Source organism: Phlebotomus papatasi, chromosome 1, assembly GCF_024763615.1.
Source record: "Phlebotomus papatasi isolate M1 chromosome 1, Ppap_2.1, whole genome shotgun sequence".
In the NCBI taxonomy this organism is placed as follows: domain Eukaryota; kingdom Metazoa; phylum Arthropoda; class Insecta; order Diptera; family Psychodidae; genus Phlebotomus; species Phlebotomus papatasi.
Window position 1 is genome coordinate 2,289,507 of NC_077222.1, and position 285,524 is coordinate 2,575,030.

Consider the following 285,524-nt stretch of genomic DNA (forward strand, 5'->3'; position numbering starts at 1 on the left):
TAAAACGGTCTAATATTCCTTTCTGTTTGAATTGTAATTACTTCAGGTAAAAGGAATACTGGAATGTTTTAAAAAAAACGGAGAAACGTTCCAGAAAATACAAAAATTCCGAAACGTGATTAGAAATTCAAAATAAAAACACGTGAGAATTTTTAGAACAGCTGAAACTTATTTAAGAGACACGGAAACACTTCTAGAAACACAGAATCTTATTCAAGAAACACGGAAACACTTCTAGAAACACAGAATCTTATTCAAGAAACACGAAAATACTTCTAGAAACACGGAAACATTTCTAGAAACATAGAAACTTATCCTAGAAATACACAAGAGTTTCCAGAAAAGTGGAAATTTGTCCAAAAAACACAGAAATATTTATAGAAGTCCGAAAACATTTATAAAAATCCATACGTTTTAAAGAAACATGGAAACACTTCTAGAAACACGGAAACATTTCTAGAAACACAGAAACTTATCCAAGAAATACAAAAGAGTTTCCAGAAACACAAAAATGTTTCTAGAAATTCAGAAACTACAGAAGCATATCTGAGGAACACAAAAGTATTTTTAGAACTACGTAAACTTATCTAGAGAACACTGAAGTTTTTTTTGAAAAGCGGAAATTTGTCCAAAAAACACAAAAACGTCTATAGAAGTTCGAAAACATTTATAAAAATCCTTAAACGTATCAAAGAAACCCGAAAACACTTTTATAACTGCAGAAAGTTATCCAAGAGACACGGAAACGCTTCTAGAAACATAGAAATATTTCTAGAAACATAGAAACTTTTCCAAGAAATACACAAGAGTTTCCAGAAACACAAAAATGTTTCTAGAAATACAGAAAGGATAGAAACATATCTGAGGAACACAAAAGTATTTTTAGAACTGCGTAAACTTATCCAGAGAACACTGAAGTGTTTTTTTTTTGAAAAATGGAAAATTGTCCAAAAACACACAGAAACGTCAGAAGTTCGAAAACATTTATAAAAATCCTTAAACGACGTATCAAAGAAACACGGAAACACTTTTAGAACTGAAGAAAGTTATCTAAGAAACACGAAAACGTTTCTAGAAATACAGGAACATATTCCTGAAACACACAAACGCTTCCAGAAACCCAATTTTTTTTTAGAAACGCAGAAACTCATTTAAGAAACACTGGAACAATTTTAGAAGTGCAGAAGTTAATCCTGAGAATACGGAAATATTTTTAGAAGCGTAGGATTTTGACAAATAAATACACTAGCATTTTCAGAAACCCTCAAAAAAAAATTGAAACATTTATAAGAAACATGGAAACGTTTGTAAAACCGGAGAAACTTATCCAGGAAACACCGAACCATTTTTAGAAACGTGTAAACTTATCCAAATAATCCATAAGCATTTCCTTTTATAGATTTTTTTTCTGTATATTCAGAAACGTGTCTAAGAAACACGGAAACGTTTTTAGAACCGGAGAAACTTACCCAGAGAACATGGAAATGTTTCTAGAAGCATGGAACCTTATCAAACTAACTATGCGGACACCCAAAAACTTTCAAAAAGCGCAGAAATGTTTAACTCTTTCCGGACCGCAGCATATGCTGCAAGCCAATTTCACCATTTTTTAATCAAAAATATCTAAGCTCAGGAATTAATTGAGGTCCTACAAAAAATATCTTACATTTGGACATCCTTATAGTTTGTAATCATCCACAAGAATCGGATTTTAATCAGTTCTGAATAATTAAAAAACATTGTTTTTCATAGAATATGCATATGCTTCTTTGGGTACTACAGTCCCAAAAGAGACGAAAGAGTTAAAAGAAACACGGAAACGTTTCTAGAAACGCAAAAATTGTTCAAAAAATAAAACACGTTTCTAGAAATCTATTTTTTTTTATAGAAACGCAGAAACTCTTAAGGAACACGGAACCATTTTTAGAACTGCAGAATTTTTTTCAGGGTACATGAAATGTTTTTAGAAACGCACAAACTTGTTTACAGAAAAAATGCAGAAACGTATTTAAGAAACACGAAAATGTTTTTAGAACCGGAAAACTTATCTAGAGAACACGGAAATAATTCTAGAAGCACGGAAAAAACTACACACTAACGTTTCTAGAAAAAAGGAAACGTTTTTAAAGTCAGAGAAATTTATCCAAAGAATACAGAAACATTTCTAGAAACGCGAAAATTTGCCAAAAAAGACAGAAACGTTTCTAGAAGCCTAAAATTTTTGTAGAAATGCAGAAACGTACTTTAAAAAGCACGGAAACATTTTTAAAACCAAATCAACTTATCCATGGAATCAGGAAATGTTTCTAGAAGAACGAAACCTTATCAAAAAAAATATAGTAACGTTTATAGGAAACCAATAATTTCTAGAAACACGGAAACCTTTTTAAAGTTAGAGAGCCTTATCCAAGGAACACGGAAACATTTTTAGAAACGCGAAAATTTTGTCACAAAAAAACAACAAACGTTTCTAGAAGCCTAAAATTTTTATAGAAATGCAGAAACGTAATTTCAGAAATACAAAAGCATTTTTAGGACTTAATAAAGTTATCCATGGAGTCAAGAAATGTTTCTAGAAGAACAGATCCTTATCGAAAAAAATACAGTTACGTTTATAGAAAACCAAAGATTTCTAGAAACACAGTAATGTTTCTAAAGCCAGAGAAACTTATCCAAAGAACGCTCAAACATTCTTAGAAACGCGAAAGGTGTCAAAAAAAAACAGAAACATTTCTAGAAGCTCAAATTTTCTATAGAAATGCAGAAACGTAATTTTAGAGACACAGAAACGTTTTTAGAACTAAATAAACTTAACCAAGGGCTCGGAAATGTTTTTAGAAACAAGGAAACTTTTCCAAAACCAGGGTTTTGGGGAAAATTCATCCAAGAAACATCAAAAAAACAAGATAAGAAAAAAACAAAAAAGAATAGAAGCAATTTCCATGTTCTTAGGAACAGAAATCACGTGTAATTTTTATTTGAGTTTTTCGCAAACACTGGCGCCACCATACGGATATTTTTAACAGTAAAGATGTTCTAAAATGTTGTAAAATTAAGAATCAAATCTAAACTTTATTTTCAGCTTATTTAAAGTCAGACATTTCATGTGAGATAATTCTAAATGCTTACAAAATTCAAATTAAAGAAAAATTATTTTAAAAAATAGAAAATTTTGAATCTAGATCGCCTCTAGCGGAAAATCGTCAAACTTCAAATGTTCTATAAATTTGCAAAACATTTAATTTATTAATATTAAACTTACCTTAAAAAAATTCAATATAGGAATATAATAAATATTTCTCGAACTAAAAAAATTTAAATTTTGAAAAATTCTCGACTTCAGCGCCATCAGCGGTAATGAAACGAAGTTATGATGTTTCCAAAAACTGTTTAAGTTCCTTATGCGTATTTTTTTAAATACCGTGGTATTTTAACAAACTTTCGGAGTTTAAAGTCCTTTTTTGCTAAAATAAATAAATAAATAAATAAATAAAGATTAAAATTTATTTAGAAAAATATTTTGTTATGGCTCAAAAGGAAAATCTGTAAGATTAAGCTAAATTGCTTGTAAATTACTAAGCAAGCAAAATTCAATTAGTTGTTACAAATTGTGTGGTAAAATTGGCCAATTTTCTGCTGCTGCAGTTCTCGGCCAAGAGGAAGATGGGTGGTGAGGAGTTCTCGGAGAAGTATCGTGAGAAATTGGACAGTGATCTCGAGGAGGCATTTGGTAACTTCCGTGCTCACAACGAGAGCAAAAATATCTTCAAAGCAGCCCGAACGCCGGCTGTTTATTTTGCAATAGCCGTTGTCATGTACATCTTGAGTGGCATCTTCGGTCTATTTGGATTGTATGTCTTTGCAAATTCTGCAAATTTAATCATGGGTGCTGCTCTCCTTACTCTCGCCATGTGGGCTTACATAAGGTAGGTAATAACTATTTTTCTTTTTTCATTTTTGCTTTTTTTTATTTTTGCATTACACCTTCGAATCACTGAGGCAATTAATCATATTTTCTGATAAAAATCATTCGTCTTCGCTATCTACATCAGGTACAGCGGTGAATTGAGTGATTTCGGATCGAAGCTCGATGTGTTGGCGGATTTCTTGTGGGAAAATGTAAGTTTTACAATTTAATTGATTTATTATTACGCCGATTTTTTACAGTGCTTTTTTATTATTTTATTACACTATGAATTGATTTTTGAGCCTAGTAATTTGATTGACTTCAAATTGGGAACAATTAACTGATTTTTCATGATTATGCATTGGGGAATTTGAGATATGAAACTTTGATGAAATTTTGCGGAATCTAGCGAAAAATTGTGCTTTTGATAGCAAAATATTAATAATAAAATTTTTTTACCAACTTTTGAAGTAGTTCATAAAAATTACAGAAAATTTTGATCTTATTTAATTTTCAAGAAAATTTAGCAAATCAAGAATTGGTTTTTGATTTACTAAGTCATTTGTTTTTTTTTAAATAGAGAATGGTTAAATTGAACTGCAATCAATATCAGATCGCAAGAACTTTCACATAATAACAGTCCATTTTTATTATTTACCATTACGTAGAAGCATCTTATTAAATTTATTTTTTGGTGTAAATTTTTTTCAATAGTTAGGATATTTAAATGGCAACCAGAAATCAACCAATACCGTTTTTATAGTTTGTTAGTTCCATGGCGGCATGAATGCCAATGTGTATCGGATTTTTTCTTCTTGGGAAATATTGTGAAACTAAGGGCATGCAAACATTTCGATGAGAAGGAGTGGACCTTCCAACAAGGTTCGGTTGTCGCAGAAATCGCGCGCTAAACCTGATTGGCTCTAAACAAAGCTTAAAACAAAGCTTCAGTTCACTTCAAGCATAGGGGAAAGGCTCATAATTTTGGACAGTTTCTAAATTTGGACACTTTTAGGGTAAAATTGGACACTAAAAATAAATTAATTAAAATTATGGATTTTTATTCCAATATTTGATGAATAATTCGTTCTTTTTGGAAGGTTCTAACACTAAATACGTTGAATTTTGACGTTAAAAGCAATTGACCGGTCAATTGCTCTTTACTCTTTTCTCAAGGTACTTATAATCGGAAATTTTTAATAATATATCATTTTCTTTTTAAAGAATATTGTCTCGTAAAAAATATCAAATTAGTGCAAAAATTGGTTTGGTGCCGCAATTTAAAAAAGTAAAAAAGTAAAAATGTAAAAAAGCAATGAAGGCGTAAAAAAGCAATGACAGTGTAGAAAAGCACAGTCTGTTCGCTGTGAATCCGTTATTTAACAGATTTATTTCATGATTTGTGTGAGATTAGGTATATTTGCAGCTTAAGCCGCCGAAATCATATCACTTCCTACAGAAATTAATTTATAGGCTGTGATCGCTACTTAAAATGAGAGCTGCGTTATTTCTGTTTCATTTGCTGGTTTCTTGTTGTCCTGTCCTGTGTACTTGTCGAGTCTTGCTTAGAGGAAGGGGATTCGGATCAGGATTCGAGCACTCTAGTACCCAGTTAGCACAGTCAGCTGAAAAAGCAACGTTTTCAGCATATTTTTGCTGAGTCGATCAACAAAAATGTGCTGAACGGTTAGCAGTTCCTGAACAAAAAGTGCTGACCAAATGTATGGAAATAGCACTGTCTCGCGAGTGTCGTTTTAAGGTTAGCAGAATTCAGCTGAAAATACATATTTTCCAGCTGAATTGAAATTAGTTAGAGTTTGGTGCCCGCAGGGTATCGAAAGTTCATGGAGACTGCCTTTATCGATCATTTATTCGTGATAGGTATTAGTTTGTTTAGTTTCGTTCCGTGTGACAGTCGTACATTTGCGGCTGCCATTCGTGATAATTTCCAAGCTAAAGCCTAGAAACTTTGATTATTTTTCTCTTTATTTTTCATATTTTTCTCACTTCTAGAAATACTTTTCTCACTTTCGGGCAGCGACTCAGAGCCGTAGTAGTGGCCATACTGAAAATTTTAAATTTGCCTCTCAAATGATATATAACTCAAAATACTGATTTGCATTAAGTTGGTTGCATGTTTTGACCATTTTTAATTACTTTTTCAAAGGAGGCAACAAACTTTTGGCATATCAAAAATGATCAACTTTTGGAAAACAATTATTTTTTATATGAATTAAAATTATTTTTCTTTTTTAAATATATAAATAAGGTCTACGGTTTACAGCGAACTCATTTGCAAAAGGAAAAATTTGGAAAAGTAATTTTTTTTTATAATTTTTTTTCCACTTAGTTTCTCAAGTATATTAGACAACAAATAATTAATATCCACTGTAGATTCTCAAATTGTTAGTGTTTTTTGAGTTTTTTTTAGTTCACTTCAATAAAATTCGTTTTTAAATAAAGAAATGCAGAGTCGTTCTGAAAAGTTGCAGTTCAAATGGACTAAATAATTTATCAGTCGAAAAAATCGTATTTTTATTATTGTTTGAAATTGTATGATATCATAAGATCAAAATGCAAAACAAAGAGAAATTACACTTTTTTTGAAGATTTTCTAATTAAACTCTATTTTAGTTTGAAAAAAATAGCTATTTTTTAGCCAAAGTTGTATTACTGTTTTTTTTGCATGTTTATTTTGAAAGAAACTGGACTGAAACAAAATGTTTTACATAAATACTTAGGGTAATTGTGCCAAATTTCGGCATAGTTGCATGCAAGCGTCAAAGTCTAAAGTTTGAAATGTAATATTTTAAAATCAAATTGATTTTTTTTATTCTTTCTTCTTAAAAAGTATTTCTTGGAACCTTGTAAAGAATTTACCGTCTTTCTTTACTCTAAAATCATTCTTAATACATTTTAAAATGAATGAAAATATAGACATAGCTTTGGTGCCCTATTTCGGCCACCTTCATTCTCATAGTTCCTTGCCTTTCGGGAATTCTTCCAATATCTTTTTCGCGTCATCTCGTTTGTCGAAGATACATTTTTTGTTATTCTTTTTCATTGTATAATCTCTAGATTACGTAAAATCTAAAAGTTCATGGAAATTCGTGGAACAAAAAAGGTGGCCGAAATTGCAAGCTGGCCGGAATTTGGCACACTTACCCTAAATTCGGAATTTTCTACTGACTATTTTTCGTATCTGCTGATTCAGAAATCAGGCTTTTTCATCTAAAAGAAAGTTTTAATCGTTGCTTCTTTACATTTCCAAACGAATTAAAAATTTCAAATTATTTCGTGAAATTTTAGAAATATTGGAAATATTTCTTTTGCGTTTGTTTGGCAAAAAATGTTTAACTGGGGCAGTTTCATACAGTTCATGGAGTTTCATTTGATTTCTTGTGAAATTAATAGTGAATTTTTCTTGGGCCACAAGTGGCTCAAACCTTTCTATCAGGGATGCATGGAGAAGGGCATTCAGCATGTGGCCACTCATGCAGTTGAGACGTCAGTGGGCGGAGGGACAAATCGTCAAAACTCTTCCCGAACATCAAGGGAACATGCGTCAAATGGTAAAGTAAAGAGCTCATGAGAGTACGTGAATGCGAGACAACAAAATTCAGCATCACATCAGTTGCAAAATCGTAAAAAGTCGAAAAAGTTTGTGCCTAATAATAAAATCAATAATTGCTGATAAGATTCTTCCCTTCGAAAGAAAAAAGGACAATTAAGTAAGTTTTTTTCACGAATTAATTTCTCCGGCAAATATTTCCGACGTGAATTTCTGCAGTGAATAAATTAATTGCATGAAGTGAGATAGTTTTGAGATTCACCTTCTGGAAATAGGACCATCCAAATATTTTATCCTCTTGTTGGGCACAAATTGTCAAGTTTTGAGCTTGAATCCTCCTAAAAGACAATTGAAAAAAATGAAGAAGCTCCAAACGAGATTTAATTTTAAATTGAAAACCTTCAAGATGTGCATGACATTTTTTCGACTCAATATTTTTTATTTTTGTTTTTTTTTCCTTTTTGTTGTAATTTATATCAGTGACGAATTAATATTAATAACTGTTGATTAAAAAGAAAATGATGAACGTAATTGGTGGATAAGGAAGCAAGAAGAAAAACACGATGACAGTCTGTAAATTTTTCATTTGAATTTATTTATTAAACAATTTGTTTTGGATAGTTCTTCCAGAGAATAAAATGCTGTAGATTTTTTTCACATTATATTTTTTTTTTTTGGTTCTTTCAACGAGAAATAACATCGCTATTATGTCAATTTATTTGTACCTTTTACTTAAAAACAAATAAAAAGAAACCTGTAATATTGTGAACTTATGTTTAAAAAGAAATTAATCTTGAAATTAAATTTACGGAAAATATTTAATCTAATAATACTTGCCAATTTCATGTCGGTCATTCGGTATTACATGGGCACAACTCTAGCTAGTGGTTTATTTTGGGTGAAATGACTTTAAGATTTATCACTCTTTTGAGTATTCCAAGACCTTTCAAATAAATCCAATCTCTACCAAATCGGCTGAGAAATAAATTATCTGGGAAGATATTCCAATTTGACTTTGAAAAAAAAATCAAAATGGCGACTTTTCCGGACTTAGGACCATATTATTGCGAACTAAACTAGCATAGGCAGCATAGGTCATGAATTACGCGAAATTTGCAGTTTAAACTATACTTCATGCGAGCAACGCTTTTATCTAAATTACAATTGATTCAATCTGAGCACATTCACTATTTTTTTAGTCGGCCTTTATTCTTGGCCTTACTATGAAAGGTAGACTATTTCTAAGAGTTCTCTCTTTTCGCTAATATCGCTTCCTCTCCGAAGATCGCCTCCCTGATTCCCTACTGAATACTTCCTTAAAAAAGAATGCATTTTGATTGAACTTAGAAGGATATCTTTTCTTGTTCCGGCTTCTGCTTCCCTGCCTTGCGACACAAGTATCTGTCCTGCTAGCCAAATAATGATTCTAGAAGAAATGAAAATGAATAAATTCGTAAAATAAAAGCACTTTGTGCTTTCGAATTCCTTCTGAAAGTGGCATTTTCCTTCGGATCCCTTACATTACAACAGGGACCAGTGTGACAATGTCATATGACAAATTTAAAATTCTTTATTTCCTAAATTTGGAAGAACTTATTGCAAATCCGACTCATGTCAGTTACTAAAAGCTTCATAAAGCTCCTTGCAACGGCTATTAGATGCATACTAGGCTTTAATGTGATCCTGGTTTCGAATTTTACTACAAGAATTTGTCATATGAGATAGTCAGACTGTTACAGAATTCCCCTCCAGGTAGCTAGATTTACTTACGAATCTTGTCTAGGAATTGTGGCGGAAAAGGAAGCGAATTTTGGAAAGGACCGGAACTTCTGTGGAACACCACCGATCTCCGCTACGATCGGTGCCACTGTGACTAGTCTCACAGAGGCAAACCACCTGTAAGAACCAGTTTCCACAGTAGCACACCCACTCGATACAGAAAGGATATAGAAGGATAGGGAGATATATAATCTTTATTTACTCACAAACAGGATAAAGACATTATCGAGAGTATTTTTTTATGTAGCGCTACAGAACGTTTTCGAATCGATTCCGAAATTTCCCTGAAGTGTCAAAGGATCAACATGCGAAGATTTCTAACCTGGGTGTCCTAAGCCAGGGATTCCAACAAGGAGGACCGGTTAGAAATGAACGAGTGGAACAAGGAGGATCTTATCTTCATCTTGTTATTTATCATTTATTCATTTCCAACAGCTTCTCCTTATTATGGTTACGGGCATAGGGCATACAGATTAGTAACGAACGCCTGTTGAACCTTTTCTACTTCAGGGAAGTTTTCGGAGTCGATTCTTAGACGTTTTTAGGCTAGATTATAAAATTGATCAAGCTACTTTGTTCTTGTCCAAAGGCAGGATAAACTATACCGGTCATGGTAGACTCGAATGCCCATCTGCCAATTTTTTTCAAAATTTAAGTTGGTCGATCTACAAATCGAACCAATGGACCGATCTTTCTACTTTTGCAAAGATTTTGCTACTCGTTTTGATCATATTAAAACGATTAAGAAGTCGACGATCTGTCGATTTTTGAAAAAGATTTTAAATTGATCTGACGATTTTGCAGCACAATTGTGTCAGTCTGTCAAGTTTTGTAAAGATCGCTCCGATTTATCGCTGTTTTGAAAAGTTTTTGTTGATTTATCGATCTACAAATTACAATTCAATTCACGAAATTCTGTTGATTCAATATGAAAATTGCGCCAATTTGTCAATTTTTAGAAAGATTGTGCCAATCTGTCGATCTTTTACAAAGTTATTGTAAATTTTTTAATATATAAACCCAACCGATGAGACCATGTGTCTACTTTTGCAAAGATTATATCGATTTATTTAATCATACCAAAAAAACGATTAGCCAATCGTTCTAATCTGCTAATTTTTGAAAAAGATCGTGATGATCTGTCGATTTTGTAGCTCTATCGTGTCAATCTATCATTTTTTGGAAAGATCGACAACATTCTATCGATCTTTTGCAAAGCATCATGTTAATCTCACGATTTACAAAAGTTTTGTTGATCTATCGTTTTAAAATGAAAATAGCGACGATCTGTCGATTTTTGGAAAGCTTGTGCCGATCTGTCTATCCTTTGCAAAATTATTGTAAATTTTTCTGCATGATCTGTTTGAATTGATGAATTTTGTATAATCTGTTTGATCATAGCAAAAAACGATTAACATGTCATTCTGACCTTTGAAATTTTGGCAATGATCTGTCGATTTTCTAGCACAATCTTATCAATCTGTCAATTTGTCTATGTTGGATAGTTAGCGCTAATTTATTGATCTTTCGCAATGTTCTTGTAGATTTTTCGCTCTACAAAAATCACGCTGATCTACCAATCTTCATAAATTGTGCTAATTTTACGATCTATAAAAATTGTGTCGATCTAAAACGAAAATTGCGCCGATCTGTCTAGATCGCTAATCGAACAAAGATCATATGTAGTTTGTCGATCTAACGAAGTCGTGTCGTTCAGATCTGTCAATTTTTGCAAAAGATCCTACGATCTACAAAAATTATATCGATCTAAAATGAAAACTGCGGCGATCTGTCAATATTTGAAAGCTTGTGCCGATTTGTCGATCTTGTGCAAGGTTTGTTTACTTTTGCAAAGATTATTCCAATCTCTTTGATCATATCGAAAAAACGATTAAGAAGTCATGCCAATCTGTCGATTTTTGAAAGAGATTTTATAATGATCTGTCGAATTAGGAGCAGAATCATATCAATCTGTGGATTTTTAAAAAGATCATGCTGATCTGTCTATCTTTTGCAAAGTTCTTGTAGATTTTTCGATCTGCAAGAATCATGATGATCTCCCAATCTCTCCATATATTATGCTAATCTCACGACCTACAAAAATTGTATCGATCTAAAATAAAAATTGCACCGATCTGTCAATTTTTGGGAAAGCTTATGCCGATCTGTCCTTATTATGCAAAGTTTTTGCAGATTTTTTTATCTAAAAATCTAACAGCTCGGCCTGTCGATCATTCGCAATGTTTTTGTAGATTTTTCGATCAACAAAAATCGTGCTGATCTATCAACCTCTCCAGATATCATGCTAATCCCAAAGTCTACTAAAGTTGTGTCGATCTAAAATGGAAATCGCGTCGATTTGTCAATTGCAAAATTTACACTTACAACGATTATACCAATCTGTTTGATCATACCAAAAAACAATCTCCAAATCCTGCCGATTGGTCCGTTAAAAAAAAGATTAAAATGATCTGCCGATTTTGCAGCACAATTGTGTCAGTCTGTCAAGTTTTGTAAAGATCGCTCCGATTTATCGCTGTTTTGAAAAGTTTTTGTTGATTTATCGATCTACAAATTACAATTCAATTCACGAAATTCTGTTGATTCAATATGAAAATTGCGCCAATTTGTCAATTTTTAGAAAGATTGTGCCAATCTGTCGATCTTTTACAAAGTTATTGTAAATTTTTTAATATATAAACCCAACCGATGAGACCATGTGTCTACTTTTGCAAAGATTATATCGATTTATTTAATCATACCAAAAAAACGATTAGCCAATCGTTCTAATCTGCTAATTTTTGAAAAAGATCGTGATGATCTGTCGATTTTGTAGCTCTATCGTGTCAATCTATCATTTTTTGGAAAGATCGACAACATTCTATCGATCTTTTGCAAAGCATCATGTTAATCTCACGATTTACAAAAGTTTTGTTGATCTATCGTTTTAAAATGAAAATAGCGACGATCTGTCGATTTTTGGAAAGCTTGTGCCGATCTGTCTATCCTTTGCAAAATTATTGTAAATTTTTCTGCATGATCTGTTTGAATTGATGAATTTTGTATAATCTGTTTGATCATAGCAAAAAACGATTAACATGTCATTCTGACCTTTGAAATTTTGGCAATGATCTGTCGATTTTCTAGCACAATCTTATCAATCTGTCAATTTGTCTATGTTGGATAGTTAGCGCTAATTTATTGATCTTTCGCAATGTTCTTGTAGATTTTTCGCTCTACAAAAATCACGCTGATCTACCAATCTTCATAAATTGTGCTAATTTTACGATCTATAAAAATTGTGTCGATCTAAAACGAAAATTGCGCCGATCTGTCTAGATCGCTAATCGAACAAAGATCATATGTAGTTTGTCGATCTAACGAAGTCGTGTCGTTCAGATCTGTCAATTTTTGCAAAAGATCCTACGATCTACAAAAATTATATCGATCTAAAATGAAAACTGCGGCGATCTGTCAATATTTGAAAGCTTGTGCCGATTTGTCGATCTTGTGCAAGGTTTGTTTACTTTTGCAAAGATTATTCCAATCTCTTTGATCATATCGAAAAAACGATTAAGAAGTCATGCCAATCTGTCGATTTTTGAAAGAGATTTTATAATGATCTGTCGAATTAGGAGCAGAATCATATCAATCTGTGGATTTTTAAAAAGATCATGCTGATCTGTCTATCTTTTGCAAAGTTCTTGTAGATTTTTCGATCTGCAAGAATCATGATGATCTCCCAATCTCTCCATATATTATGCTAATCTCACGACCTACAAAAATTGTATCGATCTAAAATAAAAATTGCACCGATCTGTCAATTTTTGGGAAAGCTTATGCCGATCTGTCCTTATTATGCAAAGTTTTTGCAGATTTTTTTATCTAAAAATCTAACAGCTCGGCCTGTCGATCATTCGCAATGTTTTTGTAGATTTTTCGATCAACAAAAATCGTGCTGATCTATCAACCTCTCCAGATATCATGCTAATCCCAAAGTCTACTAAAGTTGTGTCGATCTAAAATGGAAATCGCGTCGATTTGTCAATTGCAAAATTTACACTTACAACGATTATACCAATCTGTTTGATCATACCAAAAAACAATCTCCAAATCCTGCCGATTGGTCCGTTAAAAAAAAGATTAAAATGATCTGCCGATTTTGTAGCACAATCGTGTCAGTCTGTCAATTTTTCAAAACCTAGCGATAATCTATCGATCTTTCGCAATGTTCTTGTAGATATTTCGATCTACAAGAATCGTGCTGATCATGCTAATCTCACAGCCTACTAAAGTTGTGTCGATTTAAAATGGAAATTGCGCCAATTTGTCATTTTTTTGGATAGATCGTGACAATTTGCCGATCTAAAACGAAAATTGCGCCAATCTGTCTCGATCGCTAATCGATCAAAGATCACGTAGTTTTGTCGATCTACAGAAGTCATGCAGATCTGTCACTTTTTGCAAAAAATCCTTCTCGGCGCCGATCTGTTGCTTTGCTGCTCATGGTTAACTTTCAAACGCTTTCAGGGAATGTCGACTTCTCTGAATCACTCTGCTTTTTGCAAGACAGAAGAATGAAAAATTTGAAGCTGTTTTACCCAAAATTTTCTTATAAATTGAGTTATGCCCCTGTAATACCAAATGATCGAATTTAGAAATTAGTTAATTTGTTCTTCTACGTAATTATTGTGGTTTTTCTCCCAGCAGAGATGATTTTGTTGTCCTCCCTATTCATGTTGTTATTTATAATAAAACAAAAGTCCCACAGGAAATGTTAGAAAATCCTTTTTTGTGTCTGGAATTGCGGTTATTTTTTGGGAAATAATTAATGTTCGGGTATCCTTTTTTCATTCACATTTTCTTTATTTGTTTTTTTTTTTGGATAAAATCATCAAATTCTCTTTAGGTTTTTCAACCCACCGGATTTTTCCATGTGTTACTTGGGACACGTTACTAACAGGAAAAAAAATAATTGTGTAAAAAAAAAATTAACAGAAATACGAGAAAAGAAAATAATACGAAAAACAATGCTCCATGTGCCATAAGATGTTGTATATTTTGTAAAAAGGTGTGAAAATTTGTAAAACATTTTTCAAATCGTGATTTTTGAATTTCAAGAAGCAATTTTAATTCATTTGGCAAATATTGGTAATAAAAAAAACATTTAAAATTGTTCTCAGTGTCGTTTAATTGTTATTTTTTTGGTAAATGGAAATTGAAGATAAATCTTCCAAACTTCAATTTTCTCGGAATATTTGCAATGCAAAAACGTAAATTTAGAAGAAAAAGAAAGTAATTTTCTTAATAACGTAACATGTAAAAAGAAAAACCTTAATATTAAAAAAAAAACAAAAATAAAACGAGAAATAAATGATAAAGGACTGGAGCATTATTAGGTAAATAATTTAAAAAAAAGAGAAAAAATAGCATGATTCTAGTGAAATAAGACATTCTTTTTCTTTGTCAACAAAAAAAAGCGTTGATAGTTTGTAAATGGATGATGAAAGAAAAAACAAACTCATAGATCCTGTAAAATTATATCACTGTTAAGAATTCTAATCACTAACATTTTATCCCAAAATTAATCGAGTGTTTCCTTGGTGTAGGTAAATAAAATTAAAAATAAATATTTTTATATAAAAAAATATTTTTCAATTTTTATTATTACGTTTTTTGTTTTCACTGAATAAATGCTCCTGCGGAGTATTCAAAGCTCTCTCGATATACTTTCTAGAATCATTTTATGACAAGAAATTCATAACTTTGTTGTCTATCTTATTTTTTGGGATTAAGGAAAGTTTAGCAAGCGCACAATTATTTTTTGATTTGATAACTGCCTTTGAAAATTTTTAAATATACTTGAGGGCAATTTTCGTCAAAAATTGCGTTTTTGAACAAGATTGTCTGCACTGCTGTAGATGAAAACGTCAAAATTCTGTCAAAATACGACTTTTGACGAATTTTTTCGTCAAAAAACTTCATTTTTGACAGAATTTTGACGTTCCCATTTACAGCGCTGCAGGCAATTTCCTTTAAAAAAGAAATTTTTGACGAAAATTGCTCCCAATGTGTAGAGGCCATAATTGAAAATCGCAAAGTTATTAAACTTTACAAATCAAGATTGAAATGAATGACTTTATTTATTAAATTTCTTTCAAAGACATGTGCACTTTGAAATATTTTTGCAACATAAAAAAGAAGACTTCGAAACCTTTAACATTTCACTTTGGAACGTTTGGTCTAGCAATTTCTTTCAAAAAAGCAATTTTTGACGAAAATTGTTCCCAATGTGTAGACACCTTAAAGGACTCTGCACATTGGGAGCAATTTTCGTCAAAAATAGCATTTTTGACAGAATTTTGACGTTTCTACCTGGAGCACTGCAGGCAATTTCCTTCAAAAAAGCAATGTTTGACGAAAATTGTTTCCCGTGTGTAGACACCTTAAAGGCCTCTGTCAAAAATTGCATTTTTGACAGAATTTTGACGTTTCTACCTACAGCACTGCAGACAATATCCTTCAAAAAAGCAATTTTTGACGAAAATTGTTTCCCGTTTGTAGACACATTAAAGGCCTCTGTAAAAAATTGCATTTTTGACAGAATTTTGACGTTTCTACCTACAGCACTGCAGGCAATTTCCTTCAAAAATGCAATTTTTGACGAAAACTGCTCACAATGCATAAAGGCCTTAAGACGCTTATTAATAGCTCTGCAAATTCTTTAGAAAAATCTTTGGTTTCCTAAACTTTCCTTAATCCTCAAATCAATTTTCCTATCACTAAATTTCCTAATACCTTGCAACATTTTTCCTCTAATCCTAAACGTTTTCCTTCCCTCCTCTTTCTTTTGTGAAAAAATAGGCTCTTAGTTCGTTCTCAATAAGTGTTTGTGATGACATTGTCCTGATCCAGGAGAACAACTGAGTCATTGGAAATGTGAGTATAGCCCAAATCATTCTGACCACTGGATTCTACATCGTCATCCCCCTCAGAATCATCGCTTTCCGTGTAGTTCCTCGGAACCTCGGCAGTTTTGGTGGTTCTGATGGGGATGTTCTTGAACTCCGTGTCCAAGAAATCAACATCCGAGGACTGCTGCTGCTGTAGCTGAGCCTGGTAGCGCTTGAGGAAGATCTTGAAGAACTGCTCAGGTGAGACTTCAGTTGAATTTACTAATTTTATGGCCACATGTTCGGGGATGATGTTTTTATCTGGAAGACAGAAATTTGGATTGGTTTTCAATTGCTGAAATTTACTGAAATATCTCTTGAAGTTTTCTGAATTTAAACAAGATTGAGTTTTTGGTTAGTGAAAATCAGAAAAACTCTTAAAAATTGGTTAAAATTTTAAAATGAAAATCATGTTAATGGTCCCCCGATCGAATTAAAGAAGGATCTCAACAGTTATGTATGTTTCACACAAGTTTTAAAAGATGTTTTCTCAGAAATCTTTAGAAAATTTGCTTTAAAATATGTACTTCATATTTTTGGAAAATGACAAAAACCAACAAATGAGGCATTTAGAGTGATCGGAGCGCGATGTCTCAGATGAACAAAATTGTAGTTCTAAGTGTGGCCTATCACCTGGTATCATTGGATTTTTAATATTTTATTTAGTTTATTTTATACAAATTTTTAAAACCTCACTTTAGGACCATTTTTTTGGTAATTTTTAGAGAAACTTCAATTTTACATCCCAAAGGAGTGGTTTTACAAGGTTTTTTGTAATTATCAAAATTGAAGCTCGACTAATGAGCTTTCCAACGCACCCACACTTTTCAAGTTCCGTTCACTAGAACCTGAGATATAACGGATAATGTAAGGCAAAGCTGAAAAAATATAAAAGTATTAATAAAAAAAATTGTTACGTATAGGAGCAAAACCAAGACCAGATTCTTAATCAGGGGACTTGACTCTATCAAACGTACCATGTGAGATCTCCGTTAACAAAAAAAGTTGTGAATTTGTTGCATAGTGTTATAAGTGACACCCAAATTATTAATTCTGGATGCGGTCATAAGTTCTCTATCCCCAAACAATTAAGCCACGCCCCCTTTCAAGACTTATTCAAATAACATATATTCGAAATAATTTTACGCGACGCCCCCTCCTAGAGTTAAGAGCAACTAAATATGAAATCTCCTTTTATTTTTATTCTTCAATAAGAAGATGATAATGCAAACCAGCAATAAGTTATATCCACAAATTTAATCCTGATATAGATTAGAAGTTCTTTCCTCAAATAATTAGGCCACGCCCTCATAAAAAAAAAATTATAATAACTTATATATTATATTTTTAAAAAATCTATGTAAGAATATTTGATATAAATTTTATTTGCTGCAAGAGGCATAGCGAGCGAAAATATGTGGTGGTGCGACTCCTTTGAAGCTACGTCCATTAGTTTAATATTGTCAGTCTTACGGAAGAAGTCCATGTGAAAAGATGTCGCGTCTTTCAAGTCCCACTATCTTTAAGGGACTTTATACTTTATATGCTAAATTTTTCTTGTGTAATCATTGCGAATCTCAGGTGAATATGTTCTAAAATCCATTTATCGCTTCTGATTGTATTTTGGAAAAATTTGGCTTATTAATTTTAGAGTGTCCATCACAGAGTAATATTGTGCATCATTTTACCTGCAAACTTCTGTTGGATGCTTATGCTCTTATACATGAATTTGTATGAGAAAATGGAACAGGTATATGAATAGAATAAAATTCTTTTAAAAATTCTAAAAAAAAACAACTATACGAATTAATCTTCATAACTAATACTCCCTCTGTCCGAAAAAAGTCGTACATTCTTTCATATAAAATGCGCTGGAAAACCTACGACCTTTTTCGGGACGGAGGGAATAAGATATATGCATCCCAATAAATTCTATAGTAACCACAACTAATATGTTATAGTACCCGTTACTAATCTGATTTAGTTGCGATAACTAAATGAAAAAAATACTGTAACTAATATTGGTCAACTATTTCATTTAGGTACCCTACCTAAATATATGGATAGGTCTATGCTTACTATACTTTATAGTTTTCATAACTGTATATGAGGTTGTTGAGACGGTTGAGACTAAGTTTTTCTAAGATTGCATCCAAAAACCCCTATTTTCTTTCGTTTGGCCCGTAAAATCGTTAGAACCTAGTTACCTAGTAGAATTCCCTAATTGAGTTTGCCCCAAGATATTCGTCATTCAAAGGGTCCCGCCAATTAAAAAAATAGACCACGCCCCTAAAAGTACTTATTAGAAGACCAAAAATACAATTAGTTAATATTACCTATTTTACAGCGCTTTTTAATCTTTAATATTCTTTTTGTTAAGACACCTCACCTATCCATTATTTATTCTTATTATAGTTTTTATTAATTAACTAGGAGGATATGAGGCTACACAGTAAAAAATTGTGTGAGAAATAAAGTTGTGTATTTGAAAAGTTGTGTAAATTCACAACCAATATGGTTGTAAATTGTAAAATTACTATCATAGTGGTGGTAGGATACTAACATAATGCTAGTAAAATTATGTATTGTGTAAGGAAATTTGTGTATTGGAAAATTTGTGTGAGAACTGTCAAAATTCCATTGTTTACTATTGCAATTTTTCTAAGATTTCAGATAGATTTTGCATTTTTAACTGCCTAATTGTCTTGTGGAATCATTCATTGGATTCTTAAAATGTGCCTCAGTCGTGAAAAATTAGGAATAATTATGTAATAACAGAAAACAGAGGAAGCATCATGTAAATTAGAAAAATTGACGATGCAACTCTTGGCCATTTGCTTAAGAAAAAAGTAAGCAAGTCGGTAGCGCAGGCAGAAAACACGAGACCATCAACGCAAAAATTATGGGTTCAAGTCTCAGACTCTCTTTTAGTTTTTTTTCCTTTTTTTATTCTTTTTTTTTCTTTGTTTAATACCGAGACATATCACAGATAATACAAATAAACCGAACAAAATTGCTCTACAATCAAAATTATAGACAGGAAGCCATTTTATAAAATTGAAAATACACAACTTTGCCAATACACAACATTTCCAATACACAAAATTTACAACCATAGCGCTCGTGCAAAAATTACCAAACGTAGTGGTTGTAAATTTTTTTACTGTGTACTTTGAGCTGTTATACGTACATTGTTATACGATTTATTCGCCTATTTATAAATGAAACTAGGCCTTGAAATTTTATTTAAATCTACGATTGATTGTCTATACAAATTACATTATGTTAAACCGAGTTTCCTTTAGTATTATGCGAAAAAATTGTATAACAATGTGACCCCACCTCCCCCTAGTTAATTAATAAAAACTATAATAAAAATAAATATTGGATAGGTGAGGTGTCTTCATAAAAAGAGTATTAAAGATTAAAAAGCGCTGTAAAATCGGAGATAATAAGTAATATTGTATTTTCGGTCTTCTAATAAGTACTTTTAGGGGCGTGGTCTATTTTTTTAATTGGCGGGACCCTTTGAATGACGAATATCTTGGGGCAAACTCAATTAGGGAATTCTACTAGGTAACTAGGTTCTAAGGAGATAATAAGTAATATTGTATTTTCGGTCTTCTAATAAGTACTTTTAGAGGCGTGGTCTATTTTTTAATGGGCGTAACTGTAAAGTTAGCAGTCTTGAATTTAGAGTAATACTCAACTATGTAAATACTTCAGTTCGAAAAGTGAGCTCAAGCGAAATAGACGTGTCTGAAATCAACCTGGATTGCATCCTTTGCTAGGCATTTGTCGTCTTCCTGTTTATCTTACAGGAACCCTTTCTATTACGTCAAATGTTGCATTTAGCGTTGTTTTACAAAAATGTCAACTTAACCCTCTAACGGTGTTTTCTTTAATACGCGAAAAAAAAAACACTGTTTTCTAGGATAATTATGATCCAATAAAGTCGAAAAAACTATCCATTCTTCATTATTTCTTTTAGTTTAGGCGCTAGGTGAGAAAATAAAAAAAATTTTTGAAACTCTTTGCTTCTAAAAATCACATTTTTATTTTTTTTTTTAAATTTTTTAAATAAAATATACAAAGTAGAATGACATAATCTTTCAGTAAAAAATAAATTTATTTTAGTCAGATAACTTTAAATTGGTATTTTTATGAAAATTAGAAATTAGTTTTTTGCACAAATATTTTTTGTTGCTTTTTCTCTGACCTGTCACACAAAACTGGGAATAGCAACAAAACAAACAGTCAAAATAAGTTCAAACTTTCAAGAGATGTTTATAAGACTATTACCGAGGACACTACAGCACTTTTAAATAAATAAAACCTTTATTGTCGCTGTAAATGTGATTTTTGTTAAGACCGCCTGGAGGCGGTCTTACCCGTTAGAGGGTTAAATTGACCACAAGTTCTAAAAGAGGCGTGGTCTAAAATTACCTAAAAAAGCATTGTTAATTTAAACCTTAAACTAAGACTAACCGCAATTGGTGACTTTTGTGTACATGGAGGGCTTTATGGAGGGATCCCAGAGGAATATGTAATACAGGGAGAGCATTATAGCTGCTAGAGAGACGCATAGGACATAAGCAGCCACTGTTAGAATCCTTATGGCCTTTTTATTGGGCTTTGGCTCATACAGCCGATCCTTGGCATCATCCCTGGCCAAGATGATCTTCTCTTCTGGATTGTAGTTACTCTTGTAGCTCATTTTCTACTAAGTCTGATTTAGTTTCTATTCCTTCTTTCTGCGATATGCAATTTTCACATCATCCTACACGACCTTTTACTTCATTCGCACAAGAGTTCTTTTAAAACACAACATGTATCGATTTAAACATTGTGAGGTAAATAACCAGAAATTGGGTTAATGGATCATCCAAAATAAAACCGCAGAAATTCACTGCAGAAGGTTGAACTTTTCCCTTCCAATCAATGTTTTTTTTTCAATATGGGATATTTTCTTATGTTTTTTTTTTTGGTTTATTTATTTTTTGATTAAGCCTTAAGATATGTTTTGATTGAAAAATCTGCACTTGCTATTTAGGACGAATTTTTTTTTGAGTAATTTTATGAATTTTAGGAGAAAAAATCTGTCCAAATGTGCTAATGAGGAGCACTTTGTTGTGAATTTCCCAAAAAGCGAAAACTTCACGCACTCAAATTCTAAATTTATAGCGATTTAATATAAACAAACTGCAGTTTACATCAAATTCCACGTTAGAATTTGCAAAATATTTGCTAAACAGATGAAAATCTGGTGCTTTTGCGTTTCCTGTTTCCACAAGAAATTTATTCACAATTTGACAGAATAAACTGCCTTCATCACTTAATCAATCCACCAAATTAATCACTAAAAATTTATTATTCTTTTCAACGGAGTAAATGGACACAGAACTGAGGACAAAATTGTTTGGTATGATTTGTTTGTATATTTTGGGGGGCTAAAAATGGAAAATGAAATTTACTCCAAATTTGTGTGATAAAGTGGGAAAAGACATGTCGAGGAGCGATGAAAAACTAAAAGCACTTTAGCAATCGCCGAGACCGAAGTGTTGAAGGAGGAGTCGTGGAAATTGGGTGCGCATGGAAAATGAGGAAAATTTCTCCTCCAACGGTTCACAGACACTCAGAATGGGGGGCTGATTGGGTTTGTGTGGGTGTTTTGGGGGGGACAAAAGATGTCTATATTGCAAATTGGAAAGAATTCATGAGATATATTTACTGCGCCAATAGAGAGACTGTTGTAAAGCTCTTCATGTGGACTGCAACGTCTCAAACAGGGATTAAAGCCGGAGATTTATATGGTTGATGACCAGGGGGTCTCAAACTTACTGTGTTATCACACTTGCACATTAAAATTTTAATATGATTCACATTAATTGTCGCTGGTGAGAGTCCAAATGCTTAATTTGTGTGTTTGAATCATTTTATATTGAAAATTTGATCTATTTGTTGATAAAAAGGTAGAGTTGGCCCACAAAATTTGATATATATTGATTTATAGCATTAATGCGAAAAATTAATGCGATTTTCTCTTTAAGTTTTTAATGTGAAAAATATTTATGCTTTAGGTAAATTTAAACTTATTTTTGCAGGCCAAGTCCACTTCTTTATCAATAAATAGAAAATCTCCAAATATTAAATGACTCAAAGACACAAATAACATATTTGGACGCTCAAAAGCGACAATTAATGTGATTCACATTAAAATTTTAATGTGCAAGTGTGATAACGCCGTTAAGATAATTTAGTTCGTAAAATACGTAAGCGGATTGACACTCGGTAAACGATAAATATTGTACTACCATTCAAATTTGATTACTAACTGAGAAATATTCTATATAGTGTGCGTCTCGGCTAAATATTGGAATTTGAGCTTTGACTTAATCCTTAAAATTTGGTTTTCTATTCTAATAATAAATATTATTATTATAAAGTTGCCTAATAATGTTTATTGAAATTTCATTCATGAAAATTCATTAGCTATTCTGCCTAGTGTGCGTCTTGGCTAAATGTAATAATTTTGGATTTGGATTCTCAAATTTTCAATTTTCTTGCTTTAATATCTTATCCTTTTATAAGCTATTCTGGGACAGATTTTAAAAACGTTTAATATTTTTTGTTAGAATTTTTTGACAAAAGTTCATTCACCTATTCTGTCTAGAATGCGTCTCGGCTAATAATGGCGATTTTAGATTTAACTCAGCTCTTAAAGTCTCTTCAATTATTATCTTGATGCTGATGGATATAAGTACGCTTAATAATATTTATTCAATTTTTATTGATGAGAATTCACTGTTACACTGTTAATACGGCTAATGTTAAGTTATACTCTCTAATACGTGTCTCTGATAATAGTGTACATTCTAGCTTTGTCCTTAAAATTTTAGCTTTCTTTTCTGATTTCTTATCTTTTTTTTCGAAAAAATCTTGATACTGGTTTTAAATATGTCTACTCATGTTTATTGGAACTTCATTCACAAAAATTATGTTCATTTATGGAAATTCATGGTGTGCGTCTTGGATAATTGGTAAAATTAGGCTTCGACATTACCATTTTCTTTTACTAATTTATCTTTTTTTTCAATTCTTATTTTGATACTTGTTGTAGAAACGCTTAGTAATTATTATTATAATTTTATTGACGAAAACTCAGTCACTTATTCTGTATAGTATGAGTCTTGGATAATTGTGAAATTTAAGCTTCGATTTTGACCTTAAAATTCCAATTTTCTATTCTATCTTCATTAAATGCTTTGATACTGTTTGTAAATATGTTTATTAATAACTTTTATTAGAATTTTAATTGTTGAAAAGTCATCCAGCTATTCTGTTTGGTGTGTGTCTCGGATAATATAGGAAATTTTAGCTTTGGCTCAGTCTGTAAAATTTTGGTTTTTAAATTTAATTTCTTATCTTTTTCCAAATACAATTCTTGATACTGGTTATAAATATCCGTGAATTATCATTCAAGTATTCTGAGGAATATGGGTCTTGGCTAATTGTCAAATTAAGCATTGACTTAGCCCTTAAAATTTAGGTTTTTTATTCTTCTTCTATATATTTTTGAATTATTATATTAATATTGATTATATTAATAAGAGCGATTCCGCCGGGTAGTCCCTTTTCATCTAATCTTTGTTCACTGTTTAGATTCTAGATCTTTTAGAAACCTTTTCAAGAAGTTCAAATTCAATAAGAAACACCCCTCTATTCATAAACAGTGACACAAGGTCGCGAATAAAATTATTATAATTGACAATTTTTTTCTAAAAAAAAAATATCAAAAATTTGCTTATTATTTAACAGTAAAAAAGCTGAAAATGTAGTTAAGTATTTTACTTCAATTTTTTGTGTTCTAGGGTAAGTGTGCCAAATTCCGGCCAGCTTGCAATTTCGGCCACCTTTTTTGTTCCTCGAATTTCCATGAATTTTTAGTTTTTACATACTCTAGAGATTATACAATGCAAAGAAATAACAAAAAATGTAGCTTCGACAAACGAGATGACGTGAAAAAGATATTGGAAGAATTCCTAAGGGGCAAGGAACTATGAGAATGAAGGTGGCCGAAATAGGGCACCAAAGTTATGTCTACATTTTTATTCATTTTAAAATGTATTAAGAATGATTTTAGAGCAAATAAAGACGATAAACTGTCTACAAGGTTCTAAGCAACACTCCTTAAGTAGAAGGAATGAAAAAACCAATTTCTATTAAAGACATTACATTTCAAACTTGAGATTTTGGCGCTTGCATGCAACTATGCCGAAATTTGGCACACTTACCCTATATGGCTTTGTTCTTCCATCGTCAGCCATGGACTCTGATCATTGTCATTTTCATACTTAGCATAGACATTCAACAAAAATAAGCTAAAACCTTGCTTTAAGCTCTAAGCTTTAAGCAGAATCTCAGTTTTAGCTTTCTGAGTTCGTTAGGTAGTTCATATTCTTTGAAAAAAAACTATTGTAAAATTTTAGAGCATTTGAACTGAAAAAATTAAAATTTATAAGAGTTTAGGAGGAAGTGTGGTACCTTCGGACGCCTCAAAAGCTTCGGACAATTATTCTTTTTACGAATTTTAATTTTTTTAAATGAATTTGACCCATGGATCTTTTCAGGATATTTAATGCTCTGGACTAGCTAAAAAAAAATTATATTGTCATGAAACAGATGCATAAAGGTCTCTACACATTGGGAGTGATTTTGGTCAAAAATTTCATTTTTTGGCGTTTCTACCTACATAACTGCAGGTAATTTTCTTCAAAAATACAATTTTTGAGGAAAATTACTTCCAATGTGTAATGGTGTCTACTAGAAGCAATCTTCGTCAAAAATTGACTTTTATAAAAAATTCTGACGTTTTTGACTAAAAGGATAGGGTAAATGTTCTATAAAAAGGCATTTTTCAATGAAATTTCTCCTAGTGTGTAGAGGCCATAAGAGACCATAAAGGAGCATTATGAAAAACTGAATTGTCCGAATCTTGCGTTGTCCTATGGTTTCGCACTGTCGAATTACTCTTGGTACAACTTTTAGTTCGGGAAAATTTCGTGAAATAAAAATTTCTATCCTTTTCTTTTTTAAATTTATTAAATATGTCCATCCCACTCTCTCGCACTCTTCTTCTTCTTGTGAACATCATAATAAGTTCAATTTAGACTTGAATGCGAAAGAGTGAGATAGACACCTGGAAAGGTCTATGTTTGAGAGAGAAAGGAAGACAAATTTCGATTTCATGAATTTTTCCTTACAAAAAAAGTGTGCCGGAAGAACCGTTTATAAAATTTTACCTCGTACATTTTTACTGTCGTCCGAACTACCCTGTTCTACCCTAATTATTCGATATTGCATATTCTCAGTATTTCCAGATCAGAGGAAATTTATGATTTACATCTTATTGAGTTACTCCATGAACCTTTTAATGTGCTCCAAGAATAATAATTTATCGGGCAATAACATTGAAATTTTATCTTTAAACGCTGCAGAAGCACTCGTTTAAATCCATAATTTCTTCCTCAATGCACTTGATCATGAATTTATATTCCATCACTGAAGAGAGACGCGTAAAATGAGGTCTTCAGCCAAACGGAGGAAACCTTAGAATTTGTTTGTCCAGCAATTTATTGATCGCTTTTCCACAACATAACATAATTCCTTTTCCTCGGGAATATATGAAGACTAAAGAGGAGCTCAATTCAATATTTATATTGGATGATTGGGTGACAAAGTAAATATCGTTGAGCTCTGTAATTCGCATGGCTTCACTTACCGGAATTATCTTTTTCCTGGGGTGAACTAATGGTGTCGGAAGGTCTTGTCTCTGGGACTTGGCTGGTGATCCTTTGAATCAGTTGGCTCCCAGATGAAGATGTAGTAGATTGAGAGGATGATGGCAGCAATTGAGACGGAAAAGAGATAAATAAGAACTGTGCACAATCTTATGCAATTTCCAGCTAAATTTTCCTTCGATGTCATTTCACTCTGATCCTCCTCGAGAATACTCTCCAAATGTCCTTCGTCTCTGCCCCTTTTGTGAGTCATTCTCGGGATATGCTCCACTTAAACTTAGGCTATTAATAAATCAAATCAAAAATTGGTCACACACTTCCTCGCGGGAATATTTCCTCGGAGAACGACACAGGCAGACTGGTTGGGAGTTTGATTTGAAAATGTGTGAGAATGGATTTTCCTTCTGTCACTCTCCCTCTCTTTCTCTTGCTCTTTGAGCGGAAAATCCCAGAAAATCCACCACGCAATGTTTAAGTTTAAAAGCTTCAATTGGAAGAGAAACGTTGCTTTTTGTAGAAAAAAAGAAATAGCAAAACAAGGTGAAGCTAAGCTTTGAAAAATTATAAAATGAAAATTAATAGCTGAAGGATTTTTAATGAATTAATAAATTAATTTGTAGAGAAATTTAAGACCTTTCCAGTGGTACTAAATTTATCAAAATCGGTTGAGCTAATCAGAAGAAAAATTAAAAATAAATATTTTTTGAAATTAGAAATATAACGTAAAAGAAACGTAAATTTCACGTTATCAAAATTCCTTCTAAAGCAGGTCTATTTACTACGCCTTATACGGGCTTCAGACCTAAAACCTAGCCAAATAACTTCTCTAACTGGGTGTTGATCAAGATTTTCAAAAGTCAGTAAAAGTGATTGCGCTATTCAGGATTTTGAAACCTTCGGGAAGTGGGCTAAACTTTTATTCTGAAGACCACTTTAGGGTCTAGACAGCCCTGAAGATTAGCTAAGAGACAGCTTAGCGTAATTATATTTTGAAATAATGGTTAAACCACATTTCTATCATTTTTCACTAAGTCGTATCTCGGCTTAAGTCGTAAGTGTGTCAAGGGCCTTACTTCAGAATTTAATTGGATCAATCATGTAATTTGAAAAAAAAACAAAAACAAAAACATTTCGTAAAAAATCGTTATTTTTTGTCGTAACTTATTCACCACGTTCAAGGGGTATGAAAAAATCGAGGGATTTCATTAATTGTTTTGTTGTTAGTATTTTGAATAAATTGGAATTGAAAATTGAACTGCTCTCTCCGTGGAGTTCGAGCAGTAAAATATCTCCTCGATATATGATGCTTGCTTAATGTGAAGACCTACTATCCTAAAGTTTTTTACTGCTCGAACTCAAAGAGACAGGAGTTATATAATCGACTTTTTTTAATTTGTCACCATCCTAGAGCTAGGACTAATTTTTTGACCATTTCTTATAGAACAAAACCCAGTCATTTTTGAGTCAGAGTATTTTTTCCCATTGGGTAAACGGTAAGAGATATCAAGTTCCGGTGTTCGGTGACCCTCAATAAAAAAAACGATATCTCTAGAAGTGTTTTTTTTTTATTTTTCTCCTCATCCCCTGCGGCCCCTCCAAAACCATGTTTTTTTGGTTTTTCTCGAAAAGGCTCCTACAATTTCTTTTATTTTTGGATATGTTTTGGCGGTGGTTCAGGCGAACATTTCGTCCAAACATATCTATGACCTAAAAAATCGACATCTTGGATTTTGAAGGTCAAAGGTCAAACCACTTTGGAGGGCCTATTTTTCAACCGTTTTGGTTAAATTTGGACATTTTTGGAAAGTTCTTGAAATTTCCAACCCGATTGCATCGGTCGTGATCGATAATCAATCGGTTAAGTACCCGTAAATGACCAATCTTTCTTCAATATTCTTTTTTCTGTCCATAAAATTGTTACCCATCTACAGGCGAAACAGTAAGATATACGAACTTCGGATCTTCGGAGGGCCCCCATTAAGGCGACCCAAGGACCATTATTAAGATTTTTATTTTTCCCCCACCCCCCTCCATCCCCTCCAAAACCATGTTTTTTGGTTTTTCTCTAAAACAGCTCCTAGGATTTCTTTTATATTTGGATATGTTTTGGAGGTGGTCCAGGCGAACATTTCGTCCAAACATACAAATAACCTAAAAAAAATCGCAATCCTGAATTTTTGAAAGTCAAAGTTTGACTGATCTTGAAATCAGTTAATCGCTTGAATATCCGTGAGTGACTTATTTTTCCCGTGTTCACATTTTTTATTTGTCCATATGCTTGTAACTCATGCCAGAACATTTTAAATTGTTCATTTATTTACCAATTTTTGATTTTTGAAATGCTTTTGTGCTTTATGAATCAAATTGATCTCTATTAAGATTAGTGAGCACCAAAAGATTATGCGAAAAATTAATTCACGGAGAGCTCTATTTCGTGAATACAAGCATTTTTCTCCAATAATGTTTTGTTTTTGATTGTTCTTTCCTGCCCTAAACCTTGAATGAGCTATGTTTGTTTTGGGACTGACTGGTTATCTCTGGTGATTGCTGTGGGGTGCCCTTAGAGTCACAGGAAAATTCATTCTTCCCTGTTTTAGTTTTTCTCTATGGGGTTCTCTCTTCTGGCTTCATTGGACTCCCTTCCCTGATTTTGTAAAGGTAATGTACAGAGCTTACCTGCAATTTAAGGTCTTGTGCTTTCATCTTACGGGAAGGTCGCAATATGTTAAACTGAATGATTGCCTGTCTGATTAAGTTATCCTTTCTCGTGGTGTGGGGCAGGGGTCTATTCCTGGGCCACTTTTCTTTATTTATTAATGATCTTCCGTCTCAAATTCCGTATGTTCAGCATCACCTTTATGCTGATGATCTTCAGATTTATTGTTTTGGTGATCCTCGAGCTCCTGCCGCAGCTTTTGCTTTTATTGCAAGGGGCAAACAACTGACCAAAATTTCATGTCGTAGAATCAATATTCACAAAATATTCACAATTTTATATGGGAAGAAGAAAATATTCGAATTATTTCCCTAAATATTCGCGATATTCGCAATATTCAGGAATATTCGAAATATTCAGGAAATTATTCGTGATATTCGCAATATTCAAGAATTATTCGCGATATTCACGATATTTATGAAATATTCGCAATATTCGAAATATTCAGGAATTATACGTGATATTCGCAATATTCAAGAATTATTCGCGATAGTCGCGATATTCACGATATTTATGAAATATTCGCAATATTCACGAAAAAAATGCCGATATTCGCAATATTCACGTTGGTAGATGTTCTAGATTCGCGAGTTGTTTCCCCGTTGTGTTATTAATAACAGACTGGTGGAATTATACGGTGCAATATTAACAAAAGCACCTAAGTGGACTTTGAATAAATAAATAAATAAATAATAACAGACTGTCTTTGGTTGAGAACTGGGCTCTTGCTAATGGATTGGTTCTCAATCCCGAAAAAGCCCTCTTCCTGGTTTTTGGAAATAGGCAAACTAAGCCGTCTCTCAGCCCCGTTTTACCCTCTGACGAGTCTCTCTGCATCCGATCATGCTCAAAATCTTGGTGTCATTTTTAATGATACTCTTACTTGGCATGATCTCAAATACTCAGGAAATCCGTTACAATAGAATGCCACCCTGTACTCCATCGAGCAGATAAACACAAAGACGTTGATTTAATTGGAAATATTTTCTTGCCTCATTATTCTTTTACATAGTACACAGTTGTTCTTGTTAATTTATTTATTTTCGCTATTTTCCTAAAGAGAAGTTTCACTGCTGATTGGGATTCTCGTGTTTTTTTCTGAGAATGTTAATCCACAAAAAAAATCAGGGTCAATAACCTCAATGCTTCCGGAATGATTACTAGTCCACTCTCTCAGTTTAGCAAAAAACCATTGAGAAATTGTTGGTGAAATATTTGTCAAAATTGATTTTTAAAAATTCCTACAAGTGATTTTATTTTACGCTGTTCCTTTTTTTTTAAATACGAACACTATTTGATAAGTTATTCTTACAATTTTCCTTTTTCCTTTTTCTTAAGTTTTTTTTTATAATAATCGCGAAATAGAGGGCGGTTGGTTGTTTTTTTTTTTCTTCGAAAATGTTGCTAACTTAACTCGTAGCGCATTGTTGGACACGAGGACCGTGGAAGTAGTAACCTTCTTCATCTTCATCAGCGTACCTCTGACCACGTCCATGATCGGGATCCAGTTCAGTCTGAAGGAAAATATTTTTTCTGTTGAAGAAAAGTTCAAAAAGAAAAAAAAGTCCCAAAATTGTAAACTTACAAGAGTGCATTCTTCCGCCTCAATTGGAATTGTGACTTGCGGTCTTCCGGGTAGACACATTTCCAGCGTCGGAATCATCTCCCTTGGCATACTTTCCGGAAAAGCCACAACAAATTGAATGATAAGCCTTCCCTTTTCAAATGGATTTTTGTACTGTGGCATCCCTTCGCCCAAGACACATTTCAGCGATTCATGCTTCACCACATCCCCCGGCAACGACGTTATGACCAAATCACGCTCATCCAGTGTCTTAATGACCTTCTGGAAGCCACAGAGAGCCTCCACGAGCTGCAGAGGCATCGTCATAATCAGATCTTCCTTTGATCGCTTGAATATCGGATGTTCCTTCTCATCCAACACAATTACAATATCTCCCGGTTGCAATTCAGGCTCCTGATCACCCTCCCCCGAAAACACAATCTTCTGCCCATCGCGCATTCCCTTCTCCACATGAACCTCCAGAATCTTCCTCTCGCGCACTGTCTTCTTCCCGTTGCACGTCTTGCAGCGATCCTTTGCCGCTATCAACTCTCCCTGTCCGTGACACGTGCGACACATGTGCTCAAAGTGCTGCACAATTCCCGGACCAACTTGCTGGATCTTTGTCTCGACTCCGGTGCCGCGGCACGTGATACACTTCTCAATGGAACCCTTCTTGCCCCCACGACCCTCGCATTTATCACAAATCACACTCTTCTGCAGCGCCAACTTCCGCACTGCCCCCATGTACAGCTCCTCCAGGGTGACACTGAGCTGGTGCACAAGATCCTTCCCACGTCGCTCCCGGCGTCTAAATTCATTAATCAATCAGACTAAATGCCTTCCAAAGGGGCTACTAAACGCTAAATTCTCAACAATTATCACCTATTACAATCCTGTAATCTTGTCATCAGATTGGGCTCAAACTTTCTTAAATTGTTTCTTGCAATTTTTAATAAACCAAAAAAAAAATAGTTGATTTGAGTAAATATTGAAAAGAAGCCTTTTTCAAATATGCATAACTTCGGGTTTAACCCTTTAAGGACGATTGGGTCACCCGTGACCCAAAGAGAAAATAATTTTTCCTGACTACCTGAAGTAATTTCTTTCAAATGTTTGTACATAATCACGAAGTAGAAGATTGAAGGAATCTAGGATATTTTTTGCAAATCTCCAGCTACTTGCTATATAAAAAATATTTAAGCTAAAATATGACGAATTTTCAAATTTTCACATTTGTGCTTGAATTTTAATATTTTTAATATTTCTAATTTTTTTTAAGCAAAAACCTCTTGGGACTAGAAACTATAATAACTATACATAATATTTCTCAACAAAGTAAAAATTATAGTTTATTGGTATTTTCAGGAAGGCTTCATAATTTTCATGGGTCATTTTTGACCCAATCGTCCCTAATGGTCTCTACACATTGGGAGCAATTTTTGTCAAAAAATGCTTTTTTGAAGGAAATTCCCTGCAGCGTTGTAGGGGGAAACGTCAAATTTCTGTCAAAAACGCAATTTTTGACGAAAATTGCTCCCAATGTGTAGACGCCTTAAATTAAGGTAAAAAACACCGAATTTGTCTCTAGTGGATTTTCGAAGATATGAGGGTAGACTGTTTCCTGCTTTTGTTTATGTGTGCGCAAAATAGTTAATTATTCGTGTAAAATTTTGTTATATATCAATCAGCTGAGATTTACCTGTGCAATACTGACTGAATAAGGTAATATTTTAATAATTTATAAGATGCTTCTGCGTATATGTTGTAAATTCATAACTTTTTACTCTTGTACATGACTTCAAAAATGAAAAAAAAAAATCATAATCAATGAACCCGAAATCATCCACATATTATGCCCGGAAGATAGCGATGATGCCGACAATCTTGTCCTGAACGAAAGCGACATAATATATTTGGAACAAAACGTGGATGAAATGGACTTTGAAGTCTTCATCGAAAACGCATCAACTCCGGAAAAACTCCCAGATCCACAGCAATGTGCAACTGTACATATGAAATTCCCAGACAAACAACATTGCACCTACCCATTACCATCAAACAGGTTTCGAAGAAAACTGAGGTGCACATGGTGCTATCAGAAAAAAGGATATTGTAAGACCAATTGTATTTGTGAGGCATGCGACATTTATCTCTGTGTTACCTTACCAGTATGCGAAATTTGTTTCGATGAATATCACAAAAATTGAAAATGAAGTAAACAATAATACATTTTTTCATAAAAATTATTGTTTTTGTGTACCAGTCTTCAAGAGTCTTTGAGGCCAAAAATTGAATGAGATTTTTTAAAATAAAATTTTTGATCGTTTTAATTTTTACTCATACTCTAAATATTTTTTTTATAATTACAAATATATTCAAGTTATTTATCTTTCAAAAATAACAGAGTAAACGAGTAAACGGGTCGTCTGGAAAATTTTGTGCTTTTTTACCTTTAAGGACGATTGGGTCATATATGACCCATAGTTTTCCAGGACTCCTAGGGATGGGAAAATTTCTTTTTAACCGTAAATCTCTTATTTAGGCTAAAATATCGAGGGAAACTTGATTTCGTTGAATTTCGCTATTTCTGTCGCTATTATATTATTTCGCAAAAATTACTTTTTAGAACGAAATTACCTGCAGCGTCCCAGGTGAAATTTCCCTATTGATTCTTTGGGAAAATTTCACCATGTACCCAGTGAATTTTGACACAAAATTCTCGTATTACTTCCCGAGTTGGGAATATCTTGAGAAATTACCCTATAAAGCTGTGAATATTTCCGGAGGTAAATTCATAAAGTAATTCTTTGTGAATTTTCAGTCTTAGAAAATTCGTTAATCTCCTAGGGAATTTCCAGAGAATTCCTAGATAAATTTCTGTGGGTTATTTCCTCTGAAATTTCTTGAGATTTACCCCAGAAATGTCAATGCTTACGTAGTGAATTTCCCCCCAAATATCTTCAAGAATTCCCTTATTGGAAATTTGAGGGGAATAACTGAAGAAATCATTCTTTTGTCTCTAGCTTGTCTCTGGAAAATTTATTTAATTTCATGAAAAAAATTCATAGGAAATAATTTTTCAATTAAGAATATACTTCAGTTGAGATGTTTTTATTAAAAAAAATCATATTAAACATCGAATACTCAAGTTAAAATAGTAAAATTTGTAGATAAGTCTTGGAAGATTCATAGAAAATTCCCAACAGAGACAGGGAAAATTCAATAGGTTTTTGTGTGAGAAATCTGTATGAAATTAATTTTCACTTAATGATATACTTCAGTCGATATGACTATTTGGAAAAATTCATATAGAATATTGAGTATACTCTCGTGAAAGTAGTGAAATTTTGTAGAGAAAAAGATTGGGAAATTTGCAGGAAATTCCCAACAGAAGCATGGAAAATTTAATAGGATTTCCTAGAGAAATCCATATGAAATTAATTTACATTTAAGGATATACTTCAGTCCAATAAAATAAAATTTGCAAAGTAAAATGCAATATTTTGCAAAGTTTTAAAGAAAAATTGAAATTTGGATAAAAATTCGCGCTTTATGCCCACAGCACAATAACTTTTGTTTTGTAAAGATGTTTTTGAGATTTCACTGAGAGAGTGAATGAAATGTTTATCTAGTCATCTAGCTCTCTCTCATAGGAAATTTTAAAAACATATTTACAAACAAAAGTTATTGTGCGTTGAGCATTATGTTCAACGCACAATAACTTTTGTTTACTAAACATGTTTTTGACATTTCAATGAGAGTGAGTGAGATCTAGATCTAGTCATCTCGATCATTTTCCTGAGAAATTTCGAAAACATGTTTACAAACAAAAGTTATTGTGCGCTGGTCATTATGCCCAATGCACAATAAATTTTGTTTGTAAACATGTTTTCAAAATTTTCTATAGGAGTGAGCAAGATGACTAGATCTAGATCTCACTCACTCTCATTGAAATGTCAAAAACATGTTTACAAAATGAATGTTATTTCGCGCTGGGCATTATGCCCAGTGCATAATAATTTTTGTTTTGTAAACATGTTTTTGACATTTCAAAGAGAGCAAGTGAGATGTAGATCTAGCCATCTAGCTCACTCTCACAGTCAATTTTGAAAATATATTTATAAACAAAAGTTATTGTGCGTTGGGCAATACAAATCCTGCAAAAAAATTTTTATACAAAATGTATGGGGATTTTTTTTTAATTTTTAAGGGTATAATGTCCCTAAGGTCCAAATCTGTGCAATTATTTGAGGTTTGAGCCCACAAAATTGTCTGATGACTTTAAGTCTCAAAAAGTGGCTAGAAAGCATAGAAATCTCTATTCACGATGACTCTACTTTTAAAAGAAAATTATTCACTGACCTGCCTCCGCCGAATCCGCCACCAAAAAACATGTCAAAGAGATCCATGGGGCTCGTGAAGCCTCCTCCGCCCGTTCCACCCTTTTTAATTGCTGCCTCGCCACCTTCATCGTAGATGCTGCGCTTCTCTGCATCCGACAGCACCTCATAAGCCTGGGAGATCTGCTTGAACTTCTCTCCCTCATTGGGATTCTTGTCTGGATGGTATTTCAGGGCTAACTTCCGGTAAGCCTTCTTCAGATCATCCGCAGATGCATCCGGTTTAACTCCTAGGATATCGTAATAAGTCGTCTCCTTTACCATGTTTCTGTCCTATAATCCCTCGCAAAATCTGCAAGATGTTTTTTTTCTGTCTTATTGTCCAGGAAACTTGGTTACCACGAGGATCTGGACTACAGAGTGGCACAAAAAGCCCTCCTGAATAGCAATTTTCTCACCCCAAAACAAAATGGTCACTTGTCTAGGAATTTTCCAGCGATTTCTGCGAATTCCCTTTTAATTTTCAATGCTTTCACTTCACAGGACACTTTTCTAATCTCCAGATATCACTTGGTGGAAAAAACTTTAATACTCACGGTCGAATTTCTGTGGAAAAATCAAGCAACAAAGACTTTGTGTGCTTCGAGAAATTTCTAGTGTGCTCTCGTGAAAAAAAAACGCGAATTTAGCTGTCAAAAGTCGTGTGGGACATTTGGGACAACCGAAGGAAATTCACCCCTTTTTGGGGAACTGAGGGGAATTCACCACTTTTACTGTTTTGTTTTATTCACCACTATCAGTGTGAAGTTGTCTCTTGACGCCTTTCCCTCGAGATTGCCTGTGCTCTGTGAAAATTTGTGATTTTTTCTGTGAAATACCTAAATTTCCAACTTCAATTCTATCTCAAGTGAGAGTTTGTGGATCTGTGGATAATCTGTGCAAGAAATAGAGGTAATTTCTAGGGTATTTCCATGTGAAAATGGGAAAAGAATGCCGGGCAATTTAGTCCCCAGACGGAGACTCTCCCAGAGAGAAAGAGAGAGAGGGCAAAAAATGGCGGTGTGTGAGTGAGCGCGGGAATGCAGTTTTGCAAGAAAAATTGTTTTTAAATTAAGTAAACAACAATATTGATATATTGCTTATCACATTCTTGTTTTCTTAGTTTTTTCTTTATGAACTACACCTCAATTGCAGACACAATTGACTCCTCTTGAGACTCTCAATTGCCTTTCAATCATTTTTTTCTCTTTCACACCGACAGCATTTTGTTTTTTTTTCGCGTGTGTGTGTGTGGGAAATTAAAGAGATTCCCTCGACGGTTGAATTGAAATTGAAAAAAAAGAGAATTAAAGGAAAAAAACGCTACAATCAAGTGTTGGGAAAAATAGGAAAAATTGAGGCATTTGCTGAGTCAATTGTATGGCAATTCCGCACCCCAAAAATCTTATTTATTTCCACGTTAAATTGTTTAGATTTTATATGGTCGGTGATATGCTGAATGGAGTTGTTCTTCTGTAAATATTTTGATTATTTAAGTGGAGTGTGATACTCAGTAAATTGATGTCAAAGTTTGTCTCTTTCACTCGGGCAGAATGTAACAAAGAGAGCGGTTAACAAAGTTGAAAGAAGATGGAAGAGGAAGAGAGGGAGAAAACTAGTTAGAAAACTATCCATTCCGTATTCTAAAGCCGCTTTTTATTTCTTATCTTGGCTCTCTTGGCTATTAATAGTGGGGTACAAAAGAGGAAAGTTTCTCGCTCTTTGAGCCCATCTCAATTTTCCTGAACTTTATTTACGCGTAAAAAATACGGTCAAATTGTCAGGTCAAGAGATTTTTTGACGTAATTAAAGGAGCCCCTAGTGGACGTTCTCTGAAACTTCTTAGTTCGAAGGAGTTGAAAAAAACCATTAGGTTAGAACTCGATCATTTCATTAAGAAGGCAAACGAGGAAATATTTTGAACAAATTGCATACGAGCAATAATGTCCTAAAGTACAATGGGCAAACATATATGGGAGCTGGCCCAACCTTTCGCTAGAGATAGGCCTAAGCCCATTCTGTATGTAATGGAAAATGTTTTAAAAATGATCGAGACCTAAGCCAAAAAAGACTCTCATTCCTTGGGAAATAAACAATCTCCTATTGAAAATTTACAAGTTTGACATTCTATTCCTCGGAAACGGCCTAACCGATCACATTCTGGTAACCTCCATACAAACTAGGGGAAGTTTTAGGCTTCGCACATACTCTGGCTTCGAACACTTCATATTTTTCCCATATTTCTTTAATGAATCTGAGCTACATATTTCAAGACAAAATGGGCCAGATTCATTGAAGGAATATAGGAAAATGATGAAGTGTTCGAAGTCAGATTATGTGCGATGCCTAAAAGATCTCCCTCAATTGCTTTTTAAAACCATTAAGCATCAGGGGAATGTTTTCAGGATTCGCATACACTTCAGTTCCACATTTCTCATACTCCCTCCGTTCCGAAATAAGTTGTACGTTTAGGGAAAAACTAGAGATTAAGGAATGGGTTCAGAGAATGTTTTTGTTATTTGCAAATATCTTGTGTATGAACTATCCTCCATCTTCAGGGATAATATGGGGATCCTACGACAGTGGTAAGTTGAGGAATTCATATTTTAAATTTGTTCATTTTTCGCGTTTTTTTCAAAGAGCCCCGATAGATAGTTACTTACTAAATTACTAATTACTGTGATTGACATTACAGGCTAGAATTTGTTCTAAAGTTTTAGTATGCACAAGTAGAATTCAACAGTTATTACCGATATGAAATTTTTTTAACTCAAATTTTGAATGAGCAAAAAAAGAACATCATTTTTTATGTTCGAATACCTGGGTGCTAACTGGTTAGAGATAGGGACTTGTGACCTTTGGCGAACCCCCACATAAGTTGATCCTGGGACCATTAGTATGTCCGTGATCCATCCATCCCTCCCCTAGCCCCCCCCCAACCATGTTTCTTGAGATTGGTCGAAAACATGTGCGATTTTTTCAGGGGTAGGGAAGGGGCGGGTGATAATGTAGCAACATACTAATGGTTCCAGGGTTAACTCATGAAAAGGTTCCTCTAAGGTTCCAAGCCTCTATCTTCCACCATTTTGCACCTAATTTAGATTGAAATAACACGCAAAAAATAAGACATTTTTAAGACATTCGTTCCTCAATTTACCATCAAGACTTGACCCCAATTTCAGTTCTGGACATTAACAATAGTTCTTTTCAAGAGATAATTGTTGATACCCAAAACATTTACCAACAAACTTTCCCTTAATTCCAATTTTTCCCAAACGTATGATCGGAACAAGAATTTCTCCCAAACGTACGACTTATTTCGGAACGGAGGGAGTATTTTTTTCATCATATTCCTTGAATACACGTACAAAACATTCGGGCCCCTTATCTTTTTATTGCTTCCTTCACAAAATATTGTTCATAGATGCGATTATTTTGGTATTGCTTCAGTTAATAAATATAAAAAAGTTGGTATTATTTTGGCCTTTGAAGGATGATTCAACTATGCATGTGCGAAGTGAGAATAGAGTAACAATTTCTATGACTGACGGAATAGTTTTTCCACGTCATCGATGAAATGAAACTAAAAGTATGTAACTAAAAATCCTTTTCCGATAGTAATTTGGGTATAAGTTCCAAAGAAAATAATATCTAAAGTCGTCCATTTTTCGTTTATTTTTAATATAATATGCGGTGGAATTATGGGCGAAAGATCAAAGCAAGTGTAAAACATCTTGTTTTACACAAAAAATTAATCTTTCCTGGGAAATTTCATTCGATTATAGATCTGCAGAACCAGGAAGTATCTTACTAGTTGATGTAGGGTAGATAGGTTAATTCAGAACCTTGCTCTAAATGGGAATTTTTCACACTTTACAAATTGGAATATATAATTTTTCCTAAAGACAAGAGCAAAGTGGAGACAGGAATTTTTCCTGTCCCAGATGAGAACACATTAGAACAGGGGTGACATGATAAGTTATTTTCGATAGTATCGGGCGATTCTGAAAAATTTAAACAATAGTTTCACTTTTTGTACCCAAAAGGGATATTTATTAACAATCACATTTTTTTTTAAGAATGTCACATTAAATGGTCCAGCAATGCGTAAAAAGTCGATATTCACCTAATCTGAGAGGTATAGATTTATCGATACTATCGATTCGATAATATCGGAAAGTTATCATTCCATCCCAGATTAGAGAATTTCCCAAAAACAAGGGAACAATCGTGGTAGTAGCCATGAGACTATTAAGAATTCGAGATTTTGGCTTTCGGCATTCTGATCAAGAACCTTATTAATTATTATGAAAAAAACGACGTAGGTAGGCAATAGAATATATGGGTACCGGAGTTCGTCGGGGGAATTTGGAGTTACTCTAGGAAAACATCGACTCTTTTCATGAACTCTTTTTTTCAAAAGAGTAGATGTTTTCCTAGAGTAACTCCAAATTCCCCCGACGAACTCCGGTACCCATATATTCTTATTTATTATTATTAGTTGACACAATCTTGTTTGATTCTTTAAGCTCCAGATAAATCGATAGATTTTAATAAAAGAAATCCCATTGAGGCAGGTTCTGAAATTGACCATTCTACCCTATTTTTAATCTTAAAGGTTTATAACATTTATGCTCAATCATTACTAAAATCCAATTGAAATACTAAACAATTTTTAATCATGAAGTTATGTGATTTGTAAATATCAGCTTTTTATTAAGCTTAGTTTTCATAACTCTTGGAATAACACATAAATGAGGGATTAAATATAAAATTAATAGACGGACAACCAGTGTCTGTTAAAGTTTTCACAGTTAGCTTGGACACACACCATAAAAACTAATCGTTTTCATTCCAATTAATCATTTTTATTTCTTCCTGATTTACAGAAATTAAAGAATATTTTGTTATTTAATTGAATAGAAAATAATTTGGTAATTCTAAACCCTGGGAATAAGTTTATAGCATTTTTTATGGTTCCTGGTGTGTGTCTTAGCTCAACAATTTTTACTTTTTAGTCGAGAACGTTGAAGATTTTAACGTTTTTGTTAGAATCTCTCGTGTATTGTTGGATGTCTTGGATTTCACATGCAGATATGTTAAAGTTTTTCTATTCTATAAGCCAAATGGGTTAAAATGGTTAAAGTAATTTTTGCACTACCGGTGCTACTAATGGTACTTGTACGAAACTTTAATATTGCACAAAGTTATTCCCATTGTCGAATAAGATTTTATTTCTGTTCCCAAAGCAACCAAAAGTGTACAGCAAACATTATTCCATTAGGAAGATCTTTTTTTCCTCATACAAGAAACATTAACATTTGTTTTTAGTGTGTCTTTTTATCCCCATGTGGGGTATATAAACACTCAAAAGCCGCGTAGTTTGTCTCGTCGCTACAGTAACCAACCATTGCGGCGGATGTATGGGAGTCTCAATGAGATTTTGTGCTCTAGCAGTGAGAAAGAGAGAATTTTATGAATTTATGTAGGCTTCTCTAGCATACATTTGCGAGTGAATATCTCTCTTTGAGTCTGACCATGCCCAAGGGCAAGTCAATTGCACCGTTCCATCTCTTTTTCGCGCCAAGAAGCCGTTATAGTGGAATGCTGATGCTTCGAGATATTAATCAAAATTATTTAGATTTTGGACACCTATCGGTCACAAAATTGGAAAATCGTGGTCATCATTGAGCACAAAAGAGATTTTTGTTAGGAAGTTGCTTTGGAAGTGAGAGAGTTTGAAGCAGAGAATTTAGGTAAATTTTTCTAAAATTATCCTCATTAATTTTACATTTCCTACATTCCCGTGTTGAGGTTGTTTTTCGCAAAACGTGTGTCATGTCGTGTCTACCTGCGAGTGGGCAGAAAGTTTGTCACACTAAAAGAAGCTATTTATACCAAGAAAACGGGCTTAGGGTAGGGATCTTTCCGTATGGTAATATTTCAGGCAAGAATTGTCCAAGAGGTGTGACGAGAATTGAGAAGGAGTGGCTCCTCCAAGCAATTGATTTTATTGCCCATATGCAAAAGTTTCCATACAATTGATGCAGTTTATTTTGGGCGATTTTGAAAGGGGGTTCGGGATTTGAATCCAAAAGCTAACTTTTTTTGTCTGAGATATGGTTGAGTTCTGAAGAAAAAAACTTCTAGGGGAAAGTGCTCATGCTTCGTACGATCTCATGCTTCGTAATAACTAAATCTTTCGTCTGTTTCTATAAATAAACGTGACTGCACAATCGCGTCGTGCGATTTTTTTTTATTTTTTGATATGTTTTAGAGATTACCTAGGCGGACATTTGATCGTATACGAAAGTACCGTTGAATTATTTTCTTAATAACGATTTTTCAAGGTTAAAAAGACACTAGAGAGCGCACTTATCAAGCGAATGGATCATGTTTGAGCTCGTTGGAAAGTCCTTGGAATTCCCTATAAAACTGAACCGGTTCTAATCGGTTCTGAACCGGCAATGAACCGGTTCACAGCCGATAATTAATTTATATCCGAAAATCAATTCTATTACTTTTAAAACAATTTTGGTTGATCTTTTGAATGATTTATGAATCGGTTTAAATCGGTTGAGAACCGGTAAATGGTTAATGAGGCGAAAGTATTTTTGAGGTATATAGCATCTAAGTTCGAGCATTTCACAAAGCCTGGAACGCTTTGCTACCTCTTTTTTTATTTGTCATAATTTTTGTCGATTTATTTATTAATTTTTTGAGCTTTATTTGATTTTTTTTTAACATACCCCGTTTATGAAAATCGAATGTATTTATGACAGTTTGATTTTATTTAAAAGAAAAGATGAGGTCGGTATGTTCGAAAAGCGATGCTAGCGCCACTAACGCCAATTACATAAATTTTTCATAAAACTAGTAAACTGCAAGGCATTCTCTTTCATTTAAATTCTTTAAATTTTTATGTTTTTTTTTTTTTAATTTCTGTTAATAAAGCATAGGGTAAATTAACCTAATTCAAAACCTGCTCCAAATGGAAATTTTTCGCTACTCCAAATGGAAACGGCATTGTTTTCACGATAAATACAGTACTAAATTATTATATTTATATATTTTTTATACCAAAGTTTCATTATTTAGTTAATTTTTCTCCAAATAAAGCGAAAATCCATTCATATTCACAAATTTTAATTTGTTAATTTCTCAGAAAAATTAAAAGTGTACCTTTTCACCATCGAATTTTTCATATATCGACCAAGTTTTCCAATGAAAAATACAATGAAGTGACTGTTGTTTATTCGTTTTGTTTAACATTTATATAATATTTCTGGTTAATTTTAGTTAAACTAAGTGCTAATCTTTATTGTTAACAGTACGTGAAGTGTTCAAATGAAATAATTACTTATTTCGTGAACAAAAAGGGTTTTTCTGAAGTGTCTGCAAATGCTTCAATAGGAAACCCTGGAAATATGATTTTTTGGAGAGATTTTCTTATTGTTTTAGATGGGAAAGGAGAAAAGAAAAGACCAGGAATAAGAACAAATCCTGCACTCAAGAGCAACTCAACAAGGTTTTGGAAGCCTTTCGTCGCAGTTTCACTTACACTGTTTGTCTCCAATTAGAAACTTTCTCTTGTCTCCATTTGGATTAATTTAATTCCAATAGAAGCATTTTACGCTCGCGTATTTTTCTTGTATTTAAGAAGTTTTAAAAATTATATTTAAAAAATTTTCACTAAACAGTAACATTCTTGAAGAGTCAAGGAGCAAATTCATGTAATTCTCTTCAGAAAAAATATGTACTTATTGTGTTGAATCTTCTGTCAAAGCTAAAGCGTCTGGAAATGGTTTTGAATTAGGACATTTACCCTACCTAACGAAAACAGAAAGATTTGTCAGATTTTACATTTTAGTCAAGATACAGTTATAACAGACGACACGGAGATTTTATCTAAGAAACAAACCACTAAGGGAGATTTTCCAAGACTCCTTTTTATGTGTTTTTTTTTTAAATTTCTGTTAATAAAGCATACCTGAAGAAAACAGAAATATTTGTCAGATTTTACATTTTAGTCAAGACACAGTTATAACAGACACCACGGAGAGTTTATCTCAGAAACAAACCACTAAGGGAGATTCTTCAATTTTAACGGAAATTTTAACTCTAGTAGTATCACAGTAAAGCTTTTAATTTACAGGCAAAAGGCTAAAGAATGAGTCAAGCCACATCGAAGCAAACAGGAAGAAGGACACCGCAGTCAAAGCCAAAGCAGATGGGCAGTGTAATTGATGGCTCAATGGTTGTTTCAATCAACACTTTAGACAAGAGTGTTGCAGATGAATTCGCAGAGGCCAGCAAAGTAATTGTGGCATCTCCGAAGAAGGACACTAAGGAAGCCAAAGTTTCCAAGAGTCCTGCAGAGAAAGCAGCAGCAAGTGCTGCAAAGGAAGAGACCAAGAATGAGAGTGTTCAGAATGGATCAGCTTCAGAGAAGAAGGTGGAAAATGGGAAAGAGAATGGGAGTGAGAAGAAGGAAGAAGTGAAGGAAGGCAAAGAAGTAAAAGATTTAAAGGAAGTTACTAACGGTGAGGGAGGAAAAGTGAGGGAGAGTCCGAGGCAGAAGGCCAAGGAAGCAGAGAAAAAAGCAGCTCAAGTGGCTAAAAATGACGAAGAGAAACAACCAGCTAAAAATGAAGAAAAGTCTGAAGTTGTGGAGAAAAAGTCTGATGCAAAGCCTGAACTCAATGCTTCAGCGGCTTCTCTGGCCAAGGAGAAGGAGCTCAAGGGATTCAAGGATAACGGAGAAGAGACAGTAGGTTCGATTGTGCTGCAGCCAGAAGAAGTGTCAGGGACACTCTTTGACTCTCCACGTCCCAATAAGACTCCCGGAAAGGGACTGAAGGGTACTACTCCGAATAGGGCCCGTGTCAGTCCCTTCCGGAAGTCCGAGAGACTGCAGAATGTGAGCACAGCCGTGAATTTGAGCACAGTTAGTGAACAGAGTGGCGAAGTGGCTCAGTCCCCAGCTGTGGATCAATCCTTCGGCTCATTGCGTCACATCACGGGCAGGCGCAGCATGACCAATCGTCCATTGCGCGAATACACCTTCCAGAGTATCCACCGGGAGTCGTACCGCAAACTAGACGATGACTCCATTTCCAGTGTCAATGCTACTGTTGGATCTGAGATCCACTGCGACAGCTTCCGTACGCCCATCGTGGCTTCGGTCAAGGGGCGCAAGAGGGAGCTGACGCCGCAAGACAGTGACGATGACATTCTCATTGTGGACAAGACGCCAGCTGCATCGAAGCGAGCGAGACTGGATTTCAGTGCTCTTCTCGGATTCATGGCCAGTCCAGTTACACTGCTGCGCAATAAATTTCAGGTTAGTGAATTTCTACTAAGCATTTTTTGTTACAGGTTTTTGAGTCGCTGAAAAGTCCTTTTCTCAAGATTCCTTGCATTTTAGGACAGAATAGCCTAATTCTAATATTATTATTAATATTTTTTGATAATCATTGTTCCAGATTAATTGAAAATCCATTAAAATTGCTAAGATTAATTAAAATGTTTTTTTTTTAGATTAACTGCATTTTTTTTAGCTTAAAAGTATCTCAGACTTTGCAAAGAGCTCGAACTCGTGACTTAGATGTTATACCTCAAAAGCATTTTCGCATCATTTACCATTAACCGATTAAAACCGATTTATAAATATTACTCAAAAGACTCCACAAAATATTTTTAATTCATTCATTCATTCATTCATTCATTTTCAACCGCTTATCCCTATTGGGGTCGCGAGCCCATGACATCCAATCTAGCAGCCCACGCCTGTCGGTCCTCCGCCACTTCAGGAAGATGTTCGGGTTCGATCCCGAGGCGTTCCAAGGCAAGATTCTGAATTTGATTCAGCCACCTTGTCCTAGGTCTGCCTCGAGGCCGAGGTCTCCTCACAATGGCTTGCATAGCTTTTCTGGGGAATATTTTTAAGAGTAATAAAATTGATTTTCGAACGAAAATTACTTATCGGTTCAAAACCAGTTCGACCGGTTCATTATCGCTTCATAACCGGGTATTAATTAGTCAGTTTTATCGGAAATCCCAAGGCCTTCCCAACGAGATCAAACATGATACCATTCAGATGAGAAAAACATTTTCTATAGCCTTTTTAATATTTGACCTTGAAAAATCGTTATTAGGAATGATTCAACGGGACTTTCTTACATGGACATGAATTTGAAGGTGAAGGTGTGGGGTGGAGAAAAATGTGCGGGCATGTTAACGATCGTTGGGTCGAATTATGTGGTGCCCAGAAGGTTCCAAGATGCTATCTCATACCGTTTAGCTTCTAGAGTTGGCGACAGCCGGACGGACAGACGGACAAACGGACAAACAGCGTGACAACATTTCTCAAAAATTGTATGAAACGCAAAGAGTTATTGAGAAAACTGCTCTCCGGGGAGTAGAAATTAGAAATTTTAGGGCGGTGAAAAAAAAATGAGATTTTATAACACTGCTTTCTCTGTGAAGTTCCAGCAGTAAAATAATTTCTTAAAATGTCCTAAAATGTTCAAAATTCTTTAAATTTAGAAACTTCTTAATTTCTCAACGCTATAGTTCTGCCCTCGGACGGTGGACACAGGAAACCTTCTGATTAACTTAATCAGAACTTAACGGAATTTTCGGATTATCCACTTTTCACTGCTAGTTACAATGCGATACAAAAAAACTTTCTTTTTCGGTCGTTATTATTATTATTAATCGTATCGGAATACTTTGTTACAATGTAATTATGTTATTATATTGCTGTTGCATTCCGTGATGGAAGAATCCGCTAAGACCATGTGTAGACCGCCCAGGAGCGCCTTCCCTTCTTCCATGCTCCCAGAGTTTTTGTAGGCAGATTTGCCTACGCCTAAAATGCACCGCCTCGAGGCGGTGCATTTTATTACGTTTTATCATAGTGAAAATGTATTTTTCTGACATTCAGTTGCTTGCATCAGGCAGGACTCGAACTCACAACTTTTGAGAGTCGCGTCAGAAATCTCGTCCGCCCAAGACTAGCTATCTTGCCTATTGCGCCACTGAGATCCCCAGCTGTTAAAGCAGTTCTTGACACATGGAAAAAATGGCGCCTCGACGTCTCTTGGTTTCAATTCGTAAGGCGCCCAATTTCCTTGCTTTTGATTCATTCCTAGAACTCTAAGGCGTTTTGAAATAGCTTGGTGAGTCACTCCCAATGATTTTGCAAGTTCCTTTTGCGCCTGACACGGATCTTCATCGAGCAAGTCCTTCCAGTTTCTCGTCTTTAAACTTTCTCGGTGCTCCAGAACGAGATTTGTCATTGACGTCAAAGTTATTCTTTTTGAAGCGTCTAAACTAAACTAATCTCTTCATGTTGTTTCTGATGGAGCATGTTTGTCGTAAGTCTCCACAAGATTTCTATGTGCTTCAGGCGCAGATTTCTTCAGAAATGAGGCTTTATCGTCCCGTCACTAGTCATTTTAAACTTTATGAAGAAATATGTTGTTTATACTTTTCCGAAACAAATGTACTAATTACAATCTATTGATAAAGAATCATTATGACGTTGGTTACAAAATACCGCCAGCACCTACAGACTTTGACAGCATTATCTATCGGTGAACAGCGAGAACTTTTTTGTACCCCTAATAATATTTTTAATACAAATTGAATTTTTTTTATTACTTCTCAAGGAGTGTTACTTGGAACCTTGTAGACAATTTATCGTCTTTATTATCTCTAAAATCATTTTTAATACATTTTAAAATGAATAAAAATGTAGACATAGCTTTGGTGGCCTATTCCGACCACCCTCATTCTCATAGTTCCTTGCCCTTCCGGAATTCTTCTAAAATATTTTTCACAGCATCTCGTTTGTCGAAGCGAGAATTTTAATTCTTTTTTTTTGCATTGTATAAGCTCCAGAGTATATAAAAACTAAAAATTCATGGAAATTTGAGGAACAAATAAAGTGGTCGAAATTGCAAGCTGGCCGAAATTTGGTACACTTACCTTATGTACTGGTTAATCCTGAATACTTATAGAGTGATGATTTGAAGATAAAATTGTGAAATTGGTCAGGTTGAACAACAATTTTTCCTGAAGAAAAGGGAAAAATTTTCCTCCTTGTCCAATGATACCTGGATTTTTTTCCACCATGGGGCTGTATTTCAGAGATGTGTAGTTATGCTGGATAAAAATCTTATTCAAATATCTTAAATTTTTTGGAAAATATTCAAGAAAAACTTGAAAAAGTGACACAAAGTTGTATGATTTGACGGTATCCAACTAGTTTTAAATACTTATTTTCGCGGGCAGTCGTCTTCATCTTCAGAGGTTCTTTTTCTGATGGAAACTCATGTCGTAAAAGAATAGGGAATTTCCAAAGCAGAATATTTTTTCTTGGAGCGGAATTTATTGTTTCTGAAGCTTCTGAGTATTCAAGGAAACCGGCAACTGACAGGGATTCTTTGCATTTCCCAGAGAGCAAACATCCAGAGTAGCACGCCCAATCAGTCTTTTGTTGTGGAGGAGCTGGATAACAATGGTACAGAGAAGGAGATTGATATGGAGTGTTCCAAAGACGAGAAGAGTGTTGAGTTTGGTCAGGAGCTCAAGGAAGACCTCAAAGTGGGGCCAGAAGGAACCGGAGAGAACTTGGAGCTGCTCAAAGATAAAGTTGAAGATATCGAGATGAAGACTCCAGCACAAGGTCGTCGAGTGTGCATTGTCATGTAAGTCCCCCCCCTCCCGCCTTTTGAAATATTATCCACCTCCGTGTATTTCTATTATTTTTTTTATGATTAAGGACAATTCAATTTTTTTTTTTAAAAACTCGTTTCCACAATTTAAAAAAAAACGATTAGTTAATGAATAGGTGTTTAATTTACAATAATTGTTTAGGCGATATTTAGAAGTTTTTGTTTTTTTTTTTTGTAAGATCGCGATCAAGATCACAGAACTCTTTTTTTTCTCTTTGAATATATAAAAAATATCAATAAAGACATTTTTTTCATCAAATACAATTTTACTTTTTGCGCGTTGATACTATGCCTCAGGATTGCATGCTTCGGAGGAAGTTGATGTAGGTGGTGAAATGTTGTCCAAGGTGAGAGTGAATGTAGAAGGAAATACTTTCAGCATTGCCTTGATCACGATCCTCATCAGTCTCCTCGATACTCTGAATACTTCCCTGATCCGAATAGATGGGTAATTGCTCTCGCGATCGCTGAATGTACTCACGAACACGATTTTGGATGGGATACTGATTTGTCTGAAAAGAGAATAATAGGCTTTTTAGAGGGTGATTCCGGAAGCCTTTTTAAGAGAGGCTCACCGCAATATCCTCGTCTGCATTATTTCCTTTGGAGATAATTTTAATGATGACAATTGTGGCATCATTCTCGTCAATTTCCACCTGAATTTTTTCCATTGGGATGATTTGCACCAATTCATCCCGTCCCAAATCCATCAGTGTCACAATCTTCCCTGTGACAGTCAGGAGACTTGCCCTGAGGCCTTTATCACTTGAGATCATTGTCACATGGGCAGAAAATAGGGCTGAATCGTTAGCCAAAGTCGCTGGGAGCATCTTCCATGCGATTTTTGTGGCAGTGGCTGCTCCTGAGACATTTATCAGTGATCCAGGAGATCGACAATTGGGCAGGGCATTGTAGCCAACACTGTGAAGAACTCCCTGACCAGTTAGTGCAACTAATTCAGCAGCTCCACTGATTGGCTTTAGAATCACCCCCATTAACCCTTTTCCAACTCCTGTAAATACTTCCGTGGCTGATCTGGCTTCCAGTGTATGCCTGGCAATGCCTCCAATTGCTCCCAACAGCGAAATCCCAAAGTCCGTTAAGCCCTGCGCAAAGCCCTGAGTCAATCCCTGAGGTCGATATCGTCTAAGGGCATCAGTTCGCTGAAGATGCTCCTCATCCAGGGTCAATCTATCGAGATTTCTAGCCACTGAAGTTGCCAGTTTTGTCACAGAATTCAAAGTTCCCGCTGTGATATTTTTCACCAGGGATGCTGATCCCAGAGTAACTCCCACGAGAAAATCCCATGGACCCCTGAACAATCCCTCAACTGGCAGAGAGACAAAATCTCTCAGTCCTGTTGACACTGATCTAGCCAGTCCACTTGGACTGCCCAAGATTTCAAGGCTTCCCACAACCCAACCTGCTCCGAAAATTGCACCGGAGAGGTAATGCATGCCCAGGGAATAGCCTAATCTCATCATCTGTGTGTTAATGTTCTTGCGTTCAAAGGCTGAGAACACCAAGGGACTATGGTCAAGGGCTATGTAGAATCGGACGCAAGTGTGAACTGACAAGAGGACATGGAGGATGTCAAATCGTAGGGATTCCAATTGAAGTGGTCTAGCCAAGCGATCTGCCTGACTAACGACCTGAAAACCAAGACAGAAAATACCTATCTTGTAGAACAAAATTTTTAAGGAAACTCAGTTCTTTGGGGGGCTTACAAATAAGACGCTCAGAGCAGAAGTGGTCTCCTTTGTGTGCATTTCCCTATTTAAACAGTCCACTTCTGCTCTGAGCATCTCAAATGATTATTTGATTGAAAAGAAAATGAAGAAAAACACTTGAAAGGAAGAAGTTCGATTCGAGTTTCGCAGAAAAAGTTAAGTTCCAAAACACATTTTTACAAAAATTAAATGTTTAAAAGGCAATAGCCGGGAAATGGGAACAGATCTAGAAAAAATAAGAACAGTTACTGTAAAAATAACAATCATTACGGCGAAAATAGGAACATTTACGGCGAAACTAGGAACATTTACGGCGAAACTAGAAACATTTACGGCGAAACTGAGAACAGTTACGGTTAAAATAAGAACAGTCACGGTGGAAATAAGATCAGTCCAGGTAAAAACAAAGAGACAAGAATACTTGTGACAAAAAATAACTACGACGAAAGTAAGAACAGTTACGACGAAAATAAGAAAATAATACCGATTACGGCGAAAATAAAACGGTTGCAGTAAAAATAAGAATAGTAACGATGAGAAGAAAAATTGTTACGACGAAAATAAGAACAGTTGTGGCGAAAATAAAATAACTGACGAATGTAGGAACAGTTACGGCGGAGATATGAACAATAACAGCGAAAATAATAGCCATTACGGCGTAAATAAAACGGTTGCGGTAAAAATGAGAATAGTAACGATGAAAAGAAAAATTGTTACGCCGAAGATAAGAACAGTCACGGCTAAAATAAGAACAGTCACGCCTAAAATAAGAACAGTTGTGGCGAAAATAAAATAACTGACGAATGTAGTAACAGTTACGGCGGAGACATGAACAATTGCAGCGAAAATAATAAACATTACGGCAAAAATGAAACTGTTACAGTTAAAATAATAGCTATGGCGAGAAAAATAATTGTTAAAATATTGTTTTGTTTGTAAAAACAAAAGGTTATGTCGAAAATAGTATCCACCACGGAGAAATAAGAACAGCCACAGCGAGAATAATATAAAGGGATACTTCATGTTAGAAAAAAAGCCTAAAATAAGTATTTAGAAAAAAATAATAACAGCCATGACGAAAATAAGAACAGTCACAGTGGAAATAAGAACAGACACGGTAAAAAAGTTATATCGGAAATACCGATCGTCACGGCAAAAATAAGAATATTTGTGGCGAAAATAAAATAACTACGATAAAAGTAAGAACAGTTATAGCGCAAATAAGAACAGTCACAGCGAAAATAATACCAGTACGGCGGAAATAAATCAGTTGCGGTAAAAATAAGAATAGTAACGATTGGAAGAAAAATTGTAACGACGAAAATAAGAACAGTTGTGGTGAAAATAAAATAAACAATAAACGAATGTGGGTACAGTTACGGCGGAGATATGAACAACCACTGCGAAAATACTAAACGTTACGGCGAAAATAAAACAGTTACTGCAAAAATAATAGCTATGGCGGGAAAAATAAGATGTAACAGCAAAAACAAAAGATTATGACGAAACTATTATCCATCACGGCGAAATAAGAACAGCCATAGCAAGAATAATAACCGTTACGTTAAAATTAAGAACAGTTACGGCGAAAATTAACAACAGCCATAGAAAAAATAAGGGTGATACTTTATTTTAGAAGAAAGCCTGAAATAAAGATTTAGAAGAAAATAATAACAGTTACGGCGAAAATAAGAACAGTCACGGTGGAAATAAGAACATAAACGGTAAAAAAAAGAAGTTATATCGGAAATAACGATCGTCATGGCGAAAATAAGAACACCTTTGGTGAAAATAAAAAACCTACGACGAAAGTAAGAACAGTTATGGCGGAAATAAGAACAGTCACAGAGAAAAATACCAGCACGGTGGAAATAAAACAGTTGTGGTAAAAATAAAATAACTGACGAATGTAGGAACAGTTACGGCGAAGATATGAAAAGCCACGGCGAAAATGAAACAGTCACACCAAAAATAATAGCTATGGCGAGAAAAATAATTGTTACGGCGAAAATAAGAACAGTTCCAGTGAAAATGATTACGGCGAAAATAAGAACGATTGTGGCAAAAATCAAATAATTACGGCAAAAGTAAGAATATATACGAAGGAAATAGCAAGTCAGGGCGATAACAAAAGAGTTGCGGCTAAAATAAGAATAGTTACGGCATGAAAAATAATTGTTACTTCGAAAATCAGAACAGTTACTGCGGAAATGATAACCATTACGGCGTAAATAAGAACAGTCACTGCGAAAAACAAAAGGTTATGAAAATAAGGACAGCCATGGCAGAAATAAATACAGTTCCGGCGAAAATAAAATACCTAAGACGAAAATAATATCCGTGATTGCAGTTAAAGTAATAACTATAGCGAGAAAAATATTTGTTACGTCGAAAATTAGAACAGTTACAGCCGAAATGATAACCATTAAGGCGTAAATAAGAACAGTTACGGCAAAAAACAAAATATTATGGCGAACATAGTATCCGTCACGGCGAAATAAAAGCAACCACAGCAAGAATAATACCCGTTGCATTGAAATTAAGAACAGTTGCGGAAAATTAAGAGCCGCCACAAAGAAAATCATATAAGGAGATTACCTTCTTTTAGAAGAAAATAATAAGTAATAATAATAAGTTTATTGGTTCATGCCCAGGATACAGAAAGTAACATGTAGGACTATACAATAAAGCCTGAAATAAAGATTTAGAAGCAAAAAATAATAATAGGGGAAAGCGCGCTACCTTCGGATGATTAAAGCTTCGGACAATTCAATGTTTTCTCTATATTTCTTAAGGATTTCACCCATAGCCCTTTTCTGAAAATTTGAGGAATTGGGCTAGCTATTGAAATGTAATATTAAGATGGGCCAAATTCATTTATAACATATTAAAAAAATGAACTGTGCAAAGCATAAATCATCCGAAGGTAGCGCTATTTCCCCTAACAGTCCCGGCGAAAATAGGAACAGTTACGGTAATAATGGGAACCGTTGCGATAAAAACGTTCTCAGAAATAATAAAATCAAGATTTATCTTACCTCACTGGGAAGGATGACAATGCCTCCCGGGCAGGTTTCCCTGATACCCTCGACGGGTGATTTGTAAACCAGATTCGTTGGCAGACACTCAACCAAAAAGTCCAACAAGGCATTCATATAAGTATCTTCGATGTAAGCTTTGATGGGATTCATGTGGCAGTGAATGGCTCTCATGATGAATTCCTTCTCGTAGAAATCCACAGAAATCTCACAGAGATACTCAATGTGGCCGGAAGACAGAAAATTCGGCAGATTGTGAACTGAAGAAATATTCCCCAGGGAATTTTGTTGCTTTTGAGCACAGAGAACGACTGGGAAATCAAATTTCCCGGATAAATGCAATTGATTGTCAATTTGGACATTTCCAATACCAATTTGCATCTTTGGCATTTGATTCTCAAATTTGATGACAAAATTGTCCACACTGATTGATATCAATTCACTCTTGATGGCATTCTTGTCTTCTTGATCACTGTAAAGCACCAGATTGATCTCTTTGGCGAGAATATTGCATGAAATGGTAGTTTTGGGTATTTCTTCCTGGGGCTTTTGGGTTTGAGTGAATTTGGCGTCTTTGGGAACAAATTCAGGCACTTGATTGACATTCTCAGGCACACGGGTGGGATTGAGGAGCCTTGAACGGATATCACTGGCGGAAAATTCCAAATTGGCACTGATGTAGTCAATGAAGATTCTAGTGGATTTCCATCGTGTGTCCACGGACACTTTGAGATCGCCACATAGTGGAATGGTGAGGAAAACATGCTTCCTCTCGTTGATCACTATCGGAACGGACCAACGGATTGTTGTTCCTGCGGTGACTAAGGCAAAGATCAGTCCGAATTCCGATGGGGAATCATCCGGAAAGGCTCGGTCGACGAGTGGAGGCGTGTAGGGTATTTTTGTGTTAAAAGGAACAATTTGATACCAGGAAAAATGCTGATCGAAGCATTCCCGGACGGCTATTGGAGCTTTGTTGACAGTTACTGAATCTGCTTGAGCCACGTAGAGGCTGTACTCGGTGAAATTCTCAATCCACATTTTAGGGAAGGGATCCTCGTGAATGGTGATAAAACTCTGATCCTGTCGCTTGATCAGGGAGATCCTCAGGGGAATGTAGGCATTGCCGAAGGGAAGACTCACGGATTTGCAATTGATTGAGTCATTGAGATGGATTGGGCAGGAATATTCTCCATCGGTGGAATATTTAATGGCCAGGAAGTAATTGTATCCCTTGCTGGCTTTCTTTCTCTTCGGAGATAAATCATAGAAGGCTGTTAGAGCTACTCCTTTGGGATTCTGGCCAGATTGTGGTGGAATGAGGTAGTTTCCCAAGTTAACGGCATCATTGGGCTTGATCAGGGTCTTCCGATCCTGGCTGAGAATGGCAAAAGCCCAGATTGTGAGATTGTGTTGGGTGAAATTGGACACGACAAAATGACTGGAGAGAATTACAGTTCGTGAGGAATTTTCTTGGATAGAAGTCAACTGGACTTTGGCTATGCCACTGTCAAAGCTCACTTCCAACGGAAGGCTTCCAGAATCCGGAAGAATCATGCTTGGGGTGATTTTCTTGTCAGTTGCGACATTGAAGTAAATTGCTGGGAAGGAAATCCAGGTGGATTCAATTGACAGGGCAATCCGGAAGGGTTGCGTTGACCCAAAAAGCATAGTTATATCATTGCTTCGGGCTACTGTGTTCTGCTTATCATCCCAACTGGACAGTTTCACCTCAAATTCTGTGGAATTGATGAAGAGGCACCATGAAGAAACTTCCAGTTGGAGACAATTTGAATTCTGGCCACTGGATGAGAATTTGTAGATGGGAACTGTAGCTCCTTGATTCTTAACTTTCCGCTCCCACTGAAGTTCCTCCTCGCGCAAACATGGCCAAGAGGACTTTGGTTCAGCTAGGCAATTCTCCAAGTTCTGAATGGTCTTTCCAATGTCCTCTTCGAGATTCCCCGGGAACAGCATATTCTTCTCAATGGCTCGATAAGACAGGAGCACATCTCGCCTATCCTCTCCGTAGGCTGAGATAAACTTCGTATTGAACTGAAGATTGTGCTCATCTTCATGCGTTCCGGGGAAACTCAATTCCGTGACAGTTCCTCTGCCCGCAATTGAAAAACTCTTATCACACTGGGCTTCGTAGATGGTACTACTGATTCCGAGATTTGACTTTAGGACAAAAAGTGGCCAGATCACAATGATAATTCTCGCATGAACATCATCCCGAACAATCCGAAGCCAGAAACTCACAAAAGACGATCTTAGAGGAATTTTAACTAACCATGGAAGAACTTTTCCCGTAGACTTCAGCGGAATCTCTCCTGACCAGCTTTCATGATTGAATCTAACCCTCAGGGATTGAGGAACCTCCCCACGAGGATGAATATTCAAAGAACTAGAAGATTTCTTCCCCAAAACCTGAATATCCGTCAAAATTTCCGGATTCTTCAGCTGCACAATGAAAGACTCTGAACTCATATTGTAAACCTCAATCTGACCCTTCAACGTAATCTTCCGCTGCGTCGAAGAAATCTTCTCGATAATCACCAAAAGAACTGCCCCATTTGATAGACGAACAGCCTGAGTACCCTCCCTTCCAATATCACAAGCATCCGATTGATACTGAGAATCACAGGCAACTGTAAAGATCATCTTCTGATCCTTCTTCTCACTCCTAAAGACATACAAATGGCAAAATTTTGCCGGAAGAGAAATTTTCTCATCCAACTCCGCCTGACCAAATACCAAAGGAACATTAGTAGCATTGCACACGAGAAATCTCGTAACAAGAACCATTTCCATCGGTTCCTTTGCATTCTGCAGACTCTGTGTCCACAGGGAATGAGTTGTGGCTAAAGTATGACCAATTCCTGGACCAAATCTCACCCTAATCGGCTCACACATTGCATTTATCCCCACATAATCTGCATCCTTCTCAATAGCTCCACATATCCTGGCATTTTCCACCACTGGATAACTCACAAGGTAGCTATAGTCGAGAACAGTCAATTCCACCATCAGATCCACTCCCAGCGATAAATTCCACTCATCCAAGATACTCACATGCCCTTTGGCATTGAGAATCCTCAAGCATCCCACTGAGTGACAAGGGGTAATCCCTCCAGTCGGATTGAAGTCCTTAATAACAGCTGGAATCTTCACAGGACGCACAGGAATGTGATTCATTAGATTTACCTCAATTTGTGCAATATCTACACATCCCCGGAAATTGGGAATCAATGCCGGACTAAAGACAGAATCAATCCTCAAACAGGCAACTAAGATCTTCGGATGAAGATTGAATACTGAAGCATTCCCAGAATTATTGCTTTCCACTCGTTGTAGAATGTCATTGATGTTGTAGATGAAGGGATCACGATTCACCAGGAGACTCTCTTCCTCTGCTGATGAACTCTCCTCCTCAAAAAATGTCCCATCGACAGATACCATTGGGCTAGACATCACAACACGCCAGATTGATGCTGTCACCTTGCTCTTGGGCATTTCCAATGTTTTCATTTCACTTTCCGACAAATGGAACTCACAGTGATGTAGGAAGTCTCCATGGGCTTCCGAATAGTACTCCATGGTACAACGGATCTCCACAGGAGAGAGAGTCTGTGGAAAAATATAGTTTGATTATATAAAGGTTCCAAAAGATTCCCTAGAAAAGCTATGCAAGCCACTGGGAGGAGGCGTCTACGCTCCAGGCAAACCTAGGACAAGGCGACAAGATAAACATCTTCCTGAATTGGCAGAGGATCGACAGGCATCGGCTGTTAAACTGAATGTCATGGGCTCGCGACCCCAATAGGGATAACCGATTGAAAATAATGATGATATAGGGTAAATGTCCTAATTTAAAACCATTTTCAGACGCTTTAAGTTTGACAGAAGGTTCAACACATTAATTTCATATTTTTTCTGAAGAGAATTACATGAATTTGCTCCTTGATTCTTCTAGAATATTATTGTTTAGTGATAATTCTTAAAATATAATTTGAAAACTTCTTAAATACAAGAAAAATACGCGAGTGTAAAATGCTGCTATTGGAAACAAATTACTCCAAATGGAGATAAGGGAAAGTTTCTAATTGGAGACAAACAGTGTAAGTGAATCCGCGACAAAAGGATTCCAAAATCTTGTTAAGTTGCTCCTGAGTGCAGGATTTGTTCTTATTCCTGGGCTTTTCTCCTTTCCCATCTAAAACAATAAGAAAATCTCTCCAAAAAAAATCATATTTCCGGGGTTTCCTATTGAAACATTTGCAGACACTTCAGAAAACCCCTTTTGTTCACGAAATAGGTAATTATTTCATTTGAAAACTTCATGTACTGTTAACAATAAAGATTAGCACTTAATTTAAATAAAATTAGCCAGAAATGTGACATGAAATGTTAAACAAAACGAATCAACAACAGTCACCTCATTGTGCTTTTCATTGGAAAACGTAGTGAGTCGATGAAAAATTCAATAATGAAAAGGTACACTATTAATTTTTCTGAGAAATTAACAAATTAAAATTTGAGAATATGAATGGATTTTTGCTTTATTTGAAGCAAAATTAACTAAATAATGAAACTGTGGTATAGAAAATTATATTAATAATAATTTAGTACTGTATTTATCATGGAAAAAATGACGTTTCTATTTGGAGTAGCGAAAAGTTTTCATTTGGAGCAGGTTTTGAATTAGCTTAATTTACCCTAAAGGCTCCTCCACGAATAAGGAGACAAGTCATCTCCAACAAAGAGATGTCTAATGCCGAAAATAGACACAGGCTGATCCTGGAGCTCAACTCGAAAAATTTGGCGGTAAAGGATCAGCCCAAACTATCATACACTGAGGATTTAGGACAGGCCTGAGCTAAAATAAAAGCCGAAGTGAATTTGGTGGTGCCAGTTGGGATTCTTCGAAATGCCGCGAAAATTCACATAGAGAAAATGAAAGGTTTTTTAATGTTAAAATTGTTTAATTCCTTAGAGTTAAGTCATTTTCACAAGAAAATCCTTTTTATAATTTAGTTGAATACGGCTACTATTTGGCTTGATTGTAAATACTTGTCGATATTACAACAAAAACATTGAGATGAAATTTTGAGCTGGAAGACTCATATTCTTTTGAGCTGTCCCAAAATTCAGGATAGGTTTGAGAAAAATCCTGTTGTACAAGACTATTTTGGTTAATAAGGAATGTAAAAGTACATATTACAAGAAGGGACACGACCTATTAATAAGGATAAAATAGAGAAGGAAATATTTTGTAGCATTTCAGAGATTTTTTGCAACCGCAGCGCCGCCAGACGATTGTCAAGTGAGTTATTTGTGTCTCTACCTCTCTCTCACAGTTGAATTGCGCGCGATTTAAGAACTTTCCATTTGAAGTGATATTTGCATTTAATTTCTTTATATTTCTGCAAGATTCAAGTAAGAGGGTGTGTAGTGAAGAGCTACCCGTCTTCTGACAAAGATATCAAGAAGACAATTTCTTTTTATGTGAGTTTTTCTTTCTATTATGTCTTTTTGGCTAAAAACCCGTTGGAAGTTCGAAAATTTAAATCGACGAATTATTACACAAAAGTGAGCAAATTCATGAAAAGGACTTTATCTTAATAAAATTGCAACATACTGTTGCACTGTTTGCACGCTGTTGACATTGTTGACGATTGATAAGTGTCGATGATATCGAAATTCGAAATGGCAGAACAATCAGCGGTAAAGCAGGGAATACATGAACTTGCACTTTAGGCTTCCGGTAGATTTTCGAATAGCTTTGACTTGTCTTTGTCTCTTCGAAAGGTTATTACTGATCGGAGCCAATATGTTTCGTTTCTGGGATTAATTTTCACTCCCAGTGTCTCGGCTTAAGTAAAAAACTTACGGGACTTTCTATTTTTAATCGCTAATGCGAAGTCAATTTTGAGGGCATAGAATCTAAGTCACGAGTTTCGAGCATTTCGCAAAACTTGGATGCTTTGCCACCCAATTTTTACCAGATAGGGATTTTATTGGTGTCTTATTACCTGAAGAATCATCGATAGGTTTTATATTATGTCCCCGAGATATCAATAAGTTATCAATAATAGCAAGATAAGAAGAAGAAAATTGGGCAACTTCAACAGAAATCACAAGAAATTTAGCCAGTTTTCCAAGATCACGCCTGAGAATTGGGTGTTAGAAATAAAAGCGAAAAGATAAAATGAAGGAAATTCTACTAGTGATTAGTCTCATGACTCTCGCCCAAGGGATTTATGGGTTGTCTTGTGTTAAATGCGACTCAAGCTTCGATGAAAGCTGCCACTTTTTGCAAGCTCCAAATCGAGCGACTGAATGTGCTGGAGGACTGCCAGAAGGAACTGAAGATAGATGCTTTATTCAATTCACGGAAATGGGCATAACACTTCGAGGATGTTTATCTGAGAATCCTCATATGCTGGAAGTTTGTGAAAGTGGAACGGGAAATTGTCAATTTTGTTCAGGCGATCAGTGCAACATTGATCAGACACGGAGGGAAGTTTGTGCGATCTGTGATTCATCCACAGATCCCAATTGTGCTACCTCACCAGCTTCTTCAGCCCAAATCTGTCCATTTGTCTATTATTACGAAGTTGGAGGTTGCTATCTGCACAAGAAAACCGATGGAACCATCCAGAGAGGATGCATGGTTTCTGCGACAAATGATCTAATCGGTATTTGCCGAGATGGGGAAGAGTGCAAAATTTGCCGAGGGCCTACCTGCAACACTAAACTGGACTTCCAGGAGTGTCATGTTTGTGATTCTGCAGCTGGATCTGGGGACTTATCGTGCTTGAGCAATCCAGGAAATAGCCCAACAGCCGTCTGTCGAGAATATGGGGATCAATGTGCTCAACTTGTAGTGCCTAATGGCAAAACTGTCCGGGGATGTTCTCAAGAACTCGATGAGGACATCTCAACCTTCTGTCCTAGCAACAATTGTGAACTCTGCACAACGAACAATTGTAACAATGTCATCTTCCCCTCTGATCGCATTTCCTGCTATCAGTGCAATGATCCGGAAGATTGTGACAAGGATATGGGCAGTATAGGACGTCAAGCTGAAGTTTGTCAGAACTACAACTTTGACGATCAATGCTATACTGTTCAGGACGGAGAAACAGTCTATCGGGGATGTATGTCAGATGTAAGCCAAGAGAAGACAGTCTGTGAAATGGCTGGAGATTCATGTGCCAAATGTTCAGAGAGTGGATGCAATTTTGCCGCAATTGTTCCACCAACTGAACCACCAACAACTACAACTACTACAACTGAAGCAACAACCCCAGCCCCGTTGTTGCGTTGCCATCAATGCATTGGACTCATCAATACTGGATGCTCCTATTATCAGCAACCTTTACAATCCTACAATTGCAACAATAATCTACCGCCAGGAGAAACTCAAAGATGCTACACCAGTGTTCAAGGAAATGTTGTTCATCGTGGATGCACCTCAGACGGATTCTGCAATTCCAATGATTGTGAATTTTGCGACTTCCATGACTGCAATGACGGCAGTAAAGCAACAATGAGTTGCATTCAGTGCAATTCACTTCAAGGAAATGATGAAGATGGAGAAAGGTGCAAAAATGAACCTGAAGACATTACATCAACCCCTTGTCCATTAGACAAATACTACAGGGAAACAGACAGTGGATGCTACAGCGTCAGTTACAGTAAGCTAATTCTCTTTTTCGAAATATATTTAGTGGAAGCCCGTTTTAAAGGAATAATTCGAAATGCGCCCCAATGGTGAGCTTCGAAAAATCTTCCCGAGTGGTTTGTTTCTTGGATAAAATCCTTCTATTACTGCTCGAAGTTAGAGTCAGCTTGTGACACGGCTAGAGGCCAAACGGTAAGAGATATCGACTTCCGGTCTTCGACGACCCCTCCCGTAAGTCAACATTATCTAGGACGTTTGCGGACATTCCATGGACGTTTGCAGAACTCTGTATAGGACCGTCAAATACGTTTAGGACCAATGCCAATTGGCTACTTGCAACTTGGAGAGAATTGATCTATCAGATAGACACTTACAGATGAATGTTGAATCGAATTATAAAGATAATTCGAGGATGATCCACCGTTTTCTAATGTTTGAACGAGAAATAGAATAAATTTAAACAGTGGATTAACATTTAAGCCAAAAATTAGACCCCCGATTTCGGAGGTATAATTTTTGGCTTAAAGATGGAATAAACCTGTCCACATCTGTAAATTCTTCTCGGAAATGCTGTTAAATGATACCAAATTGATATAATCTGCACTTTAGTGGATTTAATTAAAAGAAATAAGGCTTTTACTCTATTTACAGCTTCTTAAAAAGCCAATTTTGCCTGAAATAAAAAGAAACATCCACCATATGCAACTTCAATGAGTCGCCACTAAAGTAGGAATCGCGGGAGTCGCGCTTTTTTGCACCCAGAAAACATGCACATTCTTTCACATCCAAAATTTTGATTCCTATTTTATTTTAGAGAATTTTTAGCAAGTCTGGTGGTTCAAGATTGCCAAATAACGAGAAAAAGCCGTGGAATCTTGGTAAATCGAACGAAAACATTGACGAGTTGACATTTACTGGCATATCAGAAAAGCCAAAATATGCGGATTCCGTATAACAAAAACACCTTACGCCAAAGCACTATTCCACGTTTTTGCTTACGAAAAAATATTTAAACCTAGCTTTACTTTAACTCTAGATTAACGCTAATCTGAGGTTCAACTGAAGTTATTCTTTGTTTCAACATTCAGCTGTTAGTTGTTCTACTTTTGAGTTCAAAATATTTTTACCATATTGTTTGTTTGAATATGTGTAGCTCGCAAGAATTATAGCGTTAGAGTAAAAAACAAATCCGGAATTCTAGCTTTTACTTCCATAGAGTCTTGCACGGAAAGATCTAGGAAAATGCACTTGGAATATTCAATGGAAATTTTGTTTCAATTTCCAGGGAATGTTCACAAATGTAGGGGGAAGTACTCTTCCTTCGAACGTTCATGCCTTCGTATAATGTGAATTTCTTTTATTTTTCCTGAGAGACTTACGTATAATTATCACTAATATTTAATAGAAATGTATAAGTCTCCTAGGGAAGATAAAAGAAATTCACATTATTCGAAGGCATGAACGTTCGAAGGGAGAGTACTTTCCCCTATTAGCAAAAAATTCTTCGGATTTATTTCGCGGATATCCACACGAATTCTGCGGAACTCTACGCAGCATATTATCATATTTTTCCATGGAAGCTCAATCCAACAATCTCAACAACAGTGTGCAAACGTTTGTTGCAAAACGTGAACTTTTGCGAAATTTCAGGATGACAGTACGTTTGAATTGCAATTTTATTAAGATAAATGTCCATTTCATGAACTTGCTCACTTTTGTGTAACTCGTCAGTTTAAACGTTTGAACTTCCAACGGGTTTTTAGGTGAGTTCTCTCTGGTATACCTTCGGACTGGTAAAGGAAAATCTTAACCGGAAAGAGCTCTCAAATCGAGAAGGTTATTATTAATGAACGAGAGGATTGATCCGCGTAGTATCCCAGCAACGAAAGTTCCTTGTTTGAACACCGTTCAGCAAACGCGTTCGGAACAGGGTTCGGTCCAATGTAAATCCTTATGAGCTGGGAAAAAGCGAACGCGGTTGAAGCAATAGTTCTCTTTGATGGCCACCACTTTCTGAAAATTTGGAGGCCGCCACCGTCGCGGCATGTCGAACAGGGAACTTTATCGTTGCTGGGATGTTTCGAAGACGAAATACCTTTGCCTCACACTTTGTGTCTTGGATTAAGCATAGATTTTCGAAAATATTTCGAACATAAAGCTTGCCAGAGATTTGCTGTGATAAAAGATAATCAAAGTCAGCCGGAATCAAGCTCAGTGGGGCATTTCGATTTCGAAATTAGGATTTCGAAATTAAAATTTCGAGATATGCCATTTTAAATAAGCATTGAACTTCACTAAAAATTCCAATTTATAGATCAAACTGACAATTCTGGAGAATTAATAACGTCATATGTCGAACGTGGATGCATCTACAATAATGCCCTTGCTACAAGATGCTATGACGATGAAGACGACTCTTGCGTTCTCTGCCAAGGAGATGGTTGCAATATCCATGAGGTTAGTTTCAGTCCAAAACTGATACCAACAACAGCAATTCTACTTCTTCCATTTATTCTTGTGACCAAACTGATAAAGCAATAGTCATCAGAGAGATAGGGATGTTATTGAATGAGAGGCAAATAAAGATATGAACTCTGTCCATTGATAAACTTCTAGTTTTGGATTGAACAAAAATATGTGACTTGAGATAAGCTTGAAAAATTATCTTTTGGTACTTAAGTCACTTTTAAAAGCAACGTATTGCTGATTGGTATTTGATTGTGGGGATTGTGGTATTTCGTATTATTGTGCTTAGCTACAGGAAGTAACAAAAAGAATTGAATTTCTCGAATGGGAGTGGACGTTCCCCATTGCTCCTTATCAAATTTTTTTATCTTAATCCCAAAAAAAAAGGTGAATAGAAGATCTTGACTTACCGGGAACGGTACTGGGAAGACATCAACCTTGCTAAGGGCTCGAGGTTGTGGATATCTCCAGCAGATAATGCCAACATCCCGGTTAATGATCTGAATTTGATAGGGAAGCGGCAAACTATCATCATTGTGATGAACTTCGATGAACTGGAAAGCTCCAGCTCTGAGATCATCCCTGTAGTACTCTTCAGAGACTCTTCCATTGTCTTTCGGCTTGAATTTGGGTACTTTAATGGGAGTGACATTGTGCAAGTCTGCATTCGTTCCTTGAATGCTGTCCGGGAGGGTTGATTCTGCCATTTCTGCAGAATCAGCGATTTTTCCAAGGGAATCCATCAGAGATTTATGAATCTCCCTGAATGTCAGGATATTCTCTGGTCCAATGTCCAATTGAATGTATTTGGTGGAAAAATGGCATGTGCAGATGGGTGTCTTCTGCCAAGCTTCCCTGATGAGGCAGCTGCTGAAGGTGAGGGATGTTGGATGGAGCAGCGTATGCTGTTGCGTCATCACAGTTAGGATTTTGAGGGTGACATCGAGTTGAGCTCTCGAAGGTCTCTCAAAGAGTTTCACTTTTGCTGATAAATCTTTCGCTATCGCCTTGATTTCTTGACTTTCTGCCCTGGCCACAACTTCCAGGTGAGACAGTGTGAACAAAACACTCTCACAGTCCAGGACAGACATTCTGATGAATTTTATTGCATTGGCGGGTTTTCGAATTGCACTTGGTGACTTTTTATTAAAATCCCATCCAAGATCCTCCATTATTGTCCTGAATTCCATGGTTTTCTTTAAGGATTTATCCGAGAATTGGACTTTCATATAACGTCCTAGTTGAATGGTTAAATTTGACTCATTGGAAATATTCCTATGGAGTCTGACTTTGAAAATTGACGGAGGGATTCCCATTGCATCCAATTGACCTTTGCTGGTGCTGAAAATCACATCGGATAGTTCATCTTTTGGTCCTTCGAGACTCCATTTCATGTCAAATACACTCATTTGGATGGTTTTCTCATAAACTCCTTGGGTTATGAAGAGATTCGGCTGGAAGATGGATACTGTAGCCTGTGGTGTTAGTTGATGGTAGAGATTGATGGTGAAGACTCCTCCCACGAAGGAGAAATCATATGGAATGACAGCTTTGGTTTTATCTTTTGACATTTCCACTGTGGACTTTTTGTCCACTTCGATTGACTCAAATCCCGAATCCTTGATGTCTGATTCGGATTTTTCCAGAACTTTCCGAACAGTTCTCACTTTTGATGACTTCAGGGAAAGCTTGATACTGGGTTTCTTGCAGGTATCCCTCGTTTTGGCAAAGGTTTCAGCAAGCTTTTGGAGTTTTTGTAGTAGGATCAATCCAACTCGAATTTGATTGGTGTTTAGATGGAGAATGAGGTCGGTTAGGGAATTAAATTCCACTCCCTGTCCACAAACAAGGATATTGTTGAAGACGATGCAGGGAGCAAAGATCAGGGAACAGTTGAAATCTTTAAATATTGCACTTATGTCCACGGCTGTTTTATTTGACTGATTGTTCCACACAAAAGCCGGATTCTCATTGTAGACAATTGATCCTTCTGACGTTCCCTCCATCAATCCAATCACTTCTGCCCAATTCCCCGTGCCAATTGTTATGCTCTTCAGCAAAAGTTCATACTGTCGATCTTCAATTTTTGACCCTGGAATATTGAGGATTCGCAATTGAGCAGCTTTGGTATAGATATCCGGACGAACAGGCATCCTGGACAGAGGATTCTCAACAGCTGGAGCTACACTCACATGTCCAACTTTCAAAATGTAAACATTGCAATTTTCACTGGTATTTTCAATAGGGATAAATATTCTGAATCCCTTGCTCTGGAAGTAGATCAATGGGATATTTTCCACACTCAAAACTCCTCCTGAACTCCTCTGTCCGGACTCAACGCTCGTGAGAATTTTCAAAACTCCCACAAAGGTTTGCAGGGCATCTAGGTCAACCTTTACATCGATTTGCTGCATGTTCAGCATGATTTCTGTGAGGCTCTCATTGAGATTTCTATTCTTCCGCGAAGTACCCCATTTCGTATGGACATTGCCTGTCTCTGCTTTGGTCACTGTCAAATCCAGGAATGTATCATTTGGATCTGAACTCTCTGTGGCTCTGCCACAGATCCCCATCAATGGATTCTTCTTCCAATTCCCAGAATCTTCCATCAGGAAGGAATTTCCGACGAAGGATCCAATCTTTGCCTTCAATTTCACATAAATATCACGCAAATCTATACTGGAAATTATATCTTCAAGTTCCAGGATGAACTTCTGTTTCTTTCCATCCGGGGAAGTATTGTAGAATTTTAGGGTGAGCCTGGTTAGTGTCCACTGAAGCCAGATAGACACCTTGGCCATAGTTCGGTCATCTTTTAGAACTTCCGTGGTATCACTGGACATATCATGCGTGGAAGTGGTTTTCATGCCCAGGAACTCTTTTAAATCCACATCGGTCTCTGGACTTATAGGCCTCTGGGCAATTTCCAGACTATTCCCTACAGTCTCCTCCATTTTGAGCAATTTAGCCAAAACTGGGAGGGTAAGGAACTTCTTCAGTGTTTCTAGCAAAAGCTTCACTTGACTCTCTGAGATTTTGAAGACAATCGGAGCGATATCAATGTGGAAGACCACGGCAAAGGGATTATCTCCTTTATCAGCCTCCTGTGATTTATATGTAATAGCTAGAGAGATATTAGTTCTAGCTGGAGCTAGGCATACAAACTCCTTCTCATCTTCTCTGACCAAACACGAAAATTCTGCAAGAACCAAGCTCCAAGGAAAGGTTTCCTTGTCTCTCTCCCATGGCAGGGCTATTGGGAAATTTTCCTTAATCAGAGCCATTGGAATTTTGCTTCCGGACGACTGAACAGTCAACCGAGGGAATTGGAAAATTACCAAATGGGGATTGTCCAATCTCTGCAGGATTTCTGTTATTGTCTCATGCTCTTGAGTCCTTTTGAGGCTAGCTCTGGGACAGACAATTCTCGAGGATTTCACCTCGCCAGCAATCACTACACTCTTCCACATTGAATACATCTCCTGGAGACTCACTTGCTTCTTTGGTGTTTCCTTCTTCCTGCTGAACACCACAGTGGTATTCTTCTCAGAGCTACTGTGTACAGTTTCAAGGACTTTTGGTGGTGGTCTCTTGAGAATCTTCTCCGAGATGGACGTTTTCTTTGGTGTATCAGAAATTGGTGGGAAGATCCCGTCGAATTTGCTTGAAGAAGCTTCCTTGGTCGATTGATAACTCAAGAACTCAATGAGCAAAAGATCAAAATTGAGGACAATCCCAGAGATTTGGAATGAAACAATTGGTTGATGGACTATTTTTGTGGAATTATTGGGCATTTGTAGAATCACAGAAGCAAAAGTTTCCTTGTCATCCTGACAAATCACTGGACACAGAAGGGAAATTCTGGGAATTCCCACACTTCCAGCCACAGATTGAAGATTTCCCGTGTAGACACTTGTACATCTGGTCTTCCTGACACCTGCTGTCAACCCTGAAAATTCCAGCAGAATCTTCGGGAGATTTGTATCAAAAATCTCCTCGAAAGAATCATTTTGCCAAGTTTCTGACAAGAAGTCTCTAAGAGATGTCCGGAAATGCAACTCTTGCAGGCGATTGAAACCCATTTTGAGGTTTGAAATGTCAACTTCTGCTGTCATTTGGAAAATTTCATCCTTCTCCCAGAGTTCCGGGAGCAGGAGCTCGGAATAGGATCCATTAATTTCGGGAATTTCAATGATATTTGCGTGGGAATCATTGCGTTGCAATACAAGTTCGATCTTTTTGACTTTAGCGTTGATTTTTGAATAGCAGGCGGTGAAGAGTTCCTCTGGGGGATCTGGAAGTTGACAGGTAGTGTGAACCAGACGATTTGGGTACATTGGAGTTATTGCTGTGAGCTCTGCTCGTTCGGTTCGGATGACGAAATTGGGCTCAAGAGTTGCATTTGAAGTAACAGAGTCCATTCTCTGGGGCAGGGAATATTTCTTCCGGACGTTTTTTGGAAGTTTCTCATGATCTCGAGTGTAAAATTCCAGCGTTGGCTTCTGCACGGTGATCTCAAACATCCGGAAGGGGATTTCAGCCATAAGGGCATCGTAGTCATCTGTTGATGCTGGAGCAAGTTGGGCGAATGTTAATGGGGCTTTTTCCTCGACATACGGAGCGTAGTTGTAGAGATTCACGTAGCTGCGGAAGGTATCAATGAGATGTGCCAGGCCTGTTCCGTATCGTACGATCAGGGGACCGAGAAAAGCCCTGTAGAGGCATTTTTCTGACAAATCACTAAATTCCAGATCACTTCCAATATCCGAACTCCTGGCAATGTCATCGGGAATCTCAACAGTGTGAACCAGGTCAAAGGCTATGGCGGGTGTCTTGGCTAAAAGGCTGTTTTCCGTGTGTCTCAGATAGTAGAAATCCCAGAGCATATTGTACGATCGATGAATTTCAAGATTCTCATCAGCCGTTGGATCTTTTAAAGATCCTTCCAAGTATTTGCCCTCCCTGGTCTCTGTGCTAATGAATCCCGTCAGGATTTGACGCTGCCCACAGACACATTCGCCAATGGGAAAGATCTCAATGGCCGAACAGCCGCCAGTCAGGGAAAACCAACGATTCCCTACCAAAATCACATCACTGTAGCAGCCACTGAGTTCAATTGTCAAGATCGGCTTGTATTTGATCTTCTTGGTCGTGTGCACAATAGAATCATTGATAATTTCCTGATTCTTGAATGTCACTTTGAGTTTGTCCACATAAATTCCACTGTGCAAAACATGCCCACGATCCTCTTCGCCACTTTCCGGAGGATCCTCATCCGGAAAGATAGATGGCAGTAGGTTCCAAGCCCAGGAAAAAATTGATTTCCCACTGTCATCGGCTAAATCTGATTCCTGATTGGCTTCTGCATTGGCATTCTGTGGATATTTTGCCTTAAGCTTTCCCTGCTTTAGCACTAGCATCAGATTCATCAGTCGCATGACCATTGGGAATTGCAGGGAGGATATATTGAGGTCTATGCAATCCGTATGGACATCAACTCTCACAACTGATGCCTTGTGGGCAGTAGAAATATTATATCTTCTCAAGAAGCGCATTTCCATGGAGCATCTGTAGAGAATTGGCTCCTGGCACACATCAATAATCCCCGTTTCATTTCTCTTGTCCAGACAAATTGTCAAATCACTGATCCGGACAATTTTCCTGAGGAGGACTTTTGTGGGAGAAATATCAATGAATGTTGGATTCCATTCGGAATCCGCAGAATCCACTGAGAGCACCTGAATATTCATAGACATCACAATATCCTCCTCCAAATACTTAAAAATGATATTGTGACACTGAACTGAAATGTTATGGGCAATCTTATTCACCAAACTCGCCATATATCCCGGAGGAGCCTGAACTTCCTCCGGAGCCGGTTTTTTCCGGCTCTTCTCCCGAGGAGTTGCAGCAGCTCCATCCTCCTTGAGCTTCACCACAAACTCAATGGTATTTATCGTGATAGTAACAGGTTCTGAAGCAATCTTTGTCCATGGCACACGAATAATGAGCTCATGGATGTGGCCAGAGAGGAATGTGAAGGGTAAATTGAGTTCCTCTTCCAGCACATCGAGCCGGAGGTCAAGATTCTGGAATGCCCATTCGCCATTCCACAGCGAAAGCTGGATCCCAGGAAAAAATAATTCTATAGAGAGTACTTACAGGAATTGGAGCAGAGGAATCTCACCTGGGCATCCTGTGGTCGGATGTTTTTAACATATTTCTCGATGTGACTGAGGATTATTGGGGTTATGTATGACTCAATCCGGAACATCTTTGATTTTTACACTATTTACACAATTTCCCAGCACAAATACATCTCACATCCTTTCCTCACTATTCACTCATTGAAATTCACTAGAAATTTTTGCACTTTTCCACTGTTTTTTCACTGCAAAAAGCACTTTTAGATTTCAATTGCAAAATTTTGTTTTCCCCCACTGACACGTCAAAAAGTTACATGATTGACTGGAAAGTAGGCGTCTGCGCTATAATATTCTTGCGCGCTGCGCGTAAGAGCAGAAAAGGATTTGCTTGATTTTTCAGCTTTTGCGCGCAAATCCTTTTTTGTATCCAATTGTTGGATACTAAAATGGTAAATCGTCAGTTAAATCAGCATTTATCGTAACTTCATTTTTGCGATTTTGAGATACATACATGTTTGGAATCAGTGTAATTTTGTTTATTAAACGCACTTGAAAAAAAGAAACTTTTATAAGCACAATAAAAATTATTTTAAACAAAAATTAATAAGTGTGCTTAATTAAGAAAAAAATATCAGAATTTGTCGTAATTTCCATTTTCGGGGAAGTTACGACAAATTTCTATACTACATTTTCAGTAATCAACATTTGCCGTAACTTCTTTTGCTCGTTTGCGTGGCTTGTAATTTGCAACAAAAACGTAATATTTCTCAATAAAACGTTCACAATCTCTTACAAATATCCAAAGACAGTACGAATAATGCAACATGAGATCATTTTAATTCAATATTTCCAAGAAAAAAGTGAGAAAAAATCCCTACACATCTGTCATTAATTCAAAACAAAACAAGCGACGTGGCGCACAAAATTAATTCAACAAAAGTTACAAAATAAAAGCTTTTAGTGACATGAATAACAATTTAATTGACTAATTTAGTCAAATAAAGGCATTTATTATCACTAGAATAATTCAAATTGATATAATGCATTTTAGAAAATTGTCGTAACTTCCAAGATTTCCATACATTGAAAGTTACGGCTTTATAAACGATGGAAGTTACGATAAAATATTCTTGTGTTTCATCGAACATATATTTCAATATCTCAGCTATTAAATCATTTCATGAAGATTTTCTCGAGTTAACTTATAGTTTATTAGTGCCACTTTTATTATTTTGATTCAAAAGTATAGCATTCGGGGCTCATTTTCAAGAAAAATAAATCTGAACTGAAAGTTTCGTTTCCTGAAAAGTTGCCAAAAGGAAGTTACGACAAATGCTGATTTAACTGACGAAATACCAATCAACAAAAAGTCTCTAGTTCCCGGTTTTCCAGAAAATTTGTATAGTTCCTCTGTGGGTTCGTTCTTCTTCGCACATAAAATCTTTCGTTCCGAAAAAAGTCAAAAGTTTGGGGAAAAATTACAGTTCAAGGAATGGTTTCCCGGTTCGGGGAACATATAGCCAATTTCGGGGAAAATGTAGCCGTCAATTTTTTTTTTAACACTATGTTTACACTGGATATTATTATTACTATTTTTCTTGATACACAGAAACTTACTAATGTTAAGCAAATCACTCAAATTTATGGGAAAAGACTTTAAATAACTATTCTATGTCTTTTTTGTAATTGATTCACAATTGATTCTAATCTCGCAGAAAAACTCCAGTTCAGCCATTTCACCACGTTTGTTTTCATGGCAACACTACAATAGAATGATGAATTTTATGGACCTTCTAACATGAAAGTTATTTAGAGGAATGTAGGCAGCCTTCGCACATTCTTTCGTGCTTCATATTCAGGACTTTTTCTGACTAAACTGTAAAATGAGCAATGAATTTCACTACACCAAAAAGCTCTCTGATCTTTAAGGTTTGTATGCATGCCTAGTTCACTATCACAGAATTGTTGGTTTTTCCTGGACAGAAAAATGAAGAAAAAAATATGACGATTTGTGCGATTCTTGCCCCCGGAGGCAGCGTTCACACGATGGGGGGTTCGGGTTCGTCGAAATAAAATTTTTTCTCGAAATAAATTTTATCCACAATTAAAAATTATTTTCCGATTGTTATACTGTATCCTCGTAAACTTGCGGAAACTATCACTGCACTAAAAGATCTTTAAAACACTTTTTTCACATTTTCTGGAGCACTGTTTTTTGTTCTAAATGAACATAGAAAAATCGACTAAACTGCCAAAATTTCAAATGTGGCAACCCTAAAAAATTAATCATCGGGACTACTGGAATCGCTAGAACATTGAAGAGTAGAGATTATGATTTTCAAGCTAAAGTTGCCTGATGGATGTGCGAACACTCACATATTCAGTGTTTGAAACCACCTACAGTGTAGTACTTGCGAATATTCCGCCACTGTGAAAATTCTTTTACCCCGATGCAAAAAGTTATTATGTAAATATCATCTCAAGTATGCTGTATACTCTTCATCCACTGCGTAAATGATCTTTTTTAAAAATGAGTTTAACTATGAGAAATCAAATGAAATATGTGCCATCAAAATTACCTATTTTGGGCCAATTTTCTGTAACACTGTAAACACTTTTCTTACAAATGTGCACGCGTAAATTATATTATTCGACATTTACAAGGCCATAAAAGAAGAAAACATCTTTTAAAATCGTACTTACAGAGTCACTTTTCAAGAATTTTCCAGTCACAAATCTCACAGTAGATAAACACTCCAATCGTTTTGACAACCGATTTTCACCACTAGTCAATAGGCGCCCTCTATTATTCCCCATATTGGTGTTGCCAATGTGACAGGCTACATCTGCCCCGAAAGACTGGCTATATCTTCCCCGAGGTCTGTTTCAGTGATAATAATTGTACAGATAAAAGAAGGTTTGGATCATCGCAGTCACAAATATCTAATAATCAAGTTCAATAAACCAGGAACAAGGTAATGCCTTAATATATGATCTACCAATTCAGATGTTGAATTGCCAAGGCAAAAATGTACGCAACAAAATTACAATTTTAGGTTAATTTTATAAAAAAGCTTTTAAATTGCAATATTGGAGAACTAGGCTGATACATATTTTAGAGAATATAGGAATGTGCGTCTAAATTGAATTAGCAATAGTTTTCTTAACATTGTGTTTATAATGCTGTCTACACACTAAAAGCAATTTTCGTCAAAAATTGCTTTTTTTAAAAAATTCTGACGTTTCTGCCCACAGGATAAAGGCAATTTTCTTTTAAAAAGGCATTTTTTAAAGAAATTTCTCATAGTGTGTAGACGCTACCCCGATTTCCCCTATGCTATTCTCAATATGAACAAAAGAAAAGATAAATGCGCGTATAAAACGCGCCACGCGCATACAAATGGCTGCGCGCAACGCTCATAATGCACGTGCTGCGTGCGCTGTGCAGAGCTTTACTGGAAAGTATTATAAAAATTCCCGCGCATAACCTCAAAAATTAATTCTTCATTTTTTATGTTTAAAATTCCTTAATTTTAATTTATTTATGCATTAATAATATAAGATTTATGCCTCTCTCGCCTTTTGACATTGGCTGCATTCTGTGCTATCAGTTTCTGGGTAAATCTGACAACTTTCATCAAGTCCCGGACAAATGACTTGCTCATCGATTTCTGCCAGGATTGCTGAAAGGTATTCAGTCCCATTCCCGGATACTATGTCGCAGTTGAGCTCATCGGAGGACACAAGGACTCCCTTAATATGTGTGGACATGATGAGATTGGAATCCACGTGCACAATTTTTGTCGTGGCCATTCGTCCTTCATCGAAGAAGGTGAAAGCAAAGTATTCCTGATTGGGATCTCGATGGATGCCCCAAAGCATTGACGGAAGTATAACATCATGAATCTCTTCCAGGAGACACTCAAATGCCCTTTTCTTCTCTTCATTTGAATTTTCTATTGCCGCAAGTTCTGCCTCCTGTTCCTCCTTTATTAAGCTAATATCCTTCTCGCTCATCTCAAGGATTTCCACCACCTGTTTCCTTTGCTTTTTCACTTCTCTGCCCGATGAACCCTCATTGGATGACCTTTTCCGGGGTTTTCTATCCCGAATTTCATCGTCATTGGGAAAATTGAGGGTCGGAACGGCAAATTGCTTCAGTCGAGGCTTTCCTCTTTCTAAATGAAACACCTGCCCGTTTATAACATGCTCCCACGTCTTGACAATATCTTCAGGATGAAAATGCCTCTCGCAAACTCTATCATTTCGCTTGAAAGGGCGCTTTTTGGGTAGATTTTCCTTCCATTTTGCGAATGTTTCTTCATCCTGCAAAATGTAAACAAAGGGGTTTATTAGCCTTTTAACCTACTTTCAGTGGTTTTTCTTCACCTTTGGTGGCAGGAACATCATCCTTTTCTCCATATCTTTGCACTGCATGTCGCAAAAGGGCACAAAACAGTTCCTCATGGTGATTTTTTCCTATATTTCCGTCGGAGGACTCAATAAACAACACTCTCCTGGAAAATTCGTGGTTCCAACTGTCAAATAAACTCTCACTGGAATACTGGAAGGTAATGACGTCACTGGTTTGCCATAATTCCCAAATCTTTTCCCTCGCAATTTCTTTTCACTCTCTTTTCTATTGCAATATACCTAGAGATTTCGTCTTTATTTTCTGAAATATTATTGCTAAAAATGTATAGAAACGAATTAATAATTTTACAGAAATTTGAGATGATTGGGAAGAAATTAATTGTAAAAATGACCCCAAGAAATCATTGGAAGTTCTTCCAGTTTCATCGGGCAATACTAGTAAACATTCGAGCCTCGGTGGAATGTACCCGCTTCTGTGACTCTCAGAAAATTCTTGTTTTTCACGTGAATTTGTGCATAAAACCTTTGCAAAATATGCTTAAAATCAAGACAAGTTCCCAAGGCATAGCATACTTATGAAAATCTTCAGTAATTTCCACTGAAAACTTAGTAATCTTGTGGAAAAAGTGAATTGCAATTCATGGCGTAAGAGGTTAGCTTGAAAAAATCAGTTAAAAATTTTCTTTTGAGCAAATCTTGTGTAATTTTAAGGAAATTCTGTATTTAATTGCAATGTTTTGTATCTTTGTGATATATTCTGTATTAAATGAAAGTATACTTTAAGTGTGTGTTGTGAGAAAATTGAGAAAATCCCTGCAAAAAGGCTTCCGGAACCCCATCAACGGACTCTTTTCAAAAGGTAAGATTCAGTTTTATTTTTATTTCTGCTCATGAGACGTTTTATTATAAATTATTTATTGTCATACTTGAAAATGGGAGTATATTGATAATTATTGCAAGTGTGGTATGAACTGATAATTATTTTTGATAATTATTTGGATATTTTCACTTTTTGGTATAATTGTTGATTGTTGATTAAGGGCAGCGCACAATTACTTTTATTTTGCAAATAATTTTCTGAAACTGCAAGAATGAGAAGCACAACTGGGTCCCTTTTACTCTTCCTGAACTATCAGCTACTATCAGATACATTTTTTTTTACAAAATAAAAGTAAATTTCTGGGCATTAGTCACGTTTCCATGCGCATCTTGATAAACACAATTTCTCTGTTGATTTCGTCGAAACGCTTCAAAATCTCCTCCTCCAGTTTGTTGAGTTTCTCCAAAACACTTCCTGGATTGCTCTTCCCACAATCTCCCTCCAAGTCGCTGATTTTTAGAGCAATCGGCGGAGGAGTTGATCTGGCATTTCTGTAGAAGATCTTTGGGTTTTCCGAGATGGTTTTGGGCCTGGGATTTGTGGATGTTTGTGAGGTGTTCTTCCGCAATTGCACATAGTTTCCCTTGTCGATGATTGATTCCTTGAACATTGTGTAGTTCCGGCGTTTCATACTCTGATTCCGATCGCGTCTTTCAGCCACTAATTTGTAGATTGAGAGCATGAGATCTTTGGGTAGCTGAAAAGCACAATAAATCTCATTAGGCTTCAGATCTAATGCCCAGGGCACAATAATTTTTGTTTGTAAACATATTTTTGACATTTCAATGAGAATGAGTGAGATCTATATCTAGTCATCTCGCTCATTCTCATAGGAAATTTTGAAAACATGTTTACAAACAAAAGTTATTGTGTGCTGGTCATAATGCTTAGCCATATGACTTAACTGCTCTAATTTTTTATCAATTACGATTTTTTGGAAAAATGTACCTTTGAATTGGATTATTAAAGATAACATATTAGGCTCACAAAAATCAATAAAATTGCTCGCTATTTAGGATTTTGAGATCTCCGGGAACTAGGCTAAACTTCTAGTCTGAAGACCGCTTAAGTCAAATATGAACTTACCCTTTTTTCTCGGGGATCATTGGGTTTGATGCAGAACTGCAAGTGCCAACGGGAAGTTCTCAAAAGTGCACTTCTCTGACAAATTGCTAGAATCCGGGGAGGGAGTTTTCTCAAGAGTTTCGAGAAGAACAGGCTCTCCAGGCGAGAAACGAGTTCAGCTTGACGAGACAATCTGTCGAGTCCAGCAGATGCCTGAAGTCCCTGAATGTCACTGACTGCCAAACCTACCAGGAGATTGGTTAGGATGACAGTGACCAACAGGACAAATGCAAGAAACATTGCATGAGCAGTTACAGGATAGTTTATTGGTCCACTGTTGTAGAAAATATCCTCAAATTCCAACTCTCCAGCCATCATGGTTATCGTTTTCAGGAATGCCCTTTTGCAAAGAGAAAGACAAAGTTAACCCATTCCTTACCATGGTATTATACATTACACGCTAATTGAGTGATTTTAGATGATTTATTTCTGGACAATTGCTATCCAAATTGCTGTCGGGTATGTATTTTTAATAACTTTAATTCTTCAATTACTTGGGAAAAATAGTCCAACAGAGATGAAAATACATTTTGTTTTTGTTTTCTTGCTCCGCGGAACGTCATGCAAAATTTTTGCTGAAAATGGCGGACGAAAAATGCGACATCCCGTCGAATTTGTTAAAATTGGCCTCTTTCCTCTTTCCTGATTTGAATTCTGGTTGCCAATTTGTTTTCTTGGACAGTTGCTCTATCTAAAGCAATAGAGTTTGTAATGAATTATTGCACAGAATTTAAATTCAGTGACCGTTAAGATGCGTGTTTGACAGAGGCTCCCTGCGCCCCCATATTAGATAATTTTTTTTTTCTTTTCAAAAAATTCATCTATTAATCTGTAGGAAACTAATCCCAAAATATGAACATTCTATCTCAAGTATTTCTGGCAAAACTAACATGGCATGGACTCAGCCTTTACACTAAATACTTAATTAAGTTTTTTGTAAAAGCTCTTCTATAGATTTTCTGGAGAAATCTCGAAAAAACAACAGAAAAACTGTGGAATTTTTAGAAGGGATATTTCTAGGAAAGGTTGATGAACTTCTTCCCGATTTTTTAGGGAAATTTCCTATAGATTTTTCGGAAAAATTTTAGTAAAATTCCTGGAAAACTGGGAGAATTGTTCCACGGATATACCCGGGAGTGTCTGATGAATTATCCCCATGTGCATCTGAAAATTGCCTAAATTTTCCCGAGAAATTTGGTCCAAATGTAGGAAAAACTGGGGGATCTGTTCCAATTAAATCTCCAGGAAAGGATTTATTTGATTTTTTTTATTATAATTTTTTTACTTGTTTTCCTTTTTTATTTTCTTGCATTTATTTTATATATTTTTTTATTTTTTATATTAATTTATCTTTTAATTTACCTTCTTCCTTTTTTTAAATTTTGATTCCCTACGCGAGATCCTCGGGGCTTCCTTGAAAGAGACCATTGAGTTTTAGTAGCCTAAATGGAGATATTTCCTGTACTTCTTGCTAAATTCTCTGCTTGAAATATTATACCCATATATTACTCTTCGATGTTACACATAAACTTTTTCCAAAACAGAAATCTCGATTGAAGTATATCCTTAAGTGAAAATTAATTTCATATGGATTTCTTGGAGAAAACCTATTGAATTTTCCCCGTCTCTGCTGGGAATTTTCTACGAATTTTCCCAACTTTTTCTCTACAAATTTTACTATTTTCACTTGAGTATTCGATGTTCTATATGATTTTTTTCTAATAAAAACATCTCGACTGAAGTATATTCTGAAGTAAAAAATTATTTCCTATGAATTTTTCCATGAAATTCTTAAGAAATTTCTTTTTTCTATTATAACTTGTTTATTCAATTCATCTCGAATGGTAAAGTGGAAATAAATTTTCGAGAGTCAGGCTAGTGAATTTATCATACCTCCTCCGTAGGAAATTTCCTGAAGATTTCCCCAAGAAATCTTGAAGAAACTTTGGAAAATTCAGAAAAACGAAGGGAATATTTCCCATGCAAATATTTGGAGAATATCAAGGGAAAAATCTCGAAGTCAACATAGAATGTTTTGTAGGAAAGTTCATGGAATTCTTTAGAAAATTATCTGAGGAAATTTCCACAAGAAATCATCAAAATTTCTCTTTTCTTTTTTCTGAAGTTGAAAATGGTCTTGGGAAATACCTGCGATCTCCATAGAAAATTTCTACCTGTGTAAGCGAGGTAATTTCTCTAGGAATTCTCTAAGAAACCAACGAATTTTCCAAGACTAAAAATTCATAAAGAATTCCTTGTGATTTTCTTGGGAAATTTCCACAGCTCTAGGGTAATTTCTTAAGATATTCCCAATATGGGAGTGTACGAGAATTTTGGGTGAAAATTCACTGGGTAAAATTGGTTTTTGCGGTTTTTGGAAAATTTCATTAACAAATGATAGTCACCGTGACGTCAGTATTTCGACATTGAACTTACGATTTTGACAGCTGTCAAAGTAGTCAAATTTTAGTAAATCTGCCGATGCGACGTAGTGTTTAACGTGTTTAAAAGACGTTTTAATGATAAAAAATACCATGCTTCTAGTCATGCGGTGTGACTAAATAACTTACCATGGGATAGTCTTGAAGGCTGGGTAATTGGCAAAGAGGACCCCAAAGGTCAGGCCAAAAGCCACGAGGAGGCAGCAGTAAGCGAGGAGGAATTTTGAGAAGTTGACAGCAACTTTGGTGAACATCTGGACGTAGAGACCAAAGATTGGAAATCTTCCAACCAACATCATTAACTCAACCCAAACCAGAAATATAACAACTGCAGCCATGTGATGTTGCCATTTGGGCACGAGGGTTAAGTCGTCCGAAATGAGAGCTTGTGGTGTCTGAATTAAATATATAAAGTTTATTGATGCTTCAATTGGTGCTTGCATGAATCCTTACCGCACAAAGAAATCCACCTAGTATAATTGTCCACTGTAGCCAATTTTCCCAATATCTGATGTACGAACTGAATCCATGAGCCATTTGAAAGAGTTCCTTTGCGAGTAGAAGGAGATTGAGGATGAGAACTAGGTAGCCAACAGGAATAACATAGGGTGGGATTTTGCAGTGATCAGTTGAGCTGGATGTCAGTGGGCAATCCTTGACGTAGACTCCAAGGATGTAGAGGGTGAAGAGGAGGACATAGATGGAGTGGTAGAATAAGCTGAAGAGGAAGAATTTTCGGATTCGTCTCCATTTGAGGAAGAGGAAAGTCTCACACAGTGGATGCTTGAGAATCCTCTTCTGACCAACTTCTATAAATGCCAGGAGTAATTCTGTTTCTCCCCTTTCGTTATTGGGTACCAGAAGTCTAAAATCTAACTTAATCTCACAGTCGACATCCCCAATTTCGTGTTCGTTGACCTTAATGGAATTGTCGAGTTTGCTGATGAATTTGGGAATGACTTCTGGTGTTCTCCTGACTATGAAGCTCAATGCACTAACACCACCATTTGTGCGAGATGTTATGTCTGCGCCGTGCTCTAAAAATAAAAAAAGAAATGGACAATTAGTGGAAACTGCGAGCGTGTACCCAAGTAGCAAATTAGCTGTGCTTATAGAACCAAAAACTCCCTCAAGGCTTTATAAGTAAATTATTAACTCTTTCCGGACCGCAAAGTATCCAGCGAGCTGATTTCACGATTTTCGATCAATCATATCTTTGTTGGCTCCGATCAGGATCCATGAGATCAAAATTCACATCCCCTTCTTTCTCACACATTTTGTATATGTCTATCTTACTCTTTCACACTCTAAATTCAATCGAGCTAAATTGAATTTATTGTGATGTTTGAAAGAAGAAGAAGACTACGAAAGAATGAGATAGTCATATCGTCAGTTAAATCAGCATTTGTCGTAACTTCCTTTTGACAACTTTTCAGGAGACGAAATTTTCAGTTCAATATTATTTTTCTTAAAAATGAGCCCCGAATGCGATACTTTTGAGTCAAAATAATGAAAGTGACACTAATAAACTGTAAGTTAACTTGAGAAAATCTTTATAAAATGATTTAAAAGCTGCAATATTGAGAAATATGTTAGAAGAAACACAATAATATTTTATCGTAACTTCCATCGTTTATAAAGCCGTAACTTCCAATGTATGGAGATCTTGGAAGTTACGACAATTTTCAAAAACACATTATATCAATTTTAATTACTCTAGTGATAATGAGTGCCTTTATTTCACTAAATTAGTCAATTAAACTGTGGTCCCTGTCCCTAAAAGCTTTTATTTCATAAGTTTTATTGAATAAATTTTGTGCGCCACGTCGCTTGTTTTGTTTTGAATTAATGACAGATGTGTAGGGATTTTTTCTCACTTTTTTCTCGCAAATATTGAATTAAAATGATTTCATGTTACACTATTCGCACTGTCCTTGGATATTTGGAAGAGTTTATAAACGTTTTATTAAGAAATATTGCAATTTTGCTGCAAATTATATGCCACGCAAGTAAGCAAAAGAAGTTACGGCAAATGCTGATTATTGAAAATTTTGTAAGGAAATTTGTTGTAACTTCCCCAAAAATGGAAGTTACGACAAATTCTGATAAATTTTTGTTAAATAAGGGCACTTACGATAATTTTTGTTTAAAATAATTTTTATTGGGCTTATAAAAGTTTCTTTTTCACAAGTGCGTTTAATAAACAAAATTACGCTGATTCCAAATATGTATATATCTCAAAATCGCAAAAATGAAGTTACGATAAATGCTGATTTAACTGACGATATGCAAAACGTGTGAGAAAGAAAGGGATTCGAATTTCGACTTCATGAAATTTCCCTGATCTAAAAGGTGTACCGGAGCCATTAGGAATTATTCAGGCTATTTAAAAAATTAGCAAAAATATCCTTGATTTGGTGATCCTTACTATTTGTACTCATCTGCAAGGATCATATTCATATACATATCAAGATCCTATACACATAATCAAGGTTGGCCATTCTTTATCTAAATTAACCCTACTCGTCCAAAACTGTTCCTATTTTCGCCGAAACTGTTTACCCTTTCGCCGTTATTGTTCCCATTTTCGCCCTTTTATTTCATACATCAACCCAATTGAGAACAGTTTTGGCTCTAGAGGGGCCCTTCTCAAGAGCCTTCAAGGAAAGCTTTTGATTCTATAAAATTTCACTTTTACACAGCTATAAATCATTTTCTGAGATTTATTGCTTCTTGGGGAAATTGCGTTTTGTCTGATTTACCGATGAGCATGTGAACGCAGGAACTGAATTCATTGAGAGCGGCTATGTGAACTGGTGTGTAACCATAATTGTCTGGACGATTAACATCAACACCAGCACGTAGAAGCATTTTGGCGCAATCCCATGATTTGTTATCTTTCACTATTGCCGCATGGAGGGCTGTTCGGCCGTCTTTGTAGATGGTATGAACATCAGCTCCTCGCTTTATAAGTAGCTCCAAGGTTGATGTAGCCTGGCCAAGGCAGGCTAGAATCAATGGAGTCTGATCCAGATGATTTCTCACGTCAATCTTTGCACCAGCATCCAACAGCAATTGAACACAATCCTTGTAGTCATCCTCAGCGGCTAAATGCAGGGCCGTTAGGCGTCTTTTGCCAAACTGCGATCTAACATCTGCGCCATGATCCAGGAGAAGCTTCATGCACTTATCATAGCCCAAACTGGCAGCCACATGAAGAGGGGTCTCTGTGTAGACTTGGGGAGTATTGGGATTTGCTCCATATTGCAGGAGTGTCTTGACGCAATGAACAATGTTTCGCTCAACAGCATAGTGAAGGGCTGATCTTCTTTCAATTCCAGCATTCAGTTGTGCTCCGTTTCTCAAAAGGAGTTGAATGCATTCAGCACTGCCGGCACTGAAAGAAGTATCAGGATTAGAATTCATAGAGCGGTCATAATAAAGAGGCCACGCCCCTCAAATAAAGTTTAGCCACGCCTTCTTTTGAGACAAGCTTATGTGAAATGTTTCTTTCTACGTTAATTGACGAAATTCGAGAAATTCTAGTTTTAGATCTACTCAAAGTTTGAATAAATTTTTCAAAGTTATGTTAGTCATAACCTCACTTTGCTAAACTTTTCAGGTTAATAAAATAATTAGGTGCGCAATATTCCCTTGAACTTTAAGTTTAAATGAGATTTGCAGGTATTCTAGAACGGCTTTTGGTTAAACATCTTATCTAGAATAACGATCCAAATAGACTCAGCTAAAGCATCTGCACGCTGAAATTTCTCCATTGAAAAATGGCTCTCAAATATTAACCACAGCATATAAAAAAAAACAAAAATATTTTTGGAAAGATAATTTTATTAGGATTTTACTATGTGTTTGGTTTTTTCTTTAATCCAATGACTTCTCGCCGAATTCTCGCATATTTTATTTTTAATTCCTGTCATTAGAGACTTGACAAGTCCTTCTCCGCGGTTACGGACGATTTTCTTCCACTTTCTCTTGAAATGCGGCAAGTCTCTAGCTGACTGAGCCTTCTTCCTGAGATCTTCTTTCAAAATTCCCCAGTATTTCTCATTCGGGCGGACTTCCGGGGTACAGGGAGGGTTGAATATCTTTTCCACATATTGCACATCGCTCTTACTGATACAGGGTGGCTTTCGCATAATGGCATGTTGCCAGATTAGGCCAAAAAAGTGGGGAGATCTCATGGGCTTGGTAGAGAGCCAGAAGTCTCTTTTGGAGACACTCTTTTATGTAGTTCTCCTTGTTCATCTTGCCCGTTGTGATATACCTGAATTCAGGGCTGCGACGGAATTTAATCAGGAATTTGTCGTACTTCTTGTACCAAAAACACCCGTACGTGTCTTTGCTGAGTAAAATTGCTGACCAGGGTATGAATTCTGAGATGCGTGAGTTTTTCACGCGAGAAACTCACGACTTTTGGATCGTCTTTTGTAAAAGCTTCGTTAAGTTTTCGTGTTAAGTATCATATGAAACACTAAATGCACCTAAGAATTAACAGTATAGATTTTACGAAAGCTTTATAAAACGATAACTAAAGGTGATCTTAATGCCGTGAATTTCTCACGTGAGTAACTCACGCATCTCAGAATTCATACCCAGGAAGCTGATTGAATTCACCTTTAACGATGGTTTCGTCGTCCATCAAAGTACAGCCTTGGATTCCTTTGAAAAGGTGAACGTTGAGTTTCCTCGACCTTGTTTCAGCACGTTTTCGCTGTTTGTCGGTCTGATGGGGAGCAGCCTTGGCTTTGTAGGTTATCAAACCATTCCTCTTCTTGATTTTCTGGACCAAGCTCCAAGGTATTCCCATTTAGCCAACATATCGCACTGAAAATTGGGTTGCTTCTCGTAAGTAGCACTTTCTTTTCCATTCTCTTGTCCTCAATCCCAGGATTTCGGCCACTTCCTGGCTTACGAGCAACAGTCTTGAGTTCCTTGAACCGAATTATAATCTTTCGAACAGTAGAGCGGCATTTCTCGGTCAATTTCGCGATTTCAACATAACTCGCATTTGGATTTTTGAGATGAGTGTCAACTATTAATTTGCGAATGTTCCTATCTTTTTTTTAATTAGGGTAAAGTGTATAATTTGGAATTAGTGTTATAAGTTGGACAATTCGCCGGTACAAGTTGGACATGGCTTTTTTTTTGATAAATACAGTACAAAATTTGTTTCTAAGCACAAGAAACCAAATTATAAAACTAAAGCATTAAAAATATACAAATAAAAATGAAGTACTAAATTTATCAAGACGAAAAGCCCTGTCCAAATTGTACCATTGTCCAACTTGTACCACTGTCCAACTTGTACCACTTTACCCTACTCGGTGAAAAATCAACACAAGAATTTCACCAAATGAAAGCTAATTAAATTCTCTTGAAACGACGCCGATGAAAGAAACAAAATCCAAACCCTACTAGGGTAAAAGGAACGTCTATTGACACTTTAAGAACTCGTGTCAGCACCTATTTATTGACACCCTACTCTGTACTATATTTGGGATATGAAATTTGAACATCTTTGTTTATAATAAAAGGTATATTACAGAAAAAACGTTATATTACTTATATTTTACTAGATAGGTACATTAAATAATTTTCAACATTTTGACAAAAGTGTCAATAGGGGTTCTCTGTCGAACAGTCGTTCTTCCGACCCTACCACTGATTTCATGTCAAGCGTTGGGGAAATTGTTTCATGCACGTACGTTTTAGGTTTTTTTTTAGGACAATAATGTCCTTCCGGTGAGCGCCGGAATTTCTTGATCAAATCCGATGAATCAAACACACAATTTTACCAGAGCTTTCGGCACTTACCGTGTCTTCCTCAGTGATTCTTGGTTGGTCTTTATTTATTTATTTATTTTTTTACTGCGGCCATTTGTCCAATGAAACTTGGCCGGATTTCCCGGTTTCTTGTGGCCCGATTGCCTAAAAATTCACCTAAAATTATTACTGAGCTCAGATCAGTCCCCATTGTCTTGTCCCTCCCAGGGCTTAAATGGTCGGTGGATGAGGAATAAAAAAAACTAATTAATTAAAATTCTGATACAGTAGAGTCTCGCTATAGGCCATCGCTCTATAGTCCACAATTTATCGACCGTTGATTTCAAAACACTGATTTTAAGTTGGGTTATGTTTTTTAGTACGCGACATGCAATGTTATCTTAATTATTTTAATATTTTTGATAAAGTTTATTGAGTTGTGATAATTGTGATCCATAATGAAGAGAGCGAGGACAATGGCAAAGAAAGTGGAATCCGTCGAGCAATTTCAATACTAAAAGTCGTTGATAATTTTAAAAAATAATATGGACTATAGTGAGACCCAAGTGTCAAATCTGGAACCAAATATGGACTATAGCGAGACTCTACTGTATCACAGTTTTCTGGTATTTAGGTTTTTTGTCACTACTGCACGAACACAGCGGTGCACAGCGAACGGAATGGCATCAGTCCGTTCGCTGTGCATAATGGTGTCTACATCTACGCACTAGAAGTAATTTTCGTCAAAAATTGCCTTTTTTAAAAAATTCTAACGTTTCTGCCTACAAGCATTTTTTTTTAAAGAAATTGCTCCTAATGTGTAGATGCCATAAAAGAAAGAAGAAAATTCACTCATAACTAAATTCAAAAACTGATGCATAAGAAAGTATAGGAATTAGTGACAAAAATCTTAAAGAAAAGACCAACCAAGAACCATTGAGGAAGACAAGATAAGTGTCGGAAGCTCTGGTGATATTGTGTGTTTGATTCATAGAATTTGGTCAACAGATTCCAACGCTCATCGGAAGGACATAGATTGTCCTAAAAAACCTAGCTCGATTTCACCACTATCCGCTATCCCTTTATACAAATAGACTCAGGCTACCTCGAGAAAACTTATGAAAAAATTGTAATCCATGAACCTATTCCGACGTTGTTTGGGTTGATCCTTTACTACCAAATTTCATGAAATAAATATTCTGAAAGATCAGCCGGAATCTGCTAAGGGCCTAAGCTGATGTACCTCATCACGAGCTATTAATTTCATTTTTCGTAAGGGGCGTGGCTTATAGTTAACAGATGATTTTTTCCTGTTCTTCCTCAGTTAAGTCCGGGATTACTAGTAGGTAGTTCTTCTGGTAAATCTCCTTAATTAAAATTTAATTTTACAAGGAAAATCGATAAGTACAGGCGCGATAGGAGGCGTGGCTTAAATTATTTTATAGGCGTAGCTTATTCAAGGAGTAATATCCCTTACCTTGCTGCACAGTGAAGTGGTGTAGCCTTTAAGCTATCATCCCATTGATGGGCTTTAGCTCCATGCCTGAGGAGGACTTTTGTAGTGAAAAAGTCGCCCTTTGAGCAGGACAAATGCAATGGCGTGCGTCCTTTGAGGTCTGATGTATTGGGATCAGCATTGAACTCATTTAGCAGAGAGACTACACAGCTTGGACGTTGATGCCAAACAGCTAGCAAAAGTGCTGTATTTATATCACGCTGCGTGTGAGTTAAACCATCCAGATCTCCACATTCTATCAATTCGTTTATTTTTTCATAATTTGGCAAAGTCTTCAGGGAATTGTCAATCTCATGAGATTGCCAGATATCTTGTTCACATGGTAGGGGAGGAATACTGGATACATCAACTGTTCCACCTTCAACACTACTCTCACTCGATATGCTCTTATTGTCTTCTTCACCTTCCAACACTTCTGGATTCTTTTGATTCCACTTTAAATCATTTTCCTAAACATAGGATTTTTTTTGGTCACAGATGGAAGTTAGAGATAGTGAAGAATTTTGGATATATACTTACAATGATAGAAAATCGTACAGAATCCATTTTCCTTTTCACTTCAGTTTATTTTTTAATTCTATTTTTGGATCTATTATTAATTGTGTTGGTATTGATCGATTAAGTGGGCTTTTTAATGGTCCATAAACTGCAGTAACATTGTTGTAACACCCATAAAAGATCCACCATGCCTCTCTATGTGGTCAGAAATTGTTGTCAAAATTTAATTAAACATTGGTTAATACTGCAAACAAACATAAGTTGCACAATTAAAAAAAAATGCAGACGAAAAACTGTGAATAAAATTTCCTCATCTGTGTATATTTGTGTTTAAAAAAGAAACAATCATGTTGATTTTACTGTATATTGTACTATAATTAACCTGCGATCATTAATGCGTGGCTTTGAATAATATTGATCTAATGTTTTATTGCACGAAATCCAGGGAGAGAGGAATATGTGTAATGTCTCTGATTTTTGATACCTTGATAGGGGTGTTTTTTTCGGAATGCAAGGAGTTCCGGCTTGAGAGGAAACGGACTGAAAGAAATTGATATGAATTGCCTACTATTGGGAGCTTAAGGCGTCTACACATTGGGAGCAATTTTCGTCAAAAATTGCGTTTTTGACAGAAATTTGACGTTTCCCCCTACAACGCTGCAGGGAATTTCCTTCAAAAAAGCAATTTTTGACAAAAATTGCTCCTAATGTGTAGAGGCCATTATTTATAAAATAATTTTTGAAAAGCCCCTAAATATATGCATTTTTTTCACGCGGTAAATTTGATACACATTTCCTATGGCTCTGGCACACCTTTTAGATCAGGAAAATTTCATGAAGTCGAAATTTGAATCCCTTTCTTTCTCACACATTTTTCATATGTCCATCTCATTCTTTCGCACTCTTCTTCTTCTTTTAAACGTCACAACAAATTCAATTTAGCACAATCGAATTTGGAGTACGAAAGAATGAGATGGACATATGTAAAACTGAAAGAAAGGAATCTGAATTTTGATTTCTTTAAATTTTTCTGATCTAAAAGGTGTACCGGAGCCATAATGAACCTTTGGCGCTGCAAATAGGCTGCAAAATTGGCGTCGAAAACGTTTTGCATGCATCATGGCGTTTCCATAACTTATCCCAAAGATATCTCCTGCAGATATGCAATTTTACTATGACGCTGGAGTTAATGTGTAGGCTTTTTTTCGGTCCCGAAAAATGCTTTCAAAGTGAAATTCCCTGTAGTTCAGAAACGGTTTTTGTAATAATTTTTCATTTGTCAAAATGTTTTTGAAATTTTCCGGAAGGAAGTTTCATCTGCGAAATTCCGGTGATCTGACAGTTTTTCAAGGTTAAAGTTTAAAATGATTCTGGAGATCGTATTTCTTAACCGAATTGGATAAGTTTGGATTTATTTGAAAGGTCTTGGAATTCCGGACAAGTCTGAACTGGAAATTAAACCAAAGTGACAAACCAATTAGGATTTTTTTATAAAAATGAATATTTTTTGCCAAAATCAATTGCATTCTTTTCAAACGAATTTGAGGAAGAATTTGCAAATTAGTTTAAATCAGTTATGAATCGGTAAACATGGAAATAAATGACGCAGTTTAGAAACTTTGCGAATTCCTCGAACTCGTGAGTAATGATCATTTATTTCAGGAGTATTGAACTGCAACGCAACTTTATTCATCCAAATAATTTATACGAAATAAATTTTGAGGTCATATTCATCAAAGTCGTGATTTCGAGCATTCCGCAAAGTCTAGACCCTTTACCACGTTCTTTTATGCAAAAGTACTAAAAAAAAGAGTTGTAAATGCTCGTAAAATGGTTTGTATAAACAACAAGACTTAAGAATTGTAATTAAACAATGTAACGGATTGAGGGTTTCAATTTAAAATTTGTTACGCTCTATAAAGAAATTACTCTTTTTTCTTGCACTACGATACGTGTGTCTTATGCATCGATAGATAATTTCCAAGTAAACTTTCTGCAGAGTGTTATATTGATACCAGAAGCAAGAAAAAAAATTAGTATCAAAGCGCAAAATGTAACATATGCAGTCTCTTTGGAGCATTGCAAATAAATAACGACTCGTTGAAATATGGGAAGAAATTAATCATGTTAAAGTTCTATAATAAATTTTATCTTTCCACAAAGTATCTGCGCTTTTGGGATCACAAAATGCAAATGTAGAGATAGTCCTATGAAGATTCTCTAGCATTTATTTCTAATTATTTTCAATAAATCCTCTAAAATCACACCTTGATGCACAAATTCACAAAAAAAATTGCAAATATGTAGATCAAATAGATTCACTTCACAGAAAATAGTTCACCGCAGGATCACATTGAAATTAACAAAAAAAAGTCTTCTGGAATGAGTCAAAGTGATGAAAAATAATTTTTTTTAAAATACCAAATGAGAAAAAGAATCACGACCACTTCGAAATGTTGTTGATCACAGACTGAAGAAAAACTTCACACTTAACTGAAGCACATATTCGTAGAAATGTTTAAAATATACAGAAGTAAGATGTTTATAGTATGTTTATTCGAGATTCTCCGCAAATATCGTGCTCATTTAGATTTGCTTTCCATTCTCTCCCCCAAAACGTCCAACTTCACTTTAGAGGTGTTCTCCTAAATATGAAAGAATTTAGCCACTTTTTCTTACCAATTTCTTTTTTATTGGAAAATATTTAGGTTAAAATAATTTTTCTGTCTTCTGCGATGGAAATATTATTCTTGTCAATGGCTGGTTTTTTTCTTAATCTTCTGTTTGGGAGAATATAAAATGAAAATGAGGAGGTCTTCAGGTTCTTAGGTGTATTAATTTTCCTCATGCGTACCATCAGAGTTTAGTATATCGAATTTATTTACTTAGAACAAACTAAGAATAAACTTAAAATAAACTAATTATAAGTAATCAAGATATAATTATCTGACTATTCATAGAGGCGATTTGCATCGCTTTTCTCTTTGGCTAGAAAAGCCTAATTAAGAACCTTGTCTAAATAGGAACTTCTTAATAAAAGTTATCAATATAAATTGATTTTTGATTTATCTGGAGCGCTAAGAATCAAATACAAAGATTGTGACGTGACATAGATAATTGTGGAGCTCAGAGGCAAAATTGAACATATCCCATGCTTTAACCATAGGATGTGTTCAATTTTGCCTCTGAGCTACACAATTATATAAATCAAAAATTACTATGGGAAATAATAAGTAACGAGTCTCCTCCAAAACTAGAGGGCGTAATAGTATTTATTCAGGAAAAATTCCAATTTGGACAAGGTTCTGAATTAGGCTATTCTCAAATGCTTATTTGAAAATTTTAAGAAATCCTTTTATTCATTACAAAAATTAGATTGTAGATTGTATAGGAGTACGATAAGACCTGTGCCCTTGGCACAGGTTTGATTTGAATCCCTTTTGCCTACGTAACAAACTTTATTATAACATTACAAAAATTAAATACAAGAGTTAATTGTAACTAGGGTCGAAGGAACACCTCTTCGACAGGGAACCCCTATTGAAACTTTTGACAAATGTTTTAATTTATTTAATGCATTCAATAAAATCTAAGTAATATAACGTTTTTCCATTAATCTTCGTTTTTCGATAATGATAAATGTTCGAATTTCGTATTCCAAATGGTAGAGAGTAGGGCGTAAATAAGTCCTGAGACGAGTTCTTAAAGTGTCAAGAGGTGTTCCTTTCACCCTATTTATATTAACCCTATAAATCTGTAAATTGTAGAATATAGGGAGAATTGAGGTACCCTTAAAATGAGGGAACTTTAAAATAGTTTTTTTAATCCTATTTTTGAATGGATACTGATCATTATAATAATGTAATTTAGATTCCCAGTTGGTTTGTGGAGCTAAATTCATTATAGTAAGGTCCAATTCCATTTGCAAATAGGAAGGAAAAATCCTATTTTAAAGATGCCCAACTTCTCACTAATAAGTTTCGGTTCTATTTATCATCTTTCCTTAATCCTTGTATCACACTACACATTAAAATTTTAAGACAATTCATACTTTTTAAAGAACTTGTTTAAAAAAAATGTATACGTGATAAACGATCATAAAAATTATCCTTCACTGAGAGAAATTCGAAAAAGTTAAAATAACATTCCGGAAATGTTAATTTTACCCTACAGTGTTGATCCGAAATCGGTGTAAATATTACCCTTTTTAGATGTATTAGGGGTTAAAGGTACCCTTTTTCATGTTGATTTTACCCTTAAAAAGTTGTAAAATTAACATTAAAAAATTTTGATTATTTTTACATCTAAAAAGTGTTAAAGTTCTGAGGAAAAAATGTTAATCGCACCCTCTTTTTTTCAGTGTTCTAAAAAACAATATGAAAATTTATTTTACGTTAGATTTTTAATTTAAAAGATTAGTATCTCAAAAGAATATTTATATCAAAAACAAATATAAGCAACATAAAATTAAAATTGGTAAGTAAAAAATACAATGTTTTTGTACATTTAAGATTTAAGTGTTGAATGGTTAAAAATATTGACTTGGAGTCTTCGGACGACCTCCCATAAGTCAACTTGAAGATTATTAATATGACCGATGTTGTTTGAGATTAACATATTTTAATAATTTTATTTTTAACTATAAATTAATAGGGTCGAAGGAACACCTCTTCGACAGGGAACCTCTATTGACACTTTTGTCAAAATGATGAAATTTATTAAATGTATCTGGTAAAATGCAAGTACATAGTATGATGTTTTTTTCTGAAACCACATGTATAGCATGATAAATTCTTAAAGTGTCAATAAGTGTTCCATTCACCCTAAATTATATTCCATTTTATAAACTTTCATATTAATTTTCGTTCAAATATCGCGGGGAAAATGTTTAACGAACAAAAATAAAGTCTTGATGGCGATGGATGTTAAGAACTCAGAAAAATGACTAGGTCCTATCAGAAAATTGAATCTGATTTTCAGTTAATTTTTCCGAATTTATCACATAAAAAAATTTAAATTTGTCATATGACATTGTCATACTGTTACAGAATTCCTCTACTGGAAATGCTACAGATTCTTCTGTTGTAGGTTTAGTAGGAATCTAGTGGCAAACTTTTGAGGTTGTTCCTTTTAGTGGTATTAGCGATGAAGGAAAAATTTCCATAGTCGTTTTGCGAAGAAGTTTTTTATTGAGAAACTACGAAAGTACTACGATTTGAAGTTAGAATGAATAGATTATTGTAGAGCGGGCATGAGCTCGTTTGAACTCGGGTAATATCGGAAATTTGTTATGAATGCAATTTGATAATTTTCTGCACTGGTAAGGCTAATCCCACTGATAAGGGGAAAGTGCCCATGCCCATGTTTCGTATGATCTCAAGCTTCGCAATGACTAAATTTTTTTTCTATGTTTCTGAATTAAAGTGACTCCGCAATGTATTTTAAAAACTAGACACTTTCCCCTAGTTTTTGAAATAGGGGAATGTTGGCATGGTTCGCACGGAGTGAACCTTCAAACGATGCGAATTTTCTCTTTGTTTGCCGAGAGCTGACTTACCATTTCTCATCTCGTTACATGAGCTTAATAATTATGTATTTTATGGCTAAGAAATGACGAACTAGCTCTCTTCAAACAAAGGGAAAATTTGCATTGTTTGAAGGTTCACTCTGTGCGAACCATGCCAACATTCCCCTTTGGGTGCGATGAGTCACATTTATTGAGAAACATAGGAAAAATTTAGACATTACGAAGCTTGGGACTGTGCAAAGCATGGGCACTTTCCCCTAAATTGCAGTGGTCACCAGTGCCATTGTGTAGGTTACGTAGAGCATAGATGGTTGAACATTCTTGAAAGGGTAATGTAGGCATGGTCCGCATACAGTGAACCTTCAAACAATGCGAATTTTCTTTTTGTTTTAAAGCTGGTTTACCATTTCTCATCTCGTCTCATGAGGTTAATAATTATCTATCTTGTGGCTAAGAAATGACGAACTAGATCTTTGCAACCAAAGAGAAAATTCGCACTGTTTAAAGGTTCACTGCGTACGAACCATGCCTACATACCTCTAAGATTTAGCAATTGAAAATGAATCGGTAATCAATCGATAAACTATGAATCAAAGTTGATTGGTAATATAAACCCGGTATATTATCACAATGACAAAGGAAATTTCTTTAGGTGTTTTGGAAGAAATTCCTATTTTACAAAGCTCCGAACAATTTTGGGGACTAATTATTCAGGGTTTATTTATGCTAATTTTAAGGATAATAAATCAATATTTTGTTTTCTCAAATCACTTGGATAGCTTTATTGATCATTCAGTAATTATTCCATGAATCTTGAGCAGGAAAAAGGTCATCTTCCTGTCTTTCATATCTTTCTTGATTTCTGTTTGTTTGTTGCATTTAAATCCTGAGTATTATTTTGTGAAATTTGCTGAGTGGATCTCTCCGTTTTAGGGAGTAATGCTTATTGGGCCTACAGAGGGATTGGTCACAACTCTCATTATCACATCCAACACATTTTCCACAGCACATTAATCCACTAGCACATTCCCCATGCCTTATGACATCGTAGTACTCCTCTCCGCAGATCTCTCCTCGTCCTTTCAGACATACCAGTTTCCCGCAGTAATTCATCTTCGTACCAAATTGACATTCACTGGGATTCCTAACAGCTTTCTGTGAATTATATTTGCAGGTCATGTAGATGAGACTGTCGTATGAATCCATATGACTGTAAGTGTGAGTTTGGTAGATTAATAAGGAGTTTGAGGTATTAAGATTCTCGTATGACTTACGCTTTGAGTGGTAGCACAGAAAAGATCACTATCAGAGATATCCTAGCTAGTCCTTTGGACATTTTTTATTCACAGAGATAAATTGTGCTTGGCAAGGAGATTAATATAGGATTAGTTTGAGGTTTGCGGAAAAAATGTTCAAGATGAAATTTGAGCATCCCTTTTATATCCTTAGCACCGCTTCATAATAATGCGATTTAAATGAGATTCAAACGAAATTCAAGGATTATCGAAGTGTCCGTTGAAGTGTTGACTAATTGATAGTCAAATCGTCTTTTTTTATTGCTCGAACTCCAAAGTGAAAGAAAAGTACACAACCCATTCATTTCGAGTTTTGCAAAGTATTAGTTAATTGATTTTTTTTAAATCAAAATTTTCCTTTTGATTTTCTCGAACTCGAACAGAGACGAGCTAGAGGTTAAATGGCAAGAGATATCAACTTCTAGGCTTCAGTGACCCCCCATAAAAAAAACATTAATTCAGAGAAGATTTTTCTTTGTATCCCTCACTTTTTTCCATTTCCGCATTCAAACTATGTTTTTTGATTATTTTGAAAACGTATCTAACGATTTCTTTTATTTCCGGAGATGTGTTTCTTTAAAGGTCTCTACAAATTAAGAACATTTGTTTTTGTCAAAAAACGCATTTTTGACGAAAGTTGCTCCCAATATGTAGAGTCCATAAGATCGGAAAAAATTGACATAGATTTTTCAAGGTCAAAGTTAAAATTCTCTTAAAGAGGGCTTCTTTCTCAATCGATTTGATCAAATTTGGATTCTTTTGAAAGGCCTTAAAATTTGCAATCCCACTGAATTGATGATAATCAGCAATGAATTGTAAATTGAATTGCAATGACCAAACGATATGAGATATCGACATCCAGTTTTGAGGGATCCTCTTCCATATACATGAATATTTTCTAGTGACGTTTTTTCTTTTGTTCTCATGCTTTCTTCCTCCTCCAATTTTTGTTCGAATATATTCTGGAACAAGAGGGTAAACGGTTAAACGGTTAAAGATAGTGACTTCTAGTATTCGATTAACCATTATAAAGCTCTGTTCAGTAATAAATTTTCAAAGAGCTAAAACCAAGCCATAAAATCGACTACGAGTCTAAAGTGTAAGTTCACATATTCGCCGCTTTAGTGTTGAATGTTCTTCAATTTCGAATGGAATATCGAATTGAATGGGACCCCGAATATCGAAAATTCGAAATTGAAGAACAGTCAGCACTAAAGCGGCAAATATGTGAACTTACACTTTAGACTCGTAGTCGATTTTAGAATAGGTATGGCTTGGTTTTTGTCTCTGTGAAAACTTATTACTGAACAGAGTTTATAATGGTTAATCGAATACTAGAAGTCACTATCTTTAACCGTTTAACGGGTCCCGGTTAAAATCCCGAAAGCCAAAATCCCGAATGGGCCGAAATCCCGAAAGCCGAAATCCCGAAAGCCAAAATCCTGAATTCTTAAAAGTGTCATAGCTACTCACTTGATTGCACACGCGCGCTGCTGGAGGCAAAGGGAAATCTTCTGTGTCTTGGGAAATTATTCTAAACATTTTCTTCCATATAATTTCATCCCTTTCAGGATTTTGAACACTCGGGATTTTGGCTGCCACCGAAAATACCGTTGAATCATTCCTATTAACGGGTTTTCAAGGTCAAAGATTAAAAAAGACACTAGAGAGCGCATTTATCAAGCGAATGGGGTCACGTTTGGCTCGTTGGAAAGGTCTTGAAATTTCCTATGAAACTAACCCGGTTCCAATCGGTTGTGAATCGGTAATGAACCGATAAGTAATTTTTATCTGAAAGTCAATTTTATTACTTTTAAAACTATTTTGGGGGATCTTTTGAGAGATTTATGAATCGGTTCAGATCGGTTGGGAACCGGTAAACGTTAAATGAGGCAAAAGTACTTTTGAGGGGAAGCATCTTAAACACCCCCCTGTCAACATCGTTATTTTAGCAAATTCTCTATAGAGAATTCAAAATTCAACCGTGATAGCGCTTTTCCAGCGTACTGCAGGCGATCCTGACGGCAAACTCCAGTACTTCACTGACAGTCGCTGCGAGAAAATATTTCTGGAATTCGGAAGATATTTTGATTTGTGCTAATAAAAGCAATATTTCGTGAAAGTTCAGACTAATATTAATATCAGTGGCTAAAGCAGTGTTTGTTTAAAGACTTCCAGTGAAAAAACAGTGCAAAAAATGAAATGTGAAGTGGCAAATTGCGGAAACTCCAAGCATCGAAATCCATTGGGAGTTACCTTCCACAGGTAAGTTGGAAAACTCTTTGCTCTCTTTTATTACAGATTCTGGAGATTCAGAAGTGAGTTAGTTCCAAAAAAGAATCATTTAATTAGGAAGGCAATGCTGTAAGAGTTTTTCTATACTCCAGTCAAATATATCAGAAAATGTAAGCTAAATTGTGTCGTGTAGGTGAAAATTCTCGCGAACAACGTTTTTACCAGGGAAGAATCAGGGGTAATTTCTTCCGCGAAAAAAGAATTCTAGATTTTTTTTTCATTAAACCTTCGTTAAAGTTGTTTCATGTTTTTATCATAGGCTAAATTAACATGCTTTTAATTTCAATTTAGAGAAGATATTAGGGACGACAATTCAAGATTTACATGGATTTTGAACGTTAAAAATAGCATTTTCTCTGATTTTTTTTTTATTTTTTAAATATCAACAAAATTTTTTGCAAAGCGTGTCAGAAGACAACATTTGAAGAATATTTTCATGAAAATATTTCAGCATAACTTATAATAGAATATATCAAAAACTAAAACGTTTTACTTTCTAACGTTAACTGTAAGGAAAGAATTAAAAATAAATTTGTAGTTCATTCTCTAAAGCAACGTCTTCAGGAAATGTATACAATTTAAAGACAAAAGATCGGTAATTTAATTTTAGTAATTGTGATAATAAATTTTAATAAGAATTAATTTTTCGACTACAGTAGACTCGCTTATCCGTGAGAACGGAACCAAAATGTCACACGGATTTTGAGATTGATACACATAAAATGGTTTCAAATCCAACGATTGTTTTTTACATTGGAAATTTGTGGAGTGAATCCTGACCTAACTGAATCGACATTCTTTCTAAACATGCGTACTGTCCAAAAAAGTTACAGTGAGAAAGAATTACAGTAGATAGAGCACATTTGCTTTAACAAAAAACCCCAAAACTGAAGACAATATGTCAACAATTTTTTTTAATTCAACTGCCTCACGGACTTTTTTTATGTCACCCGGACAAAGAGTCTACGGATAAACGAGCGTGTCCTGTAATCGTTTTTTTATAACACCAACTAAAAATATAGTTTTGAAGAAAAATTTATTGAAATTGATGCTTTAAAATGAATAAGCATAATGCCTGGAATTTGAAGAAAAACCCTTATTTCTCAGAATTTCATTTGGCTTCAAATTTCGGGAAATTAAAAAAGAGGTACAGTAGACTCTCGATAATTCGACTCTTTTAAGATCGGACTTTTTTTTAATTCGGGCAGCAGTTTAATTTGAAAAAAGCAGTTAAATGTGACAGAAATTAGCATGTTCAAATGTACCATGGTTTTTCTTAATTATGATGTAATTTCGCATTATTCAGGGATTTTCATGGAATTTACAATAATAAATATGAGTATGTAAACTTAATATCAGTATATAGTACAATAAAAAAATCATTGTATTTCATATAGTTCGTAGCCCAAATTTCTCTAATTTGGGTGACATTTTGTTCCGAAAAGCCCGAATCTGGGAGAGTCTACTGTATTTTCAAAATCAATGTAGTCTTTTAAGGGTAAATTTTCTGAAATTTGTTATTTTTTTACATGCTTTCAACATAAAAAATAAAACATTTAAAAAATAATTATTTATAAATAAAGAGTGGTATATGAAAATTAATTATTTGCTTCATTGCACCTAATTTTTATTTACAATTACAATTTTTGTTTTCTAAAAATTTCTCTTCTCCAGATTCCCAAGTAACATTGAATTGCGTAAAGTCTGGGCTACACGCTTGAAGCTGACAGCTTCTGAGCTAAACCAGGACAAACACGTATGTAGCGCTCACTTCAAACCTGAAGATATCAGGATTAGAAATTATTCCAAAACGCAGCGTTTTAAGTACGTGCATTACCTGGATCCAGCCGCCCTTCCGATAGTAAGTAAACAGATCCTTACCCGTATAGTAGGGCGTTTCAACTAAGAAAAAAAAATTTTGGCACTATTCTGAAGGTGCTCTACATGATGAGACAAGAAAGTTTTTCTTCTACGACCGTATGATCAGACGCTGTTTAGAGGTGGCTGAACGACCCTCTCTGTAGAACAAATTTCTGATTTTACCGAATTTTACACTACAGAGAAGGTCGTTCAGCCACCTCTAAACAGCGTCTGATCATATGATCGTAGAAGAAAAACTTTCTTGTCTCATCATGTAGAGCACCCTCAGAATAGTGCCAAAAAAAATTTTTCCTAGTTGAAACGCCCTACCGTATAGTTATTTTAAAAAATCATCTAGAGAATTTTTAAGACTTAATATGAGTTCGTTTGCATTTAAGTAAGTCCCACAGTAAGTTATATTACTTGCCGTAGAACACATCAAAAATACAGTTACACTCACTTTCCGCACTGCTGCGTCGCCATTATGTATTCAAAATTGAAATAAAAAAGGTATTTTTGTGTTATTTCACATCGATCGATTGACTAGCAAAGCTACAAAACAGTCAATTTTAGGTGTTCAACTGTAGATATAACTCTTTAAGAGAGCTTATGTATTAACTGATTTGAGTAACTTTGGGTTCGTTGAAAAAGCCTTTTGCAAATTAGAATTGGATTCAATACGATGCGAATCGGTTTCAACTGATTTATGCATCAATAATTAATTTTATTTATATTTTTGAGTTACTACATGAAAAATGCGCAGTAAAAACGCTTTCAGAAATGTAACAAATCGTAAGCGCGAGGCGTTCCTTTTTAAGTTTGAAGTTTGAATTCAAAAGAACTTATCTGTATGACAAATTATAAGAAACTTATTTTTTGGAATATAAAGTCTAAGTCAAGAGTTTAATTATTATGGATAGTTTGTGTAATGAACTCTCATCCTAAAATACATTATTTTGTATAGGATTTGACAGAAACACATGCGGAAAATGATGAATCTGGGACATCAAAGTGTGGCAATGAATCAGAAGCTTGTTGCATGCAAGTAGAATCCCAAGTTGTCAGTGGCTCTGATATTGATAATGAGCCTGAACCTGAAATTGAGTGGTTGCTTGATCCATACTCTGACGAGATAGTAGAAGAATTTTCTATGGAAACAGATTTCCAAATAACGCCCATTGGTGCAGAACATCAGTCTGCCAATGATCATTCAGACGCTATTATTAAGAAATTAAATGACGATATTAAGAAGTTGCAAGAGAAAGTTGAAATTTTGAAGAGGAAGAATCATGCTCTTACTATGCAAGTAAGACGACGAGATGAAAAAATTACCAAAATGGAATCACTGTCTTCCTCCAAAGATAAAACCACTCCGAATATATGTGAGCGCTGCAAAACTTCATTCTCACTAGAATCCCTGAATGGAATTATTCGTCTCATTGTGGAGCGTATTCTGGAAAGGGGCCAGAAAGAATTCTTCAATGAGAAATATGAGGAAGAATTGAAGTTCTTTGCTGTGCAGCTTCATTTTATTTCGCCTAAAGCATACCGATTCGTGAGAAATGAGCTGGAAAATGCCCTTCCAAGTGAATTCACCATTTTGAGATGGCTGAAAGTCATTGATTGTGAGCCTGGCTTTAGTGACGAAGCCCTCACGTCCATTCACAATTACGTGGCTAGCCAAAACCGTCTTGTGTGGTGCCAGTTATTGTTTGATGAAATGTACATCCATCGCCATATCGACATTGTTGCCGGCAAGGTGTATGGATTTGCATTTCTAGGAAATGCCTACGAAGGGAACGAGGAATCCATTACAGATGATAGTGGTGATGGGGAGGCGACGGCGACACAGGTTCTTGTATTCATGTTAGTCTCCGTTGACATGAACTGGAAGCTCCCAATCGGATATTTCCCTATCAATAAATTGGCAGCCCCTGAAAAATCCAAACTCATAACTGAGGCCATATCTCTTTCCGAGAAGGCTGGGGTAAAAGTGTTAGGCCTCACGTTTGACGGCGCGCCGGTGAATTTCAGTTCAATGAAGAAACTGGGCTGCGATCTTGCGACGGTCGACGAGGACTTCTACACCATTAGTCTTGCAGTTGGTTGTGGAATGAGGGAAATTTTTGTGCATCCGGATCCCTGCCACATGCTGAAATTGGTCCGCACTCATTTTGCCAATAATCAGCTTGTGGACAGGGATGGTGCAAAAATCGACTTTAAATACGTTCGGCTGCTGCATGAATTTCAACAAAATAATGGTGCTGGAATCCGGCTGAAAGGAAATAAACTGACCAGCAACCACGTCGAATTTTCGCAGAACTCCATGAGTGTCGAACTCGCAGCTCAAGTCTTGAGTGAATCGGTGGCTGAGGCGATAGACCATTGTCGTGATGTCTTGCAGTTGGTTGAGTTCGCAGGAAGTGAGGCCACAACAAAATTCCTGCGTATTTGTAATACGTCATTTGACGTACTAAATACGCATAAGAGCACGCACAAAGGGTAAGAATTGATTTTCAGTTGAATACATTTTAATTAACTCAGGTTTTCGTTAGTACTTATTTTTTCTACCATTCGGCTTTTTGTAAACTACTACATATGATTTTTCCTAAAAATCATTTACAGGTACAAGGCACCTATAGTAGACGAGAACTGTGAAGCTATCACACACTTTTGTGAGACAGCAGTCTCATACTTCACAGACCTGCAGGTGGAAGTCTACGATAAAGGACGAGGAACATCCAAACTCCAGCCGATCTCCAAATCTCAAGTCAAGACTGGTTTCATTGGATTGCGGGCATGTCTGAGAAATCTTCCTGCTATGAACGTAAAAATGAAGCATTTTTGCCCCGAAGGTTTTCTCACGTACCCGCTTCTCCAAGACCATCTTGAGTTTTTCTTTGGAGAAGTACGGTCAAAGCTCGGATGTAACACCAATCCGACGGTGATGCAGTTCCGCGCTATTTTGAAGCGACTGGTAACCTGCGTGCAAATGGGACAGCTTCTAGAGAACACCAACTGCAAAGCACAGGGAGGAGTTGTTCCAACTCTAAATGTTAAGTCTGTTATGAAGGTATGCACATTTAAATGCTACATTTTTTGTGAAATATTTTGCTTTTATTCAAGTCTCATTCTGAAAGCTATATTAGATGTGATTCCTTCTAATCACACCTATTTTTAGTCTATATCTAATTAAATCTTTATCGCTATTTTTGCAAATTAGGCGCCCTTATTTTGAAGTGCCCTGAATTTTGATTTCGTTACCAAAATTATCAGAATATAAACAATTTTGGAACAATAAAACTTTTTCTATAAAAAATTATTATAAAACTATTTTTTAAAGTTTTTTCTTTATCAGAGGCCACTCCAGTATTTTCATCTATTATTTACATGACAATCTACAGAAGTGATTTGGTCCTATAGCCTGTTTTGTAAGAAAATGCCCGTAATCAAAAATTTTGAAGATTTTTTTTTAACGTAAAATAGGTTGAGCGGAATGGTCATTCAGAGCCGAAAGATGTCGATGTAGAACCTATACCTGAACCTTCCGATGAAGACGTCTTTGGGGATGAGGTGTTCGCAGTCCATCTTACAGCGGATATGTTGATGGCCAAAGTTAGATTGGACTGTGAAGTATGTGTCACTATTTGTGAAACGAATTCTCTATTCGTCACAAAACTCCTCGAAGATGTATGTACTTTTGGAAACAACTATTTTTGCCAAAGAGTGAAGCAAATTGGCCGAACCCAGTTCCTGAAGACATACAAGGAGGATGCTTGTGTCACCTACATCATGACCAGCTTCAAGAATTACCCCACTAAACAGAATCTGATGCACTTCATCGAACAGAACACACATTTCCTCATATTCCTCGAACCTGCTGCAAAGATGTTCACAGAGAAAAGAATGCGGGAAGAGCTGCGATTCTTCAACTTCAAAATATCCGAGCGTCAGAAATATCATAGGCTCACACACTTTAAAGGATATTAAATCCTAAAGATATGCGAGTGAGACTATGTGGAATTTGGATCATTACCTCCCTTATGGAAAGCTTTGCTAAAGACAAAATAAGTGCTTAAGAGAAAGTCCAAAAATCACGATTGCAAATCTTTTTTTTTTGTTTGACACAGTTTTGTGTATCTTTTTGGAGTTTTTTTTTTTTGTGTGAAAGAGGCACCCACTTTTCCAAATAGCCTTTGGCTTGAAAGTGGTTTTTCTTCTGAATTCTGTGAAGTCTATACATAATGCAATTATAACAATGACATTGTAACAAATAACATACAGTCTGTGAAGGGACTTTTCCATCGTTTGGTCCTGGAGGCTGGAATCAACGCTAAGACGGCGATGGACGCATGGAAAAGGGGGTAAAAAGATTAAATGAGATGAAAATAAATTGAATTGCATTTAAGAAGAAATAATTCGTTGTTTTTGGGTATTGCTGGGAAAATACTTGGATTTTGGATATAATCTTATTTTCCAGGCATGAAGCATTGGTATCACATCTTTTGCCTAAAAATAATACGCATCAGAATTATTTAAATGTGATCATTTTTCTCCCTTACATGTCACAATAAAGAACCTTTTTTTAACAAATGGTAACAGGTAATGAAAATGGATCAAACAATTTTCAAATTTGTGGCGAAATATTTCACAATTTGCAATAGGGAAATACTTCTTAGTGAATTTTTATCTCGCTTCATATGTAATGTGCAATTCTTCAATAACTTGCCAAGTATCTCACAGATCTGAAGAACTTATAAACTGTATAGATAGATGTGACTGTTTTATAAAGTAAGTATAAACGAGCAAATTCTTTTTCTGTTTGACGATTATATTATTACTGCTTTTGTATTTCGTTAGCATATAGCGAATGCAACATTTTATGCTAATATTTAAACATTAATTAAAAAGAATAGCCTATATTTATATTTCCGTATTCATTACATAACTTATCGCCACTTTAACTATGGCAAATTTAAAAAAATAGGAATACAGAAACAGTAATAATAACAGTATTAAAAGTATACAAATCCTTAAATGGTTAAAATTTATTATTTAGCGACAGAAGAGATTTTTTGACAAAATATAGTGATTCTATAATATAATTTTATTCTATAATTTTTATAAACTACTTTGAGAAACAAACAGAAAAAATAATATTACATAAAATTAAAGAAAAAAATATTTTACCCCTAATTACATCCCTGTCTGAGCGCTATCTGTGGGGAATAACTGGTACTTTATGGGTGCTTAAAAAATAACGAAAATATTTAAAAAGTGGCAAAAACCAAAATTCCGATGTAACGTTCAAATGTGGAGGGGGTGATCTTAAAGTCCCAAGTTCAAGCATTTCGCAAAGCCTGGAACGCTTTGCCACCCCTTTTTTTAGGTATGTTCTCTCTAAAACCTCAACCGGAGAGAGCTCTTAAATCGGGAAGGTTATTTCTGAACGTAGGGATTAAGTCGACCTTTGCATAATTCACGTAAGATTTATTTCATGTCCCCTATTCTAAATGACTGCAACCATTTTAGTTTTTCAAAGTTAAATGTTATAAAGGCTCTCGTGTGTATAATTCTTAACCAATTAGGACAAATTTGACTTCAACTGAAAGGTCTTCGAATCCAGGATAAGAATCAAAATTTAAAAAAAATGCAGGAGTTAATTTTAGACGATAGGATCAAAAATCAGGATTTCGAACATTCTGCAGAGCTGCGATGCTTTGCTCCAACCCCTTTTTTAAACACAATGGACACAGTGTCATTGATGAAGAACAACCAAAGATTTCTTAATGAATCTTCCAACCCTATAAATAATTAATAAATTGCGTGGGAAGTATTTCCTATGGATTTTTTCGCCAAAGAACATTTTTATTTTATTTTCTTGCAAATGAATAAACAAATTTTTAATTTATTTTTTGCTATTAATAAACCTTTAAGGAGATGGATTAATCCCATTTTTTGGATACATCAATGTATTCTCCATCGGGGCTGTCGTAGTCTTTAATTGGTGGCGTTGAGACGAGGACACGGGCTTTGAAGGGAAGAATTTGAGGATCTGGTTGAATGGCTGCTTCATAGAGTTCCTCAGATTCCAGTTTTAGTTCATCCAGGGCCTTTCTTTGGGCCTGGAGAACTTGGTCAATTAATTGGTAGTCGTTTAGCTTTTCAGTTCTTTTGTGTCTTGCCCATTGTTTCTGAAGGAGAGCTCGTTGCTCGAGAACCTCCATCGACGGACTCTGCAAAGGTCTCTGTCGTTGGCTGCAAAAGGAATTTTGATGATCATTCTTAGCAAATGGATAAGCTAATTGCAATATCCTACTCTTTCTCATCTATTAGCGTAAATGGGATTTCAAGCTCATCAATGGGCTTCAGTTGCCGGGCATTCTTCTCCAGACGCCGGATTTGCTTTTCGATCTTTTTCTTCCTTCGTTCCTCTCTCTGTTTAATGATCATTGGGTCGAGTTTCTTTTTCTTCTTGAGAGGTTCAGCCATGAGAACCGGGGTACTATTGAAGAATCTTGTAGAGCTCCCAGGATTGGACACAACATGGGACAAACTCCATAACCTTTAAAAATTAAATTATCAATCGAGAATTCTTAATTTTTGCTCAGGAGGTTTTAGTTAAGCTAAATACATACCTATTTATTTGTCTATTGAGGAACATTTTCTTGGATTTCCACGGAAATTTTACTAAAGAAAAGCAAATTCTTGGCGTGTTTTGATTTTTGACATTACATAACTCAATAAATAGCAGCCCTATAAAAAATGTTTCACATCGAGCAATATAACCTGGAAGTTTCTGCTATTGGACATTGGAATTTCTGTGATTTGTCCAGTTGAATTCCATTCCAAGAAACTCAATTTCGTAATACCTAAAATTATAAGCTAGCATTTTACAGTGCCCGCTTCGTAATCCGGATGATTGGGAGACAATATGACAGATGTCCGCTTCGTAATCCGGATAATTTTTTTGAATTTGTTCAACGTATCGAAAATATAATACAAGGTTTTTTTTTAGAATTATAATAAAAGTTTTAAAGAAGTTTAAAAAGACATAATTAAACATAATTAGCAACAAGATTCAAAGCTCATAACATCCAAACCACTTGTGGTTCATATTTTGCATAATTATAGCTCATTATATTGATTAAAAGCTTATGCAAGCATTTCTGAAAATATTTTATGAAACTTCTTAAGGGCAGAATCACATTGACAGTAATATACTCGCCGTAGCCTCACCGTATTTTTTTTTTAAATTTACGCATTTTCATTTCAATTCCTATGCAAATTTTCAATTACCGTATTATCTTATCCCATACTCGGTGGCACTAGGTGAAAATAATATAAGAAAATTGAAGAAATAAAACGAAAATGCGATAAACGGTGAGCAAAAAAAATTGTATGATTAATTTCCCGTACAGTAATACCCGTACCGAGTAGGTAATCGAGATTTTGCGTAAGAATTGCAAGGAAAATGCGTAAATTGACGAAATACGGTCAGTATTTTACTATCAATGTGATTCTGCCCTAAATCTGTAATACTCAAAAGTGACAATTTGATGGCGCTATAATTTACTGAAAAGTTGGAAGCAGCTATTGTTATGGCTCTTGAAAACCTAAATGTAATTAAACTTTTTATTTTTCGAAACATATCTTGGTACAAGGGTACTTGTAGCATTTTAATATGCTTTAAGAGAGTTCTAAAAAAAAATTGCTTCGTCGCTAGTCATCGTCCTTAACGTGAAGAAACAAATTGAATTAATATTTCATAATAATCTAATAATAATTTATATTAATCAATATTTGAGGGTTCTCAAATATTGAACTTTGTAACCAGTAGTCTCACAAAGAAATATTAAGAAAGACACACAAAAAGAGAGAAAAATTGCTAAAATTTTAAAAATAAGTAGAAAATTAAGTGCAGTGACCTAAATCCCATGACCTGTGAACAAAAAAGACCCTTTGACAAAGCAAGAAAAGACTAAAAATTTGACCACTGAGGAAGGCTTGGAGTCCGAGCCGAAAGCTTTGGGAAGAATTTGAGAATTTTCTTTGCTTCTTCTTACCCGACATTCACCGGTTTCCACACCTACCTAAATTGTTTTTATTAACATACTGAATTGAGATAATTATTTAAAGACTAATCCTTAATGCTGTCTCCTGAAAAATAGCTCAGATTGAGTTGACCCTTTGTAATTTCCAAGGAGCGATATGAGAATGCTAGCCTTATAATCTCATAACCCTCATAACCATATTGTTAACCACATTTATTTTTTTTTTATAATTTCTCTGTAATTATATGTTATCTATGTATTATTTTTATTGTATATATATTATATATCTATTGTATTATTTCAGATTTTTTACTGGCTTCTCGGAGAGAGTGATATCGAATAACTGCTCGGACCACGGTAAGCTGTTCATTACAGTAACTTGTATTTAATTTTTATATGGTTATTAATTTGTGGGTGATCACTACTTTGCATCGAATTCTCAATATCCGGCGAATTTAGTTAAAAACGTTAAGGAAAAATTCACTTAGGATGTTTTTGTGGCAAACTAAAGCCCAAAATAGACACAGGGATCAGCCCGAAAAATGAGGATTGGTGTCGATTCGATACACTCACGCATCAGCCCATAATTTGGAGGATCAGGCTGATCTTCTAAATTCATGAGGTCTAGTAAAATTACGGGGATTAGGCAACATCAGCGCCAGTGCTGAAAATAAAAAGCTTCAGTTTGGGGTTTTTTTGGGTTCTTTTCGAAATGTCAATTGGGTGAAAAAACATGGAGAGTAATGGTACGCAATATCGCAAAATCTTAAAATTCTTTAAGATTGGAGTAAAGAGAAGATCAGAGTACTCCTTACTGTACGAAAAATCCATTGATGTTGAACTTAAGAAGCCTTTCAGCAATCAAAGTGTGGAGATTTAATGGAAATTTACGCTGAAAACACTAATCTTTGATTCTAAATCCTCAGTGTATGATAGTTTGGGCTGATCCTTTACCGCCAAATTTTTCGAGTTGAGCTCCAGGATCAGCCTGTGTCTATTTTCGGCATAAGTCGAAATCAAAGCGTAATAATTTCTTAAATTATTATGTTGGAGTTTCCACGGCAACTTGTAGGAATTTTCCGTGTGTCTCCGTGGAATGGTGAGCAAGTTATTTTTATAGGGATGTCATAAGAATGATGTACATACATAAGTGGCTTGCAAGAGCACCTTGACGTTCCTATTTGTTATTTCTTATTCCTCTTGAATTTTAGTTTAGTTGTGCAAAATTTTGTGAATTTTTCCTCTTTTACCTTTAATTTTGTGCCAATATTGATGTTGAAAGTGAAAAGTGTATGGATATGTTGTCACGAAAAAGCAAAGATAAGTCCATAAAGGAAGGAGTTGTTGGGAAATATGTGAAAAAAGATACACCACCTGATATTCCAAGTGAGTCCTAAAAGAAAAAAGAGATTTTTTTTTAGTAAGAATTCCCTATTGATTTTTTGGGTTTGCGGTTTTTTTGTTTTGCTTGAAGTAATAAATGTTTGGACGACGGAGGAGACAAAGAATAAGGCAAAGGCCAGAAGAAATAGTCAGCAATTGAGTGAGGCAAATGTCTCGCAGAATTTTGCCGGAAATCGAGGGCAAATGCCCAATGCGGTATTTACCAATGGCAAGAATTTGGCCACAAAGCCATCAACGGGCTTGGGGCATGAGGGAAAGTATACGCCAAATACCCAAATATCCAATATACCTCAGAGAATGTCTCCGGGATTGCCCACGACGATGTCCAGTGGAGATCCCAATAGGAATAATTTTTCCAATCTGTATCAGATGATGCAGAGTGAGAATGATCGGAGGACTTCGACTCAATCCATTCTGGGTGCTTTGGGTGGGTATCCGGTGCAACAGCAACAGATTAGCAATAGCAATAGCCATGGCAATTATGTGGAAATTGATGCAATTGATCAATATCGGATGCATTCGGACTATCAGCAGCAATTTCAGGGAATGTCCAATTTCTCTCGGCAATTCTCCATGAATCAGAATCATGGACAAGCCTTCGAGGCACAATCTGAGCCACATTTGGCTCTGCACAATTTTCCTGGAGGCGGAGGGGGAGCAGGAGGCAGTGGAAATGGAGGAGAATCAGGAGAGGGAAAAGGGCTAAATAGCCTGACACCGCATGCTTCACAGCAGCAACTCCAATCCCAATATAAACTCTCATCCATGGCAAAATCTTACAATAGCGATGGATCACCAATTTATGAGAATCAGCCTCAGCAATCTGTGAATATGGGAAGGTCAGAATCACCCATTTACAGCAATACCACGTCGAGTCTCTCTGTGTTCTATCAGGATCAGAATAATCCACCAGTGCCTTCGGTCTACTCCCACATGAGGTACGGGACGAAGCCGGCTCATCAGTCTATCTACTCAAATATACCAGCAAACTCTCTTGGATACTACGGATCAAGTATGGCTGTTATTTCGGCGGACAATCCGCTCTATTCCAACATTAGGGCCATCGATGTGACCAGCGGGATGACCTACGGAGAACAGTTTCTCCACAACAAACGCCACAATATTTTAACACAAGGTAAGTTAGTTTGAATTTGGCGGGAAACCGTTTTTTATTCATTTCTATAACATTTATGAGATTGCAGCGCCTCTGGTGTCGGTTTTAGAAACATCTTTTATTCTAGAGAACTAAGCCATTTAAAGGCCTTCAACTTTTTATTTATTTATCTAGAATTAATTCGATTGACCGCAATCAAAGTAATGAACGCCTAAGTACGAAAAAAAAACCCTGCAAAAACGGTTTTGCCTAAATAACAGGCGCTAAAGCAAATAGGGCGAAGTGGGGCACCTTTGAAATTGGGATTTTCCTCAATAATTTAGTAATTCAGCTTCTCAATCTGTGCAATTAAATTATATCACGATAAGGCTCAATTTTATTTAAAAATAGGTGAAAAATTCCAATTTCAAAGGTGTCCCGCTTTCAAACCTGCCTCACTTTCCCCTAGCAATGAAAACTGAGCATTATTTCAGAAGATAAATCCAAGAACATTGCTTTAGAAAAGCTTGAAACCAAAAATAATTCAGGAACACTTTCAAACTTTATGAGTTTTGTAAAAAGCTCAAAATCGTTCAATTTGGATTAAAAAATTGATTTATTGTGAATCAAAAATTTCAAAATAGATTTTTGGGAATACTGGAAAAGCTTTTGATCACTTTTTCTTAAAGAAAGCTACAATAAGAAAAAGAAAAGCTTTTAGGGAATCTCCAAAGTTTCAGCATCTGACAAAAATAATTAAATTCGGTTTAGCATTGATTTTTTTGGAGAATTTTTGAATGAAACTTTTCAGAAAATCAATTTTGATCGAATTCCCGGCAAGGCAATTCAAGGTAAAATTTTCTAATGCTTTTAGTGAGCTTTTTGCTTAGGAAATTTGACAGATTCATAAAGAATGGGATTTAGGATAAGTGTGCCAAATTTCGGCCAGCTTGCAATTCCGGCCACTTTTTTTTGTTCCTCGAGTTTCAATGAATTTTTAGTTTTTGCACACTAGAGATTATACAATGCAAAAAATAACAAAAAAAATCGTTGAAAAAGGCATTGGAAGAATTCCCGAAGGGCAAAGAACTATGAGAATGAAGGTGGCCGAAATCGGCCACCAATGCTATGTCCACATTTTTATTTATATTAAAATGTATTAAGAATAATTTTAGAGAAAATATAGATGATAAACTGTCTACAAGGTTCCGAGTAAACACTCCTTAAAAAGAAGTAAAAAAAATCAATTTGTATTAAAAATATTACATTTCAACCTTGAGACTTTGGCGCTTGCATGCAACTATGTCGGATTTGGCACACTTACCCTAAGTGAGTCTATCCTACTATTTCGGTCTCAGAATTGAATTGAACTAAATTTAAATTAGAATGATGTTCAAAAGAAGAAGAAGTGTCCGAAAGAGAGCAATAGACATATGCAAAGCTTTTAAGAAGGAAAGGAATGTGAATTTCGATTACATGAAATTTTCCTGATCTAAAAGCTGTATCAGAGTCATAACAAGTTATTTTTTACTCTTTAAAAACCTTGAAAAACTTTAAAAGCTTTTCAGCTCAATGAAAAAATCATCAAAATCGGACTAAAATAGGATTAATGAGCCGATTTTTCCAGTAAAATCTAAAGCTTTGGAATATTATTCTAAAACTAAAAGCACAATTTCCTCTAAAGTGGCAAAGCGTCTTAGGCTTTGCGAAGTGCCCGAACTCGTGACTTAGATGATATACCTCAAAAGTACTTTCGCATCATTTACCGTTTACCGGTTCTCAACCGATTTAAACCGTTTTGTAAATCACTCGAAGGATCCCACAAACTAATTTTAAGAGGAATAAAATTGATTTTCAGACAAAAATTACTTATCGGTTCATAACCGGTTCATTGCCGATTCACAACCGATTTGAACGGATTTACAAATCACTCAAAACATTGGCCAAAATAACTTAGGACTGATATAATTGAATTCCGAATAAAAATTAGTTATCGTTTATGAACCGGTTCATTACCGATTCAAACGCGATTGGAACCGGTTCCGATGAAGCGATTTTCCAGCGTTTTCATCCCGGAGATTGGAATCGATGCTAAGACGGCAATGGCCGCATAGGGGGTGGGAAAGAAAACAGAGATGATAATAAAATTCAATTCAAATTCAATTTCAATTCAGGATATTAAGGATTTTATTGATTTTTAATAACCTCACTGTAATAAAGATTGCATAGAAATGAATTTCTTGCACGTTGTTTTGAGAAAAATTTTGTTTTCTGTATTTAAAAAAATGTTTCTCTGGGGAATCCAAAAATATTATGTTTAAATTTAAATATCAACTCACATAATTTCAAATGTAACCCTTTTTTTATGAAAATCCTGACTACGTCTTTGAATAGAATGGATAGAGCAAATTCAACAAAAGATTTTTAGATTTTTGCTTAATAAGGGGCTAATTCTTTTTTTTTTAATTGATAATAATAAACAAAGTGAGGTTATGATGATCATAATAACCTCATCTGAACATAACCTCTCATTTTACCAATTATATTTAAAAAATAGTAATATTCGAGAGACAAAAAGAACGAATCTAAAATATTTTAAGCCTTTAGAAGAAGATATTGTAACCTTATAATTTTTATCGATCATTGAGATTAGGAAAATGGGGTCCACGCGAATGAATGATGCTTAATTTTGATATGAACTTTAGTAGGTGGCGCTGTAGTCTAGAGAACTTAAAATGAAACTGTTTAGGTTTCCGTTAAAATTAAATCTTACGTATCGTAAGCTAAAACAAGTTTTCACTGGTTTGGCTTGTAGTTTCTTCTCAGCAAAACCACGAAGATGAACTACCTTTGCCTCCTGGCTGGTCAGTTCATAATACATTGCGAGGGAGAAAGTACTACTTTGACCACAATGCACAAACTACGCACTGGTCGCATCCTCTGGAAAGGGAAGGTCTTCCCATTGGATGGCAGAGAATAGAATCACCCCAGTATGGAATTTACTACGTTAAGTATGTTTCCTCTCTGTCCCTCCGCAAAAAAGTCCAGTTTTTGGGAGAATTCAGGAGTTAGAGCATCCTTTTTTCTTTTAGTCACATCACTCGTCAAGCTCAGTACAATCATCCGTGTTTGACATCGTGCTATCTCTACACAACTGCAACTGAGGCTCCGAGGGCTGTAATTCCAGAGCCTCAGTTGGCAACTCATGTTACTACCCATAGTGCTCTAGTACCGGCCAATCCTTATCTGCTGGAGGAGATTCCCTCCTGGCTGATGGTCTACATGAAGGCTGATCCGGCAACAGATCACAAACTCAAATGGGATATGTTTGCTCTCAATAAACTCGAGTGCTTTGACGGGATGCTCAATCGACTGTACAAGCAAGAACTGCAGAATATTGTGGCCAGGTATGAAAAGTACCGTCAAGCCCTCGATATTGAGATCAACCGGAGATTACACTTGGGAACTATCATTGAATAGTTTTGTGTCTGGGATGTCTCATACTTCATGTTTCTAGGTATTATTAGGGTAAGATTTTATCTTACTCTCAAAGCTTTCAAACCTTCTATCGCTTAAAGAGGAGATACTCAAAAAGACTCAATTTTTTTCGAGCAAAGCATCATGCAACAAATGTATAGATAAATTTTTTTGTGATATGTACATAATTTATAGAATTGTCTTTCATTCAGTCAGCCTTATTGTACTATTGATTTTAAATATATATATTTTCAACTATCAAACTGTGTTTTTTTTATTTTGGTGAAGAATTTATCGTAGATTTTTAGGTTATGCGTGATCTAACCTCAAAAAAGAAAATCTTACTTAGCACGGTTTTTTAAGTTGAATATAAAAGGAGAAAAAATCTATAGTTTGAAATTCTACAATTTTTTGGAGATATATTCCAGATCCCAAAATATCTCTTTAATTTTTGAGGTTAGACTTACATAACCTAAAACAATTTAAATAAACTATTGGCACTAATAGCATTTTAAAATAATCAGGATTCCTGCTAATATTCTATTATACTTTTGAGGTTATTGGTGGAAAATACCTCTCAAATTTTTCAGGTTAAGCCTAGCATAACCCTAAATCTTCAAATAATTTTCGACGAGTAATTTTGATAGAACAGAAATCCGCGGGTGCCAAGACATGGCAGACTTTTCTAGCCTGCTCTATGTCGCAATACTCACCGACTTCTACATCCTAACCTCAAAATTTGCGACCTAACCTATTGGTCAAATAAATAAATGAGTTTTTAGTTTAGGTTTTAGAGGTGTTGTCTAAGGGCCTCCACATATTGGGAACAATTTTCACCAAAAATTGTCTTTTTTTTTTTAAGGAAATTGCACTGCTAGCTGTAGATGGAAAGCGTCAAAATTCTGTCAGAAATGCAATGTAGTCGCCCTAAAGACGTCTACGTTTACACACTAGGAGCAATTTACAAAAAAAGTGTTTTTTTTTTAAAGAAAATTTCCCCGATAATTGTAGGCAGAAATGTGCAAATTTTTTAAAGGACAATTTCTGACGAAAATTGCTTCTAATGTATAGACGCCATAACTTAACCTAAAAAAGAAGTACGTTTCGTGACAGGAAATTGCAAGGTGTGTGATATGTAATTTTATCAAAAGACCTTTTTTTCTCACGAGTAGACTTCTTAGTCTCGCTTTGCAAGACTTCGGTCTTTTTGTAATCACATACTGTACATAACCTCAAAAACAAAAAAGCTTGTTGGATAGAACTCTCAAAATATTCCAAACATTAATTGTACAAATCGCAGATTACATTTACTTTTTCTAAATGCAGCAATAAATTTTAACCTTTTAAGGTTAAAATGTGAAATAATTTTGAGAAAAAGAGATAGCAAAGCGTCCCAGCTTTGCGGAATGCTCGAACTCGATTCATTATACTGATTTCAAGATCAGTCAAACTTTGACTTTCAAAAATTCAATATGGCGATTTATTTTAGGTTATTGGTATGATTGGACGAAATGTTCGCCTGGACCACCTGCAAAACATATACAAAAATAAAAGAAAGCCTAGGAGCCGTTTTCGAGAAAAACCAAAAAAACATAGTTTTGGAGGGGAGAAGATCCGAAATTCGTATCTCTTGCCGTTTCACCTCTAGATGGTTTACAAGTTTACGGACAAAAAATGATATTAAAAAAAAAGATAAGTCATTTATGGCTGCTTAACCGATTCATTACCGATTGCGACCGATGCAATTAGTTTGTAAATTTTAAGACCTTTCCAAAAAATCTAAATTTAGTCAAATCGAGGGGATTTAGGGCGGTGAGTAGGGGAAAAAAGAAAAAATACGTCTGGACCTGGATATATTGTTTTTCTTTATTGGGGGTCACTGTAGACCGGAACTTAATATCTCTTACGGTTTAACTCTAGGACGGTGACAGTGACAAGTTGAAAAAAAAATCGTATAATATAACTGCTCTCTCTTGAGTTCGAGCGATTCGAGCAGTAAAACGAAGGGTTTAAAAAAGATAATAATAACCTCAATTAGGCATATTTCAAAATCTGTTAATTCTTTTGTCAAATACCTAGAGAAATTTGAGTTGAAAATTGGATTTTGGGACTTTGAATTTTTTCCATTCGTTTGAATAGCTCTTCAAAGGTTATGTTTAACATAACCTCTCATTGTTACCCGTCAAATAATATCTGCAGATATCTTTAAGATTTCTGTAGAGAAAATCTACACCTCTACAGAATATCTGCAGATAAATTCTGTAGATATTCTTACGAATTTTATTTGGGCTTGGGACAAAATTCGTCAGAATATTTCGGCAGATTTATGACGAATCTCTGATGAATTTCTGTAGATATTCTGTAGATTTTTTCTACATTCCAGACTTTCCAGACAAGATGTGTCAGAAGAGATGGAAAAATTTTTCACTGAAGTTTGCAAAATTCTATAGAGTTATTCTTAGTGATATCACGGTGTTTATATAAAATAAAGAATTCTGCGACGCCGTGTTACAAGTAGAGAAAAGTGAAGTGAAAACTTTAAACAGAGTGTCGACCAAAATTTCGTGTTTTTGTATCATTCGATTGGCGATTTTTAAGAAATTAGTATTTTTGCTCGCAGTTTTTTTACTTATCTAAAATGTGTACTCGGTAATGCTTGTTAAGCAGAGCATACAATTTTCTTTATAACTTCTACAGTTTCTTCATAAATCAACAATATTTTTGTGAAGTAATGGAGGTTATGCAAATTTTCTAGGGAGAAATTCTGCCGAGAATCTGCAGATTTTCTCTGAATGTACTAGAATATACCGTTAAAATTCAAAAAACCTCCGAGTAAAATCGGCAGGTAGAGCAATGATTTGACGGGTAGCTTTTTAGCTACAGTAGACTCTCTCAAATTCGGGCATATGGGACCGAAATGTCAGCCGAATTGGACAGAAATTCGGGCGACAAACTTTTTGAAATGCAACGATTTTTTATTCATGTGCATATAGATATTGAGTTTACACATTCATATATAACGTAAATTGCATGAAAATCCCTCAATAATGCAAAATCACATCAAAACTATGACAAATCATGCCAAATTTGAGCATATTTGATTCATTTGATAATCATAATCAAACTTGAAAAATGACAACAAACTTTTTTCAAATGTAACCGCTGCCCGAATTTAAAAGTAGCCCGATCTTAAAAGAGCCGAATTTGCGAGAGTCTACTGTAAATTAAGGAATTTATTGCCGTATTTGGCGCGTTTTCACCGCCATCTACCTTTATCTTTTTATTTAACAATTATTATTGACCGTGCCAATTACGAACAGAAGTTTACTGAAATATTTTATTTATAATTCAAATTATTCTATCTACACATTCTTATTTTCTTGCTCCTTGGGATCCGTACTGTCCGTACTATTGCTGTCTTTGTTATCTATCTCGTACTTTTCAGTTTGCTTTAATCCTGAATAATGGATCACTGTGGCCTTTTCCACTTTTAACATTTTGGCAAATTTCTGGGCTGGAATTTTAGGATAAATGGTCAGGATATGCTTCTATAATTAATTTAAGTTTAATTTGGTAATAATTGTTACCTTGTGAAAGATGTTCATCTTCATCCTTGATCCCATGATACTTGGCCCAGTCTATCTTTCCGCGGTACATTGCATAACAAACAAACCCAAAGGCATTCCAGGCCAGAAACATGTATCCAAAACTCAGCCTATCTCGCCAGGTTTCGGCTGTCACGAAGGGAATTGGCCGGGTGTTGCGTCTGATGAATCTCCTGATCCATCGGAAGCGGAAAAGGGCCATGATCCGGAGGTGTTTTGAAGCACTGTCTTCCCGTGTTTTGATAAACCTAACCTCACTTTGTGAAAGCCAGAAGGTAGACCTATATTTGCTTATGGTATTTGTGATTTATTTGGAATCAGGCAATTCGGTTTTCGAATGAACATTTCGTGTTACCGATTTATTGGATTTTTGAGAACTCAGGCAATTAGTGGTTTTGAAAAGGTCTCAATTGGGTCTACACTAGGGTGCTCTAGAATCAATTAATGTCACTTTTAGAACGGATTTAATAATTTACTTGATGGCATAAGCTGTGAAATTGTAGGAATCGCAGGCAGTGAGTGTCAAAATCAAAGTGAAAGGTGAAAAAGTAAATGAACAATTGTGCTGAAGATAATTCGGTAAACGAAAGGACTGCATTAATGGATGGCCATGTGGGTGAGTCACATATCGTGAGGACTTCTGATCGTTTGGAGGATCAAGACAGGAAGGGCAAAAAGAAGCGAAATACTCGAGAAAATAGACCAAATTATGGGGTAGGTTTCTGACCTTTTTCTGACTCATCACTTCCTCCGGATTTTGTTTTGGGTAACTCAAATGATTTGTCTGCAGACAACAAGCACAACTCAGGCTGGCCCTGTGCCTTCCGGAGAGTCTTCTCAGAACAACAGCGATGGTCCAAATATCCCATCTCAGGGCACGACAGAGGAAGCTTCATGGGAAGAAGAGGAGGGACTCAAGTATGGAGCTCAGCATGTCATTAAGCTTTTTGTTCCAGTGTCACTCTGCATGCTCGTGGTTGTAGCCACAATAAGTTCAGTCAATTTCTACTCTACCAAGGATTACTACCTGTAAGGTCCTTTGAGAAATCCTTGAATTGTTGGAATTCACAATTTTTTGGGTTTTCAGTTTGTACACTCCATTCCATGAGACATCTCCGGATACGGGAACCAAGATATTGGATGCTTTGGCTAATTCTCTCATTCTCATGACTCTGATCGTGGTCATGACAATTCTCCTTATAATCCTGTACAAAAAGAGATGCTACAAAATCATCAATGGATGGTTAATTCTTTCGTCCTTTATGCTTCTCTTTATCTTCAGTTACCTCTATTTGGAGTACGTATTTATCAATTTTTATCACAGGATGATAGGCTTGAACGTTCATATTCCTTGTCCTTTTAAGGGAAGTTCTGCGGGCATACAACATCCCGATGGATTATCCAACTGCAATCTTGATTATGTGGAACTTTGGGGTTGTGGGCATGATCTCCATTCACTGGTTGGGTCCATTGAGACTACAGCAAGCATACCTGATTTTCGTAGCAGCCTTAATGGCTCTGGTATTTATCAAGTACTTACCAGAATGGACTACTTGGGTAGTTTTAGCTGTGATCTCAATTTGGGACTTGATTGCAGTCCTTTCGCCCAAAGGACCTCTCCGGATTCTCGTGGAAACAGCCCAAGAGCGCAACGAACAAATATTCCCAGCTTTGATTTATTCATGTAAGTTTTTTGGTTTTATTGTTAAAGAAAAAAATTAAACACGGCGTAGAGGTTATGTTGGATTTTGAGGTTATAAATTACCTAAAGCCGTTTTAAACCAGAGGTTTAGCCTAGTTCCCGAAGGTCTCAGAATCCTAAATAGCAACCAATTTTATTGCTCTTTCAGAACCTAATAGGTCATTTGTCCTTAATAATTCAATCCTAAGTAAAATTTTCCAAAATATCTTGACTAAAAAGAAATTATAATAACAGTTAAGCCATATGGCTAAGCCTTAGGTCTGAAGCCCGTATAACCCTAAATTACAGTAGACTCTCTCTCAATCGGGCGTATGGGGCAAAATGTCAACCAAATTATCGAGAGATTCGGGTGCCAAATTAATTGAAAATTCCATAAAAAGCGCTCAATTAAAAAGATTCAGGAAAAAAACAAGGGGAATTAAAGCGAATTTGAGCAAATTTCCTTCAAAATGAAACGTGAAAATTGTCAACAAATTTTTTATATTTTTTATATTTTATAATTTTTTTAATTTTATATGACAAAATAAGCATTGTGCAGCATTAATTACCTTGAATTTTTTAGGTTACACATAATTATAACCTAAAATTTTTTAATTAACCTCTTACGGCGTTATCACACTTGCACATTAAAATTTTTAATGCGATTCGCATTAATTGTCGCTTGTGAGCGTCCAAATATGTTATTTGTGCTTTGAGTCACTTAATATTTGGGGTTTTTCTATTTATTGATAAAGAAGTGAACTTGGCCTGCAAAAATAAGTTTAAATTTACCTAAAGCATAAATATTTTTCATATTAAAAAATTAAAGAGAAAATCGCATTAATTTTTCACATTAATGCTATAAATCAATTTATATCAGATTTTGCGGGCCAAGTCTACCTTTTTATCAACAAATAGATGAAATTTTGAATATAAAATGATTCAAACACAAAAATTACACATTTGGACTCTCACCAGCAACAATTAATGTGAATCATTTTAAAATTTTAATGTGCAAGTGTGATAACACAGTTAGTCAAATAGAAAAATTTTAGGTTATCTCTAGACTGAAAAAGTTTTAAGTTAAATTACGTTTACTAGTCAGTTTTTAAATTTCGAGAAAAATCCGTGAGAGATAGACACTTAGGATTTTATTCGGAGTCCATTAATTCAGTCGGCTTTAATTTATGTAAAACTAGGTATACTTCACAAAGTCGAAAAAAATCTTGATAGCAAGAATTTATAAACCGAAAAAGCGTAATAAATTTTTGTTGTTCACTTTAATTTAATCGTAGAAACATCCTTTTTTACTTTGGTATTAATTTAATAAGGCATTGAATAAACGAGCAAAAAAAAGTAAAATTTCGTCATCAAATAAATAAAAATGAGCAGTAAAAAATAAAATAAATGGCAGTAAAAAATTAATAAAAGCAGTATTTTATCAAAAACAGTCAGTAAAAAAATGAGCAGTAAAAATACTACAAATTTAGCAGTGAAAACTTAAAACTGAGCACCAAAAATTAAAAGTAAGCAACAAAGAATAAAACTTGGTCAAAAAATAATAATTAAATAAATAATAATAATAATAAATAAATAATAATAATTAATAATTAATAAATAATTTTTGTTTTAAATTTCTCTGATCAAATTATATGTTTTTACTGTATTTAATATATTCGCTGTATTTTAATATGCTCACTTTTATTTTTTTACTGTTCATTTATAATATTTTGCTGTTCATTTTTTTTTAATTTTTTACTGAACCTTTCAATTTTTTTCCACTAACTTTATTTTTCACTGCTCACTATTTTTTTTACAGTTTACTTTTAATTTTGTATTTAGAAAAAAAAAATAAAATTTGGTAAAAATGAGCAGTAAAAAATCAAAAAATTGTCAGTAAAAATTAAAAAAAAAAAAAAACAGAAATCGTCAATCAGAGCAAATGACACTCAAATCATTCAGTTTTTTTCTAAGTGGAGATAGGAAAAATTCCTGCCTCCACCTAAAAAAAATTAATTTAATCCCAAAATTAAAAAAAAACCAGTACTTTATTAAAAACGGTCAGTAAAAAAAATAAGAAATGAGCAGTAAAAAACTACAAACTGAGCAGTAAATACTTAGTACTGAGCAGTAAAAATTAAAAGTGAGCAGCAAAGAATGAGACTTGGTCAAAAAAAAATATAAACCACTTTTTAATTTGTCCCTGATCAAATTAGATATTTTTACTGTTCATTTTTAATACATATGTTCACTTTTATTTTTTTTACTGCTCATTTTTAATTTTTTACTGAACCTTTTAATGTTTTGCTGGTCTCTTTTAATCTTTTGCTGCACATTTTTAATTTTTTACTGCTCCTTTCAATTTTTTGTCGATAACTTTTTACTGCTCACTATTTTTTTACAGCTTACTTTTAATTTTTTATTGTTCCTTTAAAATTACTGCTCGGTTTTAATGTTTTGCTGCTTACTTTTAATTTTTTCCTGCTCATTTTTATTTTTTACTGCCCCTTTTAATTTTTTGCTGCTCATTTTTTAATTTTTTTTCTGCTCACTAATTTTTTTACTACTCACTTAATTTTTAACGGCACTTTTAATTTTTACTGCTCACTTTTTTTACAGACCAATTATTTTTAATTCTCTGCTGATCATATTTTACATTTTACTGCTCATCTGTTTTATTTTTAATGTTTAAAATTGTATTGTTTGATACCGTTTAAATCCGATGAATAAAAATATCGGGAAATGAAATTGCCAGAGGAAGCGTATTCATTAAAACTAATTTAAAAAATTAAGTGGATTTACTTGAAAGATTTTGAATCTCGAATAAACCCGAATCGGTTTAAACCGCTTATAAACCGGTAATTTTCTTAGGACGAAATTTGCAATTTAATCATAGTTACAAACACTTATTAAAAAAAGTATTTAATCTCGTAATTCTTTTTCAAACGGTTTGCGAAGCTTTTTCCACTTTGCTATCTTATTTCTTGTATTTTGGTCTTTGCAATATAAAATGATTCCTTTTTTAGCAACTTTTATCTATTCGTACATGGGAGCTGACCAGGATTCCCAAGCTCCCATTGCGAGGCCAACTGTTGTTCCACGAAGGCATCAGGGGGGTCCTTCGACGGAAAATCCTGGCAATATGCCTCAGAATTCTGAGGATCCTGAGAGTGGATTCACTAAGGAATGGGCAACAACAACAAATGAACGTTCAGCGAGGCGTCAACTCGAAGTTCAAGCAAATGTTTCCAACAATCCCAATCGTTCGACGGAGTACAGGACAGTGACAACTGAAGAGAATCCTCCAAATTATGAAGTTCCGGAGGAGAGGGGCATCAAACTGGGTCTGGGAGATTTTATCTTCTATTCCGTTCTCGTGGGAAAGGCCTCAAGCTACGGAGATTGGAATACGACAATTGCGTGTTTTGTGGCAATTCTCATTGGATTGTGCTTGACTCTCCTGCTTCTGGCTATTTGCCGAAAAGCTCTTCCTGCCTTGCCAATTTCCATAACATTTGGCCTGATTTTCTGCTTTGCCACGAGCGTTGTTGTTAAGCCTTTCACCGAGAGCTTGGCATCTGAACAGGTCTTCATTTAAAATTCCTCTCTTTACTGTAACTTATTATTCATGTATCTTTACTCTTAAACCTTTTCAAAACTAATAAAAGACTTGGGAAAGAAAAACACGATTTGTTGTATCTTTTTAAATTTTTAGTTTTTATTTCTTTTACGGTGAAGTGCAATTGAACAATCCTTTAGGAATGGGGCTCCGAAACGTGAGCTCTAACGTTTTTGTTTTTTTCTTAAAACTACAAACAGATTAACCTCAAATATTTAGGTTTATCAAACGCTGTTTTATGGCTTCTGATTGGCTGGAACTTTAAGCTTACTCGCTAAAAGAAAGTTTAACAGTGTTGAGCTTTCCTAAAGCTCACTAAAATTTGTAGCCTGAAAGATACTTTCGTGCTATAAACTTCTTGAAACTTACTCAAGTTTACAGCATGAAAGCTGTTTTCGTGCTATAAACTTCCCGAAAGCTCACTAAGGTAAGAGCCTGGCAGCTGTTTTGTGCTGTAAGCTTTCCGAAAGCTTACTAGTTTATAGCCTGAATGCTGCTTTCATGTTATAAACTTTCCGAAAGTTCACTATGATTATAGCTCGAAAGCTGCTTCGTGCTATAAGCTTCCCGAAAGTTTACTAGAGTTTATTGCATGAAAGCTGCTTTCGTACCATCAAATTTCTGGAAGCTCACTTAAGTTTATAGCTCGAAAACAGCTTCGTGCTATAAACTTCCTGAAAGTTTACTAAGGTTACAGACTGTCAGTTGCTTCGTGCTATAAACTTTCCGTAAGGTCACTGAAGTTTATAGCTAGAAAGCAGGATCGTGTTATAAACCTTCTGAAAGTTTACTAGAGTTTATTGTATGAAAGCTGATGTCGTGCTATAAATTTTTTGAAAACTTACTAGAGTTTATAGCATGAAAGATGCTTTCGTGTTATAAACTTCCTGAAAGCTTACTCAAGTTTACAGCATGAAAGTTCTTTTCGTGCTATAAACTACCCGAAAGCTCACTAAGGTTATAGCCTGACAGCTGCTTCATGCTATAAATTTCCTGAAAGCTTACTAAAGTTTACAGCATGAAAGCTGTTTTCGTACCATAAATTTTCTGAAAGCTCACTAAAGTTTATATCTGGAAAATAGCATCGTGTTATAAATTTCCCGAAAACTCACTAAGGTTATAGCCTGACAGCTGCTTCGTGCTATAAACTTTCCGAAAGTTTACTAGAGTTTATAGCCTGAAAGATGCTTTCGTGTTATAAACTTCCTGAAAGCTTACTCAAGTTTACAGCATGAAAGTTATTGCATGAAACATTCCGAAAGCACATTAAAGTTTATATCAAGACAGCTACTTTCGTGCTATAATCTTCCCGAAAGCTCACTAAGCTCACATATAGCCTGACAACTGCTTCGTGCTATAAACTTTTCGAAAGCTTACTCAAGTTTACAACATTAAAGCTGCTTTCGTTCTATAAATTTCCCGAATGCTCTCCAAGTGCTATAAACTTTCCGAAAGTTTACTAGGGTTTATAGCCTGAAAGATGCCTTCGTGCTATAAACTTCCTGAAAACTTACTCAAGTTTACAGCATGAAAGCTGTTTCGTATTATAAAGATTCCGAAAGCACATTAAAGTTTATATCAAGACAGCTGCTTTGGTGCTATAAACTTGCCGAAAGCTCACTGAAGTTTATAGCTCGAAAACTGCATCGTGCTATAAACTTTCCGAAAGTTTACTACAGTTTATAGCATGAAAGCTTCTTTCGTGCTATAAATTTTCTGAAATCTCCGTAGAGTTTATAGCACGAAACCTGCTTTGGTGCTATAAACGTAAGATATTTCAATGATAAAATACGAGTAACGCGATATGCGAATAAATTGAGAAGAATTTTTATGGCAGAAACGATTCAGAATAGTCTTGCTATAAAATAAAACTAACCGTCAAGAGATCGCAATCGATGCATTCTAAAGCTTTCAGATAATAATGAGCTATAATGGCGTCCAAAAGCTATAAAAATAATTGTGTAATAGTAAGACGATACCGAAACACCCGAAAATCCTTGACGCTATGAAAATACTTCGTTGTTTATCCGCAAATTGCGTTAACCGTATTTTTATAAAATTTTTTAAATTTATAGCACGAACGTCCAACTTTGTTGAACTTATTTCAGCGTGAAAACTGTCAGTTTCAACCAATCAGAGAACATGTTACAGCATTTGACGAATCAAAATATTTGATGAGCATAAACATTTCAGTCATCTGTTTGAGCCTTAAAATCGGTGTAGAAGGAATTTTATCTAATTAATTTGAATATTTTACAATTTTTTGTGAATCTCGCGTTTAAAGGGAGAATTTTTTGTTTTAGTCAATACCACGTTCTGTAGTCTAAGTATTATATCATTCTTTTTCTATATAATTATTTTTTTTACTAAAATTCAACAAACCCACAATATATTTACAAAAAATGCTTAATTTATACAAAGTCTCGTGGTAAACCCTACATTGTGGTATTTAAGTGCAGTATTTTAAGATTATTTTAAAGGTATAGTTAACAATTTCTTTCTCATTTACGAATAAATTATCTCACTTGCAGTTAATCTTTTCACATTTCTTTTTTTTTGTCGATCTCTCTATACTTTGAATATTTTATAATTTCTTTTTTTTTAACTCAATTTGCCTAGTCTTTTGGCACATTTCATACTATCTGTAATTATTACATTACATAAACCTAGTTTCTTTCTCAAATTTCATACATTCATTTAATCTCGACCTAAAAACATGCAACTTCTCCTTTCGGACAACCTTTTACTTTTCGGGGATCTTTAAGGGACTTGCATTATATTACGAACTCAAAGAGCAGTAAGCTCCTTTTTTTTTAATTAATTAAGCTTACTGTAGGGCAAAAGGGATAAATGGTACTTAAGGTTGACTAGGTGTTGTCATAGGTGCTGCTCGATACAGTGAATTAATTCCCTTGATGGGCAGCGGGTGGGCTTCAGTATTGAAAACCCACTCATCTAGTGGAATGAACGAATCATCTGAGAACAGGAGATACAGATACTGGAAAGAAAACCATTTATAATTATCAAAAACTGAAAAAAAACCGCTGAATTGAATTTAAAAGCGCTGAATTGTCTTAAAATGCTTTAAATTGATTTTGATGACGCTGAATTTAATTTAAAAGCGCTAACTTGCCTTTTTTAATGCAAGTTTTAATGATTTTGAAGATGCTAAATTGGTTTTGAAAGCGCTGAATTAATTATAATCGCCTTTAATTGATATTTGAAGACGCTGAATTTATTTTGAAAGCGCTGAATTAATTTTAAACGCGTTTTATTAATTTTAAAAGGGCTAAATTAATTTTAAAAGCGTAAAATTAATTTTGAAGACGCTGAATTTTCATTGAAAGCACCTAATTGACTTTAAAAGCACTGAATAAATTTGAATCAATTCGATTTTGAAGACGTTGAAATAGTTTTGAACGTCTTGAATCGATCTTAAAAGTTTTAATTAAATTTTTAATGCGCTGAATTGATTTTAACCACTTTAACTTGTTTTTAAAGACGTTGATTTGATTTTGAAAGCGCTGAATTAATTTTAATCACTTTGAATTGATTTTGAGGACGCTGAATTTGTTTTGAAAGCGCTGAATTAATTTTAAACGCGTTTTATTAATTTTAAAAGGGCTAAATTAATTTTAAAAGCGTTTGAAGTGTATGAAGATACTGAATTATCATTAAAAGTATCGTATTCACTTAAAAAAAAAACTCTGATTAAATTTAAAACAATTCGATTTGGAAGACTTTGAAATGGTTTTGAATCGATTTTAAAAGTTGTAAATTAATTTTGAAGGCGCTGAATTGGTTTTGAAAGCATTGAATTAATTTGAAACGTGTTTTATTAATTATAAAATCGTCAAGTTCATTTCAAAGATGCTGAATTATCATTGAAAGCACCTAATTGACTTTAAAATCGCTTAATAAATTTAAATCAATTCGATTTTGAAGACGCTCAAATAGTTTTGAACATTCTGGATCGCTTTTAAAAGTTTTAATTAAATTTTGAAGGCTCTGAATTGATTTTGACCACTTAAACTTGTCTTTGAAGACGCTGATTTGATTTTGAAAGTGATGAATTAATTTTGAACGCGTTTTATTAATTTTATAAGGACAAAATTAATTTTAAAAGCGTAAAATTCATTTTGAAGATGCTGAATTATCATTCAAAGCACCAAATTGACTTTAAAAGCGCTGAATAAATTTAAATCAATTTGATTTTGGAGACGTTGAAATGGTTTTGAACGTCATAAATCGATTTTAAAAGTTTTAATTAAATTTTGAAGGCGCTGAATTGGCTTTGAAAGCGCTGAATTAATTTTGAAGACGCCGAATTGTATTTGAAATGGCCTAATTCAATTTGAAAACACTGATCTAACTTTTAAAGCGCTAAATAACTTTCAAACACGTTAGATTGGTTTTAAAAGAGCTGAACAAATTTTAATCAATTTCATTTTGAAGACGTTGAAATGGTTTGAAAGTTTTGAATCGATTTTAAAAATTTTAAATTAATTTTGAAGGCACTGAATTGGTTTTGAAAGCGCTGAATTAATTTTAAAAGCGTAAAATTGATTTTGAAGACACTGCATTGTATTTGAAATGGTCAAATTGAATTTGAAAACACTGAACTAACTTTCAAAGCGCTAAATGATTTTCAAAGACGTTAAATTGGTTTTAAAAGAGCTGAACAAATTTTAATCAATTTGATTCTGAAGACGTTTAAATGGTTTTGAATCAATTCGTAAAGCTTTAAAATGATTTTGAAGGCGCTGAATTGGGTTTGAAAGCGCTGAATTAGTTTGGAACGCGTAGAATTGTTTTGAAACCGCTGAATAGATTTGAAACGTATCTATTACAATTGATAGTAAAGCAATGAGTATGACACTAATTTGATTTTAAAAAAGCTAAATTAATTTTAAAAGAATTCAATTGATTTCAGAGACCGTGAATTGATCTTGAAGGCGCTGAATTGATTTTGGAAGCACTAAATTGACTTAAAAAGCGCTGAATTTGTAAAGAAATGCCTTCCAAATCAATTAGCTAAATAAGGACAAAATTATCCTGATCCTTTCGATTTTATCTTATAAAAAAATAAAAGTAATTAAAAATAAACAGAAAGGAAATGTGCTGAACTTCTTAGAAATTACATTTAAATTTCTTTTCTTCTTTTTAAGTTCTCAATTGATGGTATTTTTTCAAAATTCATTTTAAAAAAACGCTGAATTACTAATTTAAATGCAATGCTACAGTCTGCAACAGACGATTGCAACAAACTACAAGGCAAGCAACTGAGCAATCTTCTATTCAAAAAATAGCGCTGAATTGCTCAATTTTACTATGCAGACAAGATGATAAGAAGTTGAAATAAATGCTGTCATTGCAAAAAAAAAATATGAATACAAAATCAGTAGAGATGCTAGATGGCATTGAATGGAAAAATAAAGGAAGAAAACTAATAATTGTAGAGACCGTTGTGTAAGAAAATTTTAAGTTAAACATTTACATTTAGCCGAGACACATATTTGATATTTTCCCGGTATGTGTCTTGGCTAGATGTTTTCTCCTAATCACTTTCTTTTCGACTTACCTTGAGTGTCTCCGCAAGGAAGAAACTCTGCTGTACATCATCCTTCTGTGGTTCCTCCATGTAGACATTCTTCAGTCCTGAATATCCATTGGGTGTTCGGCAGTGTTTCTCAAGAGCCTGCACAGCCTCCCAACCCCAATCCCGATATTTCTGTTGATGCGTCAGGCGCCACATTATGAAATAACTCTCAAATGTTTCCGGTCGTAAAATGTAGTATTTCTCTGAAGTCTTGAGAGCTTTTGCCTCAACTGCTTCACTGAATCTAAATGATTCTGGTCCTAATTTCGTGGGTGTCCTAATGTAACTCTCATGGCAGGTATTTGTCAGTCCATGGGCTATTTCCATGTACTTTGTTGACCATTCGTTTGAGAGTGTCTGAGACCCGAGTCCAAATAATCCGCCCGCAAAGCACGCTAAATGATCCATTTTGTGCTCTAGGCGGTCAAATTTCATGTCCGATACATAAATCAATCCACCGTGACTCTTTCTCACCATGTGCTCAATAATTGGTGGCATGGCTTCGTCAAACATTATACGAGCTTCCTGATCTACGCGTCCAGATTGAATCCAAGCTTTCAGCAAATACTCAAAGTAGCTATCACCTAAGGCACCTAGGGACATGTGATCTGAAAAGAGAGGAAATTCCATTGGAAATTCAGGAAGAAAATCCTCTCATTTTGAAAGTTATATTGAGAATTCAAGGGGATCGATCTATAAGAAGACAGTGCAAAATGATTTTGGGAAATGTCCTCGGAAAAATCGCGGAGAATTCCACTACTTTTCCAACGGAAGTCGTAGAATACTTCCATAAGGTTTCCAAAACGGCGAAATTTACCACTTTTTCAATGTTTGCATTTGAGAATTCAAGGGGGTAAATTTATATAGAACACAGTGTAAAATGATTTTGGGAAATGTCCACGGGATTCTTCGGAAAATCACGGAGAATTCCACTAGTTTTCCGACGAGACTCGTAGAATAATTCCATAAGATTTCCAAAGGATGAAATTTAGCACTTTTTTAATGTTCGTCTTTGAGAATTAAAGGAGATCAATTCATACAGAAGACAGTGTAAAATGTTTTGTGAAATGTTAAAGAGATTCTTCGGAGAATCACGGAGAATTCCAATAGTTTTCCGACGAGACTCGTAAAATAATTCCATACGATTTCCAAAGGATGAATTTTAACACTTTTTCAATGTTCGTCTTTGAGAATTCAAGGAGATCAATTCGTATAGAACACAGCGTATAAGATTTTAGGAAATGTACACGGGATTGCTCGGAAAAATAACGGAGAATTCCACTAGTTTTCCGATGGAACTTGTAGAATAATTCAATAAGATTTCAATGATCGAATTTGAGAATTCAAGACGATCAATTCATACAGAAGACAGTGTAAAATGTTTTGTGAAATATCCAAGGGATTCTTCGGAAAATCACGGAGAATTCCACTAGTTTTCCAATGGAGCTTGCAGAATAATTCTGTAAGATTACCAAAGAACGAATTTTACCACTTTTTCAACGTTCTAATTTGAAAATTTAAGAAGATCAATTCATATAAGAAGACAGTGTAAAATGTTATGTGAAATGTCCAAGGGATTCTTCGGAAAATCACAGAGAATTCCACTAGTTTTCCGACGAGACTCGTAGAATAATTCCATAAGATTTCCAAAGGACGAATTTTACCACTTTTTCAAAGTTAGAATTTGAGATTTCAAGGGCATCAATTCATATAGAAAACAGTGTAAAATGATTTTGGGAAATGTCCACGGGATTCTTCGGAAAAATAACTGAGAATTCCACAACTTTTCCGATGGAATTTGTAGATTAATTACATAAGGATTCCAAAAGACGATTTTTTTTCACTTTTTCAATGTTCGAATTTGAGAATTCAAGAGGATTAATTCATATGGGACACAGTGTATAAGATTTTAGGAAATATCCACAAGATTCCTCGGAAAAATAACGGAGAAATCCACTAGTTTTCCAATGGAACTTGTAGAATAATTCCATAAGATTTCCAAACGGCGAAATTTACCACTTTTTCAATGTTCGTTTTTGAGAATTCAATGGTATCATTTCATATAGAAGACAGTGGAAAATGTTTTGTGAAATGTCCAAGGGATTCTTCGGAAAATCACGGAGAATTCCACTACTTTTCCGATGGAACTTATAAAATAATTCCATAAAATTTCCAAAGGAGGTATTTTACCACTTTTTCAGCGTTTGCAAAATTTAGACAAGGTGATTTCATTCGTATTTTTTTTTTACTTTAGACAGAGATCCTTTAAATATCTTTCCTATCACTATTAATAATGTGGATAAAATCCGTGGAAGTACAAACGAAATATCTTTGGCAATATTCCAAAAGGATTTTTAAGGAAAAATACAAGACTTCTTATTGGAATTCTCATTAGATTTTTGGTTATTTACCGTGTTATTTTCCACAAGAAGTAGTGGTCGAATTCCGAAGAATTCTCCGCATCATTTGGTTATGGGGATGTACCAATAAAAAAAGTTACTCATTCTTTTTCTTTCCTTGTTTTTAAGTGAAATAAAAAAGATACTAAATATGTAGGAGTTTCTAAGCAAGTTTCGAGAGTTTTAATATCCGTTTTTAAGTTAAACGATCTTTTTTTTTTATAAAAGCACCAAAAAATTGTATTAATTTTTGTTTATGTTCGACAATGTCCTTGAATAATTCTTAATAACGATTTTCAAGGTCAAAGATTAAAAAGGCTCTAGAGAGCGTATTCCTCGACAGATTGGAGCAAGTTTGGGTTCGTTGGAAAGGTCTTTGCATCCTTTACAATTCTGAATTAAAAGGCAACGCTTTTCAGGAAACTTTTCAATAAAATAAAGAGAAATAAATAGGTAATATTTATTAGGAAAAAAACTCACATTGTCCCCACTTTCCAGTCTTCGGATTGAGATAATTGGGATACAATCCTTTGGGCTTCTCCAATTCCTTAAGGACTTGACGAACATTCTGAACACGTTCACGGTAGATAGGATTTCCCGTGATATCACTCAAATACATAAATTCTAGATGAAGTGTTCCAAATTCTGACAAAATACTACTTCCTCCACTTGCCCAACCATAATTTTTGCTGGCCTAAAAAGAAAACAATAATATTTGCAGAGCTGTCTTTTTGTTCTATATCAACAATTGTGTAAATAAATACCCCAGTTTTGAGATTAACCAACGCCAGGGGAATTCCTGTGGGTGTCTGAAAAGCTGGCAGTAGTTTATCAGCCACATAGACGGCTTTATCCTTGAATATGGGATCTCCAGTTAAGGCATAGCACGATAGCAATCCACCCACAAATCGAATATTTGTCTCAAACACTGAAATATCAACGGACTACCACAAGAAAAAAGTACCATTAAATCCTCATCATTTACATTTAGAATAAATGTTTTTTTTCTTTAAAAAGAACTCACGACATTGTCAAAGGAGAACTTTCGTGCAAGCCACTCCTTTCCTTCCTCAAATTCCTCCTGCAATCCCATCATGTACAACGTATCGAGACCATCGATAATTGTTGCCCCAAAATCAAATGCGCCAAAAACACTCCCAGAGTGTGCTCTCTTTGATATTGGGCGCAATTCATTCTTTCCCCATGCAAATTGCTTGTAATTATTCCAAGCGTGAAGCATCATCTGGAAAAAAAAGTGCACACAAACTGTGTTTAGGCAATTTAACTGCTTCACAATTTAACACACAGCATTAAAATCACCCACTTATACATAACAGTATTTTATGAATATTCATGAGTCTTATCAAGTTTAGAAAGTGTAGCATTGTTTATTGAAGGCACTATCAGTAGCTCGATTGAAGCATAAAATCCATAAAATCATTTATTTGTGCATTTTTTTTTAAAAGTATCATGTGGAATTATATAAAACTTGTTTTCAGGAAATTTTTAGAGCCTTTTTTAAAGGATTATGTAGCAATAAAATGAAGGAAGTTAGTTCTTTCTTTTTTGAGGCCCTGGATACCCATGAAGAGAATAATTTTTTGAGCAATTTAGAATTAGCAGAAATTTAGTTTTTGTGAATAATTCTAAAGTAGAAGTTGAAAGTCATCCAAATCTAAGGTTTATTTTTGCAAGCATTTAGTTCATTTAGTTAAATCTTACGGCTTTTGGATTAAGAAAAAAGAAACATAAATGCTAATGACTATTTTTTTGACTAGACTAATAGACTAATAGACAAGTATATTTTTGTAAAATAATTTTTAATTATTGAATTATTTAAATTTTCGTCTGATGTTTTAATTTAAAAGGTTTTATGAATTAGATTAAAAAAAAAAAGATTTTCGTCTGTTTTCCTAAATGTTAGGAGCTGAAAAAATTGTTTAGGATTTCAATTTAAAAATCTAAAATTATATTAAAATATTTAAAAAGCTATATTGAAGATTCTAGGTTGATTGTATACGTGAAAATTCAAGCAAGTCAGTTTAAGAAAAGTTATTACAGTGGGACCTCGATATAGTCAAACATTAACAAAAAGTTAAAATTAACATTTCCGGAATGTTATTTTAACTTTTTTCGGATTTCGCTCAGTGTAAGGTAATGGTAATTTTATGATAAAATTCGTATATTAACCATGTAATCATTTTCCCACAAAATAAATTTCTTTTCGCCATTTTGACCGAACGAAAGATCTCTTGTCTTTTCTCTCTTTATCTTAAGATTTTTTTGATTAAGCCTATAATCGCGCAATGTAAGGATTTTTGAGCTATCATTAATTTGGAAGTGAATAATATTGTATTTATGATGGCACAAACAAAAAAAAAATATGAACTTGAATTGCAAGAAGAAAAACATACAGGATGCTAGATTTTTTTAGTATAACATAGTGAAGAATCTTTTCCAAATATTCTATATAACTTTTTAAAAAACTTAATTTTTTAAAAACATGTAACATTTTAAATTGTAAAGAAAAACCGACGTGAAACTGATTTTATCAATGGTGGTCCGGAAATCGTCGGAAGTGGAAAATCACTCAGGGAAAGTGCATCAACTTTTTCCAGAGCTTTCGGCTCAGTCTCCAAGCCTTCATCATTGGGCAAATGTTCAAGATCTTCTCTGAATTTCGTTCAATTTGGCCAGACTTATTTGTACCATATGTAGAGAATGGGGAGACTTCCTTAGTAATTTAACAATTTGCACTACTCTAGGTAATAACACTTGATGCATTTTCCTTGAGTTATTTTCCACTTTTGACGATTTCCGGATCTCAATTGATAAAAAAGTACATGATAAACGATCATAAAAATAACCCTTCTAAAGAAAACGTGTAAATTTATTTAAGATTACATTTTTAATTTAAAAGATTAGTCTCTGAGAAAAAAATTTAGGATCAAAAACAAAAATAAGCAACAGAAAATTAAAATTGATAAGCAAAAAACGGTTGAAACTTCCTTATTTTTGTACATTTAAGATTTAAGTGCTGAATGGTTATAAAAGACATTGACTTGGAGTCTTCGGACGACCTTACAAGGAAAAGTATTAATCTCTAATTTGTATTCAAGAATACAAATTAAAGTTGATTTGATGCAAATTGAAAGACCTGATTCTTTAAAGTTTTTCTCTTAAGATTTGAATACAAAAACTAGTGCCTTACTTTAACAAAAACCAGGATTTCTTGCATCGTCGTTTTCTTCCGGAGGTCGGTAATGATAAGTCGGCGACAGCCAAAACCAAATTACAGGTTGGAAAAATGAAATGTAACCTAATCTTATTTATAATAAGACTAGGGTAAAATAGGGTAATACGTAATTATGAGATTTTCTCAAAATAAGCCTTACTCTAAAGTGTACTTCTTTGTGGTTTTTTGTCTTTCTTAAACAGTCAGATGCTCTCAAAATTCCGAATTAGAAATAATACCGAATTACTCCATGTGGGAGTTTTCCAAAAAAGGGTCTTCCTTAAAATAAATATGTTAAGCTATTTTTACGAATTAATGTTAAATTTAAATCGATTTTTCTGCATGAAATTGAAAAACATCACGAAGAGAAGTAATTGATGCTACAACGCCTTTTTTTATGAAGTTTCGCCCAAAATGTTTACACCATTCCTCCTAAGTTTTATTCGGTTTTTCATAATTTTAATGAAAGTATTAGGAATAATAAAAGTTTTAGACAAATTTATGAGGAATTTATAGTATTTTTGTTGCTAATACGAGCCTTAATGTGGGCGTTAACCTAAGATTATTTTTTGATGGAGTTCGTTTAAGAATAAGTGGTAACAATTAGGGAAAAATCTCAATTGGATGCAGATTTACGTAGTAGAGCCCTTGCTCCTTGATTCCAGTGTTTCGGGTTTGAATGCCCCTTTTAGATCACCATAAACATTTTGACATTATTAAAGATGTTCGAATAACGAAAAGTTTCACGAGGTATGAGATTAACCCATTCAGTCAATGTACCACAAAATTTGAGATAAAATGTTCAGATTTTGGCATTAGTTTCCTACAGATTAATAGATGAATTTTTTGGAAAGAAAAAATTTTCATCTGATATGGGGGCACGGGGAGCCTCTGTCAAACACACGTCTTAACGGTCACTGAATTTAAATTCTGTGCATTAATTCATTACAAACACTATTGGTTTAGATAGAGTAACTATCCAAGAACACCAATTGGCAACTAGAATTCAAATCAGGAAAGAGGAAAGTGGCCAATTTTAACAAATTCGACGGGATGTCGTATTTTCCGTCCGCCATTTTGAGCAAAAATTTTGCATGACCTTCCGCAAAGCAAGAAAATAATAACAAAATGTATTTACATCTCTGTCGGACTATTTTTCTCAAGTAATTGAATAACTAACGTCACTAAAAATCCATTCCCGACAGCAATTCGGATAAAAATTGCCCAGAAATAAATAATCAAAAATCACTCAATTTGCGTATGATGTATAATACAATGGTAAGGAATGGGTTAACAACCAGATCAGACGATTATATACCTCAGAACATTCAATAAGTCCAGAAATATCAATTAATCCACCTTTCGAACATTCATATTTGATGAAGTTCCCATGTACAAAAATGTTCAATAAACTTTTATCGTGGAATTGATTCATTTTTACAACATTATACTACAGTCAATTACTTTGTTTATTTAGACTTAGAGTGTTTAAACTATTGGGAGCACTGAGAAGAATAGCACATGAATTTCACACCAATTTTCCATCGTTTAAGGGTATTTTACCTCTTTGATATAATCTCTCTTCTGGGAATTTGTTAAACTATCTGTCTCTCTGTAATTCACTTCTGGAACGTGCATCTGGGAATTTCTATTGAACGATACAAAGTGCCTGCCTGTGAATTTGTACTCATCTTCATCTATTATGAGATTCTCATGGGAATCTTGCTCTGATGCCTCTGATGTCTGATGAAATTTATTTGTTAAAGTTACACCAGTCATTGCTATGACCATAAATGCACCAAGAACACCAAAAGTTTCACCCTTTCCCATTTTATTTCTTTTCTCTTTTCCTTTAATTTCTTCTACCGTTGCGAATATCTTCCACGTTCTATCTTTCTAATTTGTTATTTTGTCAAATCACTGCTATGTACTCTGTTTCACACTAAATTACATTACTGACTAATCTCTGGTTGTTCCCAACGCATTCAGAGCTTCTCTTCGTGGCAGATTTATTCGCGCTTTATCAATGAACAAGCACGACAAGCATAAAAAAATCACAATAAGTGAGCTATATTGGGAATCAGAAAAAAAACGAGAATATTTTGTGAACTTATATTGCACGAATCGCACGACGAACCATCAAAGCATGAATGGTGTGCTTTAAAATTAAAAAAAAGAGTGATAAGATCCTATCTCGTAAGCAATTTTTGATTGTGAGAAAATAGTCATTATCTTTGTGAGTTCGGTAGCATGGCAAAAACAGAATATGAGATGATTTTTAGGGGTGAATGAATATGTCAACATTTTTTTTTGTTGATTTTCTACGCTGGAGCACGCGAGGCAAAAGAGGTGATTGGGGTCAATACCAATTTTGCCATCGTATGTTCTTTTTGCAAGAAAACTCGCGGGTTTTTCCATAAAAATTTTGTGTTGTTTAGTCAAAGAACCATTTGTAGGGCTTCAGGATTATTTTGCAAAGATCTTTGGGGACTTTAGAGGTTAGGAAGCTTTTAGGGGAGTTAGAAAAATATTTATCACTATTACTGGAATTCTTATCACCAACGCACAATAACTTTTGTATTGTAAACATGTTTTCGGAATGGTCTGTGAGAGTGAGCGAGATGACTAGATTCACATCTTACTCCTTCTCACTGAAATGTCAAAAACATGTTTACAAAACTAAAGTTATTGTGCGTTGGGCATTATAATGGAATCGGTTCAACTAAGGATCGAACTAAGGGCTACTACGTCAGAAACTCCCTGCCTTCTCTATACTACAAAGACCCTAGTTTTTTTTTATATTTTCCAGCAAAATGATTTTTTAAAGGTTCTTAGAAAAATCTTTTAAGACTCAGAATTGTTTTAAACATAGAATTTCAAAGGATCTACAAAAAAATAACTGATATCAGAAAATGTTAAAAAAAAAACAAAAAAGAATTAGGGTTGTGTTTGGAATTTCGGACAACGCAGAATTCCGGACAAATCAATTTGGGAATTTAGACTTTGATCACCTAGAATTCATATTTAATAATTTTCTAATACTAGAATTTTTGAAAATTATTTAATTGGTCTTATAAGCCTTAAGAATGTTTTCCAAACTCTGAATTCTTTGTCCGGAATTTCGCAACTTGTCCGGAATTTTAGGGTCCTGGTTAAAATCCCGAAAGCGAAAATCCCGAATTTTCCAAAATCCCGAAAGCCAAAATTCCGAGCGTCAAAATCCCGAAAGCCAAAATCCCGAATTCTTAAAAGTGTCATAGCTACTTTCACGATTGCGCCGGCGCTTTCTGGAGGCAAAAGAACATTTTCTGTGTCTTGGAACGGGATTTTGGCTTTCGGGATTTTGGCTCTTTCGGGATTTTGGTTTTCGGGATTTTGGCCCTTACGGGATTTTAGTTTTCGGGATTTTGGCTTTCGGGATTTTGGCCTTTTCGGGATTTTCGCTTTTGGGATTTTGGCTTTCGGGATTTTGGCCCTTTCGGGATTTTGGCTTTTGGGATTTTGGCCCTTTCGGAATTTTGGCGTTCGGGATTTTGGCTTTCGGGATTTTGGCTCTTTCTGTATTTTAGCGTTCGGGATTTTGGCTTTCGGGATTTTGCCTGTCGGGATTTTGGCTTTCGGGATTTTGGACTTCGGGATTTTGGCTTTCGAGATTTTGGCGTTCGGGATTTTTGCCTCCGGGAATTTTAAATTTTACTCTACAATTATGATCCTCAAAGATCTTAAAAGGGCTCAAGATTATTTTAGGGATATCCTATAAACCCTGAAAAGCGTTTTTGGGGTACGGAACATGTAAAGATCCTTACCTATAAGACTTTTCACAATTTTTTGATGATTTCTTTTATTTTTAAGATTTCTGAGTTATTAAGGCCTTAGAGTAATTTTAGGAAGTTAAGTTTTTGTCTATAAAAATGCTAAAGAATGTTCTAAATTATTTTAAAATCACCATATAAGATTTTTTCTAAGTTTTTTACTGCTTGAACTTGAAGACAGAGCAGTATAGTGGGTGTCAAAAGTTTGTTGCCTAATGTATATTCAAGAAAGCAGGTAAAAACGATAAAAAAACTACTTTTTGCAAGTGAATTGCCTGTATTTCAAGAAAAAATATTATTTTAATTTTATATTTAAAAAATTATTGATTTCCAAAAGTTAATTACTTTTAATTCGTCAAAAGTTTGTTGCCTCATTTCAATAAGTAATTCAAAATGGTCAAAAACATCCAACCAACATAATGTAACCCTGGTATATTTTGAGTTTGTCATTTGAGAGGCAAATTCTGACCATTTTAAATTACTTATCCAAATGAGGCAACATACTTTTGGCGCGTCAAAAATGATCAAATTTTGGAAAACAAATTTTCATACGAAATAAAATTAATAATTTTTTTTTAAATACATAAATAAAATCTACGGACTCTATGGATCACAGGCAGCTCATTTGCAAACAGATAATTTTGATAAATAATTTTTTATAACATTTTTTCCACCTGATTTCTTGAACATACATTAGGCAACAAACTTTTGACAAATACTGTATATACATAATCCGCTTTTTGTATCAACTTGCCACCGTTTTGGAGCTTAAACGATAAGAGATGTAAATTTTCGGTCTGCGATAACCCCGAATAAAAAACATTATTGTGTAACGTTTTTCTCTTTTTTCTGAAAATTGTCCCAAAAACTTTTTCAATAATTTTCGGATACGTTTTGGAGGTAGCCCAGGAGGACTTTAAATTGAATCTGTTAATTGCTTTGCCTGATTTTTTTTAATGTTTATCAAAATTAATATTTTTTCAAATTTATTCAAATTTTTCGGAACCTATATATGATCTAAAAAAGCTCGGAAACATTGTTTAGATTAAATTTTGTTTTTTATCTTAAATACTTTTAAGAATCTTTGAAAGGTTTTTAGAAGGATGTTTTCTTAAACATCTCATAAAGGTAATAGGGCTTTGAAAAAATATATTTTTTTTTAAGATTTCCTTCTATTTGATGTTTTTTTAAGGCTTGGAATTATGATATTATTATTTTGTTTTACATATCTTAGATTTTTTTACTACATGGTACGAATGTATTGAGAAGTTCAGACATTTTTTTTAGATTTGAGTTTGTTCTGTTTTGAAAATTAATTTTTTAATCCTCTAACGGGTAAGACCGCCTCCAGGCGGTCTTCACAAAAATCACATTTACAGCGACAATAAAGGTTTTATTTATTTAAAAGTGCTATAGTGTCTTCGGTAATAGTCTTATAAACATCTCTTGAAAGTTTGAACTCATTTTGACTCTTTGTTTTGTTGCTATTTCCAGTTTTGTGTGACAGGTCAGAGAAAAAGCAACAAAAAATATTTGTGCAAAAAAACTCATTTCCAATTTCCATAAAAATACCGATTTAGAGTTATCTGACTAAAATAAATTTATTTCTTACTGAAAGATGTGTCATCCTACTTTGTATATTTTATTTAAAAAATTTGAAAAAACTAAAAATGTGAATTTTAGAAGCAAAAAGAGTTTCAAAAAATTTTTATATTTTCTCACCTAGCGCCTAAACTAAAAGAGATAATGAAGAATGGATGGTTTTTTCGACTTTATTGGATCATAATTATCCTTAGAAAACATTGTTTTAGAACTTTTTTTCGCATATTAAAGAAAACACCGTTAGAGGGTTAAAATAAAATTGAAGTTCAAATGGATTTTAGCATAGCATGTATAGTTCTTCAGGAATATTTTTAGAATTCAGAATATCCTAAGACATTTATTTTTTTAAATTAAATTCTAATGGCTCCGGCAAACCTTCTAGATCGTTAAAATTTCATGAAAACAAAATTTGCGTCCCTTTCTTTATCAAAATTTATTTGATTATCAATTGATTAGTCTTGAAAGTGAACTGAACTAAATTTAATTTCGTGTGATGTTTAAAAGAAGAAGAAGAGTGCGAAAGAGTAGGATAGACATAAGAAACATTTTTAAGAAAAAAGACATGTGAATTTTGATTTTGTGAAATTTTCCTGATTTAAAAGGTGTGCTGGAGCCGTAATAGTTCCGATGCACCTTTTAGATCGGTAAAATTTCATGTGATCGAAATTCCCATTCCTTTCTTTCTCAAAAGTTCTACATATATCTATCCTACTCTTGCGTACTCTTCTTCTTCTTCTTTTGAAAATCACACCAAATTAAAATTAGTTCAGTCCAATTTTGAGACCGAAAGAGTGGGATAGACTTATGCAAAACTTTTTAAAAAAGAGAAACGAATTTTTACTTTATGAAATTTTCCTGATCTAAAAGTATTTTATAATATAAAATTCTAGAACATTTTTAAATTGTTAAAAGTTTTTAGTGAACTTTGAAAAGTATATAACTATTATGAAATCTGTAACTTGATGTCTAACATGAGTAAATTAAAAAATAAAAATATTAAAGAAACTCATGTTTTTTTTTGAGAATTTAAAAATGTGCAAATATTTAAAATAAGTTATAAAGAGTGCCTTTGTTCTCTATGTAAAATACCTGCTTTACTGTTTCCCTTTTCTGTCGGATCGTTGCATCGGAATCTTGGCCACTTTCTGGGCCAAATTTGAGTGTTGTCGTGCCAATTTTCTCATCACTTCCGCTCGGCAATTGATTAATACTTCCATCCAGTGGTCCCTCCTGCTGACCACTCTCCCCCAGTGCCTTGTCTGATTTTTCCTCCCTATGAATCTCTGGTCGATCAATTATATCGCCCAGCTCCCCCTGAATCTTAGCTGCCAGCTTCTCCCTGTCATCAATGAGATGTGGGTCAACATCAGCCCCATTGAATCCTTGCTGGGCTATTGGGGGAGCTGGTATGAAAATCTCTGGTCCCGCTTTTTGCAACTGCTTGTACACATTCAATACCCGATTGCTACTGAAGTTGTCCGGAAGGAAGAAAAATCCACAGAAGCACACAAAACAGAATGTTAGGAGAACTAGGATAATGAGTAATTTTTCACTGTTTCGGAATGATTTTCGGGAGAAGAAGGAGGTTGTTTGAGTAGTGGTGGACCTTGAGTAGGTGGGAAGCATATTTAAATAACTTAAATTACACTTTTTCACACGATATTTTATCAATTTTTATCATATCTTCAACTATCTTGTAATTTTTACGCCATTGATGGGCAAAATATACACGTCAATTCGCTACTTGCATGCCACGTATACAAATTATAATGCTTGCATGATGGTATATTTGAATTTTGTCCGTTACATATGTCAGTGGAAAAATTTGGAAGAATTTATTATTTTCCTTTGAATTTTCACTGAGGTTGGACATTCGTTAATGATTTGATTTCGGAGTATTGATTGCAAAGGAAAGGCTGGCTGTTTATTATTAGAAAAGTATTTTATTTTAAGTTTTAGATCTCATCCTTAGATGTCAGTCTTTTGATCAAAATAGTCAATCGATTTTTTATTGACTAAAATCGACTTATCTAGGGGGAAGTGGGGCTACTTTGAGCTGTGGGGCTATATTGTTATACGTTTTTTCGCATATTTCTAAAGGAATAATAATTGTAAGGACCAGTTTCATTTAGAAATAGGCGAAAAAGTCGTATAACAATCTAGCCCCATAGTTCAAAGTAGCCCCACCTCCCCCTACTGATCAAAATTAAGTTTTTAATCGTTTTTTTTTAGTTTTAATCAAGGTGTTAAGCTGTCTACACATTATGAGCATTTTTTAAAAAAATTCTTTAAAAATTTTTTTAAAAAATTTTTTTAAAAAAAACTGTTTTTTAAAAAATTTTTTAAAAAAAAGTGCCTCCACACTAGACTTAATTTTTGTAAAAAATTTCTGACAGATTACTCTCAGCATTTCGCTTGGGATTATTTTTCATGAAAATTTGTCATTTGAGTGGTGGAAAAAGTGTGAAAAGTGTTTGTTGGAATTCCCTGGGATAGTTGTTAGTGGATGTTCGTGGAAAATTTTCCAAAATTGCGAAAGTGCAGTGTGTTTCTACAGAAGTTGTTCCCAGTGGAATCAAAGCCAGTTTTGGAGGAACATTTTCGCTGATTTTTCTTTTGAAGTTTTCAAAAGTTGTGATGTCTGTGTATTCTTGAAGATTTTTATGGTACAGTGACCTCGTGCACCAAATTAAAACATGAATGGAAAGAAGGAAATTGAAGAATTTTGGAACATGAACTTGGTAAATCAATCAAGCCAATAGACCTATTCAGAGCCACTGAGGAGATCCTAGTACATACAAGAGTCATCGGTAGTTACCACAGCCCATCACTTGAAGCCCCAGAACCACCTCCCATCATTCCTCCTTTTCAACCACGATGGAAATGTTCCCATCCGGAAGCACAAGGATGAGATGGCTACAAACTTTTGCTTCCTCCATGGGACTCCTGCTTGGACAGTAGTGGATAGAGGGAGAAGGCTTTAATGTACACCGGATAACCAATAAAAGATTTCGGATTGGAAACCAAGATATGAGAATTTATTTTTCATAAAATTTATCATAATTCTCACCAGTGTCCGGAATCAAATCAGTGTCATTCAGTATCCGGAATCAAATTTGTAAAGTTGGACTGGATCAATTTTTGCAGGAATTTTGGTGAAGCACTTTCTAATTATTCCTCAAAGTCCTTCCCCTCATCCACTATCATGCTCTTCCAATTGTAGTCCTGAATTTTTTGCAGAAATAGCTTTGCAATAAAATCAGCGAGTTTTTTTTAGCATATTCATAGTACTTACGTCAATGTTCTTGGTTACAAATACTCCTGTTCATCCAAACGTATCCACAAGTTTTCCTGAAGTCCTGAAGCTTTTCCAGAAAGAGCTGCTGATCAATGGAATCTAGGATCTTTTGAGCTGCACACCTTCTGCTCCACTCTACCCATTGTTCCTGGTAACAAATTTGTCCTTCCGAGTAATTTCTGCGGTTCTTCTGATGAGCATGTTTTGGTTTCCAGATTATGACCAGCGCACGATAACTTTTGTTTGTAAACATGTTTTCAAAATTTCCCATGAGAATGAGCGAGTTGACTAGATCTAGATCTCACTCACTCTCATTGAAATGTCAAAAACATGTTTACTAAACAAAAGTTATTGTGCGTTGGGCCTTATCGCAAAGAAAAACAATTTTTGTACATAAATAACTGCGATAGTCACACAAAATTTTCAGGGAAAAACAACATTTTGAGGTTATGTTCACACACTCCGGAATATTGTACGAAAATTGGCCGCCAGTCTACTAGAGTGAAGTTGGTCACATATCATATTCCGCAATAATTTTGCAGCAACGATTTTGCTTATTATCAGATAACTCAAATTTGACACAAAGTTACTTAGATTCGTCAAAACAAAAGTCCTTCAATTTTACGCGGGAGTATCTAAAAAACTGATTTTTATTAACAATGCAAAAATAACCACTTCCTCGCCACTTTTTACCACTTTTCGCCAGTTCTGTAACCACTTCTCGCCACCCACTTGAAAAGGTCTAAACTCGATTATTTTGGGTAATATTATGCAAAAAATACATTCAGCATTTCTTTTTTCTTATGATCACCTTATTATTACTCACTTTGAATGATTTTTATTCACTTTTATATGAAAAAATCAAATTATTAGACTATTGCAGAAAGTAAACAAAGCAGATTTGACAACTGAGAATCTATGAAGTGAAGTTAGCGTTGTCTATTGAAAAAATGGCGACAGGTGATGAATCAATTTTAGAATATTACCACTTTTCGCCATCTCTCATTTTTACATAAATATAACATAAAATGAAACATTAACTAATTAAATACAAATTTTATGTATTTAATTAATAATATTAATTTTATTATATTATATTATATATTATATATTATATTAATTTTATGTATTTAATTAATAATATGTTTTATTCTCCATCATAAAACGGTTAAGAATGCGCTTAAAATCACGCACAGCTCAATCATAAAACGGTTAGTTAATGTTTCATTTTATATTATATTTATGTAAAAATGAGAGATGGCGAAAAGTGGTAATATTCTAAAATTGATTCATCACCTGTCGCCATTGCTTTTCAATAGACAACGCTAACTTCACTTCATAGATTCTCAGTTGTCAAATCTGCTTTGTTTACTTTCTGCAATAGTCTAATAATTTGATTTTTTCATATAAAAGTGAATAAAAATCATTCAAAGTGAGTAATAATAAGGTGATCATAAGAAAAAAGAAATGCTGAATGTATTTTTTGCATAATATTACCCAAAATAATCGAGTTTAGACCTTTTCAAATGGGTGGCGAGAAGTGGTTACAGAACTGGCGAAAAGTGGTAAAAAGTGGCGAGGAAGTGGTTATTTTTGCATTGTTAATAAAAATCAGTTTTTTAGATACTCCCGCGTAAAATTGAAGGACTTTTGTTTTGACGAATCTAAGTAACTTTGTGTCAAATTTGAGTTATCTGATAATAAGCAAAATCGTTGCTGCAAAATTATTGCGGAATATGATATGTGACCAACTTCACTCTAGTAGACTGGCGGCCAATTTTCGTACAATATTCCGGAGTGTGTGAACATAACCTCAAAATGTTGTTTTTCCCTGAAAATTTTGTGTGACTATCGCAGTTATTTATGTACAGAAATTGTTTTTCTTTGCGATAAGGCCCAACGCACAATAACTTTTGTTTAGTAAACATGTTTTTGACATTTCAATGAGAGTGAGTGAGATCTAGATCTAGTCAACTCGCTCATTCTCATGGGAAATTTTGAAAACATGTTTACAAACAAAAGTTATCGTGCGCTGGTCATAATCTGGAAACCAAAACATGCTCATCAGAAGAACCGCAGAAATTACTCGGAAGGACAAATTTGTTACCAGGAACAATGGGTAGAGTGGAGCAGAAGGTGTGCAGCTCAAAAGATCCTAGATTCCATTGATCAGCAGCTCTTTCTGGAAAAGCTTCAGGACTTCAGGAAAACTTGTGGATACGTTTGGATGAACAGGAGTATTTGTAACCAAGAACATTGACGTAAGTACTATGAATATGCTAAAAAAAACTCGCTGATTTTATTGCAAAGCTATTTCTGCAAAAAAATCAGGACTACAATTGGAAGAGCATGATAGTGGATGAGGGGAAGGACTTTGAGGAATAATTAGAAAGTGCTTCACCAAAATTCCTGCAAAAATTGATCCAGTCCAACTTTACAAATTTGATTCCGGATACTGAATGACACTGATTTGATTCCGGACACTGGTGAGAATTATGATAAATTTTATGAAAAATAAATTCTCATATCTTGGTTTCCAATCCGAAATCTTTTATTGGTTATCCGGTGTACATTAAAGCCTTCTCCCTCTATCCACTACTGTCCAAGCAGGAGTCCCATGGAGGAAGCAAAAGTTTGTAGCCATCTCATCCTTGTGCTTCCGGATGGGAACATTTCCATCGTGGTTGAAAAGGAGGAATGATGGGAGGTGGTTCTGGGGCTTCAAGTGATGGGCTGTGGTAACTACCGATGACTCTTGTATGTACTAGGATCTCCTCAATGGCTCTGAATAGGTCTATTGGCTTGATTGATTTACCAAGTTCATGTTCCAAAATTCTTCAATTTCCTTCTTTCCATTCATGTTTTAATTTGGTGCACGAGGTCACTGTACCATAAAAATCTTCAAGAATACACAGACATCACAACTTTTGAAAACTTCAAAAGAAAAATCAGCGAAAATGTTCCTCCAAAACTGGCTTTGATTCCACTGGGAACAACTTCTGTAGAAAAACACTGCACTTTCGCAATTTTGGAAAATTTTCCATGAACATCCACTAACAACTATCCCAGGGAATTCTAACAAACACTTTTCACACTTTTTCCACCACTCAAATGACAAATTTTCATGAAAAATGTCTCGAGTTGCTGTGATTTTTTTAAAAAATTCTTTAAAAAACTGTTTTGTAAAAAATTGTCCCAGTGTGTAGAGGCATTTTTTTAAAAGAATTTTTTTAAAGAAAAAACCTTGATTTTTTAAAAAAATGGGTCGTTTTTTTACAAAATTGCCTACACACTAGACAAATTTCTGTAAAAAATCCAGTTTTTTTAAAAAAAATTTCACTAGTCTGGAGGCGATTTTTTTAAAAAACTTTTTTTAATGTCATTTTTTACAGAATTTTTTGATAATGTGTAGACAGCTTTAGTTGACAAATTTGATTTTTTTCTGATCTGGTGAGATTTTTATGGTAACCCAAATTTTATTTTTTACTTACCAAAATTTATTTTTTCACTTAATCAAGATAGATTTTTTTCTGAGTAAATTAATTTTATCGCTGAAAAAATTGTTTTTTTTAGTGACTAAAATTGATTTTTTTACTGAGCAAAGTTGAGTTGTTTACTGATCTAAAATTGATTTTACTTAGATGATTAAATCGATTTTTGTAGTGACCAAAATTGATTTTTTTTCATTGGCCAAAATAAATTATTTTTAACTGACTGAAATTGATGTTTTCACAGAACAGAATAGATTTTTTACTGTTTAAAATTGATTTTTTTTTGTACCTTAAATTAGTTTCTTTTTTAAATGACTAAAATCGATTTCTGTAGTAATCAAAATAAACTTTTTGACTGACCAAAATTTATTTATTCGTTTCACCAAATAGATTTTTTTTCTGACTTCAATTGATTTTTTTACTGAGCCAGGTTGATTTCTTTACATAAAAAATTGACTTTTTTTTTAGATGACTAAAATCAATTTTCGCATTGACCAAAATTGACTTTTTACTGACAAAATTTTAATTTTTTTCACTGGCCAAAATAGATTATTTTTAACTGACTGAAATTTATGTTTTCACAAACCAAAATAGATTTTTCAATTGCTTTTAAAATAGATTTTTCAAATTGAAATTTAATTAATTACAATTTTATCTTTGCTCTTTCAAACTGAAATCAGAGAATAGCTGTCTGTTTCTGTCAAATGACATTTAAAATTGAAAATGAAATTGAAATTTCAATTTTCATTTGACAGAAAGAGACAAACATCTTATTTCAGTTTGAAAGAGCAAGAGGTAAAATTTCAATTGATTGAATTTCACTAAATTGAAAAGGTGTGCTAACGCCATATCAAATTCCTAACCTAAATTAATTCATTTTTAATGCCCCCGGCATACCTTTTAGATCGGTAAAATTTCATGAAATCAAAATTTCGCATCCTTTTCTTTCTAAGAAGATTTGCGTACGTCTATCCCACTTATGCAGACTTGAAATTGGACTGACCTAAATTTAATTTAGTGTGATTTTTTAAAGAAGAACAAGAGTGCGAAAAAGTAGGATAGACATAATGCAGATCTTTAAAGAATCTTCTGACTTCATGAAATTTTACCGATCAAAAAGGTGTGGTGGTGCCATAATTGACTAAAACCGATTTTTGTAGTAACCAAAATTAACTTTTTTACTCACCACAATTTCATTTTTCATTGGCCAAAATAGATTTTTTCTTGACTAAAATTTATTTTTTCCCTGAACAAAATTGGTTTTCTGAACTGATTTCTTTACTGATAAAAATAGTTTTTTTTTATCATTATGGCTGAGGCACTCCTTTTAGATCAGGAAAATTTCATGAAGTCGAAATTCGAATCCCTTTCTTATTCACACGCTTGGCATATGTCTATCTCATTCTTTCGAACTCTTTTTCTTCTTTCAAATATCACTCCAAATTCAATTTATTCAATCCGCTCAATCGAATTTGGAGTGCTAAAGAATCAGATGGACATATGCAAAACGTGTAAGAAAGGAAAGGATGTGAATTTTGATTTCATGAAATTTTCCTGATCTAAAAGGTATGCCAGAGCCAATAAAATCGATTTTTGCATTGACCAAAATTGATTTTTTTTATTGTCCAAATTTATTTTTCGCGGGCCAAAATTGATTCCTTTTATCGCTTTTACCTGACTAAAATTGGTTTTTCAATTGTCAACAATTGAATTTTACTGAGCAAACTTAATTTTTTTACTGACATTAACTTGACATTTTCAATTTATGAAATTTATTATTTTTTACTGACCAAAATTGACTTGTCAAATTTTATTTTTGTACTAATCAAAGTTTTTTTTGCAAACTACAATAGACTTCTTTATGGCTCCGGTACTCCTTTTAGATCAGGAAAATTTCATGAAGTCAAAATTCGACTCCCTTTCTTTCTCACACGCTTTGCATATGTCTATCTCATTCTCTCGTACTCTTCTTCTTCTTTTAACCATCACACCAAATTTAATTTAGCTCAATCGAATTTGAAGAGCAAAAGATAGACATTGCAAGATGTGTGAGAAAGAAAGGGATGCGAATTTCGTCTTCACGAAATTTTCCTGATCTAAAAGGTGTGCCGGAGCCATTATGATCAAAATTACATTTGATTTTACGGACCAAAATTGATATTTTACTGATCAAAATTCTCTTTTTTATTGATTAAACCGTTTTTATCACTGACTGGAATAGCTTATTTACTGACCAAAATCGATTTTTTATTGTTTTGCTGATCAAAATTTTAATCAATTCACGCCTCTGGCACACCTTTTAGATCGGGAAAATTTCATGAAGTCGAAATTCGGATCCCTTTCTTTCTCACATGTTTTGAATATGTCTATTTCATTCTCTCGCACTCTTCTTCTTCTCTTAAACATCACTCCAAATTAAATTTAGCTCAATCGAATTTGGTATGCGAAAGAATGAGATAATCATATGCAAAAGAAAGGGTTTTGAATTTCGATTTGAGGAAATTTTCCTGATCTAAAAGGTGTGCCGGAGTCATATTGAAGAATTTCGGAATAATAATAGAATTTTGAAATAAAAGGACTCAAATTTAAATCAATATTTCTATAAATTCATTTTATTTCATATAAAAATTCATCAGTAATAAATTACATAATTACAAAAATTTATTCACAAATGAAGTTTTTACAGCATTCCGTTTTTTTGGAGAGACTTCACAGCTGCCACATGAACATTGCTATCGAGTTTATCTGAAAGGATATTCAATAATTTTTTTTAAAGATTTTCTCAAGGTCAAAGACTAAAATGGCTATAGAGAGCGTATTTTTCAACTGATTGGGAAAAATTTGGATTTGTTGGAAAGGTCTTGGATTCCTGGACAAATCTGAATTGGTTTCAAACAGTTGTAGTTTAGTTAAGAATCACTGAATGCTGAAAAAGGTTTACTTACAAATTTTGTGTTTTCCACTTATAGGGAAAAACACGGGCAATTGAACTGGATTGGTGCAGATGAAGACAAAAGGGCTCTCGGACTCTCCTGCAGGATATTCAAGTGAGTAATCCTCCTGCGAGATGCAATTTTCAACAGTAACATGTCCCAGGAGGCTTCCGGAGGGGTACTGCGTTGGGAATTTGAGGTTATCGTTGCCATAGAAGCGTCTGTAGAAGTCCTCAATTTGTTTGACTTCTTCTGGATTGGCAGGCTTGGCTGTTGATGCAATCCAGAGGCGTCCGCGATGTGAAGTGTACCAGGATCTTCCTTCGTGCTTCTTTATGCCGAGCACAAGGAGAGATGCCCAGGGTTGATGCATTGAAAGGCAACATCCTTGATCGGATAGCTCAATGAGCATTTTATCCTGAATTTTGCTGGTGGTGAATTTTGTGTGCTTTGAGTCGTTGGGATTGACTTCGGGGAAGGATTCATCGAATTTCAATTGATTCATATCGATTTCCTTGAGGGCCTTTCCTTGGGAATGCGACTGAGGAATGTTCTGGATATTTTCGTAGGCATCATAGTCAAGGATGTCCTCATCATCGAGAATTTGTCGGCCAGAAAAGTCGAATTTGTATTTGTGACGAAGGCGATTTGCATGCTTCCGATCTCTCAATTCCTCCTCGAGTTTCTGCATCTTCTCCCTCTCCTGATCACTCAACCACACGGAATTTGCCTTGAAATAGTCAGCTTCATCATCAATAACCGTTGTCCTCTTCTCACTCTGCCTGTCATAGCCAAGGAGCCGATTCCTCTGAGCTATTGCATCTTCCTTGTCTTTAGTTACTTTCGGTTTGGTTCCATTTCCCTTGGTACTCGGCTCTGGCTTCTCATTTCCGTATTCTGTGTCTTCAGTTCGCTTAACTGAAGTCCCACAGAAGAGACAAGGTCCAGGACCTTCCTGCTCACAGACAATTCTTCCACAGTTCAAGCAATTGTTCACTAGTTTGTGCTTCGATGCTTGGCAATTGCACAAATGCCTCCCTTTCAGCATAATCTCACTGACCTTCCCTCCGGCACTGTATAAATTAGTGAATTTATTCTTCTTCTTCGATTTCTCACCTTCTGCCTTCCCACTGTCCTTCCTGGAATTATCTGCAGGACCTGGAGGAGCAGGAGTCTTAGCAATAGCTCCCTTTTTCTTCGAATCCCTCGATTTCTCCTTATACCTCTGCTCTTTGAAATTACTAACGAATCTCACGTGATCCTCGCAGGAATAATCCAGGAGGGTACTGAAGTACTCATCCACTTCATTAGGAGATCTCAGAGACAGGATATGCCTGTGAAAATTTTGGAATTTCATAAGATTTTGTAAATTTCAGGGAAGGCACTGAGGTTAAGTTGAAGAATTATTTCATTTTTTTAAACTTACTGGATCATTTCTTCAGGGATTTCCAATCCCAAAATGTTGGAGAGATTGGCCTGAAGTTCTCTGTTCATTTTTGTGGGAAATCAATTGGTCTTTCACTGAGAAAATGGGTAAAATCAGCACTAGACACGAGTCTGACTCTTTTTCTGATACAAAAATATGAAATCAGTGATAGGGCTGTGTGAGCTTATGGAGCAATGATTCTATATTTACCAATTTGGTTTACCTTAACCCATTCAGTCAGTGTACCAGAAATCCTTGAAATAGATTGTTCATTTTGTAATTAGTTTCATACAGATTAATAAATGATTTTTTTGAAAAGAAAAAAAAAATATCTATCATGGGGGCGCGGGGAACTCTTGTCGAACACGCGTTTTAACGGTCACTGAATTTAAATTCTGTACATTAATTAATTACAAAATCTTTTGATTTAGATAGAGTAACTATCTAACAATACGAATTAGCAATCAGAATTCAAATCAGGAAAGAGGATGGAGCAAAATTTTGAGCAAAAATTTTGCATGACTTTCCGCGAAGCGAGAAAAGAACAACAAAATGTACTTTCATCGCTGTCGGACTATTTTTTCGAAGTAACTGAAAGACCAAAGTAACGAAAAATCCATTCCAGACATATATTCGGACATCAATTGCGCAGAAATTAAATGATCAAAAATCGTCTAATTTTTTGATTAATATATTAATCGATGGGTACGAATGAGTTAAAAGTGAATTCAATTACACAGCCTATATTGCTCTCTCTGATATCTGGATGTTTAAAGGTGTCTACACATTGGAGGTGATCTCATCAAGAATTATTTCAAAAATTCTTGAAAGAAAAATTCCTATTTTTGAAGGATTTTTTGAAGAAAAATGCCACCACATTGGATTTATTTCCCATCAAAAATTTTTGACAGATTGCTATCAGTCCCAAATTTCTAACTTTTGTGATTGTTTTTCATGAAAATTCGTTGTTTTTGTGCTGGAAAAAGCGAGAAAAGCGTTTAGTAAAGTCCCTTGGAATAGTATTTAGTGAATTTATGTGGAAAATATCGCAAAAATGCGAAGGAAGAGTGTTTTTCTGGAGATGTCGTTGTCGGTGGAATCACCCTTTGAAGGAATATTTCCTCTGATTTTTCTCTAGAAATTGCCGGAAGTTAATCAGGGTTAATCAGGGTATTCCTGAGATGTTCAGTACAGTGGCTTCGTACTGCATGGATGGAAAGGAGAAAAGTCACGGACTCTCTGAGATCTTTGGCATGAAAATTACCTTGAATTGAATATGATTTTTGAAAGAAATTACATTAGACAAATTTTCTTCAAAAACCCATCTTTTTGTCAAAAATTCATAGAAATGTGGAGGCAAATTTTTTGATGCACACTTTTTGAAGCTCATTTTTGACAAAAATTTCTCATAATGTGTAGACACCTTAAGGGCAAAATTACATTTAGTTTAGTGTAATTTTTTTCCTGTTTGCGTACACGCAAACGTAGGCCTCCCTTAGTCTGTCAGAAAATTAAAATGGATAGCAAAAAATTCAATTTTGGTCAGTACAAAATGAGATCCAGAAATCTTTGTAAAATCAAACAGAATTTGTCAACACATTTTCAAGCCTGAGCTCGTTTAAAGTCGTGTAATATCGACAATTTTGTGTTGATAATTCTAACGGAGATTACAGATTGCCGTACTGGTAACACTAATCCCGCTTATTCACAGTGCTATGATAAATATTTTGCGTTAAAAAGACATAACAGAAAGAACATGGAAAGAAATTGTGTTCTTGATATCTTTGTCGGAAGACGGATAGCTGCTCACTACACAAAGTTTTACTTGAATCTTGCTGAAATATAAAGAAATTTGAAGTATATATCACTTCAAATGGTAAGCTTCCTAAATCGCGCGCAATTCAACTCGAGAGAGAGAGATAGAGACACAAGTAACTCACTTGAAAAACGTGTGGCGGCGATACGGTTGCAAAATATCTCTAAAATGCGTCAAAATATTTTCTTCTTTTATAATTTTGTAAAACAGGGTTGTGCAAGAACCGTTTAAAAACCGAATAAACGTCAAAATAAGTTTGTTCAGGTATTGAAAAAACCGACGTTAGGGAAATTTACTAGAAGGGAACTGGAATTCGTCGGGGGAATGGAGTCACTCTTGGAAAAACGACAATCCTTTCATCCACAAAACGACAATCCATGGAAAGGATTGTCGTTTTCCAAGAGTGACTCCATTCCCCCGACGAATTCCGGTTCCCTTCTAGTTTGTTCAGGTAGCGTTTTGACCATTGACGTGCAAGTTTCATTTGATGTTTGTTCGGTTTCAAACGGTTCTTGCACACTTCTGTTGCAAAATTTTGGCTGATCTTTCAGGTTAGTTGCCGAAAGCCTCTTGTCTAAAACAAACTAGTTAAAAAAAATAGGAGCAATTGAGCTAATTAAAATTCATAGTTTTGCTATAATCCTTTTCAATATTATAACATATTCATAAGATATTGCTAAGTTTTATTTGTAAGGCGATAATTTGATTCATTTAATATCTAAAAGAACTTCTGGAACGGTTTATTTGTCCTTGGAATTTTTATAATATTAGGCCTAGCATAACCTAGAAGTTCTCATATATGTTTCTGGGTAATTTGATACAATGGATATTTGTGAATTGGGGTATAACTAAATGTGTACAATTTTGAGTGCTAATATCAAAGGAAGGTTACTTGACGACCGGCTAGGTTGCTATTAGCGACTGATCATGTTTATACGTACAAAAGTTGTTTATAACATGTTAGGGGAAAGTGGTCAGCCTTTGAATGCGGCAACCTTTGAATGTTTGAATTTTTATGTTATTTTTGAAAGCGAAAATTCTATTATAGTAATTAATACTGTTAACTATTTTCTATTAACTTCGATTAACAATATGGAATTTTAGCTTTCTGAAATAAGGGAAAAATTGAAGAATTCAAAGGCTACCGCATTCAAAGGCAGGCCACTTTCTGTGAACAGAAATGTACCGTAGGTGATTGACCGAATCACGCAGCATTGCAATAGCTGTGAATGTTAAAGATGCAACAACAAAGATCGTAGCGCCTCTATGAGGAAATAGAGACAGTAGACTAGTAGCCGCGAGCTGGGTGGTCTTGTCATTCCCGCTCAAGCTAAATTTTTATTTTTTTCGTAGAATTTATGATTTATTTTGTGTTGTGTTTGCATTTAAGTTCAATTAGTTTAGTTCAATGATGATTACTATTAATTCAGTAAAGTAAGTATGAGGGATTGAGGAATATATTGGTGCGGGATGGAAATTTGTAAATCCTTGGGTTCTTCCAGGATTGTCTTCTTTTTCTGTTTTGCCACATTTGGACCAATCTCCTGCTCCCCAAATTACCAGAGTCAGCTGGGACCTTTGGGGAACAGTGGGAGTATATTGCCAGATGGTATTCCTCTGGTGGAAGTCATCAATGGCTCAACGAATTTCCGGATTCACCGGAGAAGGGGCAAGGATGAGAAGACGTGGTTTGAGGGTAGGGAGATGAAGCATATTTATTGTGGGAGGCATTCAAAGTGTGAGAAGTTGAAGGAGACCAAGTGTCTGGGAGCAAGACTGCCATATAATTATACGAGTCTGGATCTATCTGACAGCTACAGTCAGGAATATACTCTGGATCGTCTTCAGTCCTATCTGGCTCTTAAGTATGTGCCAAAGTGTTGGGCTGTGATTCAGCCATTTCTCTGTGCTGTATTCATGCCTAAGTGTGAGACAATCCGGGGACAGGATTTTGTCTATTTGCCATCATTGGAAATGTGTAGGATTACAATGGAACCCTGCAGGATTCTCTACAATACCAGTTTCTTTCCGGAGTTCCTGAAGTGCAATGAGACTGTGTATCCGTCAAAGTGTAATAATGACGTCCGGGAGATTAAGTTTAATGTTACGGGGCAGTGTCTGAAGCCATTGATACCATCGGATACTGCTGCGAATTACTACAGGGATATCGATGGATGTGGGCTTCAGTGCAAGGATCCCCTGTACACAGATGACGAGCACAATCAGATTCACAAACTTATTGGTTGGGGAGGGAGTATTTGCCTAGCTAGCAATATCTTTGCCATTATCACTTTCATGATTGACTGGCAGAATGCCAAGAAACATCCAGCTTTGACTATTTTCTACATGAACATCTGCTACATGATGACATGCTTCGGATGGCTGACACAATTTACTCCCGGAGGCAGGGAGGACATTGTTTGCCGGAAAGATGGGACTTTGAGGCATTCTGAGCCAAGTACTGGAGAGAATCTCTCCTGTATTGTGGTTTTTGTCCTCATTTACTACTTCCTGATTGCGGCAATGGTGTGGTTTGTGATCTTTCTCTATGCCTGGCACATGAGTTTCAAGAAAATTGGGAAAATCCATGATAAGATCGACAAGAAGGGATCCTACTTCCATCTAGTCGCCTGGTCACTTCCCCTAGTGCTCACTATCACAATTATGGCTCTGAGTGAAGTTGATGGGAATAGTGTGGTGGGAATCTGTTTCGTTGGATACCTCAATCATCCCATGAGGGCACTCCTCCTTGGTCCAATTCTCGGAGTTCTGATCATTGGAGGGTATTTTGTGAGTGGTGGGATGTTGATCCTGGTGAAACTCAAAGTCGAATCTAAAGATATTATCTCAGCCAGAGCCAGCAATAAAATCCGGGAATCTATTGTCCGGATGGGACTTTGTACTCTCTTCACCCTCGTCATCATACTAGCCACAATTGTCTGTCACATTCACGAATTCCGGAATTCCGGAGATTGGACAGCAAGCTTAAGAAAATTCATCATTTGCAAAATTACAACATCTCACTACGAAGATTATGGGAATACCTGCAAAATGGAATCGCGTCCAAGCGTGGCCATTTTGCAACTTCATCTCCTGTGCCTCTTTGCCTCAGGGATTGTGATGAGTTCCTGGGTCTGGACACCATCGACCCTGGGCATTTGGAAGAGGTATATCAAGGGGAAATTTGGCTATGAAGTCGATCAGCCAGTTCGGATGCAGAAGCACAAGCTAATTGCTCAGGCTTTTGCCAAGAGGAAGACTTTTCAGGAGGAAGGGAGACTCTCAATCAGCTTCCGGAATACCCATACAGACCCCGTAGGGCTCAATTTCAACATTGATTCTGCTGCAAGTCAGGATTTCAGTTCCACATGGGCAAATAATCTTCCCAGATTTGTGAATAGGAGATGTGCTCTAACTGGAGCTGTAACATCATCAAGTCATGAACCACGGAGGAATTCCATGGATTCGGAGATAAGTTTCAGTGTCCGACACGTTTCCGTAGAGTCTAGGAGGAATTCTGTGGATTCTCAGGTGTCTGTGAAGATAGCTGAGATGAAGACAAAAGTGGCAAGCAGGGGAAGAGGGAGAAAGCCCAAGAGGATCCGGAGGCATGATTATGGAAAAGATGAACGATGTCAGGAACTCCTAAAGTACACCCACAATCCGGAACTTGATATCGATAGCCCTAAGAATACGAGAAATTCCGGAAAATTTAGCACATCGAACAAATCCTACAAAAACACCAAAAGGCGAAGTGCATCAGCTGGACTGAATCGCAAGGAAATTAACTCACTCCTGGCCAATGGAAAAATCCTCCTGCCCCTGCTGAACAATCAAAAAATAATCTCATCGGATGAAGAAAATGGTTCAATGGCGTCATTTCACGTCAAAGACTCCCGGCTGGATGTGATCCTGAAGAGAATTGGGAATCAGGAGGAGACAAGTGATGAGGAAGAAAGCCATGATTTTACAATGCAAGACAGCAGTGTCAATATGAAGGAGTACAATAGTACAGATGATGAGAAACTGATGAAACAAAATGATTTGTCCAATGCCAAAAATATCCTGGACAATGTAATGTCATCCAATGATGATCTAGCTGAAGATGACAAAAACCACCGAGAAAGTCTCAATAGTATTAACAGTGAACGAAAAAATAGATCATCTAGACGTTCAAGAAAGACTCGGAATGAGGAATCAAAGAAGGATTTCCAGAAATCCTCAGATTTTGGGAATTACTCATTTTCCTCCCTGGATTCTGAGGTATCACTAGCCCCACCAGTTCACAGTTCCTATTCCGGTGGCAAGAGCAATTCCCGGAATAGCAAGAGGAGCTGCGATGTGGGCATTCAAGCCAATGCTTATGAGATCACAACGCAATTAAGTCTCGCTGATGGCGGAAATGACAAGAGTGAAAATGTAGAAAATCATCCGGCAATTTGCAAAAAGTGGCCATCGGAAAAGGGAAGCCGGAAAAATGACGATGAGTCAACATTAAGTCAGACTGATAAACTCAAACTCCTACTATTGCCATCCAAATGAATCTCTGCGTATTTTTTTTTGTAAATTTACTTTCAATTGCTTTTTGAGTAATTTTTTTGCCATATAAAGCATAGGCTTCGGGAAGATATTAAGCTCTGTAACGTAATTTGTTAAAAGTCGGACAGTTCTGAAAGTTTGACACATTGAAAGACTTATATTTAGAAACATGGGTTCAACTCAGAAAGAAGGGGTACTCGTTATTGACTAAGCAGTAAAGCTTAATCTCACAAAGATATCCATAACAGAAGAAAGCAAGAATTCTCTAAAAAGAAGCCAAAATAACAAAAATATTAATAATTTAAAGTGCAGTCCCCAAATTCCATGCCTTGTGAACCCCTTGACCAATTGAAAAAGCAGGAAAATTCTAAATTCGACCACTTAGAAGGTTTGGAATCCGAACCGAAAGCTTTGGAAAAATCGACTTTTTCTTAACTGCCCCATTCCCCGACTCTCAAAGATTTCCCTATCATTAAGCAATAAAGCGCTCGATCCATAATACGAGTGTCCCTGGTTCGAATCTTCTTTTAAGTTACCAGTAGAGGAATTCTGTAATTTTCGTGGCATTATTACGCGTGAGTTCGAAACCTGACAATGCCAATCGAGCTTTTTTGTCATATCATATGAGTTCGAAAATGCAATTCATTGATTTTTTAATGAAATCCCTTTACTTGATCATTTTATAAAAATACAGTATGTCTTGGTTGATTTGTTTAACAAAATTCATTTGAATTGCCAGAAATCTCAAATATGTAACTTCTGACAATGTCACGCGAACTGAAATGGCAATGTCGCCGCTACAGAATCGCATTTTCGAATAAGCTCTTCTAAGATTCGAAACCAATTTGTCATATGGCATTGCCAGAGCGTTACAGAATTCCTCTCTAGAATCTTTCTGGCACTACATGAGCTTAAAATCGCATTCAATAAGCCTCACAATGCAATTCCATAGGATTTGGGACTGATAACACCATTTCTGTACAGTAGACTCTCACTCAATCGGCTCTTTTTCAATCGGGCGTCAAATTTTGTTGACAATTTTCACGTTTAATTATGAAGCTAATTCGATCAAATTCGCTGTAGTTCTTCCTATTTTATCGTGATCCTTTATAATTGAGCGCTTTTTGTGGAATTTACAAAGGCTTTGACGCTCAATTCTATCGCTAAACCGGATGACATTTCGCCCCAAATGCCCGATTGAGAGAGAGTCTACTGTATTAAAAAAAAGAGATGACCAAGTGCCTAAAAGTTTACTTTTGACTTAAACTGCTTCAGAAACAATCAGAAGACCATCCCAAAATTCCAAATTACTGAAAAAGTACAAATTTTTGAATGATTCAACCTTTGAAATTGAAGCTATTTTAATGCATTGAAATAGAAGTCATTCGGCAAGGACTAAGTTTAACCTTCAAAAATTTAAAATGATGAAATTTTTACCTAGGCTACTTCCAAAACGTATTCAAAAGTGATGGCAAAGCGTCCCGGCTTTGCGGAATGCTCGAACTCGCGAGATAGAGCTCACCGTGAATTAGTTTTTCGCGTTTTTCGCATGATCATTTGGTGATTACTGGTCTACAAAGAGATCAAATTGATTCATAAATCACAAAAGCATTTCAAAATAAAAAAAAATCGGTTTTAACCGATTCATTACCGATGAAGACCGATGGAGCGAGGTTCGAAATTTCAATACCTGTTCAAAATCTAACCAAATCGGTTGAAAAATGAGCCCCTCAAAGTGGTTGACCTTTGACTATCAATTCGAAATGGTGAATTTTCCGGTCATAGGATCGTTTGAACTAAGTGTTCGCCTGCACTACCTCTAAGACATAACCGAAAATCCTTGAAAAAGCTTCGCCCAATTTGAAGAAAAACCGAAAAACATGGTTTTAAGGGAACGGAAAGAAATAGGGGAAAAGGGGAAAAACGGCTAGAGATATTGTTTTATTTTATTGGGGGTCATCGAAGACCGGAAGTCGATATCTCATCGTTTGACTTCTAGCTCGGGAACAAACTTAAAGTCAAGTAAAAAAATCCGAAAAAATGGTTCAAAATCGGTACGTAAACGGCGCATTACCGATGAAGACCGATACGCTCGGGTTCAAAATTTCAATACCTTTCCAAAAAAATTTAATTTAACCAAATCGGTTGAAAATTGGGCCTTCCAAAGTTGTTGACCTTTGACTTTCAGTCATTCAAAATGGCGAATTTTCCGGTCATAGGTATGTTTAGACAAAATGTTCGGCTGGACTACCTCTAAAACATATTCAAAAATCATTGAAAAAGCTTGTGCCAATGTTAAGAAAAATCGAAAAAAACATGGTGTTGGTGGGGTTAGAGGGGCGATTAGACAATAACGTGTAGAGATATTGTTTTTTTTTATTGTAGGTCATCGAAGACTGGAAGTCGATATCATTTACCGTTTAACTCTTTCCGGACCGCAGCATATGCTGCAAGCCAATTTTATCTTTTTTTAATCAAAAATTAAGGAATTAATTGAGGACCTACAAAAAATATTTTACATTTAAACATCCTTATAGTTTGTAATTATCCAGAAGAATCGGATTTTTATTAGTTCTGAATAATTAAAAAACATTGTTTTTCACAGAATATTCATATGCTGCTTTGGGTACTCAGAGTCCCAAAAGAGACGAAAGAGTTAAGATCCAGAACGGTGACAAGTTGAAAAAAAGACGATTATATAACTGCTCTCTCTTTTAGAGTTTGAGCAGTATAGTGAAAGAAATCGTTAGAGCCGTTTTCGAAAAAAACCTAAAAATACGATTTTGAAGAGGAAGGAGGAAGTGGGGACAAAAAGGAAGATAGACTCCGCTATATAATGTAGACTTATAGGGGAGGGGTTACTGAAGACCAGTAATTTGTATCTCTTACGGTTTGTCCTCTAATCAAGTAACAAATAAAAAAAGCGGATTGTATACACTTCTCTTTCTTAAGAGTTCGAGCAGGCCTAGTTCTTTTTTATGGGATTATAGTGCCGCATTATTAATTCGAGTATTTTCAAGAGCGAATGATTGGGAAGGAGATAGTGTAGCAAGATTGCTACGGGTTTCACATCAGAACACGCTTGTCTCCGGGAGTAAACCCCCATTGCCCATTCCAAGAGAGCCACGAATCCGGCGTCCTCCTCGCTTCACCGGTGAAGACCGTCGAAGGAGCCGATTCGATTTTGCCTTCCGGAATAACTCGTCGAGCACATACAAACCCCAATTTAGCGGAACTATAGCGATATCGTAACTTAAAGTTAGCCGCCCTTATAGCACTCCTCAAAGTTACCATCCCAGCTGAACAGCGATTAGTAACGTTGGCTTAAAAGAGTCTTCGTCAGGACGGGTTTTCTCCCTCCTACTCTTCCAGGCTCAACAGTTCTACTACAATAGTGTAATTAAAAATCTGAACGGTATTTCCAGCTACTTTTTAATTTTTTGAAGAAATACTCTCACTTCTAGCACTTCGGAAGTGTTTCCAAAGGCAATATTTTCGGCCCTTCTTGCACTGCCTTTTTCTTTTTATAAAGTCGTTACTGGAGAACAACGAACTGCAGTATTATCCATTTTTGGTTAAAATATTAAATCAATAGTAATATCCGACTAAAGCAGATATGAAAACGAAATTGATGACACATCCTTAATACTTCAAAGAGCAATTGAGGGTTAACTAAATCCTTCCACCAATAGAGAATAAGTTTAAGTGTTCTATGCGACAGCGAGAGAAATTTGAAGACTTTTATAGATAGAAATACTTTTAAAATTGAAAAAACTCTTTGTATTCATTTTGTATTAATATTTTATACAAATATTTTAATACAATATTGCTTTTGTAATTGAAGCCATAAACATTTCACAATCTATTTTTATGCAAAAAATTTTTGCTTTGCAAATAATAAAGTTTGTGCAATGTTTATGGCTAGCCTATATAAGCATTTACTATATAGAATCTCTAAGTATTCTACATTTTGTATTTAATTTACTTTGGAAAAAAAAACAAACAACAAACCTCACCTAATTAACTCTGTGCTCATTTTATAAAACAAAACAGAAACTAAATAAAATAAAATACCTGTATCTAGCGTAAAAAATTTGAATAAAGTTGTGATGTATGATTTTTTAAAAAAAATGAATATCGCTGAGAAGAATCTACTTGTTCTTGGATGATTTAAGTGTCTTTAATTCTTTGGTCCAAATGGTGTTGTTCATGAATTCTCCAAGAATGTAGAAAAGTGCAGTCAATCCAATGACCACGACAAAGAAGACAATGCGCATGGGGAATGGTAGGACTGCTAGAATTGGGTAAACCCAGACTCCGGAATAGTGACGGATGACGTGAATCCAAATTAAATAGCCTAGCATGAAGAGTACGAGGCCTAGCATGCCCTCACGGCGGCTCGGATATTTGCGGAATGACATGAATAATTCGATCACAATGCAAATTAGAATATTGGTATGCATTATGTGATTAAGCCATCTGAAAGAAGAAATACCAGTGATTAGGAAAATCTAATGAAGATCCAAAGAAATCAAACTCACGATGGTACAAAGGCATCGAAGGCTTTGGGGAATACGAGTTCCCTATCAATGAACATAAGACTCCAGAAGGTGGTGCTAACATTGGCAGCCAAGGGAAAGGCAAGAGATACCATTATGTAATCCTTTACCCTCCGGATCACAGGCAATTTGGATTTAGCTACCTTATTGGAGCCAATCAAGTCATTCACAAGGGCAATTGTGTAGTAAATTGCCTGGCAAATCTACAAAGTAAATTCAATTTAGTTTACAGCAATTGCAAATTAAATCTTAAAATATTATCTAAACTTACTGCATTGAGGAAAGTTAAGTACTTAAACTTTCCTCCAATGGCTCTAGCCATTGGATGTTGATCCACGGGAATTTTAACATATTTGTACTCATATTGGATGGCGTACCAAAACATTGCCGTTGCAATGAGATGAAAGAGAATCCGAACAGAATTCGACACGGCCATTATTATCACGGATTTGCTATTCTAGAAGACGATGAAATGGAATATTTGGCAGAAGCTACACTGGACTGATAAAAGAATTTCATGCACTTTGCTATACAACCATAATAGTGATAAGCAAAATTGGATTACTATTTACACACTGTGTGATACAAAACCGAGTGAAGTTAGGCTCTTTCTGTTTTTTCCGATGTGTCATTCCATTCCCTTGTCAAAGCTACTGATGATAAGCTTGTAGCAGCTTACGAGAGCTGTGATTCGTATGAATCTGGCACACCTTTTAGATCTGGAAAATTTCATTAAATCAAAATTTACATCTCTTTCTTTCTCAAACAATTTGAATATGTCTATCCCATTCTCTTGCCCTCAAAATTAGGTTGAACTAAACTGAATTTGTTATAAATGTTTCAAAAAAGAAGAAGAGTGCGAGAGAGTGAGATAGACATATGCAAAATGTTTGAGAAAGAAAAAGCCGTCAATTTTGACTGTGTGAAATTTTACTGATCTAAAAGGTCCGCCAGGGCCATTACATCCAAATTCGATTGAGCTAAATTGAATTTGTTGTGATGTTTAAAAGAAGACGAAGAATATTTTTGATACTTTCTACATAATAGTCTAACTTAATCTTAGTAAAGGCCTAAAGGAAATATGGATAAAGTACTCCTCACTAAGGGGTAGCATACCATGACAAGTGTGATGGACTAGTTCGAATAGTTTATTATTCAACTTTCTAGATCAATTCGAAATAAAAGAACGTAGGGTAAATGTCCTAATTCAAAACCATTTCCAGACGCTTTAACTTTAACAGAAGATTCAACACTAAGTTCATATTTTTTCTGAAGAGAATTACATAAATTTGCTCCTTGACTTTTCTGGAATATTACTGTTTACAGAAAATTCTTTAGATATAATTTGAAATCTTCTTAAATACAAGAAAAATACGCGAGTGTAAAATGCTTCTATTGGAAACAAATTACTCCAAATGGAGACAAGGGAAAGTTTCTAATTAGAGACAAACAGTGTAAGTGAAACCGCGACGAAAGGCTTCCAAAACCTTGTTGAATTGCTCTTGAGTGCAGGATTTGTTCTTATTTCTGATCTTTTTTCCTTTCCCATCTAAAACAATAAGAAAATTTCCCGAAAAAAAATCATATTTCCGGGGTTTCCTATTGAAGCATTTGCAGACTTTTCAGAAAAACCCTTTTTGTTCACGAAATAGGTAATTATTTCATTTGAAAACTTCATGTATCGTTTACAATAAAGATTAGCACTTAATTTAACTAAAATTAGTCAGAAATGTGACATAAATGTTAAACAAAACCAATAAACAGTCACCTCATTGTGTTTTTCATTGGAAAAGGTCAATCGATAAAAAAATTCGATGGTGAAAAGGTACACTTTTAATTTTTCTGAGAAATTAACAAATTAAAATTTGTGAATATGAATGGATTTTTGCTTTATTTGGGGCAAAATTAACTAAATAATGAAACTATGGTATAAAAAATATATAAATATTAGATGAGATCATATATTCTGTCAGTAGAAGAGGTAAAAAGTTTGGAGTGGTATATCTCAGCTCCTGATGAACATAATTGGATGAGTGAACTATTGTTGGAAAGCTTGGTTCATTAGCTTTCAGAATCTGGTATATGTAATTGGCTATGGGTAAATCATGGTCATCCAGAACCATTTATGTCGAAGAAGACACTTTTTGCAGCGTAATTTTTGACCATCTACTGCTGGGACCAGGAGTGACCCACAATTCTCGCACTTGGACTGTTCGTTAGAGGAACTCAAAGGGTATAATTTGTGGAAGAAACTTTTTTTTTGGACGTCTTACTTTTTTTTATTCATCGACTTTTGCAAGAATTTTAACATTTTATAGGCATAGAAAAAAATGACAGAAATCCTTCTATCTCATTTTCTGGACAAACTAATGAAGATATCGACTTGGAATGTTCTAAGTACTCCCCCATAAGTTGATCCAAGGAATCCAAATATCATATCAATTTCATCCCCACGTCTATCCTTCCCCTCCAGAAACCACTCTTTTAGGATTTTTGTAATTTTTTCCTTGCGTGTAAAATGTTAAAATTCTTGCAAAAGTCGATGAATAAACAAAAGTAAGACGTCCAAAAAAAGGTTTCTTCCACAAATTATACCCTTTGAGTTCCTCTAACGAACAGTCCAAGTGCGAGAATTGTGGGTCACTCCTGGTCCCAGCAGTAGATGGTCAAAAATTACGCTGCAAAAAGTGTCTTCTTCGACATAAATGGTTCTGGATGACCATGATTTACCCATAGCCAATTACATATACCAGATTCTGAAAGCTAATGAACCAAGCTTTCCAACAATAGTTCACTCATCCAATTATGTTCATCAGGAGCTGAGATATACCACTCCAAACTTTTTACTTCTTCTACTGACAGAATATATGATCTCATCTAATATAATAATTTAGTACTGTATTTATCATGAAAACAATGACGTTTCCATTTGGAGTAGCGAAAAAATTCCATTTGGAGCAGGTTTTGAATTAGGTTAATTTATCTTATTGCGAAAAACTTGAAGCCTTGGAAGATATCTAATATTGAAATTTTCAACTTATCCGACATTGCAGTAAGTTATTTTACGTATTAGGACTATGATTTTCTTTCTTATTTTCAAGTGAAATTGCGCATAGATAGAGCTACATGTTGGAGATATTGACATGGGGTCTTCTGGGGATCATTTGGTAAGTCAATCTTTATCATATCCATATTTTATTTCCTAATATTTTATGCGAATTTCTCTTATATTAGAAGATATACATGGAAAAAGTAATCAAAAACGGTTTCTCATCGGTTTCTTAATGAAATTCTGGTACAAAATTCAAAGTTACTGTGTTACATTTAATATTATGCTCCTATCAAACTTACAATATACTAGAAATAGAAATAAAAAATGTTTACAAGTTAAAACAATTAAGAAATCTTAGTTACCAGAGATAGTGTAGTACGGCTTGTTAAGTTGATCCCTCAGAATAGGAAACGAATAACTCACAGTAGGAAAATTTTACAGGAGGATTTTTTTTAAATTTGAAGCTGAGATTTTACATGCAGAGTATAGGATTTTTGGGATTTAAAATCTCTAACTTTGAAAATAATTATTTTTCAAGTATAATATTCACAGGGAAGGTAGAGGGTATAAAGAAGTATTCATAAAGCGAAAAAAAAAACGATTTTTGTAAAAAATCGAGTTGTTCGACTTATATTCTGAGTCGCCGAAATTACCTGTGAGTCAATTTTGGCAGCTACTTATTTTTTGAATGTTTAACATGAATGAAATGAACGAATTCACTGCATGAACAACATTACAATAGCTGTGACTGTGAAAGAATCACAGCTAAAAAATATCGAATGATAAGGAATTCCCAACAGACTTTTATTGGGGATTGGGTAGTAAAATAACTTTTGCTAACAACAAAAATCGGTTATTTTGTCAGTAATTAATTAAACCATGTAAATAAATAATTCAAGTAAGTAAATATTTTTTTTTAGCCAGATAATCTTTGGTCATCATAATCTGTAATTTTGATCATTGAGAAATTTACAATATAAAAACCATAAAATAAAAAAAAATCTTTTTATTCAACTCAAAATAAATTGATTAATTTAATTAAATTAATTAAGACTAACTGAAGAGTATTCCTTTTTTTTAATTTGAGAAGTAAATATTCAAACTTTATTAGTAAATCATGAAAAAATAAATTGACTAAATGATTTTAGAACTAATGAAAACATCATGAAATTTTTAAAGCGAAAATAAAGGGCAGATTTTAATTTATTCTGCAACGATATTAAGACACACTGAGAGAAATCCGAAAAAGTTAAAATAACATTCTGGAAATGTTTATTTTACTCTGCTGTATTGATCCGAAATCGGTGTAAATATTATGCTTTTTAGGTGTATTAGGGGTTAAAGTTTCCTTTTTTTAATGTTCAAGAGGTGTAAATTAACATTAAAAAATGTTGATATATTTTTACACCTAAAAAGTGTTAAAATTATGAGGGAAAAAAGTTAATAGCACCCCTGTTTTTTCTCAGTGTATTAATCGATTTATTAATGTTAATATAATTGTAACATTGCTTTAACCCTTTTACCTATTTTCTGTAGATCGTCAATTTCTACTTAACATGAATTTTGATAGCCTAATGATTTAATTACGTCTATTAAATCATACTAGGTTAAAATTTCCATTAATAACTCGTCTATATTAAATTAAGTCATGTATCTAAACCTCAGGTCTGAAGACCGTATGAGGTCCTGGGCAGATCTGAGGATTAGGCAAAAAGAGACTTCGCAAAGTTTTAGTAAATATTTTATATGAAAAATGTTATGAATATGACTATAACTGGCTTTAGACCTAAGGCTTAGCTCATATGGTTATGGCGGTTATGGCATTACTTATGGTTTGCCCATACTTATGGCATTTTAGTAGAAATCATCATTTTTTTTTTACAAAAATACTTTAGTAAAACCACAAAATTAAGAATATTTGATGTCCTTTGATTACACATCACTTTTTTTTTGGATTTTGGAATATTTTCTGACAATAGTCGCGACAAGGCCATAAGCAAAGACAGGCCATAAGTAATACCGCAACCCTGTGTCTTAACTGTTGTAATTGCTCAATTAAATAGCAATATTTTTAAGAATATTTTTAGTCAAAAATCGCTGCAATTGCTTGTTGTTTAGAAATTCCAGACCTTCAGGTACTGGGCTAAACCTCTTATCTTTAAAGTGCTTTAGAAGATTAATCTAATAATTATTAAGAAGAAATATAGCAATATAGTTAAAAATTGTCTTTTAAATTCAAAAGTAGTTTCACGAACCATTGAAGCTTTCTAAAAGTGAATAAAAATTTTAACATTGATACTATTTTAAGTCTGAATTGACATTATTTTATTTGTTCATTTTAATTAAATATTTAAAAAGAATTTATCCTAGAATCGTTGGTGTTTGAAAGTGATAGTCTTCATGAAAGATGAATTTGATAGAGAAACTATTCTTAGCAAGTGATATTGAGAATTTTGAACAGTCTCCTTTTGTCCATGAACTAAACACTTGAGCCCAAATGGCCTCAGTTAGTGTCTAAATAACCCTACACACCCCTACAATATATATGTAACATACTAGCTACTATATTGTATATAGACACATGAATTCCTCATACCAATTTCTTCCTAAATAATTTCTCAGGAGCTGTTTTCTTCAGAAAAAAAAAAAATTTTCTGATATGAGGGTGTTATTACGAAGTTTAACTACCAATTCTGTAATTATTAAGTGATGCGCTTGGGTGAAATATTAAGCAATGAATATTGTAACAAGGGAATGAGAAAGTTGAGCGATGTCAAGACCATTTTCTCTGCTAGGACATTGAAAGGGTGAATAATTAAAAATTGTCCTGTGGACACTTTTCTTGACATGATCATTTAACATTGGCTGTGTTGATTTGATGGCCCGTTTGATGAGGGGGTCTCTATGGCTACGTTTATACAATAAATAAATCCTGGATTTATTTCAATGGACAATTTGCATATAACTTTGTAAATTGCGGTGCATATAACATTAATTAAAATATATAATTGTATAAATTAAAAAAAATATTTGATAATACTGAGAAAACTAGGGAAAATTAGTCACTATGGGAAACCATATCTGTTAATCCAGAAATCTAGTATCTAATTGAAGGTAAAGTGCCCTCACTCGATCGGTAGAGTTATTTATTCAATTTATTTATATTTGTTATAATATTTAGGGTATGATCTAACATTATTAGGTTAATTATTCAGTGAAAAAATCATAGAAGTAGATCTTCAAAGCCATCAAACATTCAAAAATTGATCCACCGGTCAAGTCGAGGAACCCGGTCGAGTGAGGGCACGCTACCTTAATTAGTTAAAAATATATTATTGTATTGTGGATTTTTATTGTGGTAAGTTTCCATTAAGCGCATGGTATGAAAGCCAGAATCGAGCCCGGACACCTCTGTCATCACTTCTTATATACGGTCTTTGATCTAAAGCTTAGCCATATGGAAAACTGATCTAATTTCTTATCAATTACGATTTTTTAGGAAAAATTTAACTTAGGATTGGATTATTAGAGATAAATGTCCTTCTAGTTTCTCAAAAAGAAATAAAATTGGTGCCTATTTAAGATTTTGAGACCCTCGGCAACGAGATTAAACCTTTAGTTTGAAGACCGCTATATGGGTTTTAGGCATAATACGGATTTTCGACCTGAGGCGTAACGAAATGGCTTAACCGCACTCTGTCAACATTTATTGGAAAAAAATGAATAACTTAGGATTGGATTATTAAAGGCACATGACCTTTGAGATTCTGAAAAACAAATAAAATTGGTTGCTATTTAGGAAATTAGACTAAACAGACCAAAGACTAATACGGACTTTAGACCTAAGGCTTACCCATATGGCATGGCTTAACTGCTCTAATTTATTTATTAATCACGATTTTTTGGAAAAACTTAACTAAGGATTGGATTATTAAAGATGAATAATCTGTTAGACTTTTAAAAATCAATAAAATTGCTCACCATTTAGAATTATGAGATCTTCCGGAACTTGATTAAACCTCTAGTCTGAAGATCGCTTAGTGTTATAGCTTAACTCCTCTGAAGTCTTATTAATCAGGATTTCTTTTTAAAAAAATGTTAACTTAAAATTCGATATCAATGGTGAATAATGGTGCCACTCTATTGCAAAATTAAAAAGGGAAAGCTATCTCCTGAACGTTTTTTTTTTTTTATAAGAACTTTCCCGTTCCCAAATGCTTCTGTATTATTGACATTTCTTTATGTTTGTTCCTGTCTCGTCTCTTTTCGCCGCTCTTCGCCGTATTTCAAAACCACCAGACATTCGTGATAGAAACCAACAGAAAAAAGCGGATAATGTAGAAGCGGTTAACAACAGTAAAGTGATAATAGAAATAATCTATTAGATTCTGTGAAACAGGGGTAAGTGCGATTCGTTTGAAACCGAATAAACGTTAAAATGAGTTTGTTCAAGTGGCGTTTTGACTTGACGTACAATTCTCTTTTGACGTTTGTTCGATTTCAAACGGATCTTGCTTACCTCTGCTGTAAAACAATAAAATTTCTTGTTATTTTGAAGTCTTTGCAAATTGGGCTATACATCTTATGTGAAGATCTCATCAATTAACCCGCTTAACCACTAAAACTAATGAAGGAAATGAAATATTCTTTATCTAAAATTGTTATTTTTTTTAGTAAAATAAAAATTTACAATTTTTAAGTATATTGCGCGATTCGTTTAATGATCTTACCGTTCCTTACGGCGTTATCACACTTGCACATTAAAATTTTAATGTGATTCACATTAATTGTCGCTTGTGATCGTCCAAATATGTTATTTGTGTCTTTGAGTCACTTAATATTTGGAGTTTTTCTATTTATTTATAAAGAAGTGGACTTGGCCTGCAAAAATAAGTTTAAATTTACCTAAAGCATAAATATTTTTCACATTAAAAAATTAAAGAGAAATCGCATTAATTTTTCGCATGAATGCTATAAATCAATTCATATCAAATTTTGCGGGCCATGTCTACCTTTTTATAAACAAATAGATCAAATTTTGAATATCAAATGATTCAAACACACAAATTACACATTTGGACTCTCACCAGCGACAATTAATGTGAATCATATTAAAATTTTAATGTGCAAGTGTGATAACACAGTTACGATAAGAGTTTCAAATTTTTCAAATATAATAACTCAATAAATTCCCTTGCATGCGTATAAACGTGGCTTTTGTTGTAAGTAAAGACATCATGGATAATTGAGGGATTATTGAATAATAAAGGCTTGAGACAAACCTCTTAGCCTGTGTCTACATTGGGGAAATTATAATCAAACTCTAGGTCGCGCTACAATTGTAATAAAAATCTTAACTGAATATAACGCATTTGAATGGCGGGGGATTGAACATGGGATAAAACATGCGCAGAATGCCTCTTTTTTTGTATCATCAACACTTTCTCGTGCTTTAAGCACACGAGGATTCCATATATGTAATATGTCCTGGCCAGACCCGATACTGTGGACAGAGGATATGGTATGGAGAAACATGTATGTATGTTGGAGAGAGAGGAGAACTCATTAAAAATGCAAGAGGTATTCGTGGTCAAAAGCTACACATTTTCTTCGACATTGACAGTGAGGAATTAGTTTTCTATCGTGCAACAACTCCGCTTTTCAGAGTGCCTTTAAAACGGATTTTTCCTCTCTTATTGGAAAAGCGGTGTTTTAAGTTCGGGAAATTTCTATGAGAAACAATTTGTTGAGGTAGAGTGATGTCTTTTGATCATTTTAAAGTGAAATCCATTTTGTTAATTCAGTGATAGTAAATTTGCAGAATGGTATGATATTGAAGGGATACCAATTGTCGCAGGAAAGGACAATTTTTTCATAAGAAAGGAATAATTTAAATAACCATATCACGTATCGAATGGATAATGGGCATTTGTTTGGACACAGGTACGAATGGATTTCTTACACTTAAAGAAAAACTGGGATTGAATTTTCATTGTATTATTTGAAAAAAAAAAAAAAATATAGTAATTTTTAGTCTATTGTATAGACTTTCCTGTTGGTTTTTTTGATTTCTGAGACCATTGCCAAAATCATGATTCATTCAAAAAATAAATCAAAACTAAGGAATGATTTTAAAGTGATATTTTTATCTGACATAATATTCCTTTCTAACATATTGCACAAGTAAAAAGCCGGTCAAAATCGGCATGATTTTTAAAGTATAATATATTATTTTTGGAATACACTCAGAGAAAATCGTGGTACAAATAAGTAGATTTTGCTTAAGATTTATGGAAAACTGTGTAAAAGTTGCTCTGTTTTAAATTCGAACCATTTTGATGAGAAACTATCAATAAATTGCAGATAAACATAAAACAAATCAATTCGAAATAACCCTGCGTATGAAATTTTAAAACAAAAAATCGTGAATTTTTTAAAACTACTGTAACATTTTTGAAGTAGTCATTTAATTTATAAAGAAAAGAACTTGATATCTCTATCTCTGTAGAAAACAAAAGCCAAACAAAAGCTTAGAGATTAAAGCAAAACTTGCTTACAGCACTTAAAGATTATCTTTAGAAGCTTCTAGATGAAGCTGCATAAAATTTAACACAAAAAAGTAAAAAGTATAAACAGTTAGAGATTCAAAACATAAAATTTTAACAAAATAAAAATTTAAATTAAATTTTTTATATAAGTAAGATAGTACACTGGGGAAAATAGAAAAGATTTCAACTAGGATTCACTAAAAAAAAACTATTGTCGAGTTGAATTAACTCGTCGAATATCGATGTAATTATTATACTTTTTCTACTCTCTCAATCTGGCATATGGGGTAAAATGTCGTCCAAATTATCGATAGATTTGGGCGTCAAAGCCTTTGTAAATTCCACAAAAAGCGCTCAAATATAAAGAATCATGATAAAACAAGAAGAACTACAGTGAATTTGAACAAATTTGCTTTAAAATCAAACGTGAAAATGGTCAACGAAATTTTGCGCCCGATTGAAAATGAGCCGATTGAGCGAGAATCTACTGTAAAGGAAATGATAAAATAAAAAAAAATATAAAACTGCAAAATCCATTTTGGGATTTTAAAGTTATTTTAACTCTAAAACAGAATTCTTTTAACTCTTAAAACGAGTTATTTTAACTCTTAAAAAGTGTTTTTTTTATTCTTAAATAGAGTTATTTACACTATTTTGTCATGTAAATTTTAGGATAAAAAAGTTGAAACAACTCTTCCGAATATTATATATAAATAGACCGCTCAGGTGTGTTTCCCCACAATATAAATTTTTCTGGTTTTCGGATCTTTTAGGCAGAAACGATGCATTTTATCACTTTTATCCCTTAAGAAAATGTCCTCTTCCAAGCATTTAGTTCTTTGTACCGGATGGAACTCGACCTTACAATTGCGATAGTCGAACCAGGTATATCTTCGCCAAAGAACTGACTGACGTTCTTACCCACTCCATCGCGAGATCCCCATTGTTCCATTTCCTGTAGGGGAATACTGTAACGTTATGAAAATGTCATGTGACAAATTTTGGTGGTAAACTCCGGACCAGTACAACATTAAGGGCTAGTTAACATTAAATCGCTATTTCAAAGAGGTCTGTGAACTCTGTGAAGCTCTTAGCAATTATGATGATAGCAATTATTATGAGTCGCATTTTCGAATAGTTTTCCCGAATTTACCACATAAAAATTCGAAATTTGTCATATAATAATGTCATACGGTTACAGATTTCCTCTACTGGCCGTTTCTGATCTTTTTTGCAGTTTTCTTGCGTCTGTGTATACTTCAGGTGTGTCTAGGCTATCTATTCTTCATCCTGCGATCGATTTTAATAATAACAATTTGCAAATGAAAATGCGGTTAATTAGATTTTTTATAGCGAGACATCTACTACGAAATTTCTGTTAATCACATGTAGGGCATGTAATTAGGTTTTCGTGATGTTTTCGATAATTTGAATTACTTGAATAGTCACTGATGATCCATTTGGTACAAGGGTATTTTGAGTCATTTTGGTCGGATCTGAAACCCTGGAAATGAAATTTGGCGATTACTTTAGCAGAAGCGATACTTTACCGATTTATACTTTACCGGTGTTTTAGCATATGCCGAAACTCGATTAATCTTATAATGTTATGCGGATGCTGCTTCATTTTTCATGACGAAAACATCCAAAGAAACATGAATTTAAATTTAGTATAATTTTTAAATAAAGCAGTCTTCAGACTAGAAGTTTAGCCCAGTTCCCGACGGTCCCAAAATCCTAAATAACAACAAATTTTATTGCTTTTTTTTAGAATTTAATAGGTTATTTGTCCTTAATAACCCAATATTAAGTTAAATTTTTCCGAAAATTTTAATTATTGAAAAATTAGAGCAGTTAAGCCATATGGCTAAGTCTCAGGTCTGAAGCCCGTATTAGGACTAGAGGTTTAGCCCAGTACTCGAAGGCCTCCAAATCCTAAATCGCGGACAATTCTATTGCTTTTTGAGAGCCTAATAGCCTAATTATCTTTAATAACCCAATCTTAAGTTAAATTTCTCCGAAAAATCGTGATTTATAAGAAATTAGAGCAGTTATACGGGCTTCAGACCTGAGACTTAGCCATATGTCTTAACTGTTATAATTTTTCAATAATCAAGATTTTCGGAAAAAATCCAATGTTGAGGGTCGACCGTTAGGATGATATGAGTCAGATGTTGAAATTTCGGTCTAAAACCTTTCTTGTTCTTCTTTATGTTTTTATTGGCCGACGTTTCGATCCTTGGTTGGGACCTTCTTCAGGGCATCAAAAACTGGGAGAACAATTGTAAATATTAATACAACACCATCAACTTTCACTGACACTACACATTGCTCCTCATCCATCAGCAGTGGAAGATTGACTAAAAAAAAATTAATTTAGTATTGGGTTATTAAGGACAAATGACCTCTTAAATTCTAAAAAAAGCAATCAAATTGGTTGCTATTTAGGATTTTGAGACCGTTGGGGACTGGAGTAAACCTTTAATCTGAAGACCGCTTTAGGCCATATGGCTAAGCGTTATGCCCAAGACTCACTTACGACTTAAGCAGAGAGACGACTTAGTGGAAAATGATGGAAATGTAGTTTAACCACTATTTGTTTGTCAAGGGCCTTAGGTCTGAAGCCTGTATAAGAGTCCTAAGTCTTCGGGAACTTGGCTTTCGGGATTTTAGCTTTTGGCTTTTTTCTATTCGGGATTTTGTCTTTTTGAGCTTTTGACATACGGGCTTTTGACTTTCAGGATTTTGGCTTTTCGGATTTTCGGCTTGTAGGGCTTTTGGTGTTTGAGATTTTGGCTACCACCGGGACTGAGTATCATGATTAATTACCACCCTTTTCTCTGAGTGTGTATTTTAATTATTTTTCAAAATTTCTAAACTATCCTTCGTTATTTAAATGTGTTCTTTTTTTACAATGTCACCAACTTTCGTCACAGTTCGAAGACAAAAAAGGGCTCAAAATACAACTTGATGAGCAATCAATTGAATGCAATATACAAGGAATATCAATAATGAAACAATTACCGCAGGATAGTTGAACTGCGTTGTCATTGAAAGTGAAGTAACAAAAAAGTTACAAATCGATAAAGTGTGTATATGTTTTTTTTCCCTTGTTGTTTTTTCCTTTTAACATTATCACGAAAATCAGGGATATTATGTTAGATATAGAGACATTTTCGTGATGGAGTTTTTTTTTCGGGGAAGAAATAATTATAATTCCTCTCTAATAATGTCTTGTCCAGAAGCAAATTCTGCTGCACAGGATGCCGAAGATCCAGGTTCAGATTGGAAGGGTGGAGGCAGAAGAAGATCAACTATCCTCCATACACCACTCAGTGGGAATTTTCCCATGCAGAATGCTGGAAAAGTAAAATTCGATCCTCCAAAAGTGCCTGTAATATTTGTCTTAGGTAAAAGAACTCTTTTAGAGTGTAATAAGGATAATTTTAAAGTTTCGTGGCAAGAGGTTCTTTCCCAAATGAATTAATGAGCAGGGTTTTCGTGTTTTTTTTTCCTGTTTTTCTTGGTGGGTACTTTTTTTAAACTTGTGTGTAAATTTATCAGTAAAAAATTGTTGCTATACTTTCTTGTTGCTGACCCAATAATACCCTCCATACATACATATATCATGGTATATTTATTAGGCGCATTTCAAGTTGAAACGAACTTGACCAATATAACTACACTGCTAGTTGTATTTTCTAAAAGCAAAATGGAGAATCAATATCCAAGCTATTAATGAATTATGAAAGAATCTCTCCACGGTATATTTTCCTCTATTTGTCGTCTTTCTCTCGAGAGAGAAAAAGGGGGAAATTAGAAGATTTTCTTCTGTACGGAAATTATGCTCTAAAGTACTTTTTTCTTGGGACTTCTGTAGGTGGTCCAGGTAGTGGCAAAGTAACTCATTGTGATACACTAATGCAGGAAAAACGAGGTGTTGTGCATATCAACATGATGGATTTGCTTCAACAATATGCAATTGGCAATGGTAAACAACCTCCATATTGTTATTTACTTAACTTAATGACTATTTACATGCCTTTTTTCCAATTGCGCGCCAATTGCAGATATGCAAGATTTCTCCCAGCTCTCGTCCAAAACAGTCACAGAAGTTCTAATGCTGGAGATGAAAATGGCACCGGCTGCTAAAGCTTATCTTGTATCAGGATTCCCTCGATCAATGAGGGATGTTGTTGAGTATACAGAAAAGGTAATTTGGCAGATATCTAACTAGTAGTAATATGCACCAAAGCGTTGGAAAATGCATAGTAATTTTTACGGATAAATATTTAAGATTGTGCTAAAAACAAGTTCTCTTGCAATAATTTAAGAAAATGCTTTTTGACGTCAATTTGCCGTTCTGCCCCGTAATTTAGGCAAGACAGATTTTGTCGTTTTTTCGATTTAGGTGTCCGTAGCTCTGATTTTACTTAACCGATTTAATTCTTCATATGGGAAAATGTAAAGGCCTTTAAATAGGGGACAATTTTCTAGAACAAATGATTAAAAATACATTTTGCACCGGGCGGGACTCGAACTCACAACTGTGAGAGTCAAGTCAGAGATCTCATCTGCCTATTGCGCCACTGAGATCCCCTCTCTTCTATTGAATTTCCGGAATTTGCATTTAAACGATCTTAGCGCCACTAGCGATAATCTGACAAACTTTGTATGTTTCGAAATATAATAACTTAAAATTCGATTATTAAATTCATTAAAAATTCTCATCTGGCCACTCGAAATTAGGATATCCAAATTAGAGAATATCCAGAATATCCAGATCTATGGGGTTTCATGATTATGTATATTTTCGGGACAGAACTTAATCGCTGTAAATGGCTTTATTCACTTAGAAAATTTGCATACGCACAGGAGATTTCTTTCGAATAAGTTATAGAAGCGCCTTAATATATGCAAAATAGTTTTTGGCGACAATTTTTTATACAATTTTCGACACTAGTTTATTAAAAAAAATGCTTTTATCGCGGTAAGAATATTTGAATACATGTAAGGGATCCAAAATGTTTTTACAAATTAGCTCCCAATGGTTAGCAAACTTGCATTAGGGCAAGTGTACCGAATTCCGCGGCCAGCTTGCAATTCCGGACACATTTTTTCCTAAAATTTTCATGAATTTTTAGTTTTTGCATACTCTAGCGATTATACAATTAAAAAAATATCGCTTCGACGAGCAAGTTGTTGATCGGAAAAGGGTATTGGAAGAATTTCGGAAGGGCAAAGAACTAATGAGAATGAAGGTGGCCGAAATAGACCATCAATGCTATGTCTACATTTTTATTCAATTTGAATTGTATTGTGAATGATTTTAGAGAAAATGAAGACGATAACCTGTCTACAAGGTTCCAAGCAACACTCCTTATAAAAAAGTAACAAAAATTTAAAATATAACATTTCAAACTTTAGTCCTTGGCTCTTGCATCTAACAATGCCGAAATTTGGCACAAATCCCGGGACTCTCTATAGTTGTTTTTTTTTTAAATAATTTTAAAAATATAATTTTAAAGTCTCCTAAATACCTTTTAGATTTGGAAAATTTCATGAAATCAAAATTAACATTCCTTTCATTCTTAAACGTTTTGCATGTATCCTTCATCTCACTTTTTTGTACTCAAAATTCGTTCGAACTAAATTGAATTTGTTGTGATATTTAAAAGAAGAAGAAGAGTGCGAAAGAAAGAGATAGACATACGCAAATTGTGTGAGAAAGAAAGGGATGTGAATTTCGATTACGTGAAATTTTCCTTATCTAAAAGGTGTGCAGAATCATAAAGAATTATTGGACACTTAAAGGCTTTTAATTGTTTTCTTATGATTATTTATTTAAGTTAGTTCTGTAGAACAAAGGCTGTAGTTAGTAAACAAAAAAGAACCGGCAAAAATAGTTTTGCCCAGATTACGGGGGCCAAATAAAAATTGAAATAAAAATGATAAGTCTTTTCTTCTAAATCATTTAATTCAAGTGATAAGTAAAATACCGCGATATACTGAAAAAGAAACAAAACAAAAAAAAACTAGAAATGTTTGGAATATAAGGTTAATCTTTTGAATAAGGTAATCAGATAAAGACTAGTTGAAAGCTTTAAAAATCAAAATAATTGAGTCCTTTTTAGTGGCTAGGAATTAACAAATTTCATTTCAGTATACTGGCAGCTATCATGTCAAACATTATAGGCCTAATTTGAGGTTATGTGTATACAGACTCAAAAAGAAGTTTTGGGCAAAATTTGGAAAGGTAGACACTCTTTAGAAACAGTCCAACTTCATATGTATTTGCTTTCTGAAACTGTCTTTCATAGTTTGACTTTCAGTGTGTCCGACTTTCCGCGCTGTCCGACTTTTAGGAAATTATCCTATTTCAAAGTTCCTATTCAATGTTCAATGAAGATAGAATTCCTTCTACAGTAGAACCCCGCTATAGGCCATCGCTCTGTAGTCCACAATTTATCGACCGTTGATTTCAAAACACTGATTTTAAGTTTGGTTATGTTTTCTAGTACGCGACATGCAATGTTGCTATAATTATTTTAATATTTTTGACAAACTTTATTGAGTAGTTGTGATAATTTTGATCCATAATTAAGAGACCGAGAACAAGTACTACAATCGCAAAGAAAGTGGAAGCCGTCGAGCAATTTCAATACTAAAAGTTGTTGATAATTTTAGAAAATGGCATGGACTATAGTGCGACCCAAGTGTCAAATCTGGAACCAAATATGGCCTATAGCGAGTCTCTACTGTATCTCTAAATTATAATATTTTAGAATTTACCAATTAATTCAGAACGCTTAATAGAATTTTTTGAGGTTAAGCTCAATTAACCTAGACTTTTCGAATTTCTATATTTATGAAATAATAGAACTTGGCCCTCTATATCTTGAATACAAATTACTTCATTAGAAATTCTTACTGAGCGTTTACTAGAGTAGCATTTCTAAATGATATGACGCCAGAAATTCACACAAATACTGAAACTGTCTTTCATATAGTACAACTTACAGTGTGTTCGATTTTTAGTGTGTTCGGCTTTCAGTACTGTCCGACTTTTGGCAAATTATCCAATTTGAAAGCAAAAAATTTTCAAAGTTCAAAAAAGATTGAATTTGCTACTATAATTCTAAATCATATAATCTTTCAGAATTTAACAAAAAAAAAACAGAAAATAAATCAGGCATTTTTGAGGTTAAGCTCAATTGATTTACGACTCTTATAAATACAGTACATCTTGATTTCAAAATGACTAAATCTGACGTATAGAATCAAAAGAGCTGAATCAAACGTATACAAAAGTACAAATTTTAAATGAAATAATGCCACAAATTCAAGATTATAGACATAATTGAACAGTACGAAGCTTCCGTCATCCGAAGCTTCAAAGCCTTCCTCATCATCGTCATCATTTTAACGGCGTTATCACATTTTCACATTAAAATTTTAATGTGATTCACATTAATTGTCGCTTGTGAGCGTCAAAATATGTTGTTTGTGTCTTTGAGTCACTTAATATTTGGGGTTTTTCTATTTATTGATAAAGAAGTGGACTTGGCCTGCAAAAATAAGTTTAAATTTACCTAAAGAATAAATATTTTTCACATTAAAAAATTAAAGAGAAAATCACATTAATTTTTCGCATTAATGCCATAAATCAATTTATATCAAATTTTGCGGGCCAAGTCTACCTTTTTATCAACAAATAGATCAAATTTTGAATATAAAATGATTCAAACATACAAATTACACATCTGGACTCTCACCAGTGACAATTAATGTGAATCATATTAAAATTTTAATGTGCAAGTGTGATAACACAGTAAAACTTTTAGAATTACAATATATCTTGATTTCAAAATTAACGTTTTTAAAAAGCATAATTTATCATATACAAAAGTACAGTAGAGTCTCGCTATAGTCCATATTTGGTTCCAGACTTGACACTTGGGTCGCACTATAGTCCATGTAATTTTTTAAAATTATCAACGACTTTTAGTATTGAAATTGCTCGACGGCTTCCACTTTCTTTGCTATTGTGGTACTTGTCCTTGCTCTCTTCATTATGGATCACAATTATCACAACTACTCAATTAAGTTTGCCAAAAATATTAAAATAATTATGACAACATTGCATGTCGCGTACTAAAAAAACATAACCTAACATAAAATCAGTGTTTGAAATCAACGGTCGATAAATTGTGGACTATAGAGCGATGGCCTATAGCGAGACTCTTCTGTACAATTTTTATATGAAATAATACCACAAATTCAAGATTATAGACATAATTCTGCGGTACGAAGCTTCAGTCGTCCGAAGCTTCAAACTCTTCCTTTACAAACCCAAATTACTGTGCATTTTTTTCAATAATCACTTAAGAAAATTTGAAGTTATTGCTAAGTGGGATTTATTCTAAATAAATCTTCACTTTTTGGCAGATTCAAGTGGTCAATGGAGTAGTATTAATTTCCTGGAGACAAGCTGTATTGCAAAAACAAATAGATTATGGTGCAAAGTTGGGTCATGTTGTGCTGTCCCTGGCCAAAATGGAGTTGGAGAATTTTTTCAAGAATGTTATGCCAGTGGCAGATTATTTTGACCAGAGTGATTTATTGTTGGCGGTGAATGGTGAGAGATCCCCATCGGAGGTCTATAAAGATTTCCGTGAAGCTGTATTGGAAATTTTGGGTGCTCAAGAGAATCAGGAGGCCCTCCTAAATGGGATTGCAGGTATGGGACGTGGCTCCAATGAAATTCCTGGCAGTATAGTTAGTGTAGAAACTGCTCCTGGTCACAGTAAGGTCGTTACAGTAGATGATACCACGTACGAACCTGAAGCTGACCAGCATCGGTATGATGAGAGTGCCATTAAGAAATTAGACATCATACCACCAGTTATATTCATTATTGGTGGTCCGGGAAGCAATAAGGCATCACTGTGTGTCAAGGCGATTGGAATTAATCCTGGATGGGGTCATATAAGGTGAAGATATTATGGCATAATGTCAGATGAGCGTAGGTTTGTCATATTTTGAAGAAAGAAGAAACCAAAAATCATTTTAGGCCACGCCTCTTGAAGGGGGCGTGGCCTAAAATTTCTATACAGAATAAGATATGCTCATTTGAAGGAGTCTTAATATTCTTACCAGATTTTTTTCAAAGGGGTTGTGTTTATTAATTTTTGGGTTAATTATTCGGCAGTGTTGGTCGTCTTTTCCGATCATTGGCTGAATCAGAAGCCAAGCCAAATACAGAGGCATTCCTGGTGAAGGAGGCAATAGCAGCTGGTGAACTAGTGTCTAATAATGTCATTGAGAGACTCCTACAAGATAACTTTGTCAAGATGAGGGACAAGAAGGGAATTCTCGTGGATGGGTATCCGAGAGATCTTGAGCAATTGAATACCTTTGAGGAAAAGGTGATACCCTTAAGAAAATTTCCTATTAATCCCTGATTTACTGACATTATCCTTGGTCTTGCAGTTCAAGCAAAATCCTCAGATTATCCTTCTTGATTGTTCAAAGTTGCAATTGGGCCGGGGACGTCTCGATGATACAGTAAGTTCATTTAGACGTCGTCTGGAATTATTCCGGGAGAAGACACTGCCAATGCTTAAGCAAATAGATAGTACAGGTCGTCTGACGATTGTGAGTACAATTAATTTATCAAGTTTAGCAAAAGGATCTTTGCATGAGAAAATTTCAGGTGGATGGTGATACAGATAGTCCATCAGTTGCACGTGAATTCGAAAGGGTTATAAGGCAACTGATTCAGAATATCGATGATAAAGGTCGTCAGGGAAATCAAGAGAAATACGGTGGCACAACAACGACTACAGGACAATTGTATGGACCCAGTCGGAGGAGTCAAGCTCACAATAATCCAGAAATGGAGGATTATAACTCAGCACCAGGTGTTGTGCCCACAATTAGTGGCCAAATGGATAATCAACGCATGCACGAAGATATTTCGCGGCCCCTAAATGGGCACATACCAAATGGGAAGCCCAATTTGAGGGCGATGCTGCGTGATGCAAATGATTATCCTCTAGACTCACACATTTAGAATTAATGTCAAACATTTAGGCTAGGAATTTACCAGAGACTGTACACTGTGTATTCAAAATAGTTATAAAGAAGAAAAAACAAAAGGAAATTGATATCAAGTAAATATCTGTGGCAGTAGATAAACACACCTGTGTAAATATTGTATGAACTGAACCCTATGGACCCGTTTAAAGGAGGGTAATTTGAAATTCACTCCACTTGAAGAGTCTTGGGAAATCTCCCTGAGCTCTCTGTTTTCTGTTATAATCCCTCGTGTGTGTCTTGGCTAAAATAGAAAATCTGACAAACTTTCTGTTTTAGTTCGAAAAATTCTGAACTCTTGAAAGTGGTAATTAAAAGGTAATTAAAAGTGACATGAAACCAACACAAAAAAGTCGATAATGCAGAAGCACTTGAGAACTGTCATGTACTAAAATAATGTTGAGGAGAAAGATTTCCCTTTTCATTCTCCATTGGAATAGCACCATCCTTTCCATACAGAAGTAGATCTTGAAAAATTCGAAAATCTATTTGAAGATCCAAAAAAGACACTTTCTTACTTCTTAATACTTTAGCAAGGTGGCGTAAGTTACATCCTGTTCGAATTTCGAAGTGCTCAAGTGTCAAAATGTTATGGTCTTCAGAAAAAAACAGAACAACGACGTTTACTGTTCTTGCCCCAGTATTTAATCACTTCATATTCACTGAGTAACTCTTTTGCCAGCTTTTTAGTGTGATATTTGATAAATTTTCCCAACCATGTTCGAAAATTTAGTATGAAAATTCGAAATTGAATTTGAATTCCTCGAACTTCAACGACTTTTTGTGCAAATAGAGTTCCATTTACCTTTTATCGAAGACACTATTGGAGAATCAAAATCTACTTGTGTTTGAGCCTTAAAGTTCATTGGGGCTTTGTTATTTCGAAAGGGAGATTTCGAATCAAAATACCCTCATTTAAATGGGGTCTTATTAGTAAATCCGAAATTATAAGATAAAAATACAAAAAGTACCTATTTGTAACACTCCAAAAATCCCTCAATGTATTTTTCTACGAAAGAAACATTTGAACATAATTTTTATACGAATCGCGAAAAAGCAATATTCTCAGCCCTTTTTTCCTTCTGGTAAAGACAAAAGGGCTACTATTCTACTTGCATATCTTCATGGGCTGCGCACAAATATTTCTAAATGATTTTTTTTTGAAAAAGTGAAATTTTAAATAGTGAAATGTTTTTATCAAAGGGAAAATTAGTAAGAGTATTGTCGATTTGGTTTCATCTGGTTTATGATAACTTTCCAATTCTTATTGATAAAAGTTGATTTTTTACTGACAAACTTTATAAAAAAAAGAATAATATTTTAAGCATAGAAATCTTTTTTTCTCAAAATCTGCTTGTATAACTCCTTGTTCGGTTACAGTGGCTCTTACAAAGCAGCAAAAGATAAGAGACGGATAAGCATTAGATCACAAAATGCTCCTTATAAGACCTTTTAAAAGAGCATTAAGAAATTGGTCATGATAAATTTTAACATGAAAAATTCTGCGAAATATACTATGATTTTCTTTCAAAAAAAGTTTGCAGAAAAAAAAGTTCAAGTTTTGTAATTTATTTATGAAAAGGAATAAATTAAAAGTAAAATTTTGTCATTTGTTCGTAGAATGTTCGCCAGGCACACAAAAAATTTCAGAACGCATAACAAAATTGTACGAACATTTTCCTGTGTGTTTACAAATATTTACGAACAAATATTTGCAAAATAACAAAACAACGCCTGTCAAATTATCATATTACGGACAATTTTTGTAAAGAAATTACAAATTTTTACAAACTTTAGTGGATTATACGATTCGCAAACCTTACGTAAGTTCCCAAATGTTAATGAAATTTTTATTCTTTTGCAAAGATTTGTTCGTAAAAGTTCGTATACAAAACAAACAAAATTCGTACTATTTTGTCATTTGTTCGCAAAGTTTTGTTATAAACAGAAATGCACGAACAATATACAAAAATCAACGAACAATGTTCGTGAAGCAGTACAAACTCAATAAAAAATTAACAAAGGCAAGTCAAGGTGGGAGTTCGGTCTATTTTTCTGTTCTTCAATTTATTTTCCTCAGCCAACGTTTGGATCCTGGATGGGATCTTCTTCAGGGCCTAATTACATTTACCAAATCCAAATTTTACTTTATAAATTATTAACGTTCTGCAGAGCTTGGAACGAGTTACGATACCATTACCATTACCAACAGAGAATGAGATCGGGGACATTAGCTGATCAACAAAACATCCCAATCGATCAGTCTTCCACTGAAGATGGATGAGGAAGTTCGGAAAGAGAAATTGGTGAAAAGTAGTGCTCCCAATATTTGGTGATTGTAATTAGGCGCTGAAGAAGATCCTATCCAGGATCCAAACGTTGGCTGAGGAAAATGAATTGAAGAACAGAAAAATAGACCGAACTCCCACCTTGACTTGCCTTTGTATACGGTCGGCAACCAGAAGCAAATTTACAAACATTTACAAAATATTTACAAAAACTTGTTTGCTGGATTTGTGTATAACAATTCGCCAGAGAAGGATATTTACAAACCAATTACAAATTACTTTGTTAAAAAGCAAAAAGTTTGTTATATTGATAAATTACAAACCTTATCTTCAGCCGACTGCAGGCGAATAAATCGTTATTTGGACAAAATTATCTTTTAAACTACGAGCGTTTACCTTAAAAGTTTGTTAAGTTACAAACATTTAAGCAAACTTAATTAATGAAGTGTTTAGATCGCAATGGTGAAACAATTTAAGAAATTGAATAATAGTGAATTACTTCTAAAGAAGAATTTATGCAAGTTTTTACTGCTGGGAGTAAATATATAGACTCTCTTCTTGTTTAGAAAGTATAGTTAATAAAACTAGGCATATAGGTACAACCTGAGATAGAGCTTTTCCGCCGTTTTGCTCTGAAGGTTGATCACCAACGCTAAGACGGCGATAGACGCTGAAAACTACACGGGATCTCAGTGAAACGAAACTGTACTTCGAAAGCATTACGGATGAATAAATTTATCTATCTATCTATCTTTTAACTAAAAATTGAACAAAAAAATAGTTATTATTTAAGGACAAGACAAGACAAAAAGACTTTTTTTGTGATTTTTTTGTAATGACCTAAAGAATGAAAAGATAGAGAATTCAATCGATTGAATTTCATTATGTCAAAAAAGTGTGCAAGTAGCAGAACTTTAAATCACTTTACTAAAGGTATCTACACGTTGGAGCTGATTTCATCAAGAATTATTTCAAATATTCTTGAAAGAAAAATCCGTATTTTGAAGGAATTTTTGAAGAAAAATACCGCCATATTGTGCATAATTTCCATAAAAAAATTTTGACAGATTGCTATCATTGCGAAGTCTCATGCTCTTGTTATTGTTTTTCATGAAAATTTGTTGTTTCTTTGCTGGAAAAAGTGAGTAAATCGTTTGGTGCAGTTGCTTGGGATAGTATTTAGTGAATACTATCCTAGTGATTACGTCTTTCTCACTGTTGTAATCCATGGAGTATAAAGCCACTGTACCAAAGAACATCTCAGGAATACACTGATGTATTAACTTTCGGCAATTTCTGAAGAAAAATTTGAGTAAATATTCCTTTAAAGGCTGGATTGATTTCCACCAGGAACGACATCTAAGAAAAAACGCTATTCTCTCGCGTTTTTTGGAAAATTTACCACAAAGATTCACTAAATACTTTCCCAAGGAACTTCACGAAACGCTTTTCTCACTTTTTCCAGTAGAAATAACAAATTTTCATGAAAAACAATCTTGAATCGTAATGGTTTTCTTCAAGAATTCTGTCAAAATTTGTCGTTACACATTGGTATTTTGTTCTAATGTGTAACGGCTAATTTCTTTCAAAAATTTTTGATGGAAATTATCTTGAATTAGATATGATTTTTGAAGAAATTTGCCTACACATTATGGTGTCTACACATTGTTAGCAGTTTTCATCAAAAAATGCTCTTTTGAAGGAAATCGTTCGCACTGTTGCAGGTAGAAACGTCAAAATTTTGTCAAAAATGCGATTTTTGACGAAAATTGCTCCCAATGTGTAGAGGCCTTTAGAGAAATTTTCTTCAAAAATCCATCTTTTTGTCAAAAATTCTCCCCAATGTGTAGGCAATTTTTTTGATGCACACTTTGAAGCTAATTTTTGACAGAAATTTCTCATAATGTGTAGACACCTTATGGCCTCTACACATTGGGAGTAATTTTTGTCAAAAATTGCTTTTTTGAAGGAAATTCCCTGCAGCATTGTAGGGGGAAACGTCAAATTTCTGTCAAAAACGCAATTTTTGACGAAAATTGCTCCGAATGTGTAGACGCCTTTAAGGAAGATCATCTAAATTGACGCCATCAAAGTCATACTTTCCATAAAAATTAAATGAGATTCTCAATTTTATATATTCCCTAATTCATTTATATTTTAACAAAGAGAAATAAACAAGGAAAATAATTTGTGCGCAGCCAATTAGACACTCTTTCAGTAATATCCCCATTAGAATATGAAAAGGAAAAATGAACAGTAAAATAGATATAAAGGAGAATTGTTAAAAAAAAAATGTTGAACACGATTAATTATATGAGCAATTGAATAAATAATTGTTAATACAATAATTGATTTCCATACGCTAATTCTTTAAATATTCAAAATCATGTCCTTGATGCTCCTCTGAAGAATACTTTAGATAGGTTTTTGGATCGATAACAGTTTTCACTGTATAATTTGATTGATTTGAATCTTCTAAATTATTCCTTAGTGCCTCTTCTATTCCTTTAGAATACTACTTAACCGGTAGCATTCAAATTTGAATATCCTTATTCACCAAATCTGGAGAAGGATTTTCACCACGAATGTGAGGGAAAATCCATGATAAAAGTAGGTCAGAAAAGCTCAATCAACTCAGTCTTTGTCAGAAATTCTCTGGAGTCGTATCGCTGGAGCTTTTTCCAGTTGAAATGTTGCATTGTCAGTAAATGTTGCAATTGCGTGTATTTTGCTGTTTTGTTTTCTAATTCTAATTAGCATTTTTGTGAAGTACCATGGAAATGGTGAGATAATAATTTTATTTCTTTTAATTCTTATTAAATTTCCAACTCTAATCAAAATTATCTTGACAATTTTGAGTACCTTCTCAGTTACATAATTCTCTCACGACATAGAATAAAATTTATTTAGACCAATTATTGTTTTGCGTGGTTATTTATAAACGCACGAAAAAACATTCGTGAAGTCAAATCAGCTCATAACATACTTCTCATTAGTTTAGAGACTTTCGTCTTTAGCAGTTGGGTACCGGGAAAATTGTTGAGTTTTGAGAAAAAATTGTGTAGAACATTGAGTTATCAACATCTTTGGTGAATTTGTGGAATATTACGGTAGCAATGGTGGGTAGAAAAATGTTCGATAAAGCAATACAGCTTAAAGTATAACAGCGACGAGCTTAATAAAAACTTTACTGAATTAAAATTTCTTATTTGAAATATATCGATAGCTCCATTTCATACCAATCCTTAGAAAAACTTGAAAAACTTTTACTTTAGGAAATACGTTATTCCTAAAATTGAGTTTTATTACGGGAGTGTCGGGCAAATAAGTCAAAAGTTTGTTAAGAACAGAAAGTGACAAAACGCTAAATGACTGGATAAATTCAGTGCTGCCATCTATCAGTAAATAATGAATCAAATACTTTTTTGTTAAAAGATATTGTTAAATATTTGTCACCTTTATGTAGGTAGAATTAGGTTAGGGTAATTGTGCCAAATTTCGGCATAGTTGCATGCAAGCACCAAAGTCTCAACTTTGAAATGTAATTTATCTTTAATAGAAATTGATTTTTTCATTCCTTCTATTTAAGGAGTGTCGCTTAGAACCTTGTAGGCAGTTTATCGTCTTTATTTACTTTAAAATCATTCTTAATACATTTTAAAATGAATAAAAATATAGACATAGCTTTGGTGCCCTATTTCGGCCACCTTCATTCTCATAGTTCCTTGCCCTTCGGGAATTCTTCAAATGTCTTTTTCACGTCATCTCGTTTATCGAAGTTACATTTTTTGTTATTCTTTTGCATTGTATAATTTCTGGATTATGTTAAAACTAAAAAATCATGAAAATTTGAGGAACAAAAAATGTGGCCGGAATTGCAAGCTGACCGGAATTTGGCACACTGACCCTAAGTTAAATATTCTCATCAATATTTTGTGAAGGTTTGTTAAAAGTTTGTTGAATTAACATTTTTTTAACAAGCAGCATCTATTATTAAATAAAATTGAGCCTTATTGTTATATAATTTAACTGCACAAACAAATTGAGAAGCTAAATTACATTATGATATGGCTTAGTTCCATTTAGAGGAGAAAAATCCCAATTTCAAAGATGATGCCCCACTTTCCCTTACAAACCTTTTCTTTTTTTTTGAAAGCAAATGAATCCCTTTGCTTTCTAAATTACATTAGAATAGTTTCTCTGAATTTCAAGATTTCTTCTGTAACATAGTATGAAATGGAACAATCAAATATTTACTCTGAAAAAAAAGTTTTGGCAAATTGACAAGAAAAGTTTGTGAAAAGAATGTTCTTCCACACAGAATAAACAATATTTTGTAAAATTCTTTGTAAATGTTAGTGAATTCCTACACTGTGAGAAATCCGAAAAACTCAAAATAACGTTCCGGAAAAGTTAATGAACTTTATTAGTAAATTATGAAAAAATAAATTGACTAAATGATTTTAGAACTAGTGAAAATATCATGAAAATTTTAAAGCGAAAATAAAGAGCAGTATTTAATTTATTCTGCAACGATATTAAGACACACTGAGAAAAATCCGAAAAAGTTAAAATAACGTTCCGGAAATGTTAATTTTACTATTATGGGTAATTTAGTATTATGGGTTAAAGTTACCCTTTTTCATGTTAAATTTACCCTAAAAAAGGTGTAAAATTAACATTAAAAATGTTGATATATTTTTACACCTAAAAAGTGTTAAAGTTATGAAGGAAAAAAGATAATCGCAGCCTTTTTTTTCTCAGTGTACAAAATGCTTATAAAATCGTATAACCTACAAAAAGTATGTAAACGTTTGTGCTTTTTCACAAACATTGTTCGTAACATAAGAGCTTAACGAACATTTTTGTTCTTTTGTCAGGGCGGAGCATTCTCATACATTTTCCGTACAAAAGTATGGTATATTTTTTCTTAAGTGATTTGTTAGTTTTGGTATAAAACCAAATGCAATCATTTTAAAACTTTTACCAAATGAAAGAGTATCTAATGTTATGCTATTGGCTCAAAATTTATAATGATTGCACGAGGATAACAGTTCCTATAAAACCTATATGAAAAAGAGGTGAAATTCGCAATTTTTTGAATTTTCCTGAAAAATTTTCTATTTGTAACACCAGTAACATTTTAAATTCAATAAAAATATATTTTCTGTACATGTGCCTACCATTTCGTGTTATATTTATTTTTGTGGGATCTAAGAATTAAAAATTATAAAGAATTTAAGAAAAATATACCATTTCTGAATTAAAATGCTCCATCTGTTAGTTAATCATCCTAGTCTTTTGCAAACATTTGTTCGTACGATAAAATAAGGTAATTTGGAACCTTTGGAACCCTTTACAATTTGGGACATTTGAGATTTTCACTGTTTTAGAGATTCAAAAGGAAGAAAAGCCGTTCCATTTTTTTCTTAATCGTTTTTTCTTTCTATTTCGTGGTCTTTGTTTTCTCTTTGTTCATCTGAAACAATAGGAAAAACTTAGATGTCCCAACTTGTAAATGGTTCCAAATTACCTCATTTTGCCCTACATTTTTGTTTGTCTTACAAAATTTTTCGAACAAATTACAAAATCTTACGAACATTTCTTTGTGTTTACGAACATTTACGAACAAATGTTTGTAAAAGAACAGAAAGCATTCGTTAAATGATCATGTTACGCACAATGTTTGTGGAAAAGGTACAAATGTTGCAGCTCTTTTGATGTTCGCCAGAGTTTTCAAATTTAAAGACTTCTAATTTTTACCATTCTGGAAATTTATCGGAAGAGCTGCAACTACACTGAAAAAAATGTTTCGTCAAATTAACAAGACAAATTTGAAAAAAAAACGATGTTCTTCCATACAGAATATGGAAAAGTTTTGTCAAATCGGCGGCCAACTGGATCTTGTTAAAAGTTTGTCAAAAAGGTGTTTTTCTATATAAAATGTAAGAAAAAGTTTTATCAAATTGGTAAATAACATCCTTTTGACAAAATTTCAACAAAATCCATTTGTTCGTTTAACAAGACATTTTTGTCAGAGTATGTAGAACTCGTCAGATACATATTGAATAAAAAATACAAACATTTACAAACTTTTTAGTGGGTTTGTGCGTTATACGATTTACGAGCATTTCGTAAGTCCACAGTAAGAACTCACAAACATTTACGAACAATTTTACGAAATGTTTTTTTTCTACGCATACAAAATGTGGAAAGGTTTTGTCAAATCGGTGGCCAATTGGATCATGTTAAATTTTGTCAAAAAGATGTTTTTCCATATAAAATGTAACAAAAACTTTTGGCAAATTGACAATCAACATACTTTTGACAAAATTTCAACAAGATCCATTTTTCCGTCTAACAAAATTATTTTTCAGAGTACTAAAGCAAATTTAAATAATAAACAGTCTGCCAGTGACTAATACTTAGTATCCTAATCCTGAGTATTTAATGGCATTTAATGCTTAAATGACGGACTTTGTGGCTGGAATCTCATTGATTGACACAGAAAGGAAATTGTATTTTGCAGTTATTTGCCTTACACCAAATGAAAATGGAACATGAGGCTAAAGAGAGCCTGAAATTTGCTCAACAAAATAATCCCACGACTAGTAAGGTTCCTGTAAGAAGTTCATCTGTATTAGAGCTTTTAAAATTTGGAATAATTCAAAAAGAAAAAAAGAAAAATTAGGCGGTTCCCCATTGATTTTCCAATTTTGGCCACTAAATTGCCCAATAACAGTGGCATGTTCTTTTGTCTCTTGAAGGGTAAGGAGTTCAAAGTTCCAATTGTGTGGATCCTTGGGGGTCCAGGATCCGGCAAAGGCACCCAATGTGATAAGATTGTGGCAAAGTATGGCTTTAGTCACTTCAGTACGGGAGATCTCTTGCGCGAAGAAGTGGCCTCTGGGTCAGATCTTGGGAAGGAATTAGCAGCATTGATGTCTCGTGGAGACTTGGTGCAGAATGAGCATGTTCTGGCTTTGCTAGAAAAGGCCATGAGCAAGGTTGCAGGGTCAACGGTTGGCTATCTGATTGATGGGTATCCCAGAGAAAAGTCTCAGGGTAAGATTTTAACTTATCATTAACCTTTGATGGGCCTTTTGGGCTGCTTTTGACCTTTTAGAAAATACAAGTTTCACTATTTTGTTTAGTTTGAAAAAGAAAATTTTCAAATTAACATGAAAAGTTTGTCAAAAGGATGTTTTTCCATATAAAATATTAAGTAATAGTTTTGTTAAATTGGTAAACTTCCTTTTGACAAAATTGTAACAAAATTAACTTGTCCACTTAAGAAAACTCTTTTTTTTTAGATTAGTTAGGATATAGGGGGAGGAAGTGGGCCACCTTTGAAAGTGGGGCACCTTTGAAAATAGGGCGCCTTTGAAATTGTGATTTTATACCTATTTTTAAATAAAATTGAGTCTTATCGTGATATAATTCAGCTTCTCAATCTGTTTGTACAGCTAAATTATATCACGAAAAGATTCAATTTTATTTAAAAATAGGTGTAAAAATTCAATTTCAAAGGTGCCCCATTTTCAAAAGTGCCCCATTTTCTCCTAAAGTAAACATCTTATCTTATTTTAAAAATTTTAATCAGTAATATGCTCAGAATTTTAGGCAAGGTCTTTAATTCCAAGAAACAATTTAATTCCATGCATATTTTGTTGAAAGAAATTTAATTTATTAGAATTTAGTTCTCCTATTAACTTAAGGAAATTTGAGGTTATGTTTGACTTAACCTGTAAAATTCAGATTGTAACGAAAATTCCAAAGTAAAATAATATTTAATAAATTTTAGCCCCTAAAGGCCTCGCCACACTAGGAGCAGTTTTTTTTTTTTTTAAATGCCTTTTTAAAGAAAACTTTCCCTATTCTTGTAGGCTGAAACGTCAGAATTAAAAAAAAGCAATTTTTGACGAAAATCGCTTCTAGTTTGTAGATGCCATAAGGATAAAGTATTTAAAAATAAATAATTTCTAATTCTTCAAGGTGTTGTATCTGTCCAAATTATATGAAAATCTATAATAAGTTACCAATCATAACAACTTCCTAACAACTTCTTCTTCCATCGAAAAAAAAAACTTTAAAAAATACATTCAGTCAGAATTACATATTAAAGGAAATTTGCATAATACAAAAAACCTCATAAGTTTTTGAGGTTATACTTAGCATACACTGGTAAAAATAAAAGGGTCAAATTGACCCTTTTCCAAAGGATGGATCATATTTGACTCTTTGAAAGGGTCACCAGGAACCTTTCGAAAGGGTTACGGTTTTGACATCTATTTAATTCCGGAATAAACGAATGAAAGAACAATGAAAAAGTGATCTTTGGTGTTCGCTCAGATGAGAGAAATATGATATCAGTAATAAGTTTACAATAAAACATGATTTTCGGTCACTAATTTAGCAATGACAAGAAATATTAAAATTTAATTATAAGGTTCTTAATTTGAATATCTTGTGACGTGAAATAGTTCTTAAAATACAAAAACATAACAGATCCTGGATATTTAAAATGTTCCGGGATTCTTCTGTTAAATACCTCAGTGAAATCTTTAAAATTTCCTTAGAGGTTAGATCATACATAACCTCAAAATCAGTAAGATAAATTACCAAACAAATTAATGAAATCCATAAGGCGTTATAGATTCTATTTAAATTTCACGAATGCTTGTAAATGTGTAAACAAGTTAATTGATTTAGCTTTATAAAAGCAATTGTTTTAAAATTATTATTAAGACTTATCCTGGTATTACACTGCGCAAAAAAGTACTAATTGAATTATGATTTCAGGCATTCACGGATGATTTTTTTTAAAATTTTTGATAATTGAAATAAAAGGATTTAGATTTATTTGGTGATTATAAGTCGGAATAAATCCATGAAAATTGGTTTAAGTTTAAAAGAATCTAAAAAATAATCAATATACTTTTTATGAACAATAAATTATTTAAATATTAAAATTAAATAACCCGTCTGACACATGGTAAGGGGCCCCAGCGCTAAGACTTTATTTAACACTCAGCTTTGGGCACTATTTTAGGTTTTAACGCTAAGATTTGAATGGTAGGTCTTAATTAAGGGCTGGATTTTTCCACGGACATCAATGGCGGACGAATGAAATTGTCTCTGACACCTCCTGCTTTTAATGCGAAATAATGTACAAACGGAAGAAGTAACAAGCGCAATAATATGTTTCGTTTAATCAATAGGGGCATTCTCCCTTCCAACGTTCATGCCTTCGAATAATGTGAATTTTCTTTAAGTTTTCCTAAGGGCCTTAAACATTTCTATTAAATATTAGTTAGTTTATTGTCAATTATTGATAATTATGTGACAATCATGTGGAAATCTCTCAAGAAAAGTAAGAGAAATTCACATTATTCGAAGGCGTGAACGTTAGAAGGGAGAGTACTTTCCCCTAATAACGATTGATAGGTTTAAAATAGCAAAAAATACCTCCAAAAAATATCCACGAAAAAATAAACAAAAATACGTAGTTTAGGTTTATGCCCAACACACAATAACTTTTGTTTGTAAATATGTTTTCAAAATTTCCCATGAGAGAAAGCGAGATGACTAGATCTAGATCTCATTCACTCTCATTGAAATATCAAAAACATATTTACAAAACAAAGGTTATTGTGCGTTGGGCATTACAATTTGTTTCACGTATTCACTGCACAATCCTCTACACATAACACATCGTCGCATGATTTATAGTATTAATAAAATCAGGGAAAATCCACTGAAATCACTATGAAAATCTTTGAACAACTTTAAAAACAATTAATCCTTTTGGAAAAAAAATCCATTTTGACAGCTGAGCAACACGGCCGCCTTTTTTATTATTATTAACACTATTTTATTAGTTCCGATGCTTGCCACTACGAGCGCAAAACAGTGTCGTTAACATATATTTCGTAACGGGTATTTTGTATGAGAACTTCTTAAAAGTAAGGTATGATAGATAGGGGTTAATTCAGGCTATAATTTACGCTTAACTGGTCAGACAGGAACTGAAGTTTAACAGAAACATTATTCAACTAAATTTTGTGGGCCAAGTCCGACGTTTAATCGCAAATATATTTTCGAAAATAGGGGAAAGTATTCTTTGGAACGTTCATGCCTTCGAATAATGTGAATTTTCCTAAGACACTTACACTTTTCTATTAACTATTAGTTAACTTATGGTCAATTGTTGATAATTATGTGACAATCATGTGGAAATCTCCCAGGAAACGTAACAGAAATTCACATTATTCGAAGGCATGAACGTTCGAAGGGAGAGTACTTTCCTCTATATTATCGACAATGCGAATATTTAATTTGATAACTCTGTTGTTTTAAATATTACCTTAGAATTTTTTAAGTTTTCGTTTGAAGCATATGCACTTTAAAAATTGAAAATGGGATGAATGCACGATGCTAGCGCCACTAGTAGTGAGCTTCCGTACTCTGAATGTTATAATAATTTACCTATCAAAAGGGGTTGAAGATAACTGAAATCAATCATTTGTTGATAAAATTGGTCAAAAGCTCCCAAAGTTCATCGACAGGGCTATTTTTCTTCCAAAAAGCTGTTAAGTGTTAATTTCACCTGCAACACTGAATTTTTTGTCAATAGGCGCCGCTTTTGAACAGACTATCGGTCCAGTCGATCTCATTCTATATTTAGAATGCGCTGAGGAGACAATGGTACAACGAATTCTATTTCGTGCCTCCCAAAGTGCTCAAGTTCGAGCAGATGACAACGAAGCCACAATTAAAAATCGTATTCATATTTTTCACACAAACACCGAAGAAATTCTCTCACAGTATGGTGATAAAGTTAAACGGGTACTGTAGATCTTGTACTTTTATTTTTAACACTCCCACTAATATAGCAATTAACTTTTGGGCTGACAAATATTTGTGTATCTTTTTTGCAGGTTCCCGCTGATCGTTCTATCGATGAGATTTTCAGCGATGTTACTAAATATTTAGATGAATTGTTGGCCTCAAAGAAATAATAGATGTTCGCTTCTCAACTGTTTACTCTCTCACGCAAAAGCAAAAATGACTTCATGATGTACAATTAAAATGTTCAACTAAATTCAATGGTTCTTTTCTGATGCTTGGCATTTATGACAGGGTTCTAATTGAACTTGTGAATGCATAAAAATTCCAGGGAATTTTCCAGCCAGCTCCAGTTTGCGCAATGAAGGCTTTTCTGATCGTATTTGCAATTTTTTACGTTGTCTATTTGAGTGCAGATCATATTTGCGAAAATACAAATACGGAACATCTGCTAAAGTTCCATCCAACGAGACACTGTCAACGTTCCAATAAGTCAATTGTAGCTTTAGGAAATTTCCGTACGGTGAAAGAATGTGAGGATTTTGCTCGTGAAAGCCATGCTCTGGCCTTTAATTATGCTCCTGCGGACAGGGGAACGGTTAACAAGTATGAAAAGGGCAATGAGACTTCAAAGGGTTACGTTCACAATAAATTGCCATCTGGGAAGGATATAATTGAACAATCCGAAGAATACTACAATTGTCAGGTGCTGCAATGTCCTGAAATTAGGAATTTCTCCTCAATGGTCAACGATACAAGATTCGAATACTACAGCCTCTTTGCTAATCCTCCTCGTAAGAACAAACACTAAAAACGATACAAGCGCCACTTGCGGCTTTCAGACAAAGTTTGAATGCTCGAAAAAGTTATTAGGTGTATTACCTTATTTTTCGACCTCCAGCATTTCCTTTAATTTTCAGCCCCTGATAACGCAACCTGCGTCCCAGGACTTGGGATGTTCATCTATTTCGACAAACCAGAAAATTTTTCCAGAGCCTTCAATATCTGCCGAGAAGTTAACGGAAGTCTAGCGCATATTTTAACCGAAGTTCGCACAAATTCCCTATCTAAATTAATCAGGAGTAAATTTAACAGTACTCACCGGGAAATGGCCTTTATTGATTTAAAAGAAAAGGAACAAAATGGAACTGCACCTAAATTTATTTTTGAAACATCGGAAAATTTTACACTGGATTGTTTTCCTTACAGAGCATGGAGTCCGGGATTTCCCAGGTAATTTTGCTATGCTTCTTATTCAGAGAGGATGATAATCTCTTTCCGGAAAGACACTCCTTCTCCCTGAATTAAATTTTGTGATTTTCTTTTCTGTTTGGGCTCTATTTTAGAAGATTCAAGCATACAGCTTGTGCAACAATAACTCTAGACAATTCTTGGAAGGTGGTTCCTTGCTCTAAGAAACAACCATTTATCTGCGAGATTTTTCCAACAGGACCTGACAAAAGGATTCGTCCGTTGAGAAAATGTTCAATTAGGAAATCCAATAATCCTTGAAAGTTTGATTGGATATCTTCTTCATTGTTTAACAGGTTATCGTGAGGTTATGTTGTTTCTAGCCTCAAAATAACTAACACATTTGGTAATAAAAAATAAAACTAATAAATCAATTTAATACATACCTTTCTTTTACATAACATTGAAAATAAATTGACATCTGAAACAAACTCCAAAAAGAGCTAGTTTTTAATTAAACAGTCTTTTAACCCAAAAAAAAACAGTTAGGCTAACCTTTGCCGTTTTTTCAAAGAATTGAAAATACTGTAGAGCCTCGCTATAGTCCATATTTGGTTCCAGATTTGACACTTGCGTCGCATTATAGTCCATGTCATTTTTTAAAATGATCAACGACTTTTAGTATTGAAATTGGTCGACGACTTCCATTTTCTTTGCGATTGTGGTACTTGTCCTCGCTCTCTTCATTATGGATCACAATTATCACAACTACTCAATAAAGTTTGCCAAAAATATTAAAATAATTATGACAACATTGCATGACGCGTACTAAAAAACATAACCTAACTTAAATAAAATTGTGGACTATAGAGCGATGGCCTATAGCGGGGTTGTACTGTATGCTCTAAGAATTGTATTTCTAAATACATATTTCTGGATGAAATCAGAAGAAGAATGCTAAAAATGAATCTAGGAATCGATTTCAATCGCTAGATCTATTAAAATCGGACAAAAAAAGAATGTTTGACTCCAAAAAACAAATAGGCTAACCCCTTACCGTTTTTTCAAAAATCGAAAATCTGCTCTATAAACCGTAATTCTCAATATTTCTGGATGAAATCAATAAAAAATGCTAAAGATGAATCTAGAAATCGATTTCAATCACTAGATCTATTAAAAATAGATAGGCTAACCCTCTGGAATTCTTGAATAAAATTAAAAGTTGAAAAGCTATTGAATAGGTATTAAAATCAAAGACTCTGCCAGTAAAAATAAATACAGTGAGACCTCGATAGAGTCAACTAATTATTTTCTGGTCTGTTGACTCCGTTGACTCTATTGGATTCGTTGATTCTATTGGAGTCCGAAAAAAATCAATTAAAATATGAAATTTCGATACAAAAGGGTATTATTTTATGATTGTACTAGATCATTGATAAATTCAAAACATTAGTCGAATATTATTTCATTAACCCATAAATTCTACACACTCTGGCCCAAAAAAAAAAACAAATATGTTTGGGGAAAAGTTGGAGATTAAGGATTGATTTTTCATTATTAGTAAATATCTTAACTATAAATTACTCTCAATGTGGTAATTTTGTGGTCCATCCACAGTGTTACGATAAGGAAATGGTGTCCTAAAGATTTCTTTTTTCACTTTTTGTTTAGAAGAGCTCCGTAGATATTTAATTATTAAAAATTCTGATGCAATTAATATTATAACCTAGAATTTCTTTTAAATTTATGGTGTATAAAAGAAGAGATTGAATGTTCCTTTTGTTATGCCGTGGCTGTAAACTTCACAAAAAGAGCGAAAAAACCGGGAATAAAACCAATTTTTCTCATTTTCTCCTTGTTCTGTAATATTCGCGATAAATGGTTCAAGATATCGGCTTGGAGTCTTCGAATGACCCCCTAATAAATCAATCTGAGGATTATTAATACAATCCTCATTTCCTTCCTACCCCTCCCCTTCACCAGTAAGATTGTTTTTTATGATTACAGGAAATCACGTCATACTGTTTTTTTTTTCGAAAGATTCATAATCTTCCAGTTGACTTATGAGGCGTCGTCCGAAGCCTCTAATCAATATCTTTAACCATTCTGCACTTTAATCTTAAATGTACAAAATAAGGAAGTTTTAACCGTTTTTTGTTGGCCAATTTCAATTTTCTGTCGCTTATTTTGTTTTTGATCCATATTTTCTTTTGAGATATTAATCTTTTAAATTAAAACTGTAGCTTAAAATTAATTTACACGTTTTCTTTAGAAGAGTAATTTTTATGGTCGTTTAGTCGTTTGTCATGTACACTTTTTTAAACAAGTAAATTTATTAAAAAGTATGAATAAATTTCGTAAAAGTTTTTTCGCTATGTTGTATTCAAAAAAACCTAGCATCCTATACGTTTTACTTTACATTACAAATTTCCTTACATTACGCTCATAGGCCGAAACAAAAAAATCTAAAGACAAGAGAGAAAAGACAAGAGAACTTTCAATCGGCCAAAACGTTTAAAATCACGAAAAGAAAATTATTTTGTTGGAAAATATTTAGACGGTTAATATACAAATTTTATCATAATAATTACCATGTACTTACATAAATGTTTTTCTTGTGTTTAAAAACGTTACGGCGTTATCACACTTGCACATTAAAATTTTAATGTGATTCACATTAATTGTCGCTTGTGAGCGTCCAAATGTGTTATTTGTGTCGTTGAGTCACTTAATATTTAGGGTTTTTCCATTTATTGATAAAGAAGTGGACTTGGCCTGCAAAAATAAGTTTAAATTTTCCTAAAGCATAAATATTTTTCACATTAAAAAATTAAAGAGAAAATCGCATTAATTTTTCGCATTAATGCTATAAATCAATTTATATCAAATTTTGCGGGCCAAGTCTACCTTTTTATCAACAAAAAGATCAAATTTTGAATATAAAATGATTCAAACACACAAATTACACATTTGGACTCTCACCAGCGACAATTAATGTGAATCATATTAAAATTTTAATGTGCAAGTGTGATAACACAGTTACGCTTATAGGCCGAATGAAATAATCTTAAGACAAAAGAGAAAAGGCAAGAGAACTTTCAATCGGTCAAAACGTTTAAAATCACGAAAAGAAAATTAATTTGTTTGAAAATAATTAGACGGTTAATATACAAATTTTATCATAATAATTACCATGTACTTTCATAAATATTTTTCTTGTGTTTAAAAACCTTACACTGATACACCAAAATATTGATTTTAATTTCGAAAAAATCATAATAAAATCATATAATATTATTAGTTCTATAATAAAGGAAAAGTTAACTCTATCGGAGTCAATTTGGACTTAAGTTAATAATATCAGAGTCTGTAGAGTAAAAAAAATAGCTGTTGACTATTGGAGATTGACTCTATCGAGGTCCCACTGTAGTCCCATTTTCCCATGCACAGGATTGATCAATTTAATTTTGGGAAAAGAAAAAAAGTAACAATAAAATGTAAAGAAGATTTTGCAATAAAATACCTAGGCAACAATGATTTCTTTTTGTTAAAAAAATGTGTAAATCGCAGTTTTGGGTTCAGCAGGACAATTTGAAGGATTTGAAGAGAAGAAGCCTCAAGAAGTGTTCCAAACGTTCCAAATGTACAAATTTTTCATGCGCAGCGAAGTGCCTCGGCCTTGTTTGTATAACTCTCGGGCATTTTATCATTCTACCATTCGATAGACTATCCATGCTACAGCCCAGAGAGTCCGGATGATGTCAAATCCAGTGTCATATGCTCGTTCAACTGGCAATGTGTTTGTGGTAATGTTTTTTCGAGTGTAGAAAATTTTAATTGGGAAATTTGTTAAAAAAAATTAAAAGCAAAAGATGGCTCAACATCCTGTCTTGATGCGCGTTGTTGGCTTCTCAATAACAGCCGCCAATCGGGCTGGAGAAATAATCCGGGAAGTGATGAATAAGGGAGAACTTGGAATTGTTGACAAGGTAACAAAAAGCAAGCAGGAAAAGTAATTTATCTGGCTGGAGAGTATGAGATTAATTATCGTCTTCCTCGTGAATGATTTTTCCAGGGCAAAGATGACTTGCAAACTGAAGCAGACAGATCAGCTCAGAGATGCATCGTGGCATCACTGAATAAACTCTTTCCCAAGGCAAAAGTTATTGGTGAGGAGGGAAATATTGATTTGAAAATACCACAGGATTGGTATACAAATGAGCCTGATCAGGATTTTCTCAAGAACAAATGTCCAGAATCCTTGAAGAATGTTTCAGAGGAGGATCTGGTAATTTGGGTGGATCCTCTGGATGGAACATCTGAATACACTCAGGGATTCCTGGAGCATGTGACCGTTTTAATTGGGGTTTCTGTGAATGAACGTGCAGTCGGGGGAGTTATTCATCAGCCCTACTTCAAGACAGACACAGGAAAGATTGGACGCACCATTTGGGGAGTTAAGGAGCTGGGAATTGGAGGAATTAGTCCTGCTACTTTGCCAAATAATAAATTCGTGGTCACCACAACAAGATCACATTCAAATGCAGTTGTCCAGAGTGCTCTGGACGCTCTCAAACCCGATGAAATCCTTCGAGTTGGAGGAGCTGGATACAAAATTATCCAATTGCTTGAGGGAAAGGCACATGCGTATGTCTTTGCCAGTGCTGGATGCAAGAAATGGGACACCTGTGCTCCAGAGGCTGTCCTGGAAGCCAATGGAGGCACCCTAACCGACATGATGGGGAATCACTATTTGTACGGGAAGGGTGTTCAATTTCCCAACAAAGGAGGAGTTCTGGCCACAGCCAAAGGTGTCAACTACCAAGATGTTTTAGATAGGATTCCACTTCACATAAAAGAGGCGATATCGAAGAATATGTAAAAAAAAAATATATGTCAGTAATGTTATTAAATGACAAAGTTTTAAGGGAAAATCAAGTTTATTGATCTTTTACAAAAAAACTACATTGTTAGTGAAAGTTCTGTAGGACGAGTTGGTATTCCAAATGAAATCAATAATATCGTCGTACTGAACGGGAACTTTCTCTCATGAACTGCGAACTCGTTCTTCAGCTATTCTTCTTAAAGTGAGCAAAATTTCTCAAATGTTGCTGCCAAGAGCAAACACCCACTTATGTTTCTCTATTTAAAAAAAAAATTAATAAATAAACACAGAAATTTGTGGCCAAATGGTCCATTTCGAGTTGAAATTTGCATAGAAATTTTGAGTTACCACCAACAATTTTATTTAATTGCTTTTAGGAAGAACGGAAAAACAATAAAGCTTGTTTTTTTTTAAATAAATACAGACAGAAGCTGACGAAAGTTTCAAATAGAAAATAAATAATAATTATTGCTTTAACCCATTCCTTACCATTGTATTATACATCATACGCAAATTGAGTGATTTTTGATGATTTATTTCTGGGCAATTTTTATCCGAATTGCTGTCGGGAATGGATTTTTATTTACTTTAGTCCTTCAATTACTTGGAAAAAATAGTCCGACAGAGATGAAAATACATTTTGTTATTATTTTCTTGCTTTGCGGAAGGTCATGCAAAATTTTTGCTCAAAATGGTGGACGGAAAATACGACATCCCGTCGAATTTGTTAAAATTGGTCACTTTCCTCTTTCCTGATTTGAATTCTAGTTGCCAATTGGTGTTCTTGGATAGTTACTCTATCTAAAGCAATAGAGTTTGTAATGAATTAATGCACAGAATTTAAGTTCAGTGACCGTTAAGACGTGTGTTTGACAGAGGCTCCCCGCGCCCCCATTATGAGATATTTTTTTTTCTTTTCAAAAAAATCATCTACTAATCTGTAGGAAACTAATCCCAAAATATGAACATTCTATCTCAAGTATTTCTGGTACATTGACTGAATGGGTTAATGTTTTTCAGGTGCAAAAGTACGATAAAAGCATGTAAAAATCCAGTACAGAAAATCAATAACAATTTGAAACGGCTTTTATTTTTTATCTAGATATGGGAGTTGAGGTTTAAAAGCCGGTAATAAACCTAGATTAGCTTATTGTAGGTGGGATTCTTAACCCTTTAACGACGAGACACTTTTTACGGACCGAAAATCAACAATAAAAATTAAACTGAGAAACATAATCAATGATAAGTCTTACATCTAACCTTGGAAAGTCCAACAGAGTCTGATTCGGTGTATTTTGTGATTCTATGACCGATAGGAACAAAAATAGCCCAAAAATTTAAGTAATTTTTCTGAGAATACCAATGAATAATATTTTTCACTTTAATGAAAAATATTACGTATGAGTATTGTAGTTTTTATTGCCAGAAGGGTTTTGCTTAAAAAAATTGGAAGTATAAAAAATAAATAACATCAATAATGAATTTGAGAATTTAAAAATTCGCCATTTTTGAGCTTAAATATTTACTACATAGCAAATAGCTAGAGACTTGCAAAAATATTCTAGGTTCCTTCAACCTTCTACTTTACAATAAGAAAATATTTATACACTTCTCTTACTTCGCATAATCGTCGATCACCGGATGCAATTCGGGAGTACATTTGTAACACTCAAGATGAATTGGGTTAGCAACATACTTCTCTTTACTTTTTTTCTTTCATTTTTGTTCTCTTTTGTTTACGTTTTTGTTTTTCTATCCTTTTTTCTTTACTTGCCACAAATTTGTAAGAGGGAATCACCCTATTTTTTGTGGGTTTTAAATAAATTGAATTGAATTGAATTGAAAAAAATAACTTTAGGTAGTCAGGAAAAATGATTTTCTTTATGGGACACCGGTGTTCCAATCGTCCTTGCCTTAAAGGGTTAATGTGAGCTACACTAACGGCCAAAACATTAAATACACCCTTCGTAAGCTTAAATACACGTGATTTGGACCGGGAAAACGCTGTAATATCCAGTTCTATTGACTGAAATAGTTTCATATATAAACCTAAGAACAGTTTTAAACAAGATTTGAGAAAATACATGAGCTACAAAATTTATAATTTGAGGATCAGTCAAAAATTAGCTTTTTGGAAGAAAATGCAAAAGTAGCCCCACATCCTAAAACTGATCTAATCTTTTAATAATCATTTAATATAAGCTAAATACTATTAGTAAATATTATTAAGAGTCAGAAAAACTGAAAATAATACCGAGGGAATATTTTTGGTACGGATTGTGGTCGGTTTCCGGTGTGATGTGTTCTGAAAGGGGTTTCTTCCTTGAATATTGAAATTTTCAGCCCAAATTCTACTTTTTCATATATTTTTTATTATTTTTCAAATTTCTTCTTATTATTGTTGCAATTTCATTTCTTTTACTTAATTATTTTATTTAAAAAACATGAATAAAATCATCAAATTCAGTTTTCCTCGAAGAATTTTCCTTTAGCTTTGATAAGCGCCTCACATATTCGAGGCATCCTGTTGATCAATTTCTCCAAAATGTCTGAAGGAACTCTGCCCACATATCCTGAAGTGTTTCCACCAAGATTGGAACTGATGTCGGCGCCTTCTCTCGAACCATCTTGTCTAGAAAATTTCAGAAAATTTCGATGTGGTTACAATTGGGTGATTGGGGTGGCTAATGCATGTATTTTAGGACCCTGCGTTTCTCTTTCTCAAGAAGGAAACCTCTACAAAGCTTTGAGGAATGCTTGAGATCGTTATCCTCTTGGAAAAAAAAACCCACGCCCAATAAACCGAATGCATTAGCCACGCCAGTCACCCGATTGTAGCCTCATTGCAATTCTCTTGGATTTTCTCGACCACAAGGTTCGATATTTGGCGCGACATCAGTTCCAACCTTGGTGGAAACACTTCAGGATGTGTGGGCAAAGTTCCTTCAGACATTTTGTAGAAATTGATCAACAGGATGCTTCGAATATGTGAGGCGCTTATCAAAGTTAAAGGAGGATTCTTCGAGGAAAACTAAATTTGATGATTTTATTCATGTTTTTTAAATAAAATAATGAAGTAAAAGAAATGAAATTGCAACAATAATAAGAAGAAATTTGAAAAATAATAAAAAATATATGAAAAAGTAGAATTTGGGCTGAAAATTTCAATATTCAAGGAAGAAACCCCTTTCAGAACACATCACACCGGAAACCGACCACAATCCGTACCAAAAATATTCCCTCGGTATTATTTTCAGTTTTTCTGACTCTTAATAATATTTACTAATAGTATTTAGCTTATATTAAATGATTATTAAAAGATTAGATCAGTTTTAGGATGTGGGGCTACTTTTGCATTTTTTTCCAAAAAGCTAATTTTTGACTGATCCTCAAATTATAAATTTTGTAGCTCATGTATTTTCTCAAATCTTGTTTAAAACTGTTCTTAGGTTTATATATGAAACTATTTCAGTCAATAGAACTAGATATGATAGCGTTTTCCCGGTCCAAATCACGTGTATTTAAGCTTACGAAGGGTGTATTTAATGTTTTGGCCGTTAGTGTACTTCAAAATGCGTGAGCGTTTGCTGTAGAACCGAATCAGGGGGAGTAATAGGACGGATTAGGACAAACTGACAAAGTGATGATATATGGCTGAAATGTTATGCCCAACGCCCAACGCACAATAACTTCTGTTTTTAAACATATTTTCAAAATTTCCTACGAGAGAGAGCGAGATGACTAGATCTACATTTCATTCACTCTCTCGGGAAATTTTGAAAACATGTTTATAAACAAAACTTATTGTGCGCTGGTCATTAACCAAAATGTCCTTTATATAGTACCGGATAAAATTGTACCAATGTTTCACAATTCTCTATAATGCATTTGATATCTTATGCCTCCGGCACATCTTTTAGATCGGGAAAATTTCATGAAGTCGAAATTCGGATCCCTTTCTTTCTCATATGTTTTGAATATATCTATTTCATTCTCTCGCACTCTTCTTCTTCTCTTAAACATTACTCCAAATTCAATTTAGCTCAATCGAATTTGGTATGCGAAAGAATGAGATAGTCATATGCAAAACATGCCAGAAAGAAAGGGTTTCGAATTTCGATTTCAGGAAATGTTCCTGATCTAAAAGATGTGCCGGAGCCAAGCGCCTGGCAAGTTGGCCTTTTTATATGGAGCTATTTGAAGCCAATTCCTAAATTGATCTCGGACTCAGCTCACAATGCTTACGAGAAAAAAATTTATTTAAACAAAAATTTAGTATATTTATCCCTCCATACGGAAAGGTATCTCATAATACGGAAAAACTTCTCACTTTTTAAATATTCAGCATAACGGTAGCGAGTGCAAAAATATTCCCATATAAATTTAAATCGAAGTATTAGAAAGTGACTTCAAATTTCAGGCAACTTGCCTGGGGGTTGGCCGGAGCCATTAAGATCTAATTTACATTTTGGCTGAAACTTTTTTTCTTAGAGAGCTCTCTTATAAAGCTGCAAATTGTGCCTTATTTGGATAAATTAGGAGAAGGACTAGTATTTTTGTAGAGCCTTTTTTAAAAAAAAAGGATGCATCGGTTGTGAATCAAGATAAGTTCTATCATTTCTTCTTTAGACAGGAAGTTCCAATAAAAAATGAATTGCGAAAATTGCGACTTTTTGAACCGTATACAGTGAAGTCCTGGTAGGAGATCTAGGAACTAGGAACTAAAGAAGTTCGTAAATAAAATCAAAATTCATCACACAAACTTCAAGAAAATATGTAGGGGAAAGTGACCATGCTTGATACGATCCAAGCTTGATAATAACTATTTTTTCCTATGTTAATCAATAGTTATGACTCATCGCAATATATTTCAATAGCTGGTGCTAAGCCTCACATTTCCTAAAAAAATTAGGATCCTAGCTCTTTTTTCCTAGTTTCAGGAAGCAAAAATCAAAAATAGGCCCAAAACTGTAATTTCGATACATGATATTTCATAAGTATTTCTTACTTAATGTCGCTGTTCACGAAAACTACTATCATAGGCACATAGAGGGGTCATCAGTACTAATATTTATGTAAAAATATTTTTACTTGGTGGACACTGTTTTTGTGGGTGGTAACAAATTCATAAATTCTATCTGTGTCCATCCTATATTTTAAGAAGGGTCCATGAATGATAATTTTAATGTGGCAACTATATCATTAGACGTGATTATTTCATAATTACACATATTGCAATCCGCCAATTTTATCGACAATTGACATAATCTTCAACCCTGTTGCCTGAATTTTAAGGTTGCAGAGTGACATTTTCATGGACTCAAAGTGAAAAAATGGTTTTCGCTAGCGCCCTAATGTCATAAAAACATGGCTTAGAAAAATTACATAAAAGTTATTTTAAAACTAATAACCAGTCATACAAACGATTTAAGCAGATAGATTAGAGTTCCGTCTAAATATTGATGTGCAATTTTTTGTATCCGGTGAATTTTTTGCAGTGAAAATGGGCCTCCGAATTGTCGAATCAATTATTATACAGGAAGGCCCCGGACCCAACTTGTATAAAAATCGCTACTGAATTTCCATTTTCTTCTTGAGGAAAATCTAAGGATTTCCAGGAACTATTTGTGATTGGATTATGAACCTAATAAGTGAGACATTTTTTTGTCATAGTGCAAGAATCGCTTCAGTTTGTGTGTTAATCAGAAAATAATCACAAACCTTGGACATCATTTTACAGTATCAAGCATGGTCACTTTCCCCTAAATTTTGTGCAGTCAAAATTTTAATAGTTTTAATAAATTTCTTAACGGATTTTAATTCGTTTCTACCTTCGTTTGTTCCAGTTAAATACGGTCAAAGGCCTGTTCGGCAGGAAACACCTATCTAATCTAATCTAATAAATTACAAGCAATATGACATTTTTTCATTAATCTTTTTTGTAAAGATAGACGTTCAAATTTCATAATACCGAATGGTCCAAATAGGGCACCAGTAGGGAACGATACGATTTATTAAAGTGCCGTAGGTATTTTCTCGACCCCTCGACCCTATGTTATATTTTTTACAACATTTAACCTCAATATCTCAATATCAATACGATTCATTTCATGCCAAATCGGAAGACTGATTTAAGTAGGCCTCTCATTTCCCATGTGCCGGGATGCTGTGAGTGTAGCCATCGATGTATTCATGTTCCTTTTGTCAGGGAAACTAAGTATCTGGGCATTATTGTTGATGATCAGTTGAATTGGAAGCCTCAGTTGGAACGTCTTAAAAACTCTCTTATTAAGAAATTTTTATCTAAGTTGCATCGACTCAAGACTGCGTTATGGTGTGGTTGCTTGGGGGGGAGTTTTCCGCAATACGATGGTTCCTCTTGAGGTATGTCAGCGTTATGCCATTCGGGCGCTTACTGGGCGGCGGAGGCGTGACTCTGTGTGGGATATGTTCATTCAGTGGAATATTTTCCCCGTAAGATATATTTTTAAAATTTGCGTGCTTAAGTCCTTTTTCACTCGCAGTGGTTATTTTCAGTCTCGTAGACTGAAGAGATCTCGCACAGGGTTAGTAGCAGAGTTCCCAAGACCCAAGACCGAAAGATTTAAACGTTCTTTTGTATACTCTGGTCCGAATCTGTTCAATGAGCTGCCACATTCTATCCGAAACTCTGTATGGAAGCCTACTTTCGTGCGGGATGTCAAGGGATATTACAGAGATTGTGTTGCATTGGAGTACCAGGCTTCTGCCTGTTGAGGTTACGGGGCCACTCTCTCGATTGTCTCCCTGTCGATGCTTCTGCCTGCGAGAGCTACAGGGCCACTGTCTTGGTTGCCTCCCGACCGGGGGTGTCCGTTAGAAAAACTCAAAATTAAGTTATGTTTGAACGGGGCGGAGAATCCTGGCTGGTAACAATATTTTTATTAACCCATCCTCCCAGAGTTGCGGCCCTAAGCTATGGGGTTTTTCTCTTCCGAACTTGCCGGTCTCTTTTCCCCAATTATTAAGCAAATTGTGAAGTGGCTGGCTTGCGATTTTTGGGGATTCTCCGCTGCGGGGTACACCCTTGATGGGGTGGCTGGTGGTCAGGGTCCTGTTCCCTCTTGGGCAGTTGCTTTGACTTTGCTCCCATTCTAACTCATAAGTTCCACTACTGCGCGCGGGTCTCACTCGGTTCCCTCTCCGAATTTTTGCATGGCTCCCCTTGTTTATGGTGTTTTTTTTGTTTTCCTATTAAGTTACTTTTATTTTATTTAATTTAAATTTAAATGTAATTAATTAATTTCAATTTTAATGATTTTAATCCTTCATAAAGACCCAGACAAAACGTGTTCTTTTCGAACCTCGTCTGGGTCTCTAAACTCCCCTCCACTGTCCTCAATGTACAGTTCAAAACGAAATTGTTAAAAAAAAAAAAAAAAAACTTCAGTCATTTTTAATGATGGGGTTTTTATCATGAGAGTTCCATAAATTTTCAGCTTATACAACCTATGAAAGAGGATTTCCACCGTTTGCCTCTGGAGGTTGGTCACCAACGCTAAGACGGCGGTGGACGCAATACTGTACATTGTAGATATTTTTTTGGAGAGTGAATAAATAAATAATAATAATAATAATAATAATATCTTACTAGACATAATTTTAATATAAAAAAAACTAAATACTGATAATTTTGTTTCCAGTTATTGTTCTATTTTTTTTTACAAATATTGAAGCATCTGTAAAAATAAAATATTTACCATTAATCTTTTGAAGAGGTGATTTGATCCCAGGAAAAATTCAAAACTAACCGTTTTTCTCTTTCTTCAAAATCAACCTTTCGGGGTTCGAAATAAATCCCGAAAGGTTTATGAAGCTTGTGGTGGATCAAATGATTTAAATTTTCAAAGGTTTAAGGTAAAACTTTCAATTTTTCAAACAAGGTATTATTAATGATTTTAATCATGCTACTACCCCCCTCGATGACGATTTTAGCATTTAAAAATCCAATAGAAAAATCCCTGTTTAGTTTTTTTATTATTTCATTTTCAAATGAAAGTTAATTAATCTTCTTTTAAGTGTTAATTAAATTAATCAGTTCTTAATCTTAATCATCAGTTCTTAAATCTTAATTAATCAGTTTTTTAAGTGTTAAGATGTCTACAGATTGGGAGCAATTTTCGTCAAAAATTGCGTTTTTGACAAAAATTTGACGTTTCCCCCTACAACGCTGCAGGGAATTTCCTTCAAAAAAGCAATTTTTGACAAAAATTGCTCCCAATGTGTAGAGTCCATTAAACATCCAGCGAACAAAGGGCTAAGACTCAGCAAAATTTTGATAGCATTTAGAAAAAAAGAAGCCGAAAAGTATTGTTTTTTTTTAAATTTTATTTCTTCTTTACGCAAATGCCTTTATTAAATGTAAACCAAAAATTGTCCAATCAATAGACTTTTTGAATTATTTAATCGGAAATGTTCCGGTTTATTATTTTCTTTTCTTCTCATTTTCAACACTTTATTTTCAGGCTTAGAAACATGAATTTTTGATAAGCCAAGTGATAAGCCCTATTATAGATGAATGAACAGTAAGGGCGTTGGATTAATTTCTATTTACTCTGTGAAGAGAGATTATGAAGATAACAATTTCCTCAAGTCATTTTTATGATTCGTCCCAATGCTTCTGTATTTGTTATCAAACTTCATATTCACTTTCTAAAATTGCTTTTTTCTGAGAGACTTCTGTGGGTTCTTATCAAAATTTCCTTGGCTTTCTTGTCTGGAAATTATAAATTATGAGATACTAAACCATTCTTTGGCGAATTATCTATTTTAATGCACTACAAGCTTTATTATTTCTGCCTTGGCAATACTCCAATGATTTGCGTTTGTGTTGGATTTACAAAATAATAGCAAAAATTCAGATGAACACTCTCAAAGCTCTTCAGATCAATAAAAGAGTTCAGTAAAGAACTGTTAGTTACTCTACTGGAATTTTATTTCTTGAGGCCAAAATCACATTGACCGTCAGTGCAATTCCGTCTTAAATGGTCAATAAAATTCTAACGAATTTTAGGAAATATCTCACAATTTGATTACCTTTTCCACCTGTTCCAGGTGTTCTTTGGTGAATTGTCTTCTGATTTGGATTAACTTCTTTTACAAGCTTTTTTTCTTTGGAAAAGAAGTTTTAAATATTTGAGTAATTTTGTTCAAATAATTCCAACATTGAATATGAAGTTTTATTGGTATTGCTCAAGATTTTCATGTGTTGCTCCTCATGATGTTGCTCTTTTATATCATGTTGAACATTACCCACGAATGTCAGGGGGAATTTACTTGTGGGCTAATAAAAATAAAAGAATATAAATTGTGGATATATGTAGTGATGCGAGCAAAAACTAAAATGTATGTGTAAAGAAACTGAGAATATGGAATAAAAAAGAGAGATGTACTTATGACCCAGACCCTTCTAACTTTTATTTTTTTTATTTTTGCTTAAAATAAATTTCTTTCGAGATGAAACAAAGTAATTATTCATATTTGTTATCATAAAATTCTTTATCTTCTGCATGTGATTTGTTTGAACAGTTTTTTAGCGTATTCATTCTCTCGATTGTTAAATTCCAAGGGGTAATTCATTCGGGGAAACCCATGTCATTTGCCCAAGAAATGATTCGTGAAACCTAAGTATAGCTTAAGAAATCTTACGTGAAATTTACAAAAAGATTTGGTGGAGAAATATCATCAAATGGTGTAAAAAAATCGATAAAAAAATACGAACCTAGTGAAACCTTTGGAAGATCTAGCGAAACTTGAGAAATTTCAAGAAACTCAAGGAGAAATATGAGAACTTTTCACGAAATTCCAGAAATCTTCAAATTGTCCTAAAATTCAGATGGATTGATATTAACAAATTCTTTAGAATCGTTTCTTTAAATTGTAGGACTTAATGAAAGGTTTCACGAAAATCGATTAATAAAACACTCCTATTAGTGGCATGTAATAGATAAGTCAATCCTTGTTAAACTTCGAGGGATAATTCATTGTTAAAATGGTTGAAATAGAAACAAATTTGACCAAGAAGAGATTATGGGATTGTGGAAATGCATTGTGCTTTAGCAGAAACGTATCCAAGAGATGCGGAAATGTTCGCAAAATTCAGAAAGTTCATCCAAAAATCTCATAAACATTCCTAGTGCTTCGAAAATTTGTCTAAGAATCAGGAAACGTTCCTAGATACACACGGCTCTTCGTTATCCGGGTGACAGCTGCCAAACGCATGGCGGTTGATGTATTCAAAACAATTTTTTACGAAGCATGCAGTTTGTCTAGAATAAATTAATGTATTATTTTAATTTTATCGAAGTTTTTGACACACAATCGTGTTACAAAATGAAACATAAACACACCACAAAGAAAATTCTGTTGTTTTTCGACAGAAAATAAATTCTCACAGCAGAAAATATAGAAAAACGTTGACCATATTCAAAAAACCAAAATGTCATTTTGTCCCCATGTCAGCCGGATAACGAAGAGTCGAGTGTATCAAAAATATATTCCAGAAACGTCAAAAAGATTTCTAATTTTTCGAAAACGTATCCAAAATCATTAAAGAAGCACATAAATATTTTGATAGTCGTAGAAACGTAACCAAGGAACTTTGAACGTTTCTAGTATTGAGTAAATACATCCAAGCAAAACAAAAATGATTTTAAAGTCGAGGGAACATATTCAAGACACTCAGTAACGTTTATGGAAACGCAAAAATGCATTAAAAAAAACACGAAAAAGACTTTTGGAGTTTCTATAACGCATCAAAAATGCAGAGACGTTTTCCCAGTCACGAAAATGCATCTTAGAAACACAGAATGTGTTTTAGGCTCGTGAAAACACATCCAAGAAACACAAAAATAATTCTAGAGCTACAGAAACGTATGCAAGAAACTCACTATTTTTAGAATACGGAAAATCCACACAATGAATACAAAGAAAGATTGTTGAAACCAAAAGACTCAGTCAGGAAATGCAGAAATGTTTCTAGAATTGAGAAAATACATCTAAGAAACCCAGAAATGTTAGTGTAAAGTGGTACAAGTTGGACATTTGGGTCATGAAAAAACATCCGATCACAGAAACAATTCTAATGTCTAATGAAATTTATTCAAGAAACGCGTAACTTTAAGAAATGATAAGGTCTTCTAAATCAATACGAAAAAATATTTTTGAGATTTCAAAGAGAAAACGCGAAAACGTTTTTAGAGTCTTGAAAAGGCATCCAAGGTATGCAGAAACGAATTTAAGTTTCCAGGAATGCATTAGTGAAATGCATGACTTCAAAAACCATCAGCACATAACCAGACTAAACAGAAAGCATCATTTTAAAATCAAATATCGGCGGATAAGGCCTTCTTTGCACTAAAAAAGAACACAGTTAGAGGCAAAATGCTCTTTTGACCTCTAACAAAAGAAGATTTTTAACTCTTAGAGTACGTTAAGAAGCACGTATGGCGGATATATTGACAAATTTGACAATATCTGATAGGACTTAGTCATTTTTCTTAGTTCTTAACATCCATTGCCATCAAGACCTTATTTTTCTCTTTATTTTTGTTCGTTGAACATTTTCTCCACGACATTTCAGCAAAAATTAAAGTAAAACTTTATAAAATGGAACTTAATTTATGAATTATAGTTAAAAATAAAATTATTTAACAATATTAACATTGAATTGGTCAAAAATAAATACCCTAGCGCTAAATTTATTGAGTGAAATTATACTTATTTCCAGCCTAAAAATCAAAATTCTATTATATTTCTTAAAATACTTATAGAGTGAAAAATCAAAATGTCGATTTTTTATGTTGGCATGAAAGGACTTTTTTAAGACTTCTTTTTTGTTTAGTTTCTTTAAGGATTATGGGATGGAATTATACTGATTTCCACCACTGTATAAGATGCTCAGAGCAAAATAGGCCTATCGTAAATAAATTTCCAGATTAAAATAGATCATTTTTGCACTGAGCGATGCATATTAACACTTTCAATTGCAATTATCGTAATATCAGAAATAGAAACAATAGAACGGAATAATTCTACTCTGAAAAAAATATCTTGTTTAATGAACAAATGGATTTTGTTGAAATTTTGTCAAAAGGATGTTATTTACCAATTTGACAAAACTTTTTCTTGCATTTTGTATAGAAAAACACCCTTTTGACAAACTTTTAACAAGATCCAGTTGGCCGCCGGTTTGACAGAACTTTTCCATATTCTGAATGGAAGAACATCCTTTTTACAAACTTATCTTGTTAATTTGACAAAACATTTTTTTCAGAGTAGTAACGAGAGTTAATGTGACAATTTTTTCCCTTATGATTTGCCCCTCACTAAACTCCGCTTTGCTGTTTTAATATAATTTTCCTACCGGCTCAAGAGACACACTCACTAAAGCAACCAAACCAACGGACATTCACAGAAGCCGGTGGTATAAATAGCGAGAGAATTGCCTTCAAACTCTCATTTGTGTTCCTGGTGCTGTTTTAGTTACTTCTTGTGTTGCTGGAAAGCATTAAATCCGCCCAAAAAAAATTCACATAGTTTTGGTAAGTGGAAAATTTCTGCATTTTACGTGGGAGCCTAATTTCTAAATCAAATTTCGTTGTGAATTAAAGTGATTCTGCTGAACATTGCTATTGATAGTGAAGAAATAACGCCCTTTTTCCACTGATACAGTGCCCGGTGTTTTGTGCATTTGAGTTATGTAACGCTGGCAACGTTCCTTTTTTTGCTCAATTAGTGTCCAATGGATAATAGCGTTCTGCATTGTTGAATTTATAAATGTTGAAGGCCATTTGAAGCGGACAACTCGTTAGATAGAAAAAGAATTGAGTATTTAGTAACTTGTTGGATGAAACATTCCGTACAAATATTTTCCGTGCGACGCTTGTGCAGAAATTCAAATAAGAATCAAGCAAAGAATTGTCAGTGTATTAGAGAAGATTCTAAAAGGCATATCTAATTATCTTGGATGAGAAAAAAAAAGATTTTCTGCAACTCACGAACAAAAGCGAAAAATCTATTATTTAAATTGCTCACTTGCACTGTAGTGATTGTACTGTATTGATTTATTGTTCTCTTGGACAAGATAATGTAAATTGCATGCATTGAATTTTTATCTTATCCACCACTCCCTATAAAAATCTATTTTTTCGTTTATCAGCTCAAAATGATGTTAAATTACATGATAATAATACAATTATTTACACAAACAAAGTAACTTTTTGTGTAAATAGATAAGTGTATTTATTCAAGAAAATTTGCACCTCTTTGCCGAATTTTTGAATAGGAAAATGTTTAAAGATCATTAGCGCTTCCATGGCGAACCACAAGTGGCGCTAAAAGTTGCGTAACATAACCTTGAAATCCAAATTTTAAATTTAAAAGAAATGGCTTTGAATTTTGGCTTCATGAAATTTTTCTGATCTAAAAGGTGTGCCGGGGCCATTACGGAAGACTTATTAGTTCAGGAAAATTTCATGAAATCCAAATTCATATCCCTTTCTTTCTCCAACGTATTGCAAGTGTCTATCCTACTGTTTCACTCTCAAATCTAAATTTAATTTAGTGTAATTTTTGCCAGAAGAAGAAGAGTGGAACAGACAAATAGAAAACTGTTGAGAAGGAAAGAGAAGGAAAATTCGACTTCGTGAAATTTTCCTAACCTAAAAGATGTATTGCTGCAAAATTATTTTGGATTTCCATTTTTAATACTTACAGCTCTGGCACACCTTTTATATCAGGAAAATTTCATGAAATCAAAATTCACATTCTTTTCTTTCTTACACGTTTTGCTTATGTCTATCTCGTTCTTTCGCACTCTTCTTCTCTTTTAAACATTACAACAAATTCAATTTAGTTCAAACGAATTTTTAAAATTATTTTCATTCTTAAACGTTTTGCATGTATCCATCTCATTCTTTTCTACTCTAAATTCGACTGAGCTAAATTGAATTCGTTGTGATGTTCAAAAGAAGAAGAAGAGTGCGAAGGAATGAGATAGACATGTGCAAAACGTGTGAGAAAGAAAGTGATTCGAATTTGGACTTCATGAAATTTTCCTGACCTAAAAGGTGTCCTGTTAGATTGGGAAAATTTCATGAAATCGAAATTCGCATACATTTCTTTCTCATATATCCTGTCTATGTATATCCCACTCTTTTGTACTCTTCTTCTTCTTTTGAACTGACTCCAAATAAAATTTAGTTCAATCGAATTTCGAGTGCCAAATAATGACACAGCTATATGCAAAATGTTTGAGAAAGAAAGGGATGTGAATTTCGATTACATGAAATTTTACCGATCCAAAAACTATGTCAGAGCCATTAATACATGATAAAATAAAAGCTTTGAATTAATACTTAATTCCTTCTGGCTTTAAAACTTATTAACTTACGGTAGGCTTTCTCAAAAAAGTAGTTTTAAGTCACGCCCCTTTCGGAGTTATTGACGAATAAAATTCTAAATTTTTGAATATTACATTTAAGTTACTGAATGTTACATAGTCGGTCAAGAAAATAATCTCAGCTTTTTATCATAACTATACAAATTAAATTTTGAGCGTAATCCGAAAAATACTGCCCGTTCAAAAATAGGCCACGCCCCAATAAAATTGTACAAAGAAGAAAAATAGGGCAATAATGCGAGAGAATTTTACAGAGCTTTTCAGAAACTTGCATTCTTTCTCACAAAAATTCTAATATAAATCTGAAAATTAAAAAAAAAATGTTTAGTATTATACTCAATCCAGTAGGTGCCTACAATTAATCCTGCAATATTTTCTAAAATCAATATAGAAGGGTTTTAGGGGTTTTAGAATTAAAACTTTAAAACTTCTAAAATCATTTCGATGATTCCTAAAAACTATCCTATATGACATAGAATTCAGGCAGTAGTTTTTAAATATTCAATAAAATATTTTCTTAAATCAAGTAGTGATACTTTAGAATCTTTAAGAAATATTACTAAAAATAAGAAAATAATTTCCAAGGAGCAGAATTTACCCTATTTTTAGAGTGAATTACTTTGCTTTTAGTGACAGATTTCTCTGGGATTGTAATATCACAAGGTTTTAGATAACAATTACGGGTTTTAGATGGGAACAATGTACACAATTGGGCTGGGTTTACTAAAGAGGCGTCATATTATATATTTAATTCCTTTGTTACCTTCTCATTTTCAACAATTTTATGAGACAGAGAAAAAATTTGATGGTATCATTACAAACCCAATTTTCAGTATAATTGAATTATAACGCTTAGAACTGAGTTCTTAAGTGGGCGTGGCTTAATTCTCTAGGGATTGGAGACTTCTATCCTCAGGTACAGTTTAGCGAGCATGGTTTGTCCTAAGTTGTACCATATTATTCTCATTGAATAATAAATTTAAAATGAAAAGTTAGTTTCTGTTTCAATCACTAGTTTATAAAGGGGTGTGGGCTACATCTTTTGGGTTATATTCGTCTGAATTGGTCCTGTTTGTTTTCAGCGGCGGACATCTCTCGATGTGATACTTTTAACAATCTCACTAGGTATTAAATAAAAATTAGAAGTCTTGGGTGGGGACAATGTCCACAAGTGGGCGGGGTTTAATAAAGAGGCATGATGCTATATATTTAATTCCTTCAATATTCCTTCATTTTCAAAATTCTTACGAGATAGAGAAAAAGTAGATGCTCTTCTAAAAGTCAACTTTCAATCTCAGTTAATTAAAATTAATGAGTTAAATGGGCGTGGCTTAATTATCTAGGGACTGCGGACTTCTAGTCTCACACACAATTTTGCAGGCATGACTTGTCTTAAATTGTACCATATTATTCTCATTAAAACATGAATTTAAAATAAAACCAAGTAATAAAACGTTAGTTTCTGTGTCAATAATTAGTATCTGAAGGGGTGTGGCCTATTTTTTGAGTTCTGTTCCTCTGAATATGTCCTGTTTGTTTTTAGTGGCGAACTACACTCGATGTGGTAATTTTAACAATCTTACGAGATATAGAAAAAAATAGATGCTCTTCTAAAAGTCAACTTTCAGTATCAGTGAATTAATTTTAATAACTTAAACGGGCGTGGCCTAATTATCTAGGGTCTAGGAACTTTTCTTCCTCACTAAATACTGATTTATAAAACAAAGTTAGTTGTTGTTTCGGTATTTATTTTCTAAAGGAGGCATAGCCTAATTTTTCTGGGTTATGATCTTCCGAATTTGTCCTGTTGGACCATCGCATTCGTTGATTGGTTAAAGCTTCAAAAAATCAAAGTTTTGTCCAATCAGTGTACACAATGACACTAAAATATTTAATGGTATTTAATATTTAACGACGTGTGGATAATGCCCTATTAATAAATTCCACGTACATGAATTTTTGATACAGATATGAAGTATTTAAACGCGTCTGATGAATCCAATAACTCCATACATCAATGCATGTAACTTCCCTTGGTATCTCTTAAATTTTTAAAGAGCTCAACTTCAAGTGGCCGATTTGAACAGGTTTTTGGACCATTCAAAGTCTCATGGTTTCTTAGTTGCTTACGAACACTTCCACCAGTTTGATCTCATTCACACGTTCGGGGTCCAGAAGAAAAGAAATTCCTCTTTATTTCTGCATTTCTGCTCTTTTTTTATTCCAATAAGACGCTAATTTCTAAATCGATTCACTCTTTTCTTTTTTCTCCCTTTTCTATTGAAACAGTGTGAAAAATCAATAGGAAAAAATGGGTTGTTCTACATCATCATCATCAAGTTAATAGATTTTTAGTTGGGTTTTTGTGTAAATGTGATCCAATTGTAATCATGAATATTGTATTTCTGTCCAAACAGAACAAATTGTACCAACTTCGGAAGGTTTAAACAGCGGTCCACCTGTCAATATGACCATCGATTTCTACTACCTTCTGCCATCGGCTCCCTGCCGAAGTGTCCTCCTCTGTGGCAAGGCCCTTGGACTTGAGTTCAATCTCAAGGAAATGGGTGAGTTTGTTTGTCCTTCCCTTTCATTTTCCTCCCATTTTTGATTTAATCTCTTTGGCTAATTGCAGACTTAATGGGTGGAGATCATCTTAAGCCAGAGTTCTTGAAGGTAAGTTTGAAGAAATCAGATTTTCAATTAGAAATATATTTGGAAATGATCAATATCAATGGTGTATTACCTCATTTTTACTCCAAAGTCACTCATTCACTACGAACTAATTATTGTTATTACTATTGCGTGAGCTTGACTCATTGAGATTGATAAGATAAGGGGGGTTTATTTTGAACTGAAGATAAATACTTGAGTGTTGATGGGTTTTCTTACAGGTTCTTTAACATTTTTAATATTGATTAGTCATTAATTAATTGCTCGAATAATTATGGAATTAGGAAAATATGATTTTTTAATAAACACAAAAAAATTGTAAAATAATTTGTGAATTCTCAACTCATTAAAATGTTCGTAAAAGTTTGTATTTTTTCACAAACATTGTTCGTAACATATTGAATTGACGAGCATTTCTTGTCTTTTTGCAAACATTTTTTTTTTGTACATTTTTGTGTACCTGACAAAGCTTTACCAACAATTTACAAAATTTTACGAATATTTTTCCGTGTTTTTACAAACATATAGGGTAAGTGTGCCAAATTTCGACATAGTTGGGTGCAAGTGCCAAGGTCTCAAGTTTTAAATGTAATATTATTAATACAAATTGAATATTTTTATTACTTCTTTTTAAGGAGTGTTGCTTGGAATCTTGTAGACAGTTTATCGTCTTTATTTGCTCTAAAATCATTATTAATATATTTTAAAATAAATAAAAATGTTGACATAGCTTTGGTGCCTTATTTCGGCCACCTTCATTCTCATAGTTCTTTGCCCATCGGGAATTCTTCAAATGTCTTTTTATACATAATCTTTTTGTGGAATCCACATTTTTTGTTATTCTTTTGCACTGTATAATCTCTAGAGTATGTAAAAACCAAAAATTCAGCAATATGGCCGGAATTGCAAGCTGGCCGGAATTTGGCACACTTACCCTGCGAACAAATATTTGTAAAAGAATATAAAATACTCTTCAAGTTATCACGTTACAAACAATGTTTGTGAAAAAAGTACAAACTTTTACGGACTATTTTACAAAATATGTTTCTCTTTGTATAGATAAGGGAATAGCACCCCGGATCGGAATGTTAAGAAACATGCTCGATATTTAGTTGAAAATATAATCCTTAAAATACTATTTGGTATTTTTGTGTATACTAATCGTTTAGTGATCTTTTTAACTGTATCTGTGCATTTGAATTTAAAATATTTACAATAAATTAAAAAAGATGAAATTGCATACTCTGTACCTCGGATCTTGACTAAGTTAATCAGGTATCTCACGGAAAATTGGTTTTATAAATTAAATCTGAGCTAATGTACTGCATTCTTGTGAGAGTTAAATGGTAAAAAGCAGCTAATAATTTTTGAAAAGTCATTTGAATTGGTACAACAACATAGTAATAACTTGACGATCCGAGGAACACTTCCGATTGCTGATGTTCTTCCCTTACAATATTTAATAAATAAATAGTGCATAAAATATGTTTCATAATTCTGAACGGAATATGAAGCATTTATCTTAAATGTTTAATGTGAAAATTAAAGCTGTCTGGCTTTGAATAGGAGGAAAGAGTTGATTAATATTTTAAGAGGTTACCTCAAAATTATCACAAGGTAAACTATCCTCCAAACTATAGAAAAGCTTCATTACTAAATTCTTCATATCTTGAATAAAATAAAAAACAATTTCAAAATGACAAAAAAAGAACCTAAAAGTATAGATTATAATGAAATTTTGTGAAAACTCTTGAGTTTTCTATAAAACAAAATGTCTTAAAAACATTTTCTTTTCATATTTGTTAGTATTTAATCCCAAAAACGTTTTTGCCTTTATTGTCGGTTTTATCACAACAAAATCGTGGATTTTAATTCTTTATGCTGATTCTTAAAATGTTATTTAGGTTGAGTTATGGTGCTATTCGAATTAAAAATAATCATGCTTTTTTTATAGCACTTTACTGTTCTCAAGTGCTTCTGCATTATCGACTTTCTCTGTGTTGGTTCCTGACACGACTGTTTGATAGTTTTAGCCTTAAACCCTAAATCTACCGACCCGTTTTTGATCATTTTTCCTAGCGCGATCGGTCAAATGAGAGACCGTGGTAGGATAGGATACTCAACAATTTTTTTCTTGGAAAAGAGGAAAAATTAAAGTTGAAACAGTGAAAAATATATCACATGCTTATTTTAAGAAATTCATAAAGTTTGATAGCGATATTGTACCGTTTAAATATGTGTTAATTTTAAAAAGTTTTAAACCGGTCAATTCGACCGGGTCTTGATAGGTTTAGTGTTAAGGACGATAGGGTCAAAAATTGGGAATCAGGAAAAATCATTTTCTCTGACTTTTTAGAGCGAGACATAACATTTAGATGGCAATAAGAAATATTTTGTTTTCCTTATGGTGACCAAATCGTCTTTAAAGGGTTAAAACATGACAAGAAATGGGAAAAACAGTCGAGACAGAAACCAATACAAGGAAAATTCAATTATATATAAAAGCATTTAAGAATAGTTGAGCGCTAAAAATAATTTTAATTTGCATTCGAATAGCACCATTAGCGTCCAGTAATTTCTAAAGATCAATAACTTAGAAGAAGTTCTATATTCGAAATATTTTCAAATCATTCTATTGTTTTTAATTTCTGTCTTTGAAACTGTCTTAAAAATAACTTTGGAATGTTTAGAGGTAAAATAGGAAGTCTGCGAGATTTCCTATTTAACCCAAGACACATTTGAGGGGATTATAACAGAAAGCATGAAGATTTTATCTCATATTTGAACCACTAAGGGTGATTTCCCAAGAATCGTAGGTGCATAATGCATTGAGATGAATTTTGAATTTTTTATGAATTTATTTATTTTTATATTTCTCTTTAAATTCTTATCATTAGGTTTATTAAATTACTTAAACAATTTTTTCATTTAATGGTTACACAGTGTTTCTAATTAAAACAGAAAGTATGTCAGACTTAGGACAAGAAGGATTCTAACAGAAAGAAGGAAGATTTTATCACAGAAGTGAATCACTAAGGGAGTTTTTTCAAAATTCAGAAGTACAGTGCCAAGGTTGAGGGATGCATTTCGAATTGCCCTATTTTAAATTAGTCTTTTAAATGAGAAATTCTCAGAACGCTTGATTTATTGCAAATTCAAGCAAGTATTTATTTTTTCTGTATTATTTTACTTCCTGAAGGTATAGTTCATAGAATTATTTAGCACTTTTCTAATTTTTGCGAGTGGGATTTTTCTTCAGATTGCAAGTTTTAAAGGGCATTCACGTTTGCTCTCTCCCAACATTAAATAAAAGAATAATTGCTTTCCAGTAGAACACTTTCAATTCCAACTAAATTATAGGTTCTGTATGGGCGTGACCTATTTTTTGTGGGCGGGTTTCTTAAAGTCTCTTTTGCAATTGAAATTGTGGGAGTAAGTTGCTCGTAAAGATCCATAATAAATTTTCTATAATTCATTATTTCTTTTATTTTACTGATTTACAACTCGTAAAAGTGGCATTTGCATCAAATTTTATTAATGTTTGGAGCTTATTCCGGAGCAACATTGACTAGTACCATAACGAAGTAAGATAAAAATTTCAATTAAACTACGTCTGATGGATGGGATTTTCTATTTAATCCAAGACACACTCGGGAGGATTATAACAGAAAGCAAGGAGGTTTTATCTCAGAAAAGAACCACTGAGCGAGATTTGCTAAAATCCATAAGCCACTGGAAGAATTTCAATAAGGAATTTGCAGAATGCTCGAATTGTTGTTTAAGCAAACCGTAAATTTTCTTCTGTATAGGGGAAAGTACTCTCCATTCGAACGTTCATTCCTTTGAATAGGGGAAAGAGCCATTGCTTTGCACGGTCCCAAGCTTCATAATGACTACATTTTTTGGCACCCAAATTTTAAAAACTAGGGGAAAGTGTCCTGTTTTTAAAATACATTGCGGAGTCATTTTTATCCAGAAAACATGGGAAAAATTTAGTCTTTATAAAGCTTGGGACCGTTTAAAGCATGGCCACTTTTCCCTACTCTACCTTCGAACGTTCATGTCTTTGAATAATATGAATTTTCTTTTATTTTACCTAAGAGACTTACACATTTCTATTAAATATTATCAATTACGTGATAATTATGCGAAAGTCACTTAGGAAAAATAAGTAGAATTCACATTAGGGGAAAGTGCCCATGCTTTGCACGGTCCCAAGCTTTATAATGACTAAATTTTTCCTATGTTTCTGAATAAATGTGACTCCGCAATGTATTTTAAAAACTAGGGAACCCTAGTTCTTAAAATATGGGTGCTATAAGTCACATTTATTGAAAAACATAGGAAAAATTTAGTCATTATGAAGCTTGGGACCGTGCAAAGCATGGGCACTTTCCGCTATTCGAAGAAATGAACGTTCGAAGGGAGAGTACTTTCCCCTATTATTTACTCTGAATTGAACAAATTTACCAACTGAACCCTTCCGGAAGGTATAATTTATTTAATTACAGCTTTTATAATTTTTAGGAACGAGTTATTCCTTGATTATTGCTTTTCAATAGCACGCTTTCAATCTTACTAAAATTATAGGTTCTATAGAGGGTGTGACCTAATTTTTTGTAGGCGGGTTTCTTTGAGCTTATTTTACAATCAATTTTGAAGGAGTAATTTTTCATAATGGCCATTAGTAACTTCTTACAATTCATTCAAATATTTTGACTTTATTTATTCATAAATCGTAAAACTGGCATATGCCTCAAACATTAAAATTTTTGCAAACGAAACCTAAAAGAAAACATTGTTTATTTAATTTTTTTTGAATAAGAATTTAACTGACAATTAATTTTTTTAAACGTTTTCCCCGTTTTCCCTTAAAACTAGAAATTTATTACGATGTAAATGCTTTTTAGGTAAATTACATAAAAGTTTTAATAGTAATTTTATTAAATTTTAGCAAGCAAAAACATTGTTTATAATAATTTTCAGTTATTCTAGCTGAATTTTACTGGTTTAAAATTTTTCTGGTTTGGCATTGACGTCAATTGCACTTTATAATACCTCAATAAAATTGTTTAAGAAAAAACATTGCCAAATATTTCTTTATATTTGCATTTTAATTAGTTTAATCGTTAAAAATTGCGTATTAAATAGAAGTTTAATAACTATACTCCTTACTCATTACTCCCTAAACTTCTTCTGATATAAATCCATAAACATTAAATCTTTAAGTCAGCTTTAAAAAACTGATAAATGAAATTCCACATTATTCGAAGGCATGAACGTTCGAAGAGAGAGTACTTTCCCCTATCAACTTATAAAAGATCAACAAAAAGGCCTTCATATTTCGGGTTTGAATGAAATGACTTTCTAAGTTCCAATGTCTTTTTTTAGTTCCAAAGACATTATCCTATTTTTTGAATCACGCTAATTGTTCCTGAAAGTGTTTCTTTTTTCTTCAAATTAAAGAGATCATTCTGAAGCGGGCCTCAGACTAGGTCTAGTGTTTTAACTCACTTTACAAAAAGTTAGAATTTTTTAAATATAACAAATTTTTCTATGATTTTTGATAAGCTTTTGGATCAATTGCGTTTAAGGGCGTCTACACATTGTGAGCAATTTCCGTTAAAAATTATTCTTTTGAAGAAAATCGCCTGAAGTGCTCTAGGCAGAAACGTCAAAATTCTGTCAAAAATGCAATTTCTGACTATAATTCACAATAATTCGTCTCCTCAAAATAAAACTGTTCTAACTGCATTTTCTTTGTATCTGCAATCGTGGCAAACGACGCTTCATGATGCGTCATTAGCAACAAATGCTGACACAAATTAAATGCACTTAGGACCGTTTCATTTTTAGGTGACGAATGAATGAAAATGAACATTTGTTTTGTATTTTACTATTCTCAAGTGCTTCTGCATTATCGACTTTTCTATATACAGGTAGTTCCGCTTTGAGAGAAAACGAGCTGAAAGAATTTGATATGAATTGTCTACTATTGGGAGGCCATTTATTAAACAATTTTTGAAATGCCCCTAAATGTATGCAAATATTTTTCACGTCGTTGGCGCTGAGGATAAGCTGAAAAATTGGCGTTGAAAATGTTTTGCATACATCACGGCGTTTCCATAACTTATCCCAAAGATATCTCCTGCAGATATGCAATTTTGCTTTCTCGCTAGAGTTAATTCGCGGGCTTTTTTTGCTCTCGAAAAAATCCTTTCAAAGCGGAACTCCCTGTATTGCAGACGTGTGCAAGAGCTGTTTTAAACCGAAAAAACGTCAAATTAAACTTGTACGTCAATGGTCAAAACCGTCAAAACTGTCAAAACGCTACCTGAACAAACTTATTTTGACGTTTATTCGGATTCAAATGGTTCTTGCACACCCTAGCTGTATTGGTTCTTGTCTTGACTATTTTCCCTAGTCCCTAAAAATCTTAATTTAACTCAATTATCTTATTTTTTGCTAATAGGTTAATTATCAGCATTGCGTGCCAACTCTCGTGGACAATGGCTTTTCTCTGTGGGAATCCCGTGCCATTTTGGCGTATCTCGTGGAGAAGTACGGAAAGGATGACTCTCTGTACCCCAAAGATCCCGAGAACAGAGCTCGAGTGAACCAAATGCTCTACTTCGACATGGGAACTCTCTACCAGCGTTTTGCTGAGTACTACTACCCAGCAATCTTCGCCAAGGCTCCTTTCAGTCCTGATGGATTCAAGAAGATGGAGGATGCCGTTGGTTTCCTCAATACCGGGCTCGAAGGACGAAAATTCGCTGCTGGAGATGCTCTTACCATCGCCGATATGGCTCTTGTAGCCACAGTTGCCACCTACGATGTCTTTAAATTCGACTTCTCCAAGTATCCCAACGTGACCAGATGGTATGAGAGCTGCAAAAAGACCATTGCTGGCTACGATGAGATCAACCAAAAGGGAGCTGATCAGTTCTTCGAGAAATTCGGTGCTGTTCTCAACCAATAAATGCATTTTTTCTATTTTTTTTACAACACCTTAAAGGAGTTCACCTTTTGCCTTGAAGGCTATTAATAAAAAAAACTTTGTTTATTTTTGTATTAAGAAAACAATCTCGCATTTTCATTGTATGAATAAAAAAAAAACAAAATAAAATGGTATTTGTGAAAAAAATCAACCATGTTTTCTTTCAATTGCAAATGGTTTATTTACATTCATTCATAAAATCTTTTTTTTTATAAAACTCTTCAGATCATTTATACAGTATTTACACATTGTTTTAGGTATTTTCTAGGTATTTTAGTTACAATCTGGTGATTGTCTGAGGTCTCACGTCTCTAAAGTTGCCTAAGTACTAGCTAGCAATGGGAATTGTTGTTGAGGAGAAAAGGCTCCCGGAAGGTTCTCTCAAGGTTCCTCAGCCGTTCCTCCAAGTCCGTCATGGAATTGCGAATATTATTGCCATGGCGATTCCTCTGAAGTGGTCCAGGAGAACCCTGAATCAGGTCATCTCTCACTCCTACAATTTATTTTTTGCATATTACTAATTGAGGACATCTTTCCCTAAATTTTATTATTGATCCCAGAAACTCGTTTTTTAATCCCAAAAATAGTTTTACTCAATTCCAGAGAAAATTTCAGTCTCAAAATTTATTTTATCAATCCCACAGATTTTATTTTAACTCTAAATATAATTTTCGCAACCGAGAGTTTAAATTTAAATCGCTGAAACGTGTCTGATTATTCTAGAGATTTACTTTTAACTTTAAAAAATAATTTCTAATCTTAGATTTTTTTTTTATGATCCAAAATTTTTATTTCCAGAGCTCTGTTTGTAATTTTAGAAATTCTTTCTCAATCCCAAGATTTTATTTTTGATTTTTCAACCTTTTCAAGGAACTTTTGCCAATCCAAGAGCTTTAATCATAATCCGAGAAACTTTTATTTTAAGTCCTAAGGTTTTATTTTGAATCCCAAAAACTTTATTTGCAATCCCAGTAGCTTTTCTTCTTATTCCCACTGATTTATTTTTTATTACGAGGATCTTTTGTCAATCCCAACGATTTATTTCCAATCCCAGAAACATTTCCTAAATCCCAAAGTTGTATTTTAAATTCCAAAAACTTTTTTATAATTCCAGTACCTTTTTCTAAGTTCCACTATTTAATTCTTGATCCCCAGAAAATGTTGCCAGTCTCAGAATTTTATTTATAAATCCAGAAATTTTTATTTAAGTCATACGCCTTTACTTTTAATCCCAAAAACTTTATTTGCTATCCCAGTAGCTTCTTTCCTTAATCCCACTGGTTTATTTTGATTACTATGCAGTTTTGACAATCTTAATGTTTTATTTTTAATTCTAGAAATATATATTTTTTAATCCCATAGTTTCATTTTTAATCCCAAAAACTATTTTATTAATCCCAAGAGCTTTTTCTGAATCCCACTACTTAATTTTTGATTCCCAGAAACTTTTGACAGTCTGAGAATTTTATTTGTAATTCCAGAAATTTTTATTTATGTCCTACGCTTTCGTTTTTAATCTCAAACACTTTATTTGCAATCACGAAGCTTTTTTCTTAATACCAAAATTTTATTTTAATCCCAGAAGCCTTTTCTCTATTAACTTTGTTTTATTTTTAATTCTCGAAACTTCTTTACAGTTTCAATGCTTTTTTTTGTAATCCCAGAGGCTTTTATTTGAACTCAAAGGCTTTATTATTAATCCCAAAATTTCTATTTGGAATCCAAGAAGTTTTTTTTACCAATCCCAATGTTTTATTTTTGATTACCAGAAAATTTTGCTAATTGAACTGCTTTATTTCTAGTCCTAGGAGTATTCTAAATCAAAATGCTTTATTTTTAATTCGCGATAACTTTATTTTCAATACCAGTAGCTTTTTTGATCAATCCAAAGATTTTATTTTTAGTCCCAGAAGCTTTTTCTCAATCCTACTGTTTTATTTTCAATTCCCAAAAACTTTTGTCACTCTGAGAATTTTATTTGTAGTTCAAAGAAATTTATTTCAACCCCAAGGTTTTATTAATAAATTCTCAAAGTTTTTTTTTGCAATCCCAGTAGCTATTTTCTCAATCCCACTGGTTAAAATTTGATTATTTGGAACTTTTGTCAATCCCAGAATTTTGTGTAATCCCATCAATTTTTTCTCAATCTCAAGGTTTCTTTTTGCCAATCCTAGTTTTTCTCTTCTAGTCCTAGAAAATTTTCTGAATACCATTTTTTTCTGAATGCCTTTATTTAGTTTTTGATCTCCAGAAACATTTGTCAATCCTTTCCTTTTTTTGCAATTCCAGATTTTTTCTCAATCTCACAGCAGTGCAGTGATTATTTTTGATTATTAGGAAATTATTGTCAATCCTAGAGTTTTATTTGTAATCCCACAAACTTTTTTTCAATCCCAAATCTTTTGCCAATCCCAGTATTTGTGTTTTTTTTCCTAGGAACATTTTATAAATGCTAAATTTTGTTCAGAATCCCGCTATTTAGTTTTTGGTGTGCAAACATTTTTGTTAAACCCTTTTTTGGAGATCCCAAAAACTTTTTCTTAATCCCAAAAACTTTTTTGCAATTCTAGATTTTTTTCTCAATCCCACAGTGATTATTTTTGATTATTAGGAACTTATGTCAATCCCAGAGTTTTATCTGTAATCCCACAAATTTTTTCTCAATCCTAACTCTTGCTAATCCCAGTATTTCTTTTCTGGTCCTAGAAAAATTTTCTGAATGCCAAAGTTTTTTTTTATGAATCCCACTATTTAGTTTTTTATGCCCAGAAATTTTTGCCAATCCTTTTCTGGAAATCCAGAAAACTTTTCATGAGTCCCAAAAGCTTTTTTTGCAATCTCAAAATTTTTTCTCAATCCCACATTGATTATTTTTGATTATTAGGCACTTATGTCAATCCCAGGATTTTATTTGTACTCCCAGGAGCTTCTTTCTCAATCCCAGCATTCCTTTTTAGGTCCTAGAAAAATTTTCTGGTATTTTTCTAAATCCCATTATTTAGTTTTTGATGCCCAGAAACTTTTGCCAATCCTTTTTTGGAAATCCAGAAAACTTTCTTAATCCAAAAAAGTTTTTTGCAATCACAGAATTTTTTCACAATCCTACAGTGATTATTTTTGAGTATTGGGGACTTATGTCAATCCCAGGATTTTATTTGTACTCCCAAAGGGTTCTTTCTGAATCCCACTTTTTTATTTTGCCAATCCCCGTTTTATTTCTTATTCAAAAAAAATATTTTCTCAGTCCCAGGAGTTTTTTCTTCTTCTTGGTTAATATTGTAAGGTGTTTTTGGATTGGGACTCACCTGAGAAAGAATGCCTGACTCCTCTACCAAGTGCACTTCCTGGAATGGGATTATTGAGACTCCGTCGGAATGTGTGTGTCTTGGGCAGGGATGTTCTTCTGGGCAATTGGCAATTTTTGAGTGAATCCTCATAGCTATCACTGCTCTCCTCTCCACTGCACACATTCAATTCATTGTGCCCACATTGGCACTTTCCCTTCCGATCCTGACGCCTATCCCGCAATCTCACAACCTGCTGATCAGCCATGGCTGCTGCCTGAGCCTGCTGCAACCTCGATGGACTCTCACTGCGTTCCCTGGACAAGTCCAGTCCCGAATCTCGGCCACTAGAGTGTAAGGAATGTCCAGAATTATCCAAATTCACCCTGACAAATACGAAGAAAGTTTTGATCTCTAGGGATTCTTTCTTGGTATTTGGGGATGGTCTGACTTACTGGTGTCCACTGTGCAGTTGATTGAAGCGCAGGCAGCTCGTATCATGATCGAGAATATTGAAATTGGCATTCAGCACTGACTGAGGTAGAGGAACATCGATGTACTCTCGCTGTCGGTCTCTATGTAACAAAAGCAAAGTTAATTTATGGAAAAATTGATGAAGATTGCAAGAATTACATTCAAATGAGCATAACTTATTTCTTCAGATCTTGCACCTTTTGAGCAGACAATCATGGTCTTTCAGAGCTATCTTCCGTATAAATATAAGCCACGCCTATTTTAGGATTTATGGGCAATTATGGTTGATTTATTTTTGTTAATTCATCAATGATTTATTAATTATAGAAAATGGTTTTCCATAGACAATGCTCAAATTGAAATTTAAATATGGGAGGAATAAAGAGGACTGCTTTCAAATAATAAGCCACGCCCATTTAAGAATTTCTTATATAACTTGCTATTAGTAAAAATTAAATTAATATAGACAATAATATGTGGCATTGCCTGGTGAAGTATTGGACATTGTAAGTAAGGACGCAAATAATACAATAGGCCAGCCTCTTTTGATGCCCCGCCCAATTTTCGCATTATACCCTTCCAAAGTTTATAAGAGGGCAGAAGGACTTTTTAGCCTTCCTTCTTTGTCTTCTCATATTAGGTGAGATTCTTAACAATCTCACCTACTATAATCCTAACAAAATTTCATGTCGTCCGATCGACCTCAAACTTGGCCAAAATGTGTTTCAGCACTTCCTGATCACGAATATATATGTGGCGATTTTACGTTCCCGGCCGGCCGGCCGGCCGCTCTTTGGAGCTTAATAGCTCCTAAACTAAAAGAGATATCGACTTGCGGTTTTCGGCAAAGGTTATATATCGGGTGAAAATTGCAACTTGGTGCATTGACCCCCCACCCCCCACCCCTCCTTCCGCCATTTTGAAGACCCCTCTTTTTTTGTTTTCTCAATAGCTCCGCCCCTATGGCATCGAGCGGGCTCAAATTTTAGTATGTTATAGCTGGGCCTTAGAGCTTTCCATCAATACCAAACTTAAGATCCCCCGACCCCCCTGACCCGAGCTATAAGGGTCCAAAAAAAAATTCTTAAAATGGCCATAACTCCTGTTCTAATTGTCAGAATTTAAAAAGTGAGGGCTTTTTGGAAAGCTCTCGTAAAATGCCACTTCCCCTTCTAACATCACAAGTTCATAAAACCACCGCTAGGGGCGCTATTATTAAAAAGAAAATTTTTAAATCTTATAAGTTAAATAACTCAAAAATTCCATTGTGCATCGGGCTGAAATTTTAGTATGTTGTAGCCGTTGATTATACCTATCAAACAAAAAAAACCTTAAGTCGATCCATAACCCCTGACCCGAGCTATAAGGGGTCAAAGTTCGAACATTGACCGGCCTCTATCTCCGGTTCTAACTAACATAGCGACCTAAATTTTACCTTTTTGGTTTCGTCTCGATGAGCACTTTCAGATGGAAGTTCAAAAGTCACCACAGGTGGCGCTGTGATAGCGTCAAAATTCATCGAAATTCAAAGTCACTTTTCTCAAAAACGGCATTGTGCAAGTTAATGAAATTTTAGTATGTTGTAGTCCAGTCTAAGACGTTTCCAAAATGGTGCGTATGCGCGCTGTGGTTTCAATAGAACCGAAGATATGAGGGGTCAAAGTTCACGAAATTCAAAAAATCATATCTCCGGTTCTATGTGACCGATTTTGATGAATGAGGGCTTAAACGAAAGATCTCACCAAATGCTACAACTTTCTAGAATATTTGAACTTCGTGGGACCAACACCAGGGGCGCCACAGTCGAAAAACCAATTTCAATATCACATAACCTCAATTATCTCGACTGTCGCTGAACCGATTTTGATGATTACTTCAACATAATTGTAGAGCACATTTGTCTCTACATTTTGTCCATACATCATTTTCCGCTCAGACTACCCTATCACTCCGATTTTGCCGTTTAAGTGTGAAAAAATTGATTTTTCCCATAATAACGCTTTGAAATCACTCAAATGCCAATTTGACTGCCTCTACTCCACCAAGACACTTAAAATAGGGGTTTAAATGGAAAGTCTCACAAAATACAACAATTCTTTGAAATAGTTGAAGTTCAACAAATCACTGCTTGGGGCACTCTATGGATGAAAAAACCAGTTAAGAAACAAAAAACCTCGCTTATCTTGGCTTCTGAGTAATCGATGAGATCATGTTCTATGGGAAAATTATAGAGAACATTCTGGTCTACATTTCACCCATATATCACTTTTCTGTCAGTTCATCCAAATCCTTGATATTTTGGTTTAAATACAAAATTTGTATAATTTCACGAATTTGATTCAAGATAACTGAATGGTGTCTCCCAACTTCAGCTCTAAATCGAATTTGCATGCACTCCGAGTTAGCTCACGTTAAGAATCTCACCTACATAAGCCGGTTAGGATTATCTGTCCCTTTATATTGATTTTTGTGCGAAGAATGGGAAAATAATAAATTTCAGAGGGGCGTGGCTTAATTATTTAGAGGAGTGATTTTTATAGCTCCTTCCACAATGACATTTTCAAATTTGTTTTTGCTGAGAATGTCATATTATCTTTATAATAAACATTAAAGATAACAAATAATAATTTTAATATTTCTTAGCTTCAGAAAGGGCGGGACTTAAAATTATTTGTGGGCGGAGTCTACTTAGAAAGCCCAATAGTATCCTCAGAAAAAATTTCAATTAAGGAAGTTTTGCTCATCTGAAGCTATCGCTTTCTCTTTCACCTGGAATTTGGGGCATTGTAGTATTTGGGTCCAGTGGGAGGTAGAGGAGGTGGCATTTTCTTGCCATTTGTTGTGTAAGTTGTGGTGGACTTAGTAGCACCGGTCATTAGCGTACTGCTGCCTCCGCGTCCAACAGAATAACTCGCTTCCGGGGGTAATGTTCGACGGCTATTAAACAATTTTTATACCTTTTAATCTATCTCAAGAATTTCCTCTTTCCACTCTCCATTGCATAAAAAGACATACACATAGCAAAGGTAACCCATTGTGAGATACAGTACCTAAATGTATGCTTGTGTTTGATGATGATGATTGCAAGAATTCTCTTCCAATGCATTTCTAACTAAAAATTCTAATGTTAAATTATGCTTTAATGTGCGTCCAGAGATGTTTCAGCTTTCCGTGTTCAAACTGTGCAATTAATGCCACAAATTATTGTTATTAACATTAAAAATAATTAAATAAAACCATATTGCAGATGAGATTATTAATTCTCGACCCTTTTTTTTAGATTTATTGTGATATTCTTTCCTGTGAAATGCGTGAAAGAACAGTAAATGATGAATTAATGTGATGGTTAGATTTTGTTGTTGTGATGGAACAAACGTATTTACATAATGTGAGAAACCACCTATTTATTGACCCAATTTTTATTTTTCTCTCTCCACAATTTTAGTCATCGATTTCATCGTCTTCATACCGTTTGTAGCGGACACAGACTATACAGAATGCTGTGGCCAAGCCTCCGGCAAAGATGACGACAGCCAGAATGATTGACGCCAATTCGGGTCCATTGAGGGCGCCAATGTGGGTATTGGGACGCGATAAGCCTCGAGCACTGCCGAGCTGGACCAATTCCAGGACTGGTATTGATGGCATTAGCGTTGACATGTCAATTGTGGAAACGGCTCTAAAGGTACACACACGAAATTTAGATCATTACCTTCGAGAATTTCTGCACTTAAATCTGAGAAAAGGTTACACAAAAATCACAGAAATCCCACCAAATGAATGCTTAGGGGAAACTGGGGCACCACCAAACACGGGGTAGCACCAAACACTGCGATTTTTAATCGGATATTCGACTTCAGAGGTTAAGGCCTATAGGAATTTATAGGCACTATATGAATGCTTGTCCACTGAAGGAATGGTCGAGATAGTCCAAGTAGTTTAAAAATAAAAATTAGTGTTTGGTGGTACCCCGTGTTTGGTGGTGCCGCAGTTTCCCTAATTTACGATCACAGAAACTTTTCGCAATCCCAAGGCTTTATTTTAAATTCCAGAGCTGTATTTCTTACATTAGAAATACTTTTTCTCAATCCCAAACTTTTATTATGAATCCCACAAACTTTGCTCTCAATCCTAAAGTGGAATTTTCAATCCCAGTTATATTTTTCTCAGTCCCAAAATTATGTTTTTAATCGCAAACACTTTTTTTTTATTAATTCCAGAGTTTAATCTTTAATCCCACATATAGATTTCTCAGCCAAAAAGTTTTTTTTAATTACAGATATTTTTTATCTATCCCAAACTTTCTTTTTCAATCCCAGATATATTTGTCTTAGTCCCAAAATTTTTTTTAATGGCAAAAACCTTTTTTTACTAATCCCAAAATTTGATCTTTAATCCCAGATATATATTTATTAGTCCCAAAGTTTTTTTTATCACAGAAATTTTTTATCTATCCCAAACTTTCATTTTCAATCCCAGATATATTTACCTTAGTCCCAAAATTCTACTTTTAATCACAAATACTTTTTTTTATTAATCGCAGACTTTTATTTTTAATTTCAAATATATTTTTCTCAGTCCCAAGATTTTATTTTCAATCCCAGAATTGTATTTTGGTTTACAGAATTTATTTTCGCAATCCCAGCTTTATTTTTAGTGACCCCAGAAAATATTTTCTAATCCTAAAGTTTTATCTTTAATTCCACAGTTATATATTGAATTTCAGAGATTTTTCTCAATCCCAGAATTTCATTTTTAATCCTAGATATATTTTTCTCAGTCCCGGTGTTTTCTTATTAATCCCAGCGTTGTAATTTTGTTTATAGACATTTTTCTCGCAATCCCACAGTATCGTTTTCAATGCCAGATATATTTTCGTCAATCCCACAGTTTTGGTTTTGATTCCGAAAACATTTTTATAAATCCTAAGATTTTATTTTGGATCCCAGAGTTTTACACTTCATCATACAGATTTTCCACACAATGTGATTGCTTGATTTAATCCCAGATATGTTTTTCACAATTCCAATAATTTATTTTTGGTCTCGAAAACTAATTTCATAATTGCAAAATTTTTTTTTAGGATCCCAGAAACCATTTTTCCATCCTAGAGTTTTATTTTTAATTGTAGATACATATTTTTCAGTCCTAGAGTATTATTTTTAATTCAAAATATATTTTTCGCAGTCCCAGGATTTTATTTTTAATCCCAGATATATTTTTCTCAGTCCCAGGATTTTATTTTGGATCCCAAATATATTTTTCTCAGTCCCAGGATTTTATTTTTAATCTCAAATATATTTTTTAGTCTCAGGATTTTACTTTTAATCCCAGATATATTTTTCTCAGTCTCAGAATTTTATTTTTAATTCCAAATGTATATTTCTCAGTCCCAGAATTTTATTTTTAATTCCAAATGTATATTTCTCAGTCCCAGAATTTGATTTTTAATCCCAGATATATTTTTCTCGGTCCCAGAATTTGATTTTTAATCCCGAATGTATTTTTCTCAGTCCCATAATTTAGTTTTTAACCCCAAATATATTTTTCTCAGTCTCCAAATTTTATTTTTAATCCCAAATTTATTTTTCACAGTCCCACAATTTTATTTTTATTGATAGATATATTTTCCCCATTCAATTTTTCTCAAATCAATCCCACATTTTTTTTTAAAAAATTTATTTCGCAATCCCAGGCCTTTGTAAATTAGTATTTTATAAAGTTTGTTTTTTTAATTAGTATTTTTTTTATTTAAATGAATAAAAAATTGTACTCACTCTTGGAGGTCGGCCATATCAATAACCGAGTTTGATTTGGGATCAACAGCGTACAAGTAGACGTCGGTCCTGTGAAATAATGAGGAACATTATTCAATTTCTTGATTGCTTTCTTTCAATCAGTGAAGCTTTTTACTTACGATTGCTCATTATCTCCTGTATGGGGTTCCAAAAGCCTCACACGGACATCCAGCCCAGTAGCATCACTGAGACTCTTTGTCAGTGAATCAACTTCCTTCTCCACTTCAACTGGATCCCCAGCAAGAACGAGTCTCACTTGGCGATGTTCATCGAGAATGTAGACAAAGACGTTGGCAATTGTCGTCTTGCCATTGTCTCCGCCAGCAGAATCTGTGGCTTTCACATCAAAGCCATAAACTCTCTGGTTACCTTTGCTGACTGGCCCCAGTACGCGAATTCTTCCGGTGACTGGATCAATGCTGAAGAGTTTCGATGGTTCATTGAGCAGAGAATATCGGATTTCGGCATTGACACCGATATCGGCATCTGTGGCCAGAACACGTGTCACTGGGAAGCCAAAGTTAGCCGTGTTGGGAATCACAGCCACAATTGGTCGTCCATTGCCCACAAACATCGGAGCATTATCGTTCTCATCGATGACACGGATCACGATCTAAAGATTTGGAGGATTTTTCTTTATTAAGAAGGGAAACCAAATATTTTGCTTTTGGTGGGGAAGGAAAGGTATCTGAACAGGGGATGAACCATGACTCGGCTGATCATCGCCGTTCAGTCTCTATGATCAACTGTTCGGGTCGATCAATCGCCGTGATTGGCTGATTGCGTAGATCAAGTATCAAACAGTTTCCATGGTCGGCAGATCGTCTTGATCAGTTCCTATGATCAGCTGATCGTATTGACTAGTCTTCATGATCAATTGATTATAACGATTAGTCTCCATGATCGACTGATCGCGTCGATCAATCTTCATGATCGCGTCGATCAGCTGATCACATAGAATAGTCTCTGTGATTGGCTGGTCGGGTTGATCAGTCACCATGATTGGCTGATAGCGCAGATCAGTATCAATGATCGATTGATTGCCCAGATCAAGCATTATGATCGGTTGATCGCGTCAATTAATCTTCATGATCAATTGATCACATCGACTAGTCTCCATGATCAGCTAACCGCATTGATCAGCTTCCATCCTCGTTGATCACCGTCGATCATTCTCTATGATCGGCTGTTTGATTAGCTTATCACATGGGCTAGTTTCCATGAGCGGCTGATCGTGTTGATTAATCTTCATGATCATCTGATCACACATTGATTAATCTTTATGATCGACTAAGCTGACCAGATACCATGATCAGCTGATCGCTTCGATCAGCCTCCATATTTATCTGATTGAGTCTCCAAGATCGGCTGATCGCGTTGATCATTCTCCATGAGCGGCTGATCGTGTCGATCAGTATCTGTGATCGTCTAATCGTGTTGATTAGTCTCTACGATCGTCTAATTACATAGATCAGTTTCCATGATTAGCTGATCTCTTCAATAAATCTCCGTGATCGGTTGATCGCGTTGATTAGCCTCCATGATTGGCTGATCGCGTCAATCAGTTTTCATGATCATCCGCTCATGTTGATCAGTCTCCACGATCATCCGATCACGTTGATCAGTCTCCATGATCGGCTGATCTCGTTGATCAGTCTCCATGATCATCCGATCACGTTGATCAGTCTCCATAATCGGCTGATCGCGTCAATCAGTCTCCACAATCATCTGATCACGTTGATCAGTCTCCATGATCGGCTGATTATGTTGATTAGTCTCTATGATCAACCGATCACGGTGATCAGTCTCCACGATCATCTGATCACGTTGAAGTTGATCAGTCTCCACGATCGGCTGATCTCGTTGATCAGTCTCCACGGTCATCCGATCACGTTGATCAGTCTCCACGATCATCCGATCACGGTGATCAGTCTCCATGATCGGCTGATCGCGTCGATCAGACTCCATGATCATCTAATCGCGTGGACCAGTCTTCATGATCAGAAAACCTTCCCGATCAATTTTCATGATCAGCTCATCAGTAGCCATCGTGAACCGCGAAAAGCAAATGGTTTCCCCTATTTCTGGACAAGAATTAAACAATTATTTAGTTGACTTACCCTAATCTCATTGTACATCAATCCTTTAAGCTTGTCTCCATCTACAGGATAAGTCATGGACGCTGGGGCATTTCTTCCTTCCCTGGACACTCGATCAGCTCGAACTTTAATTTTGTACACGTCTTTGTGTTCCCTGTCCAGTGACTTTGTTAGCCAGATTGTTCCATTATTTGGGTCTATGATGAATTCGTCATTCCTTAGCACGTCCATCTCTGGGACAATTGACCACTTGAAGATATCCCGACTAAACTGGGATGAAGTGTTAACGTGCAGGATGACCATTGGAGCTACATTGTTCTCCACAACTTCCACCTCGTAGTACTTATGCGGAAAGAGGTAATTTTCATCGTCATCTTCAGTCATAAGATCTTCCCCTTGGAGATTAATCAGGAGCAGGGCTGTGGAAGATCTCGATGGACTGCCCAAATCCGAAGCTATCACAGTTAGATTGAGATGCTCATACCCATGGAAATTTGTAAATCTGGACACAGTTGTGATTATTCCGTCCCGGGAATCAATCTCAAACATATATGGCAGTTTATTGTGATGCAGGGAGTACATTACCAGTCCATTTCCATTTCCAGTGAAATCTCTGTCTACTGCATTGACCTGCTTGACGAAAGTTCCAGGTTCTGTGTTTCGATTGAGGTAGGCTTTGAAAACGGGCAGTTTATTGTTTGACTGTCGATTGGATTCAACTGGAGAGAGATTGTGAAGTTTCCTGTCTGTATCTTCAGGATCACCGTCAGAGTAGAAGATTTCGTCGTATCCTGTGAATTCTGGTGAGTTATCATTCAAGTCTAGTACATTTATTTCCACCTCGCAGAAGGATGAAAGCCTAGTTTTCTCATCCGCTCCATCCATGGCTACGATCTTGAACTCATAGATTCCCTTCATTTCCCGATCGATGTCCCCAGTAACGATTATAACGCCGCTATATGGGAGAACTGTGAAGGGAATCTTCTCTGAGGATTGAATAGCGTAGGTTATATTGGCATTTTGTCCGTAATCCTCATCAATTGCTTCCACTTTTCCGACTCTTGTATTCGAATAGACTCCCTCCTCAATGTCAAAGGTGTACCAGGATTTAAGAAAGACCGGAGCATGATCGTTGACATCCAGGACTCTGAATCGTATGACTGTAAAGTCCGCCAGATTCCCAACATCCTTAGCTGAGATATTGAGCCGGAATTCCGACTCTGCCGGCAAGGGACGATTGATCTTTACCTCTCCGGAAAGCCGATCAATGCTGAAGTATTTGGCATTTGGTTCTTTAGTAACTCTCGGATTGTGTCGTTTTAGGGCGTAATTCTCTGAAACGATTTCGTAGTAAACCCTGGCATTGGCTTCGAAATCATCATCATTGGCTGTGATTTTGATCAGATGTTGCCCTACGGGAGTACTCTCGAGAATTGAGAAGAGCGGGGAGGTACTCATATTATCCTTCCTAGCTTGCCTCTTAGTTGTATTCCGGGAACTCTTCAAGCTTCTCTGATATTTCTCGTACCTCGTGTAATTGTAATTGGTTTTGAGGTGCCTAGGAGTTCCTATGTGATACCTATCCACCATTTCCTTCATGCTATCCCTCAGGGCTGATGGATACGGAGCAGTGTTGAGCTTGTAGTAGAGGGGACTCGTCTTGTTCTCTTCCTTAACAACGGCCATTTTCATTTCCATCTGCTCAACAAAGTAGATCTCCATATCTTCCGTGTACTCAAGAATCTCAATCCCTGCATTCTTGAATACGGCTATTTTCTCAAACATTGGAGCATTGTCATTGACATCAGCCACAAAGATTCCTAGTTTCACCTCCGAACTCAGTCCACCTTTATCCCTGGCCACCATTTTGAGATTGTAGAAGTTATCCCGTTCTCTGTCCAGAATGCTAGGTCCTGTGAAGCTAATCGCAAAATGTGGTTCATTCTGATGGGGTTTTGCAAAGGCATCCACAAACATCATCTGCAGACTACTGAAACTCTGTTCGAGATTCATGGCACTGGCAAAGCTATCGAAAGATGCCATTAGGGTTTTATTGTGACGCCTGGAAGTTCCATTAACCAGTTCCACCTGGAACAGATGACTACCTTCCCCGTACAGATGCACATCGAACAGGGCATTTCTGCCCAAATCGATATCCTTGACCAGGATCAAATGATTCACGAGAACTTCTGTCCCTAGAGGACTATTTTCTGTTATCAATCCCATGTAGTTGTCATGATTGAATCTTGGAGGATTGTCATTTTCGTCATCAACGTAAACCGTGACTTGATAGATTCCAGCTCCGTTGACAAATCCCTTGGAATATTCTGCAATCACAGTCAACCTGTATGTGTCCCTTTCTTCCCGATCCAATCCCTTAAGGGTCATCAAAGTCCCATCATTTGTGATAGTGATCATATCAGTAACGTCTCTTTGGTTTGCAATCAGGAACCTCAATCCCCGATTCGTATCATTATTCTGCCTGATTTGCTTGTAAGTTTCAATGACTGAACTCACACTCTTCCCATCGTTCTTCCCGGAATTTCTAAATCTCGGCCGATACGTAGACGCCGGAACTTCCGTTGTTGTCATAACTGGTTCAAACTTACGGGATTCCCTAGGAGCTGGAGTCCTCTTCCTTATACCCTTTGGTATGTCAAAACTATTATTCCTAACTCTCGTTGATTCAAAGTTCTCAAAATATCCCGGATGTTTGCTATTTTTGAGCGAATCGAAAGTCAAAGTTGCATCATAGTTCATTTCTGATGGAACTCCGAAATCCTTTGGAGCCCTAACATAATCTTCGTACACTGTGCTTTCTTGCGTCAAGTAGTCTTCATCGAAGAAGATTGAAGGAGCCACGGCGACGAAGAAATTCGTCTGAGATTCTGTATCCCTGTGACGTCTCCGCCCCTTGGGGATTACATTGAAACTCGTTGCGTTCTTGACGAATTTCGTCGAATTCAGGCGTCTATCTTTACGCCTGGTCGGGGGAGGACCAGAAGTCAACGCTACGGGGGTCACAGTTACACGATCTGAATTCTTCATTTTCTGTGTGGCATTTTTATTGTAAACCAATTGACCAATTAGAGCTCCGGCAAGATTCTCTTGCACCCGGAATTCAATGGGATCGGCACTAGTGCCTCTCATTAGGATCCCTTTCTCATCATCCGGACTCACCACATGGATTGTAACATTGGTCACGAGAACATTCTTGCTCTCTGATATCACACCTTCGTCAATTTCAATCACTTCTCCGCTGGACGTTACCTGTTTCTGAGATTTCGAAGATCTCCTGATCAGTTCTCCGTACGTCCTTTCCGAGATGTACTGAAAGATTTTATTTAATTTTAAGCGATTTGTTTTCGCTTTTAAGAGCTGTTCTTATATTGTGGAAAAGACCCGCCTATGAATAATTTAAGCCCCGCCCTCTAAGGGGGGTGACATTAGCTCTGAAAAATGTGACCAGTTTTAGTTTATTTGTTTTCCTGTTTTCGTACACATTTCACGAGATATCTCCCAAACTACGTAGGTTGTCAATTTGGGGTTTTTGGTTGCCTATTCTTTATTAAATTGGCCTTTATTTTGTGTTTGTATTATTTGCTAATTCATTCTACAATGACACAAAACAGCTAATAAACTCAAAAGTTTTTTCGGCACGCTAGAAACATATGGGAAACATAGGAAACGTCATGCCCCTGTCTATAGTGGTTCTATTTTCTGAAGGACAAGGTATCTGATAGATTGAATACTAGTCAACAACAATCTTGAGAAATTTGTCAAGGATGGTCAAGAAAGATTCCCCAGAAAGCAATGCATGCAAGCAATGCCATTGTGAAGAGGCCTTGTCCTCAGGCCAGACCTAGAACAAGGTGGCAAAAGCAAATTCAGGATCTTGCCTTATAGCGTCTTGGGATCGACCGTGAACATCTTCCTGAAATGGCGGAGGATTGACAGGCCTGGGTTGATAACCTGGATGTCGTAAGCCCGGACCATAATAGGCACAAGAGGTTGAAAACGAATAAATGAATTTAGGGTATCTAAGGGCCTTGACAGACTTGAGGATTAGCCGAGAGATGGCTTAGCATAATTGTATTTGAAATAATGGTTAAACTTCATTTCCGTCATTTTCTACTAAGTCGTCTCTCGGCTTAAGTCGTAAGTGTGTCTAGGGCATATGGTTTTGGTTACGAGTCCTCTACCAGAAATGTGTAGTGGACATTCTAACGGGCGATTCACTTAACTTCAACAAGTTTGGAATGAACCTTGCCTAAACAGCCTACAATATTTTTATAGGCTGTTGCGTTGCTCTGAAGACTTTGAAGCACTTTTTGTGGGAACATCTGGCGTTAAATACGTCCTGTCTATTAAAGATGACAAGTTTTCCTAAGAAAGTCACACTGGGGTACAAAGAGGAGAATACCTAGACCTCTAAGCCTGGGTATCGGATCCCTAGGTGTTCTACAGCCAAAGTGTTCTAAAAAACATGGTTTGGTTGCATGCAAATGGATAGGGAACAAAAAATAAAGGAATCTCCAAAGAATGTTCACTTAGAAAGGAAGGGTTATCAAAGACCGGCAACCGATATCTCTAACCGTTTGGCTTAGGCAAGACCGGATAATAGACAAATAAAAAAAAGGCAGATACCAACATTTTAAGTAACTTACATGAGTGGCGACTGCTTCAAATTCATAGAGATTCCTCGAGAAGTCCTCAAGATCCCTGATCACAGTTACAGTCCCAGATCGCTCCTCAACGGCAAAAGGAACTCCTTCTGAATAGGAATGTAGAAGATCGTACATCACTTGCTCTCCCTGAGCATCCCAGTCAATTGTGGTCCGTATTTGTCCCACTGAAGTACCCACAGGAACATCAGCCCCAACCCAGAACTCATAGGGTGCTCCTATAAAGTCAATTGATCCATCAAAGGATCCCCTGAGGATCTCAATTGTCACAACAGCTAGGGAAAAGCGCCTCTCTGAGGGATTTGCCGGTTGATCACTAGCCTCCACAAATAGGGCAATTCTTCCCCTTCTCAGCTGTCCAGAAACTGTAAGAGCTCCTGTCTGGGGATCAATCTGAAAGGGTATCACTCCACTTCCTCTCGGTCTCTGGAGATCATAGAGTATCAGTCCATTTCTGCCTTCATCCGGATCTTTGGCTGTAACATGTCCAACCAAGTACCCAACTGGAGCATCTAGGCTAATTTTGAACTCGTAGAGGTTTCCCATTTGGAATTGTGGGGTATTGTCATTGGAATCCAGGAGAGTTATTTCCACCTGAACACTTCCCCCTGTTGCCTCTCTCGGTTCAAAGGGAAGTTTCTTCTCCACAGCATGAACCTTCATTGTTATCGATGGTCTAACTTCACGATCTAGCAGTGACTGATCCCGAACTGTAATCCATCCAGTTCGAGCATCAATCAGAAAAGCTCCTTCGGGCTTTTCATTGGAGAGTTTGTAGAAGAATTCAGCATTTTCACCCTGATCCCTATCAATTGCATTCACCTGGAGGACACTGAAGCCACTTGGGAGATTTTCCACAATGGAAATATTGTAGAGATCTACTTCAAATTCTGGGGCATTGTCATTGACATCCACAATTTCTACCTCAATCCTCGCCACGGCTCTTTTCTGTAAGCTATCACGTTGCCTTGCCTCGAGCTGGAGGACAAAGGTATTCCCTGGCAGGCTTTCTTCCTCCAGATCAATCTCCTTCTCCAGATACAGTTGCCCATTGGCGGGATTTACGCGGAAGAGACGTCTCTCATTCCCGGCAATTATATCATAAACCAATGAGGAATTGATAGAGTCTTGATCAAATGCCTTAATTGGGGGATTAAAGTACAGAGGAACTCGTATGGCTTTTCCCGTGAGTGGAGAAAATTCATTGACTCGCGTCCGATAGACACCTTCTGTGAATTTTGGCGGGAGATCATCATGATCTTTCACCATTACCTTTAGCGTGGTATTTGAGGTTCTTGTGGGAGTTCCACGATCCTAAAGTTAAACCAAATTTAAATAAATATCCCCAAAGAATAAATAAAGCTCAGTTTAAACTCACCGAAGCCAGGATTAGAACATCAAACATTCGAATACCCTCATCATAGTCAAGAGATCTCTTCAGGACCACAGAAGGTCGATGGGGACTCTCGAGAGCAAAATAGGGACCTCCTGAACCAAATTCTTGAGGTCCAATTGAGTATTGAACATCAGAATTTGGTGTATTTGGCTTATCTCTGTCGAATGCTGAAACACCATGGAAAATTGTCGATCCCACAGGAGTTGCCTCATCAACTGCCACAGCATATGGCAAATTGTTAAATTTAGGATAGTGATCATTGATATCCTCAATGTACACGGTTATTGTCATATAAGACGTCTGTTCATCATTCCGCGCCGATACACTACTGCACTGAATTTTAAATTTAATCAGATTCTGCGGTGTATCCCGATCAACAAGATCCTCGAGGGATTTCTCCAATAAAACTTGGATAGTCGTAGCATTGAGTTCTCTCAATCGAAAGTAATGGTGATCTGCTGATCGATCCATGCTCTTTAGTATTACGGAATTTCTGTTTGTCGAAAGGGAAAAGTTCAATTAGCAAATTTGGCTAGTGAAAGTCTTTCTTTTTGGTAATTTTTAATTGCATTGCAATCTTTTTTATGGTTACCTTGGATAAGCTCGAAGTGTGAGAACTTCACCTCCAACTGGAAGATCTTCTCTCACCCTGATAAATCTCACTCCCTCGGATTCTGACTCGTAACCAAGGCGTGAATGAAAGACACAGGCTGCAAGAGGTTGATCAATTTGTCTTAATCAATTGCAAGATTTATCTCTTTTGATCCTCTAACTTGGGGTAATTTTCAAAATTACATCAAGCAGCATTTTCTAGCATTTTTATAGAGAGTTTTGGGTAAAGAAAGTTCTATAGCTGTTCATTACCCAAGCAGCAAAACATGGTCCTAACCATACCGAGCATTTCGCAAAGTTTCTAATACTATCGTTTTTTATTTTATAATTAGAGTAGGGGAGACTGGGGCAAAAAGTCACAAATCCAAAAATTCAAAATTCAATTCTTCCAAGGTAAGAAATATAGCGGTTCAAATTTTTTTCTATAGATAGTCTCCATAGACCTTCTTCAATGTTGTAAGTTTCTTAGAATTCGAACAAGGAATTTAGAAAATAAAAAATATCGAAATTTTTAGCCCTATTTTTGAAATATTTTCCTTTGCAGAAGATAACAATTATTACCCACTTATTTTCCAAAACTGATGCACTGGTGAATATTTTCTAAATAATATGGATTCTTTGAATACGAATCCGCTATCTATTTTAAAATTTCACAAAGGTTCTTGTCTCCAGAAATCCTTTTATTAAAAATGGCCACTTGGGGTAAAAAGTAACAAAAGGTATAGAGCAAAAAGTAGCAAAAATCAAAGCAATTTCTGATGTCTCACGGCGAAATCAAACGTCATTACCATGTTTCGCTGCTTGTTATTTCCATTGGTTAAACGATTTTCAGTCTTTTGTGTGTGTTTTTTCTAAAATAGCTTGAAAAGCGCTTTTCTCGTTTTCTCACTTTTCTCGCAGAGAAAACGGTGTTTTACAAAGGTGTAGATGAATAAATTTTCCATGAAAATACATCCTCCAGGTATTTTTATTCAAATTTTGCTCAACAACTCATAAAAGTAACACAAGTGACACGGAATAAGGTCATTATAACGTTTTTTAAAGGTCTTTATATTTACGTCAGCGGAATTACTGAAATTTAACTAGTTTTACAAATAACAAAATCATGTAAGTTCTGTGTCAAATTGCTGACGTCACGATGACTACTAAATATGACCAGATTTACGATCATCCAAATGAAAGATTAAAAAGGTGGTCATTTGATGTAGTGATGTCAGGTTTGATAGAAAAATATATCGCTCCTTGGAAATTACAAACGGGCTACTCACTTTTTGCGATTTTGAGATTCTATTGCACTTTTAGAAAGACAATTTAATAAATTTTCAGATGATATAAATCATTAAATTTCGTTATTAGAAAAGTTTTTCAAAATTTTAATCTTTTTGATTACTTGCATAATTTTGTTTTAAGTAAAGGGGCACAAAATATTTACATCGTTCAATTTTTTGTGAAACAGGGGGCGAACTGAAGCAAGTTGATCCCTTGTCATTCAAATTTGAGCAAAATTTGCACATCATTTAGAATGACAAGGAGCTAACTCATTAAAAACATATTTTGAAAGGTAAAAATATAAAAGTTTCGATGTTTATATTAGTGCTCATACAAATAGAAAAGAAATATATAGTTTTTGTTCAGTAATTAAATTGAGATACTTATTTACACAAAGTTGAATTTTTCATGCTGCCTCCTGAAAAATGGCTGAAAATTAGTTGGCCCCTTGTAATTTCCAAGGAGCGATATTATCTTTAAAGACGTTTATTTTTTTCACATTTTAATGTAAATAAGTAAAGAGCAAAGAAAACGGTCAAATACATCTTCGAATTTTTAATACCAAAATATAAAAAAAAATGTCATTTAAAATGTTTGTCAGTGTGTTTTTCGCTTTTATACTAAAACTTTCTATTTTGGAGACGTACAGGCAAATTTTTAAATAATTAAAACGCGAAACTCAAATTTAAATTAAATTTTCTTGATATAAAAGCATTATGGTTTTGATGTATTCTATTGACAAAATTGACAAACGTGTTTGTCAATCGCCAATATTGATACCATTCTTCTTAAAATGTATAGTCAACGAATAAGTCTTGGGATCGAAAGTTCGCCGTGATATTTTTCCATTGTCGATCATGTATCACTTTCAAGAGCATTAAATATGACAAGTCAATACGTCAAACTTACTGAAAATTTACATCGTAAGGACTAGTTTTTGCTACTTGGGAGTACAATTGAATTTTGGAAGCTGGGAGTGATTTAGATTTTTCCTGTAGCGAAAGGCCTTTTGAATGATTTCATACTTATTCCAATCGATAAAGAAATATGCTTTCCAGAGCCTATTTAACATTTTAATTAAAGAAAATAGTGTGTGTATTAAATTCCATAGTACAATAATTAAAAAAAAATAAAAATTTTAAAATTATCCGTAAAATATTCTCTTTTAGAGGTCAGTAAGAAAACTTTTAACGCTTTAAGGTGTCTAGGGTGAAATGAACACCTATTAATACATTAAGAAGTCGTGTCAGGACTTATTGACACCCTACTCTGTACCATTAGAATACGTAATTTGAACACCTATCCTTATCAGAAAACGTAGATTAAGGAAAAAACATCATATTATTTACATTTTATTAGACACTTTAAATAAATTTTAAGATTTTGACAAAAGTGTCAATAGGGGTTCTTTGTCGAAGTGGTCTTCCTTCGACCCTACACATTATGAAAAATTTCTATCAAAAATGGGCTTCAAAAAGTGTCTTTCAAGAAAATTGCCTTCGGTAAGAATTTTTGACAAAAAGATGGATTTTTGAAGAGCAAGTGACTTGGGAAATGACAAGAAATCTGTCAAACATTTTTGATGGAAAATAAACCCAATGTGAATGCACTTTGCTTCAAAAATACTTTCAAAAATAGGAATTTTTCTTTCAAGAATTTTTTAAATAATTCTTGATGAAATCAGCTTCCATGTGTAGACACCTTTATTGAAATGATTTTAATATAATTTTTCAAAATCAAGAAAGAAGTAGCTTAAAAATGCAAAATTTCCTATTTTTTCCTAAACGTCTACGTCTTCAAAAAAGCAATTTTTGACGAAAATTGCTTCCAATATGTAGAGGCCTTTATTAATTTCTTTTTCTAACTCTTTGATAATTAAATTTCAATTTTTATGGCACTGACACACCTTTTCAATTTAGTAAAATTCAATCGATTGGAATTTTACCTCTCTTACTCTTTCAAACTGAAATCAAATATAGCTATCTCTATCTGTCAAATGGAAATTGAAATTACAATGTCATTTTCAATTTCAATTTTAGATTTTATTTGGCAGAAAGAGACAACTATATCTGATTTCAGTTTGAAAGAGTAAGAGGTAAAATTTCTAATGATTGAATTTCACTCAATTGAAAAGGTGTGCCAGCGCCATTACAACTTGAATTAAATTAGGCATCGGTATAAAAAATCAGGTTGTAAAAGGATCATCATCAGAAGAATGCTTCTGTTTGCAATTTTTGGACAGAAATTCATGTTGCATGTGATTTCTTTGTGACTGATAGGAAGACATTAGTAGCAAAATTCCAGATAATTGTAGTTTATTTATTTGTTGACCAATGTGTTTAGTTTTAAAGATTAAATTTATTTGAAAGGTCTTAAACTACTGGGCAAGCTAGATTCGATTTTAATCGGTAATTTTGTCGATTATAAATCTGTAATTGAATTTATTCTTTCAATTAATTAAATATGAATATGATTTTATTAGAAATATCTCCTCCACTGAGCTCAAGAAAACATTGTTCTGTGGTGAAATCCCGGATACATAATAAATGTAAGAAATTATTTTTTATACAAGTTTGTTTCTGCGCAATTGATGGTTATTAATAAATATAATAAAAGTCCACGATTTATTCTTTTTAGTTTTCCTTCGAGTTCTTGGATGATTACGATGTTGCTCTAATGATTCCGCAAGTGCATAACGGTTGTGCATCACATATGTTTTTTTTTAGTTCTACGGTAAAATTGATGTTGGTTTTCATGATCGAGACACCAGAATGGCGAAGAAATTCACTAGTTGTAAGGAAAATCGGCTGGTGTGACAATTGCACTCTCCATCGTGACCATCTTCATCTGCACTTGGCTTTGAGAAATTATTGCGCATCTTCTCGATTTCACATTACTACGCAGAGTCTCTGGCATTTAAACCATTTTGTCCTAAGTAATTTATTGCTGATTAATTCATTATTGATGATGTCTTTTTTATTTTGGTGCTGTTTTTTTTTTTTTTTGGGAAAACCGCCCGGAAAGATATTTCAATATGAAGTGAATGCTGTAGCTCGAAGGTGTTTACTTTTCTTCATTTTCTTCTCACTTCCATTTCACTTAATAGCCTCTAAGATGCAATTATAGCACAAAGGTCTTTAGACTTGATCCAACAAACCATGGCGATTTTGCTTTGCCACGTTACCTGCTTTACGTTTTATTTTTTGATGCTTTGAGCGACGAGACGTGAAGAAAATCTATTATTTTCCTCATTAAAGGGAGCATAGATAGTGACCAAGAGAAATAGTACACAAAGGTATTAGAATAAATGGACGTAGTGCAAATGTTATGGTCAAATTTCACAACATTTGAATACGTTTATGCATGAAAAATAATCTCGGATTGAAAGGATGAACTGGAAGACGGTTTGCTTATTTGTAATTTAAAATTGAATTTCACTGGAAGTGTCCACTTTTTCCACTGTCAAATTTAATAATGGCCTCTATAAACTAGAGATAGTTATGTCCATATTGAAGAGTTTTTCCTAAACAAGCGTATAGGGAATTTGCTTCCATATAGACATAAAATTCTCTGGTGTGTAGAGGCCATAAGACTGACAGCAGTGTAAGAAACTTTTTGGCAGCGGACTGGAAGTCTATTGGAATAACAATCAGAATTATCCCACTCCTTTTTCCCACCCCGTTTGCTTATTTGTAATTTGAAATTTAATTTAACTGGAAGTGTCCGATTTTTCCAGTGTCAAATTCTATAACACCGGAAGCTGTGTAAAAACTTTTTGATAGTAGTAGACTGGAAGTTCACTGGAAAACTAAACAGTCAGTAATTTTCCTCTTTTATCTCAATCGATTTACTTATCATAAATTGGGAATTAGAATTTACTGGAAATATCTATTTTTTCCATTGACAATTTTTAGAAATCTGACAGTTGTGTAAAAACTTTTTGACAGAGACCTGGAAAATCACTGGAAATATCGGACAATCTATGTTTTTTTTTCCCTTTTTCTCATTCCTCTTGCTTATCTTTTTAATTTAGACTTGGAAATTTAGAATTGAACTTCACTGGAAGTATCTAATTTTTCCAGTGTCAAATTTCAAAAGTCAAGTACCAATGTAAAAATTATTTGAGAGCGTACTGGAAATTGATTATTAAAAATTGGACAATCAGCAATTTCTCTATTTTTATCTGAATCGATTTGTTTTTCGGGAATTTGAAATTGAGTTTCATAAGAAGTGTCTAATTTTCTAGTGTCAAATTTTATAAGGCTTGCAGGAATACAAATATGTTCGACAGTGGGCTGGAAGTTCCTTGGTAAAAATGGGACATTTAGTATTTTTTCCATCTGATTAATCTAACAGGAGACTCCAATGGAATGCCTCTGGAAATATATAATCTTTCCAGTGTCAAATTCCACGAGTTTGAAAGATATGTCAAACTTCCAGTCTCCCTTTTTGTTTGGATTTTTCGGTTAAACTGATTTAAATCCTGCTTATGCTTAGCATATATACGTAGTCACTTTCTTTTTTATCCAAGACTGCAATATATCCAAGGTGTCGCAAAACCAATTAAAAATTTTGGTCATTATTAAATAAACATCAGTCAGAATGAAAAAAATTGATAATGTGCTTAAATAAATTTAGCGTCAAAAAATATAATCTTCTTCATTATGTTTGAAAAATTTGTGTATTGGAAAAAAAGAAAGACGAGATCATAGAAATGGAAAGTTTTTGGTAGACTTAAAAATCAATTTCATGCATAAAATTTCATAACGAAAAAAAAGCAGCGCACATAAAACAGAAAGTCAATTCAGAATGCAATTTCCACGGCATCGACTGCGGGGAAGTTTTGCAAAGAGCAGAGAAAAAAAAAACTACTTAGCAGCAAATATGCATATTACCATTACCAAATTTAACGACTTCTGGTCTGTTTTTCTAATTTTTCAACTTTTATATCTTTTGATATTTAAAAAAAAACTAGGATTTACGTAAAAGATTCACAACCAAACGACCTCGTTCGAAAATGTTTCAATTTTTGCCAACAAAATTTAATATACGCGTGTGATCTTTGTATTAATGCAGATTTGTTACATATTTCACTCTCGATGATGCGATATTTTGTATTGTAATTATGTAAACGTGATTAATGGATACATCAACTATAATCCCACCATGATACCATTGAGCCTCATTTTATTTTTCTCACATTTGTGCACTTATTGTTTTCAACTTGATGGATGATTTTTCACGTGTATCTCACATAATTTTATGCTTTTAAAAATCCCAAGATCTTTTTTTTCTCTCAGTCTCTATTACAGATTATAGCTTATGCGATGGATAAATACAAAGTCAGACACATGGAAAAATTGAATAGTACTTTTTACAAAATGTCAATCATAAATTTATAGTTGAAATCCATTTAAAAATAAGAGATTTTACTATATTTTTACAATTTATAAACCGCAACTATGGAAGATAATTGTCATTTTTTTTAATAATTTTCTTAAAGAAAAAATACACTACAATTTTAAAATAAAACAACAATTTTTCCATTTTTCTTACTCAAAAAGCAACGTGAGATGAAATTTTTAATAAATTTTCTCACAGAGATAGGGGAAGGTTGTGCAGTTTTGTACAGAAACTGATTAAGATTTCAGATTTTTTACTGAATGCCACACAAGCCAAATCAATTATACTGCTATGTCAAAAAAATCTCTTACTTAGTAAGTTTATAATTCCACCTCATAAAATTCCTGGAAATCCTTGGATTTTCCTCTACAGGAAAATGAAAATTTAGTGACGATTTTTACGAAGCAGCCCTATTTTGCTCAGCTTCGTACAACATTTTGCCTACCTATCTAGGTCTCATTTTCCCCGGAAACATTCACCTTTCGGAACTTTCATCTAGGGGAAAGTACTCTCCTTTCGAACGTTCATGCCTTCAAATAATGTGAATTTTCTTTAAGTTTTCTTAAGAGGCTTTAACATTTCTATTAAATATTAAATAGCTTATTATTTATTATTAGTAATTATGTGAAAATCATGTGGAAATCCCTCATGAAAAGTAAAAGAAATTCATATTATTCGAAGGCATGAACGTTCGAAGGGAGAGTACTTTCCCCTACTTGTTTTCAGCGTTTGTAGGAGGTATCACGCATTAAAAAAATAAATTTTAAGCTATTTTTTTTAAGACTTGTTTTTGTGACACTCGAAAAACCATTTTTGCACTGCATTCTGACAATCAGTTGAGTGCTTGGTTAGGTGTGATTCTCTCATATTCGCACATATTGCAGTCCTCAGATTGTCTCTAATACCTACAATCGGTCTTACAGAACATATTTTGGACCTAGGATAAAGCGCGCTACCTTCGTACGACTCAAGCTTCGAACAATTAAATTTTTCTCTATATTCCTTATGGACTACACACATAGCTCTTTTCTGAAAATTTGAGGCATTGGATAAGTTATTAAAATATAATATTATAATGAGCCAGATTCATTTGTAACACCTTGAAAAAAAAAAGATTTGTGCGAAGCATAAATCGTTCGAAAGTAGTGTGCTTTCCCCTGACTGATTTCGAAAATGACCAGCCATAAATTTAAAGTGAAAAGTGGGAAGTTTCACTTTAGAACAAGGAAAATTAAATGAGAAAGACTCAAAATACATCGAAGTGGTAATTAAAGAATCACTTCTACCATAAGAAGATGTATGCTTGATGATTTATTTGACAGAAGTAAAACAAAAAGCATTTGATGAAGTCTCATTTTGATGGGGAAGTGCGTGTTTTTTCGAGACTTTCTGAAAATTGCTTAATATCTGAATTTTCTTGTGAATGTAATCAGTGGAATCTCTGGATGGGTCAAATATTCCAGAGCGGTGTTTTGTGTGACCCATAACAGTGAAGAATTCTGAAAGTCATTGTCAATAATTTTGACAGATGCTTTTACGAAGCTGTAAAATTCAATTTTCCTGAACTGCAAAGGTGGTAATTTTTGTTAATTTTCCTCCACTCACAAAAACAACCCCTTATAGCAAAAGATTTTCACGGTAAATATTAACTCTGATAAACCCTCTATAACTTGGAATAGTTGTTTCTACGAAAAGACACTTGAAGAGTGAAAAAATGCATAAAATAATACACATCAGAATTACGATTTTAGACCCTTTTTTTATTTTTACCTTTTGGACCTAGGAAAAAAGGTCTAGTTTCCCAATTTTGTCAGGAAATGTGAGATGTTTGACTACACTGAGAGAAATCCGAAAAAGTTAAAATAACATTTCGGAAGTGTTTATTTTACCCTGCAGTATTGATCCGAAATCGGTGTAAATATTACCCTTTTTAGGTGTATTATGGGTTAAAGTTACCCTTTTTCATGTTAATTTCACCCTTAGAAAGCTGTAAAATTAACATTAAAAAATGTTGATATATTTTTACACCTAAAATGTGTTAAAGTTATGAGGAAGAAAAGTTAATCGCACCCTCTTTTTTTCTCAGTGTCGCTATTAGAATATATGATCATGGATGAAATTCATTTAGTAACTTGGAAAAAATCGACTTTTACGAAGCTGCAAAACCTTCCCCTAATTATTCTTAATACAGAATAATTTTTGTATTTGAATTTTGGCTGTTCGAAATTGTGCTAATTGAAAATTGCATATCCTTATTTTCTCAAGGGACAAGTAATACAAATTAAAATAACGTGAAAAGTAAGTTTTCATTAATTAAAGTTATTATTTGGTAAGAAAATGTTACTTGGGAATATACAGGTAATAAAATTTATGATAAATTCACTATCACTAATGAGAGTATCTTCAATTTTGAAATGTAACCACAATTTTGTAAGCGAACTTTCTATTTCTGGGATATTAGATTTGTATTAGGAGGGTTAGTAAGTTTAACCGTTCTATCTTTTGCAGTGTAACAAATTGTACACCAAATACCAAAGGACGAAAAATCCATCAACAGGTCAATAATAATTTATCTCTCCGGAATTAACGTAAAAATGCACAGTAATTTTGCGGTAAAACAGCCTTAAGTCATTAAGCTTAATTAAACGGTATTTAAGTATACGTACATTATTACATATCTGCACTGCCCAGACTTTCAGAGCAAAAAGTACAAGCACATACATATCAATTTTGAGGATTTTCCTTTCAATGCCACGGAGCATCGAGAGTAGAAAGTAGTAGATTAAATTGCGTTACGTGATTCAACTTTGATAAAATGTCAGAGAGAAGATAAAAGCACTTTAAGTGCATTGGAGAGGGAACTTCTTGATGAGACGCTTCTTTTTTTACCTCCTTTTGGAATTAAAGCATATTTCTCTTTCACCAGGCGATGAACTTGAGAAATGCGTGGTTGACAACTTGTTTTATGTCGCTTCAGTTTTTTCTTATTTATTAGGTGTCATGAGTTCAGTTATTAGTACAATTTGAAACTTAAAAGTCTCTTTGGGAAAGGCATTTTTTTTGTCTTGTACTAATGGGATTAGAAGATCCTACGGTAAATGTTGTCTCAAATTCTTTCATGAAATTCAAACATTTGGACATTCAAACTTTATTGAATTCGTCACAGAGAGCGAGTAGATTATTTCTTCGTTTGAAAGTTTGCTGAATATTTACGAACTTTCGGTGTGTATCTTTTAAACTTCACCCACTAAAGCTAAAAATTACAAATAAACCTTGTTTATTTACTCATATAGAAATCATTATTGTAAATTAAAATTGAATGTTGAAGTGATATGAAAAGATTTCAATTACATAGGGTAAAGTGATATAATTTGGAATTAGTGTTACAAGTTGGACAATTCGCCGGTACAAGTTGGACATGGCTTTTTTCACAGTACAAAATTTATTTTTGAGCGCAAGGAATCAAATTATAAAACTAAAGCATTAAGAATATACAAATAAAAATGAAGTACTAAATTTATCAAGACTAAAAGCCCTGTCCAAATTGTACCATTGCATTGTCCAACTTGTACCACTCACTGTCCAACTTGTACTACTTTACCCTACTCGAAAAATGAAGTCACGTTTACTGTCTGTTACCGTATCGGTCATCTTTTCTTTTACTGATTTAGAGGTCGAATGGTAAGATACTCGTATGATTTTCAGTCTCTGGATATTCCCCAATAAAGATCCATTTAAAGCAGGGTATTTAAAAATCATCCCATGGCATTATGTCCCGATAAGTCTCTAAAAAAAATCCCTTAGAGGTTCGTTGCTGAGATGAAATCTCCCTGCCGTCTGTTATAATCTTCCCAAATGTGTCTTGGCTAAAATAGAAAATCTGGCGGACGTATAATTTTAGTTTTAAAATGTTGTAAAGTTCTTTTATTGCTTGTTGTTTTATGAACATAATTTTTAATTAAAAAATTAACATTATAAATTAAAAATAGTTATTTTTAAAGAGACAATTCTATTTAAAATATCCTCGTATAATTGTTCTCCTTAAATGTTTCTTTTTTCTAATTTTCCACATTTTACTGCGCAGAAGAAAAGATATCAAAAACATGAAGGATTCAAAAGCACTCTAATGATTTATTCATTAATTTATGCAAATGGATCTACTGCTAATTCTCATGTGGTAAAATAAATTGCTATGTAAATAATGTGATTATTATGTCGGTTAACTAATTAAATATAAATATTCTGTAAGAATTAGTCAAGATATAAATTCGAAATGTTGATTGTCCAAACTAAACTAGTTTAAATTTATTTTATTTCCTGCTTATGCAACTTTTGATGCACGAAAAGATCAAGAATAGTTAAATATTGCATATAAAAACATATTGGAGGAATATAGAAAATACCGAAGATACCGATAGGGCTGTTTCTCAAATCTAGTTCTTCATTTTTAAACGACCCTTAAGTGTCTTGGCTTATCGTTTTCTAAGTTTGATAACTAATGTAATTTATACAAAAAAGCATAAAATAAATCTATCGTTTTCGGTATTGATGATGCAACTTTTTTTTATTTATTCAATGATTTTTTTGAATTGCATCTAGAAGCTTTTATATTTCGTTAAAAAGTTATTTTTAATGGAAAACTTATAAATCTAATTTTCTACCTTTTCTAAAATTTTTGGTTTACGACTTTCTAGAATGAATATCCTCGTGTAGAGCGTGCGGCCTATTCGACACATGTTAACCCTCGTCGATTGTTGTAACAACGATGACTGCAAACAAACCCACCAATTCCAATTCCTTATTCCTTTAACACGCCCAACCCCTACCATCCCAAGGCGGGTGCTGAAGGTTGCTATATGATGCTCTTGTTGCTTATGGCAATTAACATCAGTACTTCGGTGAGTGAGCATCAGTCGCCCTGGACAGTCACTCTCAGGAAGTTGAAATAAGGGTGGCAAAACTCAGTTCCCCATTTTCCCTTTATAAATTTTGTAATTCTATTTAGGTGAGCCCCGTCTGGGCTTACACTCTGAATATTTTCGTTTGGATCAGCAACTGTGCTAAGTGCATTTGGTTTGTGATTGCAATCGTTGCAAACGACGTATCACTGTGTGGCGTTTGCTACGAATTCAGGTACGAAACAAATGCAGTTATAGCACAGTTGCTGTTCCAACCAACAATAATTTACTGAATCTACTGGATTTTTATAAAATAACAGTGAAAGAGCTTTCTTTAATCAAAACATGCAAAATGCTTTCAATTTCCGCTAGGAGCGTTGCCGTCATAATTTTATGCTGTTAACTTTGCAATCAATTCCGAAGAAAGTAACTTTTCTTATATTCAATATCGAATTTATTTTCTGTAGTTTAATCCTTGTCCTTAAAGAAATAAGTCGAACATGGAACCTTTTTCTAAATTTCCGCTAGAGGCGTTGACGTCGTATTTAATGCTGTTAACATTACAATCAATTCCAAGCAAGATAACATTTCTAACATTCAATACTCAAAGTTACTTCTTCCTATTAAATTGTTGCATTTAAAGAAATAAGTTGAACATGAAACATTTTCTCTATTTCCGCTAGAGGCGTTGGCATCGTATTTCAAGCCGTTGGCATGACAAATAATCTCAAACGAGACAACTTTTCTAATATTTCATTATCGTTTTCCCTCGTGAGGTTGGTCATCAACGCTAAGACGGCGGTGGCCGCTAATAATTACAATGTACCTATGATGTTCCTTATAAGCATTGCTGATGAATAAATATCTATCTATCTATATATTTATTGTGTTCAATATTAAAGGTTACCTCCTGCAGTTAATTTTTGGTGTTTATAAAAATAAGTCGAACATCAAATATTTTCTCTATGGACTCTATTGTCTCAACGCCACTAGAGGCGTTTGCGTTGTATTTTTAAGCTGCTACCGTAACAAATGATCTAAAACGAGATAACTTTTCTTATATTTAATGTGTTCAATATTAAAAGTTACCTCCTGCAGTTCATTTTTAGTGTTTATAAAAATAAGTCGAACATCAAACATTTTCTCTATTTCCGCTAGAGGCATTGGCGTCGTATTTTCAAGCCGTTAGCATAACAAATGATCTCAAACGAAATAACTTTTCTTATATTTAATGTATTCAATATTACAAATTATCTGCTGAACTTTTATCATCGTCCTTAACGAAATGAGTGGAACATGAAATATTTTCTAAATTTCCGATAGGGGCGTTGATGATGTTTGTTTACAAGTTGTTAATCTGTGATCAATCTCAAATGAGATAACATCCCGTACCTTCAATTTTTAAGGCTATATCATGGACTTGAATTGTTTTCCTTCAACAAATGTGTCAAAATATTAAACATTTTCTAAATTTCCGCTAGGAGTGTTGGCGTAGTACGTTCAAGCCATAGAATTCAAAGTCAATTCTTAACGAGGTAATTTCATGCATTTTAAATTTTGAATATTATCAATTCCTGTAAGCATTGGAGGATGGGGCAGCTAAGAAAAAAATGATTTTCCCATAGCTTTCGGTTCAGACTCCAATGCTTTCTCTATGGTCAAATCTGTTCTCATTTTGCTTCGTCATAGGTCTCCTTAGTTCACAGGGCTTAGGATCTGGGGCACTGCACTTGTCTCTTTTAGCTATTTTCCCAATTTTCTTATTAACTTTTCTTCTGTATGTCTTTCTTGGTGGTGTCTTTGTAACCACTGAGAAGGGCTTGGAGTCTGAACCGACAGCTTTGGGAAAAATCAATTTTTTCTTAATTGATTCAAGTATTGATAATACTTGAATCAACCGTCGGAAAACACCAATATTAAATTTTGAATGTTTAAAGCTTCCTCCTGCAGTTTAATTGTTGTCTTTATAGAAATAAATCATAACATGAAACATTTTTTAAATTCCCGGAAGGGGCGTTGGCGTCGCATTTTCTAACCGTTAAATTTACAAACAAAGCCAGACGATAACTTCCCGTATATTCAATGTTAAAGGGCATCCCATGGAGCTGAATTTCCGTGAATATTCAATGTGAAGATCAAAGTGTTGGCGTTTTAACTTGGATGTTTTATAACACTGCCATCATTTTATATACCATAGTGATTATTTAAATGAGTATACTGATAATGTATTTAAGTATTCTCCAAAAAAAAAATGCAAACGGTAACTTTCTTTTTCTTCACATTTTTCACGATTGCGGATATATTCACGATCATCGCATCAGTATTATTAATAATGGCTATATGGGCACAAAGAAAAGAGATGCCCCCTAAAAAAAACACAAGAGAGTGAATTTTTATGTATACATTTCCGAAAGCACTTGCAGTTTGTTGTTTTTGCAAATTGACCCAATACTATCCCCAATAATTGAGATCTTCGATGTTTTTCTTGCTGTGGCTCTAAGCCAAGTGGGATACTCAATCATGATGGTGATGAAGTCTGATGAGACTCATCTCTCACCTTCAGCAAAGCTGTGGAGAGTTTCTCGATGGGACTTTGGGATGATTTTCCATTCAATTCTAATGAGGCATAAACCTCGCACAATGGTTTGAAAACTATGTTACAAAACCATTTCTTTGATTTGTAGAAGTTCTTCTTTTTTTTTTGCTACTTCTTTGTCATTTCTCTCTGGGTATTGAGTTACTTCGCGTGTGTGAATTTTCAACTCCTTGTTTACATTATTAAGTATATATTTCGAAGTATTAGCGATCATCTGAGGCTGAGTTGGTTAGATATCTCCCTTGGTAGGGAAGATGATACCATATGATGTCTGAAAGAATATGATGCCACAGTCTGAGACTGTAGGTAGACGCATCTCATGAGAGATTAGGAGCTTCGTAGAGATATTTCCCATCACACAAATTTCATTGTGATCCAAAGTTGAAGAGAAAAAAAAAAGAGAGATAGAGAAGACCAGAAAAGGTGAAGTTGGTAATGATGCAAAAATAAAATATAACTACAATTAAAATTGACTTCATTGTTTATCTTGGTGGCATATCCACATAATTTTCTGTTTTCTCACCATAGTGCTATATGCAATATGCGAAAAAATCTAGGGGGATTCACCGAGATATTCCACGGAATGCAAAGAGAGGAAAAATGAAGAGGAATAACTTTAGTATAACATTAAAACGCGAGTGAGAGACATGAATATGCTCAAACATTGCCCGGGAAGATACCTTTTTTCCCAACCTGCTGACATAATGATCTCATTGATTAAAAGATTTCAAGATTTCTTAACTTCACAGAGCAAAAGTTTTTACTTTGGCCCAATTCTTTACGAAGAGGCAACAGTATATTTTATATCGTCCAGAAAAATTATGATAATTGCTAAGTGAATTTCATATTATTCTTCGTGGTCTTCAAAAACATCACTGTTTTCTTTCTAAAATATTCTTTGTTGCTAAATAACGTACACAACGGTGGTATATTTCTTTCTACACTTGACAGACCTTTGGTGAATTCTTGTCTGCGGGATAAATGGGTTATGGTAGAAAAGAGCGGTATATGGGCATTAATAAAATTTTAATCATTTTTATCTATTTTTGAGGGGCTACTCACTAGTATCTTTTAATAATGTTAGCGCTGTTAGCAATGCTAAGCGTTACTTTTTTTCATACAAAATACCAAATGATCCTAGGAAATATCGATTAAAGATCCAAAACCTATATCTATAACCGTTTGGTCATAAGGTTGTAACTGTGTTATCACACTTTCACATTAAAATTTTAATATGATTCACATTAATTGTCGCTGGTGAGAGTTGAAATGTGTAATTTGTGTGTTTTGAATCATTTTATATTCAAAATTTGATCTATTTGTTGATAAAAAGGTAGACTTGGCCCGCAAAATTTGATATAAATTGATTTATAGCATTAATGCGATTTTCTCTTTAATTTTTTAATGTGAAAAATATTTGTGTTTTAGGTAAATTTAAACTCATTTTTGCAGGCCAAGTCCACTTCTTTATCAATAAATGGAAAAATCTCAAATATTAAGTGACTCAAAGACACAAATAACACATTTGGACGCTCACAAGCGACAATTAATGTGAATCACATTAAAATTTTAATGTGCAAGTGTGACAACGCCGGAACAACACAATGAGGAAAAAACGGAAGAGCAAATAAGTATTGAAACGATTTTTTTAAAAGAAAGAATGCATAATATTAAAAGTATTAATGTCATCGAACTTTTGAATTCATATTGGGGACTTACGAAATACAGTAGAGTCTTCTAAATTCGAACGCTCGGGGGGTATTTTTGACATTTCTTACCTCAAAAATTCGAACGATTTTTTCAAAATTAACGAAATTTATGTGAAATTAATTTGTACTTTGAATCAAATTCCTGTACTTTCTCACGAGGCTCACAAGTCTTATAGTGGTAACATACTTCCTTTCCATTTTTTACGTATGTAAATATTCAGGAAGAAGCACATAAATATGATTTTCATTCATTTAAATTTGAATTCAAACGCCGCCGTTCGAATTTGAGGGATTCAGATTGAAGAGACACTACTTTACTCGTAAATTGCATAACCTACAAAAAATCTTGTAAAAGTTTCTACTTTTCACAAAAATTGTTTGTAACATGATCACTTGACAGGCGTTTTTTGTTCGTTCTAAAACATTTGTTTGTAAATGTTCCTTGACACAAAGAAAAATGTTCGTAGAATTTTATCATTTGTTCATAAAGTTTTGCGAGACAAACATAAATGTACGAACAAATGTTTGCAAAATATTCACAAAGGAAATAAAAAGTATTCATCAAGTGATCATGTTACGAACAAAGTTTGTAAAAGGAGTACAAACTTTTATGAATTTTTAAGTTTTTTTTTTCTAAGGAGGAACTCATTCCTCCTAGAACATAAGAGATTCTTTATGAATGTATAGTTGTTAATCAGGATTACTAGTTAACCGGGGATCTCAGTGGCACAATAGGCAAGACCGCTGGGTCTTACATGGATGAGATGTCTAACTCGACTCTCAGACTTGTGAGTTCGAGTTCCGCCCGATACATACAACTGAATTTTTCGAAAAAGGTGTTTTAACATGCGGAATAAAACATAATAAAAATGCACATGAATGTTTCATTGGAGTACCACTTGGTTCCACCGTTAAAATAACTAAGAAAACACAGTTTAGTCACATTAGTTACGCGTTTATTAGCTGTAGACTCCAACAATTTTTAGACCTAAGGCTTAGCCATATAAATTTCTCTAATTTATATCAGGCAAATTTTTGGGAAATTTTTTGACTTAACATCAGATACCTACTAAAATTCCCTGTTATTTATAATTTAATATTCGTAAACTGAGTTAGAGGTTAAGTCGAGAAACTGCTTAGTAGAAAATTAATGAAAATGTAATTTATTTCTTATTTTGATTAAAATTATGCAAAGCCATTTCTCGTTTCTTAACGAGCGATATTTCAGTAAAGATTTTGGGATTAGGGATCATTGAGCTAACATAATGTAGATTTTGAAAAATTTCTTTTCTTTGGAATTTGAAGATTTCCAGAAACTGAAGATTCTTTAACCTTTTAAGGATGATTGGAACACCGGTGTCCCATAAAGAAAATAGTTTTTCCTGCCTACCTAAAGTTATTTTTTCATGTTTGTACGTAATTACATAGTAAAAGATTGAAATAATCTAGGATATTTTTTTGCAAGTCTCCAGATATTTGTTATATAGTAAATATTTAAGAACAAAGATGACGAATTTTTAAATTCTAATATTGAAAATTGATTTTAATAATTTTTATAATTCCAATTTTTTTTTAAGCGAAACCGTTTTGAAAAAAAAAGAACCTACGACGCTCATACGTAATACTTTTCATTGAAGTAAAAATTATCATACATTAAAAATTTTTGGGCACTCAATGGGTCAAGTGGTCTCAGTGGATGCAAGTGTCCCGGGTTCGAATCTTCTTTAGGTCACCAGGAATTTTTCTGGCGCCCCGATGTACTTTTTCTGGTACTTTTCGCTTTTTCTGCTGTATACAGGTTTTTCTTCACTGCACTTGATTCCACAGGCATGGGATTGACAACCTCATCCCGTGCAAGAAAAAATAATAATGCATATCTAGAAATCCCCTTGCGGGAAGGCCTTGTTCCTTCATGGAATGTTGTGCCAGCATTATTATTGGTATAATTAAAAATTATTAAAATTGAAAAATTATTTAAATTTTTGGGTTGTTTTTGTCCCGATCGCTCATAGAGATAAAAAATACATCAAATCAGGGTCTGTTGAATTTTCCAAAGTCAGATCGCGTTTCATTGATTTTGTTTATCGGTTAAATTTTTATTGTTGATTTTTGGTCCGTAAAAAGTGTCTCGTCTTTAAAGGGTTAACATGGGTTTTACACTGCAGTTTAAACTTCGTTCTCAAAGATCTTCAAATTCTATACCCTTTTTCAACTATCCTATGTCAAAATTTCTTTAAGAATCCCTTCTGTCTGTAATATATCTTAATATTAATATCCTAACTGTCCTACCTCTATGAAATCTTAAAAAAGCCTGGTTTTTAGCGTCTACTCGAATTAAAAAAAGTGATTCTTCAACACCGCAATAATAAGCTATTTTATTGAATAAAATTGGTAAGCAAACATCATTTGACACATAAAATCAACATAAAAGTAGTTCATAATGAATAATGCTGAAAATTTTAAACAGTAATTACAAAAAAATAACCAATTTATGCAGCAAGAAATGACTAAGTTATTAGCCCCTTGTCCACATGTGTCTTCTTTCTACTTTCTGCTTAATTTGATTTTCGTGTAATTTCAATTTAATAAATGGCCAATAAAGAAAATCTCAATATAAATAAAGCTTTAATATTGGTGTGTTTTATCGAGTGAAAAATAGGCATACATCAAATATAATTGAAGCACTCTAGTCTCAACTTTTGTCCTGTACTTAGCATTCCCTTGCAAATTGTTTTCAAGAGCTTATTTGGAGGCAATTGAAGAACTTAAACACGTTGATTGATTGCTGGTTATTGGTTTATAGAGTCATTTAGACTATTAATGGGATTTTTCGAAAAACACTGTGTTTTTTCAGAGGGTTTTTCTAAACTATGGTGCTCAGCATAATGCGAATGCATAAATTATTAAGATATCTTTTGAAGTGAAAATTCAACCAAAATGATATTTGTAGCTTTCGGCAAACTTTCGATTTTCTGCCCGACTAGTGTGTCAAATTGAATTATGATAGAAGATTTATTATTTTTTTCTTAATATATCCCACCAAACTTTTGCTGATGATGTGATTTCGATAGTGAATACAGAGAAATTTCTGAATTTTGCTATAGACTAGTACTTTTACTCAAGGATTAAATCCCACACATCCCACAAAAATTTCACTTTAATCAATTTTAATTTTCCAAAAGCTCTTTCAACTGCTGTACCTTCTCTCATAACAGCTTGGTGCAGTAGAATCCACAAGAGATATAAAATAATCCATTTGATATCCATGATTCCTGATTTATTCCACTATCTTGAGAATCCTATTTTTGCGAATGAAATTCTTCTCACAAATTCAACTCAAGTCCATTTGGCTTAGATATTGCACACACATTCTCTTCAAGAATTTTCTTTTTTTTTTAAGTAATCACATATTACACATATTTTTTTCAATTTTTTCTACCATTCACTTTCAACATTTTCTATTTTGCACAATTTTCTTAATTAACTTTCCGCATTTTTTCCAGAATTTTCAGCAAACATCATTAGATTCACAAAAAAAGAATTGAGGATTTTCGTGAGAAGAAGTGCTGAGATCTTTGAACTAAGAAGAAATCCCGCGGACTGAAGGTGCGTGTTGAACGTTTGAAAGATGAACAGCAACTGAAAGTAACAGAACTCGACCATCAACAACGTTGCTCGCGAATTCAAAACCGTGGTAAAGCTGCCAGAGCCAAATACAGGTACTTGTTGCTCCATTCTTTCCTCCACTCCTCCTTTTCTTTTCTTTCTCTCTATGTACATAATCTATTCAATATTCTCATATTCCCATATCCAACAATTTTTCATCTTTCAGCTCATTTTAACTAAACACTAACTTTATCTATTAGGTTTATAACTTGAATTTGTTGTTATGTATAGTTCAATTTTAAAAAGATATAGGTGATTTTTTTTAGTAAACTCTAGAGATATCTAATAATTATTCAATTGAGAATCTTTAAGAAAAGGCCATAATTAGGCTATTAATAATTTGATTTAAGAATAGGGGAACCTGGCTGAGGAAAATTGTGAAAATACGAGTATTCTTTTACTAGAGAGCTCTCTAAATTAACACATTCCTGTAAAATACTAAAGGATCTTCAATCTTCTCGAAGATCGTTTTCCTCTATCACATATGGAAATGTGCTTTTTGTGTCCTTTTCAAGAAGTTAAATTTGTATATTAACGGAACTGAGATCATCTTTAGTAAAAGTTTTGTAAAGCTTAAGTAAACACTATCATGTGAAGTGAACTCTTATATGCTGTAGCTGTTTTACATGATACTTTTCCTGAAAGCTTTGCGAAAAACTTGCAAAAGACGATTTAAAAGCTATGAATTTCTCATGTGAAAAACTCACACATCTTAGAATTCACCCCCACGATAAACGTTACATGCGGTAATTTTTTAACCCTTTAAGGACGATTGGAACACCGGTGTCCCATAAAGAAAATAATTTTTCCTGACTAAAGGTTTTTTCTTATGTTTGTATACGTAATTGCAAAGGAGAAGGTTGAAGAAATCTAGGATATTTTTTTGCAAGTCTCTAGCTATTTGCTAAATAGTAAATTTTTAAGCTTAAAAATGGCGAATTTTTAAATTGTCATAATGAAAATTAATTTTAATTATTTTTTATACTTCCAATTTTTTTTATGCGAAACCGTTTTGGAAAAAGAAACTACAATACTCAAACATAATATTTTTCATTAAAGTGAAAATTATCATTCATTGGTATTTTCAGAAAAATTACTTAAATTTTTGGGCTATTTTTGTTCCTATCGCTCATAGATGTAAAAAATACACCGAATCAGACTCTGCTGGATTTTCCAAGGCTAGATGTAAGACCTTTAACTGATTGTGTATTATCGGTTTCATTTTTATTGCTGATTTTCGGTCCGCGAAAACTGTCTCGTCGTTAAAGGGTTAAAGTAGGGGAAAGTACTCTCCCTTCGAACGTTTATGCCTTCGAATAATATGAATTTTCGTTTCGTTTTCCTAAAAGACTTACACATTTCTATTAAATATTAGTTGGCTTATAAATTGTTGATAAGTCCATGATAATTTAGTGTAAATCTCTTACGAAAAATAAAAGAAATTTGTTCGAAAATTGTTCGAAGGCATGAACGTGCGAAGGGAGAGCACTTTCCCCTACTGCTTGAAACCAAAAATAAAGCAGTATAAAAAATCCGCTTATTTAGAATTTATTACCTAACTGGTGCTTGAACAGTGAGAGATATGAATAACCGGTCTTAGGCGACCCTAATATAAAACATTTCGTTCATACACATCTTTGATCGAAAAATTTTCGTCATAAGATTTTCGAAAATCAAAGTTTAACCATTCTGAAGAGCTAATTTTTCAAAAGATTTGCTTAAATCTGGATTTTTTGGAAAGGTCTCGAAATTTTCAATCCGTCTGCATTGGTTTTAATCGGTAATGAATCGGTAGAGTGCTTATAATTGATTTATTTTTTAATATTTTATTTTTATTTGCCTGAAAGTTTATTGCCGGACTAGAGGTTAAACGCTACTTAATATCGACTTTCGGTCATCGGTGTTCTCCCTTATAAGTTAATATTAACCGCTATTAACAAAATTTTTTTTGGGTTTATTTCGAACACGAAAACTTTGGATATGTTTTAGAGGTAGCCTAAATGAATATTTCGAAAAAGTTTCCAACACAATATTTTTGAAGGTTAAATGTATAAGTATACTTCAGAATTAGTTCAGAACTTAATTAAATAGAATTAAATTAAAGATGTTTATTTTTTAAAACCACATTTTCGAAAAGAATCCAATTTATTAACAATTGTCAATTTTGCGGTGATTTTAGTGTAATTTACAAAACAGTTTAAATAGATAGTTAATCGCCATGGACGCAAAATTTATGGTAAAAATATAATTCATGAAGATCCCTATATCGTGAGTTCGAGAACTCAGTAAATCTGGGACGCTTTGTGATCTCTTTTAAGTACTATGAGTAAACATAATTTAATAGAAAATTTATTCTCCTACAATTTTGTCGTAGACCATTTTTCCTATCTTTAAGAGAAATTTGCTTTTTTCTTAACACACTCTTTTATCACAAAAGAGATTAAATTTATGCTTGTCATATTTTGCCCCAGATTTGCTTCAATCGCAACTAGAGCTTACAAAATTCGAAGATCGGATTCAAAAGGAAAAAAAGGAGAAGTCATTATCACTTTTCGGTTAATCCGCGTGGTAGTGGAAGTACTTCCTGTTCGAATTTCGAACTCTTTCGGGTGTTAGTTTTCACTTTGTTATAAGGTAAAACAAGTCAAACACGATCATAATATTTTTGTCTATTACAAATTCCCTTAGTTATCACGGAGTAATTCTTTTAGCAACTTCTGAATGTGATATTTCACAAGTTTCCCTAATCTCGTATGAAAATTCGAAATTGAGTTTTAAGTCTTCGAGAATCAATGACATTTTTGTGGAAGTAAAGTTCCATTTACTTTTTAGACAAGATAATAGGGGAAAGCGCGCTACTTTCGGACGACTCAAGTTTCGGACAATTCAATTTTTTCTCTATGTTCCTTATGGATTGCACCCATAGCTCTTTTCTGAAAATTTGAGACCTGGGACTAGCTATTAAAATATAATATTATAATGGGCCAAACTCATTTATAACACATTAAAAAAAGTGATGTGCGAAGAATACAGCGTTCGAAGGTAGAGCGCTTTCCCCTACTGAAGAATCAAACTTTAGCTGTAAATAAGAAGATTGCCTTACTTTATTGCAATATCAATCTTGGAAAAGCAATTCGTGATCGTATATTTTTAATAGTTTTATGATCTATTAAGTTACAAAAACCTCAATAAACCACATAAAATTTTATTTGTGATCATAAATAATAATTTTATAATGTAATATGAAATCAACGAGAGTCGGCTCTTTTGAATTATATTACTAAAACTAAGAAGAAATTAAATAAAAATTATTTTGATTTTATACAAATTTGCAATTGATTCTTCTATATTTGTTTAGCTAATAATTTGGCAAATTATTATTTTAAAATATATTTATACTACTACTAAGTTACTTGTTATTAATGTGCGTTTTTTTTTATAGAGATTCACACGTTTATAAAAAAGAACGTTTGCGATATTCAAGCTGCATTTTGGACATTTAGGAAAATTCCTGTAATTAATTTTTCTCACAAAAATATCGAGAAGTTTTCAACTATTTTACTTCAATCCTTTTAAACAGTTTACATAATTAAAAAAGATAAAAATTTCAGAATTCTGTATTACATATCTCCTCATTATACTATTCCAAATATGCAATAAAAAATTTTTCTCTGTAGCCACTAATGCAGGCGCACAATACGCCGAAAGCTTTGGAGAACTGAGGAGTTTCACTTTGAATTGATACCTTCTCACTGACGCTTCCGGAAAGGACATTGGTGTCCTGCGTTCATCTTGTAGATAAGAAGTTCTATTTTCTGAGTAAGTTTACAAAACGTAAAGCTGCGGAAAATTCGGGTAATGAATTGGGAACAATCTCGCGGCGAAAATAGGAACAGACGCAGCGAGAATGGGAACAGTATCATACAATTTGAGGAAATTTTGTTGTTCAAGATTCCCAATTTAAGCATTCAACTTACTTTGAACTTTTTCAAAATAAACAAAAATCTTGTAAATGTAAAAAGAACTAATGTTACGTTACCTATTAATTTTTCCACTTTAAATATAGTTTTTATTAAGTTTTTCTATATTCTATTTTGAAAGAGAATTCCAAAATTTTTATTTTATTTTAAAAAATGGCTTTTGTTTCACTTTCTAGCTCTTTCACTTACTTCCAATAAGTTAATGAGCTGTAAGATCACTTCCTACCATAATATTTATCTCCCCCTTGACTATATATAAACATTGACCTCTTATTCAAAGATTTATTTGAAAATTCTCACTCACAAATCTATATTTATTTCTTTGATTGCATTTTATTTCAGAGAAATTTAAAAGAGATATCATTAGGATAAGTGGAAATATTTAAATAAAATAAAATATCAAAGCAAAATAGCAAATATTGAGTCATTATGTTGCAAAGAAAATAATTTTAAGAATGTAAATTAAATTTGAGTATTTTAATTGAAATTAATACTACGTTTATTAGAAAAATTCCGTCAGTGAATTTTTCAGATTTTCACAAAACTATCTACCACTTTCATTGAATGAATAATCACTCTGCAACATATTAAACGTTTCTTTTAATGTTAACGATGAATAAGATGCTGGAGTAACTAGTTTGACTTCCCTTTCTTAATTTCCAATTTGCCGTTTTACCAGTTTATCATCAAGTTCACCAACTTAGACACATTTATTTACCGATATATAGTAGATGTCTTCTTTTAGGATTTATCATCGAGCTATTTGCAATGCACGAATCCATCTTCTGTGGCCAAATATCTCGTTTAACGGTAGACCCAGAGAAATTTGAGATTTTTAAGTCACTTGCGCAAAGAAACGCGCCATGGTAATTTTTTTCCTTCAAAAAATATTTGGTACAGTGTGTGAATATTTGAAATGAATTGATATGTGATTAGTTTTTGCATTAGTTCATCACGCAGTGTGAAAAGAAATGAAGCGCATCGTTATTCAACAGTATGTCACAGATCAGTTGTATTAGGTGAGATTCTTATTGATCTCATATATTGCAGTTCTCAAAAGATTTATTGTCCGCAGATCGGGCTTAAACTCTGCTAAAGTGTCCCTTACAACTGCCTAATTGACACTTAGATCTAATTCTTTTTTCGTTTGGTGGGTCTTTGATAAGCACTTTCCTAAGATCTTGTTCAAAAATTTGCAACAGGTGGCGGTAATATCGTTTTTTGACAGAATTTCTCTCCGAAACCTGATATGGAGATTTTTTTAGACATTAAGGGACCAAGTTTACGAATATAAGATATAATATCTCAGGTTCTAATTGAAAGAATTTTATTATTCTGACCAAAAATGAAAGGTCTTGAAAAACACTAAATATTTTTTTTAGAGCAAAGAGAAGTTACATAATAACATGAAATGTTCATAAGTTAAAAATGTTTTTTCTTTTAATAAAAAAATAGGGGAAATCTTTCAGATCTCGCATATACTCCGCCTTCAGACACTTCATATATTTCCCGTATTCTTTTAATGAATCTGACCTAATTTATTCAAGAAATTGAGACTTAGGACTAGCTTTTAAAGCAGTTTACGGAATCTTTGTTTTTTTCATTTTATCTTTCCCAGTTTGTCTTTGGAATCCTTGTCTTCGGTAATCTTTGTGTTTTGGAAATCGTATCTTTCATATATTTTACACAAGTATATTTTATAAAATAAAATAATGAAAATACATCGGTGTTTTTTTTAAGTTTTTAGTTTCGTCCTTTGGGACAAAGGGAAATTTACTGTATGTTTGGAAAATTTTTTAGGTACGTCCTTTGGGACAAAGGGAATTTTTCCGTGTTTTGGGAAGTTTTTAGTTTCGTCCTTTGGTGAAAAGGGATTTTTTCTGTGTTTTGGGAAGTTTTTAGTTTCGTCCTTTGGGGAAAAGGGAAATTTTCTGTGTTTTTGGAAGTATTTAGTTTCGTCCTTTGGGGAAAAGGGAAATTTTCTGTGTTTTAGGATGTTTCTAGTTTCGTCTTTTGAGGAAAAGGGAAATTTTCTGTGTTTTGGGAAGTTTTTAGTTTCGTCCTTTGGTGAAAAGGGATTTTTTCTGTGTTTTGGGAAGTTTTTAGTTTCGTCCTTTGGGGAAAAGGGAAATTTTCTGTGTTTTTGGAAGTATTTAGTTTCGTCCTTTGGGGAAAAGGGAAATTTTCTGTGTTTTAGGATGTTTCTAGTTTCGTCTTTTGAGGAAAAGGGAAATTTTCTGTGTTTTGGGAAGTTTTTAGTTTCGTCCTTTGGGGCAAAGGGAAATTTTCTGTGTTTTGGGAAGTTTTTAGTTTCGTTCTTTGGGGCAAAGGGAAATTTTCTGTGTTTTGGGAAGTTTTTAGTTTCGTCCTTTGGGAAAAAGGGAAATTTTCTGTGTTTTTAGTTTCGTCCGTTGGGACAAAGGTAAATTTTCTGTGTCTTGGGAAGCTTTTAGTTTCGCCGTTTGGGGAAAAGGGAAATTTTCCGTGTTTTAGGATGTTTCTAGTTTCGTCTTTTGAGGAAAAGGGAAATTTTCTGTGTTTTGGGAAGTTTTTAGTTTCGTCCTTTGGGGCAAAGGGAAATTTTCTGTGTTTTGGGAAGTTTTTAGTTTCGTTCTTTGGGGCAAAGGGAAATTTTCTGTGTTTTGGGAAGTTTTTAGTTTCGTCCTTTGGGAAAAAGGAAAATTTTCTGTGTTTTGGGAAGTTTTTAGTTTCGTCCTTTGGGGAAAAGGGAAATTTTCTGTGTTTTGGGAAGTTTTTTGTTTCGTTCTTTGGGGAAAAGGGAAATTTTCTGTGTTTTGGGAAGTTTCATCAGTATCGCCTGTCGGGGCAAAGGGAAATTTGCAGTATTTTGGGAAGTTTTTAATTTCGTCCTTTGGGGAAAAGGGAAATTTTCTGTGTTTTGGGAAGTTTTTAGGTTCGTCCTTTGGGGCAAAGGGAAATTTTCTGTGTTTTGGGAATTTATCAATATTGCCTGTCGGGGCAAAGGGAAATTTTCTGTGTTTTGGGAAGTTTTTAGTTTCGTTCTTTGGGGCAAAGGGAAATTTTCTATGTTTTGGGAAGTTTTTATGTTTGTCCTTTGGGAAAAAGGGATATTTCTTGTGTTTCCAAGGATTCAAAGATTCCAGAACCTATTAAAATTTGAGGCAGCCAAAATCCCGAAACCAAAATTCCGAAAACCAAAATCCCGAATGTTTAAAATACTGCATCTTGGGAAATTATGTGAAGAATAATGTATAGAATAATTTCCCAAGACAAGACGCAGTAAATTTCCCTTTGCCTCCAGCAAGCGCGGGTTCAATCTTGGAAGTAGCTATGATACTTTTAAGAAATCGGAATTTTGGTTTCCGGGATTTTGACCTATTCGAGATTTTGACTTTTGGGATTTTAGCGTTCGGGATTTTGGCTTCCAGGATTTTGGTTCTCGGGATTTTGACCGGGATCCTGAGAGATAGCACCCATTAAGAATCTCACTTCCAATAAGCTCATCTAGGCTTATCAGCACTGTCTTTCTCAATATTTCTTGGGCACAGTGAGATAAATTGATACTTTTACTTTTTTCTCTACTGGACTTTACCATCTCTGGGCAAGAAAATCTGTTATAGATTTCAATTGCGAGAAAAATTTGGAAATTTTTAGCTTTTTCTCATGTACCTCAAAGAGCATTATGCTTCATTCAACGATGGTCTTGCGATTGTCGCAGTTTTGTTGTGCTTTTGAAGCGCTTTAATAAAAGAAAACCAACAACATTCGGCATGGTATTCATGATTAAACAAAAATTGATTAATTCTTTTCTATAGAAATTTCTCTGCTTCAGCACTATTCAATTTTTCATTTGACACAATACCTTCAAATCAAACACATGTCTGTTGAATTTATATGACACGAAATATGATAAAAGGATCTCCTAATTTTTTTTGTTCAACTTGTTCTAAATACCTTTAAGTTTCACTAAACATATGACTGTCGATTTTCAAAAATTTCCCTTTTTTACCTCATCTTCAGCTTTTTATAAATCTTCATTCTATTCAAGACACTCAACAAAAGATATGTTAAATTGTATAAAAACCAATAAATTTGAAAAATTATTGTTTTAAAATTTTTTCACTGCATAAAGTATATGTGGTATTATGTATGGTATAATGTTGAGGAGGGAGAAAGTTCTAATAAAAATCCGTATAAAAGAAATGTTGCACATGAATTTGGGCACTATTTAGCGAAATTTCTTGGGAGGAAAATGTCGATTAACTTTTCTCTCTTGTTTCTTTTCACCCAAGTGATTGTGACCATTCAACTGTCAAATAATTCAACATCAGATCGATTCGCCAGACAAAATCAAGAGGATGGAAATGTAAGTAATATACTTGAGAGATCAAGGAACTTTAAGAAATTCGTAATAAATTATTTTAAATTATTTTGATATATTTTTAAAAACCACAAAAAAAACACTTTCTAAATTGTAAATTGAACATGATTCTACACGTAAATTTTTAAAGAAAGTAATTAAAATCACTGGTAAGACCAAAGTGAAATTAATTAATGGTAATTTTATGTCTGTAATAATTTATCACAGACTGGGAGTAATATGTATTATGTTGGGTATAAATAAGGAATATTTAAGGATTATAAAATGTAAAAGAAAATGGTTAAATTCTTTATTTTGAAAAAAAACTCTGTAATGCCCAACGCACAATAACTTTTGTTTTGTAAACATGTTTTTGACATTTCAGTGAGAGTGAATGAAATGTAGATCTAGTTTTCTCGCTCACTCTCACAGAAGATTTTGAAAATATGTTTACAAACAAAAGTTATTGTGCATTGGTCATAATATTTGTTGCAAATTTGTCAAATCATCAGAAGAAGATCCTTTTGACAAATTTTTAGCAACCGTGAACATAAACGTTTTTTCAGAGGAGAGTAGGGGAGACTGGGCCAAAAAGTCACAAATCGTATATTTCAAAATTCAATATCCTCCAAGATAGCAAAGATAGCGGCTTAAATTTTTTTTCCATAGACATAGACAGCTTATATACACCTTATTCAATGTCGTAAGTTTCTTAAAATTCGAACATGGAATTCAGAAAATAAAAATTATTTTTGAAGTATTTTCCTTACAGAAGATATCGATTATTACCTTCTTATTTTTCAAAATTGATGCACTGGTGATTATTCCCTAAATTATTTGAATTCTTTGAATACGAAGCCACTATCTATTTTGGAATTTTACAAAAAATAATTTCTCCAGAAATCCTTTTATTAAAAACGACCACTTGGGGTAAAAAGTAACAGAAGGTATGGAGCAAAAAGTAAGAAAAACCGAAGTAATTTCTGATGTCTTACGGCGAAATGCATTGTTCAAACGGTTTGAAGTCTCTTGTGTGTGCTTTTTTTCTAAAATAGCTTGAAAAGCGCTTTTCTTGTTCATATAGAGAAAACGGTGTTTTATAAAGGTGTAGAAGAATAAATTTCCTATGAAAATATGTCATCTTAGGCACTTTTTTTAGATTTACGAAAGTCCGTAATAAAGAGAAGCAAAATGTGATAATATCCCATGCCTGGTATTATTTGCCCCAGCAATTTTGAGAATGGTCACAAAAATACCTTTCAGAAAAAGGCTCGATATATGGATTTCCTTGCTATATAGGGGAAAATTACTTTCACAAAATTGTAGAAGAAATTTCTGGGGCGCTCGGGTAGCTTGTAAAAAAATAAAATATACGTTTTATGATTTTTTGCTTCAGTCTTCCCTACTAAGAAACTCAGGAGTAGAATTAGACAGTTAGAGGAATATTTTAGATTCCGTTTGTAGGGGAAGTGAGGGATGGTTCGCACGCTTTTTGTAAAACAGTTTTCTTCTAATTTTTCTGAAGCACTGTTTTTCTTGCAAATTTATGTCGAAAAATCGACTGAAATGTGAAAATTTCAAATGTGACAACCCTAAAAATTTATCAGCTGTCTTTTCTTCATCTTCCTTTTCCTTTGTTTTCCTCTTTGAGGTTATGTTGTGATTTTAAGCTGCTGGAGTTACCTGATGAGTTGACGAACCATAACACTTTCAGTGGTTGAACCAATACGCAGTGTAGTATATAGGATTTTTTCGCCACTCGGAAAATAATTTTCCTCCGATGCAACAAATATTACGTAAATATCAACCCAAATTAACCCTTCATCTATTGGTGTAAGTGATTATTTCTGAAAATCAATTTAACTGTGAGAAATCACACGAAATGTGAGTCATCATAATTTCCAATTTTAGGCCATTTTTGCATTTGTGATTGTAGATCCTAGGAAAGAAGGGCTAGGCTGCCTATTTTTGCAGAGAAGATGAGGTTTATGATTATCTATCTAATGCCTAAGAAATGAGGAAGTAGCACTTTTCAAACAAAGAGAAAACTCGAATTGTTCGAAGGCTCGCGCGTTCGAAGCATCCCTCACTTCCCCTACAAATACCCTATAAAGTTTATCCTTCAATAATTTATTTACGGTAATGTAATGTAATCTAAGATTTTTTTTCACAAATTGTTTAACAAATATTTCATCTTTTTTCTAATTCTACCACAATTACTTATAACTTTCCGCCCCTTCAGTACCACTTTTTGGCACTCCAAAAATACTTGTTTTATTTCTAATTGAACAGGCTTTTATTATTTAAGGGCCCAAAAAGACTTATGCTGATTCTCGTGAATATTTATATTTATCTTGTACAATTTGGCAATAAAGATTAGGTAAAAGAAATTTATGCAAAGGATCACTAATTGTTGATCCTCAGCTCTAAGTGTATTACAGTGTAGAATAAATCTTTTTTGCCAAATTTTACAGATTAAATATTCTCGAGTATCAGCCAGTCTATATGGGCCCGTTGACGGTCCATGTGATCGTCTCTTAAGACCTCTGGGAATAATTTTTTTAAATAAAAAATACCTTTTTAAAGAAAATTTCACTTATCATTGTAGGCGGAAATGTTAATGATCTCAATTTGTTTCTGCGGCTAAATTATATCATAAGAATGCTAAATTTTATTTAAAAATGGGTGAAAAAATCCCAATTTCAAAGCTGCCCCATATTCAAAGGTGCCCCACTTCCCCCTAGCAAATTAACAATTTTGAGAAGCATAAAGAACTAATCAGGCTTATTTCTTGTTAGGAATTTTCATACACAAACGCAGATAGATGGCGGGAAAGATTCCCGGATTGTGGAGGACTGTCTCAGAGTCCGATTGACTTGAGACCTCTGGATTGCACCAGACTCAACAGCGGAGTAACTAATTTAATATTCACAAATGCCTATGCTCCACCACAGTCAATAGAATTGATAAATGACGGTCATACAGTAAGATACGTTTTCCATTGGGCTGCTGGTCAAGTGCCAAGGATAGCAGGAGGTCCACTCGGCACTGACGAGTACATTCCCCATGAAGTGCACTTTCACTGGACCAATGGACACTTTGGGGGAACAGAACATGCCATCTACGGATTTAGATTTACAATGGAAATGCATGTAGTCTGCTACAATGCTAGATACGACAATCTCGCTCAAGCAATGAATTTTCCCGATGGAGTTCTTGTGCTGGCACAAATGTTCCAGAAGAAATTCCTCTTTGGCGAGAGGTATCACTTCCTCCAACTTCTACCACATGTTCGAAGAAGAGGATCCAGAATATCTATTAATTACTTAGAACATTTATTCACATTGGATCAATTTCTCAATGTTAATAGGTTTAATAGGAATTTTGTCACTTATATGGGAAGTCTAACAACACCTCCATGTCGCGAACGGATCCGTTGGATAATTAATCTTATACCAATTAAGATCTCACGAAAAGCGATGTTGCTGTTTCAGCGGATAGAAGGCAATGAGGGCTTCATTGAGAACAATGTTCGTCCCCTTCAGCCAACAAATGGTCGAGATTGTTTTGTTAATTTTTAGGGAATTGTTAAGATCATAGAGCTAAATAAATTTTAATTATACCAAGAATATTGTCTTCTTTTACCTTGTTAAGTCAACAAAACACTGCCTTTATGGTGAATATTTATGATGAAGAAGATACAAAAATGGGTCAAAACTGACAAAAGTTTCTCACAAAGTTCTTTGGGGTCTTTCGCAATCAAGGGGGCCGTATCTGAAGACATTGTTTATTATACTATTTTTTACGCTTTTGGGAATGGATGATAAATTTGAATAGAATACTAAAAATTAATTTCTAAAGCGAATTCAATTAGGGGAGTCCGGGGAAAAATTAGGCAGTGTGGTATTATAATTTTCCTTAGGAAGGAAAATTAAGCAAGCTACTATTTATTCCAGGGGCCTCTCGACGTTTCATTTTTACATACGTTTTTGCATAGAGACGCTGAAGACTATTGGCTAGTTTTTTCCTAAAGAGAATTGACTTATCAGTCTGATATATTTCGAAATCGTGCATTAAAAGCTATCTAAAAATACATATTTCATAATGTTCGCCGAAATAATACAAGAACTACGAGCAAATTTGTTTAAGTCACGGTGCAATATCTCAAAAAATTTTAGAAGGAAAAGTGAAAAATAGCTTCACTCTTTATTATGCTTGATGTGCCCCTGATTTATTCAGAGTAATTAACTCCTTCCCTATTCATTGAAATATTTAAGGGGTTACGTGGGTCAAAAAGACTGGAAAACACCAAATTTTCTCTAATTTTTTTTTATACATAAAAAATTATTTAAATTTAAGTTCTTAAGCCTATAAAAGTACAATATTTAAACAATATTGTCTAAAATTTTCATTTGAAAATCTTCAAAATTCAAGCGTTGGGACCTGATTTACGGAAACTTATTTTGAAAAAAATCAAGCTTTTTCGTGAACTAGACTTCTTATAGTGTATTTATCAGAAATAAAAAAAAAACTGAATATTTCCTATTAGCTGATGAGTTAAACTCATATTCGAACGGTAGATTTTTTTTGAAATGAAATTTGGATTTTTGGTAGAATGGATTTAAGCGATCTAAGTGATCTTGTTCACCGAAACTACGTGATCTTTCAAAAACTGTCTCCAAAAATCAGATCCCAACGGCTCAATTTTGAAAAGTTTGATATGAAAATTTCAGAAAATATAGTTCATTTAAATGTCATAAAATGTCATTAAAAGATGTCAAGGAAATATGCTGTTTTTTCTTAGAACGCGATCCACATAACCCCTTAACAATATGATGCAAACGGGTTCCAGTCAAAATCCCGAAATCCAAAATTCCGAGAGTCAAAATCCCGAAAGCCAAAATCCCGAATTCTTAAAAGTATCATAGCTACTCCCATGTTTGCACAAACGCTTTCTGGAGGCAAAGGGAATTTTTTTGTGTCTTGGGAAATTATTCTACACAATATCCTCCATATGAATTCATCCCTTTCAGGATTTTGAACATTCGGAACTTTTTGCTTTCGAAATTTTGGCTTTCAGGATCATGGCTTTCGGGATTTTGGCTGCTTCTAAATGCAACCATGTTATTCACAAATTAAAACCAAAGAAAATTTTCATTTGCTGGCTAAACTGCCCCGGTCTCCCATAATTGATTTTCGAAATATTGCAAAAAAATAATTAAGTGACTAAATTGATAATCCTTTTAGAAATAAAATCCATTGTCGTCAAAATCACAAGTTCAATCAAGGAAAATTTATTACAAACTTTGAAAGAAAAAGTTTGTCTCTGGTTTGTTAAATTTTTTTGTTAAAATGAAAAAGATTAATACAGAAAAAATGAGTTTTTAAATTGGTAGGCCAATTGATTCTTATTAAGAGTTTGTCAAGAGGATTTTTACTAAAAAAGAAAGATTATCATTTTCACAAATTTTTGACGAAATCCGGTTTAAATCTTCTCTTTTGATGCAGTTGCTGGTTTTTCGGTTCAGTGTTGTCTGCACAGAAAAAAATCATAAAATTGCTGGAAAATTTTTGAGAATTCTAACTGGGGATTTTCAAAATGTAGGTACTATATCGAATAACCTGCTTTAATGTTTGTAAAATTCGTACGTTTTGACAAATATTGTTTGTATTATGATTACTTGACGAGAATTTTTTGGTTTTTGTTTCTATAAACATATGCTCGCACATTTTTGTTTGTCTAACAAAATTCTACGAACAAATAGCAAAATTTTACAAACATTAATGTGTTTACGGACTAATGTTTGTAAAAGAACAAAAAATGCTCATCAAGTGATTATGTTACGAACAATGTTTGTGAAAAAAGTACAAACATTGACGAAATTTTTGTGGGTTATACGATTAACAAACATTAGGAATTCACAAACATTTACAAACAATTTAACAAATTTTTTTTCTGTGTAAGATTATTTTCCTCAGTTTTCGCTAGATATTTCTCCCTTTTCAACAAAATAAATTTCATAAAATATGGAAAGGTAGAGCAAAATAGGAATTTTTAGAATGACACAATAAAAAGAAAGCTGAGAATTTATCCAATTCTGCCTTACAATCTTGTGTGGTACAGTTGTATGAAAAATTTGTGATTGATTTGATACATTTTTCTCACGCTAAAATAATTTTTCTGCTGTTACACACTTTCGTAAATTTCCCAAAAAAAAAACAACACAGAAAAACGTGAGAGTGATTAACAATTTTTCATTTCTTCGGCACCTAAGATAAATTGTAACTCTCCACTTTAATGTTTATTCGTAATAATGTTATGCTCGTTGAATAAACCATTTTTTTCGGCACTTTTCCACTTAACATCAACCTGGGGTAAAAATTTTTCTCTCTTGAAGATTAATTGCAAATCTTAACGAAGTGATTTTATTGTAACTTCCTGAATATACATATTGCTCTCCTCTGCTCGTGGTCTTTGGCTATACCATACCAATGTTGTTGGCTTCAAAATTATGTTGTTTGTCGTATTGAACAAGAGATAGCAGCAAAGTTGGGAGGAAAGCAGTGAAATGGGAGATAAAGAAGAGCGTAAAAGTAAGCGAAAGATTTGACAATAAGACACTCAAGTGGAAAGATTAAATATTTGAGTATTTAATTTATTTATTTTGCTGTTGCTGATTACATAAGTATGCCTCACACACAGTGATAATCAACAATCAACGTCCCATAATTGTTAGCTCATAAAATAATAAAAATGAGAAGTATATCGCTTAGTTCAGTGTTCGCTGGAAAGTGGAACATCGCGTTTGGGAAGAATTTTGGCAGTGAGTTGATCTAATTAAAAAAAGAATAATCTTTGTTTTTTGAAAATTGTATAAATAACTGATTTTTTTATAGGATTACTCGTTGCGATATTTTTAGTGAAAAATGAAGAAATATTCATTTGCCATTGATCGCGGAGGTACTTTCACAGATGTCCTCTGCCTCTGTCCAGATGGAAGAGTAAAAACCCTTAAATTGCTCTCTGAGGATCCTGGAAGATATTCAGATGCCCCAAGAGAAGCAATTCGTAGGATTTTATTGGAAGAAATTGGGCAAAGTGCAATTACTGATGATGGCCTCATTGATACATCAGCTATTTCGTCCATTAGAATGGGCACAACTGTGGCCACGAATGCTCTTCTGGAGAGAAAAGGAGATCCAGTGGCTTTGGTGGTTAACAGAGGCTTCCGGGATCTTCTCTACATTGGAAATCAAGCCAGACCCAGCATCTTTGCATTGGACATTCGAAAGCCCTCAAATCTCTACAAGACTGTTATCGAAGTAGACTGCAAAGTCATCCCAGACCAACCAGACAAGTGCCAATTGAGTAAGTTTAATTTTACGGGAGAGTGAGGATTTTCGGTGATGTTTTTCTGGTTTTGATTTTAACCACTAATTTATCATTTTGTGTATGTCAAAAAAAGGAATTCATTTATTTTTTGCTGAAATTGTTATTTCCCATTATTTTGCAAAGACTTTTAAGACACGCCCTCTTCATAGACTTTGTTAAAAATATGATATTTTATATTTAAAAAAAAACATGCTGAAAATTTTTAATATTCAATAACAAAAAAAAATTATAACACAGACAGATCTAATTACGTGCATTCTTGAGGGAATGGACTAAATGTTTTTCCTCATGAGCAATTAGACCACGCCCCTCTATAGAATTTTTAAAGAAGAAAAAATATAGATAATTTTTGAGTTATAGTTTTAGAACACGCACCGTTTTAGAGCACTTCGTTAAAAAATGTGGAATTTTATATCTTCAAAAAATATTTTAGACAATTTTTATTTAATCATCAATTAGACCACGCCCCTTAAAGCATTTTTAAGGAAAAAAATATAGATAATTATGGAGCTACAGTTCTAAATTGTCTTTGTTCCATTTAGATTTATTGGATGATTGCATAAGCTCGTGGGCCATCCAAAGGAAAATTTTAACAGTAAATTTATTTTCAGAAACATAATTTATATAATTAAGAGTATAGTCTCAATCGATCTTAACATTTGCCCTCCGAAGATGAGTTTATCTATTTAAGTTTATAAAGAAGAGACTCTTTTTTCTTGAAGATAGTTCGAAAGGTCGTTTTTTACAGCTTTTGTGAAATTCATATTTTTCACATTTAACTATTCGATAAAAATTGGAACAAATGATAATCGGAAGGCTCAATACATGAAGACTTTCCGACTACCAACTCCTTTGGTATTTTGACAGCGTCTGTTATGAGACAAAAAATTTCGCGTTTTTGTCTTGGAAGATTATGCCTTTTTTTTTGACCAAAAACGGACTTTTTCTTAAAAAGGGTCATCGAAACTGACAAAATGCTCACAGTTCTTGTCCTCTAAGATTGTTTCGTCGAGTTTGGGTAGCCTAAAGTGAATAATTTTGCTGAAATTATTCACTTTAACTTTCAATTCAACTTTTCTTTTATGAAGAATTAAATCGGTTCAGTTAAATCGGAGATATAGGCACTTGAATGCCAAAACGGTTTCGCCCAAATTACAGATGTAAAAGCAAATTTTAATCAAAATAATAAGTTTTTGACAATCATTGGACGCAAGCAATAGAAAAAATAGCATAAAAACTCAGACACACAGAAATTTAAATTGTTACAGTGCGTTAAGCTTTGATTTTTTGTGGGGCGTGGCTCTTTTTTGTATGTTCGGAATTTGCGAGTTTTTTCCTTATTTATTAAAAGAAGAAAGGGGTATCCCCAAATACCCTCCTTTTGTTTTCATACTACAGTAGACTCTCTCTAATTCGGATATTTGGGACCGAAATGTCACCCGAATTAGAGAGAAATTCTGGTGTAAAACTGTTTGAAATGCAACGATCTTTTGTTCATTTGCATAGTCATATTAAGTTTACGTACTCATATTTATTTTATATCATATCGCTCCTTGGAAATTACAAGGGGCCAACTCAATCTGAGCCATTTTTCAGGAGACAGCATGAAAGATTCAACTTTGTATAAATAATTATCTCAATTAAGTATGTTAATAAAAACAATTTAGTTCTTTTCTATTTGTATGAGCATTATTATAAACATCGAAACATACATATTTTTACCTTTCAAAATATGTTTTTTTTATGAGTTAGCTCTTTGTCATTCTAAATGATGCGCAAATTTTCATGGAATTAGAATGACACGGGATCAACTTGCTTGAGTTAGTCCCTTGTTTCACAAAAATTTGAACGATAAATCTATTTTGTGCCCCTTGACTTCAAACAAAACCGCGCAAGCAATCATAAAGAGTAAAATTTTGAAAAACTTTTCTAATAACGAAATTTATTGACTCATACCATCTGAAATTTTATTAAATTCTCTGTCTGAGTGCACTAAAACCTCAAAATCGCCAAAAAATGAGTTGACCCCTTGTAATTTCCAAGGAGCGATATGAAAACCTCTTAATAATGCAAAATCATATCACAACTAAGACAAACCGTGGCAAATTTAAGCATATTTGCTTCATTCGATAATCAGAATCAAACCTGGAAAATGTCAACAAACTTTTTTCAAATTTAACTGCTGCCCGAATTAAAAAGTAGCCCGATTTTCAAAGAGCCGAATTAGCGAGAGTCTACTGTAAATTGTGAAAAGTGAACCAATTTAAACTGGAAATGTTCGTTGGAAAAAGGGTGTGGCCTAAAATTAATTTATGTGGTTAGATATTTCCCCCTTGGAAAAAAATGTTAATGAATTTCAACGCAATAAAGTTACTCCAGGAAGAACTCAGAATTTGATTAAACAAAAAAAATATATTGCAAATGTCTGTAATAGCCCACTACTCCCTTATCTTGCGATAAGACCGTCTTGCTCAATTTACGCGCTAATTTCAGGTCACGCTTGGGAAGCTTTCGAGGGAATAACTGGCTCGAAGTATTTGGAGATGTCCAAAGTGGATCCAGGCGCAGTTAGAGAATCTCTGAAGAATGCTTTGGATTCTGGAATAACTTCCTTAGCCGTTGTCCTCACTCATAGTTATGCATTTCCCCAGCATGAGCTACAAATAGGCGCTATTGCGCAGGAACTGGGATTCAAGCACATTACCCTGTCCCATCAGGCCATGTCGATGTGCAGAATTGTGCCAAGAGGATATACAGCTTGTGCTGAAGCCTATCTAACTCCTCATGTTGAGAGATATCTCTCGAGTTTCAAATCCGGATTCAAAGATGAACTCAGGAATATCGATGTCCTCTTTATGCAGAGTGACGGAGGTTTGACGAAGATGGACAACTTCCGGGCAGCTCGGGCTATTCTCAGTGGTCCAGCTGGAGGAGTTGTTGGCTACGGAGTCACGGGAATTCGTGAAACGTCATCTCCATTGATTGGCTTTGACATGGGAGGAACATCAACGGATGTCTCCAGATTGGCTTCCGGAAAGTACGAACATGTGATTGAATCCACAACTGCTGGAGTGTCAATCCAAGCACCTCAGCTGGACATTAATACCGTTGCAGCCGGGGGCGGTTCAATGCTCTTCTTCCGGTCGGGATTGTTTGTTGTGGGCCCTGAATCAGCTGGTGCAAATCCTGGACCGGCTTGCTATAAGAAAAATGGTCCATTGACTGTGACCGATGCAAATCTCATCCTAGGACGCCTCCTTCCGGAATACTTTCCGAAAATCTTCGGTCCAAATGAGGATGAAAAACTGGATTATGAAGCTTCCAGGGAGAAATTTGAAGCTCTGGCAAGGGAGATCAATAAGCATTTGATAGGATCTGGAGAGAGGACGACAGAGCTGAGTCTTCAGGAAGTTGCCATGGGATTTATAAGGGTAGCCAATGAGACTATGTGCAGGCCAATCAGGGCACTAACTCAGGCACGTGGATATGATACTTCCTCCCATGTTCTGAGCTGCTTTGGAGGAGCTGGAGGACAGCATGCCTGCAGCATTGCCAGGGAATTGAGAATGACCAAAGTCCTGGTGCACAAATACGCAGGCATTCTATCAGCCTATGGAATGGCTCTGGCTGATGTTGTCCATGAGGCTCAGGAACCAAGTGGCGTGGAATTCAGTGGAGCAACTGCTGATCATCTGGCTGAGCGCTTGGGTGCCTTATCAGAAATCTGTGTTGGCAAATTGAAAGAACAGGGCTTCCAAGATGCTCAGATTGAACTAGAACCTTATCTGCACATGAGATACGATGGAACAGATTGTGCTCTCATGGTATCTCCTACAAATAAATTAAATCATGGGAATCTTCTCACTGAGAAATACGGAAACTTCCATGAGGCTTTTCTCGATCGCTATCGCATGGAATTTGGCTTTGTCATCACCGGCCGGAAGATCATTATCGATGATATTCGTGTGAGAGGCTTGGGGAAGACATTTGCTCCTCCTGAACAAGATATTTCCTCGGCTGTCGGAACTATTCCTCAAGTGGAAGAAGTTACTTCGGTGTTCTTCGAAGGAGGTGCTAGAGATACTCCTGTGTACCTCTGTTCCAAACTCCTGGCTGGAGATGTAATTCCAGGGCCAGCTGTGCTCATTGATGATCTGTCGACAATTCTCGTGGAACCGGATTGTCGTGTTGAGATGACCCAGAAAGGGGATTTGATTATTCACGTGGGAAGTGGAGAAATCCGACCAATCTATGAGAAACTCGATGCTGTCCAATTAAGCATCTTCAGTCATCGTTTCATGTCAATAGCCGAGCAAATGGGACGTGTTCTTCAGCGTACTTCCATCTCCACCAACATCAAAGAGCGACTCGATTTCTCATGTGCTCTCTTTGGGCCAGACGGAGGTCTCGTCAGCAATGCTCCGCATATTCCCGTCCATCTTGGCGCCATGCAAGAAACTGTCCAGTTTCAGTTGAGAACCCGTGGAAAATCCCTCCGGAAGGGCGATGTTGTCCTGTCAAATCATCCTCAAGCTGGAGGATCCCATCTCCCCGACTTCACAGTGATAACTCCAGTGTTCAGAGAAGGAATCCCCCAACCAGTCTTCTTTGTGGCTTCCCGAGGTCACCATGCAGATATCGGAGGAATTACTCCAGGATCAATGCCTCCTCACTCCAAAAGCCTCGCCGAAGAGGGAGCAGCTTTCAAATCCTTCCTGATAGTCGAAAACGGAGTCTTCCAGGAAGAGGCAACCATAAACCGCCTCACGACTCCCACAGACGCTCCCGGTGCTTCAGGAACTCGAAATTTAAGTGACAATCTCTCAGATTTAAAAGCTCAAATAGCTGCCAATCACAAGGGTATCCAGCTTGTTGGGGAGCTAATAGACATTTACGGATTGAGCGTCGTTCAAGCCTACATGAACTTCATCCAAGCCAATGCTGAACTAGCAGTCAGTGATATGCTCAAGGAGATTGCCAGAAAAACTCCAAAAGGAGAAGTCCTGGAAGCTGAAGAGCGCATGGATGATGGAAGCCCTATTAAACTCCGAATCTCCATTGATGAAAAAGAAGGAAGCGCTGTGTGTGACTTCACCGGATCCGGGCCAGAAGTCTTTGGGAATTGCAATGCTCCCCGAGCCATTACCCTCTCAGCCCTAATCTACTGCCTCAGATGCATGGTTGGACACGACGTTCCACTGAATCAGGGCTGTTTAGCTCCTATTCGTGTCATAATCCCAAAAAATTCCATCCTGGATCCATCAGAAGGAGCCGCTGTGGTGGGTGGAAATGTTTTGACATCTCAGAGGATTGTTGATACAGTTTTGAGGGCTTTCCGGGTCTGTGCGGCATCCCAGGGATGCATGAATAACATCACAATTGGAGATGAGACCTTTGGGTACTATGAAACTGTAGCCGGAGGCAGCGGAGCTGGACCGAATTGGCATGGAACTGGAGGAGTTCACACGCACATGACCAACACCCGAATAACCGATCCGGAAATTATGGAGCTGAGATATCCGATCATTCTCAACAAGTTCTGCCTTCGGGATGATCAATCAGGAGGAAGAGGTGAGTCAAATCAAACGCTTCAAGATTGCCCAAAGACCCAAAAAGTAGTAACTTTTTAAAACCGTTTCATTTCCGATTCGTAATAGCTTAGAACCGATTTGAACTTGTCGGAGATTTCAAGACCTTTCCAATGAACTAAAACTTGTGCCAATCCGTAGAGAAATACATTCTCTAGGATTGTTTAAAGGTTCATTATCTAAAACTAATAACGGTTCTTCAAAACCGTTTTATTTCCGATTCGTAATATCTCAGAACCGATTTGGACTTGTCGGAGATTTCATGACCTTTCCACTGAACCAAAACTTGTGCCAATCGGTAGAGAAATACGTTCTCTAAGATTGTTTTAAGGTTCATTATCTAGAACTAATAACGGTTCAAAACCGTTTCATTTCCGATTAGTAATACCTTAGAACCGATTTGAACTTATCGGAGATTTCAAGACTTTTCCAATGAATTAAAACTTCTGCCAATCGGTAGAGAAATACGTTCTCTAGGAAGGTTCATTGTCTAGAACAAATAACGGTTCAAAACCGTTTCATTTCCGATTCGTAATGGTTCAGAACCGATTTGAACTTGTCGGAGATTTCAAAACCTTTCCACTGAACCAAAACTTGTGCAAATAGGCAGAGAAATACGTTCTCTAAGATTGTTTAAAGGTTCATTATCTAGAACTAATAACGGTTCAAAACCGTTTCATTTCCGATTCGTAATAGCTCAGAACCGATTTGAACTTGTCGGAGATTTCAAGACCTTTCCAATGAATCTAAACTTGTGCCAATCGGTAGAGAAATACGTTCTCTAGGAAGGTTCATTGTCTAGAACAAATAACGGTTCAAAACCGTTTCATTTCCGATTCGTAATAGCTCAGAACCGATTTGAACTTGTCGGAGATTTCAAGACCTTTCCAATGAACCAAAACTTGTGGCAATCGGTAGAGAAACACGTTCTCTAGAAAGGTTTATTGTCTAGATTGTCTACAGTTAATAACGGTTCAAAACCGGTTCATTTCTGATTCGAAATGGCTTTGAACCGATTTGAACTTGTCGGAGATTTCAAGACCTTTTCACTGAATTAAAAGTTGTGCCAATCGGTAGAGAAATACGTTCTCTAGGAAAAGGTTTATTATCTAGAACTAATAACGTTTCAAAACTGGTTCATTTCCGATTCGTAATAGTTCAGAATCTATTTGAACTTGTCGGAGATTTCAAGACCTTTCCAACGAATCTAAATTTGTCCCAATCGGTAGAGAAATACGTTCTCTAGAACCGTTTAAAGCATTAATTATCAAAAATAAGTATCAATAAGAAGGATCAAAAATAAACCATTTATTTCTACCAATAAATAAAGCTTTACATCACATTGATATCAACCAACAAGGCACTTTCGAGTATTTATGGGCTGAATGGGACGATAGTTATCCACAAGGCGTCCATCGAGTCCTTGAATCTCCCTGAAGAAGTTCATTTTCCGCTTGTCTATCGAGTTCACTTTCAAAGGAATGACCCAAGTGACATCCTCGTAACACGGAGGAGTTGTAAAACTTCCATTGTAAACCACAAAAGATCCCTTTCTCAAGGCATCCACATTGAGAAACTCGCCTAAATTGAAGGCACAGAGCTTTTCTTCCAGAACAATTTTACTCCTACTTCTACTGACTCTGGGCAGGAAGTCCAGAAAGAAATAGCTCGGAGCGTAGTTTTTCACTTGGAAAAGCTGACCTATAACTAAAATCCCGTCTTTGAAGAATTTAGCCTCAGCTACGCTTCCGTATTTTGAATTGTAGCAGACAATGTGCATTTCCAGGGAATATTTTCTGGAATTGATGGAATGCTCAGATCCTTGGGTATCATTTCTGCCCCAGTGGAAGTGAATATCTCGCGGAATGTATTCACTATTCCCCAGAAAGTACCCGGAAATAGATGGATATTTATTTTCATGCCACGTGAGGAGGTACTTCACTGTGTAGTGATCATTTATCAGCTCAACACTTTCAGGACGATAGTCCTCATTTCTGACTGTCAAACTTCTTTTCTTGGGCAGTTTTTCGCACTTTCCAGGAACAATATCAATGGGACTCTGATTGATTCCATCACAAACTGGATATTTCACTTTCCACTCTGATGGATCGTTATAAGAAAATTCCTAAAATTTCAAACGAATCAACTTTAAAATCGTTGGAAGAAAGTTTATCTCAGAAGAAACGTACAGAATCAGCTATGTAATCCAATCCTACATGAGCTAGTGGTTCATTGAAGGTATCAGCTTGACACAAGACCCAAATTTGGCAGCATATCGTCACAATCAGGCGAATGTTTAACATTTCTCTTATCACAAATCAACGATAAGGCGCTCACACTATTCGTGAAACAAACGCGTAACATACTGACCATCAACTTCCAGAATTACTGTGTTTGATAGAGTCATACTTAAGAGATAATGAACTCTTCAATTTTTGTGATAAATGCTTTTATTAAATGAGAATTTCAAAATTGTATTTTGCAATGAATCATTTCGTTTTGAGTGCCAATTCTTTTTACGAACTTTGAAATTTATATTTAGAAGCCTTAAGATTTGTATAGATCTGAGGATTAAATCTTTCTGTTTTTTAGGACTCTGAGTACCGAAAGGAAAATATGGATCTTTTAGGAAAAGTTTTTTTTTTAACTTAGCCAAGGCACACACGGGGAATTATAACAGAAAGCAGAGTAATTTTATCTCATAAAAGAACCACTAAAGGTAGTTTTGTAAGACTCATAAGTTAGTTTGTTTCGAATCTTTTAGGAATATGGTGACCCAAAAATATGGATATTTTGGGAGAAACATTTTTTTTAATTATTTAGAACTTATAAAAATCTAATTCTTGTAGACGATACAAACTATAAAAAATGATCTTGTAATCTAGGATATATATTTTTGTAGGGCCTAAATTTTCGTTAGATATTGTTGATCAAAAAAACGTGATATTGATTGGCAGGATATAGGGGAAAAGTGCCCATGCTTTACACGGTCCCAAGCTTTACAGTGACTAATTTTCTCGTACACTGAGAGAAATCCGAATAAGTTAAAATAACATCCCTGAAATGTTAATTTTACCCTGAAGTATTGATCCCAAATCGGTGTAAATATTACCCTTTTAGGTGTATTTAGGGTTAAAGTTACCCTTTTTCATGTTAATTTTACCCTCAAAAAGGTGTAAAATTAACATTAAAAAATGTTGATATATATTTACACCAAAAAAGTGTTAAAGTTATGAGGAGAAAAAGTTAATCGCACCCTCTTTTTTTCTCAGTGTATGTTTTTGAATAAATGTGACTCACCTTTTCTATATTTTAAAATCTAAGGGAAAGTGTCTTGTTTTTAAATTATATTGCAGAGTTGTATTTATTCTGAAACATGTGAAAAATTTAGTCATATTGTAAAGCTTGGGACAGTGCAAAGCATGGGCACTTTCCCCTACTACGGCCTGAGTTGATCGAGAGACGACCTAGCGTAATTATTCGAAATATTTTGAATTTTTTACCTGAATATTACGTTATTTTTACCTAGATCAATTACCGTAGATGCGGATGACTTTGCCCTCCGTTGGTGACGTTGCCCCCTACTGTTCGTTAACTTTTCTTTAAATCTAATGTTTAAGAATAGTCCTGACAGATCAGACATGAAAGATCAGATCGGTAAAGACCATCCTTAAGTACTAGAATTAAAGAAAAGCTTACGAACAGTAGGGGGCAAAGTCACCCACGTCTAGTGTTTAAAAATTAGAATAAAAGTGTATTTTAAAGGTTTTGTTTGGAGAATGTACATAATATTTTCCAGGTAATATTTTCGTCAATAAGGCGTAAGTGTCACTCCTAATTGTAATTTTATTACTTCAATTTTGTCTTGGTGGTATACTGCTTTCACTATTTTTTTTCTGCGGACATTTTCATGATGAATTTAAATAAATATTCTACATTGCCTATATCATATTCATCTATTTTATTTAATGATTTTTATGAAAGTGTGGAAAATTTTATTAATAATTTATGTAAATATAATATTAAAAAAAAATTATAAACGAATTTCGACCTCTAAAAAATTATTAAAAATGTCTGTTTTTTTTTTAACAGGCCTTCTTGAAAGAATGCATTTAGGTCCCGCGATAACTATTGGGAAATGATAAATGTTTTCCAAATGGTTTTTAAAGTAATATTATAGTCATAGCATGGTAATTTCGGTGATTTTTAATATCCAATAAATTCTTTTACATTCGTATTGGTAAAAACGCGATCAGTTGATGAAAAAAAGAAGAAGTATAGACTGAAGCGTAATTTACCATTTGGTAATTTTAAAGTAATAATTACCTCATTGTAACGAATTATTTTTCAGTTCAAAAGTATGATTTTCGAATGCCCAAATAACTTCTATGACGGTACATGATAAAAAATAACGTTATATATTTGCTACTTGGGACTTTTTTTTTGTATAGTCAAGAGTGAACATTAGCTAAAATCTAATTTAATTAAAAGGTCTTGAAATTCCAAACAATGTTTAAATTTTAATATGATAAAATTTCGAATGTGAACAACGCAAAATTCCAGACAAACTAATTTGGAATTTCAGACTTTGATTATCTAGTAATAATTCAATAATTCACAATTATAAAATTCTAAATTGATTTATCCAGATTTTTGAATTTTGTCCTAATTGAAATTAGATCATCTGGATAAAATTTTAATGGCGGTCTAGAAGCCAAACGGTAACAGATATTGACTTTTAGTTTTCAGTGACCCCTTATCTACAAGTCCTCGTTTCCTAATGATGTTTTTTTTTCATTTCTACCTCTCATTATCTTTTCAAAATTTAGTTTTCTGTATTTTTCGAAAATAGATTAAACGTTTTATTTATTAATTTTTTTATTTTATTTAGGAGGTGTGGTAGAAGTTTTCAAATCAGGAAAAATACTTGTTTGAAAGACCAATAAACTGCAAACGTAAACAAATGATCAAACTTTCTGAAATGACTGATTGCGAATTCATTTAAAATATTTAAAATAGGGTAAGTGCTCATAATTTTGGACAGTTTCTAAATTTGGACATTTTGAGGGTAAAATTGGACACTAAAAATAAATTGATTAAAATGATGGATTTTTATTCCAATATTTGATGAATAATGAATTATATCTAAATATTTGTTCTTTTTGGAAGATTTAGACACTAAATACGTTAAATTTTGAATATGATTTGAGTTGAAATTGCTTTGTTGAAAATTCAGTGTGAGCAATTGCTTACGAGAAATATGACAGAACTTCGTGGCTTACTTCAGTCTTATTTAGTTTTGGTGAAGTACTAACAAAGTTTGTTCGCTGTTTTTGAGTGATATTATTGAATATTCATTGAATATTGTGTTGATTCACGTTACTGATGATTTGTACATTTGACCTGAAGTGAGATTTGCCTTGTGAATTATATTTTTCGTGTGAAAAATGAGAAATTTTTTAAGACATTCACCAGTGAGGTCATGATTCTTATTTTGGACAGGTGTTTTTCTCACGAAATTTCGTGAAGTTTTAGCTTTTGTGATGACTAGGTTGGACAAATGCCTGGAGAAACAAAGGAGCATCATCTC

The 285,524-nt window shown here is 34.4% G+C and overlaps 25 protein-coding genes across 33 annotated transcripts in view; 13 read left to right on the top strand and 12 right to left on the bottom strand.

Annotated features, from left to right (window-relative positions):
- LOC129799875 (atlastin) overlaps window positions 1–8,247 on the top strand; it is a 17,327-nt gene extending 9,080 nt beyond the window's left edge. For both annotated transcript variants that reach the window (XM_055844153.1, XM_055844154.1), the window contains exons 4-6: window positions 3,646–3,926; window positions 4,053–4,119; window positions 7,344–8,247. In XM_055844153.1, the coding sequence (XP_055700128.1) occupies window positions 3,646–3,926; window positions 4,053–4,119; window positions 7,344–7,499 (504 nt within the window). In that variant the 3' untranslated portion in view covers window positions 7,500–8,247. The remainder of the gene's footprint in view (window positions 1–3,645; window positions 3,927–4,052; window positions 4,120–7,343) is intronic.
- A 7,700-nt stretch (window positions 8,248–15,947) lies between these two features.
- LOC129799897 (uncharacterized) lies at window positions 15,948–21,881 on the bottom strand. Its single transcript, XM_055844187.1, has 2 exons — window positions 20,699–21,881; window positions 15,948–16,471 (listed from the first exon to the last, which is right to left on the bottom strand). The coding sequence occupies exons 1-2, from the start codon at window positions 20,925–20,927 to the stop codon at window positions 16,137–16,139; spliced, it is 564 nt and encodes a 187-aa protein (XP_055700162.1). The 5' UTR covers window positions 20,928–21,881; the 3' UTR covers window positions 15,948–16,136.
- Window positions 21,882–29,695: 7,814 nt separating this feature from the next.
- Window positions 29,696–35,366, bottom strand: LOC129799900 (dnaJ homolog subfamily A member 1-like). 2 transcript variants are annotated; one of them, XM_055844191.1, is made up of 4 exons: window positions 35,092–35,366; window positions 34,656–34,985; window positions 30,312–31,101; window positions 29,696–30,240 (listed from the first exon to the last, which is right to left on the bottom strand). In XM_055844191.1, the coding sequence occupies exons 2-4, from the start codon at window positions 34,955–34,957 to the stop codon at window positions 30,136–30,138; spliced, it is 1,197 nt and encodes a 398-aa protein (XP_055700166.1). In that variant the 5' UTR covers window positions 34,958–34,985; window positions 35,092–35,366; the 3' UTR covers window positions 29,696–30,135. The 2 variants fall into 2 exon arrangements, with proteins under 2 accessions (XP_055700166.1, XP_055700165.1); XM_055844190.1 differs by having other exon boundaries at window positions 29,696–31,101; window positions 35,092–35,327.
- A 50-nt stretch (window positions 35,367–35,416) lies between these two features.
- LOC129799899 (uncharacterized) lies at window positions 35,417–47,674 on the top strand. The gene is made up of 3 exons (XM_055844189.1): window positions 35,417–35,584; window positions 42,828–44,015; window positions 47,138–47,674. The coding sequence occupies exons 2-3, from the start codon at window positions 42,843–42,845 to the stop codon at window positions 47,390–47,392; spliced, it is 1,428 nt and encodes a 475-aa protein (XP_055700164.1). The 5' UTR covers window positions 35,417–35,584; window positions 42,828–42,842; the 3' UTR covers window positions 47,393–47,674.
- On the bottom strand, window positions 47,517–68,799 carry LOC129799901 (intermembrane lipid transfer protein VPS13B). The gene is made up of 5 exons (XM_055844192.1): window positions 68,527–68,799; window positions 62,750–68,461; window positions 52,184–55,813; window positions 47,991–49,067; window positions 47,517–47,927 (listed from the first exon to the last, which is right to left on the bottom strand). Exons 1-5 carry the CDS (start codon window positions 68,611–68,613, stop codon window positions 47,709–47,711), a joined length of 10,725 nt encoding a protein of 3,574 aa, XP_055700167.1. The 5' UTR covers window positions 68,614–68,799; the 3' UTR covers window positions 47,517–47,708.
- On the top strand, window positions 58,243–62,482 carry LOC129799898 (uncharacterized). Its single transcript, XM_055844188.1, has 2 exons — window positions 58,243–59,886; window positions 62,188–62,482. Exons 1-2 carry the CDS (start codon window positions 58,395–58,397, stop codon window positions 62,412–62,414), a joined length of 1,719 nt encoding a protein of 572 aa, XP_055700163.1. The 5' UTR covers window positions 58,243–58,394; the 3' UTR covers window positions 62,415–62,482.
- A 3,193-nt stretch (window positions 68,800–71,992) lies between the features above and the next one.
- LOC129799903 (uncharacterized) lies at window positions 71,993–73,028 on the bottom strand. Its single transcript, XM_055844193.1, has 2 exons — window positions 72,875–73,028; window positions 71,993–72,811 (listed from the first exon to the last, which is right to left on the bottom strand). Exons 1-2 carry the CDS (start codon window positions 72,950–72,952, stop codon window positions 72,050–72,052), a joined length of 840 nt encoding a protein of 279 aa, XP_055700168.1. The 5' UTR covers window positions 72,953–73,028; the 3' UTR covers window positions 71,993–72,049.
- Window positions 73,029–73,714: 686 nt separating this feature from the next.
- Window positions 73,715–87,572, bottom strand: LOC129799904 (transient receptor potential channel pyrexia). Of its 2 annotated transcripts, none has more exons than XM_055844195.1 (8): window positions 87,368–87,572; window positions 85,122–85,295; window positions 84,564–85,051; window positions 80,068–80,702; window positions 77,759–78,342; window positions 77,435–77,700; window positions 74,826–75,204; window positions 73,715–74,436 (listed from the first exon to the last, which is right to left on the bottom strand). In XM_055844195.1, exons 2-8 carry the CDS (start codon window positions 85,146–85,148, stop codon window positions 74,050–74,052), a joined length of 2,766 nt encoding a protein of 921 aa, XP_055700170.1. In that variant the 5' UTR covers window positions 85,149–85,295; window positions 87,368–87,572; the 3' UTR covers window positions 73,715–74,049. The 2 variants fall into 2 exon arrangements, with proteins under 2 accessions (XP_055700170.1, XP_055700169.1); XM_055844194.1 differs by having other exon boundaries at window positions 85,122–85,344.
- A 14,337-nt stretch (window positions 87,573–101,909) lies between these two features.
- LOC129799909 (39S ribosomal protein L40, mitochondrial) lies at window positions 101,910–102,843 on the bottom strand. The gene is made up of 3 exons (XM_055844202.1): window positions 102,716–102,843; window positions 102,397–102,642; window positions 101,910–102,335 (listed from the first exon to the last, which is right to left on the bottom strand). The coding sequence occupies exons 1-3, from the start codon at window positions 102,739–102,741 to the stop codon at window positions 102,023–102,025; spliced, it is 585 nt and encodes a 194-aa protein (XP_055700177.1). The 5' UTR covers window positions 102,742–102,843; the 3' UTR covers window positions 101,910–102,022.
- A 2,424-nt stretch (window positions 102,844–105,267) lies between these two features.
- Window positions 105,268–110,368, top strand: LOC129799906 (scaffold protein salvador). The gene is made up of 4 exons (XM_055844199.1): window positions 105,268–105,517; window positions 105,606–106,670; window positions 109,444–109,639; window positions 109,721–110,368. The coding sequence occupies exons 1-4, from the start codon at window positions 105,424–105,426 to the stop codon at window positions 110,106–110,108; spliced, it is 1,743 nt and encodes a 580-aa protein (XP_055700174.1). The 5' UTR covers window positions 105,268–105,423; the 3' UTR covers window positions 110,109–110,368.
- Window positions 110,369–113,449: 3,081 nt separating this feature from the next.
- On the bottom strand, window positions 113,450–113,982 carry LOC129799910 (uncharacterized). Its single transcript, XM_055844203.1, has 2 exons — window positions 113,693–113,982; window positions 113,450–113,619 (listed from the first exon to the last, which is right to left on the bottom strand). Exons 1-2 carry the CDS (start codon window positions 113,910–113,912, stop codon window positions 113,468–113,470), a joined length of 372 nt encoding a protein of 123 aa, XP_055700178.1. The 5' UTR covers window positions 113,913–113,982; the 3' UTR covers window positions 113,450–113,467.
- A 221-nt stretch (window positions 113,983–114,203) lies between these two features.
- LOC129799907 (presenilin homolog) lies at window positions 114,204–119,075 on the top strand. The gene is made up of 5 exons (XM_055844200.1): window positions 114,204–114,424; window positions 114,501–114,739; window positions 114,798–115,007; window positions 115,075–115,394; window positions 118,418–119,075. The coding sequence occupies exons 1-5, from the start codon at window positions 114,263–114,265 to the stop codon at window positions 118,987–118,989; spliced, it is 1,503 nt and encodes a 500-aa protein (XP_055700175.1). The 5' UTR covers window positions 114,204–114,262; the 3' UTR covers window positions 118,990–119,075.
- A 2,480-nt stretch (window positions 119,076–121,555) lies between these two features.
- On the bottom strand, window positions 121,556–137,399 carry LOC129799905 (mannosyl-oligosaccharide alpha-1,2-mannosidase IA-like). 2 transcript variants are annotated; one of them, XM_055844197.1, is made up of 6 exons: window positions 136,747–137,399; window positions 128,033–128,251; window positions 127,773–127,952; window positions 127,489–127,702; window positions 124,592–125,217; window positions 121,556–122,008 (listed from the first exon to the last, which is right to left on the bottom strand). In XM_055844197.1, the coding sequence occupies exons 1-6, from the start codon at window positions 137,281–137,283 to the stop codon at window positions 121,868–121,870; spliced, it is 1,917 nt and encodes a 638-aa protein (XP_055700172.1). In that variant the 5' UTR covers window positions 137,284–137,399; the 3' UTR covers window positions 121,556–121,867. The 2 variants fall into 2 exon arrangements, with proteins under 2 accessions (XP_055700172.1, XP_055700173.1); XM_055844198.1 differs by lacking the exon at window positions 136,747–137,399 and adding an exon at window positions 131,807–132,396.
- Window positions 137,400–145,030: 7,631 nt separating this feature from the next.
- LOC129799908 (activating signal cointegrator 1) lies at window positions 145,031–146,977 on the bottom strand. Its single transcript, XM_055844201.1, has 3 exons — window positions 146,806–146,977; window positions 145,392–146,713; window positions 145,031–145,191 (listed from the first exon to the last, which is right to left on the bottom strand). The coding sequence occupies exons 1-3, from the start codon at window positions 146,871–146,873 to the stop codon at window positions 145,127–145,129; spliced, it is 1,455 nt and encodes a 484-aa protein (XP_055700176.1). The 5' UTR covers window positions 146,874–146,977; the 3' UTR covers window positions 145,031–145,126.
- Window positions 146,978–149,858: 2,881 nt separating this feature from the next.
- LOC129799912 (protein smoothened) lies at window positions 149,859–154,460 on the top strand. Its single transcript, XM_055844204.1, has 2 exons — window positions 149,859–150,055; window positions 150,124–154,460. Exons 1-2 carry the CDS (start codon window positions 150,030–150,032, stop codon window positions 153,161–153,163), a joined length of 3,066 nt encoding a protein of 1,021 aa, XP_055700179.1. The 5' UTR covers window positions 149,859–150,029; the 3' UTR covers window positions 153,164–154,460.
- Window positions 154,461–156,917: 2,457 nt separating this feature from the next.
- LOC129799913 (androgen-induced gene 1 protein-like) lies at window positions 156,918–158,389 on the bottom strand. The gene is made up of 3 exons (XM_055844205.1): window positions 157,991–158,389; window positions 157,702–157,922; window positions 156,918–157,639 (listed from the first exon to the last, which is right to left on the bottom strand). Exons 1-3 carry the CDS (start codon window positions 158,153–158,155, stop codon window positions 157,312–157,314), a joined length of 714 nt encoding a protein of 237 aa, XP_055700180.1. The 5' UTR covers window positions 158,156–158,389; the 3' UTR covers window positions 156,918–157,311.
- A 2,435-nt stretch (window positions 158,390–160,824) lies between these two features.
- LOC129799914 (adenylate kinase isoenzyme 5) lies at window positions 160,825–177,465 on the top strand. Of its 2 annotated transcripts, none has more exons than XM_055844208.1 (8): window positions 160,825–160,886; window positions 170,562–170,729; window positions 171,200–171,310; window positions 171,390–171,532; window positions 175,768–176,312; window positions 176,531–176,747; window positions 176,812–176,976; window positions 177,035–177,465. In XM_055844208.1, the coding sequence occupies exons 2-8, from the start codon at window positions 170,669–170,671 to the stop codon at window positions 177,392–177,394; spliced, it is 1,602 nt and encodes a 533-aa protein (XP_055700183.1). In that variant the 5' UTR covers window positions 160,825–160,886; window positions 170,562–170,668; the 3' UTR covers window positions 177,395–177,465. The 2 variants fall into 2 exon arrangements, with proteins under 2 accessions (XP_055700183.1, XP_055700181.1); XM_055844206.1 differs by lacking the exon at window positions 160,825–160,886 and adding an exon at window positions 166,390–166,714.
- Window positions 177,466–182,341: 4,876 nt separating this feature from the next.
- Window positions 182,342–190,814, top strand: LOC129799916 (adenylate kinase isoenzyme 1). Of its 3 annotated transcripts, none has more exons than XM_055844211.1 (4): window positions 182,342–182,488; window positions 186,473–186,770; window positions 190,342–190,553; window positions 190,646–190,814. In XM_055844211.1, exons 1-4 carry the CDS (start codon window positions 182,480–182,482, stop codon window positions 190,724–190,726), a joined length of 600 nt encoding a protein of 199 aa, XP_055700186.1. In that variant the 5' UTR covers window positions 182,342–182,479; the 3' UTR covers window positions 190,727–190,814. The 3 variants fall into 3 exon arrangements, with proteins under 3 accessions (XP_055700186.1, XP_055700187.1, XP_055700185.1); XM_055844212.1 differs by lacking the exon at window positions 182,342–182,488 and adding an exon at window positions 182,590–182,824; XM_055844210.1 differs by lacking the exon at window positions 182,342–182,488 and adding an exon at window positions 186,103–186,327.
- A 75-nt stretch (window positions 190,815–190,889) lies between these two features.
- LOC129799915 (uncharacterized) lies at window positions 190,890–191,881 on the top strand. The gene is made up of 2 exons (XM_055844209.1): window positions 190,890–191,347; window positions 191,474–191,881. The coding sequence occupies exons 1-2, from the start codon at window positions 190,915–190,917 to the stop codon at window positions 191,788–191,790; spliced, it is 750 nt and encodes a 249-aa protein (XP_055700184.1). The 5' UTR covers window positions 190,890–190,914; the 3' UTR covers window positions 191,791–191,881.
- Window positions 191,882–195,455: 3,574 nt separating this feature from the next.
- Window positions 195,456–196,682, top strand: LOC129799917 (3'(2'),5'-bisphosphate nucleotidase 1). The gene is made up of 2 exons (XM_055844213.1): window positions 195,456–195,733; window positions 195,820–196,682. Exons 1-2 carry the CDS (start codon window positions 195,617–195,619, stop codon window positions 196,624–196,626), a joined length of 924 nt encoding a protein of 307 aa, XP_055700188.1. The 5' UTR covers window positions 195,456–195,616; the 3' UTR covers window positions 196,627–196,682.
- Window positions 196,683–209,112: 12,430 nt separating this feature from the next.
- Window positions 209,113–220,889, top strand: LOC129799919 (glutathione S-transferase 1-like). 2 transcript variants are annotated; one of them, XM_055844217.1, is made up of 4 exons: window positions 209,113–209,210; window positions 213,487–213,636; window positions 213,705–213,745; window positions 220,215–220,889. In XM_055844217.1, exons 2-4 carry the CDS (start codon window positions 213,537–213,539, stop codon window positions 220,722–220,724), a joined length of 651 nt encoding a protein of 216 aa, XP_055700192.1. In that variant the 5' UTR covers window positions 209,113–209,210; window positions 213,487–213,536; the 3' UTR covers window positions 220,725–220,889. The 2 variants fall into 2 exon arrangements, with proteins under 2 accessions (XP_055700192.1, XP_055700191.1); XM_055844216.1 differs by lacking the exon at window positions 209,113–209,210 and adding an exon at window positions 213,199–213,408.
- A 9-nt stretch (window positions 220,890–220,898) lies between these two features.
- On the bottom strand, window positions 220,899–258,606 carry LOC129799918 (cadherin-89D). Its single transcript, XM_055844214.1, has 12 exons — window positions 258,166–258,606; window positions 239,071–239,188; window positions 238,461–238,971; window positions 237,065–238,396; window positions 232,419–235,727; window positions 230,418–230,911; window positions 230,278–230,346; window positions 227,970–228,179; window positions 227,270–227,437; window positions 224,482–224,601; window positions 224,048–224,373; window positions 220,899–221,235 (listed from the first exon to the last, which is right to left on the bottom strand). Exons 1-12 carry the CDS (start codon window positions 258,230–258,232, stop codon window positions 221,075–221,077), a joined length of 6,885 nt encoding a protein of 2,294 aa, XP_055700189.1. The 5' UTR covers window positions 258,233–258,606; the 3' UTR covers window positions 220,899–221,074.
- Window positions 258,231–270,574, top strand: LOC129798467 (carbonic anhydrase 3-like). Its single transcript, XM_055841618.1, has 4 exons — window positions 258,231–258,305; window positions 258,618–258,684; window positions 266,886–266,959; window positions 269,752–270,574. The coding sequence occupies exons 1-4, from the start codon at window positions 258,231–258,233 to the stop codon at window positions 270,532–270,534; spliced, it is 999 nt and encodes a 332-aa protein (XP_055697593.1). The 3' UTR covers window positions 270,535–270,574.
- Window positions 270,575–273,535: 2,961 nt separating this feature from the next.
- The window catches only part of LOC129799920 (5-oxoprolinase), a 13,865-nt gene continuing 1,876 nt past the window's right edge, over window positions 273,536–285,524 (top strand). The window contains exons 1-3 of the mRNA XM_055844218.1: window positions 273,536–273,777; window positions 273,851–274,322; window positions 276,840–279,917. Coding sequence (XP_055700193.1) covers window positions 273,881–274,322; window positions 276,840–279,917 — 3,520 coding nt within the window. The 5' untranslated portion in view covers window positions 273,536–273,777; window positions 273,851–273,880. The remainder of the gene's footprint in view (window positions 273,778–273,850; window positions 274,323–276,839; window positions 279,918–285,524) is intronic.
- Window positions 281,224–282,332, bottom strand: LOC129799921 (carbonic anhydrase 2-like). Its single transcript, XM_055844219.1, has 2 exons — window positions 282,124–282,332; window positions 281,224–282,059 (listed from the first exon to the last, which is right to left on the bottom strand). The coding sequence occupies exons 1-2, from the start codon at window positions 282,235–282,237 to the stop codon at window positions 281,283–281,285; spliced, it is 891 nt and encodes a 296-aa protein (XP_055700194.1). The 5' UTR covers window positions 282,238–282,332; the 3' UTR covers window positions 281,224–281,282.

Coding starts and splice junctions, on each gene's coding strand:
- LOC129799908 (XM_055844201.1), bottom strand. CDS start 146,873: ATGAACAGAGAACTTCAGGCCAATCTCTCCAACATTTTGGGATTGGAA. Junction 146,714..146,805: donor ATCCCTGAAGAAATGATCCA/GTAAGTTTAAAA, acceptor AAATTTTCACAG/GCATATCCTGTCTCTGAGAT. Junction 145,192..145,391: donor AAGTGGAAAACACAAAATTT/GTAAGTAAACCT, acceptor ATATCCTTTCAG/ATAAACTCGATAGCAATGTT.
- LOC129799912 (XM_055844204.1), top strand. CDS start 150,030: ATGATGATTACTATTAATTCAGTAAA. Junction 150,056..150,123: donor ATTACTATTAATTCAGTAAA/GTAAGTATGAGG, acceptor GGGTTCTTCCAG/GATTGTCTTCTTTTTCTGTT.
- LOC129799897 (XM_055844187.1), bottom strand. CDS start 20,927: ATGAGCTACAAGAGTAACTACAATCCAGAAGAGAAGATCATCTTGGCC. Junction 16,472..20,698: donor CACAAAAGTCACCAATTGCG/GTTAGTCTTAGT, acceptor TCTGTCTTCCAG/ATAAAAACATCATCCCCGAA.
- LOC129799917 (XM_055844213.1), top strand. CDS start 195,617: ATGGCTCAACATCCTGTCTTGATGCGCGTTGTTGGCTTCTCAATAACA. Junction 195,734..195,819: donor AACTTGGAATTGTTGACAAG/GTAACAAAAAGC, acceptor TGATTTTTCCAG/GGCAAAGATGACTTGCAAAC.
- LOC129799903 (XM_055844193.1), bottom strand. CDS start 72,952: ATGAGGAACTGTTTTGTGCCCTTTTGCGACATGCAGTGCAAAGATATG. Junction 72,812..72,874: donor TGATGTTCCTGCCACCAAAG/GTGAAGAAAAAC, acceptor TACATTTTGCAG/GATGAAGAAACATTCGCAAA.
- LOC129799909 (XM_055844202.1), bottom strand. CDS start 102,741: ATGTTCCTCAATAGACAAATAAATAG. Junction 102,643..102,715: donor CTCAATAGACAAATAAATAG/GTATGTATTTAG, acceptor TAATTTTTAAAG/GTTATGGAGTTTGTCCCATG. Junction 102,336..102,396: donor ACGCTAATAGATGAGAAAGA/GTAGGATATTGC, acceptor TTCCTTTTGCAG/CCAACGACAGAGACCTTTGC.
- LOC129799899 (XM_055844189.1), top strand. CDS start 42,843: ATGAGTCAAGCCACATCGAAGCAAACAGGAAGAAGGACACCGCAGTCA. Junction 44,016..47,137: donor TGCTGCGCAATAAATTTCAG/GTTAGTGAATTT, acceptor TGCATTTCCCAG/AGAGCAAACATCCAGAGTAG.
- LOC129799915 (XM_055844209.1), top strand. CDS start 190,915: ATGAAGGCTTTTCTGATCGTATTTGCAATTTTTTACGTTGTCTATTTG. Junction 191,348..191,473: donor CCTCTTTGCTAATCCTCCTC/GTAAGAACAAAC, acceptor TTTAATTTTCAG/CCCCTGATAACGCAACCTGC.
- LOC129799910 (XM_055844203.1), bottom strand. CDS start 113,912: ATGGCCCTTTTCCGCTTCCGATGGATCAGGAGATTCATCAGACGCAAC. Junction 113,620..113,692: donor AGATGAACATCTTTCACAAG/GTAACAATTATT, acceptor CTAAAATTCCAG/CCCAGAAATTTGCCAAAATG.
- LOC129799919 (XM_055844216.1), top strand. CDS start 213,381: ATGGGTTGTTCTACATCATCATCATCAA. Junction 213,409..213,486: donor TTCTACATCATCATCATCAA/GTTAATAGATTT, acceptor CTGTCCAAACAG/AACAAATTGTACCAACTTCG. Junction 213,637..213,704: donor GTTCAATCTCAAGGAAATGG/GTGAGTTTGTTT, acceptor GGCTAATTGCAG/ACTTAATGGGTGGAGATCAT.
- LOC129799904 (XM_055844195.1), bottom strand. CDS start 85,148: ATGGATTCTGTACGATTTTCTATCATT. Junction 80,703..84,563: donor CCACTTCACTGTGCAGCAAG/GTAAGGGATATT, acceptor TACTTCTTTCAG/TGCCGGCAGTGCTGAATGCA. Junction 78,343..80,067: donor CTGCGTTCACATGCTCATCG/GTAAATCAGACA, acceptor TTTTATTTTTAG/AGCACGGCGCAGACATAACA.
- LOC129799921 (XM_055844219.1), bottom strand. CDS start 282,237: ATGTTAAACATTCGCCTGATTGTGACGATATGCTGCCAAATTTGGGTC. Junction 282,060..282,123: donor TGGATTACATAGCTGATTCT/GTACGTTTCTTC, acceptor TTGAAATTTTAG/GAATTTTCTTATAACGATCC.
- LOC129799918 (XM_055844214.1), bottom strand. CDS start 258,232: ATGGATATCAAATGGATTATTTTATATCTCTTGTGGATTCTACTGCAC. Junction 239,189..258,165: donor CCAAGCTGTTATGAGAGAAG/GTACAGCAGTTG, acceptor AACCTCTTGCAG/CCTGTGTCTTTCATTCACGC. Junction 227,438..227,969: donor GTCTGTGTCCGCTACAAACG/GTATGAAGACGA, acceptor ATTGTTTAATAG/CCGTCGAACATTACCCCCGG.
- LOC129799900 (XM_055844190.1), bottom strand. CDS start 34,957: ATGGTAAAGGAGACGACTTATTACGATATCCTAGGAGTTAAACCGGAT. Junction 31,102..34,655: donor GGCGGATTCGGCGGAGGCAG/GTCAGTGAATAA, acceptor TAATGAATTTAG/ACGCCGGGAGCGACGTGGGA.
- LOC129799907 (XM_055844200.1), top strand. CDS start 114,263: ATGAACAATTGTGCTGAAGATAATTCGGTAAACGAAAGGACTGCATTA. Junction 114,425..114,500: donor AAAATAGACCAAATTATGGG/GTAGGTTTCTGA, acceptor ATTTGTCTGCAG/ACAACAAGCACAACTCAGGC. Junction 115,008..115,074: donor TTCAGTTACCTCTATTTGGA/GTACGTATTTAT, acceptor TGTCCTTTTAAG/GGAAGTTCTGCGGGCATACA.
- LOC129798467 (XM_055841618.1), top strand. CDS start 258,231: ATGATTCCTGATTTATTCCACTATCTTGAGAATCCTATTTTTGCGAAT. Junction 258,685..266,885: donor GCTGCCAGAGCCAAATACAG/GTACTTGTTGCT, acceptor TTTTCACCCAAG/TGATTGTGACCATTCAACTG. Junction 266,960..269,751: donor AAAATCAAGAGGATGGAAAT/GTAAGTAATATA, acceptor ATTTCTTGTTAG/GAATTTTCATACACAAACGC.
- LOC129799914 (XM_055844206.1), top strand. CDS start 166,693: ATGGGCATTTGTTTGGACACAG. Junction 176,748..176,811: donor TGAATACCTTTGAGGAAAAG/GTGATACCCTTA, acceptor TTGGTCTTGCAG/TTCAAGCAAAATCCTCAGAT. Junction 176,977..177,034: donor GTACAGGTCGTCTGACGATT/GTGAGTACAATT, acceptor AGAAAATTTCAG/GTGGATGGTGATACAGATAG.
- LOC129799906 (XM_055844199.1), top strand. CDS start 105,424: ATGGATATGTTGTCACGAAAAAGCAAAGATAAGTCCATAAAGGAAGGA. Junction 105,518..105,605: donor TACACCACCTGATATTCCAA/GTGAGTCCTAAA, acceptor TTTTGCTTGAAG/TAATAAATGTTTGGACGACG. Junction 109,640..109,720: donor TATGGAATTTACTACGTTAA/GTATGTTTCCTC, acceptor TTTTTCTTTTAG/TCACATCACTCGTCAAGCTC.
- LOC129799901 (XM_055844192.1), bottom strand. CDS start 68,613: ATGTTCCGGATTGAGTCATACATAACCCCAATAATCCTCAGTCACATC. Junction 55,814..62,749: donor TCTTCCCAGTACCGTTCCCG/GTAAGTCAAGAT, acceptor ATTTTTCCACAG/ACTCTCTCTCCTGTGGAGAT. Junction 49,068..52,183: donor TTGTCATCCTTCCCAGTGAG/GTAAGATAAATC, acceptor CTTGGTTTTCAG/GTCGTTAGTCAGGCAGATCG.
- LOC129799913 (XM_055844205.1), bottom strand. CDS start 158,155: ATGGCCGTGTCGAATTCTGTTCGGATTCTCTTTCATCTCATTGCAACG. Junction 157,923..157,990: donor ACTTAACTTTCCTCAATGCA/GTAAGTTTAGAT, acceptor TTTACTTTGTAG/ATTTGCCAGGCAATTTACTA. Junction 157,640..157,701: donor TTCGATGCCTTTGTACCATC/GTGAGTTTGATT, acceptor TTCTTCTTTCAG/ATGGCTTAATCACATAATGC.
- LOC129799916 (XM_055844210.1), top strand. CDS start 186,253: ATGAAAATGGAACATGAGGCTAAAGAGAGCCTGAAATTTGCTCAACAA. Junction 186,328..186,472: donor CCACGACTAGTAAGGTTCCT/GTAAGAAGTTCA, acceptor TGTCTCTTGAAG/GGTAAGGAGTTCAAAGTTCC. Junction 186,771..190,341: donor TCCCAGAGAAAAGTCTCAGG/GTAAGATTTTAA, acceptor TTTTGTCAATAG/GCGCCGCTTTTGAACAGACT.
- LOC129799898 (XM_055844188.1), top strand. CDS start 58,395: ATGAAGGAAATTCTACTAGTGATTAGTCTCATGACTCTCGCCCAAGGG. Junction 59,887..62,187: donor ATGCTACAGCGTCAGTTACA/GTAAGCTAATTC, acceptor TCCAATTTATAG/ATCAAACTGACAATTCTGGA.
- LOC129799905 (XM_055844197.1), bottom strand. CDS start 137,283: ATGCTTCCCACCTACTCAAGGTCCACCACTACTCAAACAACCTCCTTC. Junction 128,252..136,746: donor AAAGGGAAACAGTAAAGCAG/GTATTTTACATA, acceptor TTTTTTTTCCAG/ATGATGCTTCACGCTTGGAA. Junction 122,009..124,591: donor TCCTTGCGGAGACACTCAAG/GTAAGTCGAAAA, acceptor TTTTCTTTCCAG/TATCTGTATCTCCTGTTCTC.